The following is a 210,849-nucleotide window of genomic DNA, read 5'->3' as shown; positions in this document are numbered from 1 at the left end:
AGGCAGGCTATCAGGAGCCTCTTAAAGAAGGAAAGAGAGGTAGTGAGGTGGAGAGGTAAAGGAAGGAGATTGCAGAGGTTAGGGTCCGGACAGCTGAAGCCATGACCCTCCATAGCAGAATGATTCAAATTGGGGATGTGCAAGAGGCCAGAATTTTAAGAGCGCAGATATCCGGGAGGGTTGTGGGGCTGAAGGAGATTAAAGAGATAGGGAGGGGGCGAGACCATGGGGGTAGGGGGATTTGGAAACAAGGATCAGAATTTTAAATTTGTGGTCCACGTCGCTTAATCCAGGAGCCAATCTCGGTCAGTGAGCACAGGGCTACTGGATGAATGGGACTCAGAGGGTTTTCTCAGCAGCCCATATACATGTTGCTATTTTTCCAGAAAAATCTGGACCTTTGAGCAGACGTGCAGAACCTTGCTAAATTTGTTTGCAATCATCCAGCAGGAGATGAAATTTAAGCTGAGCAGGTTCATCACATCTCAAAATTGTACTCCTATTGCCACAATGGAAAATGTCAAACTTGTGCCTGTTTATCACAATTACTGTTTTCCAAGAGCATCACAAATCACAAGTGGACAGGTCTTGAAAGTAGAATAAGTAAAAAGCATGTGGGACAGAGAACTGTCAGTCAAGCATTTTAAAAACTACCAAACAAATCTGGTAGTTGGCAAACAGCTACCAATTGTAAGAAACATAATTTGAACCGATTAAATTGCTCTGAATATTTTTTGAGAAATATTTTTGCCACCATCTTCTTCCTCACTTGGCTAAGGAATCAGTGCTAAAATAAGGTTTCTAATTATTAAAAATGCAAGTAAAAAGATAATTCAGAAAATACAATTAAGCTTACCGACAGAGTTGAGTTTTGTCATAGAGTCATAGAGGTCTACAGCACAGAAAAAGGCCCTTCGGCCCATCGAGTCTGCGCCGGTCAAACAAGTACCTAACTATTCTAATCCCATTTCCAGCACTAGGCTCATAGCCTTGTATGCCATGGCATCGCAAGTGCACATCCAAATACTTCTTAAATGTTATGAGGGTTTCTGCTTCTACCACCCTTTCAGGTAGTGAGTTCCAGATTCCCACCACCCTCTGGGTGAAAAAATTCTTCCTCACATCCCCTCTAAACCTCCTGCCCCTTACCTTAAATCTATGCCCCCGGTTATTGATCGCTCCACCAAGGGGAAAAGTTCCTTCCTGTCTACCCTATCTATGCCCCTCATCATTTTATACACCTCAATCATGTCCCCCCTCAATCTCCTCTGCTCCAGGGAAAATAACCCCAGTCTATCCAATCTCCCCTCATAACTAAAACTCTCCAGCCCAGGCAACATCCTGGTAAATCTCCTCTGCACTCTCTCCAATGCAATCATATCCTTCATATAATGCGGATTCCAGAACTGCACGCAATACTCTAGCTGTGGCCTAACCAGCATTTTATACAGTTCCAGCATAACCTCCCTGCTCTTATATTTTATGCCTTGGTTAATAAAGGCAAATATCCGGTATGCCTTCTTAACTACCTTATCTACCTGTCCCGCTACCTTAAGGGACCGGTGGACATGTACACCAAGGTCCCTCTGATCCTCGGTAGTTCCCAGGGTCCCACCATTCATCGTGTATTTCTTGTGCCTTGTTTGTCCTGCCCAAGTGCATCACCTCACACTTATCCAGATTAAATTCCATTTGCCACTGATCAGCCCATCTGACCAGCCTGTCTAATCCTCCTGTAATCTAAGGCTATCCTCCTCACTATTTACCACCCCACCAATTTTCGTGTCATCTGCAAACTTACTGATCAACCCTCCTACATTCAAGTCTAAATCATTTATATATACCACAAACAGCAAGGGACCCAACACCAATCCCTGTGGAACCCCACTGGACACAGGCATCCAGTCACAAAAACACCCCTCGGCCATCACCCTCTGCTTCCTGCCACCCAGCCAATTCTGGATCCAATTTGCCAAATTGCCTTGGATCCCATGGACTCTTGTCTTCGTTATCAGTCTCCCATGTGGGACCTTATCAAAAGCCTTGCTGAAATCCAAGTAGTCTACGTCAAATGCATTGCCCTCATCTACACACCTGGTCACCTCTTCGAAAAATTCAATCAAATTGGTCAGACATGACCTCCCCTTAACAAAACCATGCTGACTTACCTTGATTAATCCTCTCCAAGTGTAGATTATTTCTGTCCCTCAGAATTGCTTCCAATAGTTTCCCCACCACTGACTGGCCAGTAGTTCCCTGGTTTATCCCTTCCTCCCTTCTTGAATAACGGTACCACACTGGCCGTCCTCCAGTCCTCTGGCACCTCTCCTGTGGCCAGAGACGTATTGAAAATTATTGCCAGCGCCCCTGCTAGCTCCTCCCTTGCCTCACTTAACAGCCTGGGATACATTTCATCCGGGCCTGGAGATTTATCTACTTTTAAGCCTGCCAGACCACTTAGAACCTCCTCCCTTTCTGTGCTAATTCCTTTAATTATATCACAGTCCTTCTGCCTGATTTCCATACCCACGTTGTTCCTCTTTTGTGAACATTGACACAAAGTATTCATTCAGAACCCTACCTACGTCTTCAGGCTCCACACACAAATTACCACTATGGTGTTTAATGGGCCCTACTCTTTCTCTAGTTATCCTCTTGCTCTTAATGTACTTGTAAAATAACTTTGGATTTTCCTTTATTTTACCTGCCAATGTTTTCTCAAGCCCCCTTTTTGCTCTCCTAATTTCCTTTTTAAGTTCCCCCCTACACATTCTATACTCCTCCTGGGCTTCCGCTGTTTTGAGCCCTCGGTATCCACCCTGGATTTGTTGGTCCCACTCTTTGTCTTTACTGGAATATGTTGGGCCTGTACTCTCCCTATTTTGTGTGTTTGAAATGTCTTTAGCAACATTTTTTGTGGGAGACCGGTTCCTCTCAAAGTAACCCAGAGCTTAAGTTGAGGGGCCTTTCCATCACTATCACTCTAATAGCAGAAGCCAGAAACCTCATCGGAGCCCACAACTCTCAGATGGCACAGTGCCACTTTTGGAATCCATTGATGTACCACATTACAACCTCCAGAATGCAATTTATGCTGCCTCTTCAGAGTCAAAGGAACAATGTCACATTTGGAAGTGATGGAGCACATATCAAACTATTTTTTTTTCTGACTGGTGATAAATGTGCCAGAATTTACTATTTTTAAATCATGCACCCCCTAATGGAAATGGTCTGAGTGCACACACACAAAAAGCTACAAAGCTATTATAAGGACGGTGAAGGTAACTTTTTATCAAATTAAAATATCAAAACAAAGCATATTGAACCCATGCCCCTAGAACATTAGCCTAGACCTCTGGATTACTAGTCCAGTAGCATTACCACTACACCACCATCTCCCCCTATAAGAGGTACACGAGAGGGACAGGTTTATTTCTCTATCTTCAATGGCAAAGAAAACATGATGAACTGCATTTAGAAAAAGCTTTTATTCATAAGCAGTACCATGTGAGATCCATTCATATCAATATTTGAAAATTCTTTCAATGACCAGATACATCCTCACCTACACCAGCATGGTCTTCCCAAGGGGAGGTAGACCTAAACATTTCTATTTCTGGAGATTGGTCATTCATGGCTCTAATGAATCCCAAAACCATAATTAATCACTGTCAGGCAAATCAATTTAAATATGATTACTGCCGTTCATTGAAAAATACTGTCTGGCTTTCAGACATTGGCTGGGATGTTAGAGTATAGGAAATAGGAGCAGGAGTAGGCCATTTGGAATAGCCTACTCCTGCTCCTGTGAATTGTTACCTTGTTCACAGCATGCTACGTTGCTATTGCCATGTCTCCAGACAAATTAAAACCTAAATTCAGGAAACTGTGGCAAAGCCTTTAGTTCCCAAAATGATTCATTGCATTGAGAAGTGGTCTATGCATTTAGAATGTTCTGCGTGCGCAAATAAACTGGCAACCCCCACGAAATTTGATATAAATTTATGCTGGATCTGTCTGATGGTGATGGCTGAGGCAAAGTAAAGATGATAACACCCTGCTGTGCCTGGTGTGATGGTTATGGATCCGCTCCACATGTTGAGTTAGCTCAGTTTGAAATATAAATGAACATGGCAATAGAGTCAGATGACAAAGCTGTCCAGCCATTGGCCAATTAACTCTTGAAGATACCCATTTTACATTGATGTGTTTCATTTGTTTTTCAAGAACAACAAGTTAAGTATTTATTTAGCATTAGAAACTGACAAATGAAACACTGCACACAAATATTTTCAACGATTTTATAATGTTGAGTCATTTGGAATTAATGGTATGACAGCCCCATCTAGTGGGCAGGCAGTGTGATCCTTCTACAAGTGATAAACTCACAGGACTGAACTATACGAGGAGCCAGATTGCCAGCCCCCTTCCCCACCCACAGCTAAAAGTCAGTGAGGGAGCCCACCCCGACTTCAGGGCAAAGATGTGTTGGATTAGATCAGGATTTAGGTCAGTGTTTTGGGGTCTGACCAGGTGCCAAACGGAGAGAGGTTGGCGGTGGGGGGAGGTTGGGGCTGGGGTTTGAGAGGTCATGGGGGACTGGAACCTGGGGTGGGGCTCTCTGATGGGCCCAGAGGGCCCCTTAATGAGGGACCACCCCCCCACCCCACCCCACCCCGCCAACCAGCCCGCACGGAGAAACCTGCCGAATTGGCCACTTGGGGGGGCATCACCCGCTGTCAGTTAAATTCCAGTGGCGGCCGGATGAGGCGTTTAGGTCACATTAATTGTCTACTTAAGGCCTCAGTTGGCCCACTGGCAGGCAGCCTGCCTGACACGACACCCACCGCTGGTCACATTGCACTGGGGACAGGGGCAGGCAGGTAGGTGGTGGGCGGGCCACCCGCTGTATTTAACAAGCTCCCTGCCTTCAAAACCATCAGTGGTGGCAGTGGGGGGGGGGGGGGGGGGGGGGGGGGAATAAAATCCAGCCCCTAAATGGGGCAAAACCCACATTTTGAACAAATTTATACAAGCACATCATGGATGATGAAGGCCATAATGGGTCATCCATGCAGAAGCGGTCTACAATCTCCTCAATGTTGCAGCTAATTCTTTGGTGCCTTCACACAGATTTTTGTTTCTTTTGGGGAATAGTTGGGGAAGTGTTGAAAGGATTATCATGCTGATGATCAACATATTGAACCACGCCATGACTGTTCCTTTTACAGCAACAAGTCCCGGAGTAGGATTTGAACCCAGAGCTTCTGCCCTGGAGACATGGGTGCTATATACTGAGCTGGGAGACCTCCTGCTTCTTAAGTAATTCCAAGGTTTTCACCTCCATTATTCCAACAAGAAGTTTATTCCAAGTATTAATATCATTCCCTGTCTGAAGAACTTGGTGATTTGAGTTTTAAAGTACCATTTACTTGGTTTGAATCTGTATCCTTTTGTCCTGCTTTCATAATTTAACTTAAATGAATATTTCAGATTAATCTTTTTCATACCATTTACAGTCTTACATACTTCCACAAGATTAAAGTTCTTAGATGCTAATTTTTCAAGTTAAAAAAAACAGTCCCCCTTCCCAAATAACTCAGACCCCTAACACTTGGAACCAACCTCACCATTCATCTCTTCAATGCCTCCAGTCCTTGAACAGCTCTCTTACGGTTCAGTGATCAGGATTAGGCAAAATATTCAAATGTTGGCACGGCCAGACATCATTATATTGAACTGTCCTTGTTATACAGTTCAAAATTCTAATTACCCTGCATTAGGTTGGACCTGTTGAATCTACTAAGGCTCCTTAGTCTTTTTAAACCTAACCTTACTCCTGCACATCCTGCAATAGCTTTTTTTAAAAAGCCATGCACAAGATCTAGAGTAGTGGGTATGTTTGGTCTCATACTTAGGCAGGAAAGTCATTTTTTGGAAAGACTACTCGAGAGTTGTTGTGCACATGGCTCAGAATAGTTCCCTACAAGTCACTCTGAACCTAAACTGCTAAATTTTGAATTTTATACAGCAGGAATGGTGCTGATAAATATGGCTAAGAAATAAGAAGCAAGATGAACAAAATGAAAAAACTATCGCTTTGCAAACTACTGCTGGTGAAACATTTCAAGTTTTGTGCAAGTTCACTGATCTCTTCCCCACTCCCATTCACTTGGCCTCCTCAAATACCTGTCCAACACCATTTTAAAAATTATTTATGGAACTATTTTCCACCCTATTTTCAGGTACAGCATTCTAAATCCTGATCCCTGAGTGTCAGCTGTGGCTCATTTAATAGCACTGTCACCACTGACTCATAAAGTTGTTGTTGTAGGGGTTGTTCAGCAGGTCTCACAAAGAGGTTCAGAGGCTTGTAAGGTTGAACAGTAACTGTTTATTGGCAACACATACCTATATGCATACATGTACAAAATGTAGCCCAGAATAGGAGCTAACTCTATGCTTACTTCTACACAAGTCTCTAGATCATGTCTGCTCCATGTTCTAACTTGGCTGCTCTGTGTGCCGATCTCTTACTACGTAAATCTTTGCATCGCACAGTGGGTGGTACTGTTCTTCAGTCCTACATTAACCCTTGCCAAACCAAACACCCTTATACTACTCCTCCCTCCCCAAGTCCTTACCCAACATATTTACAGTACAATCTTTCTTTAGATGCTACCCCTTCTCCCCCACCTCAAGTCTCTGACTTCATAAATTCAGGTGGTTTGAAGGCTTGGCAATTCTTCCAGATCTTGTTAAGGTCACATTAGGAGGGGTGCTAGACTCAGTTGCTTTAGGCAAATTTTGTTGGCTTGGAGTTGATCTCATAGTATTCTGTGTTCCTGGCACTTGACCCATCTGATTTGCTTTTTGTGCTCCATGGAGTTGAATTTTTCTTCATCGACAAACTGTTTGCTTTGTTCGAGCACCCTGGGTTTGTCCCATTCTTTCCGAAGGGAATGTTTACTTCGTTCTTTATTAGAGTGGACTTGGGTTCTCTTTTTTCCATGGAGTCCACCATGTTTTTCTTGGAAGTTTCTCTTTCAAACATGGAGTTTTTATTTTCACTTGTTTCACAATTTCACCCAAGTATTTGTTTACACTCTTATTTTGCAATTTTTTTTCAAGCTTATGAAGTTTTTCATTCAGCTCAGCAGCAACTCTGGTGAGTTCAGTTGTCTTTGTTTCAGATTTATCTGTGGAACCCTTATACAAATTTAACAATTTCACCTGGGCATTCAGTTCCTTTCGGAATCTTTATTCCATGGTCACTGACTGCTCCTTAGACTCTTTCAATTCACCCGTTAGATCCTCAATCTGTTTCTTAGAATTTTCCTTATCTGCTTTTAAAGTCAGGATTTGCTCTTCCATACTGTGCAACTCCTTTGTCATGTTCTTCAGACATGATCGAAGTTCCACCATTTCCTCAGTTCTGGTTGTTAATTCTGCATTCAGCCAACTGTTCTGATTCATCGGCAATTCGTTCTCCTGCCCAAGGCATTTCTCACCATACTTAATAGAGACTTCTGATAGTTCAAGTTCATCAAGTTCCAATTGAAGATCTCTCTTTGTTGAGTTGACTTCTACAAGTTTATCATATAGGCATTTCAAGTCCTCTTTTGAGTGTTCTACTTTGTGTGAGCGACACTCCAGTGTTCTCATCAGGTCTTGTTTTTCATTAGCAAACCCATCTTTCATATGTAAAAGTTGGTTCTCTACATTGATCAGTTTTTCCTTAGCAGAAGCTAATTTATTTGCGCTATCCTTCAAGCTCACATTCTGTAATTTTGCTCCTGCTAATTGTTCCTTAGACTCTTCATGCTCCTTTGTGAGAACTTTGACTTTCAATTTGGTATGCTGTAGAAGTAGTAGAGAACTCTCCTTCTGACTTTCTGAATTGAGGCTGCAAGTTTTCTACTTCTTGTTGCTCCTGCACAAAAGAATTCTTCATCTATTTTATACAAGCTTAACAACTTCACCTGGGCATTCAGTTCCTTTTGGAATCTTTCTTCCATGGTCACTGACTGCTCCTTAGACTCTTTTAATTCATTCATTAGATCCTCAATCTGTTTCTTAGAATTTCCTTTATCTACTTTTAAAGTCAGGATTTGCTCTTCCATACTGTGCATCTCCTTTTTTATGTTCCAAAACTCTGCTGTTCAGTGATGTTTTCATTGTCTCAAACTCTTCAGCAGGAATGTAATATAATTCTATTCACTCTTTCAATGCCTGGATATTTGATTGCAGCCTAGCATTTTCTTCCTGTGATCTTTCACTTTGCAGTTTGACCTCTGTGGTATGGCACAGCTGATGGTAAACGCTGAGCTGCTCAAATCCCAAAGGGAAACTTGAAACAACTGTCACAACTGTTTCATAATTTGTATAAATTTCGAGATGCGTGCCTTGAATTCAGTAGAAATAAGACCACCGAGTCTAATAGGTTTTTTTTACAAAACTAAATTAAACCTTTATTAATAGAAGAAATTATTTTAAGAACACACATAGTTCTACAAATTACTACTATGATAACTTCTAAATCCCCTAGTTAATCTAACTCCCAGTTACACTTTTGTTAAGGCGACAGTAAGACACATAGATTTTAAAAGACCCAGGCATAGTGACACGATACCCTGAATATCAAATTCAAAGTGAGTTTTCTTAACTTCAGTTCTTTGTAGACAGCAGCTTGAGGCATAGGTGCTGGAGGCTTTTTCATGCTCATTTTAGATCTTAAAATACCTGCCCTTACACACAACCTCCGCTCCTTTATATATATTTTCCCCTTTGAATGCAAATTCCCATTGTTTCACTACGTCTTTGGGCTTTACCTCTCTATTAATAAAACATCTCTCATAGTATCAATTTTACCAGTAATCTTTGGGAAAAATAAACACACTGTTTCTTAACTTCTCCTGACTAGGTGAAACATTTTACCCTTCCTTTGAAATCAATCGAGCCTGGTTCCCTTTACATCTATGTTTACCTACTTAACATTTCAAACCTAGCTTATCTGCTGTTACATCAAAGCCTTCGGACCAGCTGCCTCCAATTAAGTCTCACAAACACACACACACACACACATAGACACAGACCCCACTATTACTCTACAATAAATTCCAATAACATTATGAAAATTATTATATCTTCCTGACATCCCTCTCCTTATTAAAAAATGAACCGTCATATTTAAAAGGGCGGCTTTATTTTCTGAATCCATCCTGCATTACCTCCTATACTTAATACACTATTACATTACTAGGCACATGCATTAACATAACAATGTATACATAAATCCTTGGTATCAACAGAAATCATTCCAGTCCAGTGTCCAGGTTTTTAAATGTCCAATTTTCCCTTTAAGCATCAAACTCTTAACAACGCATCTGCAATCATATTTTCTCATCCCGTCACATGTAGAATCTGTAGATTCAATAGTTGCAGTAATACACTCCACTTGAATAGCCTTGCACTTATGTCTCAAAATTTGTCTGGAAATTTTAAAGGATTGTGGTCTGTATAAACAATTGTTTCTGACAAATTGTTGGCAACGTAAATTTCAAAATGCTGTAATACTAACACCAACCCAAAGTCTCCTTTTCGATTGTTGAATATCTTCTCTGTAATACATTTAACTTCCGTGAAAAATACCCTCTCAGTTTTTCAATTCCAGTGTCATCTTCTTGTAACAGTATGGCCCCAATACCCATATTGCTTATGTCAATGGCCAACATAAATTGCTTGGAATAATTGGGTACTGCCAAAACTGGTGTCATAGTTAATACAGTTTTCAACCTGTCAAATGCCTCCTGATACTCCTGTGTCCATTGAAACTTCTTGTTCTTTTTAATAGTTCAGTCAATGGAGCAACCACACCACTAAAATTTGGTACAAATTTCTGATAAAACCCACTCCTGCCCAGAAATCTCAAAATCTCTCCTTTTGTTGTAGGCAGAGAGAAATCCATGATAGCCTTGACTTTCACATCTCTTGGAGCCACTTTATCAGGTTCAATGATCTGGCCTAGATACGTAACTTGCGCTTTTACAAATTCAGTCTTAGCCAAGTTCACCGCTGAATTAGCTTTCTGCAACCGAGTAAATAATTCTTCCAGATGTTGTAAATGCTCTTCCCACGTCTGACTGAAAACTATCAAATCGTCAATATAAACAGCACAATTGCTCAGCCCTGCAATTACTTTGTTTGACAGTCTTTGAAATGTTGCAGGTAGTGAGAACTCATGTGGAGAAACAGAGGGTTCAAACTGTAAGACAAGCAGCAGAGATAGCTGATGATTATGAGTTAGTTCGTAGAGCTAAACCTTTTTTTATCACCCTTTCAAATCGTAAAAAGATAGAAAGTGGGAAGGTGAAAGGAAGGTAAGTAGTCAGGAAAGAGAAGGAATAGCTGGGAATCCCCAGGATGTTTCTCCTCAGACTAGAAAGGAAGGTGCTGAGGGTGGAAGTGACCTTCAGAAGCTTAAGTGTTTTCATTGTAACAAGGTGGGACATGTTAGGGCAGATTGCTGGAGGTTAAATGGTAGCCCTATTGCAATAGTAGGAACCCCTAAGGAATCCTCAGGAAACATTGCATCAGAAAAGGAAATAGTTGTTAAAACTGTAGAAGTGGTATAGGTGAAATGTGTTCACTCAGAACATACAGGAAAGAGGGATATGGTTCAGGATAGTCCAGAGAATTCTTTGATTACTGGTGAAGGGAGTCGGGCTAACAGAGAGTCTGGATGTTTTGTGTCGAAGGGAGGAGTTTTCCCTTACTCCTCCGACAAAATAAGTAAGCAGATTAAAATTTTGAGGGATACAGGGGCAGATCAATCATTGATGGTAGCTGTTGATACAATTTGTGTTCCAGATAGTTTTATGAAGGTAAAATATTAATAAGAGGTATTAATGTAATTTATGAACCTGTTTTCTTTGTGTAAAGTTAACTTACAAAGTTGCTTTGTAAATGGAATTGTTATGGTGGGAGTTATTCCTAAATCACCTATTGAAGGGGTGGATTTTATTCTGGGTAATGACTTGGCCAGTGGGGGCAGTAATGTGGTAACGACTGTATTGCAGCAGACGATTGATAATGTTGATCTTAACAAACTTCAGGAAACGACTGTGGCCAAAGATGAAACACTTAATAACAAGCCAGTAACAAGCAATTGAAGGAAAACCTGACCAATGTAGAAAACCAACTTTCATGTGTGAAAGAGGAGTTTGCTAATGAAAGAAGAGAATTTATGAGAACAATCGAGAATCAGTCACAGAAAGTAGAACATTTGACTGAGGACTTGAAATGTCTAAATGATAAACTTGTAGAAGTAAATTTAACAAAGGTCAATCTTCAGTTACAACTTGATGAACTTCGAGCATCAATAGTTGCTGTGAAATATCAGGGAAATGCTTTGAACAAGGAAAGGACTTGTTGGTAAATCAGAATAACTGGTTGAATGCAGAATTTAAAACCAAAACTAACCAACTGTTAGAACTTCGTCAGGAAAAGAGCAATGAGATTCTCGAACTTCAAAGTAAACTGGACAAAAGGAAAGAGATGTGTGATATGGACTGTCATGGTTCCAAAGTTGTTCCTGTGAATAAAAACTCTTTGATGAACCATGATCCAGTTGAGCAAAGAACTGACCCAAGTAAAATTACTGGTGTATCAACCTCAGGAATATAAATATGAAAACAGCTAATGTGCTTGCAGAATTGGAAATCAAGAATTGCCAACAAAAAGAATTGAAAACACAAAATGGTCTGGAAAAGTTAATGACCGGAAACACTGATTTACAAGTGCTTGCCGATGCTAATATGCAAAACAGAGCAGTTGGAATCCAGGCAAGTGGACAGTTTGCAAAAGACTATTCAAAACCTGGAAAAGAGTGGAATGACATTGCTCGTGGACTATGTAAAAGAATTGAAAGGTTGGAACGCACTATGAAACTCCACAGGGAGAACATAATTGACACTGCTCAAAAAGAAGTGGAAAAGATCTGTTCAAAATGGGTGAAACAACAATATCATAAAATGTTTAAAGATCAAACCAAGCAGGAATATGAAATGTGAACATAAAAAGCATCTCAATAACATTCTTGAAATGGCAAAAAGAGATTTTGACCTGAGAAGAATTGAGATGTTTATGCACAAAAGTGTCATTTTGACTTTGCTAAATCAAAATGAGAATTTATCACATTTGGGTTTGGAAAATGAGCTTGAGGGTGGAATTATGCCTACAGCGAACGAAAGCAGCGATTGGGCTGTAGATTTAAATGGAACATTCTTTGCTGAGTTAAAGACTGGGAATAAGAAGAAAAGGAAACATAAAAGTTGTTATAATAATACCATGATGTACAAATCCTGCTAATCTTGTTATCTTCATTGACTTTGTTTAAGTATATTCTTGTAATTGTACAATATAGCACGATTAATTGTGAAACAAAATGAAACTTTAGTATGTAATAAGTTATTGGTAGAGGTTTATGATGTTAAGTTTATGTGAGGAGGATGGAAGTCCATTGTAAAGAAACCTTCACTGTGTGAATCTTTTCTTTCTCCAAAGGGAAAGGTGTTAGGAAATAGAGATAGCTTAAGTAAGTTATACTTGTATTTGTGGGTGTTAGGAATGAGTTTTAGCTTTAAAGTTTAAGTTTCATTTGTATTTCTGTATCCGTGTGTTAAGAAAGATCAAATGGAGTTTTAGTTTCACTTTAAAAGATTGCTTGCATTTCTAATGAAACGATCCCTATGAAGTGAAAACAAACACATAAGGGTAGGAAGAACAGTGCTGCTGCCTAGCAACAAGGGGGCCAGACAGGCAAGTTCCTCCCACTGACACACACACAGAAGAAAGATAACAGTTTGCTTTAGAAGCTGTTTTGAGTTCAGTTGTTTTGAAGGCAGCTGTGAAGTAGAAGCAGCCTAAAAGGGGACAGATAGCAAGTCCCAAGTTAAGAAAAACTCCAAAAGTCCAGGGGAGTGGAAGAAGAGAAAGTCCAAAGAAGACCTTCCAGTTAAAGGAAGGACAGGAACCTGAGAAAAGGTCCTGTTAAGTGAAATTAAGAGTGAGGAGCAGAGAGAAAGGTTCCAAACTTCAGATTTAAAGTAAGAACAGCTTGCAAGAAGCAAGAAGGTTCAAAGAGACAACTGAAGATCTGTAATTCTTTGCTACGGGCACGTGAAGTAGAGGTGTACTGTTAAGGCTGAGTTGGTGAGAGAGAGTGCATGGAAGACAGCTTGAGTGCATGTGGTGACCCAGGGAAGAGGAACATCAGAAGGAGAGTTCGAAACCCTGGAGGTGAACCCTTGTTGAAGGCATCTGAGAGAAAGTGTTAGTTTGAGAGAAGATTCCAAGGCGAGGTCCTGGAGAGTGAAGATTGGAATCCCTCTTGTGAAGGACGGAATTCAGTGAGATTAGTTGGCTTATGGTGTGACAAGCATCTGGGGGGAGTTGAGGAGAAATCCATAGTATCTGTTTGAGGTGACATCTGTCACTTGGTTTTGGAGTGTGGTGTGTCTGACCACAGGGTGCCATAGGTTTACATGGACTGTGTACTTACTGTGAACATTAGAGTATAAGATAGCTATTGTAACTTGTGTCATCCTTACAAATCTGTATACATCTGTAAAGGTGTAGTTGTGGATGAAAGAGTATTGTAATATAGTTCATCTTTTCTTGTTGAATAAATGTTTTATTATTTTGTTAAAAGTTCATCAGCTGATTCCTATGCCTCTTTTCAGTAGCTACTCTCCACGTATCTAAACAAACAAAAATAAAAGTTAGGATCTGTCAAACAGGGTTCCACTCTGGGATCAGGCTTGTCCAGGGGTAACCTCAGCTTGGATCATAACAAGGCATAGATACTGGAGGCTTTTTCATACTTGTTTTAGATTTTAGAATTACTGCCCTTACACACAACCTTCACTCCTTTATACATACTTTTCCCTTTGAATGCAAATTCCCATTGTTTCACTATGTCTTTCGACTTTACCCCTCTATTAATAAAAATCTCTCAAAGTACCAATTTTACCAGTAATATTTGGGAAAAATAAACACACTGATTCATAACTTCTCCTGGCTAGGTGAAACATTCCACCCCTCCTTTAAAATCAATCTAGTCTGGTTTATTTAAAATGCAAATATTCCCTTTACACCTCAACATTTCAAAGCTAGCGTATCTTCTGTTACAGCAAAGCCTTCAGACGAGTTGCATTTAATTCAATTAAGTCACACACATACACACACACACACAAAGAGACAGAGGCACGGACCCCACTATTACTCTACAATAAATTCAAATAACATTATGAAAATTATCGTATCTTCCTGACACTCTGCATACTCCTTCATCATTTTTTCCAGGTGCTCATCCTTTTCGCATTTATTTTTTTTAATTCATTCACGGGATGTGGGCTTCACTGGCTGGGCCAGCATTTATTGTCCATCCCTAGTTGCCCTTGAGAAGGTGGTGGTGAGCTGCCTTCTTGAACTGCTGCAGTCCATGTGGTGTAGGTACACCCACAATGCTCTTAGGAAGGGAGTTCCAGGATTTTGACCCAGCGACAGTGAAGGAACGGTGATATATTTCCAAGTCAGGATGGTGAGTGATTTGGAGGGAACTTCCAGGTGGTGGTGTTCCCATCTATCTGCTGCCCTTGTCCTTCTAGGTGGTAGTGGTCGTGGGTTTGGAAGTTGCTGACTAAGGAGCCTTGGTGAATTCCTGTAGTGCATCTTGTAGATGGTACACACTGCTGCTACTGTGCATTGGTGTGGAGGGAGTGAATGTTTGTGGATGTAGCGCCAACCAAATGGACTGCTTTGTCCTGGATGGCATGCACCTTCTTCAGTCTTGTAGGAGCTGCATTCATCCAGGCAAGTGGGGAGAATTCCATCACACTCCTGACTTGTGCCTTGTAGATGGTGGGCAGGCTTTGGGCAGTCAGGAGGTGAGTTACTCATCGCAAGATTTTTAGCCTCTGACCTGCTCTTGTAGTCACAGTATTTATATGGATAGTCCAGTTCAGTTTCTGGTCCATGGTAACCCCCAGGATGTTGATGGTGGGGGATTCAGTGATGACAATGCCATTGAACATCAAGGGGGTAATGGTTGGATTCTGTCTTGTTGGAGATGGTCATTGCCTGACACTTGTGTGGCGTGAATGTTTACCAGCCACTTGTCAGCCCAAGCCTGGATATTGTCCAGGTCTTACTGCATTTGGACATGGACTGCTTCAGTATCTGAGGAGTTGCGAATGGTGCTGAACATTGTGCAATCATCAGCGAACAGTCCCACTTCTGACCTTATGAAGGTCATTTATGAAGCAGCTGATTTTGGTTGGACATTGGATACTAGCCTGAGGAACCCCTGCAGTGATATCCTGGAGCTGAGATGACTGACCTCCAACAACCACAGCCATCTTCCTTTGTGCTAGGTATGACTCCAACTAGCAGCGGGTTTTCCCCCTGATTCCCACTGACTCCAGTTTTGTTAGGGCTCCTTGATGCCACTCTCGGTCAAATGCTGCCTTGATGTCAAGGGCAGTCACTCTCATCTCACCTCGGGAGTTCAGCTCTTTTGTCCATGTTTGAACTAAGGCTGTAACGAGGTCAGGAGCTGAGTGGCCCTGGTGGAACCCAAACTGGGCATCAGTGAGCAGGTTATTGCTGAGCAAGTGCCGCTTGATAGCACTGTTGATGACCCCTTCCATTACTTTACTGATGATAGAGAGTAGACTGATGGGGTGGTAATTGGCCGGGTTGGATTTGTCCTGCTTTTTGTGTACAGGACATACCTGGGCAATTTTCCACATAGCCGGGTAGATGCCAGCATTGTAGCTGTACTGGAACAGCTTGGCTAGGGGCGTGGCAAGTTCTGGAGCACAAGTCTTCAGTACTATTGCCGGAATGTTGTCAGGGCCCATAGCCTTTGCAATATCCAAAGCCTTCAGCTGTTTCTTGATATCACGTGGAGTGAATCGAATTGGCTGAAGACTGGCATCTGTGATGCTGGGAACCTCCGGAGGAGGCCGAGATGGATCATCCACTCAGCACTTCTGGCTGAAGATTGTTGCGAATGCTTCAGTCTTATCTTTTGCACTGCTGTGCTGGGCTCCTCCATCATTGAGGATGGGGATATTTGTGGAGCTACCTCCTTCAGTGAGTTGTTTAATTGTCCACCACCATTCACAACTGGATGTGGCAGGACTGCAGAGCTTAGATCTGATCCGTTGGCTGTGGGATTGCTTAGCTCTGTCTATCACTTGCTCTTATGCTGTCTGGCACGCAAGTAGTTCTGTTTTATAGTTTCACCAGGTTGACACCTCATTTGTAGGTATGCCTGGTGCTGCTCCTGGCATGCCTTCCTGCACTCTTCATTGAACCAGGGTTGATCCACTGGCTTGATGGTAATGGTAGAGTGGGGGATATGCATGGCCATGAGGTTACAGATTGTGTTTGAGTACAATTCTGCTGCTGCTGGTGGCCCACAGCGCCTCATGGATGCCCAGTCTTGAGTTGCTAGGTCTGTTTGAAATCTATCCCATTCAGCATGGTGGTAGTGCCACACAATACGATGGAGGGTATCCTCAGTGTGAAGGCGCAACTTCATCTCCACAATGACTCGAGGTGGTCACTCCTACCGACAGATGCATCTGCGGCAGGCAGGTTGGTGAGGATGCAGTCAAGTATGTTTTTCCCTCTTGTTGGTTCCCTTACCACCTGCCGCAGACCCAGTCTATCAGCTATGTCATAGCGAGCCCCTCTTGATGATGGGCATTGAAGTCCCCCACCCAGAGAACATTTTGCACCCTTGCCTCCCTCAGTGCTTCCTCCAAGAGGTATTCAACATGGAGGAGCACTGCTTCATCAGCTGAGGGAGGGCGGTATTTGGTAATCAGCAGGTTTCTTTGCCCATGTTTGGGCTGATGCCATGAGAATTCATGGGGTCCAGGGTCGATGTTGAGGACTCCCAGGGAAGCTCCCTCCCGACTATACCACTGTGCCACCACCTCTGCTGGATCTGTCCTGCTGGTGGGACAGGACATACCCAAGGATGGTGAAGTCTGGGACATTATCTGTCAGGTATGATTCCATGAGGATTGACTAGTCTGTGAGACAGCTCTCCCAATTTTGGCCCCCAGATGTTAGCAAGGAGGACTTTGCAGGGTCGACAGGGCTGCGATTGCCATTGTCGTTTCTGGTGCCTAGGTCGATGCCAGGTGATCTGTCCGGTTTCATTCCTTTTTTGTGTCTTTGTAGCGGTTTATTACAACTGAGTGGCTTGTTCGGCCATTTCAGAGGGTATTTAAGGTCTGGAGTCATGACTGATTTCCTTCCCTACAGGATATTAGTGAACCAGATGGATTTTTACAACAATTGACAATGGGCTTTTAATTCCAGATTTTTATTGAATTCAAATTCCACCATCTGCTGTGGTGGGATTTGAATCCGGGACCCCAGAGCATTACCCCTGGGTCTCTGAATCACTAGTCCAGCAACAATACCACTATGCTGTCACCTCCCCTCATTTTTCACCTTTAGCATTAAGAAGCTTGCTTTCCATTTCTTCATATACATCTTTGGAAACGTAAGGTTTTTCCATGTATTTTTCCGAATGTCCAACCATTTTCTTCAGCTCTGCAGTCTCTTTCTTGTACCTCTTCACTTTCCCCTTGAATATAGGACATACTGAGTCTTCTCTGTGAACTGGTTCTTCAGTTCTTTCAGAGCGACAGTAAATTTATTTGGTTCTCTTCATAATTTTCCAGAGGAAAAAACTTTGACCTGAGGGGTCCTTGGAGTGTGTGAAGCCCATTCAACAGGTCGCCCTTTTCTTTGCGAACCTCAATTGTTTCCTCTTGAATTTTCTTGTAATTTTACAGTGTCCTCAACTGTTTTCTGCTGTTGCTCCATTCCGCTGTTCAAGGTAGTCTTAATTTCTTCATGCTACCAAAGGGTTTTGTACTCCTTATGCATTTCATCTTGAAGGACAATCAGCTATTCTTTCAACTGTTTTTTTTTTGTTCAGCTCTTGCCATCTCAATGTGTGCTTCAGTGCATTGCTTTGTTGCTACTGATAGTTCCAATGGGCTTTTTCTGAAATAGTGTTCAACATCCGTTTTAACTTGTCATGTATTTCCAGGGGCACATATTAATTCTTCAAAGAGTCTTTCAAGACAGCAAGTTCTTTGTATACCTTTTCTGCCTGCTGTTGTGCCTGGCTGTATTTCTGGTTGAGTTCTTCCAACTTGCTCCTTGATTTGCCAACAATGGAATTCCGAGATGTTAGTTCCTCCTTGTGTTTTTCTGGAGATACATACTGAATCTGTACATGTTTCAGCTATCCACTTATTGCATTCTTCTCAACATTCAACCTTTCTGTTTCTTTCGAAGCCTCCTTGTACATTTGTGACATCTCAGAAATGCGTTTGTTTAGATCTCAAACTGTTTGATTCATTGAAGACTTTAGCTTATCATGTGTTTTCAAAGATACATACTCAATTTGAATCTTGTGTTTCAAGTCTTCCAATTCAGCTTTGATACAAACAGTTTCTGAACTTATATCTGTCTTTATTTCCTCTGTCTGCAGCAGAGCTTGGTCCTTCTCCTTCATTTTGGTTTCACTGTTCACCAGTTCTGTCCTGGTGAAGTCTTAGCTTGTTTCAGTTATGTAATCATGCTACTCGTAGCTTCATTATCCACTCGCAGCTTGAAATGTTCTACAACTTTCCCTTAAGTCAGAGCCAGGTGGCTCAGCATTGTCACCCGCTGTTGCAGTTTGGGTACTATGTCTGCACTTTCATAAAGACCCATTTCTAAGACTTCAGCTGGTTCTCAGCCTCCTCTTTCCTCTGCTCTAAACTCTTCAGCTCGCGCACTTCATTGTGATTACATGGTCTGCCACCCTCATGTGGTTTGCTTGGGTATTGCCTTTTTCCCTTGCATTGCTTTATTTGGGGTGTTCTAAACCTCTTTTTAAGCTCTGCGCACTCCACGGCGTGAAGATTAAACTACTTGTCAAAGCCTTTTAATATCTCATCAAAGCTAGCTGAGGATTCATCAATGCCTTGCATTAAGATTACTTCATCGGCAAGTTCACCAAAGGAGTATAAAATATATTAATTTGGACTCCATCTGATTTCCTACTTAATCCTGTTGTACTCCAGTAATTTAATAATCTATTTCACCAAAGTCCCCAATTCTGCGCCTGGTCTGGCCCTTAGGTCTGCCCAGATTGAACTGGTAGGGTTAATTTGCTGGCCATGGTTGCTTTTTAGCTCAGGGGAGTACAGCTTTAAATGCTGTTGCACTTTTAAGGATGGTGCTGCAGTAACCATTTTTTCACTACTTCTTCTTCCTATGCTTGTCAGGTTTTGGCGGGCCGCCATGTGGTATGGCTCCGACTCTAAACGCAAGCTAGCTGTGGTGATTAATGAAATAGATTGAACTTATTAAAGCTTTTGAAGGCTTGTTCAGCCTTGGAGCTGAAATTTTGATCATCCTTGCTAGGTCCTTTGACTCTGCAATGGATGGGGATTCACAGTGCACCTCCACGTGCTCTAGTGGAGTTCTTTCACTGCACAGTGGATTTTTCTTCTGCCCTTCAGCCTCCAAGTCTGCAATGGAGCTTCTCTTTAGGCAATCTCCAGCTGTGTCTTTGGTTCAGGTGCACTTCAGTCAGGGCAGGATGCTGTTCCTTTTAGTTTTTCAGATTCCAGGGTCCTTCTGGGGTTCTGGGTTCTTTCATTTGCTGCCACCATGTTGTAAGGGTTTGTTCAGTAGGTCATGTAAAAAGGTTCAGAGGGTTATAAGGTTGAACAGTAACTGTTTATTGGTAATGCATAACAATATACATATGTACAAAGTATAGCCCAGACTAGGAGGTAACTCCATGCTTACTTCAAGATAAGTCTCGAGATCATGTCTGCTCTATGTCCTAACCCGTCTGCTCAGTGTGCCGGTCTCTTGTCATGTGACACTTTCGATCATACTATGAGTGGCAGTGTCCTCCAGTCCCACATTAACCCCTGCTATGCCACACAGCCTGCTACTAAAAAAGAGCCATGTTCATGCTTTTCATCTTGCACTTGTCAGGACACTTCGCAAAAACACCAATATAAGGGGAAAACAACAAGTTATACTGTATGAGAGTGCAAGAGCTTCCACATGTCTGTTTTTTTCAGCAATACACAAGTTCTGTACTACCAAACAACCACCCTATAGTACAGTTGTGGCTTCAAGTCCTACCTCAGGGCTTGAGAACAAAAGTCAAGGCTCTGCTGCAGTACTGCACTGTTGGGAGGTGCTGGCTTTCGGATGCGATGTTAAACTGAGGCCCTGTCTGCCCTCTTATGTGGATTTAAAAGACTCTGGGGCACTAATTTGAAGAAGAGTAGAGGAGTTGCCCTGGTCAATATCCATCCCTCAATCAACATCACCAAAAAGCTGATTCTCTGGTCATTACGACATTGCAGGAACTTGCTGTGCGCAAATTGGCTGTCAAGCGTAAAATGCCTCGGGGTGTCCTATGGTCGTGAAAGCTGCTGCACGAATGCAAGTCTTATAACTTTTTTTTAAACTCACTTGCGGGATGTGGGCTTCACTGGCTGGGCCAGCATTTATTGCCCATCCCTAATTACCCTTGAGAAGGTGGTGGTGAGCTGCCTCCTTGAGCCGCTGCAGTCCATGTGGTGTAGGTACACCCACAGTGCTGTTAGGGAGGCAGTTCCAGGATTTTGGCCCAGCGACAGTGAAGGAACAGCGATATCTTTCCCACTCAGGATGGTGTGTGGCTTGGGGTGGAACTTCCAGGTGGTGGTGTCCCCATCTATCTGCAGACCTTGTCCTTCTAGATGGTAGTGGTCATGGGTTTGGAAGGTGCTGTCGAAGGAATGGAAAAAAACTGCTCCAGATAACTCCCTATTTCTGCTGACAGACCAACAGGATCGCAGAGCATCTTCCCCCACCGTTGCCCTCCTCCCTTACCAAGATGGCGGCGGCTGGGCTCCGCCTTGTGGGGGGGGGGTCACGTGGGGGGCAGCGACGCGGGCGCACGTCGCGTTCGTCGTGGTGACGCATGATGGAGGATACTGCGGCTGCGCAGTCGGCGCCGGAGCGGGTCAAGAGAGAGGCCGGTGAGTGTTTTTGCTGGAGCCGGACGGGTTTGGTAGAAACAACCCGCGGGTCCTCACAGGCCGCTCTCCCCTGACACGGCTTTAAATGCGGCCTGTAGCCGTCAACAAACACCGGGGCGGGGGTGATTTTAACCGGTTCGGGGGCACACAACTCTCCCGAGGGCGAGGTTGAGGGGAGCATCCGGGCGGGAGACCCGCCTGACTTTCGGGGCAGTGACAAGCAGGCCCGACCCTCCGGCCTGATACTGGCGAGTTTTGGGCGGGGGTTCGGGTTGAGGGGCAGGGGGCAGGGGAGCTGGGTGGGGGGGGCTGCATTGGGCAATAGTGAGGGGAAAGTGAAAATGAAAGTGAAGCCGGGAGCCTGGATGTCGGGCGGGTTGGGTTGTTTGTTTGGGGCGAGTGCACTGACCGTGTGGGTTCAGCTCCCTGAGTTTGAGATCTCGCCACCTGTTCCGTGTGTTGAAAACTTTGGCATTGGAAGTTCCTGTAAATATTCAGTTTCTGGATTCTTGTGCAACATCCACACTCTCTCTCTCTCTCTCTAAGTCAGAAGGTTATGGGTTTGAAGAGACAGTGGAGTAATGGTAATGTCACTGGGCTAGTGTAGCCCAGAGTAATAATCCTGGGGATGTGGGTTCAAATCCCTCAGCAGCTGGTGGGATTTAAATTAAATTGGTAAATCTCGAATGTAAAGTTAGTAGTCTCAGTAATGGACAGCTAGCATTGATTGTTGTGAAAACTGATCTGGTTGACTGATCTGTGATCCTTATTCAGTCTGGAAACCCTTACCTCGTCTGGCCTGCATGCGACTCCAGACCCAGAATACCCAGGCGCACAGTAAATGTGACTGTTAATGGCCTAGCAGTCCACTCAGATCAAGGGATGGGCAACAAATGCTGGTCTTGCCAGTGATGCCCCACATCCCATGAAAGAATAAAGGAAAAAAAGTCTCATTCCAGGATTTGATTGGTACTTGGAATGAGTGGGTTGTCTTATGAGGAAAGGTTGGACAGACTGGGCTTGCTTCCATTGAGGTTTAGAAGAGTGAGGGGTGACTTGATTGAAGTACATAAGATCCTGAATGATCTTGACAATGTGGACATGGAAAGGATGTTTTCTCTCGTGGGTGAATCCAGAACTAGGGGGCACTGTTTTAAAATTAGGGGTCGCCCTTTTAGGACAGAAATGAGAATTTTTTTCTGAGGGTTGTGTGACTTTGGAATTCTCCCTCATGAGGCAGAGTCATTGAAGATTTTTAAGGCAGAGGGGATAGATGGGAATGTGGAATTTGACGCACAAGCAGATCGGCCATGATCAGTACTCAGATCCTGCAGCATCTGTAGAGAGGGAAACAGTTAATGTTTCATGTCTGTCACCTTGGAACTGTGAAAGTTTGGAGATGTTAGCAGTTTTAAGTAAGGGAAGGAAGGGGGAGCAAAGGAAAGAGTAAAAGGAAAGGTCTGTGATAGGGTGGAAGACAGGAGAGATTAAATGGCAAAAGGAAGTAATGGGACAAATAAGAAAAAATGTGTCCAGAAGAGTTGTGAATGGCAGAAATGTAAACAGGTTGAACATTGTAAAAACAAAAACCAAAACCAGGAAAGGAAATGAAATGGAGGCAAAGGTTATGATCTGATATTCATGAACTCAAAAGTTGAGTTGATGAAGTGTTGTTCCTCAAGCTTAAACTGAGTTTGGAACCTTGGACAGTGAGAAGGGAGCAGGTAGAAGGGCAGTTGCTGCATCTCCTGTGCTTGCATGGAAAGGTGGCATGAGAAGGGGACAGGGTGATTGAGGCGGAGACGAGGGTGTCACGCAATGCACGGACCCTTCAGAAGGTTGAAAGGGAAAGGTGTGGTCATAACATCACACTAAAGGTGGTGGAAATGCTTAAGGATGTTTATATATGGAAGTTACTGGGGTAAGGTGAGGACAAGGTGGACCCTGTTGTGATTCTGGGAGAGGGGGAAAGGGTGTAAGCAGAAGTACGCGAAATAGAATGGTCACAGTTGAGGGCCCTTTCAGTCACAGTGGGGGCAAATCCTCAGTTGAGGAAAAAATACATAGAGGAAACGTTTCCAAACCGGTGCCATTCAACAACATCATGACTGAACTTCTACATATAGTATTTTAGGCTTCATTAGTGGGTGCATTGAGTACAAGAGTAAGTAGTTCATGTTGAACTTATGTAAGACACTAGTTAGGCCTCATCTGGAGTACTACATTCAGTTCTGGGCACCATACTTGAAGTTTGCTAAGGCATTGGAGAGAGTACAGAGGAGATTCACAAGAATGATTCCAGTGATAAAGATCTGTAGCTATGAGGATAGATTGGAGAGGTTCGGACAGAAAAGAAGACTGAGAGGAGACTTGATATAGAGGTATTCAAGATCCTGAGGGGTATGGACAGGGGTAAATAGTGAGAAACTGTTCCCACTCGAAAGAGCATCAAGAACTGGAGGGCACAGATTCAAAATAATTGGTAAAAGGAGTAAAAGTGATGTAAGGAAAAATTATTTCACCCACAGGGTGGTTGGAGTCTGGAACAAACTTTCTGAGAGGGTGGAGGCAGGTTCGATCGAGGTGTTCAAAAGGGAATTGGATTCCTATCTGAAAAGAAAGAATGTGCAAGGTTATGGGGATAAGGCAGGGGAGTAGCACTAAGTAGAATGGTCTTTCAGAGAGCTGGTGCAGACTCAATGGGCCGAATGGCCTCCTGCACTATAAAGATTCTGTGAATACATCAGCTCCACTTTCCCAGCCACTCCCATATCCTTATCAAATTCAGTCTTGAATATGATAGATAAGTGAGCATCCACAGCTCTCTGAAGTAGAGAATTCCAAAGAAACTCATCTCTGAATGAAGAAACTTTTTCTCATTGTATTTGAAAAAGAATGTTTTGTACAACTGCGGTTACACAATCTAACAAAGCTAAAATAGTCACAAAGATCATTATGAGCCGCACAGACAAGGAAAGTCCCTCACCTCAGGTATGAGCTGATTTTAACTAGGGCAGCAGTAAAGCTGCCAGTTTAGTTGGAGATATAGTAGATATTTTTACTTCATTGTGATTGGACGCTGTTTTACATCATTGTGCCAGTTGTGGCTCTGTTGGTAGCATTCTCACCTCTGAATCACAAGGTTCCAGGTTCAAGTAACCCAGAGACCCAGGATAATGCTCTGGGGACCAGGGTTGGAACCCCGCCACGGCAAATGGTGGAATTTAAATTCAATAAAAAATCTGGAATTAAAAGTCTAATGACCATGAAACCATTGTCGATTGTTATAAAAACCCATCCGGTTCCTCTAGGGAAGGAAATCTGCCATCCTTACCTCGTCTGGCCTGCATGTAACTCCAGACCCACAGCAATGTGTTCGACTCTTAAATGCCCTCTGAAATGGCCTAGCAAGCCACTCAGTTGTATCAAAGCCCAGAAAGTCTCAAAAGAGGAATGAAACTGGATGGACCACCCGATATCGACCTGGACACTGGAAACGACAACGGCAAACTCAGTCCTGTCGACCCTGCAAAGTCCTCCTTACTAACATCCGGGGGCCAGTGCCAAAATTGGGAGAGCTGTCTCACGGACTAGTCAAGCAACAGCCTGACATAGCCATACTTACGGAATCATACCTTACAGATAATGTCCCAGACACCTCCATCACCACCCCTGGGTATGTCCTGTCCCACCGGCAGGACAGGCCCAGCAGAGGTGGCAGCACAATGGTATATAGCCGGGACGGAATTGCCCTGGGAGTCCTCCACATTGACTCCTAACCCCATGAAGTCTCATGGCATCAGGTCAAACATGGGCAAGGAAACCTGCTGATTACCACGTACCGCCCTCCCTCAGCTGTTGAATCAGTGCTCCTCCACGTTGAACACCACTTGGAGGAAGCACTGAGGGTGGCAAGGATGAAGAATGTACTCTGGGTGAGGGATTTCAATGTCTATCACCAAGAGTGGGTCAGTAGCACCATTACTGACTGAGCTGGCCAGGACCTAAATGGCATAGCTGCTAGACTGGGTCTGCGGCAGGTGGTGAGGAAACCAACAAGAGGGAAAAACATACTTGACTTCATCATCACCAACCTGCCTGCCGCAGCTGCATCTGTCCATGACAGTATTGGTAGGAGTGACCACTGCATAGTCATTGTGGAGACAAAGTCCCACCTTTACATTGAGGATACTCTCCATTGTGTTGTGTGTCACTACCATCATGCTAAATGGGATAGATTTTGAACAGACCTAGCAACTCAAGACTGGGCATCCATGAGGCGCTTTGGGCCATCAGCAGCAGCAGAATTGTACTCGAACACAATCTGTAACCTCATGACCTGGCATATCCCCCACTCTACCATTACCATCAATCCAAGAGATCAACCCTGGTTCAATGAAGAGTGCAGGAGGGCATGCCAGGAGCAGCACCAGGCATACCTAAGATGAAGTGTCAACCTGGTGAAGCTGTAACACAGGGCAACTTGCTCGCCAAACAGCATAAGCATCAAGTGATAGAGCTAAGCGATTCCACAACCAAAGGATCAGATCTAAGCTCTGCAGTCCTGCCATATCCAGCCGTGAATGGTGGTGGACAATTAAACAACTCACTGGAGGAAGAGGCTCCACAAGTATCTCCATCCTAAATGATGGAGAAGCCCAGCACATCAGTGCAAAAAAATAATCTTCAGCCAGAAATGCCGAGTGGATGATCTGTCTCGGCCTCTTCCGGAGGTCCCCAGCATCACAGATGCCAGTCTTCAGCCAATTCACTTCACGTGATAACAAGGAATGGCTGAAAGCACTGGATACTGCAAAGGTTATGGGCCCTGACAATATTCCGGCAATAATACTGAAGACTTGTGCTCCAGAACGTGCCACGCCCCTAGCCAAGCTGTCCCAGTACAGCTACAACACTGGCATCTACGCGGCTTTGTGGAAAATTTCCCAGGTATGTCCTGTACACACAAAGCAGGACAAATCCAACCTGGCTAATTACCGCCCCATCAGTCTACTCTCAATCATCAGTAAAGTAATGGAAAGGGTCATCAACAGTGCTTTCAAGCAGCGCTCGCTTAGCAATAACCTGCTGACTGGCGCCCAGTTTGGGTTCTGCCAGGTTCACTCAGCTCCTGACCTCATTGCAGCCTTGGTTCAAACATGGACGAAAGTGCTGAACCCCATGGTGAGATGAGAGTGACAGCTCTTGACAACAAGGCAGCATTTAACAGAGTGTGGCATCAAGGAGCCCTAGCAAAACTGGAGTCGAGAGGAAAACTCCACTGGTTGGAGTCATCCCTTGCACAAAGGAAGATGGCTGTGGTTGTTGGAGGTCAGTCATCTCAGCTCCAGGACATCACTGCAGGAGTTCCTCAGGGCCCAACCATCTTCAGCTGCTTCATCAATGACCTTCCTTTCATCATAAGGTCAGAAGTGGGAATGTTCGCTGATGATTGCACAATGTTCAGCACCATTCATGGCTCCTCAGATACTGAAGCAGTCCATGTCCAAATGCAGCAAGACCTGGACACTATCCAGGCTTGGGCAGACAAGTGACAGGTAACATTGGCACCACACAAGTGCCAGGCAATGATCATCTCAACAAGAGAGAATCTAACCATTGCCCCTTGATGTTGAATGGCATTAGCATCACTGAATCCCCCACTATCAACATCCTGGGGGTTACCATTGACCAGAAACTGAACTGGACTAGCCATATAAATACTGTGGCTACAAGAGCAGGTCAAAAGCTAAGAATCCTGCGGCGAGTCACTCACCTCCTGACTCCCCAAAGACTGTCCACCATCTACAAGGCACAAGTCAGGAGTGTGATGGAATACTCTCCACTTGCCTGGATGAGTGCAGCTCCCATAGCACTCAAGAAGCTTGACACCATCCATGATAAAGCAGCCCACTTGATTGGCACCACATCACAAACATTCACTCCCTCCACCACCAACACACAGTAGCAGCAGTGTGTATCATCTACAAGATGCACTGCAGGAATTCACCCAGGATCCTTAGACAGCACCTTCCAAACCCACGACTGCTACCATCTAGAAGCACAAGGGCAGCAGACACATGGGAACACCACCACCTGGAAATTCCCCTCCAAGTCACTCACCATCCTGACTTGGAAATATATCACCATTCCTTCACTGCCTCTGGGTCAAAATCCTGGAACCCCCTCCCTAACAGCACTGTGGATGTACCTACACCAGATGGACTGCAGCGGTTCAAGAAGGCAGTTCACCACCCCTTCTCAAGGGCAACTGGGAATGGGCAATAAATGTTGTCCCAGCCAGCGAAGCCCACATCCCATGAATGATTAAAAACAAAGTTTCACTTCAGGGTTTGAGAGCACAAAAATCAAGTCTGACACTCAGTGCGGTACTGAGAGAGTGCTGCACTGTTGCAGGTGCTGTCTTTCAGAAGAGATGTTAAACTGGGGCACCATCTGTCTGCTCGGGTGGATGTAAGAGATCCCATGGCACTATTTTGAAGAAGAACAGGGGAGTTATCCCCAGTGTCCTGGCCAATATTTATCCCTTAATTAACATCACAAAAAAACAGATTATCGGGTTATTATCACATTGCTGTTTGTGGGAGCTTGCTGTGTGCAAATTGGCTGCCATGTTTCCTATTTTACAACAGTTAGTACTTCATTGGCTATAAAGCACCTTGAGACATCTGGTGATCGTGAAAAGAGCTATATAAATGCAAGTCTTTTATTTATTGCTAAATGAGCGGTAAAACTACACTATATATATTCTTTACCACATAGGTATCAAAATGCTTAGAATTAGTGTAGAACTGTCTTGTGCAGTCAACTTTTTTACACCTTGAAATGTTTGTTTCTTTCAGAACGAAAAGAGACAATGATGTGTTCTAATCAGTTAAATACTTCTTCCCTTGGACAGACTGGACAGAATTTGAATCAGGGCCTGCATGCTGTGAATGGTACTGCCATGAATGTCAATGGTCCCCACATGCTGGGAACTTTTACTCCAGAAGATACCCTACAGCAAATGGACGAACTGATTAAGGAGAATAATGAGTTGAAAGGTGCAGTTACTCCAGCAGATCATGGGCTTACTATAACTGATTTTCTTTCAAGGAAATGTGTAATTTGCTGTGCCATTCATTCACAAGGTTATTTAAATTCTCATGTCGATGGTTGATTAGATTATAAAGCTTAAGGGTATATTTGTTACTTAGTTACTCTCCACAGCTGTTACATTATGGAAATGATATATAGCAACAGATCAAGAACTACAGGTTAAAAAACATACATTGTTTTATGCAATTAAGTTCCACATTTTCTTTTTAGTTTTAAACTGCTCTGTCAAGGTAATTCATTTCCTTGGCACCTTGTCTGAAATTAGGCAAGTGACTTGTTTCTATTACTTGAGGAAGGATGTAGTTTCACTGGAGGCAGTTCAGAGGAGGTTCACTAGATTGATTCTAGAGAAGCGGGGCTTGTCTTATGAGGAGAGATTGAGCAGTTTAGGCCTATACTCGCTAGAGTTTAGAAGGATGAGAGGAGATCTAATTGAGGTATATAAGATGCTAAAGGGGATAGACAAAGTAGATGTGGAGCGGATGTTTCCCCTTCTGGGGCATTCTAGAACGAGAGGCCATAGTTTTAGGTTAAGGGGTGGTAGATTTAAATCAGAGATGAGGAATTACTTTTCTCAAAGGGCCGTGAATCTGTGGAATTCACTACCTCAGAGTGCAGTGGATGCCGGGACGCTGAATAAATTTAAGGAGGGGATAGACAGATTTTTAATTAGTAATGGGTTGAAAGGTTATGGGGAGAGAGTGGGAAATTGGAGTTGAGGCCGAAATGAGATCAGCCATGGTCGTAATGAGTGGCGGGGCAGGCTCGAGAGGCTGAATTGCCTACTCCTGCTCCTAGTTCTTATCTTCTGGCTATTCTTGTCTCGAATTTAGCTCAATTGCTTTTAGAAACAAATGGGTAGTGAATTAGTTAAGATGTAGGAGACAATAGGGATAATGGACATATACTCCACTTGGCAAGCTATGACTTGTGGTGGCCCTCAGGGGTCTCAGCTTTTCACCAGATTTATAAAATGACTTAGATGAAGGAGTGCAGGGCCAAATATCTAGGTATGCTGATGATGCTAAGATAGGTAGTGTACTGTAAGTCGTGTAGATGGGAACAGGAAGTTGCAGAGGGGCATTGGTGGATTAAATGTGTGGGTAAACTGGCAGATCAATGCAAGGTGTGATCCATTTTGCAACGAAGAAAGGTCGGAATTTTTCTAAATGTTGAGAAGATAGGACTGCAGGTGAGCAGATAGATTTAGAGTCCATTAGATAGATTTAGAGTACAGAAATCACTTAGAACTATGGACAAGTACAAAACGTATCAAAAAGGATAATATAATGTTAGCCTTCATCTTAAGAGCTGGAAAATACAAAGGGATGGAAATTATGCTGCAGTTGTAGACACCATCTGGAGTAATACATTTAGATGCCGGCATGCATCTCAGGAAGGATATAATTAGCCTTGGGGGGCAGACAGTGCAAATTCACCAGAATTATATTGGAGCTGAAAGGGTTAAGTTATGCACATAGACTAAGTTTGTAATCCCTCAAGCAAAGAACATTATGGGGTTATCTTAGCAATGTGATGAACATTGTGTGAGAAACCATCAGGAAGGCAAAGAGAAAATGCAAAATCAAATTATCAAGGAATAGAAAAAGATTGCTGAAAAAAGACATATGCTGTTGAAGCTTTTCATTTTGCACTCATCAGAACAGGAGCAAGAATTCAAAATTTCAAAGGAAGCAACAATTTATACTTTATGAAAAAGGGGATGGTGATTGGTTGAGATGTTGCCATGGCAGATGCACTAGGGATCAGTTGTTCCCCCATGCTTTTATTTATTCAAAAAAGGTGCAATGTTTAGACATATTCATTTTGCTTGCAGAGGACAGGTCCCTGCATATGCATATATGTAGCTTCTAGCAAATGTAAGTGAGCTACATTGTGAACCTGACTAATAATCTTAAATTGGTTGTTAGTTTAATTCTTAGCACACTTAGGATTGTTCAGTTAATGCTGTCCAATTGTGGAATCACATCTAACATTAGACATTATGTTCTGAGTTTTGCAAGCACGGGTTGGTTGAGTGTGGTCAGTACTCTGCCTATTGTGAACAACCGAAGAGACTGTAACTTACTTATGCTTGCTAGAAGCTACGTATATGCATACACAGGGACCTGTCCCCTGCAGGCAGGAGGAATGTGTCCAGACATTACACCTTTTATGAATAAACAAAAGCATGGGGGTCAATAGCACTGTGGTGCCATTCGCCTTGGCAACATCTCAACCAATCTTAGGAAGGCAAATTAAAGTTGGTATTTATTACAAGGGGAATGGAATATAAAAGTAGGGAAGTTTTACTGCAGCTGTACAGGGCCTTGGTGAAACCACATCTGGAATGCTGTGTACAGTTTTGACCACCTGATTTGAAAAAAGATATAACTGTATTAGAAGCAGTTCAGATAATGTTCACTCGACTCATTCCTGGTATGAGGAACTTATGGTTGGGCCTATACCCATTGGAGTTTAGAAGAATGAGAGGTGATCTTATTGAAACATATAAGATCCTGAAGGGATTTGATCGGGTAGATACCGGGAGGATGTTTCCATCTGTGGGAGAGACTAGAATCGGGGGACACAGTTTAAGAATAAGAGGTCTACCGTTTAAGATGGAGATGAGAATTTTTTTTCTCTCAAAGGGTAGTTAGTAAGTAGAATTCTCTTCCCCAGAAAGCAGTGGAGGCTGGGTCATTGAATTTATTCAAGGCAGAGTTAGACAGATTGTTGATAGACAAGGGAGTCAAGAGTTATGGGGGTGGGGGTCAGACGGCAAAGTGGAGTTGAGACCACAACCAGATAAGCCATGATCTTATTGAATGGTGAAGCAAACTTGAAGAGCTGAATGGCCCACTCCTGCTCCTCAGTTCAGCGTTCCAATCAGAATTGATTTCCCAACCAATCAGTACCCCTTTTCACAATAATTGTTGTTCCCTTTGAAATTTGGCATTCTTGTATCTGGCCTGATGAGTGCAAGATGAAAAACTTTAACAGCATTTCTCCTTTTTCAGCAATGTTTGAGTTTTGTACTATTAAGCAACTATTAATTTAAAAATAACTAAAACATAGGCACATAAATAAGGAAAGAAATATTAAAGTTGGAATTGGGCCACTAAAGATAAATGACAGAGAAATGACAGAAGTATTAAAATGACAAACAGTTTGCTTCGTTTTATACAAAGGCAACAAAATACATGCCACTAGAGTTTGAGTTTATAAAGAATGTTAATATAGTTAAAATAGAAAGGGAGAAAATAATTGACAAACTAGCAGAACTAAAGCAAGGTAACAGCCGGATCTGCACCAATGCAAATTCAAGGAAACTAGGAAGGAGGCCAAAGATGTAATGTTAAAACTGTCCAGAAGGACAGAGCCTTGGGTCATGTGACATGGCCCATTAATGGTTAATTGCAGCATAACAATCAATTTCTGTGCTTCTGACCAGAATTCCACTGTTCACCCTTAGGAGAGAGACAAGGTGGCAATTAATACCTCTTCTGTATAATGAGTTTTTATTTCTCCCACTTGTGATAGTTCAGGTTGGGGATCCAGTTCATCTGCACTTCTGAGGTGTCAGCTGTGGCTCAGTTCATAGCACCCTCGCCTTTGAATCAGAGGGTTGTGGGTTCACGTCCCACTCCCGGAAAACCAAGAACTGTGATTGTACTCGAAAGAGTTGCAATCTGTGACTGTTGATAACTCGAAAGAGTTTCATCTGCACTTCTGAGGTGTCAGCTGTGGCTCAGTTCATAGCACCCTCGCCTTTGAATCAGAGGGTTGTGGGTTCACGTCCCACTCCCGGAAACCAAGAACTGTGATTGTACTTGAAAGAGTTGCAATCTGTGACTGTTGGTAACTCGAAAGAGTTTCATCTGCACTTCCTCTGCTTTCGTTGATTACAAGGGGCCTGTACAATGGGGTGTGAGATTCCACAGACTGAGAGAAGAGTTATTTTATTCTTGTAACTCCTGTTGGTAGCTTCCAGAACAAAGGGCCAATCCTGTGGTCATGTGTCTTGTAGCAGCCTTTTTTTGGTTCGGCAGAAAGTCCATCTTTTAAAAATAGCAAAGGAATAAAGTTTTGGATTTATTTTCATGTCATAGGGACCCAACAATCTAAAGCAGAAAATAGAGTAAAGGACCAAGCCTGGGGCAACTGTTCATAATTTGAATTATTGGTCTGGACTTGGGAATAAGTAATGCTGATACCAATCTGAAGTGGTGTAGCTGTCAGCGAGGTGGAACACAATATAATACAAGAAGACATTAGGAGACTTGCATACATGGCAGTTAAGTGGCAAATGAGTTTTAACATTGATAAATGTGAGGTGATGCACTTTGGTAGGAAAAACAGAAACAACATCTATACCTAAGAAAATAAGAAACTGAATGTGGTCGAAGAACGAAGGAATCTTTGAATATGGCTGAACAAATCACCAAAAGCGGAATTTCAGATCAGAAAAAAAAAACAATTAAAAATGCTAACAGCGCTGGGAATTATTTCTGGAGTATAGAATTCAAAAGATTTAGGGATCTGATGGAGGTTTTTAAAATTGAGTGGGCTGGACAGCGTAAATGTGGAGAGAATGTTTTCACTTTGAGGGAATACAAAACTAGGGCCCATAAATACAGGGCAGTTACTAATAAATCCAGTAAAGAAATAAGGAGAAATTTCTTTACTTGAGTGATTAGAATGTAGAAATTACTTCGCAGGGAATAGTTGAGGCAAATAGCTTACATGCATTCAAAAGATTATGATAAGAGAAAAATATGTTGAACGGCTGAAATGAGTTTGGTGGAATGGGAGGAGACTCTAGTGATGAATAAACACCAGTACAGACCAAATGGGCTGAATGGCCTGTTTCTGTGCTGTATATTCTATTTAATCTCATTGAATTGTTTCAGATGATTAAAGGATTTGATAAGGTAGATGAAGAAAAACTTTCCTCTGGTGTGGAAGTCTAAAACAAGAGGGCATATTGATAAATGAGATTTTGGCGGTTTGGGGTAATATCAGGAGGTTCTCCTTCACACAGAGGATAGCGGAAATCTGGAACTCTTTGCTCCAAAAACTGTTGAGGCTGGGGGTCGATTGAAAATTTCAAAACAGGTTGCTGGATTTTTGTTAGGCAAGATTATTAGGGGATATGGAAAGATGGCAGATAAATGGAGTTAAGATACAGATCAACCATGATCTAAATGAATGGTGGAACAGGATTGAAGAGCTGAATGACCTCTAATATGCGTTGGTGCATACCATCCAGACCTGAAGTTTTATCCTGCTTTAGTTCTGCTAGTTTGTCAGTTATGTTCTCCCTTTCTATTTTAGCTATATTAATATTCTTTATAAACTCATCCTCTAATGGTGTCGATTTGTTGCCTTTGTATAAAATGAAGCAAAGTGTTCATCATTTTTAATACTTCTGCCATTTCTCTGTCATTTCCCATATTCCTAAATATTTTTGAGACATGCTTAGGGACAAAATGTGTACAAGTTTCTTTTTCTTATAAAAGGCAGCTTTGTTTTAATTTTTAGTTTGGCCATTCTGGGTAAGCATTCGTTAAAAATTCTAAGTATACTTCCACACAATGAGACTGAAGCGATATCAAATGTAGCTTGCACCGTTGGCATACTTCCAGGAAGCCAAAACATCAGAGAAAATCAGCCAACAGCCCTGTCAACTGAGTAATGATGAGTCACTGGGGATTTTGAAAGAAAGGATGAGAAGATACAATTTTTATTTTTAAAAAGTTGATATTCATCTGGATTCCACAGGTGGTAAGAATAGGGGGAAAATAAGAATATAACACTTACATAAATGGGCATACAAGACCACTTCTCATCTAGCCAGCTTTTTAATTAGATCATGTAGAATTTACACTTATGTGGATTTTAGCTTTCTTATTAATCTCCTGTAGATGATTCTGCATAAATAGATGAGCAGAACTCTAAAATTTGCTTTCCACATGTTAGCTAGTTAGCCCCGGCCTGCTAACCTCCACAAAACAGGACCATTTGTGTCCTGTGGAGTATTTGATCTTCTGTGCTCATTTCTGCCTCTGTAACCTTCAAGCGCATTACCAACCAGATGCTTATCAAGTTGCTTCATGAGGTATTTATTCAACACAGCGTCAACTTACTTATCTTAGATTCTGTTACACACCTAATAATATGGCAGGAAACTTGTACTATTCTCTCAATTTAATTTAAAACCTTGGCCTGGTAATTCTTTGCTCACCTTGAGGAGCATGCCAAATCAAGATTGTCTGTACCCTTCGATCTTTTAGAGGCTTCAATCCTGCAAGGAACCAGGTTGATGTCAGGTTGAATATTTCAAAAAGCACAATGACTTATAGGTCTGACTTAGTAATTGTATTCAAGATATAAGTCACTATCCATTACATATATTTGCATCACATGCATACAAATTAATACCTGTATTAAAGTAAGAACTTGGTGTTTTATATTAGTGCTACAAATTGAGAGGTTATTGCACTGTGGAAAATAAATCAGGTGGCACTGGTATTATATCAACCTTAATTAGGACTGCATGTTGAAGTTTTTGTTTGTCAATACATTGTCCCATTCCAGTTGGCTTTTGAAAATACGTTGGGAGTATAAACCATCACCATTTTCAAAAGATTACATTTCCTACATTACATGATTACTGATTGCATCGAGAAGGGATGTTGACTCTCAGTTTGGTAAAGATGGGTGTTGTGGTTTTATTGTGGAGCGCTTGCAGATTGATTAAGCAAGTGTGGGTAATTTTGTTTTGAATTTATTATTTTGCAAAAACCCAATTAAATTCAAGGGCCTGGAAAATACTTCATTATTGCTGTGCTGAGGGAATGGGCTGTGGGAGTCGCACTCTTAATTAGAACTGGGGAGGTTAATTATCAGCCAGAAACTTGTTTGTATGCAACAAAGAACCTTTCTTATAAAGATATTTGTATGACCCTGGAAGACATTGTTGCAGGGGCAGTTCCATGCAGTAATATCTAGTACTTTCTACTACTGTGACAAAAGGCCACCAAAACACTGACTCTAGCTGAAACAAAAATAAAAATACCTGGAAAAACTCAGCAGGTCTGGAGCATCTGCGGAGAGGAACACAGTTAACGTTTCGAGTCCGTATGACTCTTCAACAGAACTAACTCCTGACTCTAGCTGACTTTGTGCCTTTGCATTTTTGTTGCAATTTCAGTGACAAAACCTCTTAAAATAATTTCAGGAATAATTAAATAACAAACAAAAACCATGGACTGGAGCTCTCTTAAACAAGAGAGCTTGCTCTGATTTGATTTTTTTTTAGTTCAGAATGTGTATTTTTAAAGCACCATCTACCAATCCACATATCTAATTTTTCATGTGCATTTGAAGAGTTGTTGTCTCAAAGCTCTTTTGTTTCACGCGCCTGAAATACTTGAACAGCAGCGACCCTATTTCAAATGGATTAGTAATCACAGACCCCCATCTAAATTATATTATTTATAATATGAGATTGCTGCATGTAAAGAGTGTATTAACAAGTATTTTTAAGAAAACAGGTATTTACCCTCGCACCGTTTTCAGTACTCCTCCATTTGTACCCCTGTCCTGAGCGAAACAGCACTGTATATGTGGCGGCTGCATTCCATTTCCAGCTTGCAGACCCCCTGAAAACCCTGAATGGAACTCCGGGGTCCATGGACCCCAGCTCAACAACAACTGAACTAAAAATAGAAAAGCTACAGCTGTGATTGGCATGGAAAACTTCAGATGAATAGCACCTAATAAATCCCTAGCCTCACAGTTGCACACAACTTCTTGCGCAGGATCGATAACTAAATGATCTTTTTGAACTTCGCTCGACACAACAGAATGTTTTCAGGTCCCTATTCTGCAACATTTTTGCTTTGCCAAAATCACAAAGAGCATTTTATAATAGAAATTGGAAGTTTTTTTAATTGTACAGAAATTTCTGAGAAATGGCAAGCATTGGAGTGAATTCCCCCACCCCTATTATAGTTGTATTTTTTTCTATCTTCCAGTGGTAATTTAATACATTGCAGAACTATTTTAGTAGGCCAATTATAAATGAATTGTCAAAAAAAGTATTTGTCTGTAGTGAAGAGCTTTTTTTGGATTTTTTTATAATGATCTTTCGCTAAGTTACAGAAAAATTATTTTAGGTTAGACATAATTTTACAGTAAAAGTTCCATATTTAGTTAACTTTTTGTAAAAGTATCGGTGATTGTGCCTTACAGAAGCAATCAAGCAAACAAATCATGCTATGAAGGAACGTTATGAAGAGCTTGCAACTTGGCGTGAGAAACAGCGGGAAGAACGGGAGTATATTCAGAAGAAGTTTGAGGAAGCCAAAGCCCGACTAACGGACCTTGCTGCAGAGAATGAAACCTTGAAGAGCAAAATACGAGAATTAAATAGCGATGGTTTACAGGTATATAGAATGAGGATTGGATAATTTCAGAGCTATCTGTACATGTAATTTAGTTGCACTGTAGACATGGAGGCTGAAATATTTTAACTTGTTCTCATTGAAGGGAAAATTAGGAGAAATATAATCCTGGATCTTTTTAAATGCTGAAAGGCAATTGCACTATAATAGTTGATTTTTTATTGAACCATCTTTTTTCTCTCTGATCCAGGTTGTAATCTTTTGGACATATATTCACAATCCAAGACTTAGCCACTGTGCTGATCAGAGAGGTTGACTGGGGGAAATGGAAAAATTTGCACGTGCAGTAGGGGTGCTCTTCAATTTTAACACATTTTTGGTGGAAGGAGAGAGTAATTTTCTCTTGAATCATAACTCACTTGATCTGAGAGTACTTAGTATTGGCACTGACTGTTTAAAGAGAAAAAATTTCATTGTCTGGGAGTGATGCTCCCCACACATTTAAACCAAGCAAAACATTGTTGATGCAAATAGGGTATTTAATTTAAATCCTTAAGTATTATTACAACATTCATGAGAATAAAGTTGACCTTTTCTCCTAATGTAGTATATTGAGTAGAATAAGCTGCGATTAAAATCAATTAACTATATTTTGTTTACACAAAGAGTGGGCAAATACCTGCCTACAAATTAATTTACAAGTAATAAATATAGATCTTGATGAACATAGACTCTAATCCATTACAGTACAGTTTTTTCATGGACCACAAGGACATAGTGCAGAATGCAACTGGTCAGACTTCAATAAATTGTAATTTTAGATCGGCATTTGAAGTACTTGCTCAATTACCTATGAAGGTGGAAGTTTCACAGAATTATAACGTCATTTACCTCTTTTATGTTGAAAAGAATCCTTGACAAACAGATTATACTTGATCTGTTAGAAGGAATGGGCTTTATGGGCACAATTTTTTCCTCTCATTCCATGCTTTTTTGTGTTGGGAAGTAATCTGTTGGATAGCATTTTTTTTAATGTATTTTTTATTTTCTGACAGGGTATACCCAAAGATGCGTGCTCTAATCTGGTGGAACAAGATGTTCAACAACTGAAAGCGCTTGTTACCAGGCTGCAGACTGAAAAGGCTGATTTGGTTGCCATGAATTCGGAGCTTCTGCTGAAGTTGGGTGCCGCAGCATCTGATGATTCATTTGTTGAAATTCGAATGGTGGTATGTGGAAAAACTAAATTAAATAAATATGGAATTCCAGTGCATATTGGTGCCTGAAATTGGTTATTGTTACAGTGTACAATTATACATTTCTACACTAAAAACAGGACAGAAAGAATTCAGTATAAATCAGTAGTTTATATGGGATCCTATTTATGAGCAGAGCCAAGCCTGTGCTATGGAGCGAATGTGTGAAAGCTGAAAAATGCTAGCAAAGCACATATATAAATTGAAGAAACTCACTACATCATGAAAATACAGACTTGGGTCCAATTGCTGCAATTCTCAGCCCTGAGACATGCTGCTCTTGAGAACTTTGCTTCCAAAAGGCAGCAAATACAAAAGGTTGGGGGTCGGGTGAGAGGGGCGGGGTGGAGGAGTGAGGACAGTGGTAGGGACAGAGGAAAGCAAATCAACCTGTAGTCTTCATTCAAGTCCTAATGTTCAATTCAGGAGCAATAGTGGAAGAGAGTTAGGAACACCCTGATTGGAATCTTGGATGGGAAATGGAACATGTTACAGAGGACCTAAAAGTAACAATGAAAATTTAAAAACATATTAAAGAGAATGATAAGTTTTTAAAATATTCGTTGGAATTTCTCTGAAAATCTTAAATGTTTGTTAATTTGTTAAAATTTGCAATTTTGGAGCATACTGTACTTTTGAGCATTTTTATACGGTTAAAGGTGCTTTTAACATTGAGCAATTACACCATTGCAGCTAACAATGAAATTTGAGGGCATTGATGCTCTCTAATTCTGTAGGAGGACATTGATGATGGTGAACTAAAAGCAGCAAAGGAATTGCAGTGCGAAGGTGCAGACAGCCATGCAGCAGCCTATATGTAAGTGATTTCATTTGTTTGTGTGCTTCATTGTTATGTCACTAAAATTTGAAGTAAGATTATATGCTATTCAAACTTTTAACTGCTGCATATTTTGTATGATTTATTAAGTAAAATTGACTCTTAAAGTTACCTTATGTAAATTTACCATTAATACAGACAGTATTGTGCAAACAATACTGATTGAAGAATACACTGAAATTTTGTTGTTCATTATGTGCTGCTTTCTTCAGATTCAAATTGCTACCTCAAATTAGTAAAATACACCCTTAATTTAATTGCAATACCATGATCAACATCATATGCGCAGAGTGCATTATTAAATGGAGGCAGAGAGCCAGTTGAGAGTGGTCTGAGAATGGCTTGTCAGAAGTACAAGACACACACTAATCATTGGAAGAAAAATCTCAAGATTATAGAATATATGGAAGAACACCCTGCAGAAATGAAGTAAAGGCACAGAAATGGAACATCCTTCTCTGCCTACCTGAAAAATGGGAGAATTGCTGCTCATCAGCAAAAAGAAATTGCAACCGAGAAAGAAAATATTGCCTCCAACTTACTCTAATATTGAATCATCTTTGCTGAACTGATACAAGGAAATTAGAGCAACCAAATAGCCTGGTCTTGCTGTGAAAAGCAAATTAATTCACCATCAAATATAGAACTGACACTGTTTTTGCATTATAGGTTACCTGCTTCAAAAATAATCATACAATTAAGTGCAGGTCCAGGCATACGAAATAGGAGCGGGAGTAAGCCATTTGGCTCTTTGAGCCTGCTTTGTCATTCAGTAAGATTGTGGCTGATTTCTACTTCAACTCCACCTATCGCCACCATCCCCATATCCCTTAAGGAATAAGGAGAAACAAATGATATCCCTGCAGAAAAACTTGCCGACTGAAATTTTACCTCCATAAAGCCAAAGACATTTCTAATGCTGATGAAACTGATAGCCTTTCCAAAGCTGCACCTTTTGAGGAGTGGCTGTGTTACTTTGCCCAATGTATGGCATCACAAGGAAGATTGTGAAGCTTCATGGGCTCACAAAGTGCCTGCATTTAAATGCAATGGATTTTTAGAAATGTCCTACCAAACCTTTTTTTAATTCATTCATAGAACGTGGATGTCGCTGGCTAAGCCAGCATTTATTGCCCATCCCTAATTGCCCTTGAGAAAGTCTGCAATCCATGTGGTGTAGGCACACCCACAGTGTTGTTAGGGAGGGAGTTCCAGGATTTTGACCCAGCAACAGCGAAAGAATAGCGATATATTTCCAAGTCAGGATGATGAGTGACTTGGATGGAACTTCCAGGTGGTGGTGTTCCCATGTGTCTGCTGCCCTTGTCCTTCTAGATGGTAATGGTCATGTGTTGGGAGGTGCTGTCTAAGGAGCCTTGATGAGTTCTTGCAGTGCATCCCGTAGATGGCACACACTGCTGCTACTGTGCATCGGTGGTGGAGGGAATGAATGTTTGTGGATGGGGTGCCAATCAAGCGGGCTGCTTTGCCCTGGATGGTGTCAAGCTTCATAAGTGTTATTGGAACTGCACACATCCAGGCAAGTGGAGAGTATTCCATCACACTCCTGACTTATGTCTTGTAGATGGTGGAAAAGCTTTGAGGAGTCAGGAGGTGAGTTACTCGCCGCAGGGTTCCGAGCCTCTGACCTGCTCTTGTAGCCACATTATTTATATGGCTAGTCCAGTTCAGCTTCTGGTCAATGGTAACCCCCAGGATGTTGATAGTGGGGGATTCAGTGATGGTAATGCCATTGAATGTCAAGGGGCGATGGTTAGATTCTCTCCTGTTGGATACTAGTATGGCGCGAATGTTACTTGTTACTTGTCAGCCCAAGTCTAGATATGGTCCACATGTTGCTGTATTTGGACATGGACTGCTTCAGTATCTGAGGAGTCGCGAATGGTGCTGAACATTGTGCAATCATGAGCGAACATCCCCACTTCTGATCTTATGATGGAAGGAAGGTCATTGACGAAGCAGCTGAAGATGGTTGGGCCGAGGACACTACCCTGAGGAGCTCCTGTAGTCGTGGAACTGAGATGACTGACCTCTAACAACCACAACCATCTTCCTTTGTGCTGATATGACTCTAACCAGCGGTGAGTTTTCCCCCTGGTTCCCAATGACTCCAGTTTTCCTAGGGCTCCTTGATACTGCACTCAGTCAAATGCTGATGTCAAGGGCAATCACACTCACCTCACCACTGGAGTTCAGCCCTTTTGTCCATGTTTGAACCAAGGGTGTAATGAGGTCAGGAGCTGAGTGACCCTGGCGGAATCCAAACAGAGCATCACTGAGCAGGATATTGCTAAGTAAGTGCCGCTTGATAGTATTGTTGATGACCCCTTCCATTACTTTACTGATGATCGAGAGTAGATTGATGGGGCGGTCATTGGCTGGATTGGATTTGACCTGCTTTTTGTTTGCGTGACACCCCTAATGATTCAGCCAGTGGATGTTTACGATTTATGCTTTGAAACAGCACAAGAAATGTTTTCACTACAAAGTGATTGATATGCCCAACGATAATGTGCTGTTGTCATTGGATGTACTGCAGGCCGTCCACAAAATCTATTCTTCATACGGTGAGCTTAAAGTGGAATCCATTGCCAGCTGTTTTTGACGTTAACTAACGCCATAAGCGGACAAAGCAGCTGGAATTCCACATAGGGACAGCTGATTCTGAAACAAGAACCTCCTTTAAGTGCAAGTTCTTTGCCAGCACCATGAGTTTGGAAACCATTCTCGGTGCTTGTGAGGGAATCCTGATGTTTTGATTGCTCACCATGTAGAAATTATTGATGTTGCACTGGAGGGCGTTGCTGTTCAAGGAAGGAGCCCTTGTGAGTGGATCCAGCACACTGACAGAAATACAGACATCACTAACCGCACCACACCATGGAATCTTGTTGCTGGGGAAATTGCTGACAGCTACCTAGACATCCCAATTGAACTTGGCTGAAATAAATAGAATGGACATTTTATTGAATGAATCTGCTGTTGACAGGTAGCACACCACAATTCATGACCATCTTGTGATAATGACTGAACTTTGCAATACACAACAACTTGTACAATGTTTAAGTTTCAATCATCACCCTTCAATAATTGCTGTATTTATGTTTTTTGTGTTCTAGTATTTTGGGGTTTTACAGTGATAGATGAAAATATAAGCAGAAGTTGACTTCAGATTAAGTGAAATAGAGAAATGAAGCTATGTATTAACATGGATAGAGCTAGAGCTGATCATATTAGCTATTTACTTTGGGAGACAGTGACTAGAAACATGAACATCTTTAAAAAAAAATTGATGTCCATAAGGCGGAATAAAGTATTGCAATATTATGGGGAATTAGAAAAAATTAACGGATGCTTTGGAAGAGTCCCAGCAGAAGTAATTACAGCAGGTGGCTTTGAAAGTAAAATATAGATGAAGATATAGACTGAGCAAACTTGTTTTTAGGCTTCTAGGATCATGAAACTGTCACCTCTGGAATTTTGTTAGCTATGATTGGATAATTTGATATCTTGCTGTTCTGCAAGATTAGTTTCAAGACTTTTGACAAATGCGATGAAACTTTATCTTTTCAGAAGTTGTACTTAATTGAAATTTGTCCTCCTTGGAAAAATCCATAAATGAAATTCATAATTATATTTGATCTGCTAAAAGGACAGTTTTCAAGAATGAAATAATTAACACTGTGTATTTAAATTGTACTTCGATCAATCATTTGAAAAACAGGTCAAAAGTACATGACGATACTGGGAAACGTCTGCTGTCTGAAGAGTTAACAGTCAGTCAACTCCTTCATGTGCTGAGGGACAAGACTCTGAATTTGGAAAAGCTTGAACATGAGCTTCAATCTTCAAAGCAAAGGTAAAGGGTTTTGAGGGCTGTGTAGATGCCTCTATTAGAAACCCTTAAGTACTTAGCATTTTAATTCGGAGTTTCATCTAGTAAGTACTTTTGTGAATTGTGGATACAGAATGGACCACATTGGCTGAAATGCCCAAACTTAAGTTTATTCTTCAATTTGATTCAACCTTCTAACAGCTTGATTGATGGTACAATTGTGAAAACTGAAGCTGCATTTTGTATGACAGTTGACATACAGGGTGATCTAGGAAAAGATCATGCCATTTATTATTGGTCACTTGATAAATTGGAGTTTAATTCTAACAGAACCTGAAGTGCACTAAAGAGTTAAAAGTTGGGAACCTTTATCCACTTTTTTGGTAAATTCAGCTATAATTATAATTCTTGGTCTTGTACTTGGAAAAAGAAAAATATCATTTACATTCTTTTATCATTTGAGAGGAGCTTTCATTATGCTTCTTTGTGGTAACTAGTCACATAACTTGACAATATTTTTCAGGATTTCAGAGCTCGAGAAAGCTAGTGAAACAACTGAGGTTGCAACACAGACTGAGAAGAATGTAGCAGAGCAGCCTTCGTCCAATATGATACAGGAATTGTCATCCGAGACTCCGATGACTATTGTCAATGTAGAACAACAGAATACTGAAACAGCTGCTCCAGTAGAAGGATTGAATAGTCCGAACAAGCAGGTCAGTGCCTTATGACATTTGTTGCCGAAGTTTGTAAACCCGAAAACGGTTCCATGTTTGCTATGATGGGGAGTTATTTGTTTGTTTTAGAAACATAGGAACTGCTCGATGAGAAAAGACCAAGGTCCAACATCTACCACCCTGGTAGTTGCATGTTACGAGAATGAAGTTGTTGATTATCAATCTTTATCATTAGTCTTCAACAGACTCGAACATGAACTGAGGAAGTCGCAATGGTGGAAAGAAAGACTTGCATTTACATAGCTCCTTTAGTACCTTTCATGACCTCAGGACATCCCAAAGCAGCTTACAGAAGTATAGTGTATTACTGTAGTGTAGTGTAATACAGGAAAGGTGGTAGCCAATTTGCACACAGCAAGCTCCCACAAACTGAAAGGAAATATGTAACCAGCTAATCTGGTTAATTGTTGTTTGAAGGATTAATGTTGCACAGGATGTCAGGAGAACTCTGCTCTTATTTCAGTAGTACTGTGAGATCTTTTACGTCCACCTGAGAGGGCAGGTTGTGCCTTGGTTTAACATCCCATCTGAAAGTCAGAACCTGCAACAGTGTAGCACTCCCTCAAAATGGCAGTGAAATGCCAGTCTAGATTATATGTTAAATTCTCTAAAGTGGGACTTGAACCCACACAGGTCTGGCTCAGAGCCAAGGGTGCTACCATTGAGCCAAGGCTGATACTTGTATTGAAAGCTATAGATCCCATTGATTCCCCCAAAACATGCTACACTTACCCATGTGTCACATCACTCATACATTGTGTCCCAAAATAATGTTTTCTGTAAGAAATCTTAAATGATCTAATTGAATTCAAATGCAATCAATGTTATATGTTGCACAGATTTACCAAGCTCTGAAACACTGCGTCCATGGGTTAGGTTTGAATTTATCCCACTTTCAAATTCAGTCAAACAAAAATTCTTATTGAACGTTTATATAAATCAGATTTTGTTTCAGCGATTGCTCCATGTTGAATTTTATTCTTTGGGATCTAGCCACACCTACTTAAATGGCTGCTATGTAAGACACTGAATAAGGCTTTATATAGTGTTAGTCCGTTGTTTAGCTCTTTCCAGCATGTAAATCTAGCATTTCACTTTCCAGTCGTCTTGTCTGCATTGTGTCTGTTGTTTCCCTCAGTTACAGTACATTAAATACATTACCAAAATAATCAGTTGTTTGAAGAAAGTAAAGAAAACCTTTCTCTGCCAATAGGTGATGGTGATTATGCCAAGATTGGGTGTATTTGCTAAAATATGTACTAATGTTTTCACACCAGTGAATTAAAAGTTATTATTTAACAGTATAGAGGTATTGAATAACAGTGTCAGTCATCTAAACTATGATTGATAATGCACTGGGCAAGCAGCATTATAGCCTACTTAATAATGATTATAGAATTAGCTCCTTGGAGTAAGATGTTAATAAAATATATTTAATATCTAGAACATTATTCAATTCCATTACTGTATAAAGTTATCGGTCAAATTAATGGAATACTATTTGTACCTATCTGCAGTCTCCAAATGAAGTTGAAGCATTGAAGTCGCAAGTGATGTCATTAGTAAAAGACTTGCAGGAAGCCCAGATAAAGTTGGATGAAGCTGAAAACATGAAGAAGTCTCTTCAAGAGAGGTGAGAAATATGCTTGGATAATGGATAAGTAAATTGAATCTGGAGAAACTCTATATTTGTTCAAGGAAATAGATTTTGTTTTTAATGCTTAAGATATATTTCAGATTGTAAAGTTGAATCGAGAAGAGCTGCTGCAGACAATCCTAACAGCATTTTAAACTGAAATTCAATCGCTTGGCCTTGTAAAGGTATACATGGGTGCCATTGACACACTAATTCTGTACGTGATGATTTAATAACCTCTGATATTCCGCAAGAGTGGAGAACATCCTTCCTTCCAGGAAAGGAGGGGAAGTTGCCACTGGCTTCATTGAATAACCAACAATTTGTCATAAAATATCATATTGAAAGGGCTAGTATTAGTTCTGCATGGGTTGCTGACAAAGAACATAGATGCGCAGCTATGGTTCTTCCTATACCAGAGTAAACCTGGAAGTGAATCTCTCAGCCTTACAAGTCTATGTAAAGAAGCTTCTCTGCTCTCTGTTTCAAATCTCTTGCATGTAATTTTATATCTATGGTCCTTGTTCTAGACTCCTCACCTACTGGAAACCGTCTGTTTCTTCCCCCATCCAACATCATCTATATCATTCAAAACCATTTTTAATCTGGATTGCTATTCTTCCTTTAATTCCATTCCTTTAATCTTCTGTAATCTCTCATGTGGTGCCTTGACAAAGGTTTTCTTCAAGTCCAGTTGCACCAAACCCACTTTGTTTTCCCCATCTTTCTGCTGTCTCCTCAAAGAGTTGCAAGTTTTGCAATCATGTTTATCCCTTTTTGGAATCTGTGCTGGATGCTAGCTTCCACATTATCTAGATAAATATTAGTTTTATTTTTAATTAGAGACTACAGAATTTCCCCACTGCGGATGTTGAATGGCCTATAATGACCTAGATTAGCTGTGTCTCCCTATTTTTTTTATATATCATATACTACATTGGCCATTCTAAAGTCTTCTGGTGCACATCTGCACTCAGTCGATGAAATAAAACTTCTAGGGCCTCAGCAATTTCCTTCCTCGTCTCTTGTCAGACTCCTGCAATGTAACGGTTATATTAGACTCTGGTGTTTGTTTTCCTTTAGGCTAACTACATCTAAAACTAACGAAATCAATCTACATAAAAGTATCTATAAATGTTGCTTTTATCCACCTTAATATCGTTGACTTTTCTCTCCAGTGCATCAGTATTCACCTCCTCTCTGATTTCCTCATCATTAATAAAGACTGATGTGAAGCACTCATCAAAATACCTCTGCCAATTTTTGATAATTAAACCTCTCCTGACGGGTCCCACCTTACTTCACATTTCTCCTATAACTGACATACTTGTCAAATTTGAACAATAAATTCTCGAGAATGCTCAACAGGTCAAGCAGCATCTGCAGTAAAAGTGAATCAAGTGAAAGAGGCACTCGGGAATCCTGTCTGAGGAAATAGCAGAACTTGTAAAATATTGTTCCTTTTGATGCTTTTTTATTTTTTTTCTCATATTGTCTCATAGCTTTCCTTCCCCTGCTCTTAATCTTTTTTTCTTATTTTCTCATATTCTCCTATTGTTTTTGCATTATTATTGTCATGAAAGGCTCTTTTCTATATTAATTGGCTTGTAACCTCCTTATCCATAAATCCTGAAACCACATATAGTTCTCTTTCAATGGAACATACTTATTCTGTACTTTTCTAATAAGGAGGAAGGGCAAATTAGAGTATAGGTTAGCTAGTAACTCACCCTTAATATGACTGCAACCAACTTCCTTTCACATACATCTTAGTGTATTGTTATACAACAGCATTTGTAGATGCCTGGGAGCAGGTCAGCTCATGGTTAGAGAATGCTCCATGTGGAGTAATATTCAGTAAACATTACATTTTTTGTACATTTGGTGAACCATTGAAGGCAACCCATACGCTATTGTTTTTTAAAATTCATTTACGGTATGTCGGCATCGCTGGCTGGACCAGCTTTTATTGCCCATCCCCAGTTGCCCTTGAGAAGGTGGTGGTGAGCTGCCTTCTTGAACCACTGCAGTCCATGTGGTGTAGGTACACCCACAATGCTGTTCGGAAGGGAGTTCCAGGATTTTGACACAGCAACAGTGAATGAATGGCAATATATTTCCAAGCCAGGATGATGAGTTACTTGGAGGGGAACCTCCAGGTGGTGGTGTTCCCATCTATCTGCTGCCCTTGTCCTTTCAGGTGGTAGTGGTCATGGGTTTGCAAGGCGCTAAGGATCCTGGGTGAATTCCTGCAATGTATCTTCTAGATGGTACACTCTGCTGCTATTGTGCGTCGGTGGTGGAGGGAGTGAATGTTTGTGGATGTGGTGCCAATCAAGCAGGTTATTTTGTCCTGGACAGTGTCAAGCTTCTTCAGTGTTGTGGGAGCTGCACTCATCCAGGCAAGTGGAGCGTATTCCATCACACTCCTGACTTGTGCCTTGTAGATAGTTGACAGGCTTTGGGGAATCAGGAGATGAGCTACTCGTCGCACGATTCCTAGCTTCTGACCTGCTTTTGTAGCCACAGTATTTATATGGCTGTCCAGTTCAGTTTCTGGTCAATGGTAACCCCCAGGATTTTGATAGTGGGGGATTCAGTGATGGTAAAGCCATTGAACATCAAGAGGCAATGGTTGGATTCTCTCTTGTTGGAGATGGTCATTGCCTGATACTTGTGTGGCACTAATGTTACCATAAGACATAGGAGCAGAAATTAGGCCATTCGGCCCATCAAGTCTGCTCCGCCATTCAGTCATGGCTGATAAGTTTCTCAACCCCATTCTCCCCGTAACCTTTGACCCCCTTAGCAATGGCCTCCACAGCCTTCTGTGGCAATGAATTCCATAGATTCACCACTCTCTGGCTAAAGAAGTTTCTCCTCATCTCTGTTCTAAAAGGTCTTCCCTTTACTCTGAGGCTGTGCCCTCGGGTCCTAGTCTCTCCTACTAATGGAAACATCTTCGCCATGTCCCTTGCCACTTGTCAACCCAAGCCTGGATATTGTCCAGGTCTTGCTGCATTTGGACATGGACTGCTTCAGTATCTGAGGAGTCGCAAATGGTGCTTAACATTGTGCAATCATCAGCGAACATCCCCACTTCTGACCATATGATGGAAGGAAGGTCATTGATGAAGCAGCTGAAGATGATTGGACCTAGGACACTACACTGAGGAACTCCTGCAGTGATGTCCTAGAGCTGCGATGACTGACCTCCAACAACCACAACCATCTTCCTTTGTGCTAGGTATGACTCCAGCCAGCTGAGTGTTTTCTCCCTGATTCCCATTGACTCCAGTTTTGCTAGGACTCCTTGATGCCACACTCGGTCAAACACTGCCTTGATGTAAAAGGCAGTCACTCTCACCTCACCTCGGGAGTTCAGCTCTTTTGTCTATGTTTGAACCAAGGCTGTAATGAGTTCAGGAGCTGAGTGGCCCTGGCGGAACCCAAACTGGGCTTCAGTGAGCAGGGTATTGCTAAGCAAGTGCCACTTGATAGCAGTATTGATGATCCCTTCCGTTACTTCACTGATGATCGAGAGTAGACTGATGGGGCGGTAATTGGCCATGTTAGATTTGACCTGCTGTTTGTGTATAGGACATAACCTGGGCAATTTTTCGCATAGCTGTGTAGATGCCGTGTTGTAGCTGTACTGGAACAGCTTGGCTAGGGGCACGGTAAGTTCTGGGGCACAAGTCTTCAGTACTATTGCCGGAGTATTGTCAGGGCCCATAGCCTTTGTAGTATCCAGTGCCTTCAGCTGTTTCTTGATATCACGTGGAGTGAATCGAATTTGCTGAAGACTGGCATCTGTGATGCTGGCAACCTCTGGAGGAGGCCGAGCTGGATCATCCACTCGGACTTCTGGCTGAAGATTGTTGCGAATGTGTCAGCCTTTTCTTTTTTGCACTGATGTGCTGGGCTCCTCCATCATTGAGGATGGGGATATTTGTGGAGCCTCCTCCTCCAGTGAGGTGTTTAATTGTCCACCACCATTCATGACTGGATGTGGCAGGACAGCAAAGCTTAGATCTGATCCTTTGGTTGTGGGATTGCTTAGCTCTGTCTATCACTTGCTGCTTATGCTATTTGGCACGCAAGTAGTCCTGTGTTATAGCTTCACCAGATTGACACCTCATTTTTAGGTATGCCTGATGCTGTTCCTGGCATGTCCTCCTGCACTCTTCATTGAACCAGGGTTGATCCTGTGGCTTGATGGTAATGGTAGAGTGGGGGATGTGCCAGGCCATGAGGTTACAGATTGTGTTTGATACTGGCTAAAGGAGGTGCTAGTGATGGCATTAAGGTCAGAGAGCAGAATATGATAATGGAAGGACAAGGGTGAGCACTCTGGAAAGCCTCCAGTTTGCATCAGGCTTCACTGGAACACTGCAGCAGGCCAAGGACGGACTTGTGGGCATGACAGCAGGATGTGGTGTTGAAATGGCAAGCGACAGGAAGGTTTGAGTCATGCTTGCGGACAGACTTGTTCATGTTGTTCTTTCTAGACTGCTTACCCTTGTCCTGCCATTATCATTTTCTGCTCTCTGACCTTAATGCCACCACTAGCACCTCCTTTAGCCAGTATCACTGTCATTTACACTCCTTTGTCCTTTTGTCCATGACATCTTTTGCAATCTCTCCTTTGCCTCCACCTATCACTAGCCTTCTATCCAGCTTCACCCGCTCCACCCCCCTTAAACAGTATAAATTTCATTACATTTTACTTCTCTTTAGCTCTGAAGAAGAGTCAAAAGGACTCAAAACGTTAACTCCGTTTTTTATTCTCCACAGATGCTGTTAGACCTGCTGAGTTTTTCCTGCGTTTTCTGTTTTTGTTTCAGATTTCCAGCATCCGCAGTATTTTGCTTTTATCATATTGGAATACCAACCTGCTGCATCACTTCACTGGCATAAAATAAATCCTCAATCATTCACCCACAACATTCAAAACAGAATATTCCTGAAACCCTTCTTGGGAAAATCACCTGGGATACTCTCACTTGAGGAAATCGTACTTTGTGTTTTCTCCAGTTAGCAACAGTTCTCACTAATTTTCCGAAACCAAAACAAGTTCACAATCATATAAGATAGGAACATTCAACAGTGTTGGCAAGAACCTGTGCCAATGATCTCTTGTTCTTTTATGTTGCTGTTCTCAACAGGATGTATGGCTTGCTCACAATGTTGCCTGAATGCTACCTCTTAAGTATGATTTACATGTGGGAATGGCTATTCCAAAGAAGTAGTTACATTTTAAACAAAGACAAAAAGTGCTGGAAAAACTCAGCAGGTCTGACAGCATCTGTGGAGATAAACGTTTCGAGTCTGTATGACTCTTCTTCATAACTAGAGAGAACTAAAAATATGGTGAAATATATACTGTTTAGGGGGGTGGGACAGGTGAAGCTGGATAGAAGGCCAGTGATAGACGGAGGCACTGGAGAGATTGCAAAAGATGTCATAAACTAAAGGTTGAAGGGGTGTTGATGGTGGTGATACTGGCTAAAGGAGGTGCTCATGGTGACATTAAGAGTAGAAAGCAGGATGAGCAAATGACAGATGGCCCTAGTGGGGGTGCAGTGGGGGGAGGGGTGGGGGGAAGGGACGGTGCGGGGAAAAAAGATCGAAATAAAAACAATAAAAATGGGAATAAATTTAAAAAATAATAATCAAAATAGGTGGGAAGAAATATATATATATATGAAAATTTAAAAATAAATATTTGAAAAAAGGGGATCAAAAAGGGGGTGGGGATGGAGAAGAGAGTGCATGGTCTGAAGTTGTTGAACTCATTGTTAAGTCCGGAAGGCTGTGAAGTGCCTGATGTTGCTGTTCCTCCAGTTTGCGTTGAGCATCACTGGAACATTGCAGCAGGCCAAGGACAGACATGTGGGCATGAGAGCAGGGCGGTGTGTTAAAATGGCAAGCAACAGGAAAGTCTGGGTCATGCTTGCGGTAAGACCAAAGGTGTTCCGCAAAGTGGTCACCCAGTCTGCGTTTGGTTTCTCCAATGTAGAGGAAACTGCATTGGGAGCAGCGAATGCAGTAGACTAAATTGAGGGAAGTGCAAGTGAAGTGCTGCTTCACTTGAAAGGAGTGTTTGGGCCCTTGGATGGTGAGGAGGGGGGAATTAAAGGGGCAGGTGATGCACCCTCTGCGATTGCATGAGAAGGTGCTGTGGGAGGGGGTTGAGGTGTTGGGGGTGATGGAGGAGTGGACCAGAGTGTCCTGGAGGGAACAATCCCTACAGAATGCTGACGGGGGCAGGTGGGTTGAGGGGAAGATGTGTGTTATGGATGTATCATGCTGGAGTTGGTGGAAATGGCAGAGGATGATCCTTTGAATGCAGAGGCTGGTGGGGTGAAAAGTAAGGACAAGGGGGACCCTATCATGGTTCTGGGAGGGAGAGGAAAGTGTGAGGGCAGAGGCGCGGGAGATGGGTCGGACACGGCTTGCGGGCCCTGTCAACCACCGTGGGTAGGAAACCGCGGTGAAGGAGGACATGTCAGAAGCACTGTTTTAGAAAGTGGCATCATTGGAACAGATGCGACAGAGGCGAAGGAACTAAGAGAATAGAATGGAGTCCTTACAGGAAGCAGGGTGTGAGGAGTTGTAGTTGAGGTAGCTGTGGGAGTCGTTGGGCTTGTAATGAATATTGATGGACAGTCTATCACCAGAAATTGAGATAGAGAGGTCAAGGAAGGGAAGGGAAGTGTCAGTGATGGAGCATGTCAAAATGATGGAGGGGTGGAAATTGGAAGCAAAATTAATAAATTTTTCCAGGTCCAGACGAGAGCATGAAGCAGCACCGAAGCAATTATCGATGTACCTAAAAAAGAGTTGTGGGAGGGGGCCTGTGTAGGACTGGAGCAAGGAATGTTCCACATACCCCATAAAAAGACCGGCATAACTGGGGCCCATGCGGGTACCCATAGCCACACCGTTTATTTGGAGGAAGTGAGGCGAGTTTAAGGAGAAATTGTTCAGTGAGAGAACAAGTTCAGCCAGACGGAGGAGTGGTGGTGGATGGGGATTGTTTGGGCCTCTGTTCAAGGAAGAAGCGGAGAGCCCTCAGACCATCCTGGTTGGGGATGGAGGTGTAGAGGGATTGGACGTCCATGGTGAAGAGAAGGCGGTTGGGGCCAGGGAACTGGAAATTGTTGACATGTATGTCATCAGAGGAATCGTGGATGTAGGTGGGAAGAGACTGGACAAGTTGGGAGAGAACGGAGTCAAGATAGGAAGAAGTGAGTTCCCTGGGGCAGGAACAGGCTGACACGATCGGTCTACCGGGACAGTCCTGTTTGTGGATTTTGGGGAGGAGGGTTGTCCGAGGTAGGGAGACTGAATTTGGAAACTGTGGAGGGAAGATCTTCAGAAGAGATGAGGTCAGTGACTGTCCTGGAAACAATGGCTTGATGTTCAGTGTTGGGGTCATGGTCCAGGGGGAGGTAGGAGGAAGTGTCTGCGAGTTGGCGCTCAGCCTCTGCGAGGTAGAGGTCAGTACGCCAGACAACAACAGCACCACCCTTGTCGGCAGGTTTGATAACAAAGTCAGGGTTGGACCTGAGAGAACGGAGTTCTCTTGTTACATTTTAAAATGTTACGTGAATCTTATGGGAAACAACTAGAATATAAGTATTAAAAATGATTTTACTGGAGCTAAGAGAAAACAGCAACATTTTAGAATGTTCTCCTCTCTCTTGTATGGTTCCACTCTATAAATGCCCTCCCAGATGTATGGTCTTAAACAACAAAATGTTTCAGAAGTTATGCATGTGCTTCTGATACCAGCATAACATTTTGATGGACAGAATCTGTCAAACTGGTTTTAAGAATGTAAAAGTTTGGCCCAACCCCTTTTAGGCTTAAGAATTTGCATAGTTTCATTTTTGTTTCCAATACAATTTGACCAATTTTTGTGGTTGGTACAGGAAAAGCATTAACGGTAGTGTAACAAAATTATTAACTGCTTGATCTCTTTCAGATGTCTGGATTTGGAACAAAAGCTGGCTAACAGCCAGGTGGTTGTGGAGGAGACAAGGCAACTCAAGTTTTCCAATGAAAAGCTGAAGTTGCAAGTGGAAAGCTTACAATCAGAACAACAAATTGACCAGATGAAATTAGCTGACGATAAATTGAAATTAACAGAAGAAAAGTAAGTTTTTTTTTAAATGGTAGGTTTACACTTCTCACAAAGCTGCAGCAGAAATTTAGCTGATCTTGAACCTTTGGTTAACATCATGAGAGAATGCTTTCTTGCAATTGTCCAATAGGGTTGAAGTTTTTGCTCTGGGTTGGAGAGGAACTTGCAGTGGGAGGGGGAAGATCCAGTTGTCATGGTCTACATGGGTACCATTGACATAGATTGGACTAGGAAAGAGATTCTGCTTAGGGATTATAAGAATCAGAGGGCTGAATTAAAAAGCAGAACCTCAAAGGTAATAATCTCTGGATTACTTCCTGAGCAAATTGGCATAGGGTAAATAAATTTAGAGAGATGAATGTGTGGCTCATGATATGGGAGAAATGGGCTTCAATTCATGGGCACTGGCACCAGTACTGGGGAAAGTGGAAACTGCACCGTAGGAATGGGCTTCAGCTAAACGGTGCTGGGGCCAGTGTTGTGACAAGTCATATCATTTGGGTGATAGAGAGGGCTTTAAACTAAGTAGTTGGGGGAAGGAATCATGTGAAAGAAGATGTGGGAAATCAGAGGAAAACAATGAGGTAAGAGAGCAGGGTAATAGAAGTTATTTTCTAAATTTATTCCCTTTGAATATTTTTGTGAATAAATGTTTAAATAGTAAAAATAGAACTAACTAATACCTATATAAAAACAGAAAATACTGGAAAAACTCAGCAGGTCTGACAGCATCTGCGGAGAGAGAAACAGAGTTAATGTTTCGAGTCCTTATGACTCGCCTTCAGAGCTAAAGAGAAGTAGAAATGTGATGGAATTCATACTGTTTAAGGGTGTGGAGCAGGTAAAGCAGAATAGAAGGTCAGCGATAGGTGGTGGAGCAGCACTTTAAGGTAGGTATTCCTGGAAGAGAAGTAGCAGTGAATTAAACACTTAAGATAAAAGCAAAATACTGCGGATGCTGGAAATCTGAAATAAAAACAGAAAATGCTGATAAAACTCAGCAGGCTAACATTAACTCTGTTTCTCTCTCCACAGATGCTGTCAGACCTGCTGAGTTTTTTCAGCATCTTCTGTTTTTATTTTAGTATTATCCGCAGTATTTTGCTTTTATCTTAATACTTCGTTTAATAATTTCTTATTTTGATTATATCTAAACAGAAGAAAGCTCACACAGATCCAAGCAGCCTATGATAATTTGTTTGAAGATTACAATGACCTTATGAGGGTTAAGGAAGAAATGAAAGTTGAAGAGGTATGTTCATTATTTGGGAAATGTAACTTTGGAATTTTTAGTGCTATGTGTTTTTTAAAAAGTCAGCACTTCTATCTTTCCATTTCCACAACTGTTCGCTCAAACATTTGGTATTTTCAACTGTACATAGGCTGTAAACAATTAATTTTGAAGTCCTGACATGAGTGCATCATCCCAGAGTATGCTGTCAGTGTAAATGTCTACTATTGAAGTTCCTGTATCAACTGCATGATTGCTTAGCAGTGCTAAAATCTAACCAGGTTTAGATTTATTTGATATCATCCAGTTGACTGAACATAGAAACTAACTTGTGTTGCTCATGACCTTCATTAATTCTCCTGTTAGGATGCTACTGCATACAGTGATGGTTAAATGTCTTCAGTCTGATTTACTCTTTAACATATGATTTATGCTCATCAGTTCTGACCAGAGTAACTTTGCACTTTTTGCAGTTAGTGTGTCAGCCTTAAGTGTGTTCAGGTGTGGGTTAATGAGTGTAGCATGAAACTCTGTTTTAGGCAGCGTGTGGGAGCACTCATGCATGATGCCTCAAAATGGTGGAGTACAGCTTTGTTTTCCCTAAATCTGCCTACGTTGCTGATCTTGGCTTTGCTGCTGAGCACAGAGCAGAAAGAAAGAATTTTAGAGGGTGGGTGGGTGGGTGGAGGGGGCTTCCATCCAGATGCTCTTGAATGTTTCTTCCCGTTGCCTGGCTAGGAACAGCATTGACTGTCCTGAATATTGAAGTGCATAACTTGGGAAGGAATCGCATCCATAGCCTGGGAGTGGAATGTCAATCCTATTTTCTCAGATGCAGATAGCATGTGATGTAAGGATGGCACTGGGAGAAAATGTGTAAGCACCTTCATAGAAGCAACATGACAGAAATATATCCCAATGAGGAAGAAAGATGGTAAGAGGGGGAAAAAGCATCCATGGCTAAGCAAGGAAGTTAAAGATAACAAAGCAAAACTAAGGCATACCAAATTGCAACGGTCAGTGGCAGACTGGAAGATTGGGAAACTTTAAAGGGTTACTAAAAAAATAATAATAAGAGCAAAGGTAAATTATGAAAGAAAACTAGCGCAAAATGTAAAAACTGATAGCAAAAGCTTCTACAAGTATATAAAAGGAAAGAGAGTCACTAAAGTGAATGTTGGTCCCTTGGAGGATGAGACTGGGGAGTTAATAGTGGGGAACGCAGAAATGGCAGAGACGCTTAATCAATAGTTTGCCTTCGTTTTCACAGTGGAGGACACTAGCACCACCCCAATAGTAACAGGTAGTGCAGAGATTATATAGAGAAGGAGGAACTTAGAACAATCACCATCACTAGACAAAAAGTACTGAGCAAACTATTGGGATTAAAGGGTGACAAGTCCCCAGGACCTGATGGCTTACATCCCAGGGTCTCAAAGGAAGTGGCAGCGGAGATAGTGGATGCATTGGCTATAATATTCCAAAATTCCACGGATTCTGGAGGTTCCAGTGGATTGGAAAAATGCTAATATAACGCTCTAATTCAAAAAGGGGGTTTGGCAGAAAGTAGGAAACTATAGACCAGTTAGTTTAATGTCTGTCATTGGGAAACTGTTGGAATCCATTATTAAGGAAGTAGTAATGGGGCATTTGGAAAGTCAAAATGCAATCCATCAGAGTCAGCATGGTTTTATGAAGAATAAATCGTGTTTGACTATTTTGCTAGAGTTCTTTGAAGATGTGACAAGCAAAGTGGATAATGGGGATCCTGTAGATGTAGTATATCTGGACTTCCAGAAGGCCTTTGATAAGGTGGCACACAAAAGATTAATACACAAGATAAGATCACACGGAGTTAGGGGTAATATATTAGCTTGGATAGAGGATTGGCTAACCAACAGAAAGCAGAGAGTCGGGATAAATGGGTCTTTTTCTGGATGGCAAGCTGTAACTAGTGGGGTGCCACAGGGTTCGGTCCTTGGGCCCCAACTATTTACAATCTATATTAATGACTTAGATTCAGGGATAGAAGTTACTATAGCTAAATTTGCAGATGACACCAAAATAGGTGGGAAAGTAAGTTGCAATGAAGAAATAAGAAATTTACCAATGGATATGGATAGGTTAGGTGAATGGGCCAAAATTTGGCAGATGGAGTTAAACGGTGATAAGTGTGAGGCTATCCATTTTGGTTGGAAGAATAAAAAGGCGACTTATTATTTAAATGGAGAGAAACTTCAGAATGCTTCAGTGCAGAGGGATCTGGGTGTCCTCTTGCATGAATCGCTGAAAGCTAGTATGCAGGTACAGCAGGTAATAAGGAAGGCACACGGAATTTTGGCATTTATTGCTAAAGGAATAGAGTATAAAAATAAGGAAGTGTTGTTGCAACTGTACAAGGCATTGGTGAGACCGCACCTCAAGTACTGTGCACAGTTTTGGTCCCCTTACTTGAGGAAGGATGTAGTTGCACTGGAGGCGGTTCAGAGGAGGTTCACTAGATTGATTCCAGAGATGCGGGGCTTGTCTTATGAGGAGAGATTGAGCAGTTTAGGCCTATACTCGCTAGAGTTTAGAAGGATGAGAGGAGATCTAATTGAGGTATATAAGATGCTAAAGGGGATAGACAAAGTAGACGTGGAGCGGATGTTTCCTCTTGTGGGGCATTCTAGAAGGAGAGGCCATAGTTTTAGGCTAAGGGGTGGTAAATTTAAATCAGAGATGAGGAGGAATTACTTTTCTCAAAGGGTCGTGAATCTGTGGAATTCACTACCTCAGAGTACAGTGGATGCCAGGACGCTGAATAAATTTAAGGAGGGGATAGACGGATTTTTAATTAGTAACAGGTTGAAAGGTTATGGGGAGAGGGTGGGAAATTGGAGTTGAGGCCGAAATGAGATCAGCCATGAACGTAATGAATGGCGGGGCAGGCTCGAGAGGCTGAATTGCCTACTCCTGCTCCTGGTTCTTATGTTCTTATGACTCTTCTTCGGAAACCAAAGTTTCTAGTTCTGAAGAACAGTCATGTTGGGCTCTAAACGTTAAATCTGTTCTGTAGTGGTATTGTCATTGGACTAGTAATCCAGTGGACTGGTAATCCAGGGACCCAGGGTGATGCTCTGACGACACGGGTTCGAATCCCACCACGGCAGATTGTGGAATTTGAATTCAGTAAAAAGCTGGAATTAAAAATCTAATGACCATTGAACCATTGTCGACTGTTGTAAAAACCCATCTGGTTCACTAATGCCCTTTAGGGAAGGAAATCTGCCGTCCTCACCTGGTCTGGCCTACATGTGACTCCAGAACCACAGTAATGTGATTGACTCTTAAGTGCCCTCTGTAATGGCCTAGTAAGCCAATCAGTTGTATCAAACCACTGCAAAGTCACAAAAAGGAGTGAAACCAGTTGTACCGCCCGGCATCAGCCTAGGCTCTGTAAACAACAATGGCAAACCCAGCCCTGTCGACCCTGCAAAGTCCTCCTTACTAACATCTGGGGGCTTGTGCCAAAATTGGGAGAGCTGTCTCACAGACTGGTCAAGCAACAGCTTGACATAGTCATCCTCATGGAATCATACCTTACAGATCATATCCCAGACACCACATCGCCATCCCTGGGTACGTCCTGTCCCACCGACAGGACAGACCCAGCAGAGGTGGCAGCACAGTGGTATACAGTCAGGAGGGAGTTGCCCTGGGAGTCCTCAACATCAACTCCAGCCCCAATAAGTCTCATGGTGTCAGGTCAAACATGGGCAAGGAAACCTTCTGTTGATTATCACATACCACCCCCTCTCAGCTGATGAATCAGTACTCCTCCATGTTGAACACCATTTGGAGGAAGCACTCAGGGTAGCAAGGGTGCAGAATGTACTCTGGGTGGGGGCTTCAATGCTTGTTGCACCACCACAGAGCAAGCTGGCCACGTCCTAAAGGACATAGGAGGCAAGGGAACCAACAAGAGGGAAAAACATATTTGATCTCATCCTCACCAACCTGCCGGCCTCCATGACAGCATCAGTAGGAGTGACTACTGCACGGTCCTTGTGAAGACAGTTTCATCTTTACATTGAAGATACCCTCCGTCGTGTTGCATGGCACTATCACCGTGCTAAATGGGATAGATTTCAAACAGATCTAGCAACTCAAGACTGGGCAAACATGAGGAGCTGTGGGCTCTCAGCAGCAGCAGAATTGTACTCGAACACAATCTGTAACCTCATGGCCCGGCATATCCCCCACTCTACCATTACCGCTAAACCAGGGGATCGACCCTGGTTCAATGAAGAGTGCAGGACGGCATGCAAGGGGCAGCACCAGGCACACCTAAAAATGAGGTGTCAACCTGGTAAAGCTACAACACAGGGCTACTTGTGTGCCAAACAGCATAAGCAGCAAGTGATAGACAGAACTAAGCAATTCCACAACCAACAGATCAGATCTAAGCTCTGCAGTCCTGCCACATCTAGCCGTGAATGGTGATGGACAATTAAACAACTCACTGGAGGAGGAGGCTCCACAAATATCCCCATCCTCAATGGTGGAGGAGCCCAGCACATCAGTGCAAAAGATAAGGCTGAAGCATTTGCAACAATCTTCAGCCCGAAGTACCAAGTGGATGATCCATTTCGGACTCCTCCAGAGGTCCCCAGCATCACAGATGCCAGTTTTCAGCCAATTCAATTCACTCCACGTGATATCAAGAAATGGCTGAAGGCACTGGATGCTGCAAAGGCTATGGGCCCTGACAATATAGACTCATAGACGCTTACAACACAAGAAAGCTGCCATTCGGCCCATCGTGTCCATGCTGGTCAACAAAGATCTGACTACACTAATCCCATTTTCCAGCGTTTGACCCATAGCCCTGGAGGCTATGGCAACGCAAGTGAATATCTAAATACTTCTTAAATGTTACGAGGGTTTCTGACTCAACTACCCTTTCAAGCAGTGAGTTCCAGACTCTCACCACCCTCTGGGTGAAAGAATTTCTCCTCAATTCCCCTCTTAGCCTTCTACCTCTTACCTTAAATCTATGTCGCCTGGTTATTGACCCCTCTACTAATGGAAAAAGTGCCTTCCTATCCACCCTCATAATCTTATACACCTCCAATAGGTTCCCCTCTCAACCTTTGGTGCTTCAAGGAAAACAACCCCAGCCTATCCAATCTTTCCTCATAGCTCAGAACCTCCAGCCCAGGCAGCATCCTGGTAAATCTCCTCTGCAATCATATCCTTCCTATAATGTGGTGACCAGAACTGCACGCAGTATTCCAGTTGTGACTTAACCAGCTCAGTTCGAGCATAACCTCCCTGCTCTTGTATTTTATGCCTCGACTAATAAAGGCAAGTATCCCACATGCCTTCTTAACTACCTCATCTACCTGGCCTGCTATCTGTGAATATGTGCACCAAAGTCCCTCTGATCTTCAGTCCTTTCCAGAGTCCAATCATTCATAGTGTAATCCCTTGCTTTGTTAGCCCTCCCCAAGTGCATTACCTCACACTTTTCAGAGTTGAATTCCATTTGCCACTGCTCTGCCCACCTGACCAGTCCATTGATATCCTCCTGCAGTTTACGGCTATCCTTCTCACTATTTATCATCCTACCAATTTTTGTGTCATCTGTGAACTTCTTGATCATACCCCTTACATTTAAGACCAAATTATTTATGTACACCACAAACAGCAAGGGCCCCAGCACTGAGCCCTGCGGAACCCCACTGGAAACAGACTTCCATTCAATCAAATTTGTCAAACATAACCTTCCCTTAACAAATCCATGCTGGCTATCCCTGATTAATCCATGTCTCTCCAAGTGCAGAATTCTCTCATAATTCTTTCTAGAAACTTCCCCACCACCAAGGTTAGACTGACTGGCTTGTAATTTCCTGGTCTATTCCTTCCTTTTTTAATAATGGAACAATGTTAGCAGTCCTCTGGCACCTCACCTGTGGCCAGAGAGGATTTGAAAAATTACTGCCAGGGCCCCTGATATCTCTTCCCTTGCCTCCCTCAACAGCCGGGGTTACATTTCATCCAGGCCTGCGGATTTATCCACTTTTAAGGCCACTAAACCCACTAGTACCTCCTCTCTCTCTATATTAATTTACTCTAATATTTCACAGTCCTGCACCCTGATGTCAATACCTACGTTGTCCTTTCCATTGTGAAGACCAATGCAATGTATTAATTGAGGACTGTACCCACGTCTTCCGGGTTCACACACACATTACCTCCATGGTCCCTAATTAGCCCTAGTACTGAACATTGTACAATCATGAGCAAACATCCCCACTTCTGACCTTATGATGGAAGGAAGGTCATTGATAAAGCAGTTGAAGATGATTGGATAGGTCCCTAATTGGCTATAGTACTGAAGACACGTGCTCCAGAGCTTGCTGCACCCCTAGTCAAGCTGTTTGAGTACAGCTACAACACTGGCATCTACTCGGCAATGTAGAAAATTGCCCGGGTATGTCCTGTACACAAAAAGCAGGACAAATCCAACCAGGCCAATTACTGCCCCATCAGTCTACTCTCGATCATCAGTAAAGTGATGGAAGGAGTCATCAACAGTGCTATCAAGAGGCTCTGGTCTAGCAATAACCTACACACTGACACTCAGTTTGGGTTCCACCAGGGCCACTCAGCTTCTGACCTCATTACAGCTTTGGTTCACACATGGACAAAAGAGCTGAAATCCCAAGATGAGGTGAGAGTGACTGCCCTTGACATCAAGGCAGCATTTGACCAAGTATGGGATCAAGGAAACCTCACAAAACTAGAGTCAATGGGCATAAGGGGGAACCTTTCCGCTAGCACAAAGGAACATGGTTGTGGTTGTTGGAGGTCAATCATCTCAGCTCAAGGAGATCACTGCAGGAGTTCCTCAGGGTAGTGTCCTAGGCCCAACCATCTTCAGCTGCTTCATTAATGACCTTCCTTCCACCATAAGGTCAGAAGTGGGGATGTTCGCTCATGCTTGCACAATATTCAGCACCATTTGTGACTCCTCAGATACTGAAGCAGTCCGTGCCAATATGCAGCAAGACCTGAACAATATCTCAGCTTGGGCTGACAAATGGCAAGTAACGTTTGTGCCACACAAGTGCTAGGCAATGACCATCTCCAACAAGAGGGAATCTAAGCATCCTTCTTTGACATTCAATGGCATCACCATCACTGATTGCCCCACTATCAACATCCTGGGGGTTACCATTGACCAGAAACTGAACTAGACTAGCCATATAAATACTGTGGCTAGGAATCCTGCAGCGAGTAACTCACCTCCTGACTCCCCAAAGACTGTCCACCATCTACAAGGCACAAGTTAGTAGTGTGATGGAATACTCTCCACTTGCCTAGATGAGTGCAGCTCCTACAACACTGAAGAAGCTCGACACCATCCAGGACAAAGCAGCCCACTTGATTTGCACCCCTTCCACAAACATTCACTCCTTCCACAACTGACGAACAGTGGCAGCAGTGTGTGCCATCTACAAGATGCACTGCAGAAATTCACCAAGGATCCTTAGGCAGCACCTTCCAAACCCATGACCACTACCATCTAGAAGGACAAGTGCAGCAGATAACATGGGAACACACCGCATGGAAGTTCCCCTCCAAGCCACTCACCATCCTGTCTTGGAAATTTACCATCGTTCCTTCACTCTCGCTATGCTATGTCAAAATCCTGGAACTCCCTCCCTAACAGCACTGTGGGTGTACCTACACTACAGGGACTGCAGTGGTTCAAGAAGGCAGCTCACCACCATCTTCTCAAGGGCAACTAGGGATAAGCAATAAATGCTGGCCTAGGCAGCGACGCCCACATCCCGTAAATGAATTTTTAAAATATGCTGATGGACCTGTTGGGTTTTTCTAGCACTTCTTAAAATTTCTGCTGCCTTTCTCCATTGGAAGCAATGAGCTGCAAGTAATAGTAGGAGGTGTGGGTCCTTTGAATGCAGTAGGCAGTGAGGAGTGTTAGGACTGAAGACAATGAGTAATTCGTGGTACTGGGTGTTGCAGCTAAGCCAATGCCATCATGGTACAATTCAGTCTTTGAATACACATTTTTTTTCTAGTCTCAAAATTGGCATAATATGGCTCCCCATTCAGGAGGACACCCATATCGCATCAACAAATTCTGTGTTTTTATTTTAAATGGAAATTTTGATCCAAATATGTGTAATCAAGCCCATTGTACAGATTTGTTGTGGTGTAATACTTTTTTGTTTTCTAAAAGCTAGAAGTTTTAGTGCCACAGGGATCAGTGCTGGGGCCACAATTATTTACAATATATATTAATGACTTAGATGAGGCAAGTGAATGTACTATCGCCAAGTTTGCAGGTGACACAAAAATAGGTGGGAAGGCAAGTGGTGAGGATGATCCAATGAGTCTACAGAGGGATATAGACAGGTTACGTGAGTGGGCAAAAACTTGGCAGATAGAATATAATGTGAGAAAATGTAAGGTTATGCACTTTGGCAGGAATAATAGAGGAGCTGATCTTATTTAAATAGAAAAAGACTGCAGAAACCTGCAGCACAGAGGGATTTGGGAGCCCTTGTGCATGAATCCCAAAAAGCTAACATACAAGTTCAACAGGTAATAGGGAAGATAAATGGAATGTTGGCCTTTATTTCAAGGGAATGGAGTATAAAAATAGGGAAGTCTTGCTAAAACTATACAAGGCACTAGTTGGATAGCACCTAGAATACTGTGAACAAATTTGGTCCCCTTATCTAAGGAAAGATATACTGGCATTGGAGGCAGTCCAGAGAAGGTTCACTAGGTTGATCCCAGATATGGAGGGATTTTCTTATGAGGAGAGGTTGAGTAGGTTGGGCCTGTACTCATTGGAGTTTAGAAGAATGAGAGGCGACCTTATTGAAACATATAAGATTCTTAGGGGGCTTGACAGGGTAGATGCTGAGAGGTTGTTTCCCCTTGTGGGAGAGTCTAGGACCAGAGGGCATAATCTCAGAGTAAGGGGGTGCCCATTTAAAACAGAGATGAAGAGGAATTTCTTCTCTCAGAAGATAGACAAACTGTACAATTCTTTACCGCAGAGGGCTGTGGAGGCTGGGTCATTAAGTATATTCAAGGCTGAGATAGACAGATTTTTAATCAGTAAGGGAATCAAGTGTTTTGGGGGAAAGACAGGAGAGTGGAGTTGAGGATTATCAGATCAGCCTTGATCTCATTGAATGGCAGAGCAGATTCGGTGGGCCAAATGGCCTACTTCTGCTCCTACATCTTATGGTTTTAGTGCCAGAAGCTATCTATTCTATGTGGTGGTGATTTGCTGAATCTTAATGAATGCTGGTTCATCTTGGAATAGAAGCCAGTTTCGATTGAGTACTAATTATTGCTCAGAACTCTTGCTATATAAAGAAGAAAATTAAGTGCATCATTCCTGTCCTGACTTGGCAATTATGGAAAAGCTAACCGACAGTTAGTGTGTGTCCAGTAGTAATTAGCACTTTTTACATCTGAGAGGTTACTTTTTCATCTGCTTTACTCTGGTATCTGTGTATCATTGTTTGTGGTAATTTAGCTGCTTAAGTGTGTTGCAGATTATCGAGCTTTCTAATGGATCTTTGAGTTAACTGTACACTTGTTGAGCTTGCAGTATGTTAAGCTCTAAACTATTGAGTAGTCCATTGTTTTAAGTTGCATTCCAGATACAAACAAAAAGATTGTGTAGTAGACCTCACTCTGATTGCTCAACCATGAAGGTTATGACAACCCAGCATGATTATCCGATGATAACGTTCCATAGATACTATCACTTGTATTCAGTTATTATTAGTGTGTCTGTCTGCATTATCAAACAAAATGGGACAGGAACAATATAGTATGTACCACAGGACATCTCATGTCCTTGTGTATTTTTTCTTGGAGTAAGCTGTGTAAATCAGAATTAACGCTTAGACTGCTGACAGGTAAGAGAAAATTCTAGATCAGAAAATGCTGAAAACACTCAGCATGTCAAGCACAGCGCCTATGGAGCGATTTGACAAGTCAGTGGACCAGACCCTGCTGGATAAACAACAACATATTGACAACGCATGCAATTTTTAGCCATTTGGCCAACAAATTCAGTGGATTAAGTGGCACAGCGTAAGTTGGAAGTCTGTAGAAGTTGTTGGTCCATTTACCCTGCTCCATCATTTGCTTTGCACAAATAGCATCTCTCTCTTTTTAAGAAGTTGCTGGTTTTGGACATTCATTTGGCCAGTATCTTGCTATTTTGGCAATTATCAGCTTAAGTACTTTTTTGATGGCGTCATAATTGTTAATACAATGTCAATCAACCATTCTGGCCCAAAAATTGAAAAAATAAATTGGAATTTCAATCATTCAATCAAATTGTTCTTTGAGATTTTAGATGTCAATTTTTTTTTCTCCTCTTCTCCCTTTGTTTCTCTTTCTGCACCTAGTTTTACTCTCTCTAATTCGCCCTCCTCACGGATTCCTTAGTTTCTCTCAATCCTGAAACCTCTTTGGTTAAAGAGACAGACAGTTGGTCCCACCATTCACTAAGTTCCCAAATGCCCTGCTGCCCTCTTAACAGTGTTAATCAACTTATACTTGTAGCAAGTTACGGCACAAACATTTAAGCGGAAGGGTGGAGAAAATGTTCAGATAACATGGTATACCCACATTCAGCTTGCCGCTGGACGTCATGCTGGGCGGGCCTTAATTGGCCCGCCCAAATAAAATGGCGGCGGGGCCCACTTCTCCAGCGGGGATCACTTCTCCAGCGGGGATCGGCTCCCCGCCCGCTGGAGATTGGATCAGGCCCGCCCACCCGACAGGCAGAAAATTCTGCTCACCGTTTCTGAACTTCATCTGGCTAGGTGACACATTTTACCGCTCCTTTGAAAACAATTTAGCGTGGTTTACTTAAAAATGCAAATGTTCCCTTTACCCCTATGTCTACCTATTTAACATTTCAAACCTAACTTATTTTCTAATACATCAAAGCCTTCAAACCAGCTGACTTTAATTCAATTAAATCACACACACAGATATAGACACAGACTCCACTATTACTCTACTTAACAATAAATTCCAATAACATTGACCGTCATTATATCTTCCTGACATGTTTCAGGTATTGTCCTTTCTCAGAATCAGTGTTTTAGTTTCAGATTTCCAGCAGGACTATAGAACTGCTAGTTACAATGTCAGTTACATTGCAAGCTGCTGCTTATTGCTGCACTTCACACATCGTACTTCACTGTAATGGAGTGGAACTGATACTTATTTTTCCAATCATTCCAGATCAGGCAAGGTGTTTGTTTACATCTTTGACTACTGAAAATTTGTTCTTTGGTTGGTAAATTCTGCATAAAGAAATCAATATGCCTATTATGTTGATATCACTGCACTCAAGATAAGGGGCAAGAAAAAGCTGGGGTTAAGGAGATAGATTTAGCAGCTGTCCAAACAGTTTGAGAACCACAGGAACATAGTAATGTCCTGGAAGTGTGTTTTGACTGTAATTCAGTTCGAAGGGGTTTAATGATGCACAAACTCAGAATAGAGTACGGGGGCATTCAACCCACACTTGAAGTGCAAAGGTTGATTTTGCATTGCTTTTCTTGAAGATATGTAAGATTTTATGTAAAATACATTGTGGGAAATCTAAGGGGTGAAATTAGACTGTGTCAGCAGTGTGAAATGCCCTCAGTGAATTGGCAGCCAGTTTTTCACAACAGTTTCGAACCAAGTGAAAGCAACAGTGAGGAAACCAAATCTCCAAAAAGAGCTCTGTGAACTTCAGGGGCAAGAGAATTGGGTTTGATGAAAAATCAGCTGCCAGTTCACAGTGAGCCTGTTTCATACTGCTGGTGTAGACTGATTTCACCCTCCCTCCCTCCCCATTGTTTAATATTGAAGTTAATGGTTATATAAGTAATTGTTTACAGTTCAGTCTTCCAAAGTCTCAAAGGTTGCTTTCTTCTGAAGTGTAAAAGCTTTATTAAACCACATTGCAAGACATAGAGATTAAAGTATAATAATAGTTTAAGCAACATGTTTTGATGTTTTGAGGGCTCGAAACGTTGACTGATTTCTTCTCCGCCGATGCTGCCAGACTTGCTGAGTTTTTCCAGGTAATTCTGTTTTTATTATGTTTTGATACAACCTTACACTGACATGGTCTTGAGGTGATTAGACTCAAATGCCTATGCTACCACTTGAGCTGTCCACCCTCACTTCAGGAATACATACCATCCCAGTTTCCACCTTGTATATCTGTTCTTGCAAGAGCCAGCTTTGGGCCCATATGCTAATCAATTTCATTGTCTCCAGCACATCTGATATCTCCTACACATTCCACAACAAGGTCAGAAATAGATGATAATGCTTCCTTTGTCATTATTCCATAAATATGAGATAACAATATGGAGACAGGGTGTCTCGTGATGTGGACACATTGGGCAGCACCATTATAACAAGAGTTAAACAATCTTTTGCTGAAGGTTGATTTTATTCAACAAAAGGCCATTTTCTGCACTAAGCCTGCAAAATTGCAATTCTAGAAGTTAAACAGAAGGAACCAGTTTGTGGATGGTGTTACGGATCTTTTTTTTTAAAAGGTCTTTCTGTTAACGTTTTCACACAAACAATTTTCAAATCCATCAATGTCCAGGACAAGATCAGGGACTGGCTTTACAGCCTGAATGTTGCTGTAGCGCCTCTCATAATTACTGGATGTTTCAAAATTTGCAGCCAATGAAGTACTTTTGAAGTGTAGTCACTGTTGTAATGTAGGAAACGTAGCAGCCAATTTCTGCACAGCAAGCTCCCAAAAACAGCAATGTGGTAGTGACTAGAGAACCTGTTTGTGTGATGTTAATTGAGGGATACCAGGAATAACTCTCCTGGTCGTCTTCTAAATAGTACTGTGGGATCTTTTATGTCCACCTGAGAAAGCAGTCAGAGTCTTAGTTTAACATCTCATTCAAAATACGGCACCTCTGACAGTACAGTACGCTCTCAGTACTGCACTCGAGTGTCAGCCTAGATTTTTGTGCTCCAAGTTCTGACTCAGGCGAGAGTTCTACCAACTGAGCCATGGCTGACACTTACATGCTGCCTACTCAGTGATGCACTAAATGGCCGTCATTGCCTATTGTTTGAAATCCACGTGCATTTGGAATTTGTTTTAGTTGTTTGTTTTTGGGTTAACCATATGGTAGAATATGTTTTTTTAAAAAGTGCTCAATTTTGCTGAGAGAGACCTGGTATCTGCCTCATCTGATTATTGAACTGCAGTTGGTGGCTTCCATTGGGTAACCTATGGTCTTCCACAACTCAAGCCCGCTCAAAAGAACCTAGCGAAGGGGAAATTGTGTCCTTGATCCTTGGCAAGGGTATTTTTTTTTAAAGCAAAGATCTATTTCAAGCCATACTGGTTTTGGTACTCAAGAAATAAGCACTGGGTGGAGGTATTCATTAAAATATTTACTTTTTACTCCATTCTAAGGCAAAACTTTAGTAGTGCAGAATGATTTATTTTAATTTTTTTATTCCTACTTTGGTCTTATCTTAGCTCAAGCTCATCATCGACTTTGACCAAATTAGCTTGTTTTATAAAAACAAAACATTTCTTTCTTTTGAATCAGCACAGCACAGTGCTATGGCATGCAGGTCTCATTGTTTTACCCCTCTTCCAATCCTCCCCTCACAAAAACTTTGCCAAGCACCCAGTCCCGGCCATATTTATGGAGATCTGCTAAATGAAGGGCTGGACACTTTTCCAAAAGCTTGGAAGGAAAATTGGACTTGGCCCCCTGTGCTTTCTAGCTGTGTAGCTGAGAACACCATTTGACTGATTTTACCCAAAACACCATGAACTGATTTTACCTGATTGCCTTTTTGGCCATTTCCATTACACTGCCTGGGAATGGAAAAGAGGGATGTTCCATTTAACCCTGAGCATCTCTGTTAATAACATAATGTGCAATCTCAACTGGTTTGAGAAAAAAAAAACTGATCAAATATTGTTATTGAATCTTTGTATTAAAATGTTACATGTAATTCTTTAACTTAGTGGCCGGTATGGTGACATCATCTGAAAATATCTAACTAATAACAGTTAGCCATAATCATTCTAAAGCAATGTATTTGTTGAATTTGAATTCCTTTGTGACATGTTAATATTGACAGACTAAACAGATGGAGAAAATCAGTGCTCTTACTGTTGAGCTGGATGTAGCTAAAAGAATAATGGAAGAAAATCAGAAATCAATTGCTGAACTGATGAGGACTATTAAACAGCAAACAGATGAGCTGAATGCACAGGTTAGATTTGAGGTTTTCTTTCTTTTTTATAAAAAAAAAACCCTGCCATTAGGATGTACTTGATGGTGACTTTTGCCTCGGAGGAATGTGTTGAGCCGCTTCATGTCCGTCTCTGATATTGGCTAGTTCATTAAAATACAATTTGCATCTTAAAGTTTCCTTGTATTGGTGTTGCTCGCAGCCCTGGAGCGGTTCACTCACTGTTCACCAGCTGAATAAGGGATTGCTAAAAGGTGAATCTAAAGAGACGGGATAAATTATTTTTATAAAAGTAATTAAAAATGGTAAACCATTGTAGCAGGTAACTATGTTTATAAAAGCAAAGGGGAAAGCAGTTTCAATTTTTGCTCCCAATTTTATTTTCAGTTACTAACTGGCTGAATTGTTTTGAAGGTTTAAATCAGTTATTACCTGAAATCTACTTTGATGTTATGTACTCTTTTTGTCCTGCTTTCTTTATTCAGAATGTACGCAATGCTGACTTAACTGACATCTCCAGTCAGTTAGAAATGGCTGAGAAAGCCCTGGCAGAAAAGCAGCAAAAGATTGATGCAATGAAGCAGACGATTATAAAACAGGAAGAAGAAATAGAAACTGTGGCTGTGTTCCAAGCACAGGTGAAGTGACCTTCTGCTTGCATTAGGAACAGTTAAAATTTTATTCAAACAGCATTGCCTTTGCTGAATCCCCTACCATCAATATCCTGGGGATTACCATTGATCAGAAACTTAACTGAAACAACCATATCAATTCTATAGCTACAAGAGCAGATCAGAGGCTAGGAATTCTGTGGCAAGTAACTCACCACCTCACTCTCCAAATTCTGTCCACCATCTACAAGGCACAAGTCAGGAGTCTGATAGAATACTCTTCACTTGCCTCAAGAAGCTCGACACTATCCAGGACAAGCAGCCTGCTTGAGCAGTACCTTAAAACGTTCACTCCCTTCATCCCAATGCACAGTGGCAGCAGTGTGTACCATTTACAAGATGCACTGCAGCAGCTCACCAAAGCTACTTCAACAGCAGCATCCAAAACCTTGGTTTCGACCACCTAGAAGAATAAAGGCAGCAGACACATAGGAGCACCACCACTTACAAATTCCCTTTCAAGCCACACACCATCCTGACTTGGAACTACACTGAATCACCATTCCTTCACAGTCACTGGGTCAAAATTCTGTAACTATCTTCCTATCAGCACTGTGGGTGTACCTATACCACATGGACTGCAGTGGTTCAAGAAGGTGGCTCACCACCACATTCTCAAGGACAATTGGAGGATGGGAGATAAATGCTGACCTAGCCAGCAGTGCTTACATCTCAAGAACAAATAAAAAAATATTTTTCTCTTGTGCTTGGTGCCAAAGACCACCTCCGCCCTCCAGTTGAGCTTTCATTCCCAATGAATGAAACATGGCTTGAATGCAAGATATCTGGCAATGTATCATTATCTAGGGTCAAACTGTTGCTGTAATTTGCTTACTGGAAATGTCTCTAGATTTCATATTGTAATGATAATTGAAAGCATACTATATGCTCATTACTTTGAGTACAACACCTCAAGTCAGTAGGTTCATAGGATACATGTTTAATGTACAAATGGTAGGATTATGCTTCTGGCAATGTTGCATTCTATGACTTCCTTTTGAGTTGGCATGTCAACAGGTGCATACCTGTGTTGTGTACATGTAGGTTGGTGTTCTGTTCTGAGTTTCAAAGGAATGTAAGATATCCTGCGTGTGCATTAAGAGAAAACAGACACCAATGAAGTGAAATTATTAAAATAGCCAGTTAGGCATGATACTTTGGTTAGAAAAAGTATATGCTGTTTATAAATAGGAAAACTTGTGCTGTTGTTATAGCTCATAAATATGATGAGAATAGTCCAAACATTTGAAAGCAAGGAGGGCACTGCCTAATTACCTCTATCCAGAGCTAGGCCACTAGAGACAATTAATCAGACAATATTCTTAAGTTCAACTCTTGTGTGCTTCATGTCAGTTTTGAGGTGCCAACAGTGCGTACCAACTTTCGTTCAAAAAAGGAGAAATTCTGCACATGACAAGTGCTCAAGTCTTTGGAATAATTACAGAAGTGTACAAGCATTATTCATTCATTTTGCTGGTTTTAGTAAAATAAATAAACCAGATTTAAAGCTAAATAGCTGAAGCAAGACACCAGAGAGGATCATTAATATTCAAGATGAGCATTTTTAGGGGAATTAACTTATGAAACCCTTTATTATTGAGGCAAGAAATCAAGGCATCATATCCTAAAATCATACAAGATTAAAATTTGGTAGCTTATTTCATTGCTTTGAAATTGTAAGAAATGATGTGGAATTATGCCAGTTGGTAACAAACCATGTATGGTAGTTGGCAATGTTAAATGGCTGTTTACAATAAAAGTATTAATGCTGTAATACTACTATAATTTGTCTTCCTTGTAGGCTGAAGTTTACAGTGCAGATTTCCACGCTGAAAGAGCAGCTCGAGAGGCGATTCATGCAGAAAAGGAGTCATTGGCTGAAAAGTTGCATTTGCTAGTGAAAGAAAACACAAAAATGAAGGAGGAACTAGATGTACTCAGCAGGTATTTGGTGGCATGTTCTGAAGAAACATTTGAATCAAAAATCTATTGTGGGATTGCTCCTTTTAATTTGTTTCACCCCTGGGATTTGAGTGTCGCTGGTAAGGCCAGCATTTATTGCCCATCCCAATTTGCCCTTGAGGAGGTGGTGGTGTGCCGCTACCTTGAATTGCTGTAATACATCTTTTAATCTTGAAGCACCATTCTCAATTTCAGTTTAACATAGAAGTAATATCAACATTATTGTGGAACCAGCATTCCAAAATTTAAAATTATTTTTGACAAGATTTGTTTTGTCACGTACCACATCCATAAGCGATGATCATTGGGAGCAATAAACAGAAGAGTGTAACTTGAACCATTAGGTTGAAGAGACTGAACCAGTGATGAATGGGATAATCCCCCAGAACTCATCCTGATGGTTGCCTTACTTTTCATCCATACCCATTATGTTTTCCTATGTCTACTTTATCCTTCCTTGGTTGCACTGCTTCTGTTGACCCCTCCCTTCTGTTATTCGTAACTCTGCTTTCGGTTATCTAGGTGCTACACGGGTTGTCATAATTGCAAGCAACAACAATATAGTTTTACATGCAAAATTTGTTATTGCTGATTTTGTTTGAATAACATGGATGTTAGATAAGTATTTGTTTCTCAGAAGATTGTGATGATTTTATAACATATTAGAATGTTTCAATTAAACATGTTCTCTTGTAATAATGCTTATAATTTGAAAATGTCTATACTTTTGTTTCTGGCATGAATTAATAATTTACTTATGATATTTGTTTTAAAATGCATGTAAATTTGTTACATTTAGTAGCAGAAAAGCAGCAAAGTATTTATCGGTTCCATAAGTTCCTATCGTTCTGATGAGTTTTTTTTGCGATGGCCAGTGAAAGTGGGTGGAGTAGGGCGAGTAGGTGATCCATGGGTTCTTTTACCTTACCTAAGCGGTCTGCAGACAAAAAAGTTTGAGAACCACTGATCTATATCTAATTGCATCTTTTTACATCATTAGTTTCAGATGCTAACCTGTTAGGATTCTGTTTGCTCATACTTGTAGCTCTTTATAGAAACCAATGTTGAAAAACAAATTGAAAGAAGTATTTGTCCAAGTTCAAGACGTCCAAAGCTTCCAATAGCAAGTGGGGAACATAAAACTTTGCAGCAGGTCTTGCAACTTACATGTGTCTTGCTTCAAGCTCTCCTTTTCTGGCTATCTAACATTCATTCATCAGCGAGGTCTCTTTGGGTAAAAAATAATGGTTATAAGTGTAGACCACAAACTTGGCCAGCCACTAAACCCAGTGGTTCTTATAAATCGCTTTAATTTTGTTGAACCGATTCAGGATTTGAAATGTCAAATGTAGTTTTTTTTTTAAAAATTCAACATTTGAAATGTCTTACTAAATTACGAATTGCAATCACAGGGACTTGCTGTTTAAAAGAACTTTAATATTTTAGATCAGATTCTAAAAGCTATCTAATAATCTTTGTTTCACTGACACCTGAAACATTGGCCAAACTTCAAAAATGTTTAATTGAATTTATAGGCAGTCTTTAATTGAACTGCAGCGTCGCCATAGCAATCTAGTGGCTGAGGATAACGTAGCATTACAGCAGCCAGTGGCACAAGGTAAAAGCGTTATTTTTAACTGAAATAAGCTGTATTACCAAGCGACTATGTACTTATCACCATGTTCTAATTCAAGCACATTGTATTGTCTTTGATTTTTTTTTCTTCATTCTTTCCTGTGATGTGGCTGTCACTGGCAAGGCCAGCATTTGTTGCCCATCCCTAATTGCCCTTGAAATGAGTGGCTTGCTCTGCCATTTCAGAGGGTAGTTAAGAGTCAGCCACATTGCTGTGGGTCTTAGAATCACATGTAGGCCAGACCAGGTAAGGATGGGTAAGTTATTACGACAGATAGGTTTTTAATGACAAATGATGGAGGTTTCATGGTCCCCATGATTGAGACTAGCGTTTCAATTCCGGATTCAATTAATGAATTTAAATTCCACCACATGCCCTGGGTGGGATCTGAGTCCATGCCCCCAGAGAATTCACCTGGGCTTCTGGATCACTAGTCCAGCGACATTACCATCACGCCAGTCACTGATGGTAAATCAGACAATGAAATGGTTTATAAGCTCAAAAAAATTATACGATATAAAGTAAAATGTAGATTTGTGTTCCTTTACGACTGGACAGAGTAATTACTCCGTATTCTTCAGATTAGTTTACAGGTGAGAACCCTAGCTTTGTTTGACAAATTAACCTAGAATTTGTAGACACCAGCCAAGGTTCTTGGGGAGCTGAATCAGAGTGTTATAAAGTTCTGTACCTAAGAAAAAGAGCCATGTGCAGCGTGTAGAAAAAGTAAATTATTCTAATAGAGTCATTGTTTAAAAATTTTAATCTCACCTGCATTTATACCCATCTTAAAGTTGTCCAATTGCTTTGTTTTTTTAAGTACTTGTCTGTAACCTGCAGCAGCTCCTGATAGAACAGAAGTGAAGGTTGAGGGACCAGGATTGAGAATTAGTCCTGAAGAATGACCCAGTCAGTTGTGGTAGAATAAATTTGCCCAGTAAGTTCACTTAGGGCAGGATTTTTCCCCCCATCGGGGGCGAAATTGAAGTGCAGGCGCACACAGGTGCGTCTCCGAACGGCGCCCCCAATCGGGGGTGCACCGCCATTTTACATGACGTCCACACAGAAGCGCTATGCGGGGGGGGGGGGGCGGGATTCCCTAAACCTGAGAGTGCGCTGTTCCGCGCATGCGCACAAAAGAGTGCACTCATCTCCCCGAGGCTAAGTGCTGCCTCGGGGAGATCACCTCTACTGTCAAAAATATTAAAAATAGAAAAAAAAATTTCCCTGACATGTCCCCTCACGTGACAATATCACATGAGTTGGGACATGTCCATAACTTTTTAAAAGCCTTCAATTAAATTTTTTAAAACCAACATGAAACCTCATCCCACCCGTGGATGAGGTTTCATGCTTTAATGGACAGGTCCATTAATTGCTTCAATGACTCTGTCAATGGCGTCAATTGGCCATTGACAGGTTGACGGGCACACAGCTGATTTTGCTGCGCCCCCGCCTACCTGAAAACTTAAATGGGGCGCGGTGATGTCGGGAGTTCCCCCCGACATCACCATGCGTCGGCAAGCGGGCCCTGCCGCCGCCCCCCCCCCCCGCCCCCGCTCGCCGACGAGAAAATCCGCTCGCCGACGAGAAAATGCTGCCCTTAGAATTAATTGGTGCATTGTTAAGGTATGGAAGTGGTGCTGCAAGTGTCTAACAGTATATACTGCAGCGTATTTCTGGTAATAATGTTAACGATGTGTTAGGGAGACACTGTTTTGCGCTGTGTATCACATAATATATTTGGGCCATTGATTTATGGTCATTGAAGAAATGAAATTATTTTTATTGCAAATGGTTAAAACCCTTGCATTTGAATTATATCCACATTTTCGTGGAAACTGTCTTTGATTATTAAAGTCTTGGCGTATAAATCCTGAAGGTGGAGGAAAATGTTGCAGGAGCCTGGGACGAGTGGCAGGATGTGGTGTCAGGGGAGATCTGGGAACACTAAGAGTCGATTGTTGTCAGTGTGGCAGCGGTGAGAAGGTAGTCTTTGAGTGTGGCAGCCCTGAGGTGGTGGCTTGGTGTGTGAACATTGGGAGGGGTTTGCTGCATTATGGGTGAATTGGGACATAGGTACCAGATAGTGAGAGCAGCAGCTGGATGTATTGCAGGGTCTGGAAGCACAAAGTAGTGTCTCGGGCTTAGGAGCTGTGGAGAGAAGGCGCATAGGCCTTGGGCAGTAAGAATGGGTGCTGCAATTTGAACCATTGGTGGCAGAGGAATTGGTTGGTACCTAGGTTCGAACCATAGAAAAGTTACAGTGCAGGAGGCCATTCGGCCCATCGTGTCTACTCTGGCCAAAAAGAGAAAAAGTAAACTAGCTGCTCATTTTAATCCCACTTTCCAGCACCCGGTCCTTAGCTTTGCAAGTTACAGCACTTCAAGTGCAGATCCAGGTGCCTTTTAAATGAATTGAGGGTTTCTGCCTCAACCACCAAACCAGGCAGTGAATTCCAAACATCCACCACCCTCTGGGTGAAGAAGTTTTTCCTCATGTCCCCTATAGTCCTTCTATCACCTTAAATCTGTCTTGAACATGCTTCATGATTGAGCTCCACAATCCTCTGGGGTAGAGAATTCCAAAGATTCACCACCCTCTGAGTGAAGGAATTCCTCCTCATCTCTATCTTAAACTGCTTGCCTTTTATTGTAAGACTGTGTCCCCTGGTTCTAGACTCCCCAGCCAGGGGAAACATCCTACCCACATCTACCCTGTCACACCCTGTAAGAATCTTGTACGTTTCAATGAGAGCACCTCTCATTCTTCGAAACTCAAGAGAATACAGGTCCAGTTTCCTCAAATCTCCTTGAATGGTGAGAACAGGCTCGAGGGGCCAAATGGCCTAGCCCTGATGGCTAGATATTTTACTGATTTTTTTTCTTTTGCAAATACATCACAAAGTAGAAATAAATGCTATGGCCCAACAATTCAAATATGACTAATGCTATAAAAATCATCAAAACATTTCTCCTGAGGTTAGTTTTGGGAGAGCTGATAATGTTTTGGGTCTGTGAATAGCCATTCTATTTTTAATCTATGAAGTTACTGATTGTAGAGTCTGGAAGAATTGCACATCCTGATATTGTGCAAGCTAGCCACTGACACACAGTTGTATGAAATATGTTCTGTTGTTACATGTGTAAAATATATTATGATACCTTAATGTTTTGTGATTCTGCTTACAGGACCTGAGAATCTTATTTGGGAACATCAAGGGGTTCTGCCAGAACATGTGTGTCCAAAGTGTGGTACTGTCTTGCCTGACATTGACACCCTACAGATACATGTCATGGATTGCATCATATAAGCATAAGATCTAAATAACCATTTATGTGATTCTTATAGCTATGCAAACATGTTGGATTTGCCTTTGCCTTATTGGAGATGGTGGAGAAAGGGTGACGATTGATGTGATTCTCTTTATTGAACTTATTTTCAAACTTGTAATTGTGAAAATAGTACTTTATTCTCTAGTACTATCTTAATATTTGCTTATGTGAATGTGGTGTTCATTAATCTTTAGGAACTTAATTCTAAGGAAATTGCACCAAAGGATATAACATTGTTCAACAATAGCTTTTCAGAGATTGCACAATACAAAGCCATATTTTCCTACGGGTTTGTTGGCGAGTCTTCACTGATAAAATGAATATACTGCATTTTTCACAAGTACTTTATGTTATAAGGAAAGACAGTAAAATAATAGCAGTAAAATAGGGCAAATCAGTTCTAGATTTTACAGAGGAGAGATTCAGGCTAGGATTTTTCAGTTGGTGTGGTTTGGGGGGGGGAATGGGTCTGACACACCGGCGCATAAAATTACACATGATGACATCGGGCGTTCGTCCCGACGTCATCGCGATGTTTCGTTCAGCGGGCAAGCGCTGGAGTCAGCTGCACGCCCACCTACAATTAAAAGTCCTATTAAGGCCATTAATGAAGTAATTAATGTCAATTTTACGCTGCCCGTCCAACCTCACAGTCGGCGGGCAGGCGAAAAGGCCAAGCGGCCTTTACGTTTTTAAGGAAACCTCATCCACGAGCAGAATGAGGTTTCCTAAAGCTTTTATGAATTAAATAAAAAGTTTTCCTGAAAAATAAAAACATGTCCCATCTCGTGACACAGTCACATGTGGGGACATGTTTCATTAAATTTTTATCGATTTTATTTATTGTTTTCGGGGAGATTGAAGCGCTCTTTTGCACGTGTGAAAGAGCCCTGGCCCCGATTCTCCCTCCTCCCCCTGCCTGCACAGGTAGCGCTGAGCGTTACCGCTAGAGTATTACGCTGGGCGTGCCTTAATTGGCCCGCCCCTGTAAAATGGCGGTGTGGAGCCAATTGTGGGCAACGCTCGGCACTGTGACCGCCTGCTCCCGCCAAGCCCGCCCGACACAAGAAAAATTCAGGTCTCTGATTTGCACTCGAGGAAATTGCACATCCCAAACCTCGGATTATTTCATTATAACAAAGCGTACTTGAAGTATAATATTGCTGGATGGAGGTTCAATTAGGCAGGAGGCTTAATGGTAAAATTGCGCAAATACAGATGTGTTTTCCTGACTACAGTGATGGACTGATTTCCTTGCTAAAGAAAAAGGCTAAATATTCTAGTTCAAACTCATATGAAGAATTAATTTATCAAAAATTTCAGAATTGAAATGCTTACTATCTCAGTCAGGTTCATATTGTATTGCATTATAATACTGACTGTCATTTCTGGGATATGTCTAGGGCACCTGGAAGCGATAAATATTCCCATCAGGGAAGCCTGATGGGAGGCACCAAATGAAAATTAATTTAGGCAGTTGTTATCCTGATTCCAGTTAATCAACCCCAGAACTCAAAATTCTCCATAAACATGGTTGATGTGAAAAATGCAAATGTGACACTGATAAAATTATTAAAGAAGGAACTCGTCTGATGGACAGTGTTAGCAAATATTCTGTTGGGTGCAGCAAAAAAACTACACTCAGGGTATCATCTTAAGGAATTATTAATAGCTAAATTAAAGGTGTCATTAACTGCCTTTATTATTGGGGGCAGGTGGTGGTCATTTAGAGCACCAATATATGTTAAATTACACAAGATCGGGGTGCGAATTTGAGTTTTCTGTCTTGAGGACCTCACTGCAGTAGAGCTGAGTGAAGGGCCAGAGGAAGAGAGGAAGGAAAAACAGGAGTGGGAGTCATTCTGTGGTGCCTACTGGGCTTCCCCAATGTGGCTATTTTCAAAGTGACATTGAGAACAAAAAGACAGCAAAAGAGGCTGCTGTAATAGTGCATCATAGAGAAAAAAACATTTGGCAATTGTACTGAGCCTAATGCTTGTTTTAAAGATTACAGCTACTAAAATGTTATATCAGGATTTTTTGTTTGTGGAAACTACTTAATTTTAGTGAAGCTAATATCTTCTGGCCAATTCAGCTGTTGTATTAAGCTGCAGTGAAGCTATCAAACGTTGTTGTTTATCTATAAAATGCAACATGATAATTAGGCACTTTATTGACTATGTTAGAATCTGCTGATAAATGCAAAAAATGATTGTATGTCCAAGTATTGTTTGAGAATTGAAATAAATATTTGTTTTGGCTGTTTAAATTGTGGTTCATTTTACATATATTTAATATATTCAAATTCCTACAAGTGAAATAGGTGTTTTCCAATACATTATACAAGCTTGATCAATGGTAGAAGTGGTCCCAGACACACTCAGGTGATTTTCTAGTGGCTATCATGTCACCCAGGGGAATTGATGGAAACTACACAAAGGTATCCCCTGCTTACAGTACTGTAGTCAACCTTAAGAGTAGGGAGAGCATTTTTAAAAATCATGATGAAGCACTTGGAAAACATGAATTCAGGCCCCGTTACCAAAATTTTAAAAAAACATGTAGTGTACTTGGCCAATTTTATTGAATATTTTTATAGAAATGGAATCGAGAAAAGAATTGCAATGGGTGTGGATTTATGCAGCATGGTCCAATATATTGGAGAAGCGGACAGAATCAAATGAGAAAAATGGGGCATATAATGTTAGTGTGACATCATTCTTTCTCTGAGGCCATTGTGTTCTTGAACTTCTCAACCCTACTCATCGTCTCTTTCTCCCACGTTTTTGAATAAAATTTCTCATCCACCAGTTCTATTTGAATAGCTGAATGCTTCATAACGCTCTGTTACTTGTGCCTGTTCTCTCTTTATATGAACATTTCTGATAATAAGTTGGCCCTGTTTTTCCAATGCACTATTAAGGGGCCAGGTTCATGTCAAGCTTACAACATGGCAAGCTCTTCACTGATTTGGTTGGGCAGGATGTGTTGGAGCCCTGATTATTCATCATAACTTCTGTGCAAGGTCGGAGCCAGCTAAAATGTAATGGAATGATCTTTTCTAGAGTCAGGATTCTTCGGGTTATGGTTATGAACTGTCCAACCAGTGGTTGATTGATTCTCTGAACCTCTGAGGTTTAGCAGGGGGAGATGGTAGCATTGTGATAACGGCACTGAACTCGTAAACCAGAAACCCAATGCTAATGCCCTGGCCACATGGTTCAAATTCCACTATGGTAGTTTGTGGAATTTGCATTTAATTAATGAAATTAACTAATAAAAATCTGGAATTGAAAGCCAGTCTCTCAGTAAAAACCTAGCTGGTTCACTAATGTCCTTTTGGGAAGTAAATCTGCCACCCTTACCTGGTCTGGCCTAATTGCCCTCTGAAATGGCCTAGCAATTCAATCAGTTCAAGGGCAATTAGGGATGGGCAATAAAGGCTGGTCTTACCAGCGATGCCAATTTCCCATGAAAGAATTTTTTTTTAAAATGGGAGCCAGCGTTTCAGGTTTAGGAGCTTAGCAGGAATCCAGTTGGTAATATTTTTCCATCCCAGTGTCTCATTTTAAGTATGGAAAACTGTTGATCTGAGCTGCACAAGCTGGCAAGAAAAAGAAACAATCGGAAGCAAAAAGCTCAGTGTTACAGAGGATTACATGGGATATACGGCACAGAAACAGGCCAGCACAAGCAGTCAATGTTGGTAAAAACAAAAAACTGCGGATGCTGGAAATCCAAAACAGAAACAGAAATACCTGGAAAAACTCAGACGGTCTGGCAGCATCGGCGGAGAAGAGCACAGTTGACGTTTCGAGTCCTCATGACCCTTCAACAGAACAGTTCTGTTGAAGGGTCATGAGGACTCGAAACGTCAACTGTGCTCTTCTCCGCCGATGCTGCCAGACCTGCTGAGTTTTTCCAGGTATTTCTGTTTCTGTTTTTGTTGCAGTCAATGCTGGTGTTTGTGCTCCACTCGAGCCGCCGCCTCTTATTCCTCATCTTAACTCCATCGGCATAACCCCCTCCATCATATGCTTTTCTAGCCTCCCCTCAAATAGTTCTACCTTATTCACTTCAACCGCTCCCTGTAGTAGCAAGTTGCACCTTCTCACCACTTTTGGTCAAGATCTTTCTTCTGGATTCCCTTTATGTTTATCGGTGTCCATCTTATATTGTTGACCTCTGGCTTTGTTCTTGCCCACAAGTGGAAACATTCTCGGGGGCTGAATTTTACGCCGATCGGGCGGGCGCGAAATCCCCGTGCTCGTGTGGTGTTTCGGTCGGCAGGCGTGCACAAAAGTCGGAAGCATGCCCGCCAGCAATTAAGAGGGCAATTAAGCCCATTAACGGCACAACTACCTGTCATTTTACTTTGCCCATCCAACCTTAGGGTTGGCGGACAGGTGACCTTTGCATTTTTCACCAAACCTCATCCACGGGCAGGATGAGATTTCCATGATGAAATGAAATATAAATAAATTCCTGTGGACAGCATTTTCATTAGCTAAATTTTCAGATGACTGACTATGATGCATGGACACTTTTTCAGCTTTTGAAACCTTTATTTTTGCTATTTCAGGTCTTCAGCTCCCTGCGGCAGCTCTCTGCCTTCAGGGAGGTTCCTCGCAGTGTTCACCTCCGCCCGCCTGCCCTCTTCCCGCCCCCACCCCGGCAGCACTGAGCTTTTCAGCGTGCGTTTCACACTGGCTGGCCGTTAACCGGCCAGCCAGCGTGAAATCACAGTTGGCCGTTAACCGGCCAGCCAGCGTGAAATCACAGTTGGCCGTTAACCGGCCAGCCAGCGTGAAATCACAGTTGGCGGTCCGCTTCTCGGCAGATACCAGGCCCGCCGATCGCACCCGCTCGCCGAGCTGAAAATTCAGGCCCTTGTGTCTCTCAAAGCCTTTCGTAATTTTAAAGACCTCAATTAGGTCACCCTTCAATTTCTCTCCAGAGAAACAAAACCCAGCCAGTTCGTCCTCTCTTGCACCCTTTCCAGTGTCTCCGTTTCTAATTTATAACATGGAAACCAGAATGGAACGCAGTCCTCCAGATGTGGTCTAACCAATTCTCCTTTATCCCATTCAGATTTTATTTTATGTGTAATAAACAATCTCCTTATTTTTCTTGCCAAATGTAATACCTCACATTTATCCATGTTGAAATTCATTTAAAAACTATATGCCCATTCTTCCAGCTTGACAATGCTCTGCAAGTTGTTACAGTCCTCCTCGGTATTTATTTTTCCCCTCCCCATCCCCAATTTGATGTTATCTACAAATTTAGAAATTTGTAGGCAGGACCCCCAGTTATCCGCTTAAAGTAAATCTGTAATAGTGGATAATGGAGATTCTTAATGAATTCCAAAGTTCTATATGATCTGTATAGAGGCTGCTGAGAGCAGACAAGATTCCTTTCCATAGAAAGTCCAAAAATCAAAGGATGTTTCCTTGGGTCACCATCCGGAAATTGGATCTCCTTTGCTCACTTACATCATAACCGCAGCTGGCACTTACTTACCCACTATTGCTCCTGGGAACTGAATTCTGCTGCATGCTTTGATGATACAGTATGATCCACTTTCAGTGATTCAATCTCAGTGACCCAGTGTGATCTATTTTGTGTTCCAATGTGATCTACTGTATGTGATCTGATATGAACTCTGCAATCCTGAGTGGCCCACTCTCTAGGAACCGCTCTATGTGATCCAATGCGATGGACTATCTGTGACCCACTCTGATCCAACGTAATCCCTTCAATGTACAAGTGATCCACTCTCTGCATTCCAGTGTAGTTCACTCTCTGTGATCCAGCGTAATCTACTCTCTGAGCTCGTGTAGTTCACGCTCTGTGATCCACCGTGATCCACTCTTTGCAATCCAGCACGATACACTCTCTGTGATCCAGTGTAGTTTATTCTCTGCAATCCAGCATGATCTACTGTGATCCAGTATGATCCACTTTTTGTGATCCAGTCTGGTTCGCTCTGTGATCCAGTCTGATCCACTCTACGATTCAGTGCTATCCAGTGTAGCTCACTCTGTGTGACCCAGGGTGATCCACTCTCTGCGATCCAGTTTCCCCGCCCCCCCCCCCTCACCTGGGCGGGGCTGCGGCGAGCAGCGTAATTGCGTCACCGGTGACGCAGCTTCCGAGCTTTTGGCGCCAACTGAAGAGGAGAAAAAGGCGGAGGGTGAGTCAAATATCGTTAAATATAATTAAATATACCGAGAGAGAGTCAAATATCATTAAATATACCGAGAGAACATTGAGGAGCTCAAGAGGGATTACAAAGGTTGGAGAACCGTGAAACCCCTCTTTGAGTCCCTGACACACTGGTGGGAAGTGATCAAGGGAAGCATCAAGAGGTTTTTCATCCGCAAAGGCACCCAGAAAGCTAGAAAGGAACAGAGGGAAATGTCCCGACTCCAGGAAAAGATGCAGAATCTGCTCCGGCTGCAGTCGATGGGGGTCGATGTCAAGGAGGAGCTCCAAGAGGTGAAGGGCCAGCAAGCCTCGCACTTTGCCTCGGAGGCCTCCAAGATCATCTTCCGTTCCAGAGTCCGCTCCGTGGAGCAGGATGAGATGTGCTCACGTTTCTTCTTCCAAAAGGTACACAGAGAGCGCTCTGTGATCAGCAGCCTGAAGGAAGAAGACGGCTCAGTAAAGTCATCACGGTCCGACATTCTGAGGATCAGCAAATCCTTTTATGCCGGACTGTATGACGTGAAGCCCACGGACAGCACGGCCTCCCAGTCCTTCCTGTCCTCTATCACGGAGGTCTTAGACCACAGTACGCGGGAGAGCCTGGACAAACCGCTAACTCCTGACGAACTGACTAAGGCCCTCGAGTCCTTCGAGAAGAGTAAAACCCCCGGAAGCGACGGCCTGCCGGCGGAGTTGTATTCGGCTCTGTGGGACTTGATCGGCCCAGACCTGCTAGAAGTGTACGAGAGTATGCTCCTGGCCGGCAGCATGTCAGAATCCATGAGGAAAGGCATCATCACCCTCATCTACAAGCACAAGGGGGAAAGGGAGGAAATTAGAAATTGGCGACCCATTTCACTGTTGAATGTGGACTATAAGATTCTGTCCAAGGTCATCGCCAACCGGGTCAAATCCGCTCTGGAATTGGTGATTCACCCTGACCAGACCTGCTCTGTGCCAGGCAGGAAGATCTCTGACAGCCTGGCGCTGCTCAGGGATACGATTGCCTATGTACAGGACAGGGGTGTGGATACCTGCCTCATCAGCTTGGATCAGGAGAAGGCCTTTGACAGAATATCGCACACCTACATGGGGGATGTGCTCTCCAAAATGGGCTTTGGGGAGGGAATTCGAAATTGGATCCAACTGCTCTACACTAACATCAGTAGCGCAGTCTCAATCAATGGGTGGGAAACAGATAGCTTTCCGATTAAATCTGGAGTCAGGCAGGGCTGTCCTCTCTCGCCTGTCCTTTTCGTGTGCTGCATAGAACCCTTTGCCGAGTCCATCAGGAAGGATCCGGGCATAAGAGGAGTGACGATCCCAGGCAGTGGAGGCACTCAGGTAAAAGCCTCCCTGTACATGGACGACGTCGCCGTTTTCTGCTCGGATCCGCTGTCGGTGCGCAGACTGATGCACGTCTGCGACCAGTTCGAACTGGCCTCGGGAGCCAAGGTAAATCGTGGGAAGAGCGAGGCCATGTTCTTTGGGAACTGGGCTGACCGATCCTTTGTCCCCTTCACTGTCAGGGCTGACGGCCTGAAGGTGCTGGGGATAGGGTTCGGAGGGACCGGGGCATGCGTTAGAAACTGGAAGGAGCGAGTGGCTATGGTGAAAAGGAAACTGGGCATGTGGGAGCGACGCTCCCTCTCCATTGCGGGTAAGAACCTGGTCATCAGGTGTGAGGTACTCTCGCTGTTGCTGTACGTGGCGCAGGTCTGGCCCATTCCACACTCCTGCGCGATGGCGATCACTCGAGCCATCTTCCGCTTTATCTGGAGGTCGAAAATGGATCGTGTCTGCAGGGACGCGATGTACAAGCCTCTAGATAAAGGGGGAAAAAACGTGCCCAACATCGCCCTCATACTGATGGCCACCTTTGTGTGTGGCTGCATCAAGCGGTGCGTAGACCCTCAGTACGCAAACACCAAGTGTCACTACGTGCTGAGGTTCTACCTGTCCCCGGTGTTGCGAAGGATGAGTCTGGCCACGCTGCCGCGGAACGCTCCAAGTAGTTGGACCGTGCCGTACCACCTGTCCCTGGTGGAAAAATTTATGCAGAAAAACACCTTTGACCACAAGTCCATCAGGCAGTGGTCAGCACGTAACGTCCTAGAGGCCCTGAGGGAAAAGGAGAGGGTGGACCCTGTGGGATGGTTCCCCGAGCAGACTGTCAAAGTCATTTGGCAGAATGCCTCATCGCCAGAACTTTCCAACAAGCACCAAGACGTAGCTTGGCTGGTGGTGAGAAAGGCCCTCCCCGTCAGATCCTTCCTACACGCCAGGAGTCTCACCCCCTCTGCACGTTGCCCTCGAGGTGGCTGTGGTGGGGAAGAGACCGTTGTTCACCTCCTTGTGGATTGTGCCTTTGCAAAGAAAGTCTGGAGAGAGATGCAGTGGTTGCTGTCGAGGTTCATCCCGAGCAGTTCTGTGACACAGGACTCTGTGCTCTACGGGCTGTTCCCAGGGACACACACCGAGACAAACATCGACTGCAGCTGGAGGATCATCAACTCGGTGAAAGAGGCGCTTTGGTCTGCCCGAAACTTGTTGGTCTTCCAGCACAAAGAGTTGTCCCCGACCGATTGTTGCGGACTGGCACAATCCAAAGTCCAGGACTACGTGCTGAGGGACGCACTAAAGCTTGGGGCAGCTGCCGCAAAGGCGCAATGGGGAAGGGTCGCTGTCTAAGACCTTTCTACCACAGCGCACCGAGAGACTGGGAACTGTTTAGAGCCCCTCGGGCTGTACAGATCAAAATGAAAGGCTGTAAATGATTGTAATATTGTTTGTACTGATGCACCTGGTGATACATTTTGTAAAAGTTTAACCTGGATTGTACCCTTGTAATGTTGTTTTTGAAATGGTTTTGAATGTGATTGAAGATTTTTATGAATAAAGTATATTTTTACAAAAAAAAAATTAAATATACCGAGAGTTAAATATCATTAAATATACCGAGAGTTAAATAGCATTAAATATACCGAGAGTCAAATATCATTAAATATACCGAGACACAAATATCATTAAATATACCGAGAGTTAAATATCATTAAATATACCGAGAGTTAAATATTATTAAATATACCGAGAGTCAAATATCATTAAATATACCGAGAGTTAAATATCATTAAATATACCGAGAGGGAGTCAAATATCATTAAGTATACCGAGAGTCAAATATCATTAAATATACCGAGACACAAATATCATTAAATATACCGAGAGTTAAATATCATTAAATATACCGAGAGTTAAATATTATTAAATATACCGAGAGAGTCAAATATCATTAAATATACCGAGAGTCAAATATCATTAAATATACCGAGAGTTAAATATCATTAAATATACCGAGAGTTAAATATCATTAAATATACCGAGAGTCAAATATCATTAAATATACCGAGAGTGAAATATCATTAAATATACCGAGAGGGAGTCAAATATCATTAAATATACCGAGAGACAAATATCATTAAATATACCGAGAGTTAAATATCATTAAATATACCGAGAGTCAAATATCATTAAATATACCGAGAGTTAAATATCATTAAATATACCGAGAGTCAAATATCATTAAATATACCGAGAGTCAAATATCATTAAGTATACTGAGAGTTAAATATCGTTAAATATACCGAGAGTTAAATATCATTAAATATACCGAGAGAGTCAAATATCATTAAATATACCGAGAGTTAAATATCATTAAATATACCGAGAGTCAAATATCATTAAATATACCGAGAGTTAAATATCATTAAATATACCGAGAGTCAAATATCATTAAATATACCGAAAGTTAAATATCATTAAATATACCGAGAGTCAAATATCATTAAATATACCGAGAGTTAAATATCATTAAATATACCGAGAGTTAAATATCATTAAATATACCGAGAGTTAAATATCGTTAAATATACCGAGAGTTAAATATCGTTAAATATACCGAGAGGGAGTCAAATATCGTTAAATATACCGAGAGGGAGTCAAATATCATTAAATATACCGAGAGGGAGTCAAATATCATTAAATATACCGAGAGGGAGTCAAATATCATTAAATATACCGAGAGGGAGTCAAATATCATTAAATATACCGAGAGTCAAATATCATTAAATATACCGAGACACAAATATCATTAAATATACCGAGAGTTAAATATCATTAAATATACCGAGAGTTAAATATCATTAAATATACCGAGAGTCAAATATCATTAAATATACCGAGAGGGAGTCAAATATCATTAAATATACTGAGAGACAAATATCATTAAATATACCGAGAGTTAAATATCATTAAATATACCGAGAGTTAAATATTATTAAATATACCGAGAGAGAGTCAAATATCATTAAATATACCGAGAGAGTCAAATATCATTAAATATACCGAGAGAGTCAAATACCATTAAATATACCGAGAGTCAAATATCATTAAATATACCGAGAGACAAATATCATTAAATATACCGAGAGACAAATATCATTAAATATACCGAGAGTTAAATATCATTAAATATACCGAGAGAGTCAAATATCATTAAATATACCGAGAGTTAAATATCATTAAATATACCGAGAGTCAAATATCATTAAATATACCGAGAGTGTAATATCATTAAATATACCGAGAGTGAAATATCATTAAATATACCGAGAGTGAAATATCATTAAATATACCGAGAGGGAGTCAAATATCATTAAATATACCGAGAGACAAATATCATTAAATATACCGAGAGTTAAATATCATTAAATATACCGAGAGTTAAATATCATTAAATATACCGAGAGTCAAATATCATTAAATATACCGAAAGTTAAATATCATTAAATATACCGAGAATCAAATATCATTAAATATACCGAGAGTTAAATATCATTAAATATACCGAGAGTTAAATATCATTAAATATACCGAGAGAGAGTCAAATATCATTAAATATACGGAGAGAGAGTCAAATATCATTAAATATACCGAGTGAGAGAGTCAAATATCATTAAATATACCGAGTGAGAGAGTCAAATATCATTAAATATACCGAGTGAGTCAAAATCATTAAATATACCGAGAGAGTCAAATATCATTAAATATACCGAGTGAGTCAAAATCATTAAATATACCGAGAGAGTCAAAATCATTAAATATACCGAGAGAGTCAAATATCATTAAATATACCGAGAGCGTCAAATATCATTAAATATACCGAGAGAGTCAAATATCATTAAATATACCGAGTAAGAGAGTCAAATATCATTAAATATACCGGTGGGGGGGGCGGGGGGGCTGGTCTTTGCGGGGGTGACGGGCTCTGAGTGAGGGAGAGTTTGAGTCTGGAATGGCCTCACTGTAATTAAACCAACTACAACAATCCCTTCATCAGTTTAAATATCCTGATTAAATCACCCCTAAATCAAGGGATATTGTGCAACTTGGTGTTGTAAGTTAACCCTTTAATCTAGTAATAATTCTGGTGAATCTTCAAGGCCAATGAACCCTCAATAAATCTTCAATACATCAGGTATTTGAGTTTGCACAGAGGGGAAATTCTATACTTTGTGCATTAATCTATGCATAACCTGCAAAAAATGCCTTTCTAGTGTGGGAATTGTGGCTGCAGACTAGTTTAGTTTATTCAGAGTAACTTGTTTTCACTGTTAATGATACGATCTTATTTTAATTTTTAGCGTGACACCATTTTCTGAAGCCTTGTTAATCATATTGTTATACCATGGAAGGTAAGAACATTTCAATTAATTGCATTCTAGCTTTAAAATAAATTGCATTTCAAAAACTTCACTGAAAAATATCATACTTTTTAGCAGGGTTTCTTTTAAAACTAGAGGCCAAACTGTACTCTGATTCAGATATTGACGAAATGGATCTACTGGCATCCCTCTTGGATGAGAATGAAGAGGAAGAGATTGTGGAATCTGCAGGATGTTCTCGGGATGAGCAGGGATCACTTGACGAGGATGACGAATGGAATGATCTGTTCGATGAAGATGAAGAGGATGGTACCCAAGCTATGGAAATCAGTGCTCTCTTTGGGGATGTGGATGACTTGGAGGAGGAGGAGAAGGAGGAGAGTAAAAGAAGCGGTCAAAAAACTGACCAACCGTCTCTCACTTCTGATCAAAAGAAGCCAGAAAAATCAAAAGTCGAAATAGAAGGTATTTCACAATTAATGAAATACGCTTTGTGAAAACTTCTGTGTTTCTTGAATGTACGCAAAGAAATATCCAACGTACATGAGTGATTTCAGGTCTGCATTGTGTTTAAGATTTGTGAAGTTACATTTATTTTCTGTCACTGGTGAGGAATAGTCATGGGAAAGCGTTTCTACGGATTAGAAGAACTCTCGCCTTTCTTTATGGGAATTGCTTTGCATTGAGCAGATGGAGGAGATTAACCCAGAAACACTCACATCTTTGCAGATCGAATACTATTTAAATTTTATGTGGTTAGAGACTTGGTGCCTCCCTAAGTATCCTTGTACTTTTTTTCCCCCCAAAGCGAAACTGGAACAGATGAAGCAGCAGATGGAAAAATTACAGAGACAGTTGGCAAAGGTTGCAGATGGTCCAAAATCCGTCGTTAGCTCTGGGAAGAGCTCACCCGAAAACAAGCTGAAAATGCCAGGTATGGATTAATATGTAGACATAAACTGGCAGGCTGAGGAAACGCGCTGTGATTTACTGAGTAGTCCCTGTAAAGGAAGCTTGACTATGAGTGGAGTGGCACTGACGCATTTCAGGTTCTGGGCACCTGATGTATCTTTATTCCAGAAGTAGCCATCCAGAACCCGGTTCACAGAAGTTGGTATATGTCTCAAAGATGCTGTTTAACTTTACTGTAGTATCTTTTCAGGTAGTGCTTCAAATTGTCTTTTTTGGTACTATTTTGCACTACTTTTGAGCTGGAGGTTTGATATTACGTGTTACGCTGTTTTGTTGTAAATAGACCCATGATACAAACAGTGCAGCCTTCATGTGGGATTTGTTGGACAGACTGGGCTTGTTTCCACTGGAGTTTAGAAGAGTGAGGGGTGATTTGATTGAAGTATATAAGATCCTGAATGGCCTTGCTTGACAAGGTGGACGTGGGGAGGATGTTTCCTCTTGTGGGTGAGCCCAGAACTAGGGGGCACTGGTTTAAAATTAGGGGCTGCCCTTTTATGGCAAAGATGAGGAGAAATTTTTTTCTCTCAGAGGGTTGTGCAACTATGGAACCCTCTGCCTCAGAAGGCAGTGGAGGCGGAGTCATTGAATATTTTTAAGGCAGAGGTAGACAGGTTCTTGTTAGGAAAGGGAATCAAAGGTTATTGAGGGAAGATGGAAATGTGGAATTCGAAACACAAGCAGATCAGCCATGATCTTATTGAATGGAGGAGCAGGCTCGAGGGGCTTCTGCTCCTATTTCATATGTTCATATGATGTATATGGCTGGCAGCAAAACCTACTGGCCTGGCTTGATTCTGAGCCCGTGCACCGCTACCTGGTATTGTTTGGCAATTAGAAAATTCAGTCCTATAGCCGTCATGAGTTATTATAATGTTCGTGCTTAATTTATACTGTGACTTAGAGGTTGCAGCAAAATCATTTCAACATTTTTCTGAAATCGGACTTTGCTTAGATGGTGCAGGAGTTTCAGTTCAAATCAGAACAAGTTGATGTAACAGCAGGAATTATCACTGAATTAATGTATCATACCAATACACTGCAGTTAGAATAGTTGACATTCTGATGTGTGTGTGTGTGTGTGTGTGTGTGTGTATAAGCTGCATTTGTGCACACAATTGGTGGTGAAATTGTTCTGCTGAGGAATGCCCATCTGGACTGTCGTCAGGAATAGCATTGTGTCTCGGTGACTCTTGTCTCATAACTTCCCTCACGGTTCCAGTAATAGGCTCCTTTTATTTTCTCAATTTTAAGTTTTTTTTTATTTTAACTGTTGTGTTTTCAACAGGTAAAGCTACACGTACTCCACAAAATATAATGGAAAGCCCATCTTTTCAGGAAGCTCTGCGTATGCCCTCTTCCAATCCTAAAACAAGCCTTTTGAAAACCAAGTTATGCAAGACCCAGCAACCTGCAAATCCAACAGCAGGTAATTGATCCAATGCTTCTTGCTTATTAAAAATGTATTTATTTACGAATGTTTGAAAATGGCAGGCAGGTAAAAAGCCAACTGGTCCATCAAGCCTGCCCCATGATATGTGAAACACCATGGTTAGGCAGCCACTAACCACCAGCAACCTTCTAATTACCAGGAGAAGCAAAAAGCTGATTAAAAACCCCCAAGGCAAGTTAGAGATGAATAATCTGGAAAAAGCCCTCTCCAACCCTGCTTAGAGAGTTAAAAACTAATTCAGGAGACTGCATTGACTAAGCCTATAGTACCTTATATATTTCACTTACCTTTTATAAGGCTCTCCCAAGTCACAAACTGGGCCAGCTCTCTTTCTTTGGAGGGTTTGCTGAGGTAACACAAGCTGACAACTTGTTCCCACGGTCAGTTATCCACTGAGAAGGAAAGAACCACCTAACATGCAGCCCCCTAACCCATTGATAAATTAGACCTGTGACCATGATATTAAAGTAATTCCCAGTGTATTAAATTGAGATCTAGCTATAGGAACACAATCTAGCCCTTTGATTATTTTATATGATGGTAGTGGTGTATTGCAGTTCACTGAGGGAGTCCGAGTTGCTGTGGCACATGCACTTTTATATGCTTGTTGTGTATGGATAATGATTTTAGAGGCTTCAACTTCCTTTCTGTCACATGGCTGACCAGCAATCTCTCCCACTCTATACCGCCTGCTATAGGCATATATTTGCAGGTTGACACTGACCGCGTTATGAATCCACTTTCCTTGGCCATCTAGCCCTAGAGTGGGACTCGAACCGGGAGCTTCTGCCTCAGAGGCAGGGACACAACCCACTGCACCATAAGACCTCCCAATTATTTTATACAACTCTTATCAAATCGCCCTTAAGTCTGTGCAGTTTTAAAGTGAAGAGTCTCAACTTTTTAAGCTGAAAACATTCTGACAGCTCTCCTCTTCTGATGCTTTTTAATGGTCTCTGTATCACACACCATATGAAGGGACCAAAACCGAACACAGTTTCTAAAATGTCCTTTTGCCAAAGTCTTGTGCAAGACGTTTATTACACCCTGTAAACTGTCTCTTTTAACCCTGTCAGCAGCAGAGGTCTTCGTATGTTTGAACAAAACCCAGTGCAAACCAGAATATAGTTGTCAGTTTGATGTTTTCTTCATTCTTGATGGAACATATTTTGTACATCTCACTAATGACCCAAACTGAGGCAAAGGGGTCAAAATACTGGAGCTCCCTCCCTAACAGCACTGTGGGTGTAGCTACACCATAGGGACTGCAGCGGTTCAAGAAGGCAGCTCACCGCCACCTTCTCAAGAGCAACTAGAGGTGGGCAATAAATGCTAGCGAAGCCCACATCCTGTGAATGAATGAAAAAATATATATGTGGCCGAATAGGTGTCTGGGTATTTACTTTGCCCTGGAAATCTCACAAAGTGAAGTATTTGGGGTTAATTATTTTTGTATTGTTTTTCAAGGACAAGGTGTTGGTTAGCTCAGTTGGCTAGAGTGTGGAGCAGAATAACACCAATGGCCTGAGTTACTGACTGTGGTAGTTAATGGAGGCCTGCCTCCCTACCTTGCTTCAGGCTTGATGTGGAGCGGTGTCCCTCAAACTACATAGCCACTTATCTCTCTTCAAAGGAGAAAAATGCCTTTGGTCCCTCATGGAACATGGTTAATTATCTTTCAAGGAACAAAATACAGGGTTGTATAGATCTTTTTAGGATGCAAAATAGTTACTAATTTAACTAGCTATTCAAAATTTGCCCTATAGTTGAGAGCAACAATAGCTTTAGCTCTCATTGTTATTAATCGGCAAATTATGTGTCATTTTGGAACCATTTGGACACATTTTAAATACGTGAAAAGCAATTTACTATGATCAACAGCAAGAAATCAGAAGGCTGGCTCATTTCTACTAGCTGTGTAACACTACAACCTGTTCTCTTCAGTTCCTTTTTGATCTTTTTATTATTTTTGTGAAGTTACTATTTCCTCATACATTTCAGTAGCTTATCATTCAAGCCTTGGCAGATAATTTTCTTTTAAACCTAGAATAGCAGTTCAAAACCTATCCAACTTATATAAGTCGCTGCCTCCGATTCTCATGCACGTAATATTAGATGATGAATAGCAACACCAGTGCTTGTGGGTGAGCCTCAATGTTAATCACCAAATGGAAACTTTGAAAACAAAGTTGGATGACAAAATGGAATTGGGCACAAGTGTACAATCTGCAGGTCTGCGATTGTTCTCCAGATAATCTCATTATTTCTTACACTATGTTTCTTAATTTAATAAAATATATTGTTATGTTAAAATTAAATGAAATGAGGAATGTGATATACGCATTTGTTATACGTTATGCAGTGCTATATAATGGGCACTTCAGTCTATTATTGTATTAGCATTGTAGCGAGGTGCTGTATGTGTTTAATGTATGGGTATATATCATAATGTGGTGGTTCATTTATAGTATTTGCTATAATATCTTATAGATGTATTTAATATAGTAATCTAAGCAGGTTCAGCATACCTCTATGGATATGATTTGGTATAATACTGTTTAATGTAGTGCTTTCTATAATGCTTAGTGCTATACTGCACATTAGCTGTTCAGTATGGTATCGTATGTTATACGGCATTTTGAAATGGTATAGCAATATTCACTATAACATTTAATGTTTACTGCCCGACTATGGATTTAACATTTCATGTCTTGTGTAGATATTCATGCAATACAAGTATAGTACTTGGGATTATCCAACATAAAAATTTTAACACCTCGTTTAAATACAATCAGATAATGTAGTTTAAGTCTTTGCTCCATTGATGCGCCTACCCCCTAGAAAATTTGAGCCTATATTTTAGCTGTGTTACGGCCTATGGGATGGAGATCAAAAATATGTATCGCTTTTGGGGAAAGGGCAGGTAGGAGAGGGAGAAACATCCTCTTGAGGATGGGGAAAGAAATAGAGAAAGCAAGAACCTGTGGGAAACTGAGAAAGAGAGAGGTACCCTATTTGGTAGGAGGAGAGAGAGAGGGACTCCTTTGATAAGGGCGGATAAAGAACCTTTTGAGGGGAGAAGAGCTCGGTCAATGCATAACCTGTTGAATGGGAAACTCCAAGACAAGAAATAATATTGTGGAGGGGGTGCTGAGCCCTCACTGTCAGTGGAAGGAGTGACTGCCTTTGAGACTCAAGTAATCCACTTCAAAAATTGCACATTTTGTGTCTACTGTTTTACTATATTAATAGCAAGAGACCAGTAAGATTACATTTGTGAATATTTTTCCTTAGTCACAGAGAGAAAAAGTCCCACCCAAATACAACCTGGAAATAAGCAGCTACTTCAGCCTCTGAAAACCAGCAACAAACCTAACACGATACATCAGAAACTTCCTGTAATGGCAGAAGATTATGAAAGGCCAGGAACTTCGAGAGCTACAAATTCTAACATAGCCGTGGATAAATTCTCCGGCTTGAGGCTGAGGTACAGTAGTTGATTTCTGTGCAATGTGTTTTCTTTTTAAAATATTAGATATCATCCTTTCTTCAATTAGGTTTCTCTGCTGCTGAAAGATTAGTCGTGTTTCTTAGCTGGTTACGTTTGACTCTGCGTCATTTGAGGTAACATAATAAATACACATTTCCCAACATTTTTGTATTGCTACGGACAGCAGGGGGTTTAATTTAAACAGCACTAATTTTGCCTCTCACCGCCCATCCGTAAACGGAAAGGTGTTTTGATTTGTTTCCCTCTTTATAAATGGGGGCGTATTTCTCAACCCTGCTTGAATTGTGCCAGGCGGGGAGGTTGGCCCAAGGCAATATCTAGCACAAAGCTTTGTCTGGTGAAAACTCAAATTTAGACAATTGGAATGCAAATCATGGTACTTCCATTGTAGAAAACTTGTACAGTGACCCAATCATTTTTGGGGCATTGGGTGGAACAAACTATCTAAAGAAAACTCAGCAAGTACTGGACATCTGAGACAAAAACAGAAAATGCTAGGAGTATACAGACAATGAGCCAGCATCTGTTCTCTTCACAGGCTCTGACTGACCTGCTGAGTGTTTCCAGCATTTTCTGTTTTACTTCCCTTTTCTAGAAGGTTGTGTGTTAAATTGCACTGCCCGTTTTGTTTATTAAATGAGTTTTGCCAGCCCTTCACACAGTCACTAGATGGAGCACTATTCACTAGAAAAAGAGCTTGCATTATACGGTGCCTTGTCGCACCCTCGGAACATTCCAGTGTACTTCACATTTAACAGATCAGTTTGACATGTAGTTGACATGATGGAAGTAGGTAGCAGGATCAGTGAAGTAGCAGAAATGCACCATCATTGCATCGATTGCAATTAGAAATTGATACTGGCTGTAGGGACATCCATGTCCTGTGCCATTCCAATTAAAAGAGAAAAGGGTTTCCAAAAGGCGTTGGTAATGTGTCAAAATGTCTTGGTTATTGTAACCTTTATTAATATGCTTCATTTAAACAAATCGAGCCATCGAGAATTACTTTCAATTTAAACTGTAAACGTTTTCATCTCACCAGGAACCCGGTAGTTTCATCAACAGAGATGGAGCGAAAGATGCATGGTCGAAAGTTGATCCGTCTCTCCCAGCTGCGTTCAAAACTTGCAAATGAAAACCTGGAGGACGCAGACTGGGTTACATTCGCGGTTGTCATTAAGAAGGTTACACCTCAGAGCTCTAACAATGTATGTACAATATCTGAAGATTAATCAGTATTTGAAGATATCTCTAACTTTCCTTGATGTGCTTACATGTTATTGATTTCATTAAGCATAATTCTTCTATTCAAATTTTAATTATTAATGGAAACACCAAATCTAAGATGTTATAGTAGTTAACTGCCCTCGGCCAGAACTGCAACACAGCACTACAGTTTGATTCAACACCCTGTATTAGGGGATAAGCTGGAGTTATCACTGCCCAGTAACTCCAGCTGAACGTGCACATGTGCGGACAGTCCTTGAAGCAAGGATTAGCTTAAGCCGCAAATTAGCCCACAGTGCATTCGCTTACAGCTGCTCTCTCTGAAAGCTGACATAAATAATGGTCAAATAATAACAGAAACTGCTGGAAACACTGACTATGTCAACCACATCTGTAGAGAAACAGAATTCATGTTACAGATCGATAACCTTTCATCAAAACTGGAAGAGGAACAGCTATTCAGCAAGTATAGAGCCAGAGAAAGGGTGAATGGGGTGAGGTCAGAAAATAAACTAAAGGAGAGGCCTGTGACAGGGCAGAGTGCAGGATTGACTGAATGACTGGTAATGTTGTTGCAAGGCAAAATTAGGTGATGATAAGGCCACTATTGGTCACTTCTATGGATATTGAAGGATGAGTGCCTACTATGAAAGTGCACCCCAATGCCTTCAGAATAGAGAGAGAAACACCAGTGAAGGGAAAAGAACTACTATTGGTTTAAAAATGTACTGTTTGCACCAGTTATCTCAATTTGGTGTAGAATGGAACAGAATAATAACTAGAATAATAATTCTACAACGTAGGAAGATATTTACATCTTACGACATTTTCATTCATGAGTTACTAGTCTTCCCTCACTTAAAACCATAGAAGTATAAAACAAAGAGCAAAGCCATTCAGCCTTTTATGTCTTGCGATCTAAAATTATCCCATGGGCCTGTTCTTCACATAGCTCTATTATCCTTTTCTTCATATACCTGTTTTGGCCATCTTTTGTCAGCAGGAACTTCACATAGTCTAAGCTCCATTGTCAGAAGTGCTGTCTTTCACATGCCCTCTCAGGTGGGTGTAAAAGATCCCATGTCGCTATTTTGAAGACGAGCGGAATGAATTCTCTGTATCCTGTCCAGCACTTTTCCCCAAAGAACAGCACTAAAAACAGATTATCTGGTTATTATCACATTGCTCGTTGTGGGAGTTAGCTGTATGCAAATTGTCTGCCACGTTTCCTTTATTACCTACAGTGAATACACTTCAAAAGCATTTCACTACCTCTAAAACTCTTTGGGATAACCTAAGGTCATGAAAGGCAAGCAAGCCTTTTTTTCATTAAAGTTGAGCACTCCCAGGAGGTATAGTGCTGCCAGCTACAGACTGTCCTAACAACAACTTTAGAATCACATCCTTAGAAATAATATGAATTTTTCTGTTTCATATAACTGCAACTTCTCTGGCTAGTCCAGCTAGGATTATTATTTGGTGCTAGTTTTAAACTGTGGGCTCATGAGGAGGAAATGATTTGAGGCTGTCCAGATATATTTAACACTGGACTCTGAGAGGTGATGGGTTAAGTCACTGCACCACCTGATGTACATTTTTTTTTGTGTATGTGTAACTAGCTCCCATACACCTTAAGTTATATTTTTGCAGTAATATTGAAATAGAATGTTTGTGTTTCCAGGGTAAAACATTCAGTATCTGGCACTTAAGTGACCTGCGTAGCAGCAACTTGAATTTGTCCCTCTTCCTCTTCGGGAATGTCCACAAAGAGCATTGGAAAACAGAGACTGGGACTGTTATTGGGCTACTGAATGCCAATCCTATGAAATCAAGGGATGGATCGGATGAGGTGGGTGAATGGAACTTTCCTCAATGAAATAAACTTAGAATGAAAGGCAATTCTGCCTTTTTACGATGTTTTTGATGCCATTAAGCCTGATTTTAAACACTTCATTGAGGGTCCAAGCTCATTAGGAAAGATTTTTTTCTTGAAAAAGAATAAACATTAATAAATTACATAAAACATTATCTTTTGGTATTTGTTGGAGAGGCACCCAGTAGTATTGATAGTTACTCCAACAGCCAGTGGGACTGTGATAGGAAATGCAGGTATTAAGTTTGCAGAATTTAAATCTTTTCTACCGAGATTGTTTTGTTTGGTCAGGCCATCAGGAGGCCCAGTGGCGTAATGATTTATGAGCAGCTCCGGTAATTTGTGCAGCTCAGTGGCTTCACCTTTTTTCCGTTTGTTGATGCAGGTTTGTCTGTCTGTCGATCACCCGCAGAAGATCCTGATCATGGGTGAAGCCCTAGACATGGGAACCTGCCGAGCTAGAAAGAAGAATGGAGATCCCTGTACCCAGATAATAAACTTGGTGAGACCGTTTTTGGTAAAATAGAATTGATTGGCCGATAATTAATGCCTAAAATACATAGCCAGTTTTCACTTGGAGTCGTTCCTCTAGTCTGTATATCAAAGTGTCTTTCATTCAAATGGACCTCTTGATTTTAACAATGTTTATGTAGCTTGGAGTTGAGATAAGCAGGAGTACCCTTTGTTCTGATAATATGAAGAGACCAGGTGGTGCATTCAACCTGTCTCCATCATCAGATAAATTTGCCTGATGGGATGTGGAGTTATCTAGTTTTTTTTCACATTTGTAAACCAAGGAGACGCATGTGATGGAGGGAGGAAAAATTTGCAATGTTTCAGTGATGTGGTTACTCACTTTGTTTGAATTGGAGTTAACCAGAGAAGTGAAGGTTAAGCTTTTTGTGACAATCTGGGCTGCAGCGAGAACTGTTGACGCTATTATGTGTTTATGACTAGTCTCATAATTGCCTGCTCACATTTAAGAGGCAGCAAAAGTATTATTGAGCAAGACTGGGGATCTGAATTCTGGTGACATTATTGAACCCTTCGTCTTATCTGATGTAGTTATATTTTTGAGAACTTTTAAACGTGTATTTGTTTGCATTTCCTTGGTTTCCAATCATGTGCATTTTAATGATTTACTAATCTGTCCTAAAATGTTAGCCACGGCTCAGTTGGGAGCGCTCTCAGCTCTAAGCCGGAAGGTTGTGGACTCAAGCCTGTGATGAAATGCAATACTTAGCTTTTAAATCAGCAGTCAGAGGTCAGAGCTTAGGGCCTTTTGCACATGTGCCAGCCGGGAAAAGGCCGCACATGCGCAGTTGGAGATTTTTTACATGCTTTAGCTGGGAACCGGCCCTGCGCACCTGAGTAGAAGAAAAGGAAGAAAGGAAAGTGAAACGGCACGAAAAGCAGCTCAGGTGACCTGGAACCGGAGCACCATTGAAGAGGTGTCCCAAGGAGCAGGATACAGGGAGAAGGCACCAAACCAATAAGGTTTCAAATCAAGGAGTGGGACAGAAAGAGGTCCCAGAAGAAGATCCCAGGCAGGGACAAAGACGGGGTTCAGAGATAGATCCCATTAAGTCAAGACAAACGACAGGAGCAGAGAAAACGGCTCAAAGTTAAAGAGAGAGCTACGAGGAGCAGACTTGAAGCAAAGGGACTTGAGAGAAGCCCAGAAGATCCGAGAGGTGAGCCGAGAGTTGGTGACTCCGTGCTGCAGGCCGTAAGGGCAGAGGTATCCCTTTGGAACAGTGGTGTTCTGCATGGCATGGCCAAAAATCTGAAATTTGTCTTGGAAAGTGAAGCTTGAGTGTACTCGGAGATCCAGGAGAAACGGAACGTCGGAAGGTGAGATTGAAACCCTGGAGTTGGATCCTTGTTGAAGCCAACCGAGTGGAGTGACATTTGGAGAGAATTCCAAGACGAGTTCTTTGTTCGTGAAGATTGGAAACCCTCGTGAGAAAGACAGAGTTTCAGTGAGACCAGTTGGCTCATGGTGTGACAGCTTCCGGGTAGATTGTTGAGAAATCTATAGAATGTGCTTTGGTTGCATCTGTCATTTACTTTGGAGTGTGGTATGTCTGACCACAGTTCTCGTGTTAATTCATATTTTCTGCATACCCTGAATATTAGAGTATAAGATAAATACAGTAAATTGTTTTATCTTTCCAAATTTATCCGTGTCTGTAAAAATATAGCTGGGGTGAAGGAATAATGAATATTTGAATCATATTCTTGTGTTTGAATCACAGTGCAGAAGAGACCCTTCGGCCCATCGAGTCTGCACCGACACGTGAGAAACACCTGACCTACCTACCTAATCCCATTTACCAGCACTTGACCCATAGCCTTGAATGTTATGACGTGCCAAGTGCTCATCCAGGTACTTTTCAAAGGATGTGAGGCAACCCGCCTCCACCACCCTTCCAGGCAGCGCATTCCAGACCGTCACTACCCTCTGGGTAAAAAAGTTTTTCCTCACATCCCCCTAAACCTCCTGCCCCTCACCTTGAACTTATGCCCCCTCATGACTGACCCTACAACTAAGGGGAACAGCTGCTCCCTATCCACCCTGTCCATGCCCCATAATCTTGTACACATCGATCAGGTTGCCCCTCAGTCTTCTCTGCTCCAACAAGAACAACCCAAGTCTATCCAACCTCTCTTCATAACTTAAATGTTTCATCTCAGGCAATATCCTGGTGAATCTCCTCTGCACCCCCTCCAGTGCAATCACATCCTTCCTTTAATGTGGTGACCAGAACTGCACACAGTACTCCAGTTGTGGCCTCACTAAGGTTCTATACAACTCCAACATGACCTCCCTACTTTTGTAATCTATGCCTCGATTGATAAAGGCAAGTGTCCCATATGCCTTTTTCACCACCCCACTAACGTGCCCCTCTGCCTTCAGAGGTCTATGGACACACACGCCAAGGTCCCTTTGTTCCTCAGAACTTCCTAGTGCCATGCCGTTTATTGAATACTTCCTTGTCAAATTACTTCTTCCAAAATGTATCACCTCACACTTTTCAGGATTAAATTCCATCTGCCACTTATCTGCCCATTTGACCATCCCGTCTAGATCTTCCTGCAGCCCAAGACACTCAACCACACTGTTAACCACCCGGCCAATCTTTGTGTCATCCGCAAACTTACTAATCCTACCCCCAACATAGTCATCTATGTCGTTTATGTAAATGACAAATAGGGGGCCGAGCACAGATCCCTGTGTTACGCCACTGGACACTGGCTTCCAGTCACTAACGCATCTTTCTGTCATCACCCTCTTTCTTCTACAACTAAGCCAATTTTGAATCCACCTTATCAAATTACCCTGTACCACATGTGCCTCCAGTGCAATCACATCCTTCCTATAATGTGGTGACCAGAACTGCACACAGTACTCCAGCTGTGGCCTCACTAAGGTTCTATACAACTCCAACATGACCTCCCTACTTTTGTAATCTATGCCTCAATACTTCTTTATAAGTCTCCCATGTGGGACCTTGTCAAAGGCTTTAATGAAATCCATATAAACTACATCAACTGCACTACCCTCATCTACACACCTGGTCACCTCAAAAAATTCAATCAAATTTGTTAGGCATGACCTCCCTCTGACAAAGCCATGCTGACTATCCCTGATCAAACCTTGCCTCTCCAAGTGGAGATAGATACTCTCCTTCAGAACTTTCTCCAATAGTTTCCCTACCACTGACGTGAGACTCACTGGCCTGTAGTTCCCTGGCTTATCTCTACAACCCTTCTTAAATAGCGGAACCACATTAGCTGTTCTCCAGTCCTCTGGCACCTCCCCCGTGGCCAGTGAGGAATTAAAAATTCGGGTCAGAGTCCCTGCGATCTCCTCCCTTGTCTCCCTCATCAGTCTGGGACACAAATCATCCGGATCTGGAGATTTGCCCACTTCTAAGCCTGCCAACACCTCCAGTACCTTGTCACTCCCTATATCAATTTGCTTAAGAACGTCTCAGCCTCTCTCCCCAAGTTCGATACCTTCATCCTCATTCTCTTGGGTGAAGACGGGCGTGAAGTATTAATTCAACACTCTAGCGATGTCCTCTGGCTCCACCCATAGATTGCCCTCTTGGTCTCTTATGCGCCTTACTATTTCTCTGGTTATCCTCTTCCCATTGATATACTTATAGAATATCTTGGGATTTTCCCTACTTTTACCAGCTAGGGCTTTCTCATATCCCCTCTTTGCTCTCTTAATTGCTTTCTTAAGCTCCACCCTGCACTGTCTGTACTCCACTAATGCCTCTGCTGATTTGCTTCCCTTGTACCTGCTAAAAGCCTCTCTTTTCCTTCTCATCGTATCCTCCTTCCTATCACCCTAGAGGGAACATGTTGAGCCTGTACCCTCCCCATTTCCTTTTTGAACACCCCTCCACTGCTCCTCTGTAGATTTCCCCACAAGTAACTGTTCCCAGTCTACCTTGGCCAGATCCTGCCTTATTTTACTCAAATCCGCTCTCCCCCAGTCCAAAACATTTTTTTGCAACTTGTCGATTTCTTTGTCCATAACAAACTTAAACTGTACCATGTTGTGGTCGCTATCGCTAAAATGCTCACCCACCACCACCCCAGCTACCTGTCCGGCTTCATTCCCCAGAATTAGGTCCAGCAATGCGCCATCCCTTGTTGGACCCTCTACATATTGACCTAAAATGTTCTCCTGTACACATTTCAAGAAATCCACTCCATCCAAGCCCTTAACACTATGTCTATCCCAATTAATGTTGGGAAAGTTGAAATCACCTAATATAATATACCCTATTGTTATTGTTTTTTCACACCTCCACAAATTGTGCACATATTTGCTCCTCAATTTCCCGCTGACTATCTGGGGGTCTATAATAAACACATTCCTCACAAACCACATAATGTGGTTCCCCCTTTTTTATTCCTAATCTCTACCCACAAAGCTTAATTCGATGCCCCCTCCAAGATATCATCTCTCCTTACTGCAGTAACTGACTCCTTAACTAATAATGCAACGCCTCCTCCTCTTTTACTCCTTCCCTGTCTCGCCTGAAGATTCTATATCCCGGAATGTTGAGCTGCCAATCTTGCCCTTCCCTCAACCATGTCTCAGTGATGGCTACTATATCACAATTCCACGTGTCAATCCTCACCCTTAACTCATCTGTTTTACCTGTAATACTCCTGGCATTAAAGTAGAGGCCATCCAGCCTTGCCTTACTTCCTTGAAGCTTATTGCAGCTGTACACCCTCTGACTTGATTGTTTTACTGTATTGCATTGAGATCTTTTCGATCTTTTTGTCTGGTGTAATATAGTTAATTTTTCTTGTTTAATACATGTATTATTCTTTGTCTGCAGACTCCTGTGAATTTGTTCAGTAATTTTCTTCCACAGTTTCAAAAAAAATAAAGTTAGGATCTATCAAGCCAGGTTTCACTCTGGAAACTGACTTGTCCAGTGTTAACACCAGCTTAGATTGTAAGAAGCCACACTAAAGGACTGAAGTGCAAAGTGTATGCTTGGCATTCCAACACAGTACTGAGGGAGTGCTGCACTGTCACAAGTGACACCTTTCAGATACAATGTTAAACCGAGGCCTTGCCTTCCCTATCAGGCAGGCGTAAAAAAATCCCATGGCACTATTCTGAAGAAGATCAGGGAAGTTTATCCCCAGTGCCCTGGCCAATATTTATCCCTCAATTAACTTAACAAAAACAGATTGTCTGGTCATTGTTACATTGCGGCTTGTGGAAGCATTCTGTATGCAAATTGGCTGCTGCATTTCCTACTTTACAACAGTGGCTCACTTTCATTTGCTGTAGAGCATCTTGGGATATTCTGAGGTTGTCAAAGTTGCTATATAAATTCGAGTCCTTTCTTTAAAGTGGAACTCTTCACAGCTGTGATAGTCGATTCATCTGAGCTGACGAGATTTTAATTTTTATTCTTGATTGTCGGGTTGAATTGTTTAAGCTTTTGCTAATCTAGTGTACAGCGGTGGAAGGATTTGCGTTTGCTGGAAGAAAGATAATTGTAAGCAACACATAAATGGAGTCATTAGTGTTTCTTATATTGAAAGTTGGAAAAGTGTTTTAGATTCTACCTTATGCCAACGGATGCTGCAATTTCATATTGGTTGTCAAAATTTAACGATTTTAACAAGGACCACATTTTGAAGCAGACTTGGATTGAGGGAATTTAAACAAGCAGTGCTAGTTCCCAATTTCTAGTTGCAGATTTTCCTCTCTGTGTCTGTAAATGGGTCATTAGCTGGTATTGAAATAGGCTTAACCTGCACTTCACCTTTTTACACTAACTTTCTACGTACCTCCTTTGTTTTCAGATGGACTGTGAATACTGTGAGTACCATGTCAAAGCCCAGTACAAAAAGCTTAGTGCCAAGCGAGCTGACTTGCAATCCAGCTTCTCTGGCCGTGCTCCAAATAAAATGCAAGGCAAGGGTGGCAGTCTGAAAGCGAGATTGTGCCAGCAAGGATTCCACTATGGAGGAGTGTCATCAGCATCATACGCAGCTTCAGTGTAAGAAACTACCTAGCACAGTTTCTGTTGATTACTAAATGGAATATTTGTTTGAACTATGATTTATCTTTCCCTCGATAAATTCTTAAACCAGATCTAGCACAGCGTGAGCTATTTCCCATACACGAGTTGATTCGACTGATATATGGTGCAGTGGAGAGAACAAATACATGTAAAAAAGGGTGAGAGAAGAGCATCAAGTCTGTCCCATCAATATGCTGTACAACCAATTACACAATTGCTATTCTTCCCAAACCAGCCAATCCACCCCAAAAATAGATGAGAAAACGGCATGCAATATCTCCTTAGTAGTTCTGATGAAGAGTCATACGGGCTCGAAACGTTAACTGTGTTCCTCTCCGCAGATGCTGTCAGACCTGCTGAGTTTTTCCAGCTATTTTTGTTTTTGTTTTTGTTTCAGATTTCCAGCATCCGCAGTATTTTGCCTTTATGCAATATCTCCTGATGTGATTTGATGTCAAATTCTGTTTCATAATGCTCCAATGAAGTGCCTTGGAGTGGTTTACTATGTTAAAGGTGCTACACAAATGCAAGGTGTTGTTGCAGCCACTCCAGGAACAACTGGGAAATTCTTCTGTGACTTACTAAGATGACTGGAAAATTTGCATGAGACCATTGAATCCCCAGTAAATCCTCATGGTTGTTGGTAAATGACAGCATACTCTTTGTAGCTGGAAATATCTTCTTCAGTTAGAAAATTAGTGAGTTTTCTTTCAAAGGACTGTGAACTATCCAGACCCATTACTTATTCATGTCACTGTTCCAAGAGGGAAAAATTATACATAGTATTTATCTGAGTACAGTGGCTACAAATTGTAACTGTGTGCCTTCTAATTCTACGATCTCAAATATAGAATATGAAATAACTAAGGTAATTGGGCTGTATCAAATCTTTTCTTTATTTTAAAAACTCCTAAAAAGCAAATGAGATGAATAATCAGTTGTTCTATTCTTGCAAACAAATCATAATGTATGCAATACTGATGTCAGGATTCCATTCATTATGTGTTGTAAAATAGGAACATATCATAGGAGCATAGTATGTGACACAGAAGTTCACTTCTCAAGCTTTAAGTTTCTCAACGTGAGAATCAAGCAGGGAAAAGATTGCATTTTTCTGAGCTGAAGATGTGATGCATATTCTCGTGTGAGCCTTGATGGTGAGTGGCTGTTCAATATTGGAAGCCATCATGGCTTAGCTGCATATCTGCATGGGTGCTGCCCACGAAGTGTCCAGTGAACAACGATCAAGAGGGGAAGCCCTTTGCAGCCGAAGGATGCTGAAGCAAATTGTAACGCCCCAAATGTTTCTCTAACTGTTAGCAGCTATCTCAGCATAGGAATTAAAATTGAGATCCTCCGGCCTCTCCAGTCCATAACCTTTAGGAGGTGTATTTACCACTAGGTCATTTTGGGAGCCGTCATTACATCATTAACAACGAATGTTTCCTGCTTGCAGCTGAAACAGCTGAAGCCAATAGATAAAGACCAACCATTTCTTTTTTGCTCTTTTTTGGTTTGTTTGTAGACAAATGAATGATGAAGAGAAAATCTTTAGCTGACGAGAGCGCAAAATTAAATGCCGCCTTTAAAGGCCAGAATTGTTCTTTATGGTTTTATTCTCCAGTTGATAACTGACAATTTTTACAGTTGATTTTTGCTTTTGCTTTCACAGTAAAGCAGCAGGTCCTAACAAGAGTGTTCAGAAGACCCTGACGTACATGGTGGTGAAAGGCGCAGATGATATTGTTAGAGAAACTAAGAAGAAAATTGGTAATATGAGATAGAATTGCTTTTTGTGGTGCAAAGAAGGAACATAATGGGGCAATAGTACTCTGGGAAGAGGCGAACCGAATGTACACTTTCCAAAAATAGAGAGGGAGAATAAGCTGCAGAAAGTGGCTATTGTCCAAGAGGAGATGATCTCCTTTTGAGCGACAAAACCAGTCTTCTGGAAACGCCATGTCCTAACTTTATCTTGGGAGCATCATAATCATTACAAGGAATGGGTCAGCTCAAGGAGAAGGTCCACTACCCCTTTTCAAAGCAACTAAGTGCTATTTTTCGGATGAGATGTCAAACCGATGACCTGCCTGCCCTCTCACGTGGATGTAAAAGATCCCTGGCACTATTTTGAAGAAGAGCAAGGGAGTGCTCTCCAGTGTCCTGGCCAGTATTTATCCTTCATCAACATCACAAAAAAAAAAATCATCTGGTCATTATCCCATTTACATTTGTTGGAGCTTGCTGTGTGCAAATTGGGACAATAAATGCAGCCTTGCCAAGGTCACCTACATTCTGAGAACAAATAGTTTGTTTTTATCAAAAATCCTCTCTAACCAGAAAAATTGTGTTTGCAGGAGATGTCAAATTTTTAAAAATGTAGTACAGATACATAGCTTGTGTTGTACATCAGTGCGCATGTTCCTTAAGAAAAGTGTCTACAATTCCTGTACTCCAGTAAGTCAACTGAGGAAAAGGGTGGTCTAGAAGGAAAAAACATTACCCTTGTCAATGACACTCATCACCCACCATAGCCAAAGACATCAGAACCCAAATTTAATCAAGGCTAATATGCTGAGTCGCTCAACAAAAGGCTAGATGAAACCAAGAATGAGACTGAGAATGCAATTATCTTTGGGCAAAATAGATTCCATCTTCTTTTGCTCTCTTCTATTCAGTACCCATTGAAGTAATCTGATTGAAACATATAATATTCTAACAGGCTAGACAGACTAGATGCAGGGAGGATGTTTCCCCTGGTTGGGGAGTCTAGAACCAGGGGCCACAGTCTTAGGATATTGGGCAAGCCATTTAGGACTGAAATGAGGAAAGAGGGGGGGTCAACCTGTGTAATTCTCTACCACAGAAGGCTGTGGAGGCTGGGTCACTGAGTATATTCAGAAAAGAAATTGATAATTTTTTGGATATTAGGGGCATCAAGGTATGGAGAGAAAGCGGGAATATGGCATTGAGATAGAGGATGGGCCGTGGCCATATTGAATGGCGGAGCAGGCTCGAAGGTCCAAATGGCCTACCCCTGGTCCTAGTTTCTTTGTTTCTATGACGTTACCTCTAGATTTAAGTTACATTTGTACTACACCCCCTAATGTGAATGAAGCCAAAGTGCTTTGTGCCAACATTACAACCACAATGCAAGTATATTTCAATCTATTGGTTTACTTTTTTCAAAGTCTAAAATAACACTGAACATTAAAGTGTTTTATAATGTTCCAAATGGAAAGTAATATATCTGAATTGATTTTGTGTGGAATTCCAGCATTAGGAAATGGGAAGGAGTTCACAGGCTGCTCAGAAGATTTTAAGGATTTAATGGAAATGCCTACATTTGGAGCTCGTAACCTCAAGAAACACTTAAACAAGGCGCCTATGAAAGGTCAGCTTGCCACTTGTACTCTTTTTTAAATCAAACTGTTTTTTGTCCTACAAGTTCGGCAATCAATAATCCAGTAAATGAGAATAATGGTATAAAGACATTTTTTAAATTTGCATTTCACTACTAATGCCATTGAATTTCCAGTAGTGAAAGGCAGAAAAAAAGTGAGTTTTCCCTCTGTCCTGGAACTGTGTTTTCGTGGTCTGATTTCCAATTCCAAATTTCCATATTTGTGTGTGGATGGGTCCCATTCTCAGGCAAACTAGTTCTTTTGGTATAACTTTATGTTTATTTCACTATTAACTAGTGAAATCAATTCTTTGTGCACTTCACACATACACTCTGGAATTTCTGATCTAAAAACATATGATTATTCCATTAAAACGTATATGAGAATTTTAAAATCAAGGCATTGCTCAATGGGGAGACAGTATAGGTCAACAAGCACAGGGCTGATGGGAAAACTGGTGCAAGTTAGGATACAGGTAGCAGACTTTTGGGAATGGTTTAACCTGAATTTTATCAAGATGTTGTTACGATCGGTCCCGAGGCAAGTTCCCCCAATTTGTTAATTTCCCGAAAGGGAGCCCAGTTGCGATATGCTCCTGGGTGAGGAGGAATGAGCTGGCTCCCCTTCTTTATTCAACCCTCTCGGTTGGTCACAACAAAGTTAATTTAAAAGGGATCCCTTTCCTCGTGGATACCTTTTCCCAGTACAAATGTATGTTTTTTTAGAAGGAGCCAATTTGAACAGGCTTTCTCGAGTCAAAGATAAAGTTTATTACTAAAAACGCAAGAAGAATTTAAAAACGCAACACACACACACACACACAGATCAGAAATGAGAAGTTAAGAGCCCAAATAAAAGTTAAGAAGTCTTTGGCTCGTCCGTGAGGCGTAGATGGCGAAACATTGCAGCTGTTAAGTTGGATGATTCCGGTAGAGCTGACTTTGGCAGTTTTGCTGTGGTTTTGGAGACACTCGGTTCTGTGGGATAGCTGAAGAAGCTGTCCTAATTACTTTCTGATTGTAGCTTCTGCTGCTTTGCCTCCAGCAACAGAGAGAGAGAGAGACTTTATCTGCAATTGGTTTTCTTGTTGCTGCCTCGTGCACACTGCACTACTCTGCAGCTAGCTTTTTAACCCATTTTTCCCTGTGTATTCCTGTAAGGGAAAAAAGCCATGTCTTGCGCCCAGAATCTGTTTTTGTTTGATCTCCGACCATTTCACACATTCTGAGATATGAACCAATAGGAGATGGATTTTAGATGACTGCTGAGTTGTGGTAATCAGTCTTTTGTCTCTGCAACCACAGGTGATTAAAGTTCAGTCTTTTGCATCTTTCCTATCTCCCTTTTAAGTGTCTCTGCTTGAAGAAGGCCGTGACACTTTTTCAGGTGCAACGTTCCATGTTCTCTCAGGACAGGTCTGCCAGTATAATCCATGTAGGGATTTCCCAGAAAGTGGTCACTTTACATTATTAGCCATCTTTTGCTCAGTGTCCTTGCTTGTATTTCTTTAAAAACACACATGCCTTCCTTAAAAAGTTGTGTGCCCATAAGTAATTCTTGGCTGCAGTCATGACAATAGGTACATTAATGTGTTTATACCAGTGGACTATTAGATTCAGAAGACTTCAAACAATCGGTACAGACCTATTAGGCAAGTTGTCATTCATTGTTGCGTGATTTTTCAGGTGGACCAGCTAACAATGCACAGCCAGGACCTTCCATCCTCTCTATACCTGCTTCTGAACTATTAAAGCAGCAAAAACATAAAATGTTGGAATCACGTAAGAAGAGAGCAGAAGAGTTACAAAAAAGGTATGTTGACAGGTCAGTGGTCAGAATGGGAATATAAATTATACATTTATTTGTTAACTACATTGTTGTTCTTGACTATCAAATTGAAAATAAAGCTTCACAGTGAATTTATGGTAAATTCAAGAATTTCAACACGTATAAGTGAAATGTAATGATTTTAGATGCAAAGCAGGCATTTTTAGTGATATTTTATTGTTTATGTGTGACTGTGATGGATTATTGCATTAACTAACTAATATTGTACAGTGCCAAACACAGCTAGCTGTTAGTTTTGATAATTGTATCAATTGAAGTTAAGTACATAAGGTGGAGGACATTGATTGGATGGTTTTTTGAGCACATATAAAGAGCCACTTACTGAATCACAGAGTCTTTACAATGCAGAAGGAGGCCATTCAGCCCATTGAGTCTGCACATGGCTCTCTGAAAGAGCATTCTACCTCGTCCTGCTCCCCTGCCTTATCCTCCATAACCTTGCACATTCTTGTCAGATAGCAATGCAATTCCCTTTTGAATACCTCGATCGAACCCACCTTCACCACCCTCTCAGGAAGTTTGTCCTAGAGTCCAACCACCCTCTGGGTGAAAAAAATTTCTTCACATCACTTTTACTCCTTTTGCCAATTATTTTGAATCTGTGCCCTCTAGTTCTTGATGTTCCCTTGAGTGGGAAGTTTCTCACTGTTTACCCTGTCCGTACTCCTCAAGATCTTGAGTACCTCTATCAAGTCTCCCCTCAGCCTCCTTGACACAAGAGCTAAGTAGTGTAAGGAGATATGTACCTGTAATGTTTCACTCTGTGAATAAATCCCACGTAAAGACTGGCTTTGGATTTTTCCTTCACAGCTGGCTATCAGGAATATAACAAGTTTTACTGTGATAACAAAACTTATTCCTGCAGGTTTATGCAGAGCCCAAGTGGAAGCAGCAGTCACACATATGGGGCTGGAGGATTGTCCTCTCACTCATCACCCTGGGTTGGAGCAGAATTTCCCAAGGAACAAAAATTAATGACAACACCACAGACACCTAAACTGGGCAGAGGCTTTGCTGAAGGGGAGGATATCCTGCTTTTTGATACATCACCACCTTCAGCACCAAAACTGACCCCTGATGCAAATCCCAAGAAGGTAAATTCTGCCATTCTTGTACATTCAAATGGATTGCTGAGAAAAAGAGACATGCCGAAGTTTTTTTGTCTTGCGCTCATCAGGACAGATGCAAGAACACCAGATCTCAAAGGGAACAACAATTTACACAGCATGAGGAAAGGGTACTGACTTCCCATGGAAAATGCACCAGGGAACAGTTAACTGCTTAACATTTAATTTAGTTTAACATTATGGGCAGAATTTTGCTGTTGGCGAGCAGGGGGCGGGGTCCACTCGCCGACGCGTAAAATGATGTCACCCCGCCCCATTTAAATTTTCAGGAAGGTGGGTCGGGCCCACCTGCCCGACAATTCTGCCCTATGAGTTAACATCCTCCATGGCAAGGCCTTGACCAATCAGAGTCGAATGGCCTGGTTTGAATTTAAACAAAAGCTTGGCAGTTATTTGTTCCCTGGTGCATTCTCCGTGGCAACATTTCTACCAATCAGAATCTACTTGCCAACCAATCAGCAGCCTCTTCCCATGCAGTATAAATTGTTAACCAAAACAAAAATAAAAATACCTGGAAAAACTCAGCAGGTCTGACAGCATCTGCGGAGAGGAACACAGTTAACATTTCAGCCCATATGACTCTTCAACAGAACCAAGGAAAAATAGAAGAGAGGTGAAATATAAGCTGGTTTAACGGGGGATGGGACAAGTAGAGCTGGATAAAGGGCCAGTGATAGATAAATTGTTGTTCCCTTTGAAATTTGGTATTCTTGCGTCAGTCCTGACGAGTGCAAGATGAAAAGCTTTGACAGCATGTCTCATTTTTCAGCAATACTAAGTTCTGTACTGCTAAGCAACTATTCAGAAATATATTACTCCCACTATTGACATGTTGAAGTAAGCAAACATTGCTGAAAGTTATTGTCATAATTACTTTTGAAAAATATATATTTTTATTAGAAATGAATGACAATCTTAATCTAGTTTCAATTTAGAAAATGGCAATTTGCAGTTAGTTAATTTTTTGGCAGTAAAGATCAAAATGGTTACGTATACTGCTTTGGTGAGAAGTTTACTTTTTCTCCGAAGTAATTTGGATTACACACTCCTTTGTGCCACGACCATTATTAGCACATGACTGGCTAACTGGAAGACTAACTTAAGACACCCCATATCTCTCTCTCTTTCCCCCTGCCCTTCTCTCCCTGTCCAAAAATGCTTCATCTCGCAAACTAATTTCTCTGACTTTTGTTAAATATGAGTCAAACTGAAATGCGTAAACATTGGAGGTTCCCCAAATGAAATATTTGGTCATTTCAAACTGAGACAGACTATGATGGACCCAGTTTAATCCTGTTCTTGTGAAATTTAAATTAGCTGATCTCATCTGGTGTAATTGGTCATAAAGCCCCTGGATGGGAAAATTCGCCAAGAAGCCTGTTCCTGATACTTATCCAATAGCTCTTTCTGGATATGGCGTGGACAACAGGGAGGAATGGGATTGGGGTTAGCTGTGATGATCCCCTGCCTCTACAAAGGCTACTAACACAGATCCCACAACACTCAAAAAGCTTGACACCATCCAGGACAAAGCAGCCCACTTGCTTGGCACCACATCCACAAACATTCACTCCCTCCACCACAGACGCACAGTAGCAGTGTGTATCATCTACAAGATGCATTGCAGCAATTCACCAATACTCCTTCAACAGCACCTTCCAAACCCACGACCACTACCATCTAGAAGGACAAGGGCAGCAGATAGATGGGAACGGTACCTGGAAGTTCCCCTTCAAGTCACTCACTTTCCTGACTTGGAAATATATCGCCGTTCCTTCACTGTCACTGGGTCAAAACCCTGGAACTCCCTTCCAAACAGCACTGTGAGTATACCTACACCACATGGACTGCAGCGGTTCAAGAAGGCAGCTCACCAGCTCACCACCCCCTTCTCAAGGGCAACTAAGGATGAGCAATAAATGCTAGCCCACCAAGGGAAGCCCACATCCCATGGTTGAATAAAAAAAAAGTGATGCCCTATCCAAGGCAAATTGATGCGTTCAGTAAGAGAGGAATGCGAATTCAAGGCCAACCCTCAATTTAAGCCAGTGAGTTTACGATTGATTGTGAGTCATTGCCTACTTGAGCAAGCAGAAACAGTAGCTCTTATCTTCTCCATGCCCTACACCCTTACCTCGAAATTAGTTCAGAATCATACAGCATAGAAGGAGGCCATTTTTCAAAAAAAAAATTCTTCATTCTTTCATGGGACGTGGGCATCGCTGGCAAGGTCAGCATTTGTTCCCCATCCCTAATTGCTCTTGAACTGAGTAGCTTGTTAGGCCATTTCAGAGGGAAGTAAAGAGTCAACTACATTGCTGTGGGTCTGGAGTCACATGTAAGCCAGACCAGGTTAGTGGGGCATATAAAGGACGTTAGTGAACCAGATTGTTTGTACAACAATGCATGATAGTTGTCATGGTCACCATTACTAAAACTAGTTATATATTACAGATTTATTTTCAGTACAGCTACAACAATGGCATCTACCTGGCTATGTGGAAAATTGCCCAGGTATGTCCTGTACACAAAAAGCAGGACTAATCCAACCTGGCCAGTTACTGCCCCACCACTATACTCTCGATCAGTAAAGTAATGGAAGGGGTCATCAACAGTGCTATCAAGCGGCAGTTGCTTAGCAATAACCCGCTCACTGATGCCCAGTTTGGGTTCTCCTGACCTCATTACAGCCTTGGTTCAAACATGGACAAAAGAGCTGAACTCCCGAGGTGAGATGAGAGTGACTGCTCTTGATATCAAGGCAGCATTTAACAGAGTGTGGCATCAAAGAGCCCTAGCAAAACTGGATTCAATGGGAATCCGGGGGGAAACTCTCTGCTGGTTGGAGTCATACCGAGCACAAAGGAAGATGGTTGCTGGAGGTCAATCATCTCTGCTCCAGGACATCACTGCAGGAGTTCCTCAGGGTAGTGTCCTAGACCCAATCATTGTCACCTGCTTCACCAATGACCTTCCTTCCAACATAAGGTCGGAAGTGGGGATGTTTGCTGAGGATTGCACAATGTTCAGCACCATTCATGACTCCTCAGATAACGAAGCAGTCCATGTCCAAATGGAGCAAGTCCTGGACAATATCCAGGCTTGGGTTGACAAGTGGCAAGTAACATTCGCGCCACACAAGTGTCAGGCAATGACCATCTCCAACCATTGCCCCTTGATGTTCACTGGCCCACTATCTACATCATCGGGGTTACCATTGACCAGAAACTGAACTGACTAGCCATGTAAATACTGTGGCCATAAGAGCAGGTCAGAGGCTAGGAATCGTGCAACGAGTAACTCACCTCCTGACTCCCCAAAGCCAGTCCACAATCTACAAGGCACGTCAGGAATGTGATGGAATACCCCCCACTTACCTGGATGAGTGCAGCTCTCACAACACTCAAGAAGCTTGACACCGTCCAGGACAAAGCAGCCTGCTTGATTGGCACCACATCCACAAACGTTCACCCCCTCCACCACCGATGCATAGTAGCAGCAGTGTGTACCATTTACAAGATGCACTGCAGGAATTCACCAAGGCTCCTTCGACAGCACCTTACAAACCGACAACCACTATCACCTAGAAGGACAAGGGCAGCAGATAGATGGGAACACCACCGCCTGGAAGTTCGTCTCCAAGTCACTTACCATCCTGACTTGGAAATATATCACTGTTCCTTCACTGTCATTGGATCAAAATCCTGGAACTCCCTTCCCGATAGTACTGTGGGTGTACCTACACCACATGGACTGCAGCGGTTCAAGAAGGCAGCTCACCACCACCTTCTCAAGGGCAGCTAAGGATGGGCAATAAATGCTGACCCAGCCAGCGAAGCCCACATCCCATGAATGAATTTTTTAAAAATTCCACCAGCTGCTGTGATAGAATTTGAAACCTATGTCCCCAAGGTGACATTACCATTGCACCACTGTCTCCCTTTTGGGGCCTGTCATACTTGTGCTGTCTTTTTCAAAGAGCTATCATATTAGTCCTACTCTTTCCCATAGCTCTGCAAACGTTTTCTTTTTTTTATATTCTTTCATGGGACATGAGCCTTGCTGACTAGGCAAGTACTTTTATTGCCCATCCCTAGTTGCCCTTGAAAAGGTGGTGGTGAGCTGCCTTCTTGAACCGCTGCAGTCCATGTGGTGTAGGTACACCCACAGTGCTGTTAGGGAGGGAGTACCAGGATTTTGATCCAGCGACAGTCAAGGAACAGCAATATATTTCCAAGTCAGGGTGGTGCATGCCTTGGAGGGGATTTTGCAGTTGGTGGTGTTCCCATGCATCTGCTGCCCTTGTTCTTCTATGTGATAGAGGTCACGGGTTTGGAAGGTGCTGTCCTAGGAGCCTTGGTGAGTTGCCAATCAAGCGGGCTGCTTTGTCCTGGATGGTGTCAAGCTTCTTGAGTCTTGTTAGAACTACATTCATACAGGCAATGGAGAGTATTCCATCACACTCCTGACTTGTGCCTTGTAGATGGTGGACAGGCTTTGGGAGAATCAGGAGGTGAGTTACCTGCTGCAGGATTCCCAGCCTCTGGCCTGTTCTTGTAGCCACAGTATTTATATGGCTAGCCCTGTTCAATTTCTAGTCCGTGGTAACTCCCAGGATGCTGGCAGTGGGGGATTCAGCAATGGTAATGCCACTGAATGTCATGGGGAGATGGTTGGATTCTCTTAATGTTGGATATAATCATTGCTGGCGTGAATGTTACCTGCCACTTATCAGCCCAAGCCTGAATGTTGTCTAGGCCTTGTTGCATTTGGACACAGACTGCATCAGCATCTAAGAAGTTGCTAATGGTGCTGAACATTGTGCAGTCATCAGCGAACATCCCTACCTCTGACCTTATGATAGAGGGAAGGTCATTGATGAAACAGCTGAAGATGATTGGGCCTAAGACAATATCCTGAGGAGCTCCTGCAGTGATGTCCTGAGACTGACAGATTGACCTCCAGCAAGCACAGCCATCTTCCTTTGTGCTAGGTATGACTCCAACCAGCGGAGAGTTTTCTCCCTAATTCCCATTGACTCCTGACTTGCTTTTCAAATATGCGTCTAATTCCCTTTTGAAAGATGCTATTGAATCTGTTTCCACCACCCTTTCCTGCAGTACACCCCAGAGCATCATAACGCACTTCTTAAAAAAATAAATTAGGAAAAAAATTGACCCACCTCTTTTTCTTTTCTCAATTATCTTACATCTGTGCCATCTGTTTATCGACCTGTCAGTGCAAATGGTTGGCTACAAATCCTGTTTTGAATTTTCAATTACATTATAATCATTACAACAAGCAGGGAATGTGGCTGGATTCTGATCTATGACATTTTCCAGATGGCTGCCATTATCAAACTACGGAAAAAGGGTGCAATTCTAGCAAAGGAGGACCCCAACAGTGTGAAGAGGAAACTTCCCGACACAGGGGAGATGCCTGCAAAGGTGCTGGAGCGTATAGAGAAAAATCTTTCTTCCACACATGGTGAGTTGCAGCTGAGGGACATCCATTATGCTGATGTGAGCTACTCAGTGGTTTCTTTTTGAAACATTCTCCAGTTCAAAAAGAAAAATATAACAAAGTTCTTTTGTTTTATAGGCTCCTGAAGTTTTTCCAACATTTAAGATTTTCACTCTAACTTTACTTTTTTTTAAACCAGCTTTTTCAAAAGAGAGCATTCTTGAAATTGCCAGGTGTTATTGATGGAACTGGCTTTCAAAGGAAGTTAATGGAAATATTTTGCAGGGCTACAAGGAAAGAGTGGAACTCATAAGATCGCTCTTAGAAAAAGCAGGCACAAGTATTTATGGGCCTCCTGATGGGCCCCAAAAGGGAGACGGTGGTGTAGTAGTAATGTCACCCTGGGGACGTGGGTTCAAATCTCACTACGGCGTCTGGTTGGTTGAATTTAAATTTAATTAATAAATCTGGAATATAAAGCTAGTTTTAGTAATGGTGACCATGACATCTATCATTGATTGTTCTTAAAAACCCAGCTGGTCACTCGTGTCCTTTAGGAAAGGAAATCTGCTTCCCTTACCCAGTCTGCCCGAGATGTGACTGCAGACCCACAACAACATGGTTGACTCTTAACTGCCTTCTGAAATGCCCTACAAGCCACTCAATTCAAGGACAATTCTGGATGCGCAACAAATGCTGGCCTTACAAGCAATGCCCACACTCCACAAAAGAATAAAGTTTTTTTTTAAATGGTCCCCTTCAATGCTGTATGATTCTGAACTAATTTCAAGGTGTGAGGGTTTGGAGCAGAGAGAAGATAACAGCTTCTGCTCTGCTTGCTCATGTAGTCAATGACTCATAATCAAACGTAAACTCACTGTCTTAAATTGAGGATTGGCCTTCAATTCACACCCCTCCCTTCCTGAAGGCATCAATTTGCCTTGGGCATGATTTCTTGCTCAAATGGTCCCACTTCATGTGTTAGTAGTCTCTGTAGAGGCAGGGGATCATCTGAGTACACGAAGAATCTGTGCTTTATATATGTAGCCTAGTTAGTTTATAAGCTATATCTCTATAGTAAATAGGCAATGACCATCTCTAACAAGAGAGAATCTAACCATTGCCCCATGACTTTCAATAGCATTACCATCACTGAATCCCCTGCTGTCAACATCCTGGGGGTTACCATTGACCATAAACTGAACTGTACTAGCCATATAAATACTGTGGCTACAAGAGCAGGCCAGAGGCTAGGAATCGTGCGACAAGTAACTCACCTCCTGACTCCCCAAAACCTGTCCACAAGGCACAAGTCAGGAGTGTAATGGAATACTCTCCAATTACCTGAATGAGTGCAGTTCATCCACAACACTCAAGAAGCTTGACACTGTCCAGGACAAAGCAGCCTGCTTGATTGGCACCACATCCACAAACATTCACTCCCTCCACCACTGACGCACAGTAGCAGCAGTGTGTACCATCTACAAGATGCACTGCAGGAATTCACCAAGGCTCCTTCAACAGCACCTTACAAACCCTCAACCATTACCATCTAGAAGGACCAGGGCAGCCGATAGATGGGAACACCAGCACGTGGAAGTTCCCCTACATGTCACTCACCTTCCTGACTTGGAAATAAATCGCCATTCCTTCACTGTCGCTGGGTCAAAATCCTGGAACTCCCTTCCTAACAGCACTGTGGGTGTACCACATGGACTGCAGCAGTTCAAGAAGGCAGCTCACCACCACCTGCTCAAGGGCAAGTAGGGATGGGCAATAATTGTTGGCACAGCCAGTGAAGCCCACATCCCATGAATGAATATTTTTAAAACGTATTGACCCCTTTCCTGCAAATTTGTATTCACCTTACCTTATTCATACATTTTAACGGGTCTTTTTTTCAGCCCAAAATTGATCTCAATGTTTCTTGCTACAATCATGTTGCCAGAGAGCAGTTATTAGTTGGTTACAGTAAACAACAGCCAGATGAGATTTTGAGCTGTATTGTTCCCACATATCAGTAAATGTAGCCAGCAGCAATGGCGCAGAATTGTTAAAGAAACAAGCATCTGGTAATCGGAGACTAATGAATTGTTACTGGACGAGCAGATTATCTGCTGATAGTTTCCTTATGTATTAAATAGACTGGGCGAGAACAAACACTGCAACTCTAAAATAAATTAAAGGGCCACTAAAAGGGAAAACTGATTTAGGATTACAAGAAAAGTTCCTGCAATAATAAGCTATTCCCCTAGAGATAAAGCACAATCCTTGTCAAAATGCTTTTCCTAACCATTATTGTTTTGACTGCAACCTGCTAAATCCATGTTCCTGCCAGTCATTCAAAGTCCTGATGCTCAAATCAGAATGGTTCAAACAGCCACATAAGAGTCATCTCAGCCCATCCAGCTTTTGCTGTAGATTTTGTATATAGTTTTAGAAACAAAACCTCTGGAGTGTTACTATTGCATCATTATAATTATTTGCCTCATCATTCAACCACAACAACAACACAGCGGCCTGAGTTTTCATTCCCTGGTTGGGAGCGCAGAGTTGGGATATTTCCTGGCTCCGCATACCTTACCTGGGAGAAAGTGGCCCAGAAGGTCAGATTTTTGTTCTGGGGTGGTAGAGTTCGCTGGCAGTTGGGCCAGATAACCTAGAATGAGTGCGGAAGATGCCAGGTGCAGAAGTATGCTGGGAGGAAGCCTGCCTTGATGTACCAGCGCTGAATCAAATTTTTTTTTAATTAATAACCCCCTCACCCACCATACACTCCCTCACCCACCATACACTCCCCATGCCATCTCACGCCTTTCCACCCACCCTCATGGCCACTCATACCCTCCATGTTTCCCTAACCCCCACCCTTTGCCCTTGCACCTACCATGCCAACTCACCCAGTATCTACCATGGGAAGACCTTAGGACCTTTGCTGAATTAAATAAAGTTCCAAATGCCTGTTGCAGACTATTAAAAAAAGTCACATTAATAAAAAGCATTTATGATATTTGCATTCCTTCAACTACATTATCCCTTATAACAACAAGCATTTCATTCGATTGCATAATCCCTTATAAAAACAAGCCTTGGATTTCAAAGTCCCACTTCAAAGAGTCCATCACCACTCGGAGGTGTTAATCAAACTGTAAAATGGCAGGCCTGTGATAATGGATAGTTGTGAAATCAGTCATGCAACACTAAACCAATAATGGTAGCCCTTTGGCTTATGTCAACAGACAGCGTGAAATAGCAAGCAGTCGTTTTTTTGCCAGTTCAGACAGTTTTCTCAAAGAGTTAAAGGCAGGAGTTTTAAATGCCTTGCAGCTTGACAGCTCCTTTTTGCTAAAGCTACTGTTCATGCTTAGAGTAAAGGACAAATCTGAAGCCAGTCTTTCCTCAACACAGGTTTATTCAGAAAACGACAGAGCAACAGCCGGAGACTCACCTTTTCGTCCCCTGACACCAGTATAAACCAGTATTCATATACTTAGGAATAATTCCCTAATCTTTCCCCAATTAATAATAGCTGCTCTCGCTTACAAACTAAGCGCAGATGCACTTCACTGTAACAGGATTCCAACATTAATACCTCTGACAGTTCAAGTTGACACTTCAGGCAGTTGTTTTTGTTTATGGCAGTTCCAATGAGTTTATAAACTTTTTACACATATTCATGCCTAATGTTAACAATCCCAAAGGACACCTCACCTCCCCCATATGTATTCCAGGACCATATCCAAAGGGGAACCTTACCTCTCCAAAAGGGTACCTGGCTACCCAAATAAATCCACAAAGCTCAGACTTGTTCCTACCAGTTCTAATCTGTGCACATCGGTCTTCCTACAGCACTCACACCAAAATCACACCTGAGTGGAGGCAGCTGCTGATTTTTAAGGGCAGCTGCCTCCAGAAAACGTGCATGTACAAAGCACGACTTGACCCCATTCCTACCCCCACAAAAATGGCAAGTGCTGTCTTCGGAGGCAGGACTTTTATTTTCAGGCTCATTGGCCATTTTCGCAATGACAGAGAGGCTCTCCATTGTTGCGAAAATACAGACCAACACCTTTTTTCAGTACCTTAATAGTGCTATATAAAACGTTCCAAGGTGCTATTGTAAAGCATTAGGGAGCATTATATAACAAGATATGACACAGCCACATAAGAAGATATTAAGTCAGGTGACCAAAAGCTTGCTCAAAGTGGCAGATTTTTAAGAAGCGAGAAAAGTGAGGCTAGAGAGGTGTTAGGAGGGAAATTCCAGAGCTTGGGACCCAGGCAACTGAAGGCATGGCCCACCAATGGTGGCTGAGTTATAATTGAGAATGCACAAGAGACCAGAATTAGAGGAGCACAGATATTTGAGGATCGTGGCTTTGAAGGAGATTACAGAGATAGGATAACATTGTAAATCTATTAATGGTACTCTTGTGATTCTACCCATTGCAAATTTACCTGTGCTGCTGGATGTGAAGAATGCTTTACATTCATAGGGTGAAAAAAACTGTATAAACTAGGTAATGTTGTCTATTCTTTTAGTGATTTGAATAAATACCAAAGACCTAGCTGCTACCTTAATAGAAGTGAACCTGTAGGCATTTCTTCTGGCTTTGGACAAACATCAACAGGATAGATCTGAAAACCAAATTTGTATTTTTACACAATATGGATCTGCACTTAAATATCATTGTCCATTGTGTAATCCTAAAATGTGTTGGAAAGTAGCAAATATTGAAATACAGAAAGACAATACCAGAAGTAAGGAGAAATACTGATTATTTTTTTCAAATCATTCAGCATTTTGGGGGTAGAGAGAAAGTGAAAAAAATAAGGCTGTTCTAGTTTTTTTTGGCCTTGTCCATACCACATCAGTTTTGCGAGAGGCCGTGGTGGCAGGCCGCATGTATAACATTGCTAACCTCAAATACGGAGCCACATCAACACCACCATACTCTTACTGAAGGAAGAAACCACTGAAGTAAATATTACTTAAGGGTTCCCTCTAACTAGAGGGTCATTGAACTTTCCCATTTCCCATCTCTGCCACCAGGTCAATGTTTGTTTTCAATTCCAGTGTCGCAGGGTCTTCACAATAGCCATTGGCTTGCCCCGAGGCTGCAGGAATCCTGCTGGTCGTAGAGGTGATCAGAGTTTGTTTATTGTCTTGAGATACTAAATGCAATGACAGGCAAGCATTTATAAAAGCAATTAATCACAATATCTGCCATCTTCTATTTTTCATAAAGAGTCCAGTGCTATGATATTCACAGATGTGTGGAGTACTATCCTGCTTGGAATTTCCATTTTCCCCCCATTTATCATCTTGTAGGTAGCTACATTGAAAGGTCACACTTCTACTCCAAGCAAGGGCTGAGCATTCTAGCATATGCTGTATTAGTGAAAGAAATGCTAAGATAAATAAACAATATTTACCTTTGTACAGAAGTTAATTTTATGACTGTAAGCTAGTGTAAATTTATGTTTTCGCTGCTAGCCCAGCAGTTGTTTGTTGATATCCCCCCCCTTTTACCTGAATCTTCTTATTAATGTGCTCCTTATGCTCCGAGAAATTCTAATGTAGCTTCCAAATTGAAAAGAGAAACATCTCCCTGACGCGTGTGATGGAGATTATAGTTTCCACAGCAGCTGGGTTTCCTATTTGTTTCTCACAAATAGTTGAGATCCTTTTTGTTTTCTGGGCTGTTTTTATTGAAGTGCAGCACAGTGCATTCAAATTACGATTCTTCACCCTAGTGTATTGTTGGAACTACTTCCCCAAACTGTTTATCTGTAAAAATTTGCTATAGTGCATTATTTAACTGGTCTCCAAATCATATGATTATAATGCAGATCAGCTGTATCTAATATTGCCTCAACTATCATATTGGAGTTCAAGGTGCTGACAGAGAAGTAGTTCGAGATAAGCGTGAGGATTATAAGGGCATGTGAAGTATTAGACAGTGAAACTACTTTTCTCACCACAAACCTCTACACATTCCCTCTGTCCCATTTTTAAAAATGACATTGACCGCAAAGAGCTATCAAGGCAAGGATATATTTTTTATTCACTCTTCAGATGTGAGTGTCACTGACATTTATTACTCATCTCTAATTGCCTTTGAGAAGGTGGCGGTGGTGATCCATCACCTTGAGCCATTGCAGTCCATGTGGTGTAGGTACACTCACAGTGCTGTTAGGAAGCAAGTTCCAGGTTTTTGACCCAGCGACAGTGAAGGAACAACCATACAGTTCCAAGTCAGACTGGTGTGTGGCTTGGAGGGTAGCTTGAGGTGGTGGTGTTCCCATGCATCCCACTATCTTCTGGGTGGTAGAGATCACGAATTTGGAAGCTGCTGTTGAAGGAACCTTGATGAGTTGCTACAATGCAACTTGTAGATGGTACACACTGCTGCCATTGTGTGCCAGAGGAGGAGATCGTGAATGTTTAAGGTGCTGGATGGGGCACCAATCAAGCGAGCTGCTTTGTCTTGGATGATGTCAGACTTCTTGAATTTTATTGGAGCTGCACTTGTCCACACAAGTGAAGAATATTCCATCACACTCCTGACGTGTGCCTTGTAGATTGTGGACAGGCTTGGGGGAATCAGGAGGAGAGTTACTCGCCGCAGAATGAGATGAGTTACTCACTGCAGAATTCCCAGCTTGCTCTTGTAGCCACAATATTTATGTGACTAGTCTAGTTAAGTTTCTGGTCAATAGTAACTCCCAGGCAGTTGATAATGGGGAATTCCACAATGGCAAAGCAATTGATTGTCAAGGGGAGATTCTCTTTTGTTGAAGATGGTCAGTGCCTGGTGCTTGTGTGCCACGAAAGTTACTTGCCACTTATTAGCCCAAGCCTGTATGTGTAGTGGCAAGCAGCACCACTGAGCTATAAAATCATTGGGAAAGAAGAAAGATATTTGAAGAGAAATTGAGAATTGTTCACGTCTCTGATACTCCGGCCTTGGCAGCCTGGCATCGCAGAAACCACTCCAGACCTTTGGGGGTTTAATTGGCAGACTTGTTCAGTGTATATTGGTCATATAATGTAAACCTTGATATATGTGGTGAGCAAATAATACCGCTTTTTAAAACAGAAAATTATTCAACTTTTGCACATGAAGTTTCTTAGCACCCAGACCTGTTTTTAAATTCTATTTCTGCAGATGAAGGAAACGATGAACCAACTTTAAAGAAGCACCGTGAACAGCTGGAGTACCTGGACTCAGAAGAGTTTCAGAAAATACTGAACGCAAGGTCGAGACATGTTGGCGCAGTGCAAGAAGTATGACCAGTCTGTCTCTGTCTCTCCTGTCTAACTACAGCACTGTAAAGTATGGAATGAGGCCAGTTGTGGTTTACGTTCAGGCCTTGTTTTTCCTGTTGAAACTCCACTGACTAACCATATAATGGCACTCTGTGTTCCATTCAACAGAGACAGGGAACTTAATCATATTTGCTTTTGCTACAGGACGTTTATAACCTGGCACAAAAGCACTACCTAACTCAGACTTTTTTCAGGCTGTAAAATGTGCGCATAGAGCAATTTTTTTCCCCTGTCTCTTTTGCCAGTATGCACACCTACTGTTTGTCAGTCAACATTGTTGTACTTCTGTCTCGCAAATCAAAAGTTCAAACCAGCCCTTTAGAATTGAGCAATGGTATTTATACAAGGTAGGAAAGATAGATGATATACTTTAAGATATTACTTGTAATTTATATAATAGTAGATGTTTTGTCATGCACGTTTTGTGTAAAGGATCATGAAGCATTCAATTATAATCACAATGAATGTATTATGCTCACTTCTACCCAAAACTGTTTATAAACTTTATGTTTATATAATTAGTATTTATGTGTATGTATTTAGCTTAACACCTTTAAGAAGATCCTTTAGACTTTGTGACAGAAAACTAGAATCAATAGAGTTAGGCGTAACTAACTGCTTGAGGGTTGAAAGAATTTCTGTTCCCTGATACAGCAACTTGTATTTTTTTTATTCTTTCATGGAATGTGGGCGTTGCTGGAAAAGCCAGCCTGTCCCTAACTGCCCTTGAACCTAGTGGCTTGCCACACCATTTCAGAGGACATTTAAGAGTCAACCACATTGCTGTGCGTCTGGAGTCACATCTAGGCCAGACCATGTAAGGACAGCAGGTTTCCTTCCCTAAAGGACATTGGTGAACCAGGTGGATTTTTACGACAATCAACAATGGTTTCATGGTCACCATTACAGAAACTGGCTTTTCAATTCCAGATTATTAATTGAATTTAAATTCCACCAGCTGCCATGGGCTTCTGGATCACTAATTCAGCAACTGCCACTACGCCACCTTCTCCTTTAACGTAGTCCCAAGCCACTTCACAGGAGAACTATCTAATAAAATTTGGCACAAGCCTGATAAGGGGATGTTAGAGCAGGTGGCCAAAAGCTTGGTCAAACTCCAAAGTTTAGGGCCTGAGGCTGTTCCAGGTTGCCCAGTCAGGGGAAACAACCTCTCGGTGTCTAACCTGTCAAGCCCTTTCAGAACCTTGTATGTTTCAATGACAATCTCCTAATCTCCAGAGAGTGTAGGCCTATCATCACAGGACAACCCTCTCATTCCAGGAACCAATCTAGTGAACCATAGCTGTACCACCTCCAACGCAAGTATATCTTTCCTTAAATATAAAGACTAAAATTGCGCACAGTACTCCAGGTCTCACCAAAGCTCTTACAATTCAATCAAGAGATTCTTATTCCAGTACTCCAATCCCCTTGCAATAAAGGCCAGCATGACATTTGCCTTCCTAATTGCTTGCTGCACCTGCATAGTAATTTTCTGTGTTCCTTGTATCAGCATACCCAAGTTTTCCTGAACATCAATTTTTAGAAGTTTCACACTTCTTAAAACATATTCTGCTTTTCTTACTACCAAAGTGAATGACCTCACACTTGCCCACATTAAAATCCATCTGCCACCTTATTGTCCACTCACTTAACCTGTCTATATCTCTTTGCATAACTGGTTCAGAAGAAGTCATATGGACTTGAAACGTTAATTGTGTTTCTCTCTCCACAGATGCTGCCAGACCTGTTGAGATTTTCCAGCATTTTCTGTTTTGATATCTCTTTGCAGCCTCTTTGTGTCCTCCTCCCAGCTTGCATTCCCATCTAGCTTTGTATTGTCAGCAAATTTGGACGCATTACTCTCAGTCTCTTCATCTAAGTCATTAAAATAATTGTTAAATAGCTGACATCCAGCACAAAAACTTGCGGCACTCCACTAATTGCAGCCTGCCAACTAAAATATTCCCCATTTTTTTCTTACTTGCTTCCTATCCATTAACTAATCCTTTATCCATGCTAATATACCACCCCCAATTCCATGAGCCTTTATCTTACTCATATGTCTGCCAGGATTCAATGGTAGTACCCCCTCCTGATTAAGAAGGTCATGAGTCTGTCAAGCCCCCAAGAGACTTGTGCATGTAATTTAGGCTGACATCTGAAAGATAGCAAGGCTTGGTTTATGTAGCACCTTTCATGACCACAGGATGTCCCAAACTGCTTTACAGGCAATGAAGTACTTTTTGAAGTGTAGCCGCTGTTGTAGGAAATACAGCAACCAATTTACACACAGCAAACTCCCACTAACAACCATGTGATAATGACCAGATAATGTTTTTTTTTGCGATGTAGATTGAGGGATAAATATTGGCCGGGTACCTGGGGAAAACTTGCCTGCTGTACTTCGAAATAAGTGTCATAGGATATTTTGCCCCCACCTGAGAGGGCAGATGGCCTTTTTTTAACGTTTCATCCAAAACATGACACTTCTGATAATGCAGAACTCCCTCAGCACTGCACTAGAGTATCAGCCACAATTCATTGTTTAAGTTTTGGAATGGACTTGAACCCACAACCTTCCAGTTCTGAGATGAGTGTGCTACCAACTGAGCCACGGTTGGCACTTACACGTTGCTGCTGCACTGACGAGATGCCATCTTTCTGATGAGGCATTAAACTGGGCCCCATCTACCCTTTTAGGAGGATGTAAAGGATCCCTTGGCACCATTCAGAGAAGAGCAGGGGAGGTCTGGTGCCCTGATAAATATTTAGCCCTCAACCAAATTATCAAAACAGGCTATCTCATCATTTAATCTTATTGAGAACACCACCACCTGCAAGGTCCCCTCCAAGTCACACACCATCCTGACTTGGAACTATATCACCATTCATTCACTGTTGCTGGGTCAAAATCTTGGAACTCTATCCCTAACACCCTGTGGGTGTTCCTACACCATATGGACTGCAGTGTTTCGAGAAGCCACTTACCTTCTCAAAAGCAATTAGGGATAGGATACAAATGCTGACCTTGCGAGCAACACCCACCTCCTGTGAAAGAATATAAAATTACTGTTTGTGATGCACAGTTCATCACTTCAAAGTTTTACTGCCTGTGAAGTATTTTGGGATGTCCTTTGGCCATGAAAGGCGCTATGTAAATGCAAGTTCATTCTTTCTGTAATTAAAAGGGGAAGCTGAATTTTAAAGCATTAAGGCAACAGTGAGTGATTCATGGTCTTTATTAATTGTGGCCTGTCTTACGTACAAACGTACGAATTAGGAGCAGGACTAGGCCATTCGGCCCCTCGAGCCTGCTCCATCATTTGATAAGATCATAGCTGACCTGATTGTGGCCTCCACTGCACATTCTGCCGCTTCCCCCCCCGCCCCCCTAATAGTCTCTGACTCCCTTGTTAGTCAAAAGTCTACCTACCTCTGCCTTAAAATTACTCAATGACGCTACCTCCACCGCTCTCCGGGGACGAGAGTTCCACAGGCTCACAACCCTCTGAGAGAAAAAATTTGTTTTCATCTTCGTCTTAAATGGGATAGTATATTTTTATACAACGTCCCCTAATTCTAACGAGCATTGGCTTATTTGTATACCCTAACCAATAAGGTATAGATATGTGCAACATATTTGTTGTTAATGTTTGTAATATAGCTTTGAGACTCAGTGATTTTGCTTAAAGGTATATAATCTATTCATAAATACTAACTGTGTGTGGCTACAGGATTGAGAACTGCCTTATTTGTTTCAACAGGTAGAAGCGGAACTTCAAGAACAATACTTTGAACCACTGGTGAAGAAAGAGCAAATGGAAGAAAAAATGAAAAACATCCGTGAATTGAAGTGCAGAGTGGTTAGCTGTAAAACGGTGAGTGAATTAATGGGACCAGTGAACCAGTGTAAGCGACCGTTATCTATTGAACTGCTCATAATCAAAGAACTCATTTGTATCCTGTGCTACGAATTAAATATTGCAACAGTATGTGATAAATTTGGGAGTTGGTGGTTTTAACTCTGAAAAACAAGATATTTTGAGAACCTGATGTAACTTTCCATTACGGTTGTGTTTTACAAGAAGGCAGCAATAGTTTGGGTTAATGAGAAACAACTGACTTCACTGAAACAGGAAAATTACCAGTAGAAATTTCCACTTCACTTGTCTGCTTTACAACCACCAACATTGACACCTAAGATTTGTGAAACGATGCCTAGAGAAGACAGTAGATTAAGGCTAAAGCAGATATTTTTAAAAATGACTTTTCAGTTTTTCTTTTTGATCGATTTTCTTCACCTCTTCTCACCTTCTTGAATCCATCTCTACTCATTATCACTGGAGGTTAAAGAACAAACTTTCAGCATAAGAGCTGCAGGCCAGGTCCTGCTAGGTCCAATTCACCTAACACCACTGTGCCTGCTGTTTTATTTTGGCCCATGGCCCACCAAATTTAAAATCCTCACCCTTGCATTCAAATCCCTCCATGATCTCGCCCCGCCCTATCACTGTGGCCTTCTCCAGTCCTACATCCCTCACTACTCTCTGTTGATCCAGTGCTGGCTTCTAATGCATCCCTTTGCTCAACCATTGGCGTCTATGTCTTCACTTATCTAGATCTCAAGTTCTGGAATGCCCTAAATCTCTCTGCTTCTCCAACTTTCTTTCCTGCTTTAAGATTCCCCTTAAAGCGTGTATCTGGCCATGCTTCGGGTGACCTGTTCTAATGCTTCCTCTTTTGGCTCAGTGTCAATTTTTAGTATCATAGAAAGTTGACGGCACAGAAAGAGGCCTCTTGGCCTATCATGTCTGCGCTGGCCAAAAAACGAGCCACCCTCATCCCACTTTCCAGCATTTGGTCCGTATCCCTGCAAGTTATGACATTAGAGGTGCATATCCAGACACCTTTTAAATGAGTTGAGAGTTTCTGCCTCTACTACCCTTTCAGGCAGTGAGTTCCAGACTCCCACAACCCCCTGGGTGAAAACATTTTTCCTCATCTCCCCATTTTGTCTGATTATCCTCCTGTGATGCAGCTTTGAATGGTTTACTACATTTTAGGTGCTATCTAAATACAAGTTGTTGACATAGATTCATGCTTGTGATTCTTGGTACAGTAATTCCTCACTTAACGTCCTAGTTGTGTTCCTTAAAAGCCAAACAATGTCAAGCGAATCAGGTTTCCCCATAATAGTTAAATGTATAAACTAGAGTTAAGTTCCACTCCCTTGATCTCCAGGGAGTCCCCAGTCCCCAGCGAGTCTCTCCCCAGTCTCTGTTGTCTGGATATGGAAACAGTGGAGAGACACTTTAGTCTGTTTTGGCATTTGGAGCGAGGAGACGAGCAAGCCAGCGAGCGGGATAGGAGCGAGGCAGCATGCAGGGCGGAAGCAGGACTGACCTGGGAATCTCTCGCGCCAACTCCTGCAGACAAACCTCCCGACAGCACTGTTCTGCTCGGTGCCAGTGATGACACGTAGTCCCACCAACGATGCACACAAGTTACGTAAAATGAAAATGGCAATGCAAATCGGAAAAACGGGTCCTAAAGAATAAATGAGTTTAAAACGAGATAACCTTAAGCGGGGTGAATTAAAGCAAAGACTTGCTGTACCTCGATTTCTTAGTTCCAGTGCGTTATATAAAGATTCAGGTCGGGCCATTCATGAGTTATTCCTGTATCGCTGAAATGCACCAACTCAGATCAGTTGAGGCAGAACTCCCCAAGATCAGATAGATGAAAACAGAAAACTACTGCGGATGCTGGAAATCCAAAACAAAAACAGGATTACCTGGAAAAACTCAACTCTTCTCCGCCGATGCTGCCAGACCTGCTGAGTTTTTCCAGGTAATCCTGTTTTTGCCCAAGATCAGGTCCACCTGAAGTAAACATTTTTTCCAAAAGAACCTCTGATTGTCACAGGCAGTTTTAGTGGAAATACTGCTTTTGCAGAACCAAATGCAATTTGATACCACATGCAAAACGTACATATTTTCTTCAATAACTTCATATTTGTTTAATCATTTCTTTGGGGTGGATCATGTATTCAATAGGGGAATAGACGCTTCTGAGGTGCAAGTTGAAAGTGACCGATGAGTGTTAGTTTATTCATTGCTTACCATGTCCAGTGTGACATGGCAAGGAGTTTAAAAATCAGAGGCCACTTTGTTATACTGCCAAATTGGCGGAAATCGTACCATTTCTGTGCAGATACGGCCGTGCCAGATATGGAATATTGTGTACAATTTAGTCGTTGCAGAGGAAGGGAGCCATCCAGGCAATGTATAATGATCAATATTGTTCAAGAAGTGACCTTAGATTTTAATCGAGCCATTTTTTTTATAGCTTTCAGTTTCAAATAGAGAGCCCTTTGTAGAGGTTTCCAGGCCCTTTATAAAACATAGGCTCATTTAGAAGTAGAAAAATGGTGAAGCTATCAGCGCTCACTATTGTTAAAGTGTAAATCGGACAAAAACTTACAGCGACGTAAGAATTCTGGGAAATCCCTACGTCCAGTTTCCTTGCTAATTAAAGGGAACTAACTTTAATTTGCTTTTAACTTTAATTTACAGTCAGTCATAGCATTTAAGTTTTCAATAATTGTGAAATGATATTACTTAGACTGAACTATATTATTAAGACGGCTTGTGATGTCCCCTGGTAAAGGTAACTGAGAGGTCACTTGATGGGAAACTGTGATTGAGATCTTCATTGACCAAGTGACTCATTGGCCCTGAAGATCTTGAATTTACATAAATCTAGCAGAATGTGAAAACAGGCAGCCTGCTGTATGGGGACTAAAAAAATAAAGATCCTAGTAAAATCACAGAGGCCCAGATGTAGGTAGAGCCAAGAGAAGATAGCTAAGTATGGAGGCCACCATGTTTTTCTTGCTTTAGTCAAACTTGGCATTGGACTGTTTACAAACTCTTGGTAAGAGTTCATGTGTGCAAAGTCAGAGATCCTGAGATTCTGACCTGGCTTGGGCAGGCAGATGGGTACAAGATATCTTTCATAATTAGGCCACTCAAATAGTAGTGAGATAATGATTGAGTTAAATCGGTCTTTATTTTTGCTCATTCATGGGATATGGGCATCACTGGCTAGGCCAATGTTTATTGCCCATCCCAAATTGCATTTGAGAAAGTGGTGGCAAGCTGCCTTCTTGAACCGCTGCAGTCCATGTAGTGTAGGTACACCCACAGTGCTGTTAGGGAGGGAGTTCCAGGATTTTGACCCAGCGACAAAGAAGGAACAGCGATATATTTCCAAGTCAGGATGGTGTGTGGTTTGGAGAGGAACTTCCATGTGGTGGTGTCCCCATGTGTCTGCTGCTCTTGTCCTTCTAGATTATATCATTTGTGGGTTTGGAAGGTGCTATCTAAGGAGGCTTGGTGAGTTCCTGCAATGCATCTTGTAAGTGGTACACACTGCTGCCACTGTGTCAGTGGTGGAGGGAGTGAATGTTTGTGGATGGGGTGCCAATCAAGTGGACTACTTTGTCCTGGTGGACATGCTTTGGGGAGTCAGGAGGTGAGTTACTCGCTGCAGGATTCCTAGCCTCTGACCTGCTCTTGTAGCCACAGTATTTATATGGCTAGTCCAGTTCAGTTTCTGGTCAATGGGAACCCCAGGATGTTGATAGTGGAGAATTCAGCGATGGTAATGCCATTGAATGTCAAGGATGATGGTTAGTTTCTCTTGTTGGCTATGGTCATTGCTTGGCACTTGTGTGGCACAAATGTTACTTGCCATGTGTCAGCCCAAGCCTGGATATTTTCCAGGTCTTGCTGCATTTTGGACATGGACTGCTTCAGTATCTGAGGAGTGAATGGTGCTGAACATTGTGCAATCATCAGCGAACATCCCACTTCTGGCCTTATGGTGAAAGGAGCTTTATTGATGAAGCAGCTGAAGATGGTTGGGCCAAGGACACTTGGCCCAAGAGATTAAAGTGAACACATGTTATTTTCCTGAGGAACTCCTGTACTGATGTCCTTGAACTGAGATGATTGACCTCCAACAACCACAACTACCTTCCTTTGTCTCCAACATATGCACAGTTATAGGTGGAAATCAGAAACTTTCCTGTCTGTCTTTTATCTTTGTCTTAATCTCACCTTGTTTGATTAATTCTGCCCTTCAATCTCTTGTTCCATTTCCACCTTGCTATTGTTATTTAATTGAATCATGGGTTCCTCAAGCTGGTCAAACCTCAGAACAGAAGTTGATACCAAGCCATGCAAGACAAAATTAGACAGGGTGCCTAAAAGCTTGGTCAAAGAAAGAGGTTTTAAGGAACAACATAAAGGAGGAAATAGCGGTGGAGTGGTTTAGGGAGGGAATTCCTGATCTTAGGGTCTAAACTGCTGAAGACACGTTAACCAGTGGTGTGGCGAAGGAAATAGGGGATGCACAAGAGGCCAGAATTGGAGGAGCCCAGAGATCTTGGTGGATTGTAGGGTTTGAGGATGTGGGGAAAAAAAAACAAACACACAGCTTCCTACAGCATTTAATAAAATTGAACAAAAACTAAAATACATTTTCATCTGCATAGTTTCTTCTTACCTGAAAAACTTGTCATATTGTTTTGGGATTAAAATCACAGTATTTCTCAAAAAGCAGTGCCAAATAATTAAAGACTGGTTGCAGGAAAATCCTGTGCTGCATGTACAAGAATTTCATTAAAATCACCATGGAATCTTTTTATATGATATTTTATATAGAAAATAACATGTGTTTACTTTAATCTCATGTTATTGCAGTGGATGATGCTTAATACCGTTCAGATAAATTCCTTAATAATTTACGAGGCCATTACTATAAGATGAGGAAATCATTTTCCGGAACCTTCCTGTAAACACTCGGTCCAATGTCTTTTTTAAAGTAGCCTTTGTCTTCCTCCAGATGGCTCTAACCACAAACCTGATTTCCGCTCATCCAACTGTGTTCATTAGAAATTCCAGCTTCCTTTGTTTTTCAGCATTTTTGTGTCTTACTTTTCATATTAAAGCAGGCATTTTTAAAGTCATAAAGATGTGATAATAGGTTAAACCTGTCATGAGAGAGGAGAACAAGGTTATGCAAGTTATTTGAATTCTGGGTGAACAACTGACTGTGGAACCAGTTTCTGAATCCTAACGTTTGATCCATGATAAATGGAAACAAAAGCCCACGTTTTAAATATCTGCCCTGCTTTTACGCTGGTAATGAGAAGAAAACTGTAGGTACAAAAACAGAAAATGCTGAAAAGACTCAGCAGGTCTAATAGCATCTGTGGAAAGAAAAACAGAGTTAATGTTTCGAGTCCATATGACTCTCTGAGGAAGAGTCATACAGACTCGAAATGTTAACTCTGTTTTTCTCTCCACGGATGCTATTAGACCTGCTGAGCCTTTTCAGCATTTTCTGTTTTTGTTTCAGATTGCCAGCATTCCAGCACAGTATTTTGCTTTTACCTTATAGAAAACTGTTGGTATTTATACACTTCCCCATTGGGCGTTCTGTTGAAGTCACTGAAGACTGTAATAAATGGGGAATCATTGAATTGATGAGGATTTATACTCGACAGCTCTTAGTCTCACTATAAAAACCGCTGAAAAACGTACACCTTGTTGGATGAAGTATAGCTGGGTTTTTAATGGCATAAATTCATACTTACTGCTATAATGTTTGTTTATAATATTTTAGCTTCTACCTAAAATATCATGTGTGTCTCACAGTCATTTATTTCGCTATCTGTAAAATTTTAAAAACGAAGAGCGACGAATTCAATGATTTTTATTTCCTGATTTGCTGTCTATAAGACTACTTCAATGTGGTTGGCTGCTTACACTGCTTGATGACAACACTGCTGCCAGACAACTGGAGATTTCCTTGACTTGGCTCCATATTCAAGCTGACAGTGAGAAAGGGGCAATGCATGCTATAGAGATCACTAGATCTTTGTGGGCAGCTTTTTTGAGGTCTGCAACATGCACTCTTGTTTTACTGCAGACCGCAAAACCCAGGCAATCCGTTTGAGGCAATCTGTATTAGTGAGGGAACTTGACAATGGGGTTAAGTTCAAAAACCCATTCCAACATATGGCCTGTTAAATGGATAGCTTTTTTTTGTACAAGCATTTTCAGTGGGGCAGGTTAGTGTAGGGGTTATATTAACATAACATAAGAACTAGGAGCAGGAGTAGGCAATTCAGCCCCTCGAGCCTGCCCCACCATTCAATACGATCATGACTGATCTCATTTCGGCCTCAACTCCAATTTCCCGCCCTCTCCCCATAACCTTTCAACCTGTTACTAATTAAAAATCTGTCAACCTCCTCCTTAAATTTAATCAGCGTCCCGGCATCCACTGCACTCTGAGGTAGTGACTTCCACAGATTCACGACCCTTTGGGATAAGTAATTCCTCCTCAACTCTGATTTAAATCTACCACCCCTTAGCCTAAATCTATGGCCTCTTGCTCTAGAATGTCCCACAAGGGGAAGTATAAGCTCCACGTCTACTTTGTCTATCCCCTTTAGCATCTTATATACCTCAATTAGATCTCCTCTCATCCTTCTAGACTCTAGCGAGTATAGGCCTAAACTGCTCAATCTCTCCTCATAAGACAAGCCCCGCATCTCTGGAATCAATCTAATGAACCTCCTCTGAACCGCCTCCAATGCAACTACATCCTTCCTCAAGTAAGGGGACCAAAACTGTGCACAGTACTCCAGTTGCGGTCTCACCAATGCTTTGTACAGTTGCAACAACACTTCCTTATTTTTATACTCTATTCCTTTAGCAATAAATGCCAAAATTCCATTTGCCTTCCTTATTACCTGCATACTAGCTTTCAGCGACTCATGCATGAGGACACCCAGATCCCTCTGCACTGAAGCAACCTGAAGTTTCTCTCCATTTAAATAAAAATAATTTAAATAACATTAATATTACTGGATTAATAATCCAGGAAATATTCAAATTACATCCAGATTTTAGTAGAACTGACCACGAAGCTGTCAGATTGTCAGAAAATCATGGTCTTTTTCACTTGAGGAAGGAAACCTGCCGTACCCATTTATGTAACTCCAACCCCACACCAACATGTTTGGCGCAATTGCACTAATCCTAGCCAGCTGCTGCATTGTGTCAAGCTGCAGGAAGAAAAATTGTGCAACTCGTCACCCAACATCACTGTGGGAGCATCTTCATAGCACGGACTGCGGCAGTCCAACAGGATTGTTCACCACCTCAGGGCAAATAAAGACAAGCAATAAATACTGGCCTTGGAATTGACAGCTACATCCCTAGAATTATCTTTTGAATTTAAAGTTGCACTATTGACTAAAACTTATCTTGAGAGGGAATTATTTAATTGTTTACATATGAGGTTGCTATGAAGAGTCTTCCTTAAGTATTTTACTTTGGTGATGTTATCATGGCAAAATATGTAATCTCATCAGAACTAAATTGAACTGTTTCCTTGCTGCAGATAAGTGAATTCTGCAACATCTGTTAATGCAAATATAAGATACTTAATGGTTTCCTCAATTTTCTTACAGTGCAGGTATTCATATTTCAAGCCGCTGGAGACTTGCGTGAGTGAAAACCATGACTATCATTGGCATGATGCAATAAAACGCTTCTTTAAATGCCCATGTGGTAACAGAGCAATAGCATTAACGAGATTGCCAAAGAAAAGCTGCAGGTATGTGTGTGTGCGAACAGGTAAAGGTGAGAAAGTTCTGAAACTATTGGTTCAAGGCCTCATTTTGCTCTAACTAGATAGAGATGGTTCAATGGAAACTTTAATCAAGTAGTTGATGAATAATATACCACTAATAACAAAAATAATATAACTCCAGTATTTGTACTGAAACATTCATAGACTCCAAGTATAATCCATTTTTTTCAATGCCACACCTGTTAACTACACTGCACACTTGTCATAACGTTAGAACAGTCAACGAGAAGATGTCATTTTTCCCACCAAAGCTCAATCCTTCAGTATCTTTACTCTCCCAGCCCAGCATCTGTTTTGAATACTGTCACTGTCTCTTTACTGGTTTGTCTGACACATCATTCCAAAGACTTACCACCCTTTGACTGAGGAAGTTTTTCTTCATGCTTATTCCTAACTATACTTTTCTACATTCGAATATCGTATTTACTCATCCAAATCTGTCAACTTTACCTCATGATTTAAAGGAATAATTTTTGAGTGGGCTCACTAATTGCACATCATAATGTGCCATAGACTGAAAGTTTTGAGTTCTAAAATTGACTAATATTTCTGTTGCATTTTACATTAAAAATATTGAGCTGAGCCATTTAAGAAGAAGCCTGGCCCATTGGTTTTAAGGGGAGGTGAATTAATACAGACTGCGTTACCATCCAGTTTAGTATGGAGATGTTGTTAGTTGCCAATGTCTGCAACATTGAATGTTGTGAAAAGGTAGAAAATAAGAATTGAAGACACCAGCACATTATCATGTATATAAATTGCTTAGAACTTCCTTAGGTAGCTTTTATCTCAAGTCATCTTATTGAAATTTTATTTTAGAATTGTACTTAGGTTTTTGTTGCACATTTCAAATTAGGATGAGGTTAAATGCCCTTTATTGTACAAAAATTAAAATTTCCGCTTGTTTCATCATAACAGTAGAGCATGTTGCCCAGACTTACTGAGGAATTGGAGAGTCCCACTGGGTTTGTTACACTTCTTTTTCAGGAAATAGGTGGGCGTCTATTTGTTAAAACATATAAATTTGAAACAGTCATGGCTTTAATGGGCAATGAGGGAGAAGAATGTTCACTGTAGAAAATCTGCAGGTCAGAAGACTGCAAAAACAAGATCTATTCTAACCAAACTGAGAGGGCTACAGCTACTTGACTGAGGCAAAATATGTGATGTATCTCTGAACATATACTAGCTGGGAGCTTGTGAGGACTTTGCAGTTTCTATACTGCACCGTCACACTACAACTGTAGCATCTGTTCAAAACAAAATAAGTTATATTGTAAATGCAACCTAAAACTTGAGTTAAAGCCCAACCTCAACCTGAAGTAAATGGAGTGAGCGTACTGTGTCTACAATGGTATGGTATTGAATGTATTATGACCCAATAAGTTATATGACCCATCTAGCAACACTATGGAATTTTGGAAAAACAATGTTCTGCTTAAATGCTGGTCAAATTTTTATTGCTAGTATGTAGCTGACTAGCCTTTTGGCTCTTTTAAAGGCAATCTAGTCTTTATCTTCAAGAAGTTAGCTTTCCACAATTACGATTGTAGTGCAGCGGCAGATGATTGACACCATTTCTTCCCCTGGGGGGAGTGAGGATCACCCTCACGATCGGTAACAACACAAAGTCATTGAGAGAGAAAAATAATTATGAAGTGAATGATTTTCCAGATCAAGATATCAAAACTTCGGCAGCATAAACAGTTCCACTTTTTTCTTGATTTCAACTCCAGAGCAAGACTTGTTTCTTGTGGCCTCTCAGCTAGGACTCCTTTAGGCCCAACACTTGTTCCAGCTCTGTCTATTAACTTAGTACTCAGAGCTTCTCCTGAGACAAATGGACCAGAACGATCTTGAATTGGGAGTGGGAAATGGTAATGGTTTCAGTTCCTTATAGCTATCCAGATGTTGGAAGTCTCATATATGGATATGTAGATAAGATCTGACTTGTATGGCCGCACTCAGGAGGAAGGGACACATTGGGTGTACTAGGGTAAGCAGTGCCAGCAGAACAAAGCCCTAACAAGGAGTTGATGGTTTCAGCAGATAAAGGAAGAAAATTGGTAGTAAAAGTTGCAGGAGAAAAAACTTGACTAGTCAACATTCTTCCACCTTTTTCCTGTTTGTGATTTTAAAGAGACTAAGCAAACACTTAGTGCTGTGCCAGAGTTTTATTTTTGTTTTTATCGCCATGTACAGGCTACAATAATGAGCAGGAGACATTTCTGTTTTGACCATTACTGTACTTTACATAACACTATGTCATGATTGGTATCTATTTAAATGTCATGGGACAAATGTCATTACCATCTGTTATTCTCAATAGTAGCGTTAGTAATGTTGTATGCTCCAAGCATAAGTGGGTTTGAAAACATGTTGATTTTTGTATTTGCACCTTCATTTAAAATAATCACAGTACTGTTATAACTTCATGAAATTCTGAAAACTGAGGTTTTCATTTTGAAATGCAAGTGTTAATGCATTTCAAGCCATTGGAATGACCTAAGAAATGATGATTTACTAACTTGACTAACACAATTGTAATTTCTTATGTTTCTTTTCAGCAACTGCGGCTTGTTTAAATGGGAGAGAGATGGAATGTTGAAGGTAGGTTCATCCAAGGTTCTTGTGTTCTGAATTGCTTGCTGCCAGAGATTGTGTTATATGTGTTGAATTGCTACTGGTGTATGACAATGCAGTAGATAATCCATCCTTTGCAGAGTAAAATAAGACAAATACTAAACAATTACTTTCAAAGCAAACTTCTTACATATGATTAGATTTGTATAAAGACAGAGGCTTTTCCTACCAGGAATTAAATGGATCCAAACAGTTAAAAGAATGGATTAAAATTTGGTTTTGCATATAATTTTAGGTAGATTTATTTATTTGATGCAGGACTGATGGGAGGGTGAAGTCTAACTATGGCCACTAACTTCAATATAAGTGATGGGTGGAAGTTTAGCAACCAAAACCTCTTTCCTGAGGTTGGGTGCCTAGTTCCAAGGTTGGGATCCAAGTTGGATGATATTAGCTACATTTTATCAGGCATTTTTCTCAAGGTTCAAACAGTGAGTTGAATAAACCTAATTACTTTTAAAGGAAGACAACTGTAATAAGTTACAGAGAGTCTCATTGCTGAGATAATATGTTAATAAGAAGAGACTCACAGGTTGCAGAATGTGATGTAGAGATCGAGGTTTAGTCAAACATGTTGACCCTCATCTGAATTACACCTCGTGTAACCTTTAACAAATGCGATTGCGCAGAACAAGAGGTTGCCGAGATACTAATTTAATAATGACTTAATAGCATAGAAATAGTTTTAAGTGAAACAGATAGATAAACCTGTGACAAAAAACAAAAGATTTGCTATTCCCAGTAGACATTACTGGACAAAATTTTCCAGGCACTGTTTCCTGCTGGGGACCTTAGCCTTTTTCCTTCATCGGAAAAGTCTGTGACCCACTTGTGGTTTGGTGTGATATCAGGGTTTGAAACCTGGTTATACTTGCTTATTTACAAATACTGCTCTTTCAAAGTCAATCACCCAGTTTATTCAGGGTTGATATGCCTTTGGTAGGAAATTCTGTGAGGGAATGTCCAGCGGTAGCCGGCTTCATGAATAGTGTCTGGAATCTCAAACCATTTGTTTGTCCAGAAACAACCACCAGGTCTCAAGGATCTATCTATTAACTTAGTATTCCTGACCTCAAGTCTCTCCTTTTTTAAATCTGACCCATATGAAGCTATGGGTTTGTGTGACTTTGAAACCTGTCATACTTTTGAATCATCTCTGCTCGTGGAGTGAATTTCGTGCTTTGTTGGGGATGTGCCCTGTGTTACAAAATAATACTTTCTCTTCAGCGAGGAAGGAAAACCCATGAAATCTTGTGCAAAAATATCTTGTATCCAGCTCAAGGAGCATCTGAACCAAATTTCTTTTCATTGGTTCGCGGGATGTGGATGACGCTAGCAAAGCCATTTATTGCCGATGCCTGATTGACTTTTGAGAAGGTGGCGGGCAGAAAATTTGCTTATAAAACCATAAGACTTAGGAGCGGAAGTAGGCCATTCGGCCCATCGAGTCTGCTCCACCATTCAATGAGATCATGGCTGATCTGATAATCCTCAATTCCACTTTCCTGCCTTTCCCCCTTAACCATTGATTCCCTTACTGATTAAAAATCTGTCTGTCTCAGCCTTGAATATACTTAACGACCCAGCTTCTACAGCCCTCTGCAGTAAAGAATTCCACAGATTAACTACCCCCTGAGAGAAGAAATTCCTCTTCATCTCTGTTTTAAATGGGCGACCCCTTAAACTCTGAGATTATGCCCTCTGTTCCTACAAGGGGAAACAGCCTCTCAGCATCTACCCTGTCAACCCCCCTTGTTTCAATAAGGTCGCCTCTCATTCTTCTATACTCCAATGAGTACAGGCCCAACCTACACAACCTCTCCTCATAAGAGAATCCCTCCATACCCGGAAACAACCTAGTGAACCTTCTCTGGACTGCCTCCAATGCCAGTATATCTTTCCTTAGATAAGGGGACCAAAACTGTTATGGTGTTCCATGGACCAGATGTAAGATATTTTTGCTCAAGATTGCACGGGTTTCCCTTCTGTTGAGATTTGTAACTTCCTGTCTGAAGAAAAAATATAATTTTGTGAATGTCCAGGGTTTTCATGCCCTAGGTGGATGAGATATCTGTCTAGGTGAAACGATTTGCTTTGTGATAAACCAGTTACCAAATTAAATGGGCAGTATGCTTTTGTGTTCTACTTTTATTGATTAGCAAACACTAAATAGGGTACAGGTCATTCTATAGACATCTACTGGCTTAATAAGCATAGGGTCGCTCTCAAATTTGTGAGGCAGCTATGTGGATAGCCTGCATGAGTTAATGAAGTACGAAAAGTCAGACTAAGTAATACTGTGCCCCAAAGGGGCCTTAAAATTTAGCCATCGATTTTCCCACCTCCATTTCCTTTCCTATTTTAACATCATCTTTCTAGAAGGCAGTTGGGGTGAAAGCAAAAATTAATCCTGCAGCAAGAGAGGAAGATGAGAGTTTTGGGACAAGTGCTGGTTTTGAAATAGTGTAACTAGAGATGCGATGGACGGAATTTAAAGCCATCCCCACCCCCCCTTGCCCCTAGGTGATTTGAGACCCTTAAGCAGCCAAAAAAAGGGCCTCAGCTGCTGCCAGTGTTATACCAGCAGTGAGGGGTGGGGGAAGGGTTCATGCCACATGAGGGGACCACCAGGTATACCCTGGCCGGCCTGCCTGCGAGCTGAGACCTCCTGTTCAGGCATTCTGTGCCCCTGGGGGAAGACGCCCTCCTGCCCTCCACATCAAGCCCTCTTGACAGGGTCCGCCTGACTGGCCCAGGTGAGACCACCCACTTACCTGGGTTCCAGGGCCTCCTTGGTTGTTCCTTGTCCTGGCCCTCCTGCAGAAGTGGCCACTGCTCCTGGTGACACTGCCGGCTCTCTGATTGGGAACCTTGTCTTGAAAGCCTCGGGACAGCAGGCAGGTGAGTGCCTGATTTGGATTTAATCCTATCAGGACTCCTGGAAAATGCCATGGCGGGATTGCCACAGGCTCTCCAGCCAGTCGACGGGGCCACTGCCACAGCTATTAAATTTAGCCCAGTATATGTGGAATGGTCTTCCTTAACCTTTGACCGAGTTCAGTCTCTCTATATGTTTTTATATTTTATATATATTAATATGAAAAGCTTTCCAGGTGTGAAATGCTAGGTGATTGAAAGGACAGCATTGTGGTTTTTCCCTTCGTGGATCTTTTTAGTCATTCGTGGGATGAGAGTGTCACTGACAACCCAGCATTTGTTGCCCATCCCTAATTGCTCTTGAACTGCGTGGCTTGCCGGATTTCAGAGGTCAGTTAAGAGTCTCATGTAGGCCAGAATGAGAAAGGATGGCAGATTTCCTTCCCTAAAGGACATTAGGTGTTTTTTTTTACAAAAATCGATGATAGTTTCATGGTTACTATCACAGAGACAAGTTTTCAATTCAGGTTTATTAACTGAATTTAAATTCCACCCGTTGTGGTGGTGGGATTTGAACTTGTGTCCCCAAAGCAGGAGCCTGGGCCTCTGGATTCCTAGTCCAGTGACATTACCACTGCACTACCACTTCCGCATTAATACTACTTATTTGTATTTGGAGATTCAACCATATCCATAAACGCTGGCCTCAACTTAGATGAACTATCTCAATCTAGTATTTTGTTGGTAACTAAACTGTTTTACATCAAAATTCACTTTCTTTCTCTACAAGCACTCTTGTTTGCTTAATGATGTATTAAATTGCTGCAGAGCTTTTTAAATATGTTCATTGTCTGCATACTGGTTACACACAGGCTGATATTTCTCAATTCTCTCTGTGCCTGTAGGAGAAGAAAGGTCCAAAGATAGGTGGAGAGCTGCTGCTACCGAGAGGAGAAGAGCATGGCAAATTTTTAAGTAGTTCAAAATGACCCATGATGGCAAGAAGTGTGATGTAAGATGCGACATTTTTAATATAGGCTATATTTGACTGGATAGGTGGTGCTCCTTAAGAGCAGTTTTATTTTCTGATGTTAAACATCCAGATGTAAAATGAGTGTATTCTTTTTTAAATCATGAATAAATTTACCATTTTTTCTTGATTTCTTCATTTGATATTACATCATATCGGGGAAACGGATAGGTCGGACCTGGGTGCTTTTTACATCCTGTTTCAAACATTAACAAATGATGCATTGTATCTATTTTTTTTTAAAAAAGGTTTGCCAGAATATTAATGGATTTCTGGATTTTCTCCAGGTTTAGTGTGACTAACCCAGTTCACCTGCAGTAGGAGAATTACTCATCAATTAAATAAAGAGGAATCTTAGGGTAAGGAGGCTAAGGCTAACAATATGACAAACCCAAGCTGCAACTAGTTTACACAACAGATATTGTATTAGCTCTGCTTACCTTCAGAGAGGTGGGTTGTTATTTCTGAGTAATCTGGAGTAAATGTTTTTCTTTCAGGAATTTACTGGTATTTTAAAAAATATCTCCTGCAGTTCACCAAATTTGCAGAAGCTGTTGACTTTGCCTCATTTCCTTCTGGAAGCAGCATTTATAATAATGGTATTTAATTAAAGTAGTAACCAATTCAGATTTGTTTGTGGTAGAACGAGTGTATAACAACTCTACCACCAACAATGTAAATGGCAGTCCTGAAAGTTTTGAGGATGTCCTATCTCAAATACTACGTTTTCTATTAAAATATAACAAGGCTGGAACCAGGTCTTGGGGGTAGTTTCCTTAATGCTTCAGAATTATGTCTCAGGAGATATCTGGTTTCTTCCTTTAACTCTAGATGCCCCATGACTTCCTATACTTTGCTTCCATATATCAGCCAAAACAACTCTAAAGCCAGCTGCTGGGAAATATGCAAAGATGCCTCAGAATGACTCCACCTCAAATTACTCCACCTCAAATTATTGGGCAGAATTTTCCCAGAATTGCACTAAGTGCGGTAGCGGGCAGGTAAAATGGAGCCCTACCTGCTGACAAAAATGGCGGGTTTTCACGCCGTATCATCCCAAGCCCACCTCATTATTTATTCACTCCCGTGAAACATGCAGTTTCCATGGTGGGCAGGTTCTCATTCGCCTGCTCACCATCACCCCGCTGTTGCATCACGTGGATGCCCGGGAAGCACCAAGACATAGTAGCAGGGTTAGGAAAGTAAAGAAGAATTAGTCTCACAGCCTGGGCACGGGTGTTGATAACTTGTACATACTGTTCACTATTGTCAATAAACTCCTATGAATGTCTCCCTGCCTGTGGCTCCTTGTTCTAATGAGCAGTATTCTTGTCACTCAGATGTGAAACCTTTCTGCACGAGATAAAAGGCAGGTGTCTCAGTCCAGAGCCTCTTCCCTGTGCTCTGTGCAGCCTTTAGACCACAGTGATGGTCCAGCCTCACACTCCCTGGAAACAGTACTGATGCCTGCACCTCGACGTTGCTGGTCATTGCTGCCAGAATGTAATGGGCAGGCACCACAGAATTCCATCACTCTCTCTGTATGCTCTTGGCACCATTATGGTGGGGCTGGCCCCCTTCTCACCAGCATCTGCAACCAGTGATGCTGTGCACCAGCTCCTGAAGGGCTGAGGTGCTAAGGGCAGACACAGCATCAGATGTGTCTAAAGTTTCATGGCTGCATCTCTGAGATGGCCCTGATCATGGAGCGTAAGCAGGCTGCCCTCAGCCAGATGACAGTCAGACGTGCTCAGTGGCTATGTGAAGATCTATGGAGTGTCCTCACTGCATGTTGTCATCATCCTCCTGCGATCGAGCGACTATTAGGGCCTCTACTGCATCTCCATGATAGGGGCATTCTCACAGAGAGTATTTGCGCTGCCATAAGCCAGACTGGAGTCAAATGTTCACAACTGCAATGTGAGGATCAAGGGGACACCTCACTGCATGTCATCATCATCCTCCACAAATCTGGCAACAGTGAGGGCCTCCCAAGCTCATCTGCCTCATCTAGCCAATGCGAGAGCCACATCCCCGTCATCATCACCATCAAGTAACCCCTCATCCTCATCCCTGTTGGCATCATCCTCATCCAAAGAGACCTCCAACTCCTCCATCTCGTCTTCCCGTTGCAGCACCAGGTTTGTAAAGGGCGTAGCAGACAATGACGATGCGTGACACCCTGTGTGGACTGTATTGCAGGGCTCCGCCAGACCGGTCCAGGCACCAGAACCGCATCTTCAGCATCCTGATGGCCTGCTCCACCAAGTTGCGAGCTGCTGCATGAGCCTCATTATAGCGTCGCTCTGCTGCAGTCTGAGGCCGCCACACGGGTGTCATCAGCCACGACTTCTGTGGGTAGCCCTTGTCCCCAAGGAGCCAACCCTGCAGCCTCTGTGGACCCTGGAAGACTGCAGGGATCTGCGAGCAACTCAGGATATAGGCGTCGTGCATCTGCCTGGAAACCGTGCGCACATCTGCAGGACTCCTTTCTGATGGTTGCATACCAGCTGCACGTTCAGTGAGTGGAAGCCCTTGTGGTTGATGAAATCCACCGAGTGTAGCGATGGAGCCCTTAGCGCCACATGAGTGCAGCCAATTGCACCTGCACCTGTGGGAGTCCCAAGATCGGGGTGAATCCAATGGCCCTTGCTGTCCCGGTCCCAGGCGAAATGCACAAAGTTGTGTGCCATTGAGAAGATGGCATCCGTGACCTCATGAATGCATTTGCGGGTGGCTAATTGTGAAATCCCACAGAGGTCACCTGTGGAGCCCTGAAAGGAGCCACCTGCATAGAAATTGAGCATCGCGGTCACTTTCACAGCCACTTGCAATGGATACCCTCCATTTCACTTTGGCGCCAAGCCCCGCGGTAAGTGGCAGATGTGAGCCACCAGGTCCCTAGACATGTGCAGTTGTTGGCGACACTGGTTCTCAGTCGTCTGCAAGAATGGCAGGCGGCATCTATAGCCCCTGGGTGTCGCTGGGCGCTGACCAGCCACGGCTCGCTGTCACTCCTGGGCAGTATGTGTGGGAGTCCCTGCTGCCTCTTCGTGAGGTTGCTGCTCCTGCCTTTGCATGGCCAGGAACCTCAGTTGCTCTCTCCTCAGTTTTCTACAGTCCCTGTAGGCCTTCAGGCATACAGCTAGATCACCAGGATCCACATTGCTAAAGTGGTCCTCCTGCAGCGTGAAAGAGAGAGAGAGAGAGAGACAAGGTTATCGTGGCTGTACTTAGCACCTTTCCTGGCCCTATGTGACCACCCCTTAGTGCTTCCTGGAGAGTGCTGGTCACCCCTCAGTTGGCCAGAGATGAGTGCGCTGCATGGTTGCCCTGTCAACCTGCGACATGGGGGACACTGGTCCAAACCGGGATGCTGAGATCACAAGGGACTGAACGCCTCCAGCAGCGACTGCTACATGGCCAGTGTTGGCGAGGAGATTGTACAACATGTGCAGCCCAACTGCTCCAATAAAGTAGTGGTGAGGTATGGAGTGCTTTGTGGCCCTTTGGTGCCTCCACGTTGCTTGCATGGATGGGCAATCTAGGAGCCCAACCCCAATCGTATCACTGTGGCTGCACCTGATCTGTCTCAGTTGCAAAGAGATGATCTGTTTATACAGGGCACTTCCCTCGCTTACCCTGACCCCCCACCGCCTCAATTGCCTGTGTGCGGGATGCAGCACCAAGGCAGAACTTGACCCCACACCCCCACCAACAACGGTCGCCTCTGAGGCTGGCCAGCACTTGCCCCGGACACACACCACCACCCCCTACCTTTCCCCCCTTAGCAGTCACCTCCGAGGCTAGCCAGCACTTTCCCCAGACAACCCCCCAACCCACAGCAGTCGCCTCTGGGGCCAGGCATCAGCTGTCCCAGGTGCCCCTGAGGCCTGTAAACAACAGGCGAGCTGTGGTGAACGCTGCTGCTCATTCACCTCAGTTCCCCCAAAGTGAAGGCCGCCAAAGTGCATGTGGCCTGCGTTGGATGGAACGATACAGCAGGGTTCCAAGAGCCTGGCAGGATGGCCTTTTAATTATATGCTGATGTATTACAATTAGCTCCCCGCCGACCGATAGCGGGAAACACGGCCCACCGTTGGCGGGCTGAGCAGACGATCACGACCTGCCCTTCACGCCATCATGAAGCAGGTCGCGCCATATTTTCTGGACATGCCGCCTATCACACCCACCACCAGCAGGCTGGGAAAATTCCGCCCATAGTTAACTCCTTATGGGATTACCTGATCTGTATGTTTCTCATAAATGTTCCTTTTTCATGCAGACAAGGTAGTTTCTCTGGGTAGGCCAGTCCCATCTAAGATCTGAAACTTTTATCGATCTTGTATGTAGAGCAAATTACTAGCAATTACTCTTCACATGTTACACAGTGGAAAGATGTTTGGTGCTCCAAATTGGTTGAAAAACACTATGTTGAAATATATTTTAACAACATATTTTAATGTAAATTAAAAGTTGTAATATTGTATGTGTAAATTTACACTGAAGCAAAATATGTCATCAGATAAGACAGAGAAACAACTTTCTAACATAGAAACTGGTCACGGCCGTTTACATTGGGGGAAAACTGATGCTGAATTGTTGTGGGGAGAGTTAGAATCTTGGAGTATACCTGCCAGGAGTGGCCCCCACATGCTGAAGAGGTGCCTACTGCTTGGAGTGAAACCAAATGAAGTCAGTCAAGTGTAGGTGGGGCATGGAGGAAAGATGGTAGAGGAGGAGACCACAGTCAACTTTTCAAACACTGCAGGAAGGCCAAGGAGCAACAGCCCATTGTAGATCTAATCTGCTTGATAATTTAAAGGATTGTTGGAACAGAAATAACAAAGTGGCGTTTAAAAATTTCTTAAAAAGAGAAGACTTTGAAAACAGACCAACCAGGTTTTATGAAAGGTGGAACAAGGATGGTGATTGAACATAGCTCCATACTAGAGGAGCACCTCTGGCATGAGTGGTTTGCAAAACATTAATGGCGCAAAGAAGAGTCCTGTGCTTTTGGAGTTTCCATAGTCAGCAACGACCAGCAAAGTGATTAATGGATGGACAATATGGCTTCTACTAGCCCCTAGATGAAGGAAAAAAGGAAAGACTTGCATTTATATTGCATCTTTTACTCTCATGATGTTCCAAAGTACTTTACAGCCAATGAACTATTTTTTTGAAGTATAGTCACTGTTGCGATGTAGGAAACGAGGCAGCCAATTTGTGAACAACCAGCTCCCACAAACAGCAATGTGACAATGACAAAAGATCAGGTTTTTTTATAGCAATGTTGGTTGTGGGATGAATATTATCCAGGGGCAACACTCTAGTCTACTTCCAAATAGTGTAATGGGATTTTGTATGTCCACCTCATGTGAGAGATAACACCTTCGCCATTGTAGCACTGCATCAGTATTACAATAAACTGAAGTGTCAGCCTAGATTTTTGCACTGTCATCTCTGGAGCAGGACTTGAACACACAACGTTTCTGGCTCTGAGCCAGGAGTGCTCCCAACTGAGCCACAGCTGACATTCATGTAATGCAGTCATTTTTTAAATAAAAAGTACAGAAGCAGGTAATTCGGCCCAAGTGCTTCGATACAGATGTTTTGCTCCATATTAGCCTCCTTCCAAATCTCTTCACCCATCTCAAAATAACCTAATTGTCCGTCTCATGTGTTTGTCCCGCTTTCTGTTAAATGTAGGTATGTTATTTGCATTAGCTATTCTTGTGGTGGTGAGTTCCATATTCTAATCACCCACTGGATAAAACAGTTTTTTCTGAATTCCCTATTGAATTTATTGCTGACTATCTTATATTTTTGGCCCCTGGTTTTGGTCTTCCTGCAAGTGGAAACATCTTCTCTACATCCACCCTATTTAAACACTTTCGTAATTTTAAAGACCTCTGTCAGGCCTTCACTTTTCTAGAGGAAAGAGCTGCAGTCTGTCAGTCCTTTCCTGATACTGGTGTCATTCTGTGAATCATTTTTCCGCCTTCTGCAGTGGTCTTTGTGTCCTTCATATAGATCTCAGTATGAAGTGTGGCATCAAAAATGCACAGCAATTCCTGATTAAAGCAATTAATGCAGGATTTTTTTTTTTAAATCACAGCGCCAGATGTTCACAATATTCTGAGATGTACTTCACGAAAGTACTGAGTACCTTTGAGAGGGAGTAGGAGGAATTCAGCCACAGCTCTCTTCTTTTGTCACTGATTTTGATGTTCGTTTGAAATAGCCATTCTGCACTTCAACAGCAGCTTAAAGGGCCACTTTTTGAAGAATCTCTGTCCCTTCAGTTTAAAAAAAAAGTGACTGTTGCATCTCGTTTCTGTATTACAGACTTGCCAGAATATTTGATTGTTCAATTGGGAGGTTCAGTATGGGAGTGCTATGGTTGGACCAAGTGTGTGCTAGTCTACATTCCATTGTTTAAAATAAATTAAGTCCAGGCAACCTTAATAAGTCTTTTGTTCATGCAGTTTAAAAATATATAGTATGATGATGTTTTGCTTGGTAGACTAACACGGGAATGTTCTTCAGTTAAACTCTTTTAGGAAAAACTTTGAAGAAATACATTTTCTTGTCTGCTGACTAAAGGTCCCTCATGATACAAGTTCAGATAGTTTCAATTCAATTTCTAGGGAGTGCAAGGTCATTGTGTAAATCTGTAATAAAAAGAGAAAATGCTAGAATTGTTCAGTATCTATGGAGAGAAAAAACCAAATTAATTCAGGCCGTAGAGTCATTACAGCTCAGAAGAAGGCCATTCAGCCCATTGAGTCCATGCCAGCTCATGGTAGAGCAATGACGTTTCATCAGAACTGGAAAAGGTTTGAGAATGTTACCAGTTTTCAAGCAAGTACGGAGGTGGGGAGGTGGGGGGAAGGAAAGAACAAAAGGGAAAGTCTGTCAATGACGGGACAGATTAAATGACAAGTGATGTGCAAGGCAAAAAGGGGGTGTTGGGACCGGTAGAGAAACAAAAGGTGGGTCTAGAGGAGAAGCAAATGGCAGTAACAACCATTACCATCACTTGCTGTCTGAAAACAAAATGGGAATAGTTGGTTATGATATCTCATTCAGTGGTAGTTGTCTGTTTCAAACCACAGGTTGGTTGATATGTAGCAAGTGGAAAAAATATCGTACTGAAGCAGTGGAGGTGCACTTATGAAGTTGGCGAAGAGAAAAGTAGAAAAGAACTATCTTCTACCTGGTTGGAACACCTGACACTGATCTGGGTACCCAAAAGAGAAACTTCTCCATTTCTAATTTTTTTTTTAAAAAAGCCGGAGTACTAAGTAGCCATGTCCTCAGTTTCGTGTTGTTAGGGGTTTTCAGGAGAAGTTTATTGATGTTAAACAGAATATTTAGTTTGGCCAGAATATCATTATTAACTGAGCCCAGATAGGTCGGGTTATGTTACATTTCCTGCAGCAGTATCCCTTTGATGAACTCAATGTGTTTTCTATTTTTGAAAAATACGCACATGTTCTTAGGCCATCTGGAAAAAGACTCACCATTTTAAAATGTTATCTACACATACACACACTGCTTCAGGCCAGGTCCAGTAACACTGTAAACAAACCTTATGAACATTTTATTGTGAATTTTAAAATCTTAAGATCTTTTTGGCCATATCGTCAGTAACTATTATCTAGTTACTCAAATCCGGTGAGATTTCTGGCTTTGTTTCTTCACTCATTTAAGTTTGTTCTTTTGAAGCAGATGTTTCAGCAAATGTTTTCAGTGGAGAGTTTAATTCAGATGTAGAAATACCTGGAAAAACTCAGCAGGTCTGGCAGCACCGCCGGAGAAGAACAAAGTTGACGTTTCGAGTCCTCATGACCCTTCAACAGAACCAAGTAAAAATAGGAGAGGGGTGAAATATAAGCTGGTTTAAGGTGGGGGGAGAAGTGGGGGGTGGGGGTGGGGGAGGTGGTTGTAGGGACAAGCAAGCAGTGATAGGAGCAGATAATCAAAAGATGTCACAGACAAAAGAACAAAGAGGTGTTGAAGGTGATATTATCTAAAAGAATGTGCTAATTAAGAATGGATAGCAGGACACGCAAGGTACAGCTGTGTTTGGTGGTGGCATCATGCTGGAGTTGGCGGAAATGGTGGAGGATGATCCTTTGAATGCGGAGGCCGGTGGGGTGATAAGTAAGGACAAGGGGGACCCTATCATGTTTCTGGGAGGGAGGAGAATGCATGAGGGCGGATACGCGGGAGATGGGTACCCGCATGGGCCCCAGCTATGCCTGTCTCTTTATGGGGTATGTGGAACTTGTTCCAGTCCTACTCCGGCCCCCTCCCACAACTCTTTCTCCGGTACATCGATGATTACTTCGGTGCTGCTTCATGCTCTCGTCGGGACCTGGAAAAATTTATTAATTTTGCTTCCAATCTCCACCCCTCCATCATTTTCACATGGTCCAACTCTGACACTTCCCTTTCCTTCCTTGACCTCTCTGTCTCTGGTGATAGACTGTCCACCAATATCCATTACAAGCCTACCGACTCCCACAGCTACCTCGACTACAGATCCTCACACCCCACTTTCTGTAAGGACTCCATCCCATTCTCTCAGTTCCTTCGCCTCCGTCGCATCTGTTCTGATGATGCTACCTTCAAAAACAGTTCCTCTGACATGTCCTCCTCCTTCCTTAACCGAGGTTTTCCCCCTTGTCCTCACTTATCACCCCACCAGCCTCCGCATTCAAAGTATCATCCTCCGCCAACTCCAGCATGATGCCACCACCAAACACATCTTCCCTTCATCCCCCCTGGCAGCATTCCGTAGGGATCGTTCCCTCCGTGACACCCTGGTCCACTCCTCCATCACCCCCTACTCCTCAACCCCCACCAACGGCACCTCCCCATGCATACGCAAAATATGCAACACCTGCCCCTTCACTTCCTCTCTCCTCACCATCCAAGGGCCCAAACACTCCTTTCAAGTGAAGCAGCATTTCACTTGCATTTCCCCCAACTTAGTCTACTGCATTCGTTGCTCCCAATGCGGTTTCCCCTACATTGGAGAGACCAAACGCAAACTGGGCGACCGCTTTGCAGAACACCTTCGGTCTGTCCGCAAGAATGACCCAGACCTCCCTGTCGCTTGCCATTTTAACACTCCACCCTGCTCTCTTGCCTACATGTCTGTCCTTGGCTTGCTGCATTGTTCCAATGAAGCTCAACACAAACTGGAGGAACAGCACCTCATCTTCCGACTAGGCACTTTACAGCCTTCCGGACTGAATATTGAGTTCAACAACTTTAGATCTTGAACTCCATCCCCACCCCCTTTCTGTTTCTCCCCCTTTTGTTTTTTCCAATAATTTATATAGATTTTTCTTTTCCCACCTATTTCCATTATTTTTAAATCTATACCTTTTATGCCCTTTTAGTCTTATTTCACCCCACCCCCACTAGAGCTATCTGTACCTTGCGTGTCCTGCTATCCATTCTTAATTAGCACATTCTTTTAGATAATATCACCACCTTCAACACCTCTTCGTTCTTTTGTCTGTGACATCTTTTGATTGTCTGCTCCTATCACTGCTTGCTTGTCCCTACAACCACCGCCCCCCCCCCCCCCCCCACCTTAAACCAGCTTATATTTCACCTCTCTCCTATTTTTACTTAGTTCTGTTGAAGGGTTATGAGGACTCGAAACGTCAACTTTGTTCTTCTCCGCCAATGCTGCCAGACCTGCTGAGATTTTCCAGGTATTTCTGTTTTTGTTTTGAATTTCCAGCATCCGCAGTTTATAGTTTTTATTAATTCAGATGTACCTCGGGGAAAGCAAAATTCAAATGATAAAATCGATTCTTTTTTTCAAATTTAGCATCCAGGTGTTCAGGGTGATTAGAGGATTTGATGGAGTAGATGGAACCTATTTTCTCCATTGTCGGAGTCCAGAAAGAGGGGCTTAACCTTGAAATAAGAGCAAGGCTGGACAAGGGAAGCACTGCTTCATATTGAAGGTTGGGGAAAATGGAACTTCTAGGCTAGGGGTGAAAATTTCAAAACTGAGATTGATAGATTTTTGTTAGGTATAGGGGTACTATTAATGAATAAGAAACCACACTGGGTTAACGATGTTGAGATACAGGTCAGCCATGATCTAACCGAATGGGGAAACAGTCTTGAAGAGCTGCATGGCCTAATAATTGTTCCTAATTTGATATTTAGGCCTGGATTGTCGCCTCCAGGTTGGGAGCACCGATTCGGGACATTTGCTGGCTCCGCACACCCAACCCGGGAGAAATTGCCACGGAAGTTGGAATTTTCGTTCTGGGATGGTGGGGTTCTCTGGGTGGTGGGCTGCCGCCCCTGAAACGAGTGCGGAGCCTGCTGGGTGCTCCGGCACTGTATCGCCAAGATTTTTAAAAAAGCAGAACAAGGGGACTGGAGGACTGCTAACGTTGTTCCATTATTAAAAAGGGAGGTAAGGATTGGCCAGGAAATTACATGGGGAAGTTACTAGAAAGAATTCTGAGGGACAGAAATATCTGCACTCGGAGAGATCACGGATAGCATGGATTTGTTGAGGGAAGGTCGTGTTTGACAAATTTGAGTGAATTTTTTGAGGAGGTGATCAAGAGTGTTCATGAGGGTAATGCATTTGATGTGGACTTTAGCAAGGCTTTTGCTAAGGTCTGTCATGGCAGACTGGTCAACAAAGTGGGAGTCCATGTGATCCAAGGCAAAGTTTGATCCAAAATTGGCTGAGAGGCAGAAAGCAGAGGGTGATGGTCGAGGGATGTTTCTGTGACTGGAAGTCTGTTTCCAGTGGGGTTCCGCAGGGCTCGGTGCTGGGGCTCTTGCTGTTTATGGTGTACTCAAATAATTTGTACTTAAATATAGGGGGTATGATCAAGAAGTTCGCAGATGACACAAAAATTGGTAGGGCGGTAAATCGGGAGGAGGCTAGCTGTAAACTGCAGGAGGATATCAATGGACTGGTCAGGTGGGCAGAGCAGTGGCGAATGGAATTCAACCCAGAAAAATGTGAGGATTATGGGCCATGCAGTAGAAAATGGGATTAGTGTAGTCAGATCTTTGTTGACCAGCGTGGACACGATGGGCCGAATGGCCTCCTGCGCTGTAAACGTCTATGAGTCTATAAAAAACAGCTCTCACACCCCCTCATTGCAACAGACACTCCCCATGCCACCTCATGTTCTCTACCCACTCCCCATGCCTTCCATGCCAACCTATGCCCTTCTACCCACCCCCATAGTCCTTATGGGGCCCTCCTTTTGCCCTTACACCTACCATGCCAACACACCAGTATCCACCATGAGCTGACCTCAGGACCCAGGCTGAGATTAAACAAAATTTTAAAGTTCTGTGTCTGTGCAGACTTTTTTTTAAATCATTCACAGCTCATTCATAAAAACCCATTCACTATATTTGCATTGATTGAACTACATCCTTATAAAAACAAACATTTCATTCAAGTGCTTAATCCTTCATAAAAACAAACATTGGAATTCATAATCCCAATTCAAAGAGTCTATAACCACTTGGAGTTGTCAATCAAATTATGAAAGGGAAGGCATCCTAATATGATCCAAGGTTGTGAAATCAGTCATGCAGCACTAATCCAGTAATGGTAGCCCTCAGGCTTATGTCAGCAGAATGAAATAGCAAGCAATGATTTTTTTAAACACTCCAAACATTTTTTTCAAAGATTTAAAGGACAGGAGTTGTAAATGCCTTCACAGTTTGACAGTGCGTTTTGACACTTTTGAATTCCAATAGAGCTTGACAGTTTTTGGGTTTATGCACTTTTTACAAACATTCATACCTGATTTTAAGAATGCTAAGGGATTCCTGACCTGCCGCAAGGGAAACCTCACCTCCCCTTAAAGGTGACCGAGGTCCACATCCAAAGGGCTCCACAAAGTTCAGACCTGTTCCTTTCACACACCTGAATCACAAAATTTGACATGGGCGGAAGCAGCTGCTGATTCCTATGGGCAGCTGCCTCTCTCCATTGTTACAAAAATTCAGGCCTTAGTCTTTGCCAAACAGTTTGGACTCTCCTAAAAATGTAGCTTAAAGTTTGTAACATAATTACTTGATTTATAAAACTAAATTGTGTAAACTGATATTTTTAATTCTTGGCACTTTGCAGATTTGCTTCTGGATTCAGCTGATCTAATTGGGGTAAAATTTGAGGCAATATTATTGCAGTTGCTGCCCTTGGAGTAGGAAGGGGCAAATTGGCCAGGGCTCCACTCCTGATCACTAATGACTCCTGGAAGGCTTTGGCTTTTAAGTATTAGGTAACAACTTGGCTGTGATGTCCCCATTACTAAAAAGCATGACATTACTCATTCTCTGGACTTGTATTAAAAAATATATAACAGCTTCCGAGACCTCGCGATATCCCAGAGCACTTCACTGCCAATGAAGTACTTTTGAAGTGTAGCCACAGTTAGATTAACTTTTCCACACAGCAATGTCTCAATCTCCACCTAATCTACTTTGATTGGGGGTGGGCGGTAGGGATCGGTTGAGATGAAAAAGAAACCCATTTTTTTAAAACCCTCATTAACTGCCTGTTGACTCATTTAATGACGCATCACAAAGCGATTTGCTGGCCAGTTATATATTTTTCAAGTATTGTAATGTGGATCATGTAGCAATGGAAAGATGCTGTCCAGTTCTGATGTTAGTCTGTGCGTTTCCAACATTTTGTTGTATTAATTACATAAAAATTGTTTTAAAAAAATCTTCAGAAAATTGAATAATAATTGACTGCAAATCATGCACTAATAAAGGTATTTTGTATTTTATCAGCACTCAATATTTGTTAATATAAGTATACCCCAATGATATAAAGATAACCAGAAAAGTTCCATGTAATTAGGTGTTTGTATAACTGCAATATGGATACTTAAATAGGCTAATTCAAGTTTTACTTTAAAAAGTCCAAATTCAGGATTAGAAACTGAAGTCTTAGGATCTCAGTGTAAAGATCAAAATGAATAGAGCTCCTGCATTCCTTGAGGTGGACCTGCTTTACAAGCGGTTGCTCACTTTCACTAAAGAACAAGGGCAAGAATCAGCAGGATTTGGCTTGATTACTTACCATCACCAGCAGTTTGCTCTTGTCAGCTATAGACAGCTGAGATTTAAATACGCCACTCCTGTGAGCCTCATGACCTCTCTCCTATCTAGATGACCTTTTTTTTAAATCAATAATCTGTTTTGATGGTGTTTGTTGGGGTAATGGTGGCGAGGACATGAACCCCCTCAACGAGATCTTTCATGATCACTGGAATGGTTGGATGGATGGAGACTTGAGTTTAATATCTCATCCAAAAGAAAACACTTTAACAATGTAGTGTTCCCTCGCTATTACACTGAAGCATCAGCCGGGTTTGAATATCCCAAGTCCTTGAATGGAGTGAGTGATACTGAGTGAAGCCAGCTAAATAATTACTGTGTTCAGAGTGTAAAAACGTGAGACATGGTAACATAATTCATTGGGGTTCTAGATCTGTAGACTTGACTGCAATATCTAAATTTCTTGGATTAACAAGACAGACTGGCCAACTTTATTATTTTACTTATTACATTTTGCTTTAAGAAAACCAGCACATTTGACCTCAGCAGTGTCAACTTCTGTCACCAGTTATGGAGCTTGACACCAATGCGTTAATAATTCACTGTTACACTTGTAACAAACTCAGAACGAACCAAAACATTGGGGTTAAAAATATTTATTCTGTTGAGTTTTTATATTCTACATGCAGTTGGAGTACAGCTTAAGTACACAATTATAAGTTATATAGTGAAAAGGAAACTATACAGCACAAATATTTGGAGAGAAGGGGGCCGTACCTTCAGCTGCCTAGGCCCTAAGCTCTGGATTTCCCTCCCTAAACATATCTTCCTCTCTCCCTCTTTAAGACACTTCTTAAAACCTATCTCTTTGACCAAGCTTTTGGCCATCTGCCCTAATATCATCTTATGTGGCTCAGTGTCTAATTTTGCTTTATAATGCTCCTGTGAAGCGCCTTGGGATGTTTTATCAAGAACAAGGTGCTTTATAAATATAAGTTGTTGTGGAGAAAAGTTGTCTTTCAGTACAAGAAATCTTAAGCTTAAAACTACCGTGACCTATGGGAAAAGATTTGAATAGCCTGAAGCTTTGGCTGTTTCTTAGCAGTCTGGTGTTCTGTGCATGCCTATTATTTAAGGGAGATTGCCACACGCAACTTTTATTTTTCTTCTTCACGACAAAACGTTACAAGCTTTTTTTAATGAAAATACTTCAAACTTCTGAATTTGTTAAAAAATGGAAAGAGAGCTTTTTACTGTATTTAGCAAAGCTATGCCCTATAGAAGCTGTACGCAACAAATCAAAAACATAGTTTGATTCTTCATGCTTATATTGCCACTTTGAAGAGAGCTTAAATGATATGGTAGAACCCCAAATCTGTTAAGACATACCCAGTCTGTACATGATGTAGCTTTATATCATAATATGCAGTTTCAACTCTGACTAAACAAACTGTATCTCACTGGTTTCTTTTAATAAATGTGGCGGTTGTACTGGTATGGAGGGTAGAGACCATCATAGTGCCATTGACGCCATGACTCAACATTTTCACGGGTCCTTTCATATTGTTCTATGGAATAATTAGAAGAAGAAAAGGATTAGATTGAAATTGTTAATTAGCTAATTAAAGAAAAGGATTATTTTGATTACCATCACAATTTTCCAGATTTATCCTAGCACAGACTGTGGATCATACAGTAATCTTTCTTGGCAAGTCAAAGGCACCAGCAGCACAGCTGTTTATCTGGTATATTCATTGGACTGAAACAGTGTATACTCAATGTCTACCGGTGAAATAGTTTTACTTCCTCCAGAAAGTGCATATGCAGTCCCAATATCTCTTTCTAGTGTAGTACAACATTGTACGTTGGCAATACTTGTGAACAAGTAGATAAAACATCACAGCATGGCAATCCAATGCTAAAGTAAATTTTACCAGAGTCCAAGATGAGGATGACTTTTTTTATATAATGGACAACTGTAGTATGTGCCAGCTGCTTTCAATAGCTGTTTGAAGTTAAGTGCTGTTTAAAGTAGTGTTTCAAACGCCCAGACATGTAACTGTAGAGCAAGATGGATGATAAATATTACATAAAATAACAGTTGTGAGTATGTCTGAATACACTTAATGCTCTCAATGACTACATATATTTCCCTCTCACAGTGGGGACCCCATCGCTATTAAAACCAAAAAATCATCATAAACCCTTAATAATGATGCATATTTAGTTCTTTTTTAATCTTAGGTTTCAGTAAAGATTCTGTGGTCTGAGAATAAGCTGCTTTATACTCTTGACAAACTGGTTAGATTTACTAAAATATCACTTGTCAGCATTGATAGTTATCAATGTTACCTGCTCTGCAAATCTTATTTCACAATAACATAGCTAAGCCTCATTGTAATTCGAAACCCACTTGACCCTGAGCTGAGTCTCCAACCCAGGATCCTTCAGCACCAAGACCATCTACTTCCACCTTATAATATTGTACGTCCCCATACCATTTCAGCTAATCTACTGCTGGAACCCCTCAACTGTACCTTTGTTACCTCCAGACTGAACTATTCCAGCTCTCTCCTGGTGGGCCTTCCACACTTCCATAAACTTCAGCTCACCCAAAACTCTGCCATCTGTATTGTAATTCACATCACGTTCTGTTCACCCATCATCCGTGTGCTCAATGACCTCAATTAGCTACTGGTCCAGCAGCACCTCAATTTTAAAATTCTCATCCTGGTTTTCAAATCCCTCCAGGGTCTCCCCCACCTTGCCTATCTCTGTAACCTTCTCCAGCCCCACAACCATCCAAGATCTCTGAACTCTAATTCTGGTCTCTTACACATCCTGATTTTCACCATTCCACCATTGATGATTGTACCTTTGGCTGCCTAGGCCCTGAGCTTTGAAATTCTCTCCCTAAACCTCATAAGATATAGGAGCAAGAGAAGGCCATTTGGCCCCTCGAGCCTGTTTCAGTAAGAACATGGCTGATCTGATTGTAACCTTAACTCCACTTTTCTGCACACACCCCACAATTCTTGACTCCCTTGTTGATCAGAAATCTGCCTAACTCAGCCTTTAATATGTTCAATGACACAGCCTCCACTGCTCACTGGGAAGGGAATTCCAAAGACTAATGACCCTCTGAGAAAAAAAATTCTCCTCATCCCTGTCTTAAGTGGGAAACCCTTTACTTTTAAAATGTGCCTCTAGTTCTAGATTCCCCCATGAGTTGTGCAACACCCTCTCAGCATCTACCCTATTGAGCCCCCCACATCCCCCAGAGTTGTACATCACGATAAGATCACCTCTCATTCTTCTAAACTCCAATCTGTATAGGCTCAACCTGCTTAACCTAGCCTCTTAAGACAGCCCTTTCATCCCAGGAATCAGCCTAGTGAACTTTCTCTGAACTGCTTCCGATGCAAGCATATCCCTCCTTAAATAGGAAACCAAAATTGTACGCAGTACTCCAGGGGCAGAAATTTTCGCTTGGTGGGCGGGCGCGTACCCGGTCCTCTTGAGCGTGAAATGACACGCGTTGACATTGGCCAAGCATGCCGACGTCAACGTGCAGTCATGCGATAGTTCGGGTCGATGGACGTGCAATGTAGCTGGCAGTGCGCCTGCCGACAATTAAAAGACCTGTTAAGGCCATTAAGTTATCAATTAAATCGAAATTTTTGCTGCCCATTCAACCTAACAGTTGGCGGGCAGGCGAAAAGACCAAGCGGCCTTTGCATTTTTTTGGAAACCTCATCCACGGGCCGGATGAGGTTTCCAAAAGCAAATACAAATAAAGTATTTTTCATTGATAATATGTCCCTGCGCATGTGACAGAGTCACATGAGGGGACATGTTTCATTACATTTCGTTTTTAAATTTTTTTTTCATGTCTCTTCATCTTCCTGAGGCAGCTCCGTGCCTCAGAGAGATTACGCAGCGCTCACTCGCGCGCATGCATGAAGTTTGCGTTCGGCCCACTTGCCCCCTCCCCACACAGGCACTCGCCAGCGTGAAATCGTGGTGTGGTGCCAATTGCGGGCGGCAGTCAGCTTCCCACCTGACCCCTCTGAGCCCGCCTGCCAAAAGCAAAATCCTGCCCCAGGTGTGGTCCCATCAATGCCCTCCAGTTGTAGCAAGACTTCCCTACTTTTATACTTCATCCCCCTTGCAATGAAGGCCAACATTCTATTTGCCTTTCTAATTACTTGCTATACCTACATGCTAATTTTTGTGAATCATATACGAGGACACCCAGATCCCTCTGCACTGCAGCACTCTTCAGTCTCTCTCCATTTAATTCTGCTTTGCTATTCTTCCTGCCAAAGTAGACAACTTCACATTTTCCCACATGATACTCCATCTGCCAAATGTTTATATACTTGTAAAAGCTTTCACTGTCTGCTTTTTATATTTAGTGCTAGTTTTTTCTCTTTATCTAATTTTGCTCTTTTTTTAGTCAATCTTCACTGGTTTCTAAAGATTTCCCAATCTTCTGGCCTATCATTAACACTGTATGCATTTTCTTTAAATTTGATATCATCCCTAACTTCCTCAGTTAGCCACAGATGGTGTACCCTTCTCATAGGGTCTTCCTTAATGGAATTATGAAAAAGCACCCTAAATGTCTGTCACTGCTTCTCTACCATTTTATCTTTTAACCTATTTTCCCAGTCCATTTTAGCCAACCCCATCTTAATACCCTTGTAGTTGCCTTTATTTAAGTTTAAGACACTAGTTTTATACCCACATTTCCAACTCTCAAACTGAATGTGAAATTCTATCATGTTATGATCACTCCTGCCCAGAGGATCCTTTCCTATGAGATCATTAATTAATCTATCTCATTGCACATTACCAGGTCTAACATAACCCGCTGTCTGCTTGGTTTCAGAAATATTGTTCTCAAATACTGCCCTGAATACACTCTGTGAACTGATGCTCCAGGTTATCTTTGCCAATTTGATTTGTCCAATCTATATGAAGATTAAAATCACCCACAATTATTGCAGTGCCTTTCTTAAAAGTCCCCATTATTTCTTGATTTATACTCTATTCTATAATGTAACTACTGGTTATGAAGCCTATAAACAACTCCCACCAGTGACTTCCTTCCTGTGCTATTTTTTATCTCTACCCAAACTGATTCTACATCTTGATCTTCTGAACCAATTGTACTGACTCACTATTGCACTGAGTACATCATTTGTTAACAGAGCTCTCTCCCCTGCCCCTCTCCCCTTTCAGTCCTTCCAATGTGTCAAATATCCTTGAATATTCAGGTCCCAAGCCTTAGCCACTTTGTAACCACATCTCTGTAATGGTGATCATATCATACTAATTTATTTTTATGCTATTAATTTATCCATCTTGTTATGAATGCTGTCAGCATTCAGATAAAGAGCTTTTAATTCTGTCTTTTTACCATTTTTTATATCTAATCTTATTTCCTTTAAATTTGTATGCTCTGTGCCTTCCTGTGATACTCTGATTAGCATTACATGACCTATTGTCCTTTCTCTTTAATTTTCCAAAGTCTCCCCCAACAAAAACCCTCCCACTCCCGTCCCTCACTGCCTCTCCACCTTTCTCTCCTTCAAGATGCTCTTTAACACCTACCTCTTTGATCGTGCTTTTGGTCAACTGTCCTAATATTTCATCACGTGAAGTCAAATTTTGTTTCACTTTGGGACTATGTTAAAGGTGCTATATAAATGCAAGGTGCCTGCAAGTTCATATGTGAAATAAATTTAAAACTGTTGTTATCTGATATTCTACTTTAGTTGTCCTCCATATAGTTAGACAGCCTGGGGATGCCTAGTAAGCATCAGAAACTTGCTAGTCTGATCTAGATCAGGCACAAGACCCAATATCAGGCAGGTCTTGGGCCAACCTACGGAGTTCAATTCTTTGTATCCAGTTTATGCCGTAAGGCCAGCGTAAACCAAGTTCTGCACCTAATATATTTGAGAACAAGGGGAAAGAAAAGTGTTACCTGGGGATATATCAACTATTTTTTGTGATGCTTCAGTGATCATTAGGCTGCAGGATATCATATCAGGAATGGAATACTTTCCGCTTCAGTTATTCAGTAACAGTTTCGAACACCTTCAAGCCTACTATAGCATGGCTCACTGTGGGGTAAAGCTTCTGCTGCTCTGCCTCAACATTGTCCTAAACTCAGAAGGGTGTCCCGCACTGCACCAGTGTGACATTTTTACATTTCTCACATCAGCCATCTCTCCAAGGGAGAGTGCCAATTTAGGCACTGTTTAATACTGGAAGCTACCATGCTGTCACCTACGACTGCTCAGACACCTCGATGTAGGGTTTTACATTGTGCAGGCAGAAAAGATTTTCAACCCATCAGTCTGAGGTGCACAATACTAACTGAACGTCCCGAGTTTCTAAATACAAATCCTGAGTGTTTCTCCATTAGAGGGATGTCAGAGTTGATGTTGGTCTAGTCTTGTCTATCCTTTTATCCAGATTTTCCATTTTCCACCATCCCAGGCCCTACTTCGCCAAGCTCTGAAAGGATAACTTGTTCCTGACCATTATCTCCAGGACTGTGGACAGTTTGTAAAGAATGCATCATCACAGCATGGGTTAACTCCGCTATTAACGATTATTCGCCATCAGAAAAGTATCTTGGTTCTTCCCCCTATTCAGTGTGGAAAATCACACAAATCGAACCAATTTAGCGCACACAGTTTTTCTGCAGTTGTCTGCAAAAATTTGACAACTATGTTCAAAGACCTTGCTAATTCAGCAGAGATTATTTGCAGGACAACACAGTTGGACAATAACCTACTGCACAAATGACTGTGGAGCGGTGAAACATCATTTCACAGTGAGCTGCCAGTCACATTTAAAAATAGGGAGAAGCCAGCATTCAGAAGTGAAGTCCTTCCATGCAGTTGAGAAAGGAAAATCAAACAGAAGTTCAGTGGAGACCAACGTCGAACACCTTATGACAGTTAAAGTTACACAGAGGCAGTAGCCTGACTGTCGAAAATCTGAGCTGGAGAGAACATTGCAATATAAAGAGAGGTTTTAAAAAAGCTAGCAATGGTAAGAATTTTGTATTTTTTTAATGAACTATATAAACCATTTCTTACTTCATCCTGTATGCACTTCACTTTTACTTTGCATCTAGATTTTGATTCCTTACCATCTTGCTCCTCTTCTACAAAATTCTCCCATTCATTCAGCTGCTCCTCATGATGTTCCTTCCTTCGCTCATCAGCTGCAAGCCTTTGTCTGTTCTCGGCTGCAAGAAAAAGAGGTTTTAAACGTGTTTTGAGGTTCATGCCTTTGCCACGGCGCATATTTCGAATGTAAATGATTGCAATGATGATCTAACTTTTTTTATTTAAAACAAGGTGTGGATTATTTTGATGTAGGCAATTAAAATAATTTGTTATGAACGCTAAAATGAATTTAAAACTGGTTTGTGCATCTTTAATCAAGACGATGAACTTTAAAATTAAGTAACACAATCCTGATTTTTTTGAGGAGATTTCCTCATACAACAATTTGTCAGAAAATCATTATAAAGTACAGCAGGTTATGGAAAAAGTACAGAAAGCACAGAGAGGGTGGTGGTGGAGGAGTGGTAATCTTACTGGACTAGTAATCCCGAGGCCTGGACTAATTGAGTTCCCACCAAGGCAGCTGGTGAAATTTTAATTTAATTAATAAATCTGGAATGGAAAAAAACACTAGTCTCAGTAATGGATAGTTTCTGACCATGAATTGGATTGTTGTAAAAATACAGCTGGTTCAGATCTTTCCTTTAGGGAAGGAAATCGGACATCTTTACTGGGTCTGGCCTACATGTGATTTCAAATCCACCGCAGTGTGGCTGCCTCTGAAATGTCCAAAACGCCTCTGAAACACCAAACCATTACCAAAAGGTGAGAAGGAATGAAACCAGATGGACCATCTGGCAACCATGTAAGCAGCAGAAACAACAATCGCACACCATGCCCAACTGAGCCAGCAAATTCCTCAACATCTGGGGGCTAGAGCCAAAGTTGGGAGAACTGGCCCACAGACTAGTCAAACAATGGCATGACATAGTCATAACTCACCGTCTCATACTGGCTGCATTACCATCCCTGGTTATGTCCTGTCCCACCAGCAGAACAGACCCACCAGAGGTGGCAGCACAGTGGTCTGCAGTCGGGAGAGTTGCCCTGGTAGTCCTCAACATTGACTCTGGACACCATGAGGTCTCATGGCTTTAGGTCAAACATGGGCAGGGAAACTTGCTGATTACCACATACTGCCCTCCCTCAGTTGATGAATCAGTGCTCCTCTACATTGAAAACCACTTGGAGGAAGCACTCAGGGTGGCAAGGGCACAGAATGTACTGTGGGTGGGTGACTTCAATGTCCAGCATCAAGAGTAGCTTGCTAGCACCACTACTGACCGAGCTGGCCAAGTCCTAAAACTGCTGGATTGGGGCTGCAGCAGGTGGTGAGGGAACCAACAAGAGGGTAAAACCTACTTAATCACAGTCTCACCAATTGACCTGTCAGAGATTCATCTGTCTAAACAGTATTGGTAGGAGTGATAACCACACAGTCTTCATGGAGACGAAATCCCAATTTCACACTGAGGGTACCCGCCATTATGTTGTGTGACAATGCCATTGTGCTAAATGGGACAGATTCAGAACAGATCTAGCAGCTCAAAATTGGGCATCCATGAGATGCTGTGGGCCATCAGCAGCAGAATTGTACTCGAACACAATCTGTAACCTCATGGCCCGGCATATCCCCCACTCTACCATTACCATCAAGCCAAGGGATCAACCCTGGTTCAATGAAGAGTGCAGGAGGGTATGCCAGGAGCAGCACCAGGCATACCTAAAAATGAGGTGTCAACCTGATGAAGCTACAACACAGGACTACTTGCTTATTAAACAAAGGAAGTAGACAGAGCTAAGTGATCCCAGAACCAACAGATCAGATCAAAATTCTGCAGTTCTGCTACATCCAGTCATGAATGGATGTAAGAGCTAAAACTCTAGAGGTGAGATGAGAGTGACTGCCCTTAACATCAAGGCAGCATTTGACCGAGTGGCATCAAGAAGTCCTAGCACAATGAATCAATGGGAATTGGGGGAAAACTCTGCTGGTTGGAGTCATACTCACCACAAAGGAAGATGATTGTGGCTATTGGAGGTCAATCATCTCAGTTCCAGGACATCACTGCAGGAGTTCCTCAGGGTAGTGTCCTAGGCCCAACCATCTTCAGCTGCTTCATCAATAACCTTCCTTTCATCAAAATGTCAGAAGTGGGGATGTTCGCTGATGATGTGCACAATGTTCAGCACCATTCACGACTCCTCAGATACTGAAGCAGTCCATGTACAAATGCAGCAAGACCTGGACAATATTCAGGCTTGGGCTGATAAGTGGCAAGTAATATTCACACCACACAAGTGTCAGGCAATGACCATCTCTGATAAGAGAGAATCTAACCATCGCCCCTTGACATTCAATGGCATTACCATTACTGAATCCCTCACAATCAACATGCTGGGGGTTACTATTGATCAGAAACTGAACTGGACTAGCCATATAAAAACTGTGGCTACAAGGGCATGTCAGAGGCTGGGAATTCTGTAGCAAGTATCTCATCTCCTGACTCCTCAAAGCCTGCCCACCATCTACAAGGCACAGGCCAGGAGTGTGATGGAAAAGTCCCCACTTGCCTGGATGAGTGCATCTCCTCCAACAACACTGAAGAAGCTTGACACCATGCAGGACAAAGCAGCCCACTTGATTGGCACCCCATCCACAAACATTCACTCCCTCCACCACCGATGCACAGTAGCAGCAGTGTGTACCATCTACAAGATGCACTGCAGGAACTCACCAAGGCTCCTTAGACAGCACCTTCCAACCCACAACCGCTACCATCTAGAAGGAAAAGGGCACCAGACACATGGGAACACCACTACCTGGAATTTCCCTCCTAGCCACTCACCATCCTGACTTGGAAATATATCGCTGTTCCTTCACTGTCACTGGGTCAAAATCCTGGAACTCCCTTCCTAACAGCACTGTGGGTGTACCTACACCACATGGACTACAGTAGTTCAAGAAGGCAGCTCACCACCACCTTCTCAAGGGCAACTAGGGATGGACAATAAATGCTGGCCCAGCCAGTGACACTCACATTCCACAAATGAATTTTAAATAAGAATGGTGATGGGCAATTAAGTAACCCGTGGAAGGAGGAGGTACCGCAAATATCTCCATCCTCAATAATGGCGGAGCCCAGCACATCAGTGTAAAAACAAGGGTGAAGCATCTGCAAACATCTTCAGTCAGAATTGCCACCTGGATGATCCATCTCGGCCTCCTCCTGAGGTCCACAGCATCACAGATGCCAGTCTTCAGCCAATTCAATTCATTTCATGTGACATCAAGAAACAGCTGAAGGCACTGGTTACTGCAAAGGCCATGGGCCATGACAATATTCCAGCTGTGTTACAGAAAGCTTGTGCCCCAGAATGAGCGGCATCCCTACCAAGCGGTTCCAATACAGCCACAACACTAGCATCTACACGACAATGTGGAAAATTGCCCAGGTCAGTCCTGCACACAAAAAATATAACAAATCAAATCAGGCCAATTACAGCCCCATTAGTCTACTCTCGATCATCAGAAAAGTGATGGAAGATGCCGTTGACAGTGCTATCGAGTGGCACTTACTCAGTAATAACCTATTCAGTTTGGGTTCCGCTAGGCCACTCAGCTCCTGATCTCATTACAGCCTTGGTCCAAACATGAGCAGAAGGCTGAATGCTAGAAGTGAGGTGAGAGTGATGCCCTTGAAATCAAGGCAGCATTTGACCATGTGTGGCATTAAGGAACTTTAGCAAAATTGAAGACAATAGGAATCAGGAAGAAAACTCACCACTGGTTGGAGTCATACCTAATGCAAAGGCTGTGGCTGTTGAAGGCCAATAATCTCATGCCCAGGACATTGCTGCAGGAATTGCTCAGAGTAGTCCTAGGCCTAATGATATTCAGCTGCTTCACCAATAACTTTCTCTCCATTATAAGGTCAGAAGTGGAGATCTTCACGATGATTGCACAGTGCAAGGCAATGACCATCTTCAAAAAGAGAGAATCTAACCATCTTCCTTTGACGTTCAATGGCATTCCCATCACTGAATCCCCTAACCATCGACCATCCTGGGGGTTACAGTTGATTAGAGACTTAACTGGACCAGTCATATAAATACCGTAGCTAAAAGAGCAGGTCAGAAGCTGGGAATCCTGTGGCGAGTAACTCACCTCCTGACTCCCTAAAGGATGTCCGCCATCTACAAGGCACAATTCAGGAGTGTGATGGAATACTCTTCACTTGCTTGGATGAATGCAACTCCAACAACACTCAGCTTGAACCATCCAGGACTAAGCAGCCCACTTGATCGGCACCCCATCCACCACCTTAAACAGTTACTTGCTCCACCACAAACACACAGTGGCAACACAGTGGTACCAGCTACAAGTTGCACTACAGAAACTTGCCACGCCTCCTTCCCAAATCTTCAACCTTTACCACCTAGAAGGACAAGGGGAGCACTGTGGGTGTACCTACACCACATGGACTGCAGCAGTCCAAGAAGGCAGCTCTCCACCACCTTCTCAAGGGCAATTAGGGATGGGCAACAAATGCTGGAATTGCCTACGTCCTATGAAAAAAATAATAATTCAATATAATTGTGTTCTTTTTAACCATTTGCCTTTTCATCTTATGCACAAATTCTCCAGTGATGGTTAACATCTAATTTAAATACCAATGCCAGATGAATGTGTAAATTCATTCTGAATATTTCTGGTTCCTATATTTGATCAGTTAGAATGCTGTAAGTTACATTATCCTGATTCTGATCTTCTGTCTTATAAGATCATAAGACATAGGAGCAGGAATTAGGCCAATCGGCCCATCGAGTCTGCTCCGCCATTCAATCATGGCTGATAAGTTTCTCAACCCCATTCTCCCGCCCTCTCCCCGTAACCTTTGATCCCCTTACCAATAATCTTCCCTTCTCTCTGATGGGTGGTTGCTTACAGGCCCAATACCAAATGCTCTACAACCCCCTTCCTAAGAATCACATTTAAATATTTTATTTCAGCAACACGGAAATTATTCCTAATATTTTAAATTCCCACCTTTGACCAATTAAAACGTTTTTAAAATTTTTTTCCTAGCTCACATTCTCTACTCCTCTCATCCCATCCTTTCATCTTCCCCTCCCACTTTTACAAATTTGTTTGTCTCCTTGTTATATCATTAAATTCTAATCTTTAAATGATGGTGCAAATGTTTCGATTTTTTTTAACTTGGTTTTTAACACCAAGTTAAATAAACTCTAGATAGACTTCTGGTATCCCCATGAGCCCAGTCAGATGACTCAAAAATAGTTGGCAACATTCTCATGCACAGTAGGGCTCACACAGTTTTCCTGCCGTCATATCGTGATTTATAGTAGCTGATGAGGAGCGGGCTCAGAGTCTTAGAAGAGGTTTTGTCAATTCTGCAGCACTGTCGGAGATGTTGGTGTTGGTGTTACGAAATTAACCAGCCTGCTTGTGAAATTCAACAGAGTCATAGCATTCTCTGTTTCTTTTCATTGTGTTAACACTGAATAAGCTTGTAAAAAAAATCCCACTCTGAAACTTCAAACTGTTGTTTATTTGAATTATTTATGAAGCCCTTTTGATTTAAGATAAAATGACCAATTAAGAAAAGTGACCCAAATTATATAAATCACTTTCAAAATCACTGATCAAATCTTACCTCTGCGTAACGAGTTACTATTGCTTGAAAATACGCTTTCAGTTTGTACTTACGAAACAAGTGGAACATGGAGAAAAAATAAATATGATCGCCGCCACAGCATAATGTTAAAAGTTTTCAATAAAATGTGTTTAAACCACAATACTTTGCAAACCCAGTTTAAAGGTAAAGCCCAGAGGGAACCCTCATTCAGTCTGGATCCACCACGTGCTGTACCATAGATCGTTCAAATATAGATTGTTAAAATGTGTATTCACATCCAATTCAGACTGACTCGTAAAGAGCAAGAAATGTCCCCACAAGACGGAATGAGTTATCCCGTTCCACTACTGCCAGACCTCATGCAACCCGGCCACAGAATGGCATCGGTAGAGCCGGAAGGCAGGTTTCCTAAATATCCTTTCATTCAGGGACCAATCAGCATCAAAACATGATCCCATTCAACCTAAAGATTGCAATAAAATTGAGGGGAAAATATATTTCCGAAGCAAAATGGCCAATGGAGATGGAATTGTGAAAATGGTTCTTGACAGTAGCACCATCCGTGCATGGATAAACTACTAGCACCTTTCTAGACACCTATGGCATATTTCAAATTGCTGGTATCATGGATTGTAATGGCGTATTTGATGTTATTTGAGCCTGTTGACTGACTGACAGGTGACCAGCGGGCATTTTCCTTTACAGCCATAAAATGGCTCATAGAGCTGATTCTAACAGTGTCTCAGACCTCCTGTGCTCAATAAGGGATGAGCAGAAGGGGTTCTAGTTGGCTGTGACACGTTAAATGTTTTAGTAAAAACCCAGAATAGGTTAAAATAATTGGCAGAGTTCTCTTAGACAGTGGGATGTTCCTCAGAGTCCCAGCCCCATTGGTAATGTTGGCAGTAGGCCAGAAACGATTGCCAGAATCCTTATGTACGTTGGCAGAATTCCTGACATGGCTAGGGGCGCCATGTATGGGTAATAGATTTGATAGCCACGGCCATCTTTCTGAGATTGGAAGCTAACGTTGGTGTTTTGGACGGTGGCAAGAACGTCTACAAACCAATAGCAGCAATGAAACTGAAAAGGCTATGACTGTCCTGATTGGAACTGAACTGAATCAGAAACCCACATTCTGGCAGGAGCTAGATGGAAGTTTCTGGTGGTTGCAGAGACGAGCCACAGTCAGGTGCGGTCTGTTAACATGTTTGCTGAATTTGGCAATTTCAAATCAACTACAATATTTTTCTTATTCATTTACCATAAAACACATCAAAAAGTCTCTAAAAAGAAATGCCATTTTACTATAAAGAATCAAAATGCCCTTTTGTCCAAAGCGTTTCAGATTATTCAAGTTTAAGATAACAAAATATGTAAAAGTTGAAGAAACATAATCAATATTAACAGTTTAACAGCACTTATTAAATCCTAATTATATCTGATGTATCAAAAGACACTTTCAGATTACGTCTACGGAGAGAGTGTGACGTTCAAAAAGAAATTAGATCAATATTGCTGATCCTATGCAAAAAGCCAAATATTAAGAATTAGATTAGTTCAAAGGTCAAACTAGTCGGGATCCTAATCAACTTCAATTTCCTGGAGTGTAATATTCTCCTGGGAATTTGTGCTTGTTCAGGAGTGAATCAAATGTCATTATTTGAGTGCTATATGAGTTTTGTACCAGAACATGGCGCATACAGCAGATTGGCTGCATTCACCTCTGTTTACAGCCACTTTCAATACTAAAATACATGGAGGGAGTGAAATTAGTTTTTGTCAGTAGCACCAGATGAGCAGTTTCAGTTCCACTGATTTCACTGGAGCTGAATATCTATCTGACAGGTGTATAACAGACAGCGGGTGACAAGCATGTAACAGGCAGCCAGGAGACAGGTGTATAACAGGCAGCCAGTGCAACACCACCTGTTCTGTGTTAATATCCAAGAGGATTTTTAAAATTCACTCTTCAGATGTGATCACTGCTGGCAAGGTAAGCATTTGTTACCCATCTCTAACTGCCCTTGAGAAGGCGGTGGTGAGCAGCCTTCTTGAACTACTGCAGTCCCTGTGGTGTAAGTACACCCACCATGCTGTTAGAAGGGAGTTCTGTAGTGGTTTGGTACAACTGAGTGGCTAGCTAGGCCATTTCAGAGGGCAGTTAAGGGGTCAACCACATTACTGTGGATCTTGTGTCACATGTTGGCCAGACCAGCTAAGGATGGCAGATTTCCTTAGATTAGTGAACCAGATAGATTTTTACAACAATCAGCAATGGCTTCATGGTCATCATCAGACTTTTAATTCCAGATTTTTTATTGAATTCAAATTTCACCATCTGCCATGGTGGGATTTGAACCCAGGTCCCTAGAGCATTACCCTGGGTCACTAGTCCAGCAACAATACCACTACACTATCACTTCCCCCATTAGGTTCCAGAATTAGGTTCCAGAAATGCAACTGTACCAAAAAATAGATGCCTCCTGCCCAATCATTTTGGTTACTTAATTTACTATCTTGTACCATTTCACCAAGACGCACCATTTAAATAATTGTTCAATTAAACTCCCTCTCGCTGATACCCAACATCCCCAGCTTCACAAAATTTGAGACTCTTCCCCCAGTCTTTCTCTCCTCCTATTTGGTTTGGTTGGTACTGGATTCACCTCTGAGTTAGAAGGTACAGATTCAAATTTCACTATGGAGTTAAACAAATAGTCTAGGTCGGCATGACTCATGGTGCATGGTATGGTTGGGAGTGTCTTTGGATGCAATATGAAATTATGGCCTTGTCCACCTGCTCACTGAAGTAAAATGATCCCAGTATTTGAAGAGTAGGGAATTCTGCTGGTCTGGCAGCCAGCATTCCCGCCCGCACCAAAGTTATCCAATGGAAATGATCTACTCATTCCTTCACTTTTTATTTATGGGGCCTTGTGTACAGAATGACGGTTGCACTTTTCCTATAGAACAGTCACTATGCTTCAAAAATTAATCCTTTGTTTGGTAAAATGCCTTGAACTATCCCGAAGGGGAACAAAACCTATTTCTAAAAATTTTTAAAGGCTTTGAAACCCCACGTTCAAAACATCATCTTCTTGGAAATGACTAAAATTTTACAATGGTAACAAAAGTTTTATCACTGATACTGCCCAGGCCAGTAACTATGTGAATGCAGCTATATTTTACATCCCCACTCCAAACCAATCCAATGTACAGAGTTTGAGAACTTTTTTTTGCATTATTTCAAAATATTTCGACATTTTATGCATAATATAATCATTACTAAACTTTCCAACAGCAATGCAAAATGAAATCATTTTGTCCAATAAACTGCGCACTTTCTCTGGGGTTATAATTCCACTTGCTCAGATCCAAAATGGATTTTCACAGCCAGTTTTTCTGACAGACAGGACTGGTGGCCAGTGGACACGACTGTTTTATTAAACAGCCATATCATGGCTCATAAAACCTGCTCCGATACCAGTGCCTCAGAGCACCCACCGGTTTAGGAGAGAATGAGTACGGCAAGGGGCAAAAAGATTTAGATTTGAAGACGGGTTGAGCCCCGAATGGTGGTCGTCTGGGTTGTGGGGCGGGGTGAATGGGGGCCAGTGTTTGAAGCCGTTGGGCGTTAATGTCTGGAACAGACCCGGAGGATGTCCCAGGTCACCAGCCTGTCCTGCACCTCCCAGAACAGCCCCACTGAAACTACAGGTTCCACAAGTAACTCGAAAAGGAACGACCTCTGACAATAGCGCAGATTATTATATAAATTCAGCAGATATATCTGCACATTCAGCGGGATGTAGTTATCTGTCTGCATTTTAAACTATGACCAAATATAAGCTGACTGCTCTATACCTCTACCACAAAGGTTAATCGATAAAATAAACAGCACCTTCTTCAGCACTTATAACTCCGTGTGCCAACAGAAACACCAAACTCCCACTACTAAAATATTAAACTGTTCGGAACGCAGAATATTTGAGGATTCTTTTTTTTATTCACCAAGTTTCCAAAACCCTTCCAGCTGAGAAAGCAGCAAGAGGACAGGGCGAGGGAGAGAGGGCTTAACGGAGAGGGGTATTAAGGGAAAGGGGGAGAGGTATTAAGGGAAAGGGGGAGAGGTATTAAGAGAAAGGGGGAGAGGTATTAAGAGAAAGAGGGAAAGGTATTAAAGGAAAGGGTGAGAGGTATTAAGGGAAAGAGGGAAAGGTATTAAGGGAAAGGGGGAGAGGTATTAAGGGAAAGAGGGAAAGGTATTAAGGGAAAGGGTGAGAGGTATTAAGGGAAAGAGGGAGAGGTATTAAGGGAAAGGGGGAGAGGTATTAAGGGAAAGAGGGAAAGGTATTAAGGGAAAGGGTGAGAGGTATTAAGGGAAAGGGGGAGAGGTATTAAGGGAAAGGGGGAGAGCTATTAAGGGAAAGGGGGAGAGGTATTAAGGGAAAGGGGGAGAGGTATTAAGGGAAAGGGGGAGAGGTATTAACGGAAACTTGATTAATTTTTGGGTCCCCATATCGTAATTTCCAGTTACTGGATGATTAGTAAATGTAATCGGAGTGAGGTTGCTGAAATCCACCAGCTCCCTCCCTCTCTCTCTCTCCCTCTCCCTCTCTCTCTCCCTCTCCCTCCCTCTCTCCCTCTCCTCCCTGAGCACTGTTCCCTCTAAAGAAGCACAAATGAGCCGCTTGGAGCCTCAGACTCACCCAAAGTTTCAGGCCTGGATTTGGGAGAGCGTCTGGTCCGTCGCTTAAAGAAATTGGAGGCGTTAGCTTCAGATAGGAAAACCTGTCTCTTCATTCCTGCGGAATCAATAAAGACACTTTTCATTGCGGCAGACAGAAGCGGGTTTATACTTTCATTCAGCATTGAAATGCTCCTTACGTTCCTTGTCTCCCGGTTTGACGTCTTTGTCCAGTTTGACCGCGGCGCCTTCAGACTCCTTCAGAACTGCAGGTTACAAATGACAAAAGAAAAAGATACAGAAATGCTCCATTTCTTGGGGGGATGACAGGTACATTGCAGCCTAGAACAGTCCCACTTGTTTAAACCAGCGAGGATTGAAAGGGCTGGTGTGTCTCTTAGAAAATGGGAATTCACAGTAGAGACTGGAGCTGCCCAAAGACAAGAGCAAAATGTAAGGGACCTGGTTTTCCAGAACCGAGCCCGCTATCCCCACATTGACAGAGTGGAAGGTAAAGTCCGTCATGTAGAAATAGCCCAATTCTCCTGGTCTAAATAAAACCCCACCAAGCGAGGCAAGTGAACAATCCCATTATCACTGGGGAAACATACCACACCTGTCAGTTCCTACACTTTTAAACCCCCCCAAAAAAAGTTTCATTTTAATAAATCTGTTGATGCAAAACTCCGTAACCGAGAGGTTAACTGTCCAGAATCCAGGGCTGGTGGGGATTTTTTAACAATAAAGCAGCCCCAAGCCCCAGGAGGAGGAGGAGGAGGAGGGGGAACCATCGCCCCCTTTCACTGGGACAGTCACTCCGCAAATTTCCCTGGTTCCAGAGTCCCAGTCAACTCCAAATCACAGCCCCAAACACTGGATTGTTACACACACACACAAAAAAAACACAGCCCAATTCCTGCCCAGTTGAAGGGCATTTTCACGATGTGGTTACTCACTCGCCAGGATAAAGACGGTCACCAGGCAGGAAAGGAATAGGATTTGTTTCCATTTCATTTTTGCGGAGTTCTCGCTGCTCAGGATCCTCAATATGGGGAGGAGCGGGGGGGGGTGAAGTTTCTGAATCGCAGCTTTAAAAATTCCACATGTGTTAGGGAGGGAGGGAGGGAGGGAGGTCGTCTCCCGGCGTTTCCACCTCCACAGGGCGGGTTTCTGGCTTCTCGCCACCCTCACCTCCCCCAGGAGACAGGGAGCGTTCTGCCCCTCTGCACACACACCTCTCAAACCCAGGAGCACATTCACGTGTCCCTCCCTTGACCGACTTTCATCCAATATTGAGAATAAATGACTGGCGTTAAATGTATTTTAGATGTAACACAAAAACACAAGTTGGATTCATGCCCAGTCCACCTTATTCCAACAGAGAGAGAGAGGGAGAGAGGGATTTTAATGTGCTGTGATTTTGTTAAGGGTTGTTCAGTGTAAACACCAAATAACCAAATAAAGTAATTCAGTGAGAAGGATTTTCCAATATTTCAATCCTGCAGCAAAGCAGCGGGTCACACCGGGTTTCAGTAACCTCTGATTCAGTGACTTTTCCGCACAGAGTATAATATCCTTGCAAAAGAGCAACTTCCACAAACTTAGTACAACGAGGAATTAAATATCGAACGCCCAAACCAGATGCCAAATTGTGCTTTTCTGTCAAGTGTTTCTCTTCAGCCTGTGACAGGGAATGGATAGAAATGTCCACATCTGAAATTGTGCACAAGTCAGTCGGTGAGAATCTGATCATGGATAATGTTCATTTCACAATTATTATTTTTCCCACAGCCACCAGCTGGAGATGGTAACGTTGAATTTGAGTAGTTGCGGATTCGTTCATGTCGACTCCTTTTTCACTCCTGCTAAAATTAACTTAGAATACCATTTAAAAAAAAAATGGATCCATCCGAAGGCATCACCTACAGATTTCGCTTTACTGGAGTGCAGGTTTTTTTTAAAAATTAAAACCTGAAAATCTTTTCACTCTAAATACATTAAAACCTGTTTACACCGAAGTTTGAGTATTTCAAGTTTTCTTTACTTCATTTTCTGATTGCAGGTATAAAACCCTAACAGTCTTGCACTCAAACTGAACTCTTCATGGAAAACCAAACATGTGTGGGATTGGATGGACGGCGGATTTTCATCTTTAGGGCCTGATCTCCAATCCAGCTCAGACTGAGGGAATAGAAGTCTCCTCTGTCTGCTGCTGGTGATGGCAATGAGTCGGTGCATTTTTCTTGACTTTGTACTAAAGAGAAAAATGCCCTACTGAGGGTGGGGGCAGATGATAGCTACCCACCAGGCAGCGGCAGGTAGTCAATGAATGCAGTTAGCTCCCATTTTACAAAAATCAATGTATTATCCAGTGGGTCTTCCCCCCCACCCCCAAGCCCCTGGATTATTATCCGAAAAGGAAAAATAGGCAGGACTGAGAGGAGAAAGTGGGCGAGTGGCACTGGGCGAATTGCTCCTTCAGAAAGCAAGCACAGACACGACGGGCCGAATGGCCTCCTTCTGTGCTGTAACCAGTCCATGATTGTGTGATGGTGGTGGTGGGGTACCTGCAGTGTTTCACCGCTGCTCAGGCCTCAGCACTGGTCACACCGTGAGTGCTGCCAGCCTCCTTTACAGTGGATGGTGCTGTCTGCAGCTCCCACCTCCAGAACCCGTTCACCCTCCATCACCAGCCGCCCGCTGTAAACTTCACTGGGGAAATGGTCTGGATGTCAGCTCTCCCATGCCCCAGGACTGAGTTCAGTCCGTTAATTCTGTTTCTCTCTCCACAGATGCTGCCAGACCTGCTGAGTAATTCCAACATTTTTTGTTTTTATTTCAGATTCCTGACATTTGGCAGTTTTTTTTTTACTTCTGTATCCTTGTCTAGTTGCCAGGTCTTGCAGCCTGAACTTGTTGAATTGTAGTCTTCATTCTGATCCACCTCCATTACCTTCCCTGTTGTTAACAATCCACCTCCTTCAGACGCTCTTTTTTCCCTGCATTCAGGGATGAAAGGATGACTCATTCGGGATCTACATCCCAGATCAATGTTACCAGATTCTGGGTTAAGACGCATTATTATCTTATTTAGAAAGTGGTGCAAGATGCAAGAAGACTCAAAAGGAAGAGATAGTAACACAAAACTAGGGCCATTTAGTACGCTGAAGGTGTTATATAAATGCAGTGGAATGGTGGTAATGTAACTGGACTAGTATTCCAGAGACTAGTGTCCCACCCCCTTCTACCAGCTTATATTTCATCTCATCTCTATATGTCTTAGTTCTGATGAAGGGTCGTACGGACTCGAAACGTCAACCGTATCCCTCTCCGCAGATGCTATCAGACCTGCTAAGTTTTTCCAGCTATTTTTGTTTTTGGTTCTAGATTTCCAGAGGCCCAGGCTAATGCTGTGGGGAAATGGTTTCAAATCCCACTATGGCAGCTGGTGGAATCTAAATTCAGTTAATAAATCTGGAATATAAAGCTAGTCTCAGTAATGGTGACCCATGAAACTATTATTGTAAAAACCCATCTGGTTCTCTAATGCCCTTTAGGGAAGGAAATCTGCCCTCCTTACCTGGTCTGGCCTACATGTGACTCCAGACCCACAGCAATGTGGTTGACTCTTAACTGCCCTCTGAAATGGCCGAGCAAGCTATTCAGTTCAAGGGCAATTAGGGATGGGCAACATCCCATGAAAGAATTAATTAAAAAATGCCACTTGTTATTTTTGTCATTGCCCACTTTCATTTTGCTTTACTGAACCCTTGTCCCTCAAAATGCTTATCTCATTTGAATCATAATTTCTTAGATCTAAGTGCCTGCAAAGCCCAATGTGAGAGGTATACCCGTAATTTCCCGGTACCAGTCAGCCTATTGGATGGGGGAACTGAGTAAAGCGAACACATTTCCTGAGGGTGGGAGAGGGGAAGGGATTAGACGGAAGTCTGTCTCCATTACCATCATAATTCTCTAGTTGCTGGCTTGTCAGTGACACTGTCAGGGCCCTGTGTACCAACTGAACATCTGATGTATAGTTTGTCGCAAAAATGTGCCTCTTAAAAACAGGGAGGACTATCCAGGAAGCTAAAAGGAAGAGCGAGGGCATAGCTGATGGAGAAAGGTGAGGTGGGGTGAGAATTTGATTGAAGAAAGGGAATGGGAGCTGGAACCAGGGGGATAAAGTAACTGAAGGGAATCTAAAGTAAGGAACTGGGACACTGCCAGTGAAGGAAAGGTAAGGTCAAAGAGACCTGGAGAGAATTGGGTTGCAGCCAGTAAAGGAAAGTTGGAGCTGGTAGAGAACAGGGTGAGAGTTAGTGAAGGAATTGTAGAGCTAGTCGAGCAGCTGAATTCTGGCCTCTCTAAATATACGTATTGAATTTATCGCTGTGTAGCATTTTCTTTCCTGCTCAGCAGACATGACAAGTAATAGTTTAGCTGTGGAAGCAAAATCTGTCTGTGGCAACTTTGCTGCATTATTCTAAGGCAACCAAAATGTGTGGGGAAAATGTATTTTCTTTCCAAGCATTCCAATGATCAGTTTGTTTTTTGAGGTGGCTGAGGTATAAATATTGGCAAGACACCTTGGATCTCTGACATTCACCTGAGCAGACAGATGGGACTCAGTTTTAACGCCCCACCTGAAAGACAGCAACTCCAAAAATACACCACTGCGCTGAGTTGTCATACTTGGTCAAGTTCTGGAGTGGGATTTTCTCACTCAGGGTCACAAATACTGTGAACCAGGTCAAACAAACTCTACTGAGGAACACTGAGCAAATGACTCACAATCCTGCTTAGGGAGGTAACGAACTGGATAAAGGTCAATCCGGTCTTATGCCCACCCTCTTAGCAGCCAATGGCAAAGTTATCCAACTGGAGTAAAAGCACAGAAACAGTGAGTGCTACCCACACTAAGAACAGAGGAGAAATTTCTCTCACAGCCATTTAAAAATCAAGGAAAAGTTAAAGTAATTATTGCACCTTTGTTTGATCATTTGGAAATTTGTAAGATCTTTGGAAATACTTCTCGTCATATTTGGTTTGAAATCAATATTGTAATAATGTCTTCACCTTACATCATTGAATTATTTACCATAAATTAACACATCAGCAATTTCTATTCATCCCTGGATTATTTGCTTCTACAGCTGTATAATTTACACGCTGAGATCTTGTGGCGCAATGGGTAATGCCCCTACCTCTGAGCCAAAAGCTCTGGGTTAGGGTCCCACTTCACGACTTGATGGCCATGGCTCATGGTAAGAGTGGGAGAGTCTCCTGGTCAGCCAGAACCGTGTGGTGGTTGCAGCACAACAGCCCCCTCCTCACTTTCAGCTCCAGGATGTAGTCCATGCCAAGCATTCTCCTCGCTTCAAGGGATTACCAGAGAGAGAGAATTGGTTCTGAGAAGATCCCACATGGCAGACTGGTTAAAAAAATAAAAGCCCATGGGATCCAGGGGAATGTAGCAAGCTGGATACAAAATTGGTTCAGTGGCAGGAAACAAAGGGTAATTGTTGGCCATGTTTTTGTGACTGGAAGGCTGATTCCAGTGGGGTCCGCAAAGCTCAGTACCAGGTCTCCTGCTTTGTGTGGTATATATTAATGATTTGGATGTGAATGTAGGGGGAATGACCAAGAAGTTTTCTGACGACACAAAAGTTGGCCGCGTGGTTGATAGTGAGGAGGTTAGCTGGAGACTGCAGGAAGATATCAATGGACTGGTCAGGTGGGCAGAAAAGTGGCAAATGGAATTCAACCCAGAGAAGTGTGAGGTGATGCATTTGGGAAGATCAAACAAAGTAAAGGATTACACAATAAATGGGAGAATACTGAGAGATGTGGAGGGAATGAGAGTCCACAGGTCCCTGAAGGTAGCAGGACAGGTTGCAAAGAGGCATATGGAACCCTTTCATTTATTAGCCGAGGTATAGAGTATAAGAGCAGGGAGGTTATGCAGGAACTATATAAAACATTAGTTAGGCCACAACTTGACCACAACTGTGTGCATTTCTGGTCCGCTCATTACAGAAAGGCTGTAATTGCACTATAGAGGGTGCAGAGGAGAGTTACGAGGTTGTTGCAGCTATGAGGAAAGACTGGATAAGCTGGGATTGTTCTCCTTGGAACAGAGGAGGCTGAGGGGAGATTTGATTGAGATGTACAAGATTGTGAGGGGCCTGGATAGTGTGGATGGGAAGGGCCTATTTACTTTAGCAGGGAGGTCAGTGACTAAGGGACATAGATTTAAAGTGATTGGTAGAAAGATTAGAGGGGAAATGAGGAAAATAAATTTCACCCAGAGGGTTGTGAAACTCTCTGCCTGTAATGAGGCTGAAACCCTCAACTCATTTAAAAGGTGTCTGGAAAGACACCTGAATCCCCTTAACCTCCAGAACTACAGACCAAGTGCTGGAAAATGGGATTAGGCTTGGTGGCTCTCTTTCAGCTGGTGCAGACACGATGGGCCAAGTGGTCGCTTTCTGTGTCATAAACTTCCTATGATTCTATGATTTATAGACCATCATGTGCTGTCCAATAAATTAAGAAATTGATTCCTTTCTATTAGCATCTTCTTTTCTGTGAACTGTAAATAAATTCACACTCTCACCCCTAATCTCCACAATGTCCTAATAATCAGATGAATAGTTTCATTTCTTGAGATCATTGACTTCACATCCATGAATTCAGCAAAATACTTAGCACTGCCTGCTCTGCACAAAAACAAATGGGTCAGAGCTAAAAAAATTATGCAACAAATTTCACTTAATTCCATTCAATGTCAACCTTAACTGTTATTAAATATAAGAAGTCCTTTTTATTCAGCCTCTATATAAATTTCAAATCAAACTAATGAAATTTCCTTCACCATCGCTTCTTTATATGTCTTGAATTTATTGACAAAATAATTCATCTGACCTTCTCAGTAATTTCCCAAATCTCAAATCACATGATTAATTCTATTGTTAGATCAAATAATTCACTCCTAATTTGTTTATTCATTTACAGATCATGGAATTCCCTTCATAGTTTACTCAGCCACCTCAAACCTCCAGTCTCTATACTTGCCATTTTCAACCTGAGCCTGGCTTCCCTAGGTCCCTTACCTTGTTTTATCTCCCGTCCTTGTTGTAAAATGTTGTGTAGTGCGGTAGGTCTTATGAAGAGGTTCTGGGTCTTGTATAGTTTAACAATAAGTGTTTATTAACTACTCATAACTATGTACATATATACAGCATAAGGTCTAAGCTAGGAGCTGTCTCCATGTTTGCCTGTGCACATGTATCAGTCCAGTACAAGACTGCCCTCGAGACTCGGGTCACGTGTTCCTTTACATGGCAGTGTGGTGGTACTCTATCCAGTCCCACATTGGCCCTGTCTATGCCAGATCCTAATACTACACCGCCCCCAAGTCTTTATCCAACATATTTACAATTCTTCTACTACCCCTTCTTCCCCCCCGCCCCACCCAAGTCTCCATATTTACAGATTCAGGCAGTCTGGAGACTTAATAATTCTTCCAGATCTTGTCTTTACAATAGTTGGAGGAGTTGGAGGTAGACGTTGTTGTACTGGTGTTATGATGTGGCAGATGATAGGTGCCAGATGGACCAAATCCACAAAGGAAATTTGGCCATTCTATCACAACAGTTTTGCAATTTGTATTTATTACGAGCAGATTTATGCACTGAATTCAGAAGTAATGAGTTCACTAACTTTAATGATTTTAAAAATTAAATTAAAACACTTATTAACAAAAGGAAAGAATTTAAGCACATACGTAGGATTAGTTACATAACAAATTCCAAAATTTCTAATTAACCTGACTCCCAACTATACACCCCCTTTAAGGCAACAGTCCAAAATAGATTTTAAATTTAAATAAGCAAGGTTACCATAGTACCCACTCAACAAGAAGAATTCCAGAGGCTTTTAACACAACTTTAGTCACTGGAGCAGCACATCTTCAGAGTGACTAGGGCTTCTTCCAAGTCTGTCACAGGGTATACCTTTTAATATTTTACATGGCCACTCCACATAGCCTTCCAACCTTCTTTACATATGTTTCTCTTTCTTTAATGTGTAAAGTCCCATTGTTCTACATGTCTTTGGAAGTTTACTTTTCCCATAATATAAAAATCTTTCATGTTGTCAATGTTGCTTTTTTCCTTTTGGGAAAAATACACATAAGAACTGTGCCCTATTTATCTTGTTAGCTGTAAACATCTTACTATCCCTTTGAAAATTAAACAACTCGTCACTTATCTTAAAACTTGTTCTGGCCTGGAACTTAAGTTTTTTAGCTCACCCCTGCTAGGTCTTCTGACTTGGCACTCTTTGCGTATTGAAACTGGACTTCCACAGAATTCAACGGATTCTTCTGCTGCAGCGCAGAGTTGTATTTCTGACTTCTGCTTCCAATATATATATATATGTGTCTCCATGCTTGCCTGTACACATATCTCTGTCCAGTACAAGACTGCCCTCTAGGCTCGGGTCATGTGTTCCTTTACAACACAATGTGGGCAGTACTGTATCCAATCCCACATTAACCCTTTGTATGTCAGATCCTTATACTACAATTGCGTCTGTACAATTAGTCATGTTTTTCACTTGCCTCGTTTTCACAAACGCACACCAAATTTTCCCCTTCTCCATTTGACATTAAAGCAAGAGTGCTTTTTGTTTTTTTAAATTTATTGTCATTATTTTTGCTCGTCAACCACCCTCTGTCAGCATTAAGGAACAACACCAACATCTATCTAGTATCTTTAACGTAGCAATGGATTACAGGAATGCCAAGCAAAATTAGATACCATGACACATAGGGAGATATTAGAAGAGAAAGCCAAAAGCTTGGTCAAAGCAGCTTTAAGGAGTGTCTTAAATGAAGACAGAGAGTTAGGGAGGCAGAGAGGTTTAGAGAGGGAATTTAGGGGCTTAGGGCCTTGGCAGCTGAAGGCACGGCTGTTAAAAGTGGAGCACTTAAAATCAGGAATGCACAAGAGACAAGAATTGGAACTCACAGATCAGGAACAGTGTAAAGCATGTAACCATGTGCACAGTAGCACTCCCACCACACTTTCTCAATAATGCATCTCAACATCAACGATAGGATGTAACTCACGGGCAGGCTTTAGCAAGTATCTGAATTTCCAGAATGTCCAACCAACAATCATTCTGGACTCTCCACGTAGAAATGTTGTCATGATACCAGACACATGGTATTAACAATTTATGTTTGCCAGAAATAGGGTTGATATTATGAGGAAACATTGGCTATGTAGGACAATCAATAGCTGGCAGAACAAGTAAACATCCTCTGTTTTGAACCCGGATTTTAGAGGTAAAGTTTATTTTGTCTCTTGGCCCCAGTGGGAATTGTGCTCTTTTTATTGTCACCCACTTCTCCAAATGTCCACAGGACGCTCCCCTACACACGAAAGAGGCTGGAAGTTTGGAACGCTCGTCTACGAATGACAGTTGATGCTGGGTCAATTGCTGATTTTAAATCTAAGATTGATAGATTGTTAACCAAGGGCATTAAGAGTCATGAGGCAGAAGCAGGTATATGAAGTTCAGTTGCAGATCAGCCATAATCGCATTGAATGTCATTGGAACTGGATTGAGGGGCTAAATGGGCACTTGAATCCTAATCTCTACAGTTATATCACACTGCATATTAAGCTCATTACATAAGCAGTCTTGTGGTGTAGTGGATAGTGTCCCTGCCTCTAAGCCAGAAGCTCTGGGTTCAAGTCCCGCTCCTGAACATTCTGACCACAGAAGGAGTGCACAGTTGATACTCAGCTTGTTAGTCCTTCCTCACTATCCCCCAAAGGGGAAGGAACGTTTGTGTGATGATAACAAACAAACATCATTATCACTCATCAATTTACACAATAAATTGGTTGAAATGCTTGACAATAATATGACTGAAAAAGTCAGGATGAAACAGGAAACCTCTTTATTGTTCACAAACCTTCCCAACAAAACCATTGGCAGAAACTATTGCAACCCAAAACGTCTCAACATCCCGATGGGACCTCCCACTAAAAAAGATCCTGCTCCTTTACAATATAGGCATTATTATTTCAAAGAGAGAGGAAATGATTCTTAAAGGATAATGATCACAGAATCACACAGTGCAGAAGAGGCCCTTCGGCCCATCGAGTCTGCACCGACACGTGAGAAACACCTGACCTACCTACCTAATCCCATTTGCCAGCACTTGGCCCATAGTCTTGAATGTTATGACATGCCAAGCACTCATCCAGGTACTTTTTAAAGGATGTGAGGCAACCCGCCTCCACCACCCTCCCAGGCAGTGCATTCCAGACCATCACCACCCTCTGGGTAAGAAAGTTTTTCCTCACATCCCCCCTAAACCTCTTGCCCCTCACCTTGAACTTATGTCCCCTCGTGACTGACCCTTCAACTAAGGGGAACAGCTGCTCCCTATCCACCCTGTCCATGCCCCTCATAATCTTGTACACCTCGATCAGGTCGCCCCCAAAGTCTTCTCTGCTCCAACGAAAACAACCCAAGTCTATCCAACCTCTCTTCATAACTTAAATGTTTCATCCCAGGCAACATCCTGGTGAATCTCCTCTGTACCCCATCCAGTGCAATCACATCCTTCCTATAATGTGGCGACCAGAACTGCACACAGTACTCCAGCTGTGGCCTCACCAAGGTTCTCTTCAACTCCAACATGATCTCCCTACTTTTGTAATCTATGCCTTGATTGATAAAGGCAAGTGTCCCATATTCCCTTTCACCACCCCACTAACATGCCCCTCTGCCTTCAGAGATCTATGGACACACACTCCAAGGTCCCTTTGTTCCTCAGAACTTCCTAGTGCCATGCTGTTCATTGAATAGTTCCTTGTCAAATTACTCCTTCCAAAGTGTATCCCCTCACACTTTTCAGGGTTAAGTTCCATCTGCCACTTATCTGCCCATTTGACCATCCCATCTATATCTTCCTGTAGCCCGAGACACTCAATCTCACTGTTAACCACCCAGCCAATCTTTGTGTCATCCGCAAACTTACTAATCCAATCCCCCACATAGTCATCTATGTCATTTATATAAATGACAAATAATAGGGGACCGAGCACAGATCCCTGTGGTACGCCACTGGACACTGGCTTTCAGTCACTAAAGCGGCCTTCTGTCATCACCCTCTGTCTCTTACAACCAAGCCAATTTTGAATCTACCTTATCAAATTACCCTGTATCCCATGTGCATTTGTCTTCTTTATAAGTCTCCCATGTGGGGCCTCGTTAAAGGCTTTGCTAAAATCCATATAAACTACATCAACTGCACTACCCTCATCTACACACCTGGTCACCTCCTCAAAAAATTCAATCAGATTTGTTAGGCATGACCTCCCTCTGACAAAGCCATGCTGACTATCCCTGATCAAACCTTGCCTCTCCAAGTGGAGATAGATTCTCTCCTTCAGAATTTTCTCCAATAGTTTCCCTACCACTAATATGAGACTCACTGGCCTATAGTTCCCTGGCTTATCTCTACAACCTTTCTTAAATAGCAGATCTACATTAGCTGTTCTTCAGTCCTCTGACACCTCCTCTGTGGCCAGAGAGGAATTAAAAATTTGGATCAGAGCCCCTACGATCTCCTCCCTTGCCTCCTACCGCAGTCTGGGACACAAATCATCCGGACCTGGAGATTTGTCCATTTTTAAGCCTGCCAACACCTCCAATGCCTTGTCACTCCCTATATCAATTTGCTCAAGAACCTCGCGGTCTCTCTCCCTGAGTTCGATACCTTCATCCTCATTCTCTTGGGTGAAGACGGATGTGAAGTATTTGTTCAACGCTCTACTGATGTCCTCTGGCTCCACCCATAGATTGCCCCCTTGGTCCCTTATGGGCCCTACTCTTTCCCTGATTATTCTCTTCCCATTGATATACTTATAGAATATCTTGGGATTTTCCCTACCTTTACCAGCCAGAGCTTTCTCATATCCCCTCTTTGCTCTCCTAATTGCTTTCTTAAGCTCCACCCTGTACTTTCTGTACTCCACTAATGCCTCTGCTGATTTGCTTCCCTTGTACCTGCTAAAAGCCTCTCTTTTCCTTCACATTGTATCCTGAATATCTCTGGTCATCCATGGTTCTCTGGGCTTGTTACTCCTTCCTATCACCCTAGAGGGAACATGTTGAGCCTGTACCCTTCCCATTTCCTTTTTGAACGCCCCCCACTGCTCCTCTGTAGATTTCCCCACAAGTAACTGTTCCCAGTCTACCTTGGCCAGATTATGCCTTATTTTACTAAAATCCGCTCTCCCCTAAGCCAAAACATTTTTTTGCAACTTGTCTATTTCTTTGTCCATAACAGGCTGGAAGATGAACTCAAAGTATACAATCACAATGCGTTTGATTTATTTGATTTAGTGTTTGATTTAAACTGTTTTCTAATTGCGGAGGGAGAAAGCCTTGACAGTCATTTGGCAAGGTTCTGTCTGAGAAGCAACGGTTCAACAAGTGGAGACATTGAAAGGGAGAGAGTGAACTCCTCTTTTATTCTGAAGCCTATTCCATTTACATTTAGGAAGCGAATCAAGAACCTTCAATCAATACAGTGAGTACCCAATATTGTGTAAAGCAACTTCTCGTTGCTCTATCAACAACTATGTAAAAATACATAAAATGGCAAAAGCCCATGGAGCTCAATCCCACTAATGTGCCATGTCCTCTGAAAATCCAAGTATATAACCATACTAGGTATCCATCAGCCACTCGTCATCTTCTCATACGCCAGTAGATTTGTGAGCCATGATACATTGCTTTTCAAACCATGCTGATTTCCTGGTATGACATCAAGCCCCTTTAAATGAACCTTGGGCATACTTTCCCAACTATCATGTCAGACTATGTAGTGTACAATTACTCATCCCATACCTCTCTCCATCTTTAAATATTAGGAACACATCAGTAACTTTCTAATCCTTAGGTGTAATCCCTGCGTTTATCAAATGTTTCAAAATTTTGACCAAGGTCTTCAATTTGTAAAGGATTCCTCCAGGATATATCCCACCCACTCCAAAATTAAACATTTCAGGAGTGAACCTCTGCAGGTTGTCCTGATCATTCACTGTGACTTTGGCTAAAGAGTCACTGGGACATTCAACAATACAGCATCACCATATGTTCACACAGAAATTCACTATCTTAATGCTCTGGGTTTATTCACAGCACGATACAGTTTCAAGGATTCCATTGCAACAGATGAAAACATGGCTGACCTCAAACATGTATGAACTTGGTCACTGCTAATACAGAACTGCTAATACCGAACACTGGCTCACCTACTGTGCCCTTATTTGCATTAGCTTTGCTGTTCCAGCATCTACAGCCAACTTATCTAGAAGATTGTGTGATGTGTTACATGTGAATTAGGAGTAGGCCATTTGGCCATTCAAGCCTGCTTAGCTATTCAATAAGATCATGGCTGTTCTGTAACCTGCCACCTACCCCCGATAACCTTTCACCTCCTTGTTTATCGAGCATCTATCTATCTCTGCCTTGAAAACTTTCAAAGACCCTGTTTCCATTGCCTTTTGAGGAAGGGAGTTCCAAAGACTCATGGCCCTCTGAGAGAAAAAATTTCTTTTCATCTCTGTCTTAAATGGGCGACCCCTTATTTTTAAACAATGACCCCTAGTTCTAGATTCTCCCACAAGATGAAACGTCCTCTTCACATCCACCCTGTCAAGGTCCCTCAGGATCTTGTATGTTTCAATCAAGTTGCCTCTTACTCTTCTAAACTCCAGTGGACTGTCTTCATCATAAGACAGTCTGCCAATTCCTGGTATTAGTCTAGTAAACCTTCTCTGAATTGTTTCTAATGCATTCGAACCCTTCCTTAAATAAAGAGACCAGTATTGTACACAGTACTCCAGATGTGGTCTCACCAGTGCCCTGTACAACTGAAGCATAACCTCCCTAATTTTATATTCAATTCCCCTCACAATAAACGATAACATTCTATTAGCTTTCCTAATGACTTGCTGTACCAGCATACGACTCTTCTGTGATTCATGCACTAGGGCACCCAGATCCCTCTGAATCTCAGAGCTCTGAAATCTCTCACCATTTAGATAATAAGCTTCTTTATTATTCTTCCTGCCAAAATGGACAATTTCACATTTACCCACATTATGCTCCATTTTCCAGTTCTTAGCCCACTCACTTAACTATCTATGACCCCTTGTAGCCATATGTCCCCTTCACAACTTACTTTCCTACCTATCTTTGTATCCTTTCATGCAAGACATTTATATAAATTGTAAAAAGTTGAGGTCCCAACACTGATCCCTGTGGCACACCACTCGTTACATCCCACCAACCAGAAAATGACCCATTCATGACTACCCTCTGTTTCCTGTTAGCTAGACAATCTTTTATCCTTGTCAATATGTTACCCCCTACACCATGAGCTTTATTTTCCACCATAACCTTTGATCTGGCACTTTATCAAATGCCTTCTGGAAATCGAAGTATTATCCACAGCACATGTGGCTCCTTCAAAGTTAATGTCTTGTCCATTACATTGTTAAGGTTATGGGAAACAGGTGATGGTTATTGTTTTTGAGCACGTATAAATAGGGGATAGCTGGGACACTGGGTTGTGTGGGAGAAGAGATATGAGACTGAACAAGTCAATAAACTCTCTCAATAAAGAAAAGCTCTGTGACTTGGTTTTAGCTTCACCAACCGACTTGGATCATATTAATATGATGACCACTGTTCATGCAGTTCCTGCTTGTAAACACACTTTAACTGGTAGGAATTTACACACTTATATTCTATATAGCATTGCATTCAAACGGAATATCTACACTTTAAAGTTTAACACACAGCTTCAGCAGCTCGTGTAAATCTCTGAGCAATAATAGATTTTTGGCTCAGAGTTTGAGAGCAAACATTAATTATTGAGCTAACTAAACTTTGGCAATTAGGCTTTTGTTGATGGAGACTGGCCAAGACATTTACAAGCAGCATTTAATCTCTACCTTATTTAGATTTTCTTTAGCCTGTTCTGATTAATCTTGCACTCATTGTGATGGAAACAGAAATCTGTTCCTATTTCCAAGTTATACAATGTTGATATTATATTGTCACATATGAAAATTCAGATAGCTAGAGCTCTGGGATTCTTCAAATAGAAGCCATGGCTGAATTTCTGTTTAAATCTGAAAGCATATAACAGAATTTTAGTTTAGAGTCAAATCAAACACATGCCTCTGGGTTGGGGCATTACAAATTGCTGAAAAATGTAAATTGGTTTCTGCTAGCTGCTTTCTGGAAGGGAGTCATGCCGTGTTTGTGTGCACAGTTGGGGGGGGTGGGCGGTGCAGATGAAACAAATATACAGCTCCCGTCTGAAGTGTTTGTGCTGCATCAAACAACGCCTCATTTCTGTTTACATAATTACATACAGACAGGCTCGCTGAAGAACAAAAATGACTCAGATAACGTATGCAATTTTGCCACTGCACGAAACAAACCACATTGTTAATCTAAATGGTTGGCCTATTGAGATATCCTGCTGGGAAAGGAATTGCCATTTCCAAGTTAGCACGAAGGCTTCTTTAGTCATAAAGGTCTTGAGGTAATGGCTGATCTTTAGTGCATATTGTTATGATCCCAGCTGATGTTAATACTGGACACGTCAGATCACAGAGTGAAACCTGGCTTGATAGACCCTACTCTTTTTTTAAGAAACCATGGAGGTAAGTTACTGAACAAATTCACAGGAGTTTCCTGATGAACTGTTAACACAAAGAATGAAACGTTTATTAAACAAGAAAAAATTAACCATATTACACCAGACAAAAAAGGTTGGAAAGATCTCAATACAAATGGAAGAAGATGATTCAATTTCCCAGTATTCCTTTACCCAGCAATATCTTTACAGACACATAAACCAGTAAAGAGTTACCCCTAGCTTGACACAAAGGCTCCTTGCTTGGAACTGGCACATGTGCAAACGGTTTTCTTCCGGTGAATTCTTGAGCATTCACTTGATGCTTCTCACCCAACTCAGATCTCTCCCCGAGACCACCCAAAACCACACTCTAAACTCACTAATACTTCAACAGCAGAGCAAACACATGAGTTCCCTAAACTCAGTTTGCCAGTAGCCTTGTAGTATGTCTTCTCAGAGAGCTGAAAAATTCCTGTCTTCACTCTCTGACACACACTGAACTCTTCCCTATCTTTATGTCTCCATGTCACTTGATCACTCTCGCTAGGCAACAGCCCAGTTTTGTTCTACTCTGGGTTTTTTTTCAAAATCACTAAACTTGTAATTCCTTTTAACCCATCTCTTTAACTTCAAGGGTTGTAAAACCTCATTAAAAATGTATATATACATAAACAAACACAAAATACTGACCTTTCAGCCACAGGTCCTTCCAGACTTCTAGGCACCAAGGTTCATACCAAACCTAGATGAAACCGAAACACTTTTTACCTTACTTAACACAAATATATATATTTATCTTAAAAATTATACATTGTTCCCAACAACATTGACTATGCCAAACACAATGGTGAGAATAAACTCCATGCTGCCCAGCATTCATATTATTGATATCTAAAAACGTAGTTTTTTTAAAGTCCTTCATGGCATGTGAGAGTCAGTGGTAAGGCCAGCATTTGTTGCCCATGCTGAATTGCCCTTGAACTGAGTGGTTTGCTAAGCCATTTCAGAGGGCAGTTAAGAGTCAACCACATTGCTGTGGGTCCAGAGCCAGATCAGGTAAGGTGGTTAGATTTCCTTCCCTAGAGGGTGTTAGTGAATCAGATAGGGTTTTATGATAATCAATGATAGTTTTGTGGTCACTATTACTGAGATTAGCTTTCAGCTCCAGATTAATTAATTAAATTTAAGTTCCACCAACTGCCGTAATGGGGCTTAAACCCATATCTTTAGAGTGTTAGCTTAGGCCTCTGGATTATAATCTAGTGATATTACCGCTACACCACCATCTCCCCCTATAAATTAGGGGAGGGTTTTCCCCTCGTCGGGCAGGCGCGGTGGGCGGATCCGGGAATGGCTACAACACCGGCTGCTGCCCGCGACCAGGCTCCGACCATGATTTTGCGCTGGCTGGTCAACTAATGGTCAATTAATGGCCAGCCATGGTGAAATGTGCGCTAAGAGCCTCAGCGCTGTCAGGGTGGGGGCGGGAGGAGCGTGAGCACTGAGGTTTGCGCACGTGCACAGGGGAACGCTCACTGACAGCTCCCTGAAGGCACAGAGCTAGCTCAGGGAGCTGAAGGATTTTAAAATGAAAAATAAACTTTTTACATGTGATATAAACATGTTCCCATATGTGACTCAGTCACATGAAAAGGGACATGTCAAAAAGGATGTTAAAAATTTCTTTATTGCTTTTTTAGCAAGCGTTGGAAACCTCATCCCGCCCGTGGATGAGGTTTCGTTAAAAATGCAAAGCCCGCCTGGCCTATTCGCCCACCCGCCTACCGAAGGGTTGAGCGGGCAGCGAAAAATGCAACTTTATTCATTACTTCAGGGCCTTAATAGGCCTCTTAGTTGTCGACGGGTGCGCTGCTGCCTCTCGCGTGCATCCGCCGGCCAAAGGATTGTGAGAGTGCACGATGACATCAGGCCACTCACCCGACGCCATCGTGCACTATTTCACTCCCGTTCGGGTCAGGCCCACACGCCTGTCCGCGGGACAAAAAGTTCTGCCCTAAGTATTTAACAGCAATGAGAGGGTTCCCATAAGAATCTCAAAACACAGAACATTTGGTCTCATGACTGAGTGTGGATTACTATACCACTGGATCATTCAAGCCCATTTATCTCTGCTTCAATAAGAAGTGACCAGTTACAATGTATTTGAATTAGTAGCTTTAGCTTCAGTGACGGTGTTTTCTGCCTACTTCAGAGAGACAATCTTCTGAACCTTGGCTGGGAATCTTGTCTGCCAGCCATGTAGGTCAAGATGTCAAAGCCTCATTACCCAGGATTTTCTGTCCATTAATAACACGCAGGGCACTGTGGGGAGGGTGCCTGTAATTTTCTGATATGTGCAACCAGTGGGAAAAATTCCTAACTGTTTGTGTGCATTTGTACAAAAGGCCCTCTGACATAGTGGGCATGCTGTGCTACAGTCTGAACCTGATTTTATTTCTGGTTTAACGGTGGTAAGTGTGTAGGTTGTTAATCCTGAGACGTGCTACATTCCCATTAACTACAAGCCCAAGGTTGTGTTCCAGCCAGAGAGCCTGGGTTTGTTCATCTGTGTGATAAAGAATGTCAGGAGCTGACCTGAGCTGTAAAACTTTGCTTTTCATTAAGCGTTTGCCTATGAATGCTCCCAGTGAGACGTGACATTTTTTGGGCAATTTTCAATAATTACTTCCATTTTAAAATTTTTTAATTTTAGGGTTTAACATTAGGGTTTAATCTTTTAAAGTTTTTATTTTTAGTTATTGGCCAGTTTCTTACTGCAGTTGCCAACAAAAGGCATTCAGCTAAATATAGCAACTTAATAATGTGAACATTTCTTCCCAAGAAATTAAGCAGAATGCCACCACAGACATTAGGGTTTAAGACACACACCCCCACACTTATACCCAGGACACAAGGCTCACTGAAGCTTTTTAATACCAATCCAAAAATCAATGCAGGAATTTGTGACTTGCTTGTTAAGAGGAGTTGTAATACTCTCCAGGCCAACCTCACACCTACCATAAACTTAAAGTTCATGCAAAACTCGGTTACCTGTATCCTAACTCGCACAAGTTCCACTCACCTATCACACACGAACATACGAACTAGGAGCAGGAGTAGGCCACTCAGCCCCTCGAGCCTGCTCCACCATTCAATAAGATCAGGGCTGACCTGACTGTAACCTCCCGCCTACTCCCAGTAACCCTTCACCCATCTATCTATCTCTGCCTTGAAAACATTCAAGGACTCTGCTTACGCTGCATTTTGGGGAGGGAGTTCCAAAGACTCACTAACTTCAGAGAAAAAATTTCCTCTCATCTCTGTTTTAAATGGGTGACCCCCTTATTTTTAAACATTGACCCCCTAGTTCAGATTCTCCCACAAGAGGAAACATCCTTTCCACACCCACCCTGTCAAGACCCCTCAGGATCTTATCTATTTCATCAAGTCGCCTCTTACTCTTCTAAACTCCAGCGGATACAAGCCTAGCCTGTCCAATCTTTCCTCAAGGCATAACCTGCTCATTCCAGGTATTTGTTTAGTAAACCTTCTCTGAACTGCTTTTAACACATTTACATCCTTTCTTAAATAAGGAGACCAATACAGTGCCCTGTATAACTGAAGCATAGCCTCCCTAGTTTTGTATTCAATTCCCATCACAATAAAAAATAACATTCTATTAGCTTTCCTAATTACCAGCTATACCTGCCTACTAGCCTTTTGCAATTCATGAACGCGGACACCCAGATCCCTCTGAACCTCAGAGCTCCGCAATTTCTCACCATTTAGATAATATGCTTCTTTTTTATTCTTCCAGCCAAAATAGATAATTTCACATTTGCACACATTATACTCCATTTGAAAGATCTTTTCCCACTCACTTAACCTTTGTAGCCTCCTTATGTCCTTTTCACAACTTACTTTCTGACCTATCTTTGTATCATCAGCAAATTTAGCAACCATACCATCTGTCTCTTCATCCAAGCTATTTATATAAATTGTAAAAAGTTGAGGGCCCAACCACTGATCCCTGTGGCACACCACTCGTTACATCTTGCCAACCAGAAAAAGACCCATTTATGGCTACCCTCTATTTCCTGTTAGCTAGACAATTTCCTATCCATGCCAATATGTTACCCCCTACACCATGAGCCTTTATTTTGTGCAATAACTTTCATGTGGCACTTTATCAAATGCCTTCTGGAAATCTAAGTACAGTACATCCACCAGTTCCCCTTTACCCACAGCACATGTGACTCCTTCAAAGAACTCCAGTAAATTAGCCAAACATGATTTCCCTTCACCAAACCATGTTGACTCTGACTGATTGGCTTGAATTTTGCCAAGTGCCCTTCTATAACATCTGTTTGCTGACCAAATTTGGCAATGCCTCGGTTCTCCTTGTTTTCAAACCTGTCCATGTCTTCGCCTCTCTCTATCTCTGAAATCTTCTCCTGCCCTACAAGCCTCTGAGATCTTAGGGCTTCTCCAATTCCAGCCTCTAGCTGATTTCCTTTGCTCCACCATTGGCGGCTATGCCTTCCACTGCCAAGACCCTAAACCCTGGAATAAATTCCCAAAATCTTGTTATCTGTCTCTCCTTTAAAGAGCTCGTCAAAAATCATGGCCTGAATCTTTCCCTTGTCGGGTGCACGTGACTGACACAGCCGGGAAACAGGCCCCTGACCGCGATTTCGCCCTGGCTGGCCGATTAATATTTCTTTTTATTTTATTTCCTAACGGAGATTTCATCCCACCCTTGGATGAGGTTTCATGAAAAAAAAGTAAAGGCCGATTCACCCATCACGCCAACCTTGAATAGTTGGATAGGCCAAGAAAAATCGCAGATAATTGCGCTGTTAATGGGCTTAATTGTCGGCGGGCGCACTTCCAACTTTTGCGCGCACCTGCCAAGCGAAATATCTCACCTGACATCATCTTGTGCAATTTTACGCCCGATCGGGTTGGGCGTGCGCCTGCCCACTGAACGCAAAATTCTGTCCCATGTCTTTGACTAAGCTTTTGTCTATGCTGTCCTCATATTACCTTATATGGCTTGATGTCAACATTTATTTGATAATGCTCATGAAGTGTTTTGGGACGTTTCACTACATTAAAGCGTTATATAAATGCAAGTTTCTGTCTCAAGTTTCTCCATGCCCATTGTAACAAACAGGGTTAAATTCATGAGACATTTATCCTTGTTACAAGTACCTCCAGCTGATTTTCTGCCATTAATTCTACCAAAAGGAAGGCAGTGATAATCTGATACTTCCAAAACAGTTCATCTTTGAGGTACCAACACTTGTACAAAACGTCAGGAACCAGGATTCCTTTTGTGATTTCCCCACCACCCCCCCCCCCCCCACATTATAGGGAACTGTGAGGAGTGACAGCCTGGTATTTCCCTACTGCCCCCCACCCCACAGTACAGGAAAACATAAGTGGATCACCCAGGCCAAGCAAATCTGATGCAAGAAAATTGTTGGAAGTGTCTTAGAAGCAGGCTGCCACACTGTCACGCCTCACTGGGGATAGTGCGCTGTAATATCCAGCCTCACTGTTCCCTGAGCCCTGAGAAATGTGAAAAGTTTGATCAAACCACCAGATTGCCCCAATACTTCCTAACCGTTTAACTTAGGTTAACAGAGTATGAGCACCAGATTTGTAAACTTAATAAGTAAATAACTGTTTATTGAACAAACTGTCATTAAGCAGTGGCAGAAGAAAGAAATATGAACTGCTAACTTCTAACACTATAACTTAAACTCTACCCCCTTCTTAAATTCCTACACCTAAACACACACACACACACACACACACATACACACATACACACGAGACACATAAGAGACACAAAACATGGATTTTAAGGGCGGGATCAGTCAGTTCAGTAGCACCAATTCCGGAGTACAGGATTCGATGGGTTGATTTTGATTGACATCTTCCACATTCCTTTCAGTTCTTGTTGATAACACGAGGTGGTCTTCCAGCACTCTCAGTATTTAGTTCACTGGTTAAGCACTTGCCTTTCAATGTCTCTAACAGTGATTTTCTCCCTTGCCTCTTGACAGGGGTTTTCAAAGAGAGGGAAGGTTATAGAGATATGAAGGGAAAAAAAACCAGCCAGCTATTATTGTGGAATTACTGGAATCTTCCATATACAGGAGAAAGAGGTTTTAGGTCTTGTTCCTTTCAGGCTAAGAGCTATTCTGCTGCACTGTTTCTCACACACAACCTGGTCACCGGGTCAGGAGCCAATTAAAACGTTGTTGCCAGGCAGCTCACTTGGTCCAGGACTCCTTTCCTGCACCATCCTGTTTTGCATGGCACACGCTTCCAGGACTGCATCATTGTATATATCTCTCATCCTGTTCCAGTGGACATGTCTTTCAAACGGCAGCCATTATAATTCTAATCCACAGTCCAATAGAAATAAAAAAATATGTTCCTTACAACACCATCCTGTATACATCATATACAATGATGCAAAGTTGAGAGAGTGGATGGCTGGAGGGAAAGCAGACAAGTTTAGAGAGAATAAAGACTCAAATAAAATATTTCAAAATATGACAATAATAGCAATAAAGTTACTGGGTCAATTGTAAGTTCCAGATGTCTGGCTCATCATCAGTAATGGTAACTGCTTTAACATTGTAAAGGCAAACATTATAAATAGCAGCTTCTTTGGATTATATTCCCATTCAGATTATTTGTTATGTAACAAAATGAATCAGTCACTTGGTAGTACAGAACGTAAATCTGACTGGGAAGAGAGACACTGAAGCTTTTTGTCTTGCACTCATCTGGACAAACTCAAGAATGCCAAATTTCAAATGATCACAACAATTTATACTACAGGAGAAAAGGGAGCTGATTGGTTAGCAAGTCAACTTTTTTTAATTCATTCATGGAATGTGGGCTTCACTGGCTGGGCCAGCATTTATTGCCCATCCCTAGTTGCCCTTGATAAGGTGGTGGTGAGCTGCCTTCCTGAGCTGCTGAAGTCCATGTGGTGGAGGTACACCCACAGTGCTGTTAGGAAGGAAGATCCAGGATTTTGACCCAGTGACAGTGAAGGAACGGCGATATATTTCCAAGTCAGGGAAATGAGCGACTTGGAGGGGAACTGCCAGGTGGTGGTGTTCCCATGTATCTGCTGCCCTTGTCCTTCTAGATGGTAGTGGTCGTGGGTTTGGAAGGTGCTGTCTAAGGAGCCTCGATGAATTCTTGCAGTGCATCTTGTAGATGGTACACACTGCTGCTACTGTGTTGGTGGTGGAGGGAGTGAATGTTTGTGGATGTGGTGCCAATCAAGCGGACTGCTTTTTCCTGGATGGTGTCAAGCTTCTTGAGTGTTGTTGGAGCTACACTCATCCAGGCAAGTGGGGAGTATTCCATCACACTCCTGACTTGTGCCTTGTAGATGGTGGATAGTCTTTGGGGAGTCAGGAGGTGAATTACTCGCTGCACAATTCCTAGCCTCTGACCTGTTCTTGTAACCACAGTATTTATATAGCTAGTCCAGTTCAGTTTCTGGTTAATGGTAACCCTCAGGATGTTGATAGTGGGGGATTCAGTGATGGTAATGTCATTGAACGTCAAGGGGCAATGGTTGGATTCTCTCTTGTTGAGGATGGTCATTGCTTGACACTTGTGTGCTGCGAATGTTACTTGCCACTTTGCAGCCCAAGCCTGGATATTGTCCAGGACTTGCTGCCTTTGGACATGGACTGCTTCAGTATCTGAGGAGTCGTGAATGGTGCTAAACATTGTGCAATCATCAGCGAACATCCCAACTTCTGACCTTATGATGGAAGGAAGGTCATTGATGAAGCCTCTGAAGATGGTTGGGCCGAGGACACTATCCTGAGGAACTCCTGCAGTGATGTCCTGGAGCTGAGATGACTAACCTACAACAACCACAACCATCTTCCTTTGTGCTAGGTATGACTCCAACCAGAGTTTACCCCCTGAATCCCATTGACTCCAGTTTTATCAGGGCTCCTTGATGCCACACTCGGTCAAATGCTGCCTTGATGTCAAGGGCAGTCACTCTTATCTCACCTTGGGAGTTCAGCTCTTTTGTCCTTGTTTGATCCAAGGCTGTAATGATGTCAGGAGTTGAATGACATCCAATTTTGGGTTTTGCCAGGGCCAGTAAGCAAGTTATTGCTAAGCTAGCGCCGCTTGATAGCACTGTTGATGATGGAAAGCAGACTGATGGGGTGGTAATTGGCCAGGTTGGACGTCCTGCTTTTTGTGTACAGGACATACCTGGGCAATTTTCCACACAGCTGGGTAGATGCCAGTGTTGTAGCTGTACTGGAACAGCTTGGCTAGGGGCGCGGCAAGTTCTGGAGCACAAGTCTTCAATACTATTGCTGGAGTATTGTCAGGGCCCATAGCCTTTGCAGTATCCAGTGCCTTCAGCTGTTTCTTGATATCACGTGGAGTGAATTGAATTTGCTGAAGGCTGGCATCTGTGATGCTGGGGACCTCTGGAGGAGGCCGAGATGGACCATCCACTCAGCACTCCTGGATGAAGATTATAGCAAATGCTTCAGCCTTATCTTTTGCACTGATGTACTGGACTCCTCCATCATTGAGGATGGGAATATTTGTGGAGCCTCCTCCTCCAGTGAGTTATTTAATTGTCCACCACCATTCATGACTGGATGTGGCAGGACTGCAGAGCTTAGATCTGATCCGTTTGTTGTGGGATCACTTAGCTCTGTCTATCACTTGCTGTTTGGCACGCAAGTAGTCCTGTGTCATAGCTTCACCAGGTTGACACCTGGTGTTGCTCCTGGCATGCCCTCCTGCACTCTTCATTGAACCAGGGTTGATCCCCTGGCTTGATGGTAATGGTAGAGTTGGGGATATGCTGGGCCATGAGGTTACAGATTGTGTTCGAGTACAATTCTGCTGCTGGTGATGGCCCACAGCACCTCATGGATGCCCAGTCTTGATTTTCTTGATCTGATTGAAATCTATCCCATTTAGCAGGTGGTATGAGGGTATCCTGAACGTGAAGGTGGGACTTCATCTACACAACGACTGTGTGGTGGTCACTCCTACCAATACTGTGACGGACAGGTGTCTGCGGCAGGCAGGTTGGTGAGGATAAGGCCAAATATGTTTTTCCCTCTTGTTGGTTCCTTCACCACCTGTCACACGCCCAGTCTAGCAGCTATGTCCTTCAGGACTCGGTCAGCTCGGTCAGTAGTGGTGCTACTGACCCACTCTTGGTGATGGACATTGAAGTCCCCCACCCAGAGTACATTCTTCATCCTTGCCATCCTCAGTGCTTCCTCCAAATGGTGTTCAACATGGAGGAGCACTGATTCATCAGCTGAGGGAGGGCAGTGTGTGGTAATCAGCAGGAGGTTTCCTTGCCCATGTTTGACCTGATACCATGAGACTTCATGGGGTCCAGAGTCAATGTTGAGGACGCCCAGGACAACTCCCTCCCAACTGTATACAACTGTGCCGCCACCTCTTCTGGGTCTGTCCTGCCGGTGGGACAGGACATACCCAGGGATGGTGATGGTGGTGTCTGGGACATTACCTGTAAGGAATGATTCTGTGAGGATGACTATGTCAGGCTGTTGCTTGACTAGTCTGTGAGACAGCTCTCCCAGATGTTAGTGAGGAGGACTTTGCAGGGTCAACATGGCTGAGTTTGCCGTTGTCGTTTCCAGTGCCTAGGTCGATGCCGGGTGGTCCGTTTGATTTCATTCCTTTTTTGAGACTGTGCAGCGGTTTGTTACAACTGAGCAGCTAGGCCATTTCAGAGGACATTTAAGAGTCAACCACACTGTTGTGGGTTTGGAGTCACATGTAGGCCAGACCAGGTAAGGATGGCAGATTTCCTTCCCTTAACCAGATGGATTTTTATGACAATTTACAATGGTTTCAGGGTCATCATTAGACTTTTAATTCCAGATTTTTTGAACTCCACCAAACTCCAATTTGATGGAATTTAATTCCACCACCAGCCATGTAGGGATTCAAACCCAGATCCCCAGATCACTAGTCGCTGGATTACTAGCCCAGCGATAATACCACTACGCCATCGCCTCCCCAAACTCTAATTGGCTGAGGCGTTGTCATGGAGACAGTGGCAGGGAACTATATGCATCAATGTCTTTAATAAGAAGGGAGCTCACTGGAACATTATCCGGACATTTCCAATTTCAGCAAGACAAAGCTGGAAGAAGCCCACTCAATATTGTAACTGATTACTGAGTGCGGTTTGTTCCCTTCCACTGAGGAATGTATTGAGTTTCTAACAGGCTCACCCTTGTGAACTTACTTGTAAGTTAGAACTCAACCTGTAACCTGTAGGATGGCGTTACACAGGTACTGGAAAGATTACACTGTGCCTCTTCTGAAAATTCTGCCTGGAATCTTGGATCATCTTGAAACAGATCAAGCTCAACCTGTTCATAACTTCTGTAATTTCTATGTTACAACTGCAAATTATAACTTTAAAAAGAAATGTCAACTTCTGTCTTCCTGACCACCCCCCCCAGCAATTGATTTTTTTGGTATTGTTGAGTCTGCTGTGGCTCAGTTGGTAACCCTCTTGTCTCTGAATCTCAGGGTTCAAGCCCCATTTTGGGGCTTGAACACAAAAATCAAGGCTGGCGTTCCAGTGCGGTACTGAGGGAGTGCTGCAGTATCAGAGGCGCACTCTTTCAGATGAGACGTCAAACCGAGGCCCCATGGACGTGACAATATTTCAAAGACGAGCAGGGGAATTCATCCTGACCAATATTTATCCCTCAGCCAACGTCACAAAACTGGATTATCTGGTCATTATCACGTTGTTATTTGTGGGATCTTGCTGTGCACAAATTGGCTGCTGCATTTCCCACACTACAACAGTGGCTACATTTCAAAAACACTTCATTGGCTGTAAAGCGTTTTGAGACCTCGGGCAGTTGTGAAAAGCGCTTTGTAAATGCAAGTCTTTCTTTTCATTTATCTTCCTCGAATTGCTTCTCAAAACTTCACTGACTCTGACTTTTCCTTATCTACACGTTCAGAACCAGATTTACTATCATTTAACACATGGGTGTGAGAGACTGAGAACTTCTCGGTAGCACGCGTTGCTTCTGTTTAAGTTTATTGCCAATTATGATGTGGGTAAAATGTAAAAATACTTCAAAAATAAAAACTGATTTTGACTCAGTGGTTGGGGTTCTCCGTGCCCGCTGGTGTGGGCGTGCTCGGTGGTGTGGGCGTGCTCGGTGGTGTGGGCGTGCTCGGTGGTGTGGGTGTGCTCGGTGGTGTGGGTGTGCTCGGTGGTGTGGGTGTGCTCGGTGGTGTGGACGTGCTCTGTGGTGTGGACGTGCTCTGTGGTGTGGGTGTGCTCTGTGGTGTGGGTGTGCTCGGTGGTGTGGGCGTGCTCGGTGGTGTGGGCGTGCTCCGTGGTGTGGGTGTGCTCCGTGGTGTGGGTGTGCTCGGTGGTGTGGGTGTGCTCTGTGGTGTGGGTGTGCTCGGTGGTGTGGACGTGCTCGGTGGTGTGGGTGTGCTCTGTGGTGTGGGTGGACAATATGGCGAGAAGGCCAAAAATCAGTTTCATGATCCCGTGAAATCAGTTTGTGATTGGCTGGTCCGCCCACCAATGGCAGGCCGCTTTTCCCGCCATCAGACATCAGGAACCTCATTGTAATATATCAGCACATCATACTGGGCCTGTCCGCTGGACTTATCTCATCCACCACGTTTCACAACAGCATATATAAGACGTGCACTTGGCGGGTTATGCTTTACTCAGGATTTCAAGGTTTGTTTGCCTACCTTGCTTCGTTCAGCGCTCGCAGTCATCAGCGCCAGGCTTCACAGGCAGCACCACATCACTTTTAGAGGGGCTCACGGGCAGGTTTCTACCCACCAAACCAGCCGTAAGGCGGGTGTGGCTTTTCAATGTCTGCAGGGCCAGGTCTTGCTTGGCGAAGGGGGAGAAGTGGCCTCAGGCAAGGGAAGAGGCTGCAGGGCGAGGGCTGTACTGGGGAAGGGGGGTATCCCAGGGTGGGTGTGTGTTGGACACAAGTTGATCTGTGTAAGTGACCTCAATATGATGAGGGCTGAGGAGGCAGTCTCCAGAGGAGATGAGGCCAGATGGACATGTGAGGGTGAGTGTGAGAATGGGTGGTGATGTCCCTTGAGCTGGCAGTGAGTGAGATGCCAGTGAATGTGTGATGGGCTTGTGAGTGTGTGAGTTTAGAGTGATGAGATGGTGGTCATACCCTGGCTGCACAGATGAGAGCATTCATCCTCTATCTGCATAGGATCACCAACCTCTTCTGTGCAGCATTGGCACTGATCACCACTGTCATCGCCTACCAAGCCGGAGTGGTAATGTAGCTGCCCCTCCTGCAGCCAGAGCGGGGGTAGAGGACATCATAGTGGCCTCCACGGTGTCCAAACGGTGCTCGAGAGCTGCAGTCTTCTTGCCTTTCGGGACCATGTCTTCTTTGCTGCAGCCCTGGGCTGGAAGCACTGAGCGCGGCTGTACATTAAACGTGGTGCCTGGTGTGATGAAGCGGTGAGGTGATGGCGTGGTGGGCATTTGAGAGCCCGCCTGCCGTAGAAGCTGCGTGTTTCCCGGGAATGCATAAGTAATGCGGCGAGTTTGGGATGATAGGGCGTGAAAAGCCGGCATTATGGCGGGCGGGTAAAATGTCACTTACCCTCCCGCTGCCGCACTTCGTGCAAATCTGGGACAATTCCACCCAGTGTTTCAGAATTTTACTCCAACAAACTTTAGGTGTGTCTAATTTATTTTGTGAACTGTTCCTTTTTAGAAGACATCAATTTGAACATAACATTATATTATTCTAAATACTAAGCAAGCACAAACTGACAAAATGTCGTTGAGTGAAACATTTACTCTGTTTCTCTCTCCACGGTTGCTTCCAGACCTGTTGAGTATCTCCAGCATTTTATGTTTTTATTTTACATTAGAACATGAAGTATGTCTGAATTTAAATCGAAATCTAAAATATTTTGGAAATGAAATACATGCGTATGAATTAGGAGCAGGAGTAGGCCACTCGGCCCCTCAATAGGATCATGGCCGATCTGATTGTAACCTCAACTCCATATTCTCACCTACCCCCAATAACCTTTCACCCCCATGCTTATCAAAAATTAACCTCTGCATTAAAAATATTCAAAGTCTCTCTTCTACCACCTGTTGAGGAAGTGAGTTCCAAAGAGCCTCAACCCTCAGAGAAAAAATTTCTCCTCATCTCTGTCTTAAATGGGCAATTCCTTATTTTTAAACAGTGAACCCTAGTTCTAGATTCTTCCACAAAAGGAAACATCTTTTCCACATCCACCCTGTCAAGACCCCTCAGGATCTTATACGTTTCAATCAAGTCACCTCTTGATCTTCTGAACTCCAGTGGATACAAGTCCAGCCTGTCCAACCCTTCCTCATAAGACAACCCACCCATTCCTGGTATTAGTCTTGTAAACCTTCTCTGAACTGTTTCTAATGCATTTACATCCTTCCTTAAATAAGGAGACCAATACTGCACACATATGTGGCCTCACCAATACCCTGTATAATTAAAATTGTATTCAATTCCCTTGTAATAAACTATAACATTCTACTATTTTCCTAGTTACTTGCTGTACCTGTGTACTAGCCTTTTGCAATTCATGCACTAGGGTGCACAGATCCCTCTGCATCTCAGAGCTCTGCAGTTTCTCACCATTTAGATAATATGCTTCTTTTTATTTTTCCTTCCAAAATGGTCAACTTCATGTTATTCTCCATTTGCCAGATCTTTGCCCACTCAACCTGTCTATATCTCTTTGTAGCCTCCTTATGCCCTCTTCACAATTTACTTTCCTTCCTATCTTTTGCCATCAGCAAATTTAGCCACCATACCTTCGGTCCCTTCATCCAAGTCATTCGTATAAATTATAAAAAGTTGAGGCCTCAGCACTGATCCTTGTGGCACACACCACTCATCACATCCTGCCAACCAGAAAAAGACCCATTTATGCCTACTCTCTGTTTCCTGTTAGCCAGTCAATCTTCTATCCATGCCAATCTGTTACCCCCTACACCGTGAGCTTTTATTTTTCACAATAGCCTTTGATGTGGCACTTTATCAACTGCCTATTTGAAATCTAAGTACAGCACATCCACTGGTTTCCATTTATCCACAGCACATGTGGCTTCTTCAAAGAATTCCAAGAAATTGGTTAAACGTGATTTCTCTTTTGCAAAACCATGTTGACTCTGCCTGATTACCTTGAATTTTTCTTAGTGCCCTTCTATGATATCTTTAATAATATCTTCTAACATTTTTCTGATGACAGATGTTAAGCTAACTGGCCTATAGTTTCCTGCTTTCTGTCTCCCTCCCTTTTTGAGTAAAGGAGTTATATTCACTATTTTCCAATCTAAATTTCCAAATCTAGAGAATTTTGTAAAATTAAATCAACACATCAACCATCTCACTAGCCACTTATTTTAAGGCCCTAGGATTAAATCCATCAGGACCTGGAGACTTGTCCATCCTCAGCTCCAACAATTTGCTCAGTACCACTTTCCTGGTGATTGTAATTTTCCTGAGTTCCTCCCTCCCTTCCATTTCCTCACTTACAGCTATTTCTGGGATGTTACTGTACCCTCCATAGGGAAGACCGATGCAAAATATCCGTTCAATTCATCTTCCCTCTCCTTATTTTCCATTATTATTTCCCCAGGCTCACTTTCTATAGGACTAACGCTCACTTGGTTAACTCTTCAGATTTGGCAATGAGCTGTCCACTCCTGCGTTAGGAGTCAGAAGGCCAAGCTGTCCTTGTCTCCAGTTTCATTTTATTCTTCGTCTCATCCGACTCATCAACAAGAAGCTTTTTTTTCTTTCCTTTCAGGTGCTGAGGAACGCAAGCTCCAACAACTTATCGACACCAACGCCCATCCAGGACCCTCCACCCCTTCCCATCCCTTTGACCCCATCCCGTCTCCTAAACCCAGCCCCAGCTGTGTATTCACCATACCCCCCGACCTTCCCCTCTCTGATGCTGAACATTCTGTAGTCAGCAAGGGACTCATTTTCATACCCTTGCGCCCTCATGTCAATGAATTTCGGGCTTAGCATGATACTGAACTCTCCTTCCTCCTCCTTCATCTCCGTGCTCACTTCTTTGGGCAGGAGTCCTCCTCCCATTCCATGGATCCTTTCTCCTGCCTCCAGTATTCTCCCTCCGCCTGGACCCCTCCATCTGGCCTCTCACCTGCTCTCGATCTTTTAATTGAGAACTGTCGGCGTAACATCAGTCGTCTCAATTTCTCTGCCCCCCTCACCCAGTCTAACCCATCTCCTTCTGAACTTGCCGCACTCCATTCTCTAAGGTCCAACCCTGACTTTATCATCAAACCTGACAAGGGTGGTGCTGTTGTTGTCTGGCGCACTGACCTCTACGTCACAGAGGCTGAGCGTCAACTCGCAGACACTTCCTCCTACCTCCCCCTGGGCCATGACCCCACCACTGAACATCAAGCCATTGTTTCCAGGACTGTCACTGACCTCATCTCTTCTGAAGATCTTCCCCACAGCTTCCAACCTCATAGTCTCCCAACCTCGGACAGCCCGCTTCTACCTCCTACCCAAAATCCACAAACAGGACTGTCCCGGTAGACCGATCGTGTCAGCCTGTTCCTGACCCACGGAACTCATTTCTTGCTATCTTGACTCCGTTCTCTCTCCCCTCGTCCAGTCTCTCCCCACCTACATCCGCGATTCCTCTGATGCCCTACGTTTATCAACAATTTCCAGTTCCCTGGCCCTAACCGCCTCCTCTTCACCATGGACGTCCAATCCCTCTATACCTCCATCCCCCACCAGTATAGTCTGAGGGCTCTCCGCTTCTTCCTTGAACAGAGGCCCGAACAAACCCCATCCATCACCACTCTCCTCCGTCTCACTGAACAATTTCTCCTTAAATTTGTCTCACTTCCTCCAAATAAAAGGTGTGGCTATGGGTACCACATGTTCCCCAGTTATGCCGGTCTCTTGGTGCAGTATGTATAACATTCCTTGTTCCACTCCTACTCAGGCCCCCTCCCACAACTCTTTCTCCGGTACATCGTTGACAGTGTCGGTGTTGCTTCATGCTCTCGTCTGGACCGGGAAATTTTTTTAGTCAATTTTGCTTCCAATTTCCACCCCTCTATCATTTTCACATGGTCCATCTCTGACACTTCCCTTCCCTTCCTTGACCTCTCTGTCTCAATTTCTGGTGATAGACTGTCCACCAATATCCATTACAAGCCTACCGACTCCCACAGCTACCTCGACTACAGCTCCTCACACCCCGCTTCCTGTAAGGACTCCATCCCATTCTCTCAGTTCCTTCACCTCCGTCGCATCTGTTCTGATGATGCCACTTTCAAAAACAGTTCCTCTGACATGTCTTCCTTCTTCCTTAACCGAGGTTTTCCAGCCACAGTGGTTGACAGGATCCTCAACCGTGTCCGGCCCATCTCCCGCGCATCCACCCTCACACCTTCCTCTCCCTCCCAGAAACATGATAGGGTCCCCCTTGTCCTCACTTTTCACCCCATCGGCCTCCGCATTCAAAGTATCATCCTCCGCCATTTCCGCCAACTCCAGCATGATGTCACCACCAAACACATCTTCCCTTCACAACCATCAGTTACATGTTCCACGTTGTTCTTTTACACAATGCTACCCTTATTCTGCTATTATTACATTCTGCTTTCTCACCTTTACACCGCTATCTGCACCTTTTTTTAGCCCTTACCACTACCATTAACAATCCCTTTCTCCTTTAGTTCATGACATTTTTGTCAATCTCTCCTTTGTCCCCACCTATCGCTGGCCTTCTATCCAGCTTCACCTGCTCCACCTCCCCCCTTAAACAGTATAAATTTCATCACATCTTTACTTCTCTTTAGCCCTGAAGAAGAGTCACACGGACTCGAAACATCAGTTCGGTTTCTCTCTCCACCGATGCTGCTGGACCTGCTGAGTTTTTCCAGCATTTTCTGTTTTTGTTTCAGATTTCCAGCGTCCGCAGTATTTTGCTTTGACTCCTGTGTTAGGCTGGAATCTCTATACACCTGAAGCAAAGGTCGTTTTTTTTTTCTCTCTGTTGCAACACAGTAAAGTGTCGCTGTTTTCTGAACTGACGCTGGATCATTTCTACAACGTTATACAAGGCTGCACTCTTAACACCAAGTGGCAAGAGCAAATGAAACGAACGCAACTATTCACACCACACATAGCAAGGTCAGCATGGGTCCAAAATATGCGCAATAAAAACCAACCAATTACACTGCTGAATGTGGAAATGGTGCAGAGGTCAAAAAAAGTGAACCCACACCACCCTCTAGTGGTCACCGAGAGCCAGCTTGCAAAGCAGCTCTTACCAAGTGGTTTTCTCCCTTTGCAAGACATCCTGTACAATGCTGAACTGTCATTCAGCATTGACGTTGCTTGAATTAGATTTTAAGATTGCTTCCCCTCTTGATATAAATGTCAGGAATCCTTTCCTGATTTTATGCTGCCAGTGGGAAGCATCACCTGCCAAACACGGTGATAAGGAGACTCAGTAAGTTCTGCACACGGGATGGAATTCCTCATCTGTGTTCTTGCTGACTGCCGCTGGCAGTACAGTTGGAAAATTACCCACGTCGTTTTTTGCAGCATCAAGCATGCACTACCCTTAATGCAGTTAAAGTTTCTTCACAAGTTTGAGAATTAGCCTTTTTTGAGAAATTGGGGTGTTTCACGTTATTCTGTATTCTTTCTCCCTCCCCTCGTTCGGTCTCCCTGATGACTGTCTCTGGCACCGACATGACAACTTACATTTCTGAAGCTTTCTCCACATACGTTTCTACGTTTCACAGCATTTAATATAGTGCAGGACAGCAATGGACAGCAAAGCAAGATGGTGAAGAAGAGGGTCAGTGAAAGGGACAAACGCAGAGTTGAAGGTTTTTGAAGATGTAAAGGGAGAAGGCGAGGCAAAGGTGCTGGTGGAGGGAGTTCCAGAGGTTGGGGGGGATATGGTGGAAGGAGGGAAGGAATAAAAGGTCAGGAATGAAAAGTGCTGCAACAACAACAATTTGCCCCTTTAATGCAGTAAAACATCCCAAGGTGCTCCACATGCCACATGAGGAGACATTAAGGGCAGGTGATCAAAAGCTTGTTCAAAGCATTGGTTTTAAGAAGCGTCTTAAATGAGAAGGGGTTTAGGGAGGGAATTCCAGGGCAGCTGAAGGCACCACTGTTAATGGTGAAGTGATTAAAATCGGGGAGGGGTAAGAGGCCAGAGTTGGGGTTGTACAGGCCGCTCCCGCCGCCCGTTAAATCTGAGCAGTGGTGAGATGAAGCCCTTAAAACAGGCATTAATTGAGCCGTGGGTGGGTAGCCTGTAAAATCACAGAGAGGCGGGCACGCCACTGAGGGCATGGCGCTTATTTTACACTTCTGCCCACCTGCTTTCCCACTCACACGTGGCCCATGGGAACCATTCATCCAATCGAGCAACAAAAAGACATAACTTCAGTGATGTCGCGTGCGCTTATAAAAACCCTAAATATCATTTAAAACGAGTAAAATATTTTCTAAATTATAACTTCCACTGTAGAAAATACATTTTTATAACTTTTAACTTAAATAAACGAGCACTTCAAATTGCTAGGTTGGTAACTAAAACACCGATGCCGTTAAGTTAACACAACGCCGAAAATCCTGTAAAACCCTGCAGATGCTGAAAATCTGGAATAAGAACTGAAAATTCTAGAAATATTCAACAGGTCATGAATCATCTGCGGAGGGAGGAATAGAGTTAACGTTTCAGATCGATGACCCTTAATCAGAACATTCTGTATATGTTCCATATTCAACATTTCATATTGGTTCATTATGCTACAGTAAACTTTGTGTTATCTGGTACCATGCCAACCGTAATACTCTACTAGCCAGAATTTCTGTGCGTTGTCAGGTCACCTCGGTGCGGCTAGCCAAGCCTCTGGTGGAGCCGCTGTTACCTCACTAGCCCCGGCTCCGCTCGTCCTGGACCCGCTGTTGCCCTTGGATCTTCAGTTTTAATCGGCCTGTATAATGCCTGAATGCTGCAATGGAGGCAGAATGACAGCGTTCACCCTCACATTCAGTTGGACACCAAGACGGTTAAAAGTAGCTCTTTTCCACAAAAGGTCAGAGTTAAAAGCCATTGTTAACTGAAGGTCAACAGTTTGTCAATGGCACTCAAACAACTAGCTCGCCCTGCCCCATTTTCGATTAACTGGCACCACCCACTCCCAGGATATGCCAGATAACAAACATTTTACTGTATTTCAATGGAAATAAAAATTGGGGCAGAGTTGAAACAGCTGCTGATTCACTATCATCTGCTTTACATCCACATCCTGAGATTCAATTAAAAAAATAGCTGTGATGTGGAGCGTGTGACTTTTGAAGTCTATGGGTTATCATTCTTTAAAGCGCTACTCTTCTTAATGGCATCATGGGGCTGTTTACATCCAACTGTACAAGGGCAGATGTGACCTTGGAATAACACCTTCAAGAAACAACAGCTCTCTGGTGCACTGAGGCCAGTGATAATCCCAAGTTGCTGTCTTGCTGCTGTAGGATATACTCCACGAGGCACCATTACCTTCAGTGTCACAAAAGTTCCAAATGTCACTTTCATCCTTTACATGTCACCCTGCTCTATGTCCATGCCCGATAAGCATCGAAAGGGCCACATAAAGCTGCCTGGCACCTTTGGAGGGATGTGCAGTACAGGATGAACTGGTTCTAAGGATTTGGGGCAGGTATTTGCTACAGGAATCTGCTGGGCAGCATTACCTTGACATTGTTCCTCGATCTGCAATCCTCTTTCACATTTGCAGCCAAGGGCTCCTGGCTGTTGCAGAGAATAATCACCCTGTCAGTTGTCTCCTGCCAAGCATTTTGGATGGACCTTCTCCGAGGACAATGCTTTTGAACACCAGCAAGAGTAACCCTCCTCTGCAGCCGTGCATGTACCAGCACCTGAAAGCCAACATCCATTCATGCACCTGAAGCCTTCAAGAGTTCTACATCGGTGGCCAATTGTGGGAATTTTTAAACCAGCTCCCTATGGAATGGTTGTATTTTCTTTACAGCTCATTATTGGAAACCTTATATAAAAACTGAAGGTTTGAGCATTATACTCTCCATTGGAAATCTCATCATGCACATTCCTTCACAATCTTTACTCTTCAATAGAAATTGAAAAAAAGCTAATTCAAGTAACTCAAAGATGCTTAACACAGGAATGTGAAGTATCTCATTTCACTGCGTTGTGTTACGATCCAAGCTGAGGTTACCCCTGGACAAGCCTGATCCCAGAGTGGAACCCAGCTTGACAGGTCCTAACTTTTATTTGTTTGTTTAGGTACATGGAGAGTGGCTACTGAACAGAGTCACAGGAGTCAGCTAATGAACTTTTAACAAAAGCATAAAACATTTATTAAACAAGAGGAGATGAACTATATTACAATACTCCTTCACCCACAACTATACCTTTACAGATATATACAGATTTGAAAGGATAACACAAGTTAAAAATCTATCTTATACTCTAATGTTCACAGTAAGTACAGTCCATGTAAACCAATAGCACCTGTGGTCAGACACACCACACTCTGAAACCAAATGACAGACGCCACCCCAAACAGATGTTGTGGATCTCTCCCCAACTCCCCCCAGGTGCTTGTTACACCATGAGCCAACCGGGCTTACTGAATTCCGTCTTTCACATGAGGGTTTCCAATCTCTACTCTCCAGGAACTCGCTTTGGAACCTTCTCCCAAACCGATGCTTTCTCTCAGACACCTTCTGCAAGGGTTCACCTCCAGGGTTTCAAACTCTCCTTCCGATGTTCCTCTCCTTAGGTCATCACATGCATTCAAGCTGTCCTCCAAGCACTCTCTCTCAATGACTCAGCTGTCAACAGTACACCATTGTTTCACATGCCCATAGCAAAGAGTTACTGACCTTCAGCTGTCTCTTTGGACCTTCTGGCCTCTCACAAGCTGATCTTGCTTTAAATCTGCTTTCTGCAGCTTTTGTCTCTTTATATCTGAAGTTTGGAGCCTGTCTCTCTGCCCCTCACTCTTAATTTCACTTAACAGGACCTTTTCCAGGTTCCTGTCTTTCCCTTTGACCAGAAGCCCTGCTTGGGACTTTCTCCTGTTCTACTCGCCTGGATTTTGGGGTCTTTTCTTTAGCTGGTACTGGCTACCTGTCCTCTTTGCTCCAGTCTCTCCTGGCAGCAACTTTCAAAGCCCAAACTGCTGTTTCTAGTTTCTTCAGTGTGTGTCTGTGGGAGGGACCTGCCTCTCTAGACCCCTGTTGCTAGGCAACAGCCCAGTTTCTCTCCTCTTGTTTGATTAACTTAGCTGCAACCGTCGTAAAACTCTCATTAGAAATGCAGGCACCTTTTAAAGTGAAACTAAAACTCAATTTGACCTTTCTTAACACAGATACAGAAATGCAAATCAAACATAAATTTTAAAGCTAAAACTCATTCCTAACACCCACAAATACCAATATAGCTTACTTAAGCTATCTCTATTTCCTAACAATTGCAACAGGTGACTTTTAGCTTTTCTGACCTATATTGATCATTTGCTAATATTGTAATCCAAGCGAATAAAAAAACTTGGAAATTGAGGATCCATTTCCACAAACAAATCACCCCATTTCTGTTTCCAGCCTTCAGTTTGCAATTGCAGAATGGGGAGCGGAGATGATGGGAGTGCGGAGGACAAACTGTGCACAAGACTGCTGCAACACTAAGCCATGGCAGCAGTTCATGGAATTCCCTTTTCAAAGTTACTAGCCCCAGGGGTCAGCCAACGGCACAGGTGGAGCTTGCTGTGGGGTGAGCAATAAGGGGCAAGTAGCGAGGAGCAAAACCAGGCTTTTTTTTAATGCAGGAATGACGATCAGGTAAGCAGTTGAGCCAATGTCCTACCACGAGCATATTCCTGTCAATACAGCAAAACTTATATTCACAACTGTGAAGTGATGGAGTTAATTTCCAGCAGTTATTTTAGTATCTTGAAAGATACTAAACCAGGTTTTTAAAAAGGGTTTAGATTTTTGCTCACAAATTTCATCCATTAGTTAAAGCTTTTGCATCACACGGGCACACTTGCTGCTAACGCAGAAGCATTCCACACAGGACATTTTCCGTTTCTACTGGGTCATGGTATTTTAGGAATGAAGGCACTTTGCCAAGAAAAAGCAAATTGAAAAACAAGGATCAACCGAGAAAACACTGAAAGAGTTTCAAAGCTGAAGTGAGAGCCTAGTAATTGCTGTTCTTTCACTATTTAGAGGTTACTAAAAGATTTTTTTGGAATAGTGATGACTGCTGTTTACATGTGATTTTGGTGCCTTTCAGTCCACAGCCAATGAAAAGAGAGAAGCTCTAACTTTCCTTCTCAGTATTTCGAACAGCAGTTCGGAGCCTATTTATACTCTTAAAATAGCTCTGGAGAGGCAGAGGCAGCTGCTTCCTGAGCAAGATTACTGTAGAAATTGGACACTATAGAGTGAGAGACATCAGTTCTACAAGCTAAGCATTGCAAATTCTACTGAACAGTTAGGGAGGGGTGGCACACATCGACAGGGCTGCTGGTCAGCCTATCTTTCTTCCACTATCCCCCGCCCCCCAGTCACAAAGCAGGCATGAGTTGAGGCAGCTCCAAGATATTGCTGTTGGGCAGTAGAATTGCCTTTTAATTTATTCACAGGCATCACTGGGGTTCCCACAAGGTGGCGATGGTGAGTCACCTTTTCCGGGGCAGTCGTGTGGATTGTAGTTTCTTGTAGCTTTTTTTTTTGATACCATCGGGTGGCTTGTTAGACCATTTCATCGGGCAGTTAAGAGTCACCCACCTTGTTGTGTGTCTGGAGTCACACGTGGGTCAGGTAGGTGGGATAAGGACGGCAGATTTCCCACTCTTAAAGACATTAGTGAACCGGTTGGGGTTATGATAATCCAGTAGGTTCACGGTCACCATTACTGACACCAGCTTTTTAATTTCACGTTTTTTTTTAATTAACCCAGCTTAAGTTCTCCAATCACCCTGACAGGATTTGAGCCTCTGAATCATTAGTCTGAGCCTCTGTAATAGTTCTGC

At 42.4% G+C, this 210,849-nt stretch overlaps 3 protein-coding genes across 3 annotated transcripts; 2 read left to right on the top strand and 1 right to left on the bottom strand.

Annotated features, from left to right (window-relative positions):
• The first annotated feature begins 21,044 nt into the window (after positions 1 to 21,044).
• optn (optineurin) lies at positions 21,045 to 78,554 on the top strand. The gene is made up of 15 exons (XM_078552953.1): positions 21,045 to 21,134; positions 27,998 to 28,198; positions 36,513 to 36,706; positions 37,720 to 37,893; positions 38,658 to 38,737; positions 42,504 to 42,638; positions 43,138 to 43,330; positions 44,869 to 44,984; positions 52,981 to 53,151; positions 54,298 to 54,391; positions 68,567 to 68,701; positions 69,166 to 69,318; positions 71,153 to 71,295; positions 72,849 to 72,931; positions 76,142 to 78,554. Exons 1-15 carry the CDS (start codon positions 21,077 to 21,079, stop codon positions 76,261 to 76,263), a joined length of 2,052 nt encoding a protein of 683 aa, XP_078409079.1. The 5' UTR covers positions 21,045 to 21,076; the 3' UTR covers positions 76,264 to 78,554.
• A 3,845-nt stretch (positions 78,555 to 82,399) lies between these two features.
• On the top strand, positions 82,400 to 142,584 carry mcm10 (minichromosome maintenance 10 replication initiation factor). The gene is made up of 20 exons (XM_078552941.1): positions 82,400 to 82,481; positions 88,198 to 88,248; positions 88,333 to 88,683; positions 89,027 to 89,152; positions 90,479 to 90,619; positions 93,938 to 94,130; positions 95,197 to 95,362; positions 97,063 to 97,230; positions 97,640 to 97,756; positions 103,612 to 103,808; positions 105,505 to 105,602; positions 107,110 to 107,226; positions 108,922 to 109,048; positions 109,950 to 110,178; positions 115,554 to 115,698; positions 122,847 to 122,965; positions 126,775 to 126,888; positions 134,562 to 134,707; positions 137,311 to 137,353; positions 141,169 to 142,584. Exons 2-20 carry the CDS (start codon positions 88,242 to 88,244, stop codon positions 141,250 to 141,252), a joined length of 2,688 nt encoding a protein of 895 aa, XP_078409067.1. The 5' UTR covers positions 82,400 to 82,481; positions 88,198 to 88,241; the 3' UTR covers positions 141,253 to 142,584.
• A 12,441-nt stretch (positions 142,585 to 155,025) lies between these two features.
• Positions 155,026 to 173,130, bottom strand: ucmaa (upper zone of growth plate and cartilage matrix associated a). Its single transcript, XM_078552937.1, has 5 exons — positions 172,846 to 173,130; positions 172,090 to 172,155; positions 171,912 to 172,007; positions 161,560 to 161,658; positions 155,026 to 155,953 (listed from the first exon to the last, which is right to left on the bottom strand). The coding sequence occupies exons 1-5, from the start codon at positions 172,901 to 172,903 to the stop codon at positions 155,856 to 155,858; spliced, it is 417 nt and encodes a 138-aa protein (XP_078409063.1). The 5' UTR covers positions 172,904 to 173,130; the 3' UTR covers positions 155,026 to 155,855.
• Between the last annotated feature and the right edge of the window lie 37,719 nt (positions 173,131 to 210,849).

The sequence above is a fragment of the Cetorhinus maximus genome, chromosome 12, assembly GCF_964194155.1.
Source record: "Cetorhinus maximus chromosome 12, sCetMax3.hap1.1, whole genome shotgun sequence".
Classification (NCBI taxonomy): domain Eukaryota; kingdom Metazoa; phylum Chordata; class Chondrichthyes; order Lamniformes; family Cetorhinidae; genus Cetorhinus; species Cetorhinus maximus.
This window is presented reverse-complemented; position numbering and strand designations above follow the sequence as displayed.

Excerpts from the sequence above, each read along its gene's own strand:
- optn (XM_078552953.1), top strand. The coding sequence starts at position 21,077 with ATGATGGAGGATACTGCGGCTGCGCAGTCGGCGCCGGAGCGGGTCAAG. Across the intron at positions 42,639-43,137 it reads CTTCAATCTTCAAAGCAAAG|GATTTCAGAGCTCGAGAAAG; the intron begins GTAAAGGGTTTT and ends AATATTTTTCAG. Across the intron at positions 53,152-54,297 it reads TTGAAATTAACAGAAGAAAA|AAGAAAGCTCACACAGATCC; the intron begins GTAAGTTTTTTT and ends ATATCTAAACAG.
- mcm10 (XM_078552941.1), top strand. Across the intron at positions 89,153-90,478 it reads AAACAAGCTGAAAATGCCAG|GTAAAGCTACACGTACTCCA; the intron begins GTATGGATTAAT and ends TGTTTTCAACAG. Across the intron at positions 107,227-108,921 it reads AAACAAGGCGCCTATGAAAG|GTGGACCAGCTAACAATGCA; the intron begins GTCAGCTTGCCA and ends GTGATTTTTCAG.
- ucmaa (XM_078552937.1), bottom strand. The coding sequence starts at position 172,903 with ATGAAATGGAAACAAATCCTATTCCTTTCCTGCCTGGTGACCGTCTTT. Across the intron at positions 172,156-172,845 it reads GACCGTCTTTATCCTGGCGA|TTCTGAAGGAGTCTGAAGGC; the intron begins GTGAGTAACCAC and ends TGTAACCTGCAG. Across the intron at positions 172,008-172,089 it reads CAAACCGGGAGACAAGGAAC|GAATGAAGAGACAGGTTTTC; the intron begins GTAAGGAGCATT and ends TTGATTCCGCAG.